General features: G+C 44.8%; 2 protein-coding genes across 3 annotated transcripts; one reads left to right on the top strand and one right to left on the bottom strand.

The window, feature by feature from the left end:
* Positions 1-7,514: 7,514 nt before the first annotated feature.
* On the bottom strand, positions 7,515-39,540 carry CD9 (CD9 molecule). The gene is made up of 8 exons (XM_028728776.2): positions 39,313-39,540; positions 18,538-18,640; positions 14,841-14,938; positions 12,987-13,061; positions 11,151-11,243; positions 9,488-9,580; positions 8,748-8,831; positions 7,515-7,885 (listed from the first exon to the last, which is right to left on the bottom strand). The coding sequence occupies exons 1-8, from the start codon at positions 39,376-39,378 to the stop codon at positions 7,820-7,822; spliced, it is 678 nt and encodes a 225-aa protein (XP_028584609.2). The 5' UTR covers positions 39,379-39,540; the 3' UTR covers positions 7,515-7,819.
* A 15,217-nt stretch (positions 39,541-54,757) lies between these two features.
* On the top strand, positions 54,758-209,009 carry VWF (von Willebrand factor). 2 transcript variants are annotated; one of them, XM_077930743.1, is made up of 52 exons: positions 54,758-54,907; positions 57,117-57,171; positions 59,671-59,808; positions 61,952-62,054; positions 62,142-62,350; positions 67,071-67,195; positions 76,650-76,866; positions 79,897-80,019; positions 81,353-81,464; positions 82,820-82,866; positions 85,234-85,370; positions 86,392-86,527; positions 89,666-89,766; positions 92,735-92,930; positions 93,765-93,980; positions 98,117-98,357; positions 100,263-100,357; positions 101,183-101,343; positions 104,828-104,931; positions 108,624-108,762; positions 111,924-112,064; positions 116,592-116,741; positions 118,552-118,692; positions 120,353-120,472; positions 122,835-122,991; positions 123,909-124,076; positions 124,911-125,046; positions 127,059-128,395; positions 129,572-129,691; positions 132,815-132,958; positions 143,885-144,028; positions 145,554-145,718; positions 146,566-146,609; positions 148,035-148,212; positions 149,209-149,429; positions 151,582-151,774; positions 152,926-153,267; positions 165,176-165,381; positions 170,943-171,045; positions 172,087-172,161; positions 173,007-173,111; positions 173,485-173,690; positions 176,253-176,402; positions 185,379-185,489; positions 186,491-186,674; positions 187,814-187,854; positions 192,016-192,132; positions 195,358-195,456; positions 198,005-198,133; positions 199,037-199,076; positions 206,664-206,761; positions 208,657-209,009. In XM_077930743.1, exons 2-52 carry the CDS (start codon positions 57,117-57,119, stop codon positions 208,843-208,845), a joined length of 8,409 nt encoding a protein of 2,802 aa, XP_077786869.1. In that variant the 5' UTR covers positions 54,758-54,907; the 3' UTR covers positions 208,846-209,009. The 2 variants fall into 2 exon arrangements, with proteins under 2 accessions (XP_077786869.1, XP_077786868.1); XM_077930742.1 differs by having other exon boundaries at positions 186,491-186,734.
* Positions 209,010-225,546: the final 16,537 nt, after the last annotated feature.

Genomic DNA, 225,546 nt, shown 5'->3' with positions numbered 1-225,546 from the left:
TTTGGGGTGGGGATTTTCACTGGGGTTGAGGTGCAGCCAACAGCCCTCCCACTGAAGAAGCAGTCTTGATGAGGCCTCCTGGCAGGTGCTATATAAAGAATAAAAATGAAGCAATCCAAGCTAAACAATGCAATTTAACACAATTTCACATACCTAGTTTGGTTTTGTTTTCTGAGCATGATTCACGGTGTGTGTGTGTGTGTGTGTGTGTGTGTGTGTTTAGCTGGTAACATTGTTTTATTTGAAGGCAGTGGTTGCGTTACTGCCTGAGAGGCACTTTGTATTTTTAAAAATAGTTTTTATTAACTTTTTCCACCCCACCCCCAAATTACATTATAACAAAACAAAAAAAAATCCTTCCAGTAGCACCTTAAAGACCAACTAAGTTAGTTCTTGGTATGAGCTTTCGTGTGCATGCACACTTCTTCAGATACATTATAACAAATATCATAATTCACCAATCCCAAATTATCCCTTCCCTCCCTTCCCCCGGAACTTCCCTCAACCTCCTTCTCTAGATTGCTTTTACACAATATCAGTTCCTGCTTATTTCCTTTCCATTCATTTTTAAAATATTTAATCTTATACAAATTTTGTTGCTTGTAAATGTTTACTCAAAACCTGCTAATGAGTCCAGTTCTTTGCATTGCTTTTGTAGGTATTTTGTAGGTATTCTGCAAAAACGCGGCGTTGATGCGGCCTGTAACACACACACACCCATAATACCTTGGGCCCCACATACCTCTCAGTCTGCCTTCTGTGTTTTGCACCATTGTGGCCATTAACTGAAGCTGAGCATATGCTGTTCTCTGTATCAACCAGGCAAGGACGAGCAAAGAGGTATTTCTGATAGCTCTTTCTGCTCCAAGCCCTTCAAAGTTTGAGACCAAATGGTTTCCTAAAGAGCTGTAAAACATCCCTCTGTGAGCCAGCATTCTTAGGCCAGGTCAACCCAGCAAGGGATAATTTTATTTTTAAGTATGTGTGATGTTTATTGTTACCAACCCTGAGCGCCTGAGAAGCAACTGGATGTTGCCTGCAGGGGAGAATCAGGGGAGAGGAGTGCTAAACCACTAAATGCCTCCCTTCCTCCCTAATTTCCCTTGTAAATACCCCCTTCCCCGCTACCTCTGCCAAATGCTTTTCTCCTTGCCCAAACTAGTTTCCAGATTTGGAGCCTGGCCAAGGAATGACATCCAAGGATTTGCAGGAGAATAAATATTTACTACTACTGCCCAGACACAAATTATCCCAGTGAATGCCTGTGTACCTTAGCATTGTGAACATCAACATTTAATTCCATTCTTAGAAGTATCTGGATGTTATTTCCCTCAGTGTCATGAACCAAGATAATCATGGGGAGCCATGCGAGAATTACTGCCATGTTTCTGAAAAGAAGACGCATCATCTCAGCTCTTGTTGTATTCAAACATTCCCCAAAGAAATGTTATCATAAAGATAATAATTTAGAATGGCTTTGGGGCCATTGCAACCATAAGGAATTCTCTTGTGAAGTGGGGAGGTCACTCCTGTGGTATCTTCAAGGAAAAAGAAACTCCCACTTTAACAATGAGCAGAAACATTTCAGGGTGGCCTCCTTCCTTCGACTGAAAATGAGATATTTATGGGAAAGAGCTGGCCAAATGTAAATAAAACGAGGAAACGGGCTGGATGCTTGAACGCAAGGAAATGGGTAAGGAAGACCTGGGCACCATGATCAGGAAGGCTGGTGGTTCCAACTTGATGACAGTGAGTCGAGGCCTTGAGAATGATGACGCCAAGTCACACAGCAGTCTGGCGGAGTTTTTAGTTGTTCTTGCTGCCAACTGCCAGAAAAGCAAAGGGCAAAGGCACTTCCTTTTCAGTTGTATATGTTGGGTGAGCAATCCACCAGAAATGGCAGGGCTCCAACCCTGATTCCCCAAAGTTATCAAGCTTGAATCCAAGGCTTCAGAGAAGGGAGCAAGAATGCAGTTTGATGGGCAGCCTCCACAATGAGTACTCTGAGAATGTAACATTATGAACATCAGGACTGTCAGGCTCCAGCACTGAGGAAATGCATGTACCTTTGGACACCCAAATGTCTTCTTTCCCCAAACCTGCCATTTGTTGTGCTCCCTGGTACATGCAGTTAAAAAAGGTAAAGGTGCTCCTTGACTGTTAGGTCCAGTCACGGATGACTCTGGGGTTATGGCGCTCATCTCGCTTTATTGGCCGAGGGAGCCGGCGTGCAGCTTCCGGGTCATGTGGCCAGCATGACTAAGCCGCTTCTGGAGAACCAGAGCAGCACACGGAAATGCCGCTTTCCTTCCCACTGGAGTGGTACCTATTTATCTACTTGCACTTTGATGTGCTTTTGAACTGCTAGGTGGGCAGGAGCAGGGACCGAACAACAGGAGCTCACCCCGTCATGGGGATTCAATCCACCAACCTTTTGATCGGCAAGCCCTAGGCTCTGTGGTTTAACCCACAGCGCCACCCTCATCCCATGGAAGCTTTAACGTACAAAGCAGTAAAAAAAAAAGCTACATTCAAAGGTTGCTGCCAAGTATAAAGGCATTTTTAGTTGTGACAGAATCATCAGCTGTTGTCACTGAAAAGTTGTATTAAAATGATGCAGGAAGAGGAAAAGGAAGAGGAAAGGAGATTAATGTGTTGCAAGCACATCAAAGTGCAAGTAGATAAATAGGTACCACTCCGGCGGGAAGGTAAATGGTGTTTCCGTGCGCTGCTCTGGTTCGCCAGAAGCGGCTTAGTCATGCTGGCCACATGACCCGAACCCAGCTCCCTCGGCCAGTAAATCGAGATGAGCGCCGCAACCCCACGACTGGACCTAATGGTCAGGGGTCCCTTTACCTTTACCTTTAAGCACATCTTTGAGAAATGGAATCTGGTGGAATCTTGCATTAAGCTGTTCTTAATGCAAGATGCTAATTTAATAGCAAGGAGAGAACTGGCTAGATTTAAACATTTACAAGTACAGTATGGACAATTTGGAGTGAATGCAGTCTTAGATAACATGTAACCAATGATAAGGCACAGGGCGAGAAGTGGTCCAGCTCAGCCCTTTGACTTGCATCTTCTTCTCTGCAAAGCTGTCAGAGGGTACAATTTCCAGGGGGAATGTGGAGATGCTGAACTTAACCCTTTGTGGCTTTCACCCTCAGGTACCATGGCTTTGACCCTAGCAGAACTTCCAGATCCGTGCTTCTGTTAATAGCATTATTAATATGGGGGGGGGGGGGCTATTGGATTGTGTTTTTATTTTTATTATGTATTTTGTGGTTTTATATCTTGATTTCATTCTGTGAACCACCCTGAAACCCCTGGGTATAGGGCGGCATATAAATAGTAGTAGTAGTAGTAATGTTGGAACCTGGGCTGGAGGGCTAGCAGCTGGTAGATGACAGTTGCAGGATGGGCGGGGAGCAGCAGAAAAGAAGAAGAAGAAGAAGAAGAAGAAGAAGAAGAAGAAGAAGAAGAAGAAGAAGAAGAAGAAGAAGAGTTTGGATTTGATATCCCGCTTTATCCCTACCTGAAGGAGTCTCAAAGCGGCTAACATTCTCCTTTCCCTTCCTCCCCCACAACAAACACTCTGTGAGGTGAGTGGGGCTGAGAGACTTCAGAGAAGTGTGACTGGCCCAAGGTCACCCAGCAGCTGCATGTGGAGGAGCGGGGAATCGAACCCGGTTCACCAGATTACGAGTCCACCGCTCTTAACCACTACACCACACTGGCTCTACACAAGCCAAAAGAATTTCCATTGTAATTCAAGACTTACTAGCTCCAAAGTTAGCTAGTTATGGAAAGGAATATGTAGTACCTCCCAGAGAGAGCACCTGTGCATGTGCAGATTACCTTTCCCTCCTGTTGAGTAATCCGAGCCAGCCTCTGCACATCTAGAGTGGGGAAGCATAACCCTCACCATAGCGTTGCTTTAACCCTATATAAAGCAGCCACACACCCCACTCCTGGGTGTTAAAAAGTTAAGTACTCTCCTTGTGCTTCTGTTCCCGGTCCACCCACACCTATGCTGGTGTTGCCTTGGCAAACACAACTTTGCCTTGGCACTGTGGCCTGCGGTTCCACCTTCAGCACACTGAAATCAATGTGGGAATGCTTAGAATGACAGCCAGTTTCTTCTCCAGAACGCTCATCTTAAGAAGAATTGTTTCTGCTACATCTTAAAAGCTCTAAATCTGCCGTAGTCCGATTTGCTGGGAGTTTGCTGGGATAAATGTCACAATTGACAAACCCACGCACAAAGGCCAGCAGTTAGCTCAGCTCTGAAGATCTATTGAACATCAAACAGGGCTCTCTGTCAAGTGAAGCATTCACGCCCAATGAATGGCTGCCTTGTAGATTTATTTTCAGTAAGAGGAGAATGTGGCAGTCTGTGTCTGACAATGGAAAAATCTCTCATCTGGTTTTGCGATCCAGTTACAGAGCACACAAAACGGCCTCTGGTTCTATATAACTGTTTGGGGTCCTGAGTGTTGCAAGCTGTAATTATGCATTTTAGCCTCCCTCTTTTTCTTTTCTTTTTAAACCAATGTAAAAGAGCAAAACAAAAAGAAGATGTAGCTCATTATATGTGCCTTGCAATTACAGGGGAACTTGCAGGCACCACCCACATTCTAAATATAGAAGCCAACAAGCCTCGATTAAGCTTCTACTCCATAGCCGGAACATACTGCTCTGTGTTACACAGGCAGATGATAATTCAGCAGCAAGTACGCTTTAAGAACCAAGTTCCTTTCAAGATTAATTAAAATTATGCCATGGCAAACCATAATACAGTGGTACCCTGGTTCCCAAATGCCTTGGTACTCAAACAACTTGGAACCCAAACACTGCAAACCCAGAAGTAAGTGTTCCAGTTTGGGAACTTTTTCCAGAAGCCGAACATACTCCGTGTTGAGTGTTACACTGAGGTCTGTCTGTTTTTGCTATTTATTTTGCATTTTTATTTTGTGGCTCTTTTTGGTTTTGGTTTTATGACTGTGTGGAACCCAGTTCAGTTACTGATGGATTGTGTGACTGCATTGCATTATTGCTTTCATTTTATGGTTCAATGGTCTCGTTAGATAGCAAAATCCATGTTAAATTGCTGTTTTAGGGGTTGTTTTTAAAAGTCTGGAATGGATTAATCCATTTTGCATTACTTTCTATGGGAAAGCGTGCCTTGGTTTTGGAACGCTTTGGTTTTGGAACGGGATAAGTTTGAGAACCACTGTATGGTTAAAAGAAGCTCTTGGGTATCATCCTCATTTTGCTTTATTTACGTGATGAATGGATAGACTGTCCATAATCTATCTGTTTTAAAAGTGAAAATTACAGGTAAATGTCTTCTTCCTTGGCGATCGCTTGTAGCCGAGTAAGATTGTCTTCCATAAACACAGTTTTAACAATGAGTCTGTAAGTGACTGTGGAGGCCAATTCTGGATCCACACGTCCTTCCACAGTGGGGACATTGGTTTCTGGGCGGGAGTTGATCACGGTGTGGATTTGCCAAGCGTGCCTTCCTCTTAGCACGTTTCTCCCTTGTGTTCTGAGTTCGAGTGTCTTCAAAGCCCATGACACCTTTGGTCAAGGCTGTTCTCTTGCTTTGGAAGATGATCATCAGGCATCTGCACAACATGATCAGTCCAACGAAGTTGAAAAATCATTGCTTCAGCACTGGTGTGCCCAGGCCTGCAGCCTACATTCCATTTTTTTCCTGCTCCATTTTTACAAAAGCTTTATTTCTCTCTTTAGACAGAATTCTGTAGACAACTGAAAATTAAATTACCATATATACTCAAGTATAAGCCGACCCGAATATAAGCCGAGGCACCTAATTTTACCACAAAAAACTGGGAAAGCTTATTGACTCGAGTATAAGCCAGTTCACCATACCACAATAAAATATGTGCTGAAAAAGTAGGCTTATACTTGAGTATATACAGTATGCATTTCACACTGGGTATGAGGGAGTTGGGTATGTTTAGCCTGGAAAAGAGTTTGAGAGAAGATATGATAGTCATCTTCGAATATCTAAAGGACTGTCACATGGAAGAGGGAGCAAACTTGTCTTCTCCTGCTCTGGTGGGTGGGATCCAAAACAATGGATTCAAGTTACAAGACATGAGATTCTGGCTAAACATCAGGGAAAGCTTTCTGGCAATAAGAGCTGTTTGACAGTGGAATGGGTTCCCTAAAGAGGCTGTGGACTCTGCTTCTTTGAAGGTTTTTAAGCCGAAGAATTGATGCTTTTGAATTATGGTGCTGGAGGAGACTCTTGAGAGTCCCATGGACTGCAAGAAGATCAAACCTATCCATTCTTAAGGAAATCAGCCCTGAGTGCTCACTGGAAGGACAGATCGTGAAGCTGAGGCTCCAATACTTTGGCCACATCACAAGAAGAGAAGACTCCCTGGAAAAGACCGAGATGTTGGGAAAGATGGAGGGCACAAGGAGAAGGGGACGACAGAGGATGAGATGGTTGGATAGTGTCTTTGAAGCTACAAACATGAGTCTGACCAAACTGCGGGAGGCAGTGGAAGACAGAAGTGCCTGGCGTGCTCTGGTCCAGGGGGTCACAAAGAGTCGGACACGACTAAACAACAAAAAGCAGAGGTTGGATGGCCATCAGTCAAGGATGTTTTAGCTGAGATTTCTGCAATGCCAGGGGGTTGGACTAGATGACCCTTGGGGTCCCTTCCATCTCTACAATTCTATGATTTAGGTCTTGAGTATAAAATGCGAACCCATCTGCATAAATTCTGTCCAAATGCTTTGACTCATCTCTTCATGTCTGTCACATTTTTTTTCCCCAGCATCTAAAAAATACTCCTCTGCATGGATATTCGTTGTCAGTTACCATCCATTAAATCACTTCCAATATATATCTAAAATAATTTCAATTATTAGTCAGTTGCTCATGAATAGGATGCTTAAGTTTAATATCTGCTGCCCACCAAGTCTGTAAAAGTAATGGGAGAAAAGAGTCAGGATCTCACCCACATGCAAGAAACATTTTCAGTATTTGAGGATTTTGCTAAGAAATACCATGAAAAAGGGACGTGGGTGGCGCTGTGGGTAAAATCTCAGTGCCTAGGGCTTGCCGATCACATGGTCGGCGGTTCGAATCCCCGCGGCGGGGTGCGCTCCCGTCGCTCGGTCCCAGCGCCTGCCCACCTAGCAGTTCGAAAGCACCCCTAAGTGCAAGTAGATAAATAGGTACCACTTTATAGCGGGAAGGTAAACAGCGTTTCCGTGTGCTGCGCTGGTGCTGGCTCGCCAGAGCAGCTTCATCACGCTGGCCACGTGACCCGGAAGTGTCTCCGGACAGTGCTGGCCCCCGGCCTCTTAAGTGAGATGGGTACACAACACTAGAGTCTGGCAAGACTGGCCCGTACGGGCAGGGGTACCTTTACCTTTATCATGAAAAAACAATTTAGCCCTCATTTCCCCTCCTGTGTCAGAATCAGTACACTGAAAAGAAAGGCGCTTTAAAAATAAAAGTCACTATGTGGTCTTAAATCTTTATTAAGTATCAAATTTTCTCCAATGTAAGTTACATCCCAGTTGTTAAGTCTGAATAAAGAAGACAAACCCTTATATACAAGTTGTTAGACTTTAGCTTAACAAATATAGTACCTTCTCGAAATTAGATTTCTTTTAAACTTTTATAAACAAAGCATAAAAACGAAGATCAGTACGAAATAAAGCATTTTTAAAACAAATATATAACTTTAGAAAGGACTTTCAGAATGCTAAAGTGAATAACTGGAGATTCCTTGAATGCTGCTAACGGCCCACTCTGCCTGAGGCTCCTTTAGACCATTTCTCGGTTTCTACGAATAGCACAGCAAAGAATCATGCTGAAAATCATACCGAAGATCTAAAAAAAGAGAAAGACGCACAATTGGCAAAGTTTCTCCGTGAAGAATACCACGAAGGAGATCAGTGAATTAAATAATTTTGGTTTAGGTTAGAAACTGCAATGGTTCAAAGCCAGCGATGGTTTGGAAAGCAGTTCAGCACTGCTGAAGTTCTGAAGTGCCCTCAATCCTCCCATCTTGCAGGAGAGTAGATCACACCAGCCACTGGTTTTCTCTCGCAGGCTTCCCACCGTTGGGCAATTGGGCCTGTTGACGGCTTTTACACGTAAGGGCCTTCTTGGTGGTGGCGCCCGCCGTGTGGAACACCCTCCCATCAGATGTCAAAGAGATAAACAACTATCTGATGTTTAGAAGACCTCTGAAGGCAGCCCTGTTTAGGGAAGTTTTTAATGACTGGTGTTTTACAGTGGTACCTCGGGTTAAGTACTTAATTCATTCCAGAGGTCCGTAGTTAACCTGAAACTGTTCTTAATCTGAAGCACCACTTTAGCTAATGGGGCCTCCCGCTGCTGCCGCGCCGCCGGAGCACGCTTTCTGTTCTCATCCTGAAGCAAAGTTCTTAACCTGAAGCACTATTTCTGGGTTAGCGGAGTCTGTAACCTGAAGCGTATGTAACCTGAAGTGTATGTAACCCGAGGTACCACTGTATTGTATTTTAAATCCTTATTGGAAGCCAGCCAGAGTGGCTGGGGAAATGCAGCCAGATGGGCGGGGTATGAATAATTAAATAGCATTATTATTATTATTATTATTATTATTATTATTATTATTATTATTATTATTTTCTTACAAAGAATGCCATGCTTGGCATTATGCAACATGCAGCTATATGCCAACCTTATGGAAAATGCTGGTACTTACCATCACCACACCAACACCAATGCCGACTGCCCCAATCACATTCAGCTTTTTGGTGAAGACTTCCTCAATGACCGTTGGGCATGCCTGGAAGAAAAACCAATCCTTCACCTTGTGTACTCTTATACATTAGGGTTACCAGACGTCCCCGGTTCCTGGGGACAGTCCCCGGATTTGCAAATCTGTCCCCGGGAAACATGGCAGCGGCAACCTCAGCAGTTGTGCAAAACATATCATATGAGGACTTCCGGTGAGGAAAAATGGCAGGCGTCATGGCAGCGAGCAGCTCCTGAAGCCAGCCAGAGCCAACTGCGCTACCAGGCTGGCTCCGGGCTGCTGACCGCCACTGCTACTGCTGAAGGGGAACCGGTGGTACAGATCTCCTGCCCCCTTTCCCCTTTGTTTTGACTCATGGGGGAGGCTCAGGAGTTGTGGGTGGCCGGACGTTGCCCAGTTTTAAAAAAACTCTGCGCATTTATGTTTCACAGGGTGCGAAAGAAGGGCTTTGCACCTTTATACAATATCCATGTGTGCTTGGGCCCAGGGTCTTTTGCCTCACCATCCCCACTACTGACTCCCTGTTGCTACTCAGCTTCAAAAAAAAAAGGGGGGGTCCCCGAATTCATTGAAAAAAAATCTGGTAACCATATTATACACGCAAGCACCAAAGAGTTGGAATTTGCCATATTATGCTGAGATTTAGTAACCCGAGGCATGTCCCTCTCTGCGGCAGAACGACATACCTGTAGCTGAATGGTTTCGAGGATACCGCTCTGTTTGGGACAGGTGTCTTCAATTGCTGCCTCAATAACCCCTGTGAGGCCACAGCAGTTCAGCTAGAGCAGAGAGAAAAGTTACATTTCAGTTGTGTTTCAAAATACGGATGAAACATACAAGTCAACAGATCTGGGTAAATTATCAGTTTGAAGGACTTTGCTAAAATAAGATCTTTGGCGATTATTTGAAAACATGCCTTTAGAAAAACCTACAAACCATTGACGCCTCCTGTGCAGTAAAACTTCTCTAGAACTCAGTATAGTTATGCTCTTGCCCAGATTCGGCCAAAGAACAACTGCATGTAGGTTCACACTTCCATGCAAGCCATCAAGATGAACGTGAACTGGAAACACCCCACCCCACCCGTCCTCATCCCGGTCTCCAGCAGGGACCTGGATGAAGAGACTAGAAGCTGCAGGTGGAAAACTGTCTCACAGCTGGATACAAAGACTGGGAGACCAGGGTGCCTGAGGCAATTGGGTGAGAATTCCCAGAGGAACTTCTCAGAGCACCAGGACTGATCCGGCCAGCGTCTGGACCCTCAGCTGAGCTTGAAGAATCAGATGCCTGCCATCACACGAACAACAGTCCAGCAGTGCTGGGAGCACACCAGGCAGGAGGCTGTGGAACAAAGGAGGAGGAGGGCCTGTCTTCAGGCCTTTTATGGTTCTGAAACAGTCTCTAGGGGGGTGAAGCCTGGAGAAGGTAGTCTGGGGTTAAAGGCATGAAAGGCCTGCCTGCTCCCCAACGTGGCCAGAGCTCACTTGGAGCTGTCCAGCAACCTTTGAGCAGCCTTGCACTGGACTGGACCGGAACACAACACATCCAGACTACAATGAGCCCAAGTGGTCTAGCTGGGAGCGACTGATGGTCATTCAAAGAAACAAAATGCAACTAGCACCCCTTTCACATTAAAGGTCAAGGACCCCTCGCAGCTAAGTCCAGTCGCGAACGACTCTGGGGTTGCAGTGCTCATCTCACTTTATTGGCCGAGGGAGCCGGCGTACAGCTTCCGGGTCAAGTGGCCAGCATGATTAAGCCACTTCTGGCGAACCAGAGCAGCACATGGAAACGTCATTTACCTTCCCGTCGGAGTGGTACCTATTTATCTACTTGCACTTGATGTGCTTTCGAATTGCTAGGTGGGCAGGAGCAGGGACCGAGCAACGGAAGCTCACCCCATCGCGGGGATGCGAACCGCCGACCTTCCGATCGGCAAGCCCAAGAGGCTAAGTGGTTTAGACCACAGTGCTACCCGCGTCCCAGATTAAGCTGTTGCAAATTGGGACTCCTGGCTTTCATTCGCACTCGCTGGCTCAGTGGAGATGGGATGTTTTTCAATCTCTTAGGCATGGTTAAGAGATTTGGAAACTCCCCCACCCCACCCCCAAACTCACAAGCACCTCCTCCCCCACTTCAATTCTCCTCCAACTACGGACAGTGTTTGTGACAGATGCAACTTGAGCACCAACCACAGTCGCTTTTAAACACGTTTGGTGAGGATGTTAACATCAACTATAGGTAGCACTTGTCCGGGAGGGGAAAATACAAACAGTCCCATCATGGATAAGCGCTCTGAACCGGTCACAGAAGCAAAGAAAAAAATGGTTGAGATCTGATCTCACTTACCGCGGCCTGAATGGCTCTCAACGTTTCTTTGGTGGCAGGTTCCCTTCTTTTGTCATATGCTGATTTGTAAAAGTCCTGCACCTCCTTAACAATCTAAAAACACAAACAATATAATAATTCACCCCAATAATGACGATAGTGGTTACATTAATCTTTTTGCTTAAAAAGGAGAAGCTGGAATGTGCTGTCTACGACATGATTGCTGAAGTCCTTCAGGCTAATCTATCAAACACTCCTTGCTCTCCTCGCAAATCTAACTTGGCCATATCTATTTTTTTATTTTTTTATAATATTTTTTATTGCGTTTCTTTTCATAGGTTCATAAGTTCAAAGGTATACAGAGATAAAAATCAAGAAACAAATAATAAGAATAGAGAAGAAAAAAGAATAGATATTTAACAATTCTACTTTCCACCAATTGGACCTCCCCACATCTTCCAGATCTGCGTTCTTTATAATAACAGTATCAGCAATTTGTTACCTTATTTCATACCTTACTGTAACTTTCAATTATTATGTTTCTAAATTCAAAATGTTGTAACTCAGTTTTAGTACCTTTAAAATAAACATAATATGTTTGTTTCATATTGCCTCCTCTTCTTTCTTATCACTTAATTTACCATTTACTTAATCAAATTGCTAAAGCATAACATTTCCTAATCGTGCACAGTCTTAACATTCATACAGCTTATATTGTTTTTGCAAATAGTCTTTAAATTTTTTCCAGTCCTCCTCTATTGTTTCCTCGTCCAAATCTCGGATTCTGCCAGTCATTTCAGCTAATTCCATATAATCCATCAACTGCGACTGCCATTCCTCCAGCGTGGGTAAATCTTGTGTCTTCCAATGCTTTGCAATGAGAATCCTTGCTGCTGTAGTAGCATACATAAACAAGGTTCTATCCTTCTTTGACACTTTCTGGTCCACCATGCCCAGCAGGAAGGCCTCTGGTTTCTTGGGAAAGGTATACCTAAATACCTTTTTCAATTCATTGTAAATCATTTCCCAGAAGGCCTTCACTTTTGGGCAGGTCCACCAGAGGTGAAAGAATGTCCCTTCTGCTTCCTTACATTTCCAACATTTATTATCAGACAGGTGATATATCTTAGCTAACTTGACTGGGGTCATGTACCACCGGTATACCATTTTCATAATGTTTTCTTTCAAGGCACTACATGCCGTGAACTTCATTGGCCATATCTAGGGGCTTAATGTCTACAGAAGTGCAGGAAAGGAGGACAATAGGTGACTAGTACTTGTGTAGCTCTGAATTCTCAATTGGCATTAAAGCAGAAAACCGTGGTTGCATCTAGGTCTAAGTGGTGTGTACTGCATCAATCAGATGTGAGGGGTGGGGAGGCGGCCCCTATTCTACCAAAAAGGAATGCTTGGAATAAGGAAATATAACGTACGCCTTGTGCTATCTTAAAGAGTGACAGGTTTATTATTGGTTGTCAGACTCGATTTGGGGGACAGTTTTGTCTTGGTTCCAGTCCTTTCTGGCCAGGACAGAGCCTGTTGGTGGTGCTAGTGGACTGCTGCTGTATCTCATGGCCTTCTGCTTATGGGGTGCCTCAAGTTCTATTCTGTCCCCCTCAGTAATTCTTATTACTACTACACTACTACTACAACTACAGCCCCCATAGTAAACCATTGGGGAAAATCACGTGGAGGTTCCAGTTGCCAAGTCCCGAAAATGCTGGTGACCCAAAACTCTACTTCAAGTTTCTATCTGCTAATCCTGAGCAGATATTTGGAGCCAGAATTTTGGATGTATAATTCTGTTATAATTCTAGATGGCATATAAAATCAACTTAAAAAAGATGTCTGCCTTACCTTTTCCTTGTTTGAGAATCCCAAGATGGCAGCAGCTACTTCAAGGGCAAAAATCACAAGAAGGAAGGTAAAAAACTAGAGGCAAAGGAGACGAGAGAGATTTTGAGTAAGGTCATGGCTGAACAATGGTTTATAAAACCCTGAGATGGTAATACTTAACAAGTCTATAGATAGGGCTTTAGAATGCTCTGCGTGCTTCGTAAACTTTATCTCAGTTACCGTATCACAGGTTAGTAGGCTAAGTGTAGCAGCTCACGTAAGACCACCGAGGACACTGGAGGAGACATCGGAACGAATGGCTTCCTAGCTCACACTTCCGCAGCCCAATCCTATGCAGCCAGAAGTTCCACTTTGTTCAACAGCACTTATACATGCATGCTTAGGATTATTGTGATAAATGTGTATAAAGTGCTTTGACTCCGTTGGAAAATTCTCAGCGCAAAAACAGAGATTTCTTCTCTTACCTAATGAGCATGTTACTGCTAAACACATCTGTAGACCCTAAGTGATGTTTCCCCAATACAGTAAGCCTGTCACTTATGCAGGGGTTACAGTACTTTTCTGTGTATTAGTCGAGGTCCCCCCCCCAAAAAAAAATAACGTTAAGAAATGGGGGGTGGGTGTCTTATACATGGTCAGCGCATTTTGTTGAGTTGGGATTTGTTGGTCTGTGGTGTCATTGCTGGCTTTGACAAATTCTGGAATCTATTTGCTTTTGCTGCAGTAATAATGTGTGCGTTTTTTTGTTTTTCATCGAGGAAGGAACAGCTGATAGGCGGCTTTTGCTGTGCGTGAATGACAACACTGCTCTGACGGGTGAGTGATTTTCGACAATCTCCCCCCTAAAAAAAAGCTTAACAGCTCTGGGCAACCTCCCCCCATTTTCTTCAGTTTGAGTCCCCCAAAATAGGGGTCATCTTATACATGGGGGCGTCATATACACAGAAAAATATGGTCTGCTTCAGGGATTGCATCTAAAGCCAAAATCACATATCGTCAAAACACATTGGGTTCAATAGCAGGTGGGATTGCCAAAGTCATTACCCCCAGAAACCCTGCCCCATATTTTTCCTTTTTAATGTTAACACACCTAAAGCTGAATGTGCGCAAGTTAAATGTGCAATAAATTGCGGGCTTACTGCGTTGCATTTCTCCAAGCACTGTTCTAAATCATAGAAGCCCATAGAAAGGAGGACAAATTAGGGAGTGGAAATAGTTCAAAGGCAAATTATATCAAGACTTCCCATATGCAAGTAGATTTAAATCCCCGGCACCTCGAATTACAAAGGATCCTCAGGTAGCAAAACTAGGAAAGCCTTCTTGGAGAACTTTTACTGGATGAAGTAGGGAGCACTGGGCTTGAGGAATCCATGGTCTAACCACACAGGGGCCAGCAACCTTTTCCAGCCGTGGGCTGGTCCACCATCCCTCAGACCATGTGGTGGGCAGGACTATATTTTGGGGAAAGAAATGAACCAATTCCTATGCCCCACAAATAACCCAGAGATGCATTTTAAATAAAAGGACACATTCTACTCATGTAAAAACACGCTGATTCCCAGACTGTCCAAGGGGCCGGATTTTGAAGGTGATTGGGCCGCATCCAGCCCACGGGCCTTAGGTTGCCTGCCCCTGGCTCTAACGTGAATGAGTTTCACCACATATAGGAAGATCCAGTTCTGTGACATAAACATTGAAATCTAACTTGTGTTGGCAACTTTTGCACAGTGTGCATTCTAGGAGGAGTTTAGGAAGGAAAGTACTTCCTTTTGAAAACAGGCTCCAGAAAGAAGTCAGCAGACATGAAAGCAGTATAGCCTTCTACCTTACCGTATAAACTAACGCCATACTTACCAAACCAAGCATGCACTGGGACTCCTGTATCGCTCCACAGCATCCCAAGAAACCAACCAGCATTATGAGGGCACCAGCTCCAATTAGAACGTAAACCCCTGGAGGCAGAGGGATTTTAAAAAATCGAAACAGAGATGATTTATTCTCAACTAAAAAAAAGCTTCACATTTCCCAAGTTTGAACAACATGAAGGCTACCAGCTACACTGCCACTACTATTTATGTCTTACATTTATATACCACTTTTTCTTCCAAGGACCTCAAGGTTGTGTACATGGTTACACTAGCACCATTATTGTTGCTTCTTTAAAACGAAAGCACTACTAGCAGTGTTTCAGAACAAGTTTTTGTAATAATGGGTTTTAGGTGGTGAGTGCAGAAGACGGGAGGAAGGCTATTTTGTCTATTCCCATAATAGAAATCAGTCGCTTCTCTTATCACCAGAAAAGGTTTACAACCGTCCTTTTTAAGAGTATTTCCCTCCTGACTAGAGTCTCCCTCATGACCCATCAAAGCTTATTTATCAGTTGTGCAAACCTTAATAATCCAGCTTCTGGGCTCAGCAAGACCCCAATTGCATCTGCAAATGTTTGCAAGCAGCCACCACCTTCAACTCCTGCAGTCGGCCAGACAAAATGGCCATTCTCAGCCAATGGCCTTTAGATGACCACTTTACCCATAAAGAAAGGTCTTTGCAATATATGTTGTGGAGGGCTGCCCTCAACACTTCTGCGTCACAGTATCTCTGTCCTCCTCCTAAGGAATCCATAAAATCCCCCGATTTTATTATCGGCTTCAGCACTGAACTATCAGTGTGAGAGACGACCTTTCCCCTCGTTCATGAACTTTGGGATCGGCTTTCCGATATCTTCCCACAATGCTTGAGGCCATATGAGAAAGTTACAACTGGAGAGCCATTAGTGCAATTCAAAGATGACCTATAAGGCAGAGCACGCCATCCACGTCTAGGGAGCATGGCATAAAATCCAGGCTGAATGCAATTCCAAAACACAAGAGGTTTAGCTGATGACATGTATGTGGGGAAGAAGAAGAAGAAGAAGAAGAAGAAGAAGAAGAAGAAGAAGAAGAAGAAGAAGAAGAAGAAGAAGACGACGACGACGTCGCTCGGCAGATCGAAACTTCTGCCAGACAAGGACTAGGAAACCAGTAACACCTTCATGGGGTTTTGATGGAATAGTAAGGGTAAAGGTACCCCTGCCCGTATGGGCCAGTCTTGACAGACTCTAGGGTTGTGCGCTCATCTCACTCTATAGGCCGGGGGCCAGCGCTGTCCGCAGACACTTCCGGGTCACGTGGCCAGCGTGACAAGCTGCATCTGGCGAGCCAGCGCAGCACACGGAACGCCGTTTACCTTCCCGCTAGTAAGCGGTTCCTATTTATCTACTTGCACCTGAGGGTGCTTTCAAACTGCTAGGTTGGCAGGCGCTGGGACCGAGCGACGGGAGCGCACCCCGCCGCGGGGATTCGAACCGCCGACCTTTCGATCGGCAAGTCCTAGGTGCTGAGGCTTTAACCCACAGCGCCACCCGTGTCCCTTTGATGGAATATATAACCATTAATAACTTTGCCAGTGTGTCAGTGGTCTGGGGACTATCTAAGAAAAAACTGACACTGGTTGGTACATTGGCAGGGGGGAGGGAAGCAAGGGAGAAAATCCCACAGACTTCTTTGTCCACAAATCCAATGTTTCTACAGCGGGACTGTCGAAAGAAAGGAAGGACAGCAATTACCCTTTCCTCAAGGCATAGCAATATAAGACCAGGATTCCATGCCTGGGATCATCCCCGCCCCAAAGTATTCTAAGGCTGCTTTTCTTGGAAAAACTAAAGATAAAAACAGTACAAAATATAATAATTATTTTACTACATTAATATAAAAAGGTTTTCCCCAAGAGTGGCTTGGCTTGCTTTGTGCTAGCATCTCTTAATGTGTATCCTTAGCGGTGATCATGAGATATCAAAGTATCCAATTTTCTGCCAAGTGGTGGCATATCTACACAATTTCAGATTTCCAGCTACCGTATTTTTCGCACTATAGGACGCACTTTTTCCCCTCCAAAAATGAAGGGGAAATGTGTGTGCGTCCTATGGTGCGAATGCAGGCTTTTGCTGAAGCCTGGAGAGCGAGAGGGGTCCGTGCGCACCGACCCCTCTCGCTCTCCAGGCTTCAGGAAGCTATCCCAAGTCTTGCAAGCCCGGCGGGATGTCCCGCGGGCTCGCAAGGCTTGCGGGCAGCAGCCTGCACCCAAAAGCTGGGGACAGCGGGGAGGCGCAGAGCCGCCACCCCGCTATTCCCCGACCTGATCTGGAGGCTGGCGGGGGGAGAAGCAAGCCTGCTTCTCCCCCCCCAGCCCCACAAGCTCGGGGGATAGGGGGATGGCGAAGCGCCGCCATCCCGCTATTCCCCGACCTGATCTGAAGGCTGGGGGTGAGAGAAGCAAGCCTGCTTCTCCCCCCCACCATCCCCACAACCTCCAGATCAGGTCGGGGAATAGCGGGATGGCGGCGCTCCGCCATCCCGCTATTCCCCGACCTGATCTGGAGGCTGGGGGTGGGAGGAGCAAGCCTGCTTCTCCCCCCCCCCCCAGCCCCACAACCTCCAGATCAGGTCGTGGAATAGCGGGATGGCGGCGCTCCGCCATCCCGCTATTCCCCGACCTGATCTGGAGGCTGGGGGTGGGAGGAGCAAGCCTGCTTCTCCCCCCCCCCAGCCCCACAACTTCCAGATCAGGTCGGGGAATAGCGGGATGGCGGCGCTCCGCCATCCCGCTATTCCCCGACCTGATCTGGAGGCTGGGGGTGGGAGAAGCAAGCCTGCTTCTCCCCCCCACCAGCCCCACAACCTCCAGGCTTCAGGAGAGCCCCACCGCCAGCCCCACAAGCTCGGGGGACAGCGGGAGAGGCGCAGCGCGCCCTTCCCGCTGTCCCCCGACTTGGCTAGAAGGCTGGCGGGGGGAGAAGCCTGCTCCTCCCCGTTGCCAGCCCCGCAAACTCGGGAGACAGCGGCAGGGGCGCAGCGCGCCCTTCCCGCTGTCCCCCGACTTGGTTAGAAGGCTGGCCCAGCCCCGCAAACTCGGGGGACAGCGGGAGAGGCGCAGCGCGCCATCCCGCTGTCTCCCGACATGGTTTGGAGGCTGGCGGAAGGCTTCCTCCTCCCCCAGCCCCGCAAGCTCCCAGAGCGATGCCAAAGCTGCGCGCAGCTTCGGCATGGCTCTGGGTCCCGTTCTGGGGGAGGGGGAAGCTCGGGCTTCCCCGCCCCAGCCCCGCGCCTGGCGGGGGGGGGGGGAATAAATTTTTTTGCCTTTATTTCCCCCCCCCCCCCCAAATCTAGGTGCGTCCTATGGACCGGTGCGTCCAATAGTCCGAAAAATACGGTAGATTAGAAGTGCCATATCCTTTTTTAGGGTGCACACTAGACCCCCGTTTCCAGCTGGGAGATATATTTTTGTACATTTTTAGAGACCAAGGAATCTGAGATGGCACATATAAAAAAATTTCACTTTGTCAAGGGCAAGGAAATACCCTAATAATTTTGGTATCTATGTGAACAGGTCATTCCATATCAAGCATATTTACACATGTTATCGTTGGTTTCCTTAGTCACTGTTAATACTTTTAAAAGCAGGGTAGGTATCAGGTGTACTGTTCATACCATTGAGCAATAATTTTACAACATACCTGTATAGAATGTATTATTATTCTCCTCCTGATCAAAAATATCTTTTGTCTGTTTATCAAATCGAAGCCATAGTCCAATTGCAAGGACTGCCGTTCCTGCAAGCTATGGAGAAAGGGGTGGGGAACAAAAAAAGAGAACGTTTTAATTATGCATTTTACCATTTTAGGTGTATAACAAGTCAATTTTGGACAGTCCTCAGGTATTATTGACTTTTTAAATACCCATATGCATTAGACTAATTGGTTTTCAAACTTGTGGTCCTTTGGAAGCTGATATCATGAGAAGGGGTTCCCAGAAAGATTGCTTGTCATGGCTGCAGTGTTCCCCGGGCAGTGTGGAGAGCACTTAGGGTGAAAACACATGGGTCACCAATTAATATAGCCCTGTGCCCACAGGTTTCACAAAAACAGAGAAGAGTGAAACTGCATTTTTGTTTAAATGGCTGAAACCATCTGCCAAATCATATTGATCCTTGAGCATGCCAATACGTTTACACCTTTCACAATAAACATGTAGTTTATGTAGAAATAAAGAGTTTGTAAGAACGTTAAGTAGAATTCTGCTGGGGTAACAGATACAGTGGTGCCTCGCAAGACGAAATTAATTCGTTCCGCGAGTTTTTTCGTCTTGCGGTTTTTTTCGTCTTGCGAAGCACAGTTTTGGGAAAGTTTTGGAAAAGCTTCAAAAATCACCAAAGTCTTCAAAAACCTCAAAAAAGGCTACCATACCGCATCCTCGAAGTCAAGTCGCAACTGTATTAACGGTGTTAAGAAAAAGGAAACAAACTTGCAAGACGTTTCTGTCTTGCGAAGCAAGCCCATAGGGAAAATTGTCTTGCGAAGCAACTCAAAAAACCAAAAACCCTTTCGTCTTGCGAGTTTTTTGTCTTGCGAGGCATTCGTCTTGCGAGGTACCACTGTATAAGATGTAAGAATTGCCTGTTCTGATTCAGAACAAGAGAGGCCCATCTACTACCATCTACTGTTTTCAAGAGCTGCCAACCAAATGCCCTTGGAATCTCTCAAACAGGCCATGATCATTTGCTGCAAGCATCAGTACTTGGTCATTATGGCAGAACAGGAATTCTAGAAATCTTGGGTGGCAAATACAGAATCCCAGGATGGTTCTCTTTAAAAAAAGAGGGGTGGAGGTGAAGAAGAGAGAAGAGAAAAAGCTTGAAGGGGAGCTGCTCACATATCTTTTGCCTCACATTTCCCCCTCTCCCCATCCCAAACTCTGAAACATTACAGGTTTCTTGAGAGTGTCCTCAAGCTTTCCTAATTCACTGCAAAGTTGTTCAATTTGTGTTATGAAGGAGATTATTAAATTCTGGACACAAGACTGCCATTCATTATATTAATAATAACAATCAACAACAACAACTCATCTACTACTACTAAATGTTTTTATATTCATTTCTCCCAAACTGGGATTCTAGGAAAGAATGTCAGCACTTTACAGCTTTCTAAGTTGAGCTTTCGAATATGCGCATTCTGCTGTTGTGGAACGTCTGGCTGAACTGGTTGTGCCTCATTGCCACACTGTTATCTGCAAATGCTCTCTAGAACGCATAGCCAGCACACAATGTACATTGCAGAAGCTTGGTAGAATTCCTTCTTTTTGAAGGAAGCTTGTCACTAATCTTGTCACTGAGAAACCCCTTAGTTTTCCAGATCATAGAATCATAGAATCATAGAGTTGGAAGAGACCACAAGGGCCATCGAGTCCAACCCCCTGCCAAGCAGGAAACACCATCAGAGCACTCCTGACATATGGTTGTCAAGCCTCTGCTTAAAGACCTCCAAAGAAGGAGACTCCACCACACTCCTTGGCAGCAAATTCCACTGTCGAACAGCTCTTACTGTCAGGAAGTTCTTCCTAATGTTTAGGTGGAATCTTCTTTCTTGTAGTTTGGATCCATTGCTCCGTGTCCGCTTCTCTGGAGCAGCAGAAAACAGCCTTTCTCCCTCCTCTATGTGACATCCTTTTATATATTTGAACATGGCTATCATATCACCCCTTAACCTCCTCTTCTCCAGGCTAAACATGCCCAGCTCCCTTAGCCGTTCCTCATAAGGCATCATTTCCAGGCCTTTGACCATTTTGGTTGCCCTCCTCTGGACACGTTCCAGTTTGTCAGTGTCCTTCTTGAACTGTGGTGCCCAGAACTGGACACAGTACTCCAGGTGAGGTCTGACCAGAGCAGAATACAGTGGCACTATTACTTCCCTTGATCTAGATGCTATACTCCTATTGATGAGGCCCAGATGGTAGTTTGAAACCTGCAGACCCATCTAGGGTATGAAAGCACCAATGCCAACTCATGGAAGATCCAATTCAAGAACACACTGTTTCATCTCTGAAAGCACAATTATTATTGGGTACAAGGCGTTCCCTGGAAAAGACTGCAATAAACCACTGCATAAATGGTTTTAAGAGAAGAATTTACAATAACGTGCCCTTGCAACATTTCAGAAATTTATCTTTTTATATATAAAAAATTCAATTTACAAATGTGTGTTAATCCATTTTAAAGTCTTAGATATATAAAATAGATGTTCATAAATGTACCAAGCAAACACATACAAATATGTGGTATATCTGAAAAAGTGTGCATGCGCACGTAAGCTTATACCAAGAACAAACTTACTTGGTTTCTAAGGTGCTACTGGACAATTTTTTTATGCTTTTATATATTTTGACATACAAATATGTAAACCACATGTCTGAAACCCACAGAAAAGTCCTGAAACCATTTTCTCTCTTCCAAATTGACCTCAAATATTTCTCTGCATCCCCATTGTCTCTTTGCTCACAAATCCTGCCTCAAGGGCACATTTCAGATATGAATAGGGTGAGCCTGTGACCTGGATTCAGGAGTTGAGTAGTTATCATAACAAAAGAGTGGCCAGGATGCCCAGGTAATCCAATCAGGTAACCTGTCAGACAGGAAAAAAACAAAGCACTCAGATTTCTGTTGTAGTCCGCCCCTTCTCTGATGTATTAAGGGGGCGGTCTTGGGCTACACCCCTTCTGTGCTGTAGGCATGATGTATCTGGGGTGGTGGTCTTGAGCTACAGGGTGGGCAATTTCAAAGTCTATATAAGGGCTTGCACACCTTTGTCCGGGGTCCCTCCCCCCCTCCTGTGTGTGTGTGGGGGGGTACCCTGTAGCAACAGATTTAATAAAGATCAGGCTTACTAGCCGCTTTGTTTCTCAATATTCTCTGGTTGGCCTCTGTTATTTTCTCCTACCAATAGAGAACCTACAAAAGGACCTTTATATGGGCTCTTGGGTACCCCAGAAGGGAAAAGGAGCAGTTTTTTCTCATAACACCTCCAAATTTAGGAACACAGGGAACTACTTTATGCAAGAGACCATTGATGCATCTAGCTCATTACTGTGGAGGAGAAATGAAAGTACAAAGAAATTGAAATATACTTTCCCAAAAAGACCTGAAGCTTTTCTACTGGGATTAATTGGAAAGGAAATTGAAAAAAAAGATAAAAACCTCTTTTTATATGCCATGACAGCAGCCAGAAATATGTTAGCTCAGAATTGGAAAACAGACATAATACCGAATATAATGGACTGGCAGGTTAAAATGATGGACTACGCAGAACTGGCCAGACTATCAGGAAAATTAAGAGATCAGGACGAGCAGAAGTTTCAAGAAAATTGGAGTAAATATTTGATGTATCTAAGAAACAATTGTAAATCTTTGAAGACACTGGTAGGGTTGGAATAACTCTTACAGCGTGTAGTTGATAATAAGATATATAGAGTACGTGATATTAGAACTTTATTTGATACTTACCAAAGAAATGGAGGGAAGTCAGAGGCATGATAGAGCCTAGGTTAAATATGCAACCTATATATGTGTAATTTATGAATGTATGTATGTGTACTGAAAATCAATAAAAATTTAATTTGCAAAAAAAAAAAAAGTACAAAGAAATTGAAAGTGAAAGAAAGAGAAATGTATTTATGAGAAATGATGGGTCCTGCAACTCTGGACTGGGTGGAATGTAAGGTCTGCATAAACTGAACGCAACAGGCATCCTTCACCAGAGCACGTAGGCTCTGGTAGTTTATCTCAAGACGTGATTATCTCCTAGGGGCAAACACACAAACAAGAGGGAGGAATAGCAGATGATCTTGTTTTGTGAGTGGAAAATTCCTACTATTCCCATGTGTATCTCTTTGGGTTATGTCACACTTAGTAGAAATAGGAGTGTGTTTTAGCTCCTGGGTGTCCCATTTGCCTCATTCACATGGTGAGAGCAAGTTGGGAAGCACTGCAAAATTCTCACAAATGTGTCATTTTACTGACAACGGTTTCTGGGGTTCCATCGGCCACTCCAAACATCCTGGGTTGGGGGGTTGAATCCTGACACTTCCGTAACAGTGACCTGCTGCATGCAAAGCAGATTTATACCTGAGCCACAGCCCTTCCCTTTGCAATGGCTTCCTAGACGAGACAGGAAACACCACAAATCCAACAAGAAGGTGAAAATGTTTGTAACATTTGATATCTCCTCAAACGCTAGTCTTTTCCCAACGGAGCCAGTTCATCCTAGAAAAACCTGTACAGTGGTATACCTTGGTTTACAATCATTATCTGTTCCGGAGGTCCATTTGTAAACCAAAACAGGTTGTAACCCAAGGCGCGCTTTCACCAATGGGGCCTCCCAAAAAAATTTGCTCGTAATCCCAAAAAAAAAGGGGTCGTAATCCAAAAAAAGGTTGCAAACCGGGACACGCACTTCCGGGTTTGACGTGTTTGTAATCCAAAACGTATGCAAACCACGGAACCACTGTACAATGAAAGGAAGGCTGTACCCTAGCGTACAGAGAAGGTGTCAGATTCAAGCCAGTGTTTGAAATTTGTCAGGCGCATTTTGCACCTGGCTGACATGGTGCCTGACATCTACACCATCTCAAGATGCATGCCTGGGGATCCTTTAATCTCGACTGTTTTCACACGCTAGCAACACGCCCTGTAGAATTCTGTTATATTTTATCTGCACAATCAGAATATTTCAGGAACCAAAAAGTCGTACAGTAGTACCTCGTTTTGCAACCGGGATCCGTTCCAGAACCCCGGTTGGTGGCCGAAAAGGACGCTGGACAAAACGCCGCGTCTGCGCACACACACAGAGAGGTTTGCGCTTCTGCACATGTGTAATTTAGCACTTCTGTGCATGCATGAGTGGCGAACCCAGAAGTAACCCGTTCCGGTACTTCCGGGTTTGCCACGGACGTTTGACGGAACAGGTGCTCAACGAGGCGGACGCTAGATGAGGTACCACTGTATTGAAAAATATGACTTTCATCTATTTCTTTTATCTCACATTTAACTGCATTATGAGTATTTTTGGTTGAATTTCAATTTTTATAACTCTAGGTACTAATTCGCTGGATGTCCAAACATAGTCTATTCTTGCAGCTGATTGATTTGGTTCTGAAAAAATGAGTAAATTGTTTTTCTAATATGACTTGCAAGCCATCTGCCCCTCTAATGGACACGGCAACCCTGGTTTAAGGAGGCATTTGACATCTAGCTTATATATCTGAGTTTCTAACATTGACTCAATCCCTGGCATTACCAGTTCAAGAGGGATATCAGTAGCAGGGCTGGGAAAGGCCTGTGCCTGAGATTTTGGTGAACCACTGCCAACTGGAACGGATGGCTAAGTCTTAAGTGGAACTTAAGATATTACTAGAAGGAAGAGACTGATGGAAAATCAAGGGCAAACCTTTTCCACCTGTTTCACCTCACCCCTTGCCTCAGACCTTTCTAAGGAGCAGCTGCCACCTAAGTATTTATTATTGCTCTCTCCAGCATTTCTTGTGAGGGACTGCACTTTGCCTTTTTTTTGGAGGAACATGGGGGCATTGGGTTTTAAATATTTCTGAAATGTTTACGATTTTGTTACCTTAATTTTTTTATATTTTATATTTTGTATTCTTTTTTGTGCACAGCCTTGGGGGGCTCTCCCCCCTTTTTGGGCCGCATCTTATAAATAAACAGTAATGTAACATACTGGATGAGAGTTATCTAGCGCTTTATCATTACGTGGTGAAATATCACATGTTACAGTTCCATGTGTGAGCTGACCCAGAGAAGGCAGTGGTTGAATAGCCAGCAGCCTGTGAGGCAGGTCTAATAAAAGCAACACCACACACAGAGTCAATCCTTTAATTCTGTTAAGGTTTTTTTGTAGCTTGAAACCACCTCTGATGTGGTTCTCACTGAACATTCAAGAGTCACTGCAATATTCTTACACAAGTTATCCGCTGTGAACAGTGCTATATAAACCAGTTTCTCATATTTAAAGTCTCACATGCATCCTCTGCACTTGCCAGCCTTCATGAAAAGAAGAAGGGCATCAAAAATGCACCAACGTCCTGATATGGAGGTGGTGATTAAAGGTAAAGGGACCCCTGACCATTAGGTCCAGTCGTGACCGACTCTGGGGTTGCGGCGCTCATCTCGCTTTATTGGCCGAGGGAGCCGGCGTACAGCTTCCAGGTCATGTGGCCAGCATGACTAAGCCGCTTCTGGTGAACCAGAGCAGCACACGGAAACGCCATTTACCTTCCCACTGGAGCGGTACCTATTTATCTACTTGCACTTTGACTTGCTTTCGAACTGCTAGGTTGGCAGGAGCAGGGACCGAACAACGGGAGCTCACCCCGTTGCAGGGATTCGAACCGCCGACCTTCTGATCGGCAAGTCCTAGGCTCTGTGGTTTAACCCACAGCGCCACCTGCGTCTCCTGGAGGTGGTGATTAGCAGCTCTTAAAGGAGATCTCAGCAGCTACATGGAGAGAAGTTTCACACATTGCCAGTGTAACAAACTTTATAAGTTTTTCCTTCCCTCTTCTGGTTGTTTGGGAGTGCATAGCTCCCTTCTCCTTCACAGTTGCTAGGATAAGCGGACGGTTCTATCAGACCAACACAAAGAGATGCTGCAAGGTATCAAGTAGCTCAATGGCCACATTCCGGTCTAACACCCTCTTGTTCCTGAGCGCTACCCGCTCATCTGGGCACAGGGCCACAAGGAGGAGGAAACTGGAATCATCTGCTTCCATTTGTAACCACTGAATGAATGTCATTTCATTCAAACTCAGCACAAACTTGGTTCAAAACAAATGCTACAGTATAAGGAAAGTGTGAACCAGGTTACACATGCTCCTGTGTAACATCTGAACCAGGTCAGTGCGCTGTGGCATAGAGTTTTCATTGACAACACTTAAGAAGCGATCCACAGCTATCTTGGTGGGGCGGGTAAGGTTCCTGGTGTGTTTAACCACAACTTGGCAATTAGGAAAGCAGGATAACATCTTCCCTGTAGACAACACCCTCCCTTCTGAAGCACACATTTCTCCTACTGCTTCTGGCTACAACTAACCTGGTGTAGACAGTGATATATCACATAGAATTACTGCATTTCTGAAGAACTGTGGACTGCCTTGTTTGCTTTTGAAGTTACCATATTTTTCGCTCTATAGGATGCACCAGACCACAAGACGCACCTAGTTTTTGGAGGAGGATAACAAGAAAAAAAATATTCTGAATCTCAGAAGCCAGAACAGCAAGAGGGATCTCTGCGCAGCGAAAGCAGCAAGCCCTCTTGCTGTTCTAGCTTCTGGGATAGCGGCACAGCCTGCATTCACTCCATAAGATGCACACACGTTTCCCCTTACTTTTCAGGAGAGAAAAAGTGTTTCTTATAGAGCAAAAAATACGGTACTTTTTAATGTCCATTGGCTACAAACAGTAAAACCTAAGGTGGAAGTAGGAGAGGAGAGAGAAAAAGTGGTGCAGTGTTGTGGAGCCTAGGACTTAGATGAGACAACAATCGGAAGATATCATCAGAACTTCTTCTGCAGCACACTTTGTGCATCTGTCTACACAGGGGGGCCACAGGAGGGGAGCTGGAGTGGAGTAGCTTAGCCCTTTGCTTTTCTTCCTTTCTCTGCAAAGCCAAGCTGGCTCAGTAGCCAGGATGAGTGTCAACTTAGCAAATTTCTAGCTCTTGTGATTTAGAAGGACAACGTAACCCAAAGAACACACATACGTAATTGTCCTTCAATACAGAATCACACTTCCAGTTCAACATGGCTACTGCATACATGTGAAATGGAAGGCTGAATGGATTTTGGCACTCCATGTGCACTTTAGACAAACGTTATCGACTCCTCGGAAAGAAAGTTAACTCTCAGTGCGAGGAAAGAGGCTGCAACCTCAGGATGGCAAAACTGTGGACAATAGAACAAACAAGGCACCTCAAGAATAGTCCTAAGAGGCAGAACAGAGATGGCACGTAAGAATAGATGGTGCATGAAAACATTCCACGCGACTCTGCTGATACAGAAGTCTTGAATAATAGCAACCCAAGAACAGCAGCTCTGCCTGCCACCCCAAGCCTTAACTCGCACCCACAGTGCAAGTCTAAGCAAGGAAAGAATTGGTTTCTGGCACAGTATGAGAAAAGCTGGCCATGCCAAGGGATAGATGGTGCAATTTATGTTCATAGGGTGGAAATAACCTTTTCAGTCACAAAGGAGAGAAAAACCACGTGGTGCCACAGAATTCCTAGGAATGGGCCGGGACTGGATTAGAGTTATGCTAGGATATCCGGGCACACAGTAATTTGATGACTGTGTATTGATTTTATAGTTGTAAACTATTTAGGATCCATTTTGGCATATACCTATAAAATAAATAGATGGTGATGGCACCTAGAGCTTTTTGAAATATTTATTTCAACCCTGTGCTGCCCCAAAATGTATATTTTTCAAATCCTAGTGCGGGGAAGATTCCGCCATAGCCAAGTGGCTAAGGTCCTAAGTAAAAGGCAATTGCCAGCTTCCAGTTAAAGCTGAGAAAGAGAAATGAGGGCAAAATAATCACAGAGAGGGATCTGAGTGCAAATGTCTTTATAGATCAATACATCCTATAAATGAAGTGGCGGGGGGGCGGGGGGAGAGAAGAAGAGTTACGCAACAGCTTCCAAGACCCTAGCACTGCACTTAAATAGGGCAAGTGGTATTTTCCCTTAGCAATAAAAACTTAGCTCCATATTGGTCTCCTTGTGTAATTTTGCCCTAAATAGCCAAACGTTGCTAGAGGATATTAGGCAATTTCCAGAAACTTGGGTAATATTCTTTCTGTGTATGCACCACTAAGCAACTTTTACAGCTAAATGATGTTTGATGAATTTCCCTGTTAATCACTGACACCTATTTGCCTTTCCAATATGTAAAAGGGAGCCTTTTTCTAGACAGAATCACCCTTCAGGATTAACCGGGACATCCCTTGTCTCTGCTGAACAAACATGGACACTAAGGCATCGGGGAAGATTTCCTCTAACGTGTAATTTAATCCAGAGAATAAACACTTGCAGGATAGGCCACTGCAAAATGCAAACAGAAGTCTGAGAATCACTTTGGGGCCTCGTGGAGGCGGGATGTTGCTCAGGCAACAATCTTTGGCATAAATGCCCCTATTCAGACAAATGTAGAAAAAATGTCCCTGTTTTCATCAGAGACATGTTAGAGGGCATGCAGTTTTCCATGCAAGTTCTAACCCTGTACATAACTTCACTTGGTGTTTGGAAAACTTGCACAGGATTGTGTTGTACGCATAATTTGGCAAAAATAAGGACAATATATTTTTACCACATTTTGTATTAAACGGTGTAAATATATGGCATATAAACAACTTTGCTGATCTGCAAGCACTTTCATAATTGATAAATTTCAATTTGCCACACCCAGCCCGGAGGAGACTTAGTTTCTCAATCCATTTCAGTTGGGTTTTAGACCTAGTTTTTGTACAGAAACTGCCCTGATCATCCTGTGGTAGTACCCATGCCAGGAGAGAGATGGGGAGTGGGAGTGTGTTGGTTCTCCTAGACCAGTGGTGTCCAAACTTTTCTCAAAGAGGGCCAGATTTGATGAAGTGAAGGGCTGTGAGGGCCGACCAAAGGGCCAACCTTTTTTTTTTTTAGGATTGAAGTTCTTGAGCTTTTTTATGATTTTACCCCAAAGTTGTTGAGGTGTTTTTTTTAGTACAGTGGTGCCCCGCAAGACGAATGCCTCGCAAGACAAAAAACTCGCTGGACGAAAGGGTTTTCCATTTTTTGAGTCGTTCCGCAAGACGAATTTCCCTATGGGCTTGCTTCACAAGACGAAACGTCTTGCGAGTTCTTGCAAGTTTGTTTCCTTTTTCTTAAAGGCGCTAATAGCCGTGCTTCGCAAGATGAAAAAACCGCAAGACGAAGAGACTCGCGGAACGGATTAATTTCGTCTTGCGAGGCACCACTGTATTTTTATTTTACCCCATTACCCCCAGAAATAAACTGCCACAGGGGCTGGATTAAACTGACCAATGGGCCGAATTAGGCCCCCGAAACAAACTTTGGACATGCCTGTCCTAGACTTTCAGGGCTTTCCATTCCACTGATCATAGTACCCTTCTAGATTTTGATCATTGGGATTTAAAGGCACCGCTTTTATAGTAGTTGCCTTCTGATGACCAGTGCTCCAGGACAACTCTCCCATTCCCTAGTACAGGGCAGGGTTTAATCTTGCTACCTATGCTTTTTGATATATACTGTATATATGGAATTGATTGAGATGCAATAAATATGTGGACATCAACTTCATTTCTATTTCTCATCTAATTTAGGTAAGTGGTAGTGACAAATGGGAGCTGAAGCACACTAATAGACTGGATGAGAGGCAACACACTGAGGCTTAATCCCGCTAAAACAGAGATGCTGTTGGTAGGTGTTTCATCCTGTTTTGGATGTGGTTGGATTCCCTGGGTTAACATGCCTGCGGGTGCTCCTTGAACAATTTGGAGATACCATTAACACCTTTGGCTGGTTCACATGCTATGTCCTGATGTGGACAGAGATGGTAGTCTATTTTGCACTGGACCACAGGCTATTGTTATAGTACAGGCATGGAAACAATGAACTGTCTTGATCGAAGCGTTCCTGTGAAATCCGTAATTACCAGCTCATACTTGGGGGTGGGGACTGTGACAAGCAAATCTACTTGCTGAATACATGCACCTCACAGAATCTCCCACTATCTCCCATCTAAGGCTAGAGGCTACAGCAGGGACGCGGGTGGCGCTGTGGTCCTAAACCACTGAGCCTAGGGCTTGCCGATCGGAAGGTCAGCGGTTCAAATCCCGTTGTGAGCTCCCGTTGTTCGGTCCCAGCTCCTGCCAACCAAGCAGTTCGAAAGCACGTCAAAGTGCAAGTAGATAAATAGGTACCGCTCTGGTAGGAAGGTAAACGGTGTTTCCGTGCGCTGCTCTGGTTCGCCAGAAGTGGCTTAGTCATGCTGGCCACATGATGCAGAAGCTGTCTGCTGACAAACGCTGGCTCCCTCGTCCTGTAAAGCGAGATGAGCACCGCAACCCCAGAGTCGTCCACGACTGGACCTAACAGTCAGGGAGGTACCTTTACCTTTTTTAGAAGCTACACCAGGCTTCTAAAAGCCTGCATCAGGCTTCTACATCAGCCTCGGCCGTCCAGATGCTTTTGGCCTACAACTCCCATGATCCCTAGCTAGCAAGACCAGTGGTCAGGGATGATGGGAATTGTAGTCTCAAAACATCTGGAGGGCCGAGGTTGAGGAAGCCTGGGCTACAGAGCAAAGCCTCTTAGGGTCTAAGCTTTATAGAAACAGACAGACTGTGGACATATTCATGACTATTCTATACAGGATCTACACTTCTCAAGAGGTCCAGGGTCTACTGCATGAACTTTCTTGGTGAAGTAGAGATTATAGTTTAAAACAAATCACATCCATATCCTACAAGTGGCCATTTCCACATTTCTAGAGGCAGCTTCCTCTGTGCAAGACAAAAGGAAGACATGACCTCATAGGCATTTATTTCCACATAGACAGTAAACAGGGATGTTTGTGACAGCAGACTGACCACCCGTCCATGTCCCATGTGCAGATTATGCTTTGCTTATGTGTGTTCACTATGACACAACCACAACAGGTTTCAACATGGAGGAACCACGCAAAGCTGCCTTTCCATAGCAGCCAGTTCTGCTGAATCACAAGGGCCCATGCTTAAATCAACCGGGACTTCTGTGGGTGCATCATGCCCCAGCATGTTCAATGCAGTTCGCAGTACATACTCAGTAATCCTTTACAAACAGCCTTATTGGAGATGTATTGTGCATGTACTGGATAAATGAATGGCTACTCAAGAAAATCTGCATTTAAAGGTTTTTACGTTGCTGTACTCCACCCTGACGGAGTGAGAGCAAAACAGAAATACTGTACAAATATAATTAAGAGATTAGGGGGTGAAATGAAGTGGTAAGCCTCATGCCACTTAACATTTATACAGCATTTCAGATTTGTCATAGCTCATCTGTCATAAATGTATAATGTACTATTAAGTTAAAATGCGAGCTGCAAGTAGAAGTACTGGTGAAATTATCAGAACCTTTAACTAATGGTGCACCTGAAACCTCTGAAATGCTGTATTTGTGTGTGTGTTTTTAATGTTATATTAAATTTTGCATTTATGGATCTAATAAAAATAATTCATCAAAAAAGGGGTAAAGATTGCAAGATGTAGTAGGTGGGAAACCTGCTGGGAGACAGAGAAGAGACACTTATGAAACCCAAGAAAATCACAATTTGGTTAGGATTCTGACAATTACACTACTTTAAGAATATAGTGCCTCAAAGTACGGCATTTCTGTTCATTGTACATCAAAGATAATTCATTGTATCTTTCTGAAGCTTAGCATGGATATCTACCACTTGTTGAATCAATCTTCAGTAAAGTTGCTTGTTGTTGTTTATTTTAAAAAATGGCTGCCTTATAGTACTTTTAACATTTTTGCACTGAAGCACCGCTTTCCCACACTTGTGAAATGTTTAATGTCTCTTCCCACTTTTATATCCCACTTTTCTTCCAAGGGGCTAAAAAGAGTTGTACAGTCATACCTTGGGTTGCGAATGTGATTCATGCAGGAGGCACGTTCGCAACCCGCAGCATTCGCAGCCTGAAGTGCTGCGTCTGAGCATGCGTGTGACGCGATTCGGTGCTTCTGCGCATGATGTCATTTTCTGCTTCTGCGCATATGCGAGCTCCAAAACCCGGATGTAACCCGTTCTGGTACTTCCGGGTTTGGTGCGGTCCGCAACCCGAAAATGCACAACCCGCAGCGTTCATAACCCGAGGTTATGTATGTGTACATGGTTCTTCCCCCTCAGGAATATATTGTCACAACAACCCCATGAGGTGCATTAGGCTGAGGGTATGTGATCAACCTGAGGTCACCCAGTGAGCTTTATGGCCAGGTGGATTCAATGAATCCTGACCTCCCAGGTTTTACTCAAACAACCTAACCAGTATACCACACTGCCAAACAGGGCCAGATTTAGGTTTGATGAGGCCCTAAGCTACTGAAGGTAACAGGGCCCTTTTTATGTCCAGCTGTCCTTTGTCAAGAACAAATTGTCGCTGTTTTTTGTGTTGAGTTTATGCTGTATGGTAATTTGGGGACCTCATAGGTATCTAAAGCCATTTGCACATAACAAATAGGAGCCTACACAACACAAAACACTGTTGCTGTATGTAGGTTTTACTTTATTTGTTTTGTAATCTTATATTTTGGAAATGTACATCCAGGTGTTTTTTCCTTTAATTTTTTGGGGGGCCCCTAAGAGAGTGGGGCCCTAAGCTATAGCTTGTTTAGCTGATACGTAAATCTGGCACTGCTGCCAAACATTGTGCAGTGACATATGGTAAGGTAAAGAATGTAAAGGATATCTTTTGCAATGGGTTAGCCTTAACGTTCTGATAAACTGAATAAACATGAATCATGGCTTTTCTGGTTTCACCCCTGGACGTGTGGAAGAATTACTCTGCAGTTTTTAGCTTTGCGACCAGCAATTATGGAGAAGTTTACTAAAAGAAGACAAATATTCCACTGAACCATTTAAGACATGTATTGTAAAATGATTTACAACTATTTGAAACCAATAATGATTGCCAAATAAAGCTTTGAAGATAAAATTATATGGTTGTCTATCCCCCCCCCAATTACGTATTTTAGTTCAAAGATTTGCACTGTTAGAAAGCCTTTGATATCTCATTGCCCCCAATGGCAGCCTCATTTCCTTTCCCAGTATTTCCTGAGTCTCAGACAGAAGTGGGCGTTTAATGTGTGAAGCAGTGTGGAATGTGCATGTGTGGTGTTTTACTGGTGCAAGTTTGGCCTCACTAAGGGGCTGTATTTCAATACGAGTAGGAAAATTACTATTTTTCATCAACACAGCCAGCAACGAAGTGTAAAGTTAATGATGACTCTGTGTAATATGAGGTAATGCATGTTCTTTGTACTTTTGTCCATTTACTGTATTTATTTTCCCCGATTTGAATTATAAAATGGAGATTTTCTTGAGTCACAATGAGAGTACCCCTAAACATTTTTTAAGGGGGGGGGGAAGCACTGGATATACTTATACAGTACATAAAATTTACACAGCATACTTTTTGGGGTTTCCTTACAACACATAGCTCAAAAAATGATAAATCAGGTAGCAATAAATTTTGGTGGACCTGAACACTGGGTGCCAGCACTGTGGCAGAAAGCATGGGTGCACAAAGGCCCAGTTCTAAGCCAGCACATCATGTGAGGTGAGAAATGTGTTTACTGTGGCATGACTCCTCATAGTTTCCTTGCTTTTTTGGTGTCTAAACTCTTCAATTAAAGTGAAGGGTGTTTTTTCCCCCAATTAAAAAGTATCTTAGAATAGATCCTATGTTGTTTGGGGGAGGCAGCAGGGGCTGGATTGAGGAAGGATATATATTTATGCGTACAGGCAAGTGGAGATTTCTCTAACTTCACTTTAAAACAAGCCACCTCCTTGAGCTTTTGCACATTCAAAGCCAAGTCCCTCCCTCCCCCCCTTCCTGTACAACCAAGACATTTCACAGCTTCAGGGGAGGGACTGCTGAGAAGAAGCTTTCGCAGCAAAAAAAAGGAAGCCATCTGGCTACCTCTTTAAGTTGTGCTGGAAAGTCTGGTTTTACGGCACCATCACTTTTCACAGACAAGAACCGATTACCGTATTTTTCGCTCCATAAGACGCACCAGACCATAAGACACACCTAGTTTTGGGAGGAGGGAAACAAGAAAAAAATATTCTGAATCTCAGAAGCCAGAACAGCAAGAGGGATCGCTGCGCAGTGAAAGCAGCGATCCCTCTTGCTGTTCTGGTTTCTGGGATAGCTGCACAGCCTGCATTCGCTCCATAAGACGCGCACACATTTCCCCTTACTTTTTAGGAGGGAAAAAGGGAGTCTTATAGAGCAAAAAATACAGTAAGTGCCACTTCTTCCTGGGGTTCCTTGGTAGCTTATCAGAAATGCCTCCGTCAGTAACAGCAGGCAAGATTCCACAAAACACGCCTTGTACGCCACTTTCTTCCATCATGTGTGCATGTGTGTATACTGGATATGACATATTAATGTATTTTTAATCTTTTGTTGGAAGCTGCCCAGAGTGGCTGGGGAAACCCAGCCAAATGGGGGGGGGTACAAATAATAAATTATTATTATTATTATTATTATTATTATTATTATTATTAGTCATAGGGTTGCTCTGTTTGGAAACAGGCCCCAAGAAAGAGCTCTGCCTGGTCCTGTCATTGTTATCTTTAGATGGGAAGCAAAGACTTCTTTCAATGAACTTCTTCAGGTTGCTTTCCTGAAACTGGTTTTATGTTCCAACTGCTTTTTAAGATGCTCGCTGCCTTTCAGCGCTCTTTCTTTCTGATCGTGTGCTTTCCTTTTGACTTCAGCTGCCTTAAAAAACTTCATACTAAAGCGAAGCATTAACCATCAAAGAACAATCTGAACTATGCAAACACAAGCCTGTCCACTCCCTAGCAACAACAAAATGCCGAACAAGGAGAAATGAAATTTCTCTCCCTACTTCAATCAACTACTCGCCACACACACAGAGAACCAGCAACAGCAGACAAGCCAATTTGAAACTGGTCAAGCATGTTTGAAGTAGGGCCGTCTTAAGGATACCCGGCACTGTGGTGCAAAGCTCCCTCCGGCGCCCCCCTTTCCCAGAGTTTTTTGGGAGGACGGCACTGTCGGCGGGGCTGGAGGAGGCGGGCAGTGGCTGGAGGGTGGTGCCTCTGGCGGGGAAGAGGCGGAGGCTGGACGAGGTGCCTCCCAGCTCAGCTGGCCACTTTGTGCCGCGGTGGCTGTGGCAGATGGGAGGCTCCAGGGGCTGCACTGCTTTAGAGGCGGGCAAGGGCGGCGAGCTGATGCTGGGAGGCACCACATTCAGCCTCCGCCTCTTCCTGGTGCCCTCCAGAACTTGGCACACTGGCGCCACTAGCCTCTATGGGTAAGACAGCCCTGGTTTGAAGTGCTCCAGAACAGCTTCTCTGCCACAGAGACCTCCGAAGAAGATTAGGTAAAGGTAAAGGGACCCCTGACCAATAGGTCCAGTCGCGGATGACTCTGGGGTTGCGGCACTCATCTTGCTTTATTGGTCGAGGGAGCCAGTGTACAGCTTCCAGGTCATGTGGCTAGCATGACTAAGCCGCTTCTGGTGAACCAGAGCAGTGCACGGAAACGCCGTTTACCTTCCCGCCGGAGCGGTACCTATTTATCTACTTGCACTTCGTGCTTTCGAACTGCTAGGTTGGCAGGAGCAGGGACTGAGAAACGGGAGCTCACCCCGTCGCGGGGATTCGAACCGCCGACCTTCTGATCGGCAAGTCCTAGGCTCTGTGGTTTAACCTGCAGCGCCACCTGCATCCCATCCAAAGAGCATTAGGTGCCAGTACTTCTCTTCAGCTGCTTACTGTGAGATGCAGGTGCACAGCTTGGATACTGCATGGCTAGAACACGCTAACTGCAAATTATACAAAGTATCCAAGAGCCAAGAGTGCACATTCACCCACATACCTAGCCCCACATCCAATATCTAGAGCTCTGCACTGAGCAGACTCAGATTTTGTTATTGGGCTTCTTGAACAAAAATACAATACAATTAGGGCCCCTTTAAGACGGTGGTTTTTCAGAGCGCTTTGCAGATTGTGCCACAAGTTCTTGACAGTGTAACAGTGGATTATCATTCTGCCTCCTTAGACGTTCTGTGATGTTTGCTCAATGTGGTACCTCGGGTTAAGTACTTAATTTGTTCTGGAGGTCCTGAAACTGTTCTTAACCTGAAGCACCACTTTAGCTAATGGGGCCTCCCACTGCCGCCACACCACCGGAGCACGATTTCTGTTTTCATCCTGAAGCAAAGTTCTTAACCCAAGGTATTATTTCTGGGTTAGCGGAGTCTGTAACCTGAAGCATATGTAACCTGAAGCGTATGTAACCCAAGGTACCACTGTACATTGCAGCTATCAGAAGGGGCTATAGCGTCACTAAAGCAGGACAACAAAACCCAACTCAGAACATTTGGGGTTATGATATTTCTAGAACACCGTTCATCCAAAGATCACCTTATGGAGGTGTCACCAGATGTCACCCACTCACTTTCCATCTTCTGCATCATTGCAGAAAGGTGCTTTGTTGCAATGGGGCTGGGGAGAGAGAGAAGTGCAATATACATAAATATACCTGCACACACTCTCTGAACTTGTATGGCATCCATGCCCACTTCGATGTTCTCCTGTTTCCACCTGAAGGGAAATTCCTTGTACTGGAAAATCCCTTTACACATATGCGATACTGCAACAACCTCCCAAGCAGGTTAGACCTGAAGTTGCACAATGGTGGGGGAGGCAGGCAGAAAGGGAGAAAGTATTGAATGTTACTCTCCTGGTGGGCACAATAATTCTTGGAGAAACTAGCTGACTACTCAGCTAAGCTTTCTCAGAAGCACCCACTTCACCACAGCCTGAAACACAGGGCCCTTGCTAAAATCCACCATCAGTGGTTTGGCTCCTTCCCCATCTCAGTCTCAGGCCTCCTCTGGAACTTACTGAATGCCAAGTCACTTCACAAGCTGAGATGGCACAGCACTCCTATGGGACTCTATCAGCTTTGCATCACTGTGAATTAACATTTGTATAGCACTTTCTGGTGTTCATGGGGACTTGATCCACATGCACCAGCTAGATGCATTCCAGTTTTATTGTTATTCCCCATACTGTAGAGAAGTGGACTGAGGCAGAGAGGGCAGGTTTCTCAAGGCCACCTAATGAGTTCAAAGCGAAAGGCAAGATCTGAAGGGGAGGGGGGTTGTTCCTGGTTCATTATTAGTCATTATGCTACACCAACCTTTGAAGGCCCTTTGGGAGAGTTTCGCATATTTTAATAAATGCATTTTGGCACGAGGCGCTTTTCACAGGTAGGCAATTTCAAGCAAGCAACACTGATGTGCAGTCTGGGGGAAGCAGAGTATTGGATTACACCAATGTTAACTCTTGTGGAGGAGTTTATTTATTTCAAAGAGACAGATTCCAGATAAAGCCAAGATAAAAGATGGCACTAAGGCAGAAGACGAATGTAATTCAAACACGGATTGGAATACCTTCCCCCAGCCTGACGCTCTCCCATAATCCCTGACCATTAGTCCTGCTGGTTGAGATGATGGGAGTTTCAGTCTGGAGGAAGGCTGGTCTACAACTCATTCTGCCATCTAGAACAGAAAGCAGGGAAATGATACCATTCCTAAGGAAGCACCTTCAGAATGTACCCTCTTTACAAAGAGCGTAACAATTTGGAAAACCTTCCAGGAGTCTCCTGCAACCTATTAAGAGAACGTCAGTCTATGATATGGAAAGCAGCTACCGTGGTACCTTGGTTTACAATCATAATCCGTTCCGGAGGTCCGGTTGTAAACCAAAACAGGTAACCCAAGGCGTGCTTTCGCCAATAGGGCCTCCAAAAAAAAAAAAAGTTGTAATCCAAAAAAAAAAAAAAAAAAGGGTTGTAATCCAAAACGGTTGCAAACCGAAGTACCACTGTACATCCAATTATTTTTCTGGCTACTGAAGATCTTGCAAGTATGTACTGGAAAGGGCCTTTCAAGTTACAACTTAAAAACTGCACCGTCTTTACCAGAAGCTATTCTAATCTGGGTGCCCTGTGGTTATACCTTTTTACATGAAATGCCCTCTGCGCATGATCAGGGCCCCTAGTGTTACATGTCGTCGTGACCTGATCTAGTAAGACAAATCCTGGCTTAGTGAAAACAAGCAAATGTGGGGGTTCCTGGAGAGTGTTGTTTGAACCCAGGCCTATGGTTTGCCTCCAGAAAAACTGCAAGCTGTGAACCCAAGAACAGCTCGCGGAGCAAGGGCAAACTACGAGCCTGGGTTCAGACTGCACACACCAAGCCAAACGGTGGCTTAGCTCACGGCAGACGCAAGCCAGAGAAGGAGCCAAGCGGCTGTGATCTCCTCTCCCGGGAGGTCCCACTAAGCCAGAGAGCTTGGGTTTAGCAATGCTTCCGGGCCAGGTCTGTGTTTATGTTCTTAGAACGGAGCTCCTGGGAGTGGAAAACAGTTTCAGGCTTGAATCCTAGAGAATCCCCAGCTCAAATCGACTGTGAGAGCTACAGTGTGACACTGGAGGGGGCACAGATTGAGGCAGCCCCCCCCCCGCCACCGCTCAGTGACCCTCCCACGCACAAGGGAGGAAACCGCAGAGAAGCCCTCAAGGTACATGATGGGGGGGCTGTGCCAAGAAACCACGTGCTCTGCCAGATTCATCAGTGGCGCAGACCACTCCTCTTACCATGAGTCCTGATAACTCACACTTAATCAACTTAATTATAAACTCTCCACCAATTACCAGCTCTCTGGAACTCTTCCCCCTAGCTCCCAAGATTTTCTCTGTGGTTTCTCAGCCGAAAGGGAAATGCACTCTGCAGCTGCCCAGGGGTAGGTTATCTTTTACGCACAAGCTGCCGGCTGGGCAGGTGTGCTATCTCCCTCCGCTCCCCTGCTCCCCCGATTCCGGCGCTGGGCTGCCACTCCCCGCTCGGCCTCAGCTTCAGGGCCTGCCGGGAGACACTTCCCGGGGGGGAGCCGGGGGGAGCCAAGGTATCTAAACTTAAGGTCGCTCCCAAGGGCCTGTTTATGGAGCGCTTGGAGGAGCAACCCTGCCACTCGCTTGAAAGCGGCGCGGCACCAAGCAAGCATCACCCCGCAACTCCCCGCCCAGGGGTGCCAACTTGAATAAAATATTGGGGGGGGGGTGCAGGTAAGCCCCACCCTGCATAACCGATCACGCACCAAACTTTTGAATGGCAGTGCCAATAAACTTGGGGGGGGGGGCAGCCCTATCAAATACTGTTTAAAAGAGGTAAGGGACCCCGGCCCCTAGGAGTTGGTTCCACTGCTTGCCTTGCCGCAAAGTTTTTTTGGGGGGTGGGAGCGGGCGGCCAGACTGCGCGAAGGGTCCTAAGTCCCTTTAATTAACCGCACCCACCCCAAACAAAGGCGCGGCCTCGGAGAGGTTAGGGAGCCCCGGCTTGGCCGGGACGCGCCACACCTGGCCCGCCCGGGAAGCTCAACTCCGGTCGGCCGCGGCTACACGGCGCTCCGCAACACGTGGCCGGGGAGGGGGGGTCGTCTCAGATCTCCGGGAAAGCAACGAAACGACCCCCCCCCAAAGCCTCTCAACATGTTGGGGGGCCACAAAGCCCCGGCCGAGGAGAGGAGGAGCGCCGCCAAGTCTGCGCTCCCCGGCCGCGCCCTCCGACGACGCGCGAGCTTACCCAGAAGAAGAAGTTGAAGACGAAGAGCAAGTACTTGATGCACTTGGTGCCTCCCTTGACGGGCATCTTGGAGGGTTAGACGGGCGCGTTTCACTCTCGGGCGACTTGGCTCCGGCTTTGCTCGACGACGCGGCTCCCTCTTCCGTCTGCCCGCCCCGCTTTCTCCTCGCCGCTGCTCCGACCCGCAAGCCCCACCTCAGACCTGGCGGCCTCGCCCTGCCGCTGCGCGCCGCCTCCTCCTCCTTCTCCTCCCCCTCGAGCGCTGCGCCCGCCTCGCCGACGCCCTTCCCGGAGCTGCCCAGCGACGCCGCCCCCTCGCCCTGCGGCGCAGACTTGCAGGTTGGGGCGGAAAGAAGCCCCGGGCTTCCCTGGGGCTGAGTCACAGTCGCGGGCGAGCGGGGAGGTCGCCGCCCCGCCCTGGCGCGCCCACCCACCCCGCCTGCTTTCCAGCGAAGAGTCCGGTGGACCCCGAAAGCTTGCAGAGTTGCCGGAATTGCATGTTGTTTTTCGCCCAGCTTGTTTGGCATTATGACTTGCCCGGCGTCATCGCTGTTTGCTTTACACAACAAAAGAGGGCAGGCCTTTGCCCTAAAGATCTTGCCACCTGAAACTCGGTGGAGCCAAAGCGAAACAAGCGGAAGGGATTCTTTCCTCCTCTTGTTTTGCGCTCCACCCTCGTTCTCTTTGAGCAGCAGACCCAAACACGGAGACGTTGAGGAGGTGGTGCTTTTCCCTTCCTTATCCACACTTCCGAGGCACAGGTCTGGGATTTCCAGGTGAATCCCGGCTGAATCCGAGCAAACAACAGACCACAGAAACTCCAGCTCCCGTTTGCTCAGATCCAGGGCTAAAACGCAGATTTTTCCCAGGAAAAGCTGCTGAAAAGAGAAAGAAACCACGCAGATGTGGAGCTGGAAACCCCATCCCCATGCCTAGAAACACAACACAAAAGGAAGCTGGGATGGGCCCTTAGACTTGGCATTTTGTGTGTGTATGAACACAAATGTTTTCAATCCTAAGGTACACAGATCAGAGCATGGAAATGTTGTTGTTGTTTAGTCGTGTCCGACTCTTCGTGACCCCCTGGACCAGAGCACGCCAGGCACTCCTGTCTTCCACTACCTCCCGCAGTTTGGTCAAACTCATGCTGGTAGCTTTGAGAACACTGTCCAACCATCTCGTCCTCTGTCGTCCCCTTTCTTCTTGTGCCCTCCATCTTTCACAACATCAGTGTCTTCTCCAGGGAGTCTTCTCTTCTCAGGAGGTGGCCAAAGTATTGGAGCCTCAGCTTCAGGATCTGTCATTCCAGTGAGTACTCAGGGTTGATTTCCCTAAGAATGGAGAGGTTTGTACTTCTTGCAGTCCATGGGACTCTCAAGAGTCTCCTCCAGCACCATAATTCAAAAGCATCAATTCTTCGGCTATCAGCCTTCTTTATGGTCTAGCTCTCACTTCCATACATCACGACTGGGAAAACCATAGCTTTAACTATACGGACCTTTGTTGGCAAGGAGATGTCTCTGCTTTTTAAGATGCTGTCTAGGTTTGTCATTGCTTTTCTCCCAAGAAGCAGGCGTCTTTTAATTTCGTGACTGCTGTCACCATCTGCAGTGATCATGGAGCCCAAGAAAGTAAAATCTCTCACTGCCTCCATTTCTTCCCCTTCTATTTGCCAGGAGGTGATGGGACCAGTGGCCATGATATTCGTTTTTTTGATGTTGAGCTTCAGACCATATTTTGCGCTCTCCTCTTTCACCCTCATTAAAAGGTTCTTTAATTCCTCCTCACTTTCTGCCATCAAGGTTGTGTCATCTGCATATCTGAGGTTGTTGATATTTCTTCCGGCAATCTTAATTCCGGTTAGGGATTCATGGAAAGGAGTCCTGCTGAATCTCATCCAAGACCCACCTATTCCAGCTTCCTACTCTTACATTGGCTAACTATGGGTAGCCCACAAGCAAGACACGAGTGCAATAGCAACTGATATTCAGAAGAATATATGCAGTGGTTTTTTTTGGGGGGTACGCATACCCCTAAACATTTTGTGAATCTATAATTTATAAGAATTCATAAGAGTAGGAAAATGAGAGCATCCCTGAACATATATTTTTTTTAGAAAAAAAGCACTGAATATATGCCTCCAAGATGGGAAGAGGGTACATAGCGATTATAGCCAGTAGCCATCTATAAATGCCCATCCTCCATAAATTTGCCCAACCCTCTTTTAAAAGGCTCTCTCCACACTTCCACTTGTTCCTTACCACTGAACTGGAGCGCAGGGGGGAGGGACTTGGCTTTAATCCAGGTCAAAGCCTCAGATTGGGGGCCCTGCCACACCCACACACCCCTCAGCACATTTGTTCTTAAAGGGCATAAAAAGTGCATTATTTGAATACAAAGTTTTATTTAATATAATATTTTTATTGATTTCCAACGTCATTTACACAACAAAATGTCCAACGTAACAAGTAAAAAAAAAGATTTATTTATTTTTTTACAGTATTTGGAGATATAGGCAAAGGTAAAGGGACTCCTGACCATTAGGTCCAGTCGTGGACGACTCTGAGGTTGCGGCGCTCATCTTGCTTTATTGGCCGAGGGAGCTGGTGTACAGCTTCCAGGTTGTGTGACTAAGCCACTTCTGGCGAACCAGAGCAGCGCACGGAAACGCCGTTTACCTTCCCGCCGGATCGGTATCTATTTATCTACTTGCACTTTGACGTGCTTTCGGACTGCTAGGTTGGCAGGAGATATAATGTATATCAATTTACAGCATTATAATTTTAAAGCTTGTATCACAGAAAAGGTGGGGCAGGAAGCGGCTTTCAGATTGCTATGGAGGGCACTCTGTGTGGGGGAGCTCAGGCTGCCTAATTAAGCTGCCCCAGCAATTAAGAGTTTCAATAGATGACTTTCTCTTCCGATTGCCACATCTCTTTATTCCTGTCCCTCTCCAGTGTGACGTCCGATCCCGCTTGTGGTATCATTGCCACAGGTGTACTGGTTGACCTCGCTCCTTTCCTCCCACTCTTCTCTCTCTCTCTCTCTCTCTCTCTCTCTCTCTCTCTCTTTCTCTCTCTCCTTTTAACTACATCTTCTTTTAACCTTATACTCTCTGGAAGTATGGGTACATGATTTGGGGGTGGCCTGCAGCTTTATTTATTTATTTCAAAAAAATAATAATTATACACCATTTGATTGCAAAAAGCCTCATAGAGGTTTACAAAGCATAAAACAGCAAAATCAAGGGGGGGAAATTACAGCCCTATTTTAAAGCATGCAAAAGTTAAAGTACTGAAAAAGAATACAATTGCCTCAGCTTTCGAAGCACGTGGGTAGCCTTATCTAAAGAAGAATGTTTTTAGCAGGTCCCTAAAAGAGTCCAGGGGACGCGGGTGGCGCTGTGGGTAAAAGCCTCAGCGCCTAGGGCTTGCCGATCGAAAGGTCGGCGGTTCGAATCCCCATGGCAGGGTGCGCTCCCGCTGCTCGGTCCCAGCGCCTGCCAACCTAGCAGTTCGAAAGCACCCCCGGGTGCAAGTAGATAAATAGGGACCGCTTACTAGCGGGAAGGTAAACGGCGTTTCCGTGTGCGGCTCTGGCTCGCCAGAGCAGCTTCGTCACGCTGGCCACGTGACCCGGAAGTGTCTGCGGACAGCGCTGGCTCCCGGCCTCTAGAGTGAGATGGGCGCACAACCCTAGAGTCTGTCAAGACTGGCCCGTACGGGCAGGGGTACCTTTACCTTTTAAAAGAGTCCAGGGAGGGCACCTGCTTGATTTCAAATAGACAGGGAGTTCCACTGCCTCATTAAATGACAGATCTTACAAAAGGGGAATGGGGATTATGTGGCAGCTGTCATAGTGCCAATTCCACCAATCAAAATGGTCGGGTGGGCATATGTCAGGAAAGGCGATCTCATAGGTAAACTGGCCCTAGGTTGCTAAGGGCTTTGTATGCTAATAGTAACACCTTGAACTTAGTAGTAAATCAGCAACCACTGCTGATCACTGAGCACAGGTGTTATATGTCAATAAGGCCTCACTCCTGTTACTTTTGATGTGGGTGGCCCTGTGGGTTAAACCACAGAGCCTAGGACTTCCCAATCAGAAGGTCGGCGGTTCGAATCCCCTTGATGGGGTGAGATCCCATTGCTCGGTCCCAGCTCCTGCCAACCTAGCAGTTTGAAAGCACGTCAAAGTGCAAGTAGATAAATAGGTACCACTCCAGCGGGAAGGTAAACAGCGTTTCCGTGCGCTGCTCTGGTTCGCCAGAAGCAGCTTAGTCATGCTGGCCACATGACCCAGAAGCTGTACACCGGCTCCCTCGGCCAATAAAGCGAGATGAGTGCCGCAACCCTAGAGTCGTCCACGACTGGACCTAATGATCAGGGGCCCCTTTACCTTTTACCTGTTACTTTGGGGCTGACAACTCCAGTTCCTCATTTATACCTATATTGCGTGTGTGTATTGGCAATTATTGGCAATGTGAAGAGCAACGGGTAAAATCTTTCACCAAAACAAAGTGTGGACCAGTCACAGTGCTATGGTGTCCTGTAGGGAATTTTAGAATGAAAATTCTCCAGTTCCCTATTCATAAACACGGCCTGAGGTCATCATGTGTTAATGTGTGTTGCATAAAACAGTTTCATTGCAGAGAAGAGGACAGTCTCTTGGTCTTTTTTGCGTGGGTATCAGTTCCTGATTCAGGCTATTCAGACACTATTTCCAATAAGGAACTGGATACTAGACACCAACGTCATCCCTGTGAAATGAAGGCAAGAAGATTGTGTAGACAAGCCTAAAGTACGAGATTGGCTCCATTACCTTCAGATAAATGAGGTATTTAAACAGGACAGGAAAATAGGCTTCCAGACGGAGAGGTCAAAACTAGAAACAGAACTGTTAGAACCCAATACTAAGAATTTGTCAAGAATGTATAATTTGCTGCTGAAATGGAACACACAGGATGAAACGGTGAAATCAGCTATGATTAAATGGGCACAAGACATTGGTCATGACATTATGTTTGCTGACTGGGAACAGTTATGGACCACCGGTGTTAAGTTTACGGCATGTAATGCCTTAAGAGAAAATATTATGAAAATGATTTATAGGTGGTACATGACCCCAGTCAAGCTTGCAAAAATCTATCATTTGCCCAATAACAAATGCTGGAAATGTAATGAGACTGAAGGTACCTTTTATCACCTTTGGTGGACCTGCCCGAAGATAAAAGCCTTTTGGGAAATGATCTATAATGAAATTAAGAAGGTCCTTAAATGGACCTTTCCTAAAAAAACCTGAGGCTTTTCTCCTGGGCATGGTTGGCCAATTGGTGTTAAGGAAGGATAGGACGTTTTTTATGTATGCCACTACAGCAGCAAGGATTCTTTTAGCAAAGTATTGGAAGACACAAGAACTACCCACGCTGGAAGAATGGCAGACGAAGGTGATCGACTATATGGGACTGGCGGAGATGACTGGCAGAATCCGTGACCAAGGGAAAGAGGCGGTGGAAGAAGACTGCAAGAAATTTAAAATATATCTTAAAAATTGTTGTAAAATTGATGAGTGTTAAAATGTCAAGGGATTGGGAAATAGAGAATTGTAGCTGTATTTGATAAGTTAGAGAAGAACCTAAAAGAAAATGAACTGAACAATTGGTTAACTGAGGGAGTTGCTGAAGAAATGTAAAAACAAGGATGCAGAAAAGGGGAGGCATGGGGAAGTCCGGGAAGTAAGGTTTATGAAAAGAAGGCTATGAAAATTATACATGTTTAATGTTTGTTTGTTTATGTATTGTGTATTGTTTGTGTTTATTTTGTGTTTGAAAATTAATAAAAACTTTATATAAAAAAAAAGATTGTGTAGACAGCAGCATTCATAGACTGAGGGCAGCTTCGGAGCAGATCCTCACTATGCAGCCAATGCACATTTAAAGCACATGACTTCATAGAGTCATGGGATTGTAGAGTTGGAAGGGACCTTGAGGGCCATCTAGTTCAACCCCCTGCGATGCAGGAATCTCAGCTAAAGCCTTGGACACGAAGCTGGCTGTTCTGTGTCTACAGGACCCAGATTCATTTCATTTTGCAAAAGCAGCTGCAGTCCTTAGTTTGGACTCAAGCTGTGGGTTATGAGAAGCCCAGATTCCCTTTGGAGCCAATGTAATGATTATTGCTTTTGCTTCTGTTGTGATATTATTTTTCCTTCAGCACTCCTGCTCTCCCTTCCTTCTTGTACTTTTGACTTTTATTAGGTTGTGAACTTGAACTTTTATTATTATTAATTATCAGTTGTTTAGTACTATAAACAATTGTTTAGTACTTAAGTACTATAAAACGCCCCTTCATGGATCACTGCCTTGCCGTGGCGAAGGGGCTTGAAGAACTCAGAGAAGCTATGAACTACGCCGGGCAGGGCACCCAAGATGGACAGGTCATAGTGGAGAGTTTCGACCAAACGTGATCCACCTGGAGGAGGAACCGGCAAGCCACTCCAGTATCCTTGCCAAGAAAACTCCATGGACAAAGACAACAGGCATATAAAAGGGTGACAGCAGCCACGAAATTAAAAGACGCCTGCTTCTTGGGAGAAGGGCAATGACAGGCCTAGACAGCATCTTGAGAAGTAGAGACGTCACCTTGCCAACAAAGGTCCGTATAGTTAAAGCCATGGTTTTCCCAGTAGTGATGTATGGAAGTGAGAGCTGGACCATAAAGAAGGCTGATCGCCGAAGAATTGATGCATTTGAATTATGGTGCTGGAGGAGACTCTTGAGAGTCCCATGGACTGCAAGAAGATCAAACACATCCATTCTTAAGGAAATCAGCCCTGAGTGCTCACTGGAAGGACAGATCCTGAAGCTGAGGCTCCAATACTTTGGCCACCTCATGAGAAGAGAAGACTCCCTGGAGAAGACCCTGATGCTGGGAAAGATGGAGGGCACAAGGAGAAGGGGGCAACAGAGGACGAGATGGTTGGATAGTGTTTTCGAGGTTACCAGCATGAGTTTGACCAAACTGCGGGAGGTAGTGGAGGACAGAGGTGCCTGGCGTGCTCTGGTCCATGGGGTCACGAAGAGTCGGACACGACTAAACGACTAAACAACAACAAAACTATAAAACGTGGGTGGCGCTGTGGTCTAAACCACAGAGCCTAGGGCTTGCTGATCAGAAGGCCGGCAGTTCGAATCCCCATGACAGGAAGAGCTCCCATTGTTCAGTCCCTGCTCCTGCCAACCTAGCAGTTCAAAAGCACGAAGTGCAAGTAGATAAATAGGTACCGCTCCGGCAGGAAGGTAAACATTGTTTCCGTGCGCTGCTCTGGTTTCGCCAGAAGCGGCTTAGTCAAGCTGTACGCCGGCTTCCTTGGCCAGTAAAACGAGATAAGCGCCACAACCCCAGAGTCGTCCGCGACTGGACCTAATGGTCAGGGGTCCTTTTACCATTTTACTATAAAAATAATAAGCAGCAACAGTGGTGGAAATCAATCTAACTTAGGATTTCAATTTTCTAATGAAGTGGACTCTAGTCCCTTTCAGGTTACTGGGTGGGTTCATCAATGAGATAGTTAAGGGAGGGGGAGCAACTAATTTATGATGGAACTTAACATTTTAGTTCCTTTGTGGTTCTACCTTTTAAAATCCATTCAGCAATTCTGTCATTTTGAATGTTGGCACATACTTCCCCAGAGTAGCTGAGGAAACCCAGCCAGATGGGCAGAGTATAAACAGTACAATATCATCATCATCATCATGGTAACTGTGACTGCTAAACAACTTCCTTCATCATCACCACATATGATAGAGAAATGTCCCGGGAGCTGGACTGACTCAGCAGCCTTTGCCACTGGACTTCTGACCTTGCTCACACTCAGCAGTGAAATGTATAACTGCGCTTGTTGGAGGGGCTCAGTTAAGACCAAATTTGCCAATTTGTCTGCATCAGAAAGGACCAGGAGGAAATTGCCCTATCATTCCATGCGATCGTAGTGTTTGTTATGTCCTGGTCCAAGGTGTCAGGGTTCTGTATTCTTGGAATGAAGGTCTTTGGGGACTTTTGTGTCTTTAGGGTACATGGTTTTATTTGCACATATATACAACCTGAGCACAGGATTGGGAAGAGGCTCACAGCATCAACACCCCAACAGATCTTGCTTCTCCATTAGGTTCCCATTGAAGCTCCATGTCACAGCTTTGGATTCAGCACAGAACAGACACTTAATGGGCCAACTGCACCAAGCTTTTTTTAAACAACAACAACCCATGAAACAAACCCACTTTATTCCAGATAACCAGTTGCCAAGAGAACAGAGCTCTAGAAGGTGGAATTTGGAGCAAGTCAGCTTTTCTTATCCCTGCTGAAATCGCTTCTGCCATGGAAGTGCCCAAGGCGCAAGCCCTGCTTTCCTCTGGCTGTCATACTCAGAGGGAGAAGCAGGTCCTGAGAGGGCTTCTGTTGGTGGAGGAGCCTAGCAACAGGACACAAAGAAATGAAACAGGCACAGTGTTCAGCAGAAATAGGGCAAATGTTGAAATTGTAGGAGAACATACTAATTTTTCTGTCCGACACCTGTTTCAGTTTTAGTGAGTAGAGCAGCTGGTAAATGAAGTTTGGAAATTGTTTTAACAAAACTTAGGGCCACACGCTATTGCCAGTTAACTGCTCATTAATGAAAGTAATGTCCCCATTGTTCACAAACACAGCTGATTATACCTCCTCTCTCACCCTAGAGTAATGGCTGCACTGTAAACAAGAAGCTTAGAACTTTCTAGAGAGGAGGTTGTAACCACCTGATTTTGCATCCCGTCACCCCAGAATATCTGGCTTGAATGCTGCAAAGATGAATCTTTGTCACATTAATATATGTATATATGAGATATTTTACAACATCTTCCTTTTTTTGAAAAAGGAGGTGAACGTTATTTGTAGCTGTTGCTAATTCTTGTCTATTTGTAATAGCTGTTTACATCTATATGAGGCGGAGTACACACAATGTACAGCTTTTAGCAGAAACAAATTTTTAAAAAAATCATTCCAGTAGCACCTTAGAGACCAACTAAGTTTGTTCTTGGTATGAGCTTTCATGTGCATATCTGAAGAAGTGTGCTACTGGAAGGAATTTTTTTATTATTTTGTTTCGACTACGGCAGACCAACACAGTAGCTTTTAGCAGGTTACTGCCACAGCACTGTTAACACTAGGCATCCCCAACTTGTGGCCCTCCAGATGTTTGGGCCTACAACTCCCATGATCCCTAGCTAACAGGACCAGTGGTCAGGGATGATGGGAATTGTAGTCCAAAACATCTGGAGGGCCGAAGTTTGGGGATGCCTGGTTTACACCAGTGTTTTCAAACTCTGCTCCTAGGAGCCCTGGGGCTTTCTTGGAAAGGTGTCTGTGGCTCCTCAAGGAGAAGATCAGTATTGAAGGAGAAGCTTCCTTGAAAGAGAGTGCTCCACTAACTATCAATCATCCCTCTTAAGTTGCCTAGCTGTAAGGAAGGATGGCGCATGCACCAGCAGCAAATGGAGACAGGGATTCTGGTACCCTATGCTATCACGCAACACACACGACCAGCAATTTCCCACCCTGCAATACAGCATTTCCAAAAAGTAGAGTCACCATGATCACGCAAATAGCACCAGAGTGGCAGAGTGCCAGGTCTTACAAAATACTTCTGTCTGTAATCTCTGTACCATTTGTCTGTGGAAAGTAGACTTAAATATATGTATGAATGTACTTGCATGTTTGGCTCATCTTCCTTTAAAAGCCAATACATACAAGGTGTATACTTAGTTGTGTGTTGAGATTTGTGGTGCCGAATCTTGAAAATAAAGTGCAGAATGTTAAAAGGTCAGGTGGTGATCAGACTTCATGAGATTAACTTCATGAGATATGGATCGAAAAGAAGATTTGGGGAAGTTATATAGAGCCAGAAAAAAAGACTTATTTAAAATTACCTAGAGGGAGAAATGCAATAATTGCACCAATTGTTCTTTCTAGGGCCAGTGAATGTCTCAAGACTTTATCATCCATCACAATGAGTAACATGCACCGTCTTGTACTAGGGTAAGCCACAACATCAGAAAAAGGGCCGTGTGATTTCCACGGCGGGGTGGGGAGTCTATTTATTTACAAAGCAGCTGTCTGCTTCATTATGAAGTGAAAAGAGCTCAACAGGAACTCTGTGCTGGAGGAAGAATTATCCATTTATCTGAAAAGCCGTGCCTTTGGGGAGGGAGGGATAAAGACAGTGGTAACTTGTTAAGAAAATATCTTTAAACTCTGGATAAAGTTATATAGGGAAGTAGTAGACCTGGGGGGTGGCAGTGCAAAGGAGGACAAGGTTCTTGTAGACATCTTGTGCAGCAGTAGGAGAAACCTGTCATGTAGGAGTGAAAAAAGGCTGAACTTGCTGAAAACTATTTCTTCTGTGTTAAAGGAACATCTGACCTTCCAAGTGTCCCTATTTTCCAGGGACGGTCCCAGATTTACAGAAGCCTTCCCGGTTCCTGATTTGATCCCAGAATGCCCCGCTTTCCTTTAGGACCTCCCTATTTTCCTCAGAGAAATGTTGGTGGGCATGGGGTTATGAGCCCACCAAGCCAAGGAGATAAGTAACTATACAACCTTTGGAAGATATCTGTAGGCAAGAAAGCTTTAAAATGTTTAACGTTTTATCATGTTTTTATATATGTTGGAAGTTGCCCAGAGGGGCTGCGGCAACCCAGTCAGATGGGTGGGGTATAAATAAAAATATGGAATAGGACATCTCTGTTTTCATCAGAGAAATGTTGGAGGGTATGGAACATGAATCCTTTTATGGACTGGCCAGCTTATCAAAATGTGAAGCTACACACACACACACACACACACACACACACACACAAACACACCCCTTTGTATTTCCTCACACCTTCTCTCCTGCTGGTGGGGCTTTTACTGACTTTGTTCTGTGTTTCTGAAAAGAAACCTGATTTAGCATGTGGACTTTTTGCTGTTAGATATCTCAGGGTTAAGAAAAATCTTCATTTGCCAGATTTTAGTATTTCCAACTAATGTTCAAAGGCACGTGAGCAGAGTGTGAGGGAGAAAGCCAGCCATCTGCCGGCAGAGGTTTGTTAAAGTGTTTTTGGCTGTGACTACAACCTTGATCCATTGTAGAACCAGGAGAAGACAACTGCCATTGCCCTGAAAGACTTTTCTACCAGGCGGAATTTCCACAAGTCGCTGTGCAACTCTTGTTACATAATACTTATGAATAATCTGCTACGTGATGTTCATATATGACTCCTTTGTACATAGCTGCACAATCCATTTGCTGTGCAATAACTCTGACGTAGTATTTATGAATAATATCGTGAAACTTGATGTTCATTTATTACTACTTCCTTTTACATATTTATTTTTTTCTAAATATAGACAGCTTTCAAAATGCAGTTTTGAAAGTCTGGGTGTTGGTATTGCAGAGGAGTTGCCAATTTTCCATGAGATTACAAAGAATCTGTTGTTTTTTGTTCGGGCAGCCAAGGTTACTGAAGAGCCAATGAATTCCTGCTATTTGTACAAAGATCTATATAAATGAACAGATTGCTCCATACTTCCTTGGTGAACTCTTCCTGGATTCACTAGAAGAAATTTGAGTCTTAAGTGGAGCATACTCGCAACCGCTGGGCATTATATTATCTGTGGGTTAAACCACAGAGCCTAGGACTTGCCGATCAGAAGGTTGGCGGTTCGAATCCCTGCAACGGGGTGAGCTCCCGTTGCTCAGTCCCTGCTCCTGCCCACCTAGCAGTTCAAAAGCACGTCAAAGTGCGAGCAGATAAACAGGTACCACTCCAGCGGGAAGGCAAATGGCTTTTCCGTGTGCTGCTCTGGTTCGCCAGAAGTCATGCTGGCCACATGACCCGGAAGCTGTACGCTAGCTCCCTTGGCCAGTAAAGCGAGATGAGCGCCACAACCCCAGAGCCAGTCACAACTGGACCTAATGGTCAGGGGTCCCTTTACCTTTAATCACAAGAGGAAATGGGGGGCATTTGGGATTCCATTTGGTCAATTGATCTACGAATTTGAATCGCAGTTCCCATCACCCTGGCATAGAAGTAGCAGAATAAACCACATGTGGCCAGCCTGTGCCCCTCTGAACATTCCCCCACCAGCTGTCGATTTTGCTATCCCTGTTGAATTTTGCTGTCCAAAATGTGACCTTTCCCGCTGCTCCTGCCTTGGGCCATATTTCCCTGTCATCAAAACCAAACCAGCACTTTCCATGTCTTTTTTCTCTCCTGGCTGCTGAATGCTGCCACTGGACAAAAGCTGCTTATTTTCCTGCTGCCCCTGTCTTGGGTGTTTGCCACCAAAATCCAGCCAGCACTGCCCATTTTCTACTTCTCTGTGGGTGCTCCGTGGTCACCCCTCTGGAGGTGTCTTCTAGCAGATGCTCTGGCAGCTGCACGCCATCTCAGCCCAGCTGCAGTATTGTTGGGCTTTACATTGCGACCCCCATTGGTCTCTGGCCCTGCTTCAGGTCAGCATGATGCTCCCTGCAGGGCGCACCAAATGAAGCCCTCTATCCTCAGCATATACCCTATGCCAGGGAGAGGGCACTTACTGGAAGGCGACTCTTCATTGCTCATGAAAGCAGAACTCCCACTGGGCGTGCAAGACAGGGGTCACCAACCCAGCTCCTGTGGGTGCCAATGTACCCACAAAAGCTTCCAGCGCTGCCCTTGGGCATGTGCCACAGACTCTGAACTTTCTTTTTCTTTTAAGTAAGTTTCTAGCACTCCTAGGAAGGAGGTCGTGGGTCAAAATGTGTAGGCACATTCGAAATTATTTCTGTGAAATAAGAGTGGTATGGCCAGCTTAAATAGATTTTCCTGGTACAGTGGTACCTCGGGTTAAGTACTTAATTCGTTCCGGAGGTCCGTTCTTAACCTGAAACCGTTCTTAACCTGAGGCACCACTTTAGCTAATGGGGCCTCCTGCTGCCGCTGTGCCGCCGGAGCCTGATTTCTGTTCTCATCCTGAAGCAAAATGCTTAACCTGAAGCTTAACCTGAAGCACTATTTCTGGGTTAGCGGTGTATGTAACCTGAAGCATCTGTAACCCGAGGTACCACTGTACTTTAAAATGCTCCCTGTTGTTGTTAGACAGGAACAGCATCAGTGGTGACTCCATAATCTGGACCAGCAGGACACAGATGATGCCCCATAAGGTTGTCTTAGGGGTGGTTGTCTCTAGGACTGAGCGATGTCTGGCTTTCAGCATCTAATAATCTGGCTGGGTTTCCCTAGCCACTTTGGGCAGCTCCCAACAGAATATTAAAAACACAATATAACATCAAACATTAAAAACGTCTCTAAACAGGGCTGACTTCAGATGTCTTCTAAATGTCAGATAGTTGTTTATTTTCTTGACATCTGATGGGAGGGCGGGTGCCACTACCGAGAAGGCCCTCTGCCTGGTTCCCTGTAACCTCACTTCTCGCAGGGAGGGAACCGCCAGAAGGCCCTCGGCGCTGGATTTCAGTGTCCGGGCTGAACGATGAGGGTGGAGACGCTCCTTCAGGTGTCACCAGCTAACCACCGTGATCTATCGATATATCACGATGTCTGAAATAACAATGTAAAGGAGTAATGTCCTGGAAATTGCTACTATTTAGGGGTCTAAAACTTACCTTTAACATATTCTTACAACTGTTACAGTACAGAGCAACAAGGAACCACATCACAGGGTTTTTTTACATAACACACACACATCGTGATATATCACCATGTTTAATATTATGAAACTGTTACCACGATGTGGACTTCAAACCGGTTTCTGACGATGTAACAATACATTGCCCATTGTCTCTCTAATTTTGTGTTTTGCCATGCCATTCCAGGACAGCCATTTTGTAACAGGTTCCTAACACTCTGTCAAAATCTGAAATGTGCCTACGAGTTCAAAAAGGTTGGTGATCCCTGGAAAAAAACAGAGCTAACCCATTTCCAACATCTGCCAAGAGGGACCGTTCCAACTTGACGCAATCACCTCGTGTCTAAACGGCTTTGAGATTTTATTTCTACAAACAAGCATTATATAAATTTTATAAAATAATAATGATAATAGGTTACATATATTTTTAAGTATAACATTCAAAGTTGCGTGTTTCATGAACAAGTCACTGTATACCTTATTCCTAAAGTCTCGCTACACATTGCCTTATTGAAAGGAAGGAGCCAGACTGACTGTTTTCCTAGAAACAGGCAGGAGTTGGGCTAAGGTGACAGGTGCAGGTTCAATTCTTAGTAAAGGTAACGGTAAAGGGACCCCTGACTGTTAGGTCCAGTCATGGATGACTCTGGGGTTGCGGTGCTCATCTCGCTTTATTGGCCAAGCGAGCCGGCATACAGCTTCCAGGTCATGTGGCCAGCATGACTAAGCCACTTCTGGCAAACCAGAGCAGTGCATGGAAACGCTGTTTACTTTCCCTATGGAGCGGTAACTATTTATCTACTTGCACTTGCCGTGCTTTCAAACTGCTAGGTTGGCAGGAGCAGGGACCGAGCAACGGGAGCTCACCCCGTCGTGGGGATTCGAACCGCCGGCCTTCTGACCGGCAAGTTCTAGGCTCTGTGGTTTAACCCACAGATACTATAATGCCCAGTGGTTGCGAGTATGCTCCACTTAAGACTCAACTTTCTTCTAGTGAATCCAGGAAGAGTTCACCAAGGAAGTATGGGGCAACGGGAGCGCACCCCGTCACAGGGATTTCAACCGCTGACCTTCTGATCGGCAGGCCCTAGGCTCAGTGGTTTAACCCACAGCGCCACCCGCGTCCATTCAATTCTTAGTGGCTTCCATTAAGTCCCAGGTTCAGTCTCCAGGTCACCTAGTTAAAAGGAAGACAGGCAACAAGGCTTTGAAAGCCTTCTGCCTGAGACCTTGAATGGTTGTGTCCCTGTTACTGGGTTAGATTAAGCAGTAGGACAAGTTTTTATTACCAAGGACACCAACTTATTGACTTGGGAGTGGCGAGGTGTCAACTGGCCCCACTTCTGTTTTTATTCTCCAGGAAAGCTGTCAGCTCTTTAGAAATGAGCGTCAATCATTGTCTTATTTGGAAGCTATCACTTTGCTACTGTCAGGAAGCACGGTATTGCTTTCCAATATAACCAAATCTATTATTTCACTCCTTCCCCCCAACTGGTTGTAAAGTCTTATTTGCAGCGCATAAGCAAAACGTCTCTCGGACTTTTATGCTCACGCACACGGAGACGCACACATCATTTCAAAGGTTTATCTGTCTTGTAAAGATATTTAATACGACTTCCCTTCATTGTTATTTTTTAGCCATTAAGGCAACTGATTTTCCTGGTTGCACCATTGTGTTGCAAATCTGGCGGAAGCAACCGTCACCCTTTATCTTTTCCCTTTGGTGAACAAGAATTCCTGGCTTATATAACAGGAACAAATAGCCCACCGAGGCCATTCCAATGTGGCCTTCTAAAGAAGAGGAGGCTTAAGGACCTTCAGGAGTCTAGTTTCGATCATTAGAGAAGCACATTGTTGATGGGCAATTTAAATTTTGCACAGAAGCAAAGGTATCTATATTATTATTTCAGCAGATTTTGTGATTATCGTTGATGCAGCAGAGTGTAGGTCCATCGGTTGAAAATAATTAAGTGGACCCTTTATAAATGTTAGGAAGGAATTTACAACAGATAAATGTTTAGAAAACTGATACTTGTTTACCATCTGGGTTGTTCAGGCTTTATTTGATGTGGGTAGTCAAAAGAAATATTCGTGGAATCAGAAATGGGCAAAAGGCAAAAAGCAAGCTTAAATTAAAGTATGGAAGTGCATGTGTGTACTTAGGGTTGTGAAAATTTTAGAGTTCTAGAATGTCTCTGATGCAAGGAGTAACTGCTGTACGTTTGAGGACCTGGGTTCGTATTCCAGCTTAGAGGTAAAGTAGATTGGATGGCCTGGAGATCTTTCAGACACCATTGCAGTCTGGCTTATGTCATTGGGTGGTTGTGATGATACAGAATATACTGTGACATTGAACTGACTTGTTACACAAAATATAAGAACCTCCAGTTGATTTTACTCTCAACTGTTCTTTTTTAAGATCACATTTAGACTTTTAAGTTGGACCAATTGCAAAGAGTTTTTTCTATACTAGCACCCAGAATGGGGGGCCTGTCCATCAAATTTCACTGATTCCTCAGGGACCCAGTCATTAATAATATTCTGAAGCTATACTCTCATAGAACCTTGTGCTGGATAGTTTTGGAAACTTATTACATGCAACCTGGCAGCTCATCTGCAAGGAATCCATCCGCTGCAAGTATTGTGATTCTGTTGTTTTCTTTGCTATTGCTGAATTTTTCAAATGTTCTTGTTTACTTTTCCATACATGCATACACCAAATTTATGTTTCACTGGTATTAGTGAAATTAGACATGTGGGAATTTATTCCATGTAACGGATGACATAATTCAATCAACTGCATATTCCCCCCTCCCTTTCCCCAAACCTGCCCCAAAAAGTGTTTGCATTGCGCCAGCGCATTTAGCATGTGGCAGCCTGGCTGGGCTGTTATACCAGTTTCATAGGGACACATACAAACCGAAGCATTGGCTGCAGGATAACTTACTACAGTGGGCATGCAATGACTTCATAAACCACTTTGTATAATTCTGCTAAGAGATAAGGTAAATATTACCATGCTTCTGCACTTGCTCAGAAATCTGGGGGAGAAAGGAGTGGTAAAAAAATCTTCCCAACACTTGGCTGCTTGCTACCAACTGGTTATGTACACTCTGTGAGAAGTTACTAGTTGATAAATGCTTATCCATATTCACTCCAGGTTGGTTAAAGTCTATTACGTAGCTTCCTGTATTTGAAAGCATGCATAGTTCATTATGCCTGTTGGAGCAGCATTCTTGATATTTCTTCCTGCAATAGGCCCATTCAGAGGAACATAAATAATCTGGTTTTTGAAGCCCTGTGTAGATGGCTACACAAAGCACATTTAGTTATATTGGGGGGGGGGGGCAGGATCATGGCCATTGACACCACCCCCAGCCCTGTCTGTATGTGCACACTCCAACAGGCATAAGTTCTGAATGCACACTTCATTTTCCAAGGGCTAGATACAAACACCTACATGCATTGCAGAGTTTGTGCATAGAATCCAGTGCAGATCCAGTCCAACGAATAAAGATTGGGTGTGATGAAGGGGCAGGAGTAACTGGTGGAATTGTGAACAACACACACATCTGCCTCATGTCATTGCATGGCTCTGAACATGGCTGGTTGTAAGCCATAGGAAGTCATCCCTATACATATTTTGTAATAAATCCAAAGCATGTATTTTTTTTTTTGGATATAGCTTGGGGGGGTGGAGGAAAGAGACCGATTAATAAATCACATTTTTTGGGTCCAAATATCCTGCACAAATGGAGGAGAAATAGAATGCCAATGAATATAAAAAGAATGAACGGGATTTGATTAAGCCTAAAACCCTATGCACACTCTCATGGCAATAAATCCCATTTAATCCAACAAGATTTGCTTCTTTGTAAATATGTGTAGGGTTGTACTGCACGGCTATGCACTTTAAAGACCCATTGATTTCAATCCTGTTTTAATCCTATTGAAATCAAAGCATTAACTTTGGCTAGATCATGCTCAATATAACTAAAATGTGCATAAGCCGTTCGCTATTTGTACTGTTGCCTCTACAGCTTGATACATTAAGGGGTGGGGAAAACTTCTAATAACTCGGTTGCGTTTATTTTTCAGATGATGGGCTCTATAGTGTTGCTGCTCTTGTTAGTTCTGCCTGTCTCAGCACTAGGTAAGAAAGTTTATAATTCACGCCCTGCATTTTTTGTCCTGGCGTTCTTGCCCAAACATAACAAGGGATCAACAATTTCATTGAGAAATCCATCTCCACACCAAGTGCATACCTTTGCGCTTATTCACGCTGAGCCACAGAGCAGACAAGGATGAGCTAAATGGGCTGGTGGTCTGAAATGAGGATAAGGCAGACACATATTATTATGCAATTGAACTAAATGACTCTTGGGGTCCCTTCTAACTGTATTCTAATGTATTACTGTGAGACTGGGGTCAGGAGAAGAGGAGGACTGCTAAAATGGTTAAACCTGTTCTGTAGCTAAGTGTATAGCCCCTGGCCCTGGCCAGATCTGTTATCCTTGGCTATATAAGCTAGGAGAAATCTGTTGCTCTGGAGACACTTCTGGAAGGCGATTGCCAGCAGGGAAAAAGAGCTTCTAGATGGAGATAGAAGAGGCTGGCAGTTTTCGAGATACGCTAGCTGCTTCCACACCAGGTTTGTAGTCCAGAATCACTATCCTAGTTTACTCACTTTTTACTGATCACCCAGATGGCGCAGCCATGAAACCATCGTTCTTTCATTCTCCTCCCTTTTTCTGCTGCTCCTTTACCTTTGAGAAAACATCAGTGCAAACCCAACCAGCATAGGGCAATTCAATGGACAATCCTGTCCCTTCATCCATTATGTTTTCAGCCTCTGTTTCCCTTCAGGGTGCGGAACCTGTGGATCTCACTAGCCTGACAGAGGCCCCTATACGGCCCGTGAGGCTGCTTTCCCCAGACCATGTGCACCTGCCCCACACCTCTTGTCATATGTGATGACAGGTGTGGGGCAGATAGACCTGCTTCTGGTGCACAATTTCCATAGGGTACTTGCTAGCTCAGCTGACCCCTGCCCAGTATGGGGAATGCCAGCAGGCTTGCTGCCACTGCCTACCAGCTGATAGGCAGTGATTCAAAGCCCATGGGATTGGCTGCACAACCAAGTTCCCTGTAGGAAACACCATCACACAGCCCATCCCTGCAGAAAGGATGCTGGGAGCGACTGCCCATCAATGAACAGGTGATAACTTCAAGATTCTCTTCCCTCTGAAAGATCTTCTGTAGCACATGCTACAAAGGAAAAGTTTTACATTGCTTTTAGGGCTCCTATTGACAATGGCATTCTCACCCCCTCCTCCTCAGAAGAGGCTCGTGTTGGTCTCTTCCAGAAAGAGGTAGATTTTTGGCCAAAAGGTTTGTTGTTGTTGTTGTTTAGTCGTTTAGTCGTGTCCGACTCTTCGTGACCCCATGGACCAGAGCACGCCAGGCACTCCTGTCTTCCACTGCCTCCCGCAGTTTGGTCAAACTCATGCTGGTAGCTTCGAGAACACTGTCCAACCATCTCGTCCTCTGTCGTCCCATTCTCCTTGTGCCCTCAGTCTTTCCCAACATCAGGGTCTTTTCCAGGGAGTCTTCTCTTCTCATGAGGTGGCCAAAGTCTTGGAGCCTCAGCTTCAGGATCTGTCCTTCCAGTGAGCACTCAGGGCTGATTTCCTTGAGAATGGATAGGTCTGATCTTCTTGCAGTCCATGGGACTCTCAAGAGTCTCCTCCAGCACCATAATTCAAAAGCATCAATTCTTCGGCGACCAGCCTTCTTTATGGTCCAGCTCTCACTTCCATACATCACTACTGGGAAAACCATAGCTTTAGCTATATGGACCTTTGTTGGCAAGGTGATGTCTCTGCTTTTTAAGATGCTGTCCAGGTTTGTCATTGCTTTTGGAATAGCAAACGAAGAGGGGGCAGTGCAGCCCTGCATTTCAGGCTGCCCACTTCCTCCTCATTGCACAGCTCTCCGGCACCCACTTTACAGTGGGGGCTTCTGCTGCTGCCTTTTCTGGGGCTGAGTAGGATATTTTTGCTGGGCGGGGGGGAGGGCTCCTGCTTGGCACTTGGCACTGCTCTTTTTTGCCTCCTTCACACTGTAAGGTGTTCAGTTCTTTTGATGAGGTTGATTTTGTGAATTTGGTACCAGTGCAGGCAGGAGAGTTAAATTAATCTAAGACTATATTTGATAGACAAGGGACACGGGTGGCACTGTGGGTTAAACCACAGAGCCTAGGGCTTGCCGATCGAAAGGTCGGCGGTTCGAATCCCTGTGACGGTGTGAGCTCCCGTTTCTCGGTCCCTGCTCCTGCCCACCTAGCAGTTCAAAAGCACACCAGTGCCGGCTCCCTCGGCCAATAAAGCAAGATGAGCACCGCAAGCCCAGAGTTGTCCGCGACTGGAACTAACGATCAGGGGTCCCTTTACCTTTATTGTTGTACAATTGATTAATATGAGAGGAATTTGCACAGTCTTGTGTTTGCTGGATGGCAAGGGCCATTTGAATAAACAAAAGCATGAGTTAAATTAGCACTGTTTCAGAATGCAAACTGAAACACAGCCATCCCTCAAGATTTGCACTTCAATATTTTGGACATGCTATATCAATATTATTTTTTCTTTTGCAGATGTTGAACCTTTTGCACAATGTAGCCTTTTTGGAGAGCACCACATTAAAACATTTGATGAATCTTTGTATGATTTTGCCGGTGACTGCAGTTATCTGCTTGCTGGTGACTGTCACACGAGATCCTTCTCACTCTTGGGTGAGTCTAAACTGGATTCTGAATGAACAAACCTGTGTGCATGGACACAATTGTGGTTGATAGTCAGGTGTAAATGAAATCTAACAATCTAGTTATCTGGGTATCTGTAACCACTTTGTTCTCTGGATTTTAACATCTAGCCAATAGGCTTTTCTACCTTTTCCAGCCTTGTGGCAGATGTTTGTGAAGTGTGTGGGGTGGGGGCGGCAGCATGAGACAGGTGGAGGCAGGAATTGCTGTCCATATTGTGCAGCAAGACTGTTGGCTTCCAAGCCAAGAGGTGGGCAATTTGTATTCCACTTCCAGAAGCTGGCTCATGACATTTTGCCGCCTGGGGCAAAGGTCTAAGATGGTGCCCTTACTTCCATTTATGGAGGCTTGCTGGACCGACAGCTGAATCTCACTGGCGATGGGACTGCAGCTGCCACCGTGTCTGAGAGCAGCAGGCTAGGTGAGGGGGGCAGGGCAGACGGGGGCACACCCAGCTCTGTCTGCCATCACTTCATTGCCACTTATCTGTTGCTGTCTATTTCTATCCCACCTCTCCTCCAAAGGGGTTAAAAATGGAATACATGGGTCTCCTCTACTTCTCCATTTCATCTTCTCAACAGCCCTTTGAGATAGATTAGGTAGAGAGGCTGAATGGGTCAAGGTCTCCCACTGGGCTTCATTGCTGAGGGGGAATTTAAAGCCATTTCCCAGGTCCTAATTCAACAATGTATACCATGACAGCACCCTGGCATGTTCTGCCTAATAGTAGGACAAGCCCTGCTTGGGCAGGCATTATATATTATTTTTTTTCAATTCTCGGGGCACTAAAAAGTGAATATGCAAGCTTTTACACCACTTAAAAGCGTGTCATGTTCCTTCACTTCCCTGAACGACCTAGCTTTTTACAGGGACAATTTCTTTGTGAGAAGACGGACATGGGGGATTACGACAAGCAAGTTGTGGTTTTGGAGGAACAAGCAAGGCTAGCCTTGAAAGACCATCAGTTCTCCAAGAACAAAATGTGTGTTCTTGGATCCTCAAGACTGCTTCTTGCCAACCAAATCCTGCAAAAGTCCAGGATTTATTTTGTAGCTGCCTACATCCCAGCTTCAAGCTCCTTTTCTTTAGTCCTCAGCCCCTCCCTGAAGAAATGGGACACGATTCGAAAGAGGCTCCATGCAAGATGTGACTGCCTTGGGAGTATCAGTATTGCACTGGTGCTATCCTGACAAGCCCATAAAACTTGAAGAAGAGACAAGCAGTCTCAGACAGACAGTAGGCATGTGCCTAGCTGCCATGATGGCCAAACTTGGCCCTCCAGCTGTTTTGGGACTATAGCTCCCATCATCCCTAGCTAACAGGACCAGTGGTCAGGGATGATGGGAATTGTAGTCCCAAAACAGCTGGAGGGAATGGCAGCCAGTAAAGATTTCCTGGCATATATCCCTCTATGTTCAGTATTTTGAAATCATAAATCATTGTCTTCTTTGACAATGACACAATTCCATTTACTGAGGTTTAGCGGCATAATGGGCCTAACCGAAAATGTAACATAGTTGTGAAGCGGTTTTGACTAAATGGAAATAATTAAAGGTTAATTAGTGCGCAATCATCATTTTAGTGGTGTTGCACTTGGATAATGTTTCTAAAGGGACATCAGGAATTCAACAGCAAAACAGGGCATTCACTTAGATGGTGGCTGTATTCTTTGTTTCTGAGCGCAACTCAGATGAAGGATGAAGGCCCACCCTCTTTGTGGGATCATGCCCAAGCTGGAGCATCACCCTGCTTCCCCTGGGATTGCTTACTGCTAAAATTTGTACAAACAGGAGCAGCACCCTGTTATCACCCCTCAGCTTCTGTATGCAAGATCAGTCATGTTGGCATGAGGCCATGATTGCCGGATGGTCTCAGGCAATGGTAAGGGCTCTGGCATCTCCCTCAGCTCTCCGGGAGAACTCAGAAAACAGCTGTGTTATAGATTTCTACATACTAAGTGCCATAAACAAAACCTGTATGCTAAGCCCAAGTCGAGTGAATGGGCACATGAGGAAACAGTATGGGGCTGGCCTTAAGGTCTGTCTGTACTTCTTAAAAAGGGCAAGCGTCATTTTTGAAGGGAGAAAACTCATAACATCTTGTTTCTTTCCAGGCGATTACCAGAATGGAAAAAGAAACAGTATTTCCCTGTACCTCGGAGAATATTTTGATATTCATTTGTTTTTAGATGGCACGGTGACTCAAGGTGACGGAAGGTAAAGATTTTGATAGTGGCAACGAATTGTGAAGAATCATTTTTCTCTGCATCCTATACTTAGGAATCTTTGTTTCTCTAATCATAGGATTTCAATACCTCATGCCTCCAATGGAGTATTTATAGAAATGGAGGCAGGTTATTATAAGTTATCCAGTGAAGAACATGGCTTTGTGGTGAAGGCTGATATCAGTGGAAACATTCATATAATCCTTGCGGACAAGCACTACAATAAGACCTGTGGACTCTGTGGCAACTTGAATAGCTTTGGTGAGGATGATTTCATGACACAAGAAGGTGAGGTTCATCATTATTCAGGAGAGATTTGGACAGTTTGACATGGTTTTCTTCCAACTATACTTGAAGCAGCAAAGTAAATTAGCTGATAATACTACCTTTTACCTTTTCTATAGTTTTTTAAAAATATATATATATAAGAAAGTGTTCAGAGTTCTTCTCAAGCCTAGGTTGGTGGTTCGAATCCCCTTGATGGGGTGAGCTCCCGTTGCTCGGCCCCTGCTCCTGCCAACCTAGCAGTTCAAAAGCATGTCAAAGTGCAAGTAGATAAATAGGTACCGCTCTGGCGGGAAGGTAAACGGCGTTTCCGTGTGCTGCTCTGGTTCGCCAGAAGTGGCTTAGTCATGCTGGCCACATGACCCAGAAGCTGCACACCGGCTCCTTCGGCCAATAAAGCGAGATGAGCGCCGCAACCCCAGAGTCGGCCACGACTGGACCTAACGGTCAGGGGTCACTTTACCTTGAAGCAACAAAGTAAATTAGCTGATAATACTACCTTTTACCTTTTCTATAGTTTTATAAAAATAAAATAAAGTATTCAGAGTTCTTCTCAGCAGTCTTTCCTATCCAGCTTGGTACATCAGTATTACAATATTCAAGTTGCAGATGGGAGTACAGAGACTGAGAGAACGTTTTCTTGCTTAAGGCTACCAAGTGAGCTCCCCTAGCTGAGGTGAAATTATTGTAGGTGGACTGGCTGGCTCACATTCAAATCCGTTTACACTTCCATTTATGAGGGTTTTATGTGGAGTGACAGATGGTCCGTGGTCCCAGTGTTATTTACTTGACCTGGCAGTAGCCCTCCAAGATCTCAGGCCAAGGGTCTTCCTCAGCTCAGCTTCCTGAGGTCCTGAGGTCCTTTCAAGTTGAGATGCCAAGGAATGGGCCTTGGTCTTGCTTCATGCAGAAAATGGACTCTACAACTGGAAAGTCCAGTACTTCCTTGAAACATATCTCTACTTTGATAGGGGGCCATTAATGAGCACTCAGGGTAGAGGTTTTTTTTTACCAGTTCTGAATCCACCCGATGGTGTTATTGCTTAGTTTGCTAACCAAAATAGCCTGGCAAACTTTGTCAGATGTAGTTCACCGTATGCCCACAATCTAGTACACCAGTAACTGTTATGTACTGAGTTGAATAGGATCCAAAATGCAGCAGTCTGATTGGTCCTAGAACAATAGGATCCAAAATGCAGCAGTCTGATTGGTCCTAGAACAATGCAGCCGTATGATGGGTCCGCAGGAGCCACCCAATCCAGCTCCAGGTGGAAGTGAATCCACAACCTGATTGGCCTACAGGAGAATCCCGGAATTAGCCAATCACATGCAGTCCATTGTGTAAATAATGTATATAAAGCAGATATTTGGGGGGAACATTCATTCCTCCTCACCACTATGAGCTGAATAAAGAGCATGAAATCCACTCTCGACTCCGAGTATATTTCAGTAACCCAAACTAGTAATCCAATAACAATTTAAAAAGAAGATAGGATTCACCTGGCAGGATTTATTTTCGGAAATGATTCTGGCTCCTACTTATCCCAACATTATGATCAACGTCCTCTTTAATCAACTCTCTTGTCATGTCTTCTAGTATATTTAAGTTTCAAGCGTGAAAACTACGGAGCAATTGCGAACCAGAGCAATTAGCTCAGAACTAAATATTAGCTCAGTCGGTTAGAGCAGTGTTTCCCAACCCTGGGCCTCCAGCTGTTTTTGAACTACAATTCCCATCATCCCTGACCACTGGTCTTGCTAGCTAGGGATGATGGGAGTTGTAGTCCAAAAACAGCTGGAGGCCCAAGGTTGGGAAACACTGGGTTAGAGGATAGTGCTGATTAACACCAAGGTTGCAGGTTTGATCCCTACAAAGGACAGCTGCAGATTCCTGCATTTCAGGGAGTTGGACTAGATGATCCTCAAGGTCCCTTCCAACTCTACAAATCTATGATTCTATGATTCTGGTCATTGCAGCCTTAGCAACTATACTACATACAGAAGTGTGCTTAGCACTGGAAATATTTTTTTTAAAAAAAGGAAAAAGCAGCTGGATTTGGAGATTGGCCTATGGGGAGGGTTTTTCCACGCAGCCTTGTTTCTTGATAACAATTGTCCTTCCAGCCTGGTTCCTCCTGTAAGTGTTATTTCCTGCAAAAAGCACATTAGGGGGCTAACGCATGTTAGGGTAGAGGAGTCCACAGAAAAATGAGGTAGAGATGTGGCTAGGGCAGCAAGTCTTTTCGACAAATAGGTTCAGTGTGAATCAACTATTAAACAGTGCATTCAAATTCCCCGTGAATTCATTACAAACAACCTCTGGGTATTATTGTGTGGAGTTTAAAAACTGAATTCAGAATAGGTGTGTGTGTGTGTGTGTGTGTGTGTGTGTGTGTGTGTGTATCTTAAAATGTTTTGCACTTTAAAACACCGTGAGTGTGTTCTTACAGGAGTGGGAAAGGGCCGTTAAATTGACAGCCAAATGCCAAAGGTCTCTTTTCATTGTTTCTGACTGACCTTGTTCTAGCCCTGTAGATTCCCTGTACCTGAAAAACATCCTTCTTTTGGGGAAAAAATACATGAAAAAAGTGGAATGCTGACTCAGTTTAGGAGTATGCATGACTGGGAAGTCCGCGAAAATATTCCAAAATAAGAGGCGGAATATTGCTATTTGTTGGTAGAGCTGCAGGGCTGCTGTCAAGCTTCGTAGGGGGAGCGCCAAGGGAGGCAGTTGGCAGGCAAGCTGCCTGCTTTCTCTGGAGGTAGAGGGCAATCTCTTGCAGCCAACGTTTAAAGGTAAAGGGACCCCTGACCATTAGGTCCAGTCATGACCGACTCTGGGGTTGCAGCGCTCATCTCGCTTTATTGACCGAGGGAGCCGGCGTACAGCTTCCGGGTCATGTGGCCAGTATGACTAAGCCACTTCTGGCGAACCAGAGCAGCACACGGAAACGCCGTTTACCTTCCCACTGGAGCGGTACCTATTTATCTACTTGCACTTTGACATGCTTTCGAACTGCTAGGTTGGCAGGAGCAGGGACTGAGCAACGGGATTCACCGCCGACCTTCGGATTGGCAAGTCCTAGGCTCTGTGGTTTAACCCACAGTGCCACCCGCGTCCCACAGTCAACGTTTACTTCCTTGCTTATTCATCTAATACTCAACTCTGAACTCCATTAAGATTTTGTTAATTTCCCATTGTGAAATTATCCAGGGTCTTTTCCTCCTATCTCCCCTGCCCCCAGCTAATGAGGGAAGTCTGACTTTTATTAAAATTCCGAAACAGCAATGTTTAATAATAATAATAATAATAGGGTGTGCATTAGGTGTGGATGTTTCTTTGTGCTTCAGTGGATGTGGTTTTCACATAGGTAGCCATGTTTTGGGGGGCAATTCGATTTTTAAGGGGGGCAATTCAAGAATGAGTTATTAACAGTTAATGGCTTTTTAGGCTTCATGTGAATAGGAGTTCACTTTTTGAATAATAAGAATTATACATAGGGGGGGTGGGAACCAGGATTTTAGAGATGTTTAGGTGGGGCATGGCCAAAGAAAGGTTGGGAACCATTGCTCTAACCACACCTTCTATCTGCCAGTTGCTCCTCAAGAAAGAGGGAGGGGTGGGTGCAGCCCGCTCTTATAAGAGGCTGCAACCACACACCCCAACTCCTCTGATTGGCCTGTTTAAATGGGATTTTGGCTCCAGTTTGCCTGGCCAAAGATGGAGGCCCTGGCTTCCCTCCAATGGCCCCACGTGGACCCGGTATTCGCCGGACAGCAAACCCCACTCTTCATGACTTCAAGCGAGCATTAATTCCTCTAACCACATCTTCTCTCTGCCGGTTGCTTCTCAAACTGATTACATCCAAGCCACTTTCTTTCAGTCCACCACAACTGCCAGGCATGCTTTTACTTTTATATGTACAAATAATCACTCTCAATAGTGCTATTCATAGGACCTGTAACCAGTTAACGTAGGCAAGTTTTCATCACTTGTTGTTTTAAATTAAATTACATTAATAATTGAGGGACGCGGGTGGTGATGTGGTCTAAACCACTGAGCCTTGGGCTTGCCGATCAGAAGGTCGGCAGTTCGAATCCCTGCGATGGGGTGAGCTCCCGTTGCTCGGTCCCTGCTCCTGCCAACCTAGCAGCTCAAAACCACGTCAAAGTGCAAGTAGATAAATAGGTACTGCTCCGGTGGGCAGGTAAACAGTGTTTCCATGTGCTGCTCTGGTTCGCCAGAAGCGGCTTAATCATGCTGGCCACATGACCCAGAAGCTGTACGCCGGCTCCCTCAGTCAATAAAGCGAGATGAGCGCTGCAACCCCAGAGTCGTCTGCGACTGGACCTAACGGTCAGGGGTCCCTTTACCTTTACCTTTACATTAATAATGAAATGTGATGCTTTCTGGAGTTCTGATCTCTTCTCTTTATAATAAGCTACCTCAGTAAACAGTTCCAACCTTTCTAAGGAGGTATTTGGCAGTTACATTTCAGATGTGTTATCATTCTAAGGATCACATTGTGGGAGCATGTTTAGAAGACAACTGCGCACTTTGGGCAGAAGATTTTAAATGGGCTGCTTGTCTGCAGAAAACTATCTAGCACAATCAACCGTTGAGGAAGGAAGATTCATTTGCTTAAGCTTCATTCTTGATCAGAGAACTCTAAGCAAATTGTCATATTCAAGTAATGGCCTGTTTTCCTCCTTGCAACTGCAGGAACTCTGGAAGAGAACCCCTACATTTTTGCTAACTCCTGGGCCATGCACAGTGAAGAGAGGAGATGCCAAAGGGTGAACCCCCCAAGCTATACCTGCAACATTTCATCTGAGATGGAAGAGAAGGTTGGTGCAGCCCCGAGAGATTCATTGACAGCAGGGCAGAAGGGAATCCTACATTTTAGTTAATTTATATTATAGTTTTGCAGTACAAAATTGTAATTCATGTTCACACACACACAGTATTTCCTGTGCCAAAATAACAGCATTTCAGCATTTCAAAGCATATTAAAGAATGCACCTTATTCTCTTGAACTGTATGTTCATGATTTAAAAACCCCACAGCAGAGGCCTTTTCCTGATGCCAGAGGATGGCAACCAGTTTCTACTTGTCCTCAGCAGTTTCTCAGATGCTGTTTTAAAATTTGCACAAAGCGTTTTAGTGTGGATTTTTGACAGGACCCAGGCAAGTCCTGTGAACACCTTTTCTTTACCCATTTGGCAGGAGACTGATAGCGGACTTAAAAGTTCCAAGTGGCATTTTTTAAAGGGAGTTTCCCCTTCCCATTTCATTTGTCTGACTGTCACCTCTGGTCAATCAGATTTTGAAACCATGCAAATTCCCTGCAGAACCTGTTTTAGCAGAGACAATGTGCAACACTCCCTCTTTTGACATTCCAAAAGAAAAGAAGCGAGGCACACACCCAAAATTTGCCTTCGGCCACTGTTGCTTCTCTCAAATACTGTTACGTTGCAAAAAATCACGGCTGAATCAGAAGACAAGGCAGCTGTGACTATCTCCTGGGCCTTTTCACCTGTACTCTTCACCTGCCTGCTGTTTTTAGCAGGTCTTCAGGTATTGTGACACAGCAGGATTTAGCAAAGGGGGGGGGGGGCAACAGGACTCCTGTACCTTTAGCAGCCATGTTAGGAGGGAGGTGGGATTTTAGTAAGTGCTTCTTGTCTCGTCTGTGCTCTCTCTTCTATCCGGCTGTGGTCAGTCGGGAAGAGAGATTAACAGTTAGATGCTAAGGGAAGCCCATTTCACAATTGGCAACCAAATATCCCAATAAGGTACCAGAGCCTCAGGAAGCAAAAGCCAGATGAAGCAGAGAGTTACAGTGGTACCTCTGGTTACGTACTTAATTCGTTCCGGAGGTCTGTTCTTAACCTGAAACTGTTCTTAACCTGAAGCACCACTTTAGCTAATGGGGCTTCCCGCTACTGCCACACTGCTGCTGCACAATTTTTGTTCTCATCCTGAAGCACAGTTCTTAACCCGAGGTACTATTTCTGGGTTAGAGGAGTCTGTAACCTGAAGCGTATGTAACCTGAAGCATATGTAACCCGAGGTACCACTGTACGCTTGATAATTCAAGCACCTGAATATCCCACTTCCTGCTTCCTTTTAAGAACATTTATTTACTGATAAAATAAGAGGTTGGGGTTGACAGCATCTTTTCGTCTCCTGGAGCAGAAGTGAGATCTGCCCATAGGAAACAATGGCATCCACCCAGAAAGAAAGAGAAAGAAATTAGTAGGAAGATGCTTTCATGCTTTTTCTAAGTCATGCTATCTTCGTGGGGGGAAATAAGTTTGTGGTTTGTTTGTTTTTTACATTGCAAACAACTGGCCTGCCAAGACAAATGCATATTTAAGATTTGTGGCATTTTTTGTGTGGGGGTGGGGGAGTGCTGTGGCAGAGAGAGCAAGAGAGAGGCCAGTGTACTTTACTGTAAACACTGTAAGCTGGAGATGCGGTTGAGAGAGAAGGCAGAGTACAGCGTTTGTTTTGAAAAGGGAAATGCAGCGGAAAGGTTGCAAAGTTGAACGCAGGGGTAGTACTGGGAAAGAGGGATGATTCAACTCTCTGTGCCCATTTTTTGTGGTTTTGTAATGGAAATTGCCTATCTTCACAGTTGATAAAAGAAAAGGAAATATCAACCGTTATTAGAGCCCCATACTCCATGCTGGCTGTCCCTGCCTTTGCAGTTAAAAAAATCAATATGGAAAGTGGCTGGGCAGCCTATAAAGGTAAAGGGGACCCCTGACCATTCGGTCTAGTCGTGGACGACTCTGGGGCGCTCATCTCGCTTTATTGGCCGAGGGAGCCGGCGTACAGCTTCCGGGTCATGTGGCCAGCATGACTAAGCCGCTTCTGGCGAACCAGAGCAGCGCACGGAAACGCCGTTTACCTTTCCGCCGGAGCGGTACCTATTTATCTACTTGCACTTTGACGTGCTTTCGAACTGCTAGGTTGGCAGGAGCAGGGACCAAGCAACGGGAGCTCACCCCGTCGCGGGGATTCGAACCGCCAACCTTCTGATTGGCAAGTCCTAGACTCTTTGGTTTAACCCACAGCGCCACCCGCGTCCCTTGGGCAGGCTATAAACAATTGTTAAAAGAATAGGAAGGGAATTTAAAAGTAAAAGCCTTTGAGGAAATAAGATATTGTCTCACTGACTGACTTCAATATCATCAACTATACAATATTTTTAATTCGGACAAGAAAACGGGTTTTGGTAAGGAAGAATCCAAATTACAAATGGTTTTATTAAAAAGCAATAAAGAGCTATTATCTAAAACCTACAAATTTTTGTTGGAATGGGATCTTAAAGATGAAGCAGTAAAAGAAGTAATGGTAATATGGGCCCAGGACATTGGCCATAGAATACAATTGGACCAGTGGGAGAAATTATGGAGGTCAGACATCAGATTTACTGCCTGCCAAACTATCAAAGAAAACATCATGAAAATGCTATATAGGTGGCATTTGACACCTATAAAACTAGGCAAGATTTATAAGTTAAAACCCAACTTATGTTGGAAATGCAAAAATGCAGAGGGGAGAATGATGCACGTCTGGTGGGGCTGCGAGAAAGTTAAGAGCTTCTGGGGGATTATTCAAGAAGAGCTTAAAAAGATGTAAGAAATCAATCTAATCAAAATTTGAGGAAAGAATGGCAATGTTTTGAAGAATATATGGGAATATACTGGTCCAAAGAAAATACAGTACGTCAATATGTATAGATTAAACATGTAAAGATGAATCAATTAGAAATGAGTTTAATGATGGTTAGATAATGAACAGGATAATGACACAATGTAATATACAGTGGTACCTCAGGTTAAGTACTTAATTCGTTCCGGAGGTCAGTTCTTAACCTGAAACTGTTCTTAACCTGAAGCACCACTTTAACTAATGGGGCCTCCCGCTGGTGCCGCGCCACCGGAGCACGATTTCTGTTCTTATCCTGAAGCAAAGTTCTTAACCCAAGGTACTATTTCTGGGTTAGCGGAGTCTGTAACCTGAAGCGTATGTAACCTGAGGTACCACTGTATACACTAATTTATAAGAAGTTGAGCTGTGGTGGAGGGAAGCCACACAGGTGTATATTATTGCCTTTCTTGTTTTGATGTACGCACGGTTTGTTTTATCGATTAGTAACTGTAAAATTATGCATTTATAGTCTTTAATTGTGATAAAAAAATAAGAAAAGGAAATAGTGGTGTTCCTTGTTGGCAAAGTGAGGTCAGGTGGATACTGTTTTGCTTGCAAATATGCCTCTGCTTTACCCTGCGTGGCTGTTGCAATAAATGCTGCAGCCAGTCAGCCACTTACACTGTGCAAAGGTGGGGCAGGTAGAAGAAGATGCAATTTGGAGAATATGTGGTCCAATCCAGCTGAAAACCTGTGAAGCAGAGCAGCCTCCTAGCGAGCAACTTGACTAAGCCCGAGAGTGTGCAGGGAGCTTTTATGCTTCTAGGACTTCATCAACCAGCCTCTTCCGACAGGAGTGGATGGCTTAAAAGAGAGAGGCCTCTGACTTGGAGCCTAGCATTCCTTCTCCTCTTTAACAGGCCCTCTAGACCAGGGGTCAGCAACCTTTTTCAGCAGGGGGCTGGTCCACCGTCCCTCAGATGCTGGAAGAGGAATGGACTTTATAGATCGAGGGATTTCATAGAATCATAGAATCATAGAATCATAGAGTTGGAAGAGACCACAAGGGCCATCGAGTCCAACCCCCTACCAAGCAGGAAACACCATCAGAGCACTCCTGACATATGGTTGTCAAGCCTCTGCTTAAAGACCTCCAAAGAAGGAGACTCCACCACACTCCTTGGCAGCAAATTCCACTGTCGAACAGCTCTTACTGTCAGGAAGTTCTCCTAATGTTTAGGTGGAATCTTCTTTCTTGTAGTTTGGATCCATTGCTCCGTGTCCGCTTCTCTGGAGCAGCAGAAAACAGCCTTTCTCCCTCCTCTATGTGACATCCTTTTATATATTTGAACATGGCTATCATATCACCCCTTAACCTCCTCTTCTCCAGGCTAAACATGCCCAGCTCCCTTAGCTGTTCCTCATAAGGCATCATTTCCAGGCCTTTGACCATTTTGGTTGCCCTCCTCTGGACACGTTCCAGTTTGTCAGTGTCCTTCTTGAACTGTGGTGCCCAGAACTGGACACAGTACTCCAGGTGAGGTCTGACCAGAGCAGAATACAGTGGCACTATTACTTCCCTTGATCTAGATGCTATACTCCTATTGATGAGGCCCAGAATTGCATTGGCTTTTTTAGCTGCCGCGTCACACTGTTGGCTCATGTCAAGTTTGTGGTCAACCAAGACTCCTAGATCCTTTTCACATGTACTGCTCTCAAGCCAGGTGTCACCCATCTTGTATTTGTGCCTCTCATTTTTTTTGCCCAAGTGCAATACTTTACATTTCTCCCTGTTAAAATTCATCTTGTTTGTTTTGGCCCAGTTCTCTAATCTGTCAAGGTCGTTTTGAAGTGTGATCCTGTCCTCTGGGGTGTTAGCCACCCCTCCCAGTTTGGTGTCATCTGCAAATTTGATCAGGATGCCCTTGAGTCCATCATCCAAGTCGTTGATAAAGATGTTGAATAAGACCGGGCCCAAGACAGAACCCTGTGGCACCCCACTAGTCACTCTTCTCCAGGATGAAGAGGAACCATTGATGAGCACCCTTTGGGTTCGGTCAGTCAGCCAGTTACAAATCCACTGAGTGGTAGCATAGTCAAGACCGCATTTTACCAGCTTCTTTACAAGAATATCATGGGGCACCTTGTCAAATGCCTTGCTGAAATCAAGGTAGACTACATCCACTGCGTTCCCTTCATCTACCAGGCTTGTAATTCTGTCAAAAAACGAGATCAGGTTAGTCTGACATGACTTATTTTTCAGAAATCCATGCTGACTATTGGTGATCACAGCATTCCTTTCTAGGTGCTCACAGACTGTTTGCTTAATGATCTGCTCCAGAATCTTCCCTGGTATTGATGTCAGACTGACTGGGCGGTAATTATTTGGGTCCTCTCTTTTCCCCTTTTTGAAAATAGGGACAACATTTGCCCTCCTCCAGTCTGCCGGGACTTCGCCTGTTCTCCAGGAATTCTCAAAGATGACTGCCAGTGGTTCTGAAATCACATCTGCCAGTTCTTTTAATACTCTTGGATGCAGTTCATCTGGCCCTGGAGACTTGAATACATCTAGACTAGCCAAGTATTCTTGTACTATCTCCTTAGTTATTCTGGGCTGTGTTTCCTCTGCTGAATCATTTGCTCCAAATTCTTCAGGTCGGGCATTGTTTTCTTTATCGGAGAAGACTGAGGCAAAGAAGGCATTGAGGAGTTCAGCCCTTTCTGTGTCCCCTGTTTGCATTTCACCATCTTCTCCTCTGAGTGACCCCATGGTTTCTTTGTTCTTCCTTTTGCTACGAACATACCCATAAAAGCCTTTTTTGTTGCTTTTAACCTCTCTAGCAAGCCTGAGTTCATTTTGTGCTTTAGCTTTTCTGACTTTGTGTCTACACGTGCTGGCTATTTGTTTGAATTCCTCTTTGGTGGTTTCCCCCCTTTTCCATTTTTTGTACACATCCTTTTTTAATCTTAACTCAGTTAAAAGTTCTTTAGATAGCCACCCTGGCTTCTTTAGGCACCTTCCATGTTTCCGTCTCATTGGTATTGCCTGAAGTTGATTTGATTGTGGACAGTAGAATTGTATTGTACCATGCTACTAAAAGGGATAGGCACCCCAAGAAACCTCAGTGGTTCAAAAACATTCAATAGATTTTATTTCTGCTGCAATAAAAGACCAGGCCATTAAGGAGATTAGGCAGGGGTCAGCAACCTTGTTCAGCCGTGGGCTGGTCCACCGTCCCTCAGACCATGTGGTGGGCCAGACTATATTTTGGAAAAATAAATATGAACGAATTCCTATGCCCCACAAATAACCCAGAGATGCATTTTAAATTAAAGCACACATTCTACTCATGTAAAAACACACTGATTCCCGGACCGTCTGCAGGCCAGATCGAGAAGGCGATTGGGCCGCATCCGGCCTCCAGGCCTTAGGTTGCCTACCCCTGCTTTAGACCTATTGACTGTGTTGATGTGGGTCTCTGGTGGGGAGAGAGGCAGTTTTTTGGGCAGTGCAAGCGGTCTCAACTGCTGGAAGTTCTGCAGCAAGGATCATTCAGTTCTAAGATGGGGAGGTCAGAGTTGTAGCAAGGGTCTGAATACATATGTAACCCTTTATCCATAAACAATGATCTAAATAAAAATTACACACACACCCTTCCATACACACATTTGGGTCTGGGGAAGGGGAGTTGCCTACCTGGTTACAAAATGTTATTCAGGTTAGAGTCGCTATTCAGCTACAGTTGACCAGCAATGACTGGAAGCGGCTGCTACGTCATGTATGTCAGAAGGCACCCCCTCTCTGTGTTGTCTCTTACCCAAACTGCCTCACCCAGTCATTTTCCCTCTTGACTGTTTATTATGTTCTGGACTTCCTTTGAGGTGCTAACTTTGTTTTTTGCCAATCTGCTTTCCATCTTCTGTTCCCTTTTGCAACACCCAGCCACTTGTTGATAGAAAACAGAGGTCCTGGTTCATACAAATAATCCCGTTTGTTTTCGTACCATTGAACTTTCTGATGACTGATGCTTTCGGCTTGTTTGGGGTTTTGCTTGGAGATGCTTAACCAAGGCCCTCAATGCTCTTCACTCCCAGAACAGGGACAATTCCTCCTTCCTCTGCCCTCAGCCAGTCTAGTTCTGCCTACCTAGCCACATCTAGCCCAACTTGCAGCCTTTGCCGGTTTAGAAAAAACTTACAATGTTTTGGCTGTAATGGCTCTTTGGCATGGAATAGCTAGTATGGAGGGCTTGCAGCCCGTTCCAGTGCCCCAAGGGACCTCCACAACAGGATTCTTTATTGCTATCCTTCATCATGAGACCCCAGCTTTGGAGGAGCCACTTTTGCGGTAATGGCAGCCATTTTAACTGTGATGATATTGTTGGGTTGGCTCTAGAGTTAGACTCTAGAGGCGACACAGGTGGTGCTGTGGGTTAAACCACAGAGCCTAGGACTTACCAATCAGAAGGTCAGTGGTTCGAATCCCTGCCACGGGGTGAGCTCCCATTGCTCGGTCCCTGCTCCTGCCAACCCAGCAGTTCGACAGCACCTCAAAGTGTAAGTAGATAAATAGGGACCCCTCCGGCAGGAAGGTAAACGGCGTTTCCGTGCACTGCTCTGGTTCACCAGAAGTGGCTTAGTCATGCTGGCTACATGACCTGGAAGCTGTATGCCGGCTCCCTCGGCCAATAAAGCGAGATGAGCGCCGCAACCCCAGAGTTGTCCACGACTGGACCTAACGGTCAAGGGTCCCTTTACCTTAAGCCCCACTGAATACAATAGGGCATGTCTGAGTAGGCATGGTTAGGAAGATTGCGCAAGTAGTCATGCTTACAGTAGCCCTATTGAAATCAATGGAACTTAGCTTAGTCATCAATGGAACTTAACTTGTCCCATTGGCTTCAGTGGGTCTGCTCTAAGCACGATTAAGTCTGGATCTAACCCATTATATATATATATATATATATATATATATATATATATATCAGAACTAGGACAGATTTGGACCTTTTAACCTAAAGCAGAAAATCCTAAGGGCTCCTTAGTATGACTTCTGTACCTTCTGCTCCTTTAAATATGGGATGCACTGCTTGCCAGCTTCCCAGTGTCCTGTGCCCCCACCTATCTGCTTTGCTGACCTTCAATGGCACTAGAAATGTCCTCTTTGAGGTGTCCCACCTCACCTTGCCTCATGGTAAGACTGAGCTTCATTTGGGCAGAATTACGGATTACGGAAAGATACCACAGCAGTTCTGCTTGTATCCACTACTATCATACAGAGAGCATGGACAGAGGATTATTTCTCCTGCAGGCTGAAGAAGCGAAGGCTCTGTGTTATGTATTCAGGAGACTTTTGTGGCATTTTCAAACATTAGTTTAATTTATTCATTCTCAAAGCAATACATTGTTCTATTAATAGCAGTTCAGCAATACCAGGGCCTGTTGGAAGAATTTTGATCTTTTACATAAAGAAAAACAGCTTCCTTTGTTTGCTAGCCTCTGCCTCAAGAATGCACAATTCCCCATCCCTCAGCGCCTTTCAATGTGCCATGGTCAGCTGTCGGGGGCAGAGAACAATAGCTATGGTTCAGTCTGTATTCTGCCCACCACTACTGAGCTATGGGGTTTCGTACTCTTTCTTCCCACTCAAAGGGGTTGGTGGAAAAGTGTTGCGTGACTCTTGAGTCCTGCCAATTCCTTCAGTGAACATTAAATCTGTTTCTCAGATTAATCTCTCTGAAGGTTAGTGTGAGGATAAAATGGGTGCAGCGTTGAGGCATGTCTACGGGATTAAGAACCTAATAAATAAAAGGAGTATAGGATAAAATTTATAATAACATAATGAAGCATTTAGTTCTTTTTAAAAGAGTGAGAGGGCAGGAGCTGGCCTGCCTCCTGACTTGAAAGGAAAGTCTGTGCCTTGACTAAAGACACTTTGTGTAATGAGTTGGTGGCAAAGGTGAGATTTGCACTGGGGACTTGGCCTCTGCTCAGTGCCGGATTTACGTATAAGCTAAACAAGCTATAACTTCGGGCCCCACTCTCTTGGGAACCCCAAAAAAATTTAAAGGAAAAAAACCTGGATCTACATTTCCAAAATATAAGATAAAAAACAAATAAAATAAAACCTACAGCAACAGTCTTTTGTGTTGTGTTGTGTTGTGTAGGCTCCTATTTGTTTTGTGCAAATGGCTTAGGTCCATAAATTGCCATATAGCATATATTCAACACACAAGAAACAGCGACAATTTGTCATTGACAAGGACAGCTGGACATATAAAGGGCCCCATTACCTTCAGTAGCTTAGGGCCTCATCAAACCTAAATCCGGCCCTGACACCCAACTGGGTGATGCATATTGCAATCCTATGCTTGTCTACTTGTACTTGTATACCAGCCACCAGGGCCAGGCCCCCCCATGAGGTCTTTGTGGTGAATGAGACAGGAGTGAACAGAGGAGAGAGTATTCAGACATGAAGCCCTACTCCTGACATCTCTCCAGGGACAATTCATGGGGTGGAGGAAGAGAATAGCACCTGCATATTCCTGCAGTTACACCCTTCCCTTCCCGAACCCACCCTTATCCCATGAAGTTTATTGTAATAGCTTTGTGATAGCTCTGTTTATTCTGTACCTGCAGGGCGTTATAGAAAATTGCCAGCTGCTGAGGACATCCACTGTGTTTTCCCAATGTCATCACTTGGTTGATCCCGAGCAATTCATTGGCCTCTGTGAAGAAGACATCTGCAGATGTGCCCAGGATAGGAACTGCCACTGTCCCGTTTTTCTAGAGTATGCCAGAAACTGTGCTCGGCTAGGTGTGATTCTGGAAGGATGGCCTGACAGCGCTTCATGCCGTAAGTTTCCAAGACTTGGTTTCTAGACTATCCCCTGGACAGCAGTACAGATTGATTTGGAGAGTTCTGAAACACTAGGAACGTGGCTTGAACTCCCAGTTCCGAGCAGAAAGCTGTCACGATTGCCTAAGGGCACAGACAGGGCATGCTCTGGCCTTGTATCTTTCATGGCCTTGCATCTCTCTATTTGTGGGCTATTTCTTATCCATGCTTTTCAACAGAGATGTGTAACCATTGGAAGGGACTGTCAGGTGGTGTTACTGCCACTGTGCTAATGACGCACAGGACTTCATCTTTTCACCAAACCCGGTGGCCGTGGCCAAGTCCCTGAATGAATGTCTGCACCAAATTATGGGTTAGATGAGGGCTAGCAATATGAAACACAATCTGGATAGGTCAAAGGCTATGATGGTGGACTGGCCACGGGCAAGAGCAGTGGCGTAGCATGGGGGGTGCAGGGGGGCCGGCCGCACCGGGCGCAACATCTGGGGTTAGGGCAAATCCATAGGTTAGGGGGCGCAAATCCACGGCTTAGGGGGCGCAAATCCACGGCTTAGGGGGCGCAAATTACTTGCCTTGCCCTGGGTGCTGACAACCCACGCTACGCCACTGGGCAAGAGGGTTTTTGCTTTTGCGTGTTCAGACCCAGAACCCCTCCCCCCAAATAAATTCACACTTGGCTCAAATTTTGGTTTTGGGCAGAATTTAGGCCACAACTTTATTGATTACTGAAAGTGAACGGTTGCATGGCTTCTGGTTCGACTAGCTCCCTGCACCATTGCAGGTAGCGCTGACCCAGGGCACCAGCATAGGTCAGCCAAGGGTGAACATGTGGATAAGCAGAAAGCCAGGAAAGGGCTAACTCCTCCACCCAAATGTCCTCCTGGACTCAGGCATGGGCACAACCCCCTCTCAGGGTTGACCAAACCATGGAGTCCCTGGATTCCTTTAACGGAATACCCTTCAGATAGGGATGGCAAGAGCGTTCTCCCATCCCTATCACCTGAAACAGAACCTATCCGCAACCTTACAAGTTGTGATGATTTGCGAAACCCAAATGGCACCAGCCAATCAGCCAAGTGGGAAAAATTCCTGCTGTGCCCCTGTCCCAATGACACACGGCGGCATAGCAAGGTCAAGCGCACAGCCCCAAATATAGGGAGAGGTGGGCAGGTGTTCCAAATGCACGCGCCAAAAGAGGAAGCTCTGGGTCACGTGCATGGGTATAAATAGGTCCCTCGAACCGTTTGGACGGCGTCCCATTGGCCAGATTGCACCCAGCTACGAGGGACCTACCAATCGGGTGTTGTGGCTGACCAGTCGTACCCACCCACAACACAGGGTGTCATTTTCCAGGTCTCACCACAATATGTGCCCTCTTTAAAGGAGGACCTGATTTATCTGTCCCTCTAAAGGACAAGGGCTACTCCCTTCATTGATCCTTTTCACAAGCTTGGACAGGAGAGCTACTTCTGCGGGTGCTTTTCTCCAACAAAATTGCCCTTGGTCATCCATTGGAAACCTCTCATATCAAATGCTGTAAGGTGCTCCACTGAGGGCTTGAAGACAATTCATAAGCTTCAGCTGATGCAGAATCCTGCTGTGGGAGATTAGTACATAAACTGGGCCTCAGCTGCTCTGATTCTGTATTAGCTTTGTGGCGTTTGCCCATTCTTTGGGGATACGTTTGTATTGGGGGAGAGAAAGGGTTAATAGATTGACCAATAAGAAAGCCCAGAGGCGGAGCCTACCTGATTTTGAGGCTCAGCCCAGAGGTTTTGACAGTTAGTTGGGTTGGTTCTTTTGGGGGGAGAGACAGAGGAGTGAGAGTGAGTGAGAGACAGGGACAAGACTGAGAGGGAATAGAGTGACAGCGTTTCGAATATATTTTAAAACTTGTTTGTGTTTGAAATAAACTTTAATCTTCATTGTTAACTCTACCTGACTAAGACTCAATACTTCACCAGGGAACCCTGGGTCTTTCCCACAAAATTGGTGGCTGCAGAAGAATAAATTAGTGGTGTACAGGTCAATAGTCCCTGAAACGACCGGGGTCTCTGTACGAACACCACAAGCTTCTAGGTCCAGTTATGAGTGCTGGTGAAGACTTTTAAAGCCCTGTTTAGTCTAGTGCCTCTATACTTCAGGGAGATCTTCCTCCTATATATTCACCCTCGTCTCCAAACTGTGTACAGAGGCTCCAAATTTTGCAATGATTTTTCTGCAGATTTTTTTCCCCCTTTGCCATTTCATAAATTCATTAGTAACAATGAATGGATCCCTACTGCAAGTACATATCAGGCCAACTTGGCAGTTTCAAATATTTTTTTAATACAGTAGCTTTAATTACCGAATACAAGTAACACAAACACACTGTATTAGGGCTACTCTCCAGGGCAGGGGTGGCCACAAATGTGCCTTGCAGATATTGTTGAACAGCAGCTCCCTTCTGCTCCAAGACATCAGAACATTTCCCAATGCAAATCACCATAATTTGCAACAATAACAGCCAGGCATTCACCTTTGTATCTCTGAAGGTGGAGACAGTTTATAATTGTTTCCAGAGAGCAAAAGGCAGAATGAAAGAACACCCATTGCATGTGGTATGTCTGCTCATCTCTCTGTTAACCGCAGCTAATAGCTGTTTGCAGGTTTTGGTTTTCCTTCAAAAATGATTTGGCCAGAGATAGAACAAACAAACTGCATGTTTACACCATGGAAAGCAAAATGTCTCCTGAGCCACATTCAGTTCCTGTCTGTCTCCAGAACTAAGTTTTCAGATGTTCACAAACGTTTCTTGGAATTTCAACATTCACACATGATTCTATTTGCCAAATGTTGCATGGTCACTGTAATATGTTGTCTGTTTTGTATGTGTAAGTTTTACCTCCTTAGAAGTGGGTTTTGTACAAATAAAATACGAGAAAGGAATTGACCAAATAAAATATCCACCCTTCTGTATAATAAAGTAAGTAGAGTATTCGTAGATTCCTAAAGGATTTGTCTCTCAGATCCCTGCAACTTTTTCAGGGCCAGGATGTCCAGTTGGCTTGGAGTACAAGGAGTGCACATCCCCTTGTGCCAAAACCTGCCAGAGTTTGAATATCAATGAAGTGTGCCAAGAAAAATGTGTCGATGGCTGCAGCTGCCCTGGTAATTTATTTACTGATCTGTTTACAGAGCCAATCTTTGAGCAGTAGCATTTCCCATTTCATTTAAAGAAGAAAACTGGTGTCTGTTTTCAAATGTTTAGGAGTATTTGTTTCTCTCTCTTCTCCTTCTCTTTTTCTCTGCCCCCAGATTAGGCCTACAAGCATTTTGTCAAAGAGCTAATACTAAATAAAAAGAAATAAAGGTCTATGTGAGTTCAGCGATGGATGATGATCCATTACTTCTTCCCTTTTGCCTGCAAAGTCTTAAGTTGCTTCTGAATTATTTCTAAGTCATTCCAGCTGTTAGGGAAAGAAAATGAAGACGATATACTGTGAGAGGCTTTTTAATTGAGCCTGGAGATGTAAGAGTATGTATTCTTTTCAGCTAGACATACACTGGGTAGTATACTAGCCCTCTGATTAGAGCTGTTTTCACAGCTCAGCTAAGGCAAACTTTGTTTGCTAAGGGCAGTGGTGTTCAGGGGACCTGTTCCATATTGACTTGTCTGCTGAGGAACCCCTACGAAGCCCCAGTTTATCGCAGAATATTGTAGGAGCACATTAAGGTCAAGAGTGAGCAGAAGGTATATTGGCATCTGCTGGTAGATCTCTGGGTGATTTGCAATAGTTTGGCAATAGTTTCTGACTTGCAGTGGTTCATTCTTTAACATCAGCAGTCAAGGAGCACTTCAGCCCTGTATTTGAGTCTGTTTGAAACTTAAAACCTCTTAGTAGGGCTATGTTTAAAACTTGTTTGAGTCTCTGCCCTGTTTTTGAGTTTGTCTGAAACGTCAAACCTTAATTTTGTATCACTATTATTTCTTATTACTACTGCTTGGTTCTCTTAAATAGGGTTTTCTTTAAAACTTTTTTGAGTTTCTGCCCTGTTTTCTGAGTTTGTTTGAATACTTTAAAACCTCATTTTCTTATCACTACTGCTCAATTCTCTTAAATGTTTAAAACTTGTCATTGAGGTTTTCATACCTTTTTTGTAAACTCGAAGAAGCATTTCTAGCCCTGCTCTTGAGCTTATTTGATATCACTTAAAATCTTACAATTTCTTTATTTCCTTCTGAGGAAACTGATTAGTTCAGTGAAACGAGTTTTGTAGCTGGCATCTCGTTAAGTTTTTGTTTAATTCTGGTTTATTTTTTTATTTTTGTTATTCTATAGTCGATTACTTCTCGTTTCAGGGATTTTCATGGTAATTTCTTTTGTTGAGGGTGAAAGATGCCAGCTGATAAACATTTATGACTTGTGTCAATCTTCTTCCTTAGAATTTAGGGTTAAAATGGTTTTGTGGATACTAACAGTGGTTTTGCTGGCCTCTCTAGAGGGCAAGCTGCTTGATGGAGACCTCTGTGTTGACAGCTCTGACTGCCCCTGCCTACATTCAGGCAAGCGCTACTCTCCCGGCTCTTCTGTCTACCAGGACTGCAACTCATGGTAAATAGGGCAATGGGATCCACAATGGTAATGTTGTCACAGGCGATGAGAACCTGTGTGATTATCCCCATAGACACTTACATTTCTGGCCAATTCACTGGTTATATACCTTGAGGACCAATCTATACATGCAGCCAAATCAAATCCTAATGTTTCTTTGAGATTGTGGTGCTTTAGGTGCACATTTCAGTTCCACAGCACCAAAAACACCAAAGAAGAAAAACTCCACTCAACTGATACATAGAAAGCTTTCAAGTGAGGGAGGAGACATTAGTCTAGCTGTCTCCCATACATGGTATTTTTCTATGTACAAGGAACTTCATTGATAGGGAAACATTCAGACATGTAGCTCCTTGCCTGGAGCATGAATTGGTATGGAATCGATTCTCCTGTATCTCAGTGTGTAAAAGAAGTGCCTAGGCCAGAGCTATAGATGATCCCAAGGAATAAGTTTCAACACACTCATGCATGTGCTTAAGGCCTTGGACACTATTATTATTATTATTATTATTATTATTATTATTATATTTATTTATTTATTATTATTATTTATTATTATTATTTATTATTATTATTATTATTATTATTATTATTATTATTACTTGTATACCACCCTTCATTTGAAGATCATTACATAAAAGATTAAAGTGAACTTTGTTGAATAATAGCATGAAAGGTAAAGGTAAAGGTACCCCTGCCCATACGGGCCAGTCTTGACAGACTCTAGGGTTGTGCGCCCATCTCACTCTATAGGCCAGGGGCCAGCGCTGTCCACAGACACTTCCGGGTCACGTGGCCAGCGTGACAAGCTACATCTGGCGAGCCAGCGCAGCACACGGAAACGCCGTTTACCTTCCCGCCAGTAAGCGGTCCCTATTTATCTACTTGCACCCGGGGGTGCTTTCGAACTGCTAGGTTGGCAGGCGCTGGGACCGAGCAACGGGAGCGCACCCCGCCGCGGGGATTCGAACCGCTGACCTTTCGATCGGCAAGTCCTAGGCACTGAGGCTAGGATGAAAAGTGAGATTTAATTGATTTAAATCAGCAATAAGGATTAGGATCTGGGCTTCCAGAGAAGGGGACAGCCCAGTGCAAAGTACAAAGGGTTCTCATGGCCAGGAGCTGCTATTAGGCGCAGAGAAGTAGGCATGCAGGTACAAGAACAAGCGTCTGTATGGCTTCCCTTACCTTGTGTCAATTGCCCCGTCAAATTCATCTCCTTGACTGCTAAAGAAAAAGACCTTTGGTGATCCCATCACGAATCTCCATGTCATGTGCACTTTAGTATGAATAATGATAGGCTATGTTCAGTTTGCCCATGTATCTAAACAATAATAAAAATTTGCATTTTTCAGTATTTGCAGGCATGGCACCTGGATCTGCAGCAATGAACCTTGCCCAGGTAGGTTGATATTGAATAACCAGTAAGTGAATTTGCACAATCTATTTCAGTCCTAACTCTCAAGTGTCTCACATTGCAAATAGTATCTTGCTCTCTGTTGTAGATTCTTTGAAGGAGGGATACATATTTCTACCCCTTTGGTGAACTCAAATTTTAAACTAGGCCTTTTGTGACGGCGCACTGAAGACCCTTGATAAGTTGATACAAAACACACACACAAAATGCTTAAATTACAATATTTTAATGAGTTTGTTTGTTTGTTATGAGGTGTGCGTCTGAACCCATATGCCTGTCTAACACTCATGTGTATTCCTGCTAGGATCCTTAACTGGAGTTGGAACACATGTCTGTTATGAATATGCGTTTCTGCTCTTAACCTTATGCCCCATTAAAAAGTTCACACGCCTGAGGAACAAAGAAAGTTTGGTTTATTATGCAGAACTGAAAATGCCAGCAATATATTTATTGCAATATTCAAACCAGATTGAGGGACATTGAAAAACAAAACACCAAGTCAGCTGTATATAAAATTTGCTCCTCCAAGTTCTATGGTTTAAATACAACAGATAACAGAGTCACTTACATCTCAAAGTTAATAATTCCAGTCCTTTATGTTAGCCCGATTGAACGTTTTCCTCTCAGCTTTTGTCAAGAGCAGATATTTAAACATACCCAGAAATGATAGATATTGTGGATGTCCTTTGAATGTGTTGAACACTGTAGAACATATTCTTTTCTACTGTCTATTGTACAACCAGCTATACAAATGCTGGTTTGACTACCCCTTTTTGGGTAGTCTAACATCACGGCACAATGAAAATATCAGATTCTATGCGTCTGACATTAACCCAGAAGTAACTGCAAGGGTGGCTGAGTTTTTATCAATAGTATCTCTCAGAGTGGTGAATGACACTATTTAGCAGGAAGAGATCCCAATGATATATAATCCTTGTCATTATATAGTTTACATGGCTGTTTATTTGTATATATTTTAAATGTTTATATATTGATGTTTTATGATGTTTTATCATGGCCTGTGTTTGTAATGCCTACAAAGGCGAAGAAGAAGAAAATGGCAGTGTGTCTTGATGCTTTCAGACAGCAAGGTTACAATAAAAGTGGGCAGCAAATCACATAGCATATACACCTTGATCTTGAGAGTAAAAAGGACCCCAAACTATCCCAGAGACCTAGAAAGTGAGTGTGACGACTTGCCACGGACCCATGCTAAAAAGAAAGCACAAATAAAGGAGTGAATTGGTATATCTGATCTGGAACCCTAAAGGTACCCCTGCCCGTACGGGCCAGTCTTGCCAGACTCTAGGGTTGTGCGCCCAGCTCACTCAAGAGGCCGGGGGCCAGCGCTATCTGGAGACACTTCCGGGTCACGTGGCCAGCGTGACATCGCTGCTCTGGCGAGCCAGAGCCGCACACGGAAACGCCGTTTACCTTCCCACTTGTAAGCGGTCCCTATTTATCTACTTGCACCTGGGGGTGCTTTCGAACTGCTAGGTTGGCAGGCGCTGGGACCGAACGATGGGAGCGCACCCCGCCGTGGGGATTCGAACCGCCGACCTTTCGATCGGCAAGCCCTAGGTGCTGAGGCTTTTACCCACGGCGCCACCCGCGTCGATCTGGAACCCTAATGGAACACAAATGAGTTGCCCGAACCAACCAGAACTATAGATGTCTTGACTTAAAGAATTGATGCTTTTGAATTATGGTGTTGGAGGAGACTCTTAAGAGTCCCATGAACTGCAAGAAGATCAAACCTCTCCATTCTGGGGGAAATCAGCCCTGAGTTCTCACTGGAAGGGCAGATCCTGAAGCTGAGGCTCCAATACTTTGGCCACCTCATGAGAAGAGAAGACTCCCTGGAAAAGACCCTGATGTTGGGAAAGATGGAGGGCACAAGGAGAAGGGGACGACAGAGGACGAGATGGTTGGACAGTGTTCTTGAAGCTACCAACATGCTTTTGACCAAACTGCGGGAGGCAGTGTCACGAAGAGTCGGACATGACTAAAGAACAGCAAAAACATTGCTACTTATCACATCAGAGGTCTTTCACCTCATGATTACTATTGGCACATCCTATTTTATCCTACCATCCCCTTTGATACCAGCTTTCTTAGATCCCAGGCCTAAAAATATTTAAAATTCAGTCCTACAGATCTCAGTGATACTTACTTTTGAGCAGTTATTTTTACAATGGCGACCAGAGAGGAATATGCTTTGAGGCAGACATCTGTCCGGCACAGCCATTTGAATCAGGAGTGCTTCTTTCTTGTTTTAATATGATTGTGAGAACTCTGCTTTAGCTTGAAGTCATGTTGTTTAAAATCAATATTCTGTTGTTGTTTTTTCAGGTGAATGCTCTGTCACTGGCCAATCACATTTCAAGAGCTTTGACAACAAGTATTTCACCTTCAGCGGCATCTGTCATTACTTGTTTGCCAGAGATTGTGCGGAGAACACCTTTTCTGTTTTCATAGAGACTGTCCAGGTAAGAACATCTTCCTTGAGAGGAAAAACAAGGGCTGCCTCTTTCACACCGACCGATTTGACAAAGTGCTTGGGCAAACAACATGTTGCAGAGAGCAAAGCTGAACATGGCAGCCTGAGGTGTTGTGTTATTTTGTTTTGTGTTGTGTTTTTAAATGGCAGTTGAGTTTTCCTTCTTCCCCTCCATAAAGTATCAGGCCATCTTGTGTCCTGACATAATTAGAGTGAGATTTACATTGAGACTATTTGTATAATGACAGCAGCTCACTTGTGTATCAATATACCCCATGGTAGGTTAGGCAAGATGCTAGCTTGCAAAGAATAAAGACTTCCCATGGATGACTTAATTGCAATACCATTTTCACATTTGCAAATGAACTGGGTGTTTTGCTTTAGGATATATGCCAGTGCTATCAGAGGTAAATATGTGTGTCTCTTTTTTGAAACATGGAGCATACCAACACAGTAAATTTATATTGCTTTTATATTACTATAGCTGTTATGGTTCTCCACCCTCAGCTTGGTGCTGATAAATTATCTGTCCCAAACCAAAATTTCAATTTCCTTGGGAGAAGGAACGGCTGCTGAACCAGACATGCCCACTCTCCCTCATGCAAGAGGCGCTTATTATTCCTGCTGCTGACCACTGTGCTGTTATTTGGTCACAATTTTTTTTAAAAAAATATTTTATGTCTTTAGACATTGTGGGGGAATAACTCTACAACAAATTAGTAATGCCCTGTTTTTATCATTATTGATTCTATTGATCTTTCGTGTTTTATTTTCTCTTCTGTAAATTACTTTCTGCTAGTTGCAGGAAGCGACTGTCAAATAAACAAGGCAGAACTTACAAAACATGGGTGCACACAGCAAGAGTTTGTAACAACGGTACTGGCTGTGTACAGATAGCAATTTTAACGTTGGTTCAAGCATTATTTGCATGGTCTCACGGCAACTGACGGACTGAGGCCGCAGCTAGATCAAAATTGCAATGCTAATTTCACACTTGGATTTCTTTTTAGTGTGCTGATGACCCTGATGCGGTGTGTACCCGATCAGCCTCTGTCCAGCTCCTGGAGGAGAACAGCATTATTAAACTGAAACACGGTGGTGTCGTTTCTTTGAACGGGCAGGATGTGCAAATCCCTTTCACGCAAGGTGTGTTCTGTGTCATGTTACTAAGAGTATCTCAGCATAGCTGTCAACTTACAGATTTGAAAATAAGGGACCAGCAGCCTCAAAAATAAGGGATCAGCAGCCAAAATAAGGGATCAACAATTACTTTGATAAAATAGGTAAAGGTAAAGGTAAAGGTACCCCTGCCCGTACGGGCCAGTCTTGCCAGACTCTAGGGTTGTGCGCCCATCTGACTCAAGAGGCCGGGGGCCAGCGCTGTCCGGAGACACTTCCGGGTCATGTGGCCAGCGTGACATCGCTGCTCTGGCGAGCCAGAGCCGCACACGGAAACGCCGTTTACCTTCCCGCTTGTAAGCAGTCCCTATTTATCTACTTGCACCCGGGAGTGCTTTCGAACTGCTAGGTTGGCAGGCGCTGGGACTGAACGACAGGAGCGCACCCCGCCGCAGGGATTCGAACCGCCGACCTTTCGATCGGCAAGCCCTAGGTGCTGAGGCTTTTACCCACAGCGCCACCTGCATGCCACTTTGATAAAATACATGAGTGCAAATGGCTTAAGATACCTATTAGGTCCATAAATTACCATACAGCATATATTCAACACACAAAAACAGCAACAATATGTTGTTGACAAAGGACAGCTGGACATAAAAAGGGCCCCATCACCTTTAGTAGCTTATTTAAGGGACATCATCAATAAGGGACAGCAGCGGGACATGGCGCTGGGATAAGGGACTGTCCCGCCAAATAAGGGATGCTTGACAGCTATGTATCTCAGACTGGGCCAAGGGAGTGGGCTCATATCTCCCCCTCCCCACCCCAGGCAGCTTCTGGCCCACTATTTAACATTAGGAGGTACACAACACACCCTCCTATTGACTCTGGCCAAGCAGTGGGAATAATGATGAGGCTCAATATAAAAATTAAGTCCTCTCTGCAGTCCAGTCTTCTTTTCCCCACTCGGCTACTCATTACTTAACAGAGCATCACAGGGTGGGTGACGAAGAATCATAAGGAGAGCAGGGTTTTGAACCTCCCTATATGGATTTATGTATAAGCTAAACAAGCTACAGCTTAGGGCCCCACTCTCTTGGGCCCCCCCAAAAAAAATTAAAGGAAAAAAAACCTGGACGTACATTTCCAAAATATAAGATAAAAAAACCAAATATAATAAAACCTACATACAGTTAGAGCTTAATAATGTATTTCACTATTAATATACTTCTTAATTGTATTTCAGTTCAACAATTACTTTGATAAAATACATATTTTGTTATGTGCAAATGGCTTTAGATACCTGTTAGGTCCATAAGTTACCGTACAGCATATATTCAACACAAAAAAAGTGACAATGTGTTGTTGACAAAGGACAGTGGGACATATAAAAGGCCCCATTACCTTCAGTAGCTTAAAGGTAAAGGGACCCCTGACCGTTAGGTCCAGTTGCGGACGACTCTGGGGTTGTGGTGCTCATCTCGCTTTATTGGCCGAGGGAGCCGGCGTACAGCTTCCGGGTCATGTGGCCAGCATGACTAAGCCGCTTCAGGCGAACAGAGCAGTGCATGGAAATGCCGTTTACCTTCCCACTGGAGTGGTACCTATTTATCTACTTGTACTTTGACGTGCTTTTGAACTGCTAGGTTGGCAGGAGCAGGGACCGAGCAACGGGAGCTCAGGGCCTCATCAAACCTCAATCCAGCCCCTCCTATTATCCATGTAACAACTGTCCTCCATACTGCTATTAATCTTAGGGGAAAGCAGGGGAAAGAATGGATGTGAAGTCCTTCTGCCCCCTCTCACTCCTGAGAGATCATGTGCAAGAGAATTCAGTTCTTGGTGGGGAAGGTGGCTCACCCACTTTTGTACTGTGTTTCTAGGCACTCCAAAGTGCTGTCCGCGTTGAAGCACTTTCCCTTTTTTATTTTTTTGCCCTTGCACTTTCCCCCAGGAAAACCTGCTCTTTAACACTCAATCAGAGCAAACAGCAATCTTCAGAAAACCCGATTTGCACATTCCCTGGGGTTTGTAGATTATGTAGATAGATCAGAAAATGTGCACAATTCTCTCTTCATGAACAGATTATAGTATCCCAGAACTGCAGAGTTGGAAGGTACCCCAGGGGTCCAACCCCCTGCAATGCAAGAATCTCAACTAAAGCATCCATGACAGTTGGCTACCTAACCTCTGCTTAAAAACCTCCAAGGAAGCAGAGAGTCGACCACCTCTTGTGGGATTCCATTCCACTGTCAAATTGTTCTTACTGTCAGAAAGTTCCTCCTGATGTTGAGTCAAAATCTCCCTTCTGGTAACTTGAAGCTACTGGTTCGAGTCCTACTGTCCAGAGCAGGATAATAATAATAATAATAATAATAATAATAATAATAATAATAATTCATTATTTATACCCCGCTCATCTGGCTGGGCTTCCCCAGTCACTCTGGGCGGCTTCCAAAAAAACATTAAAATACTGTAATACAATAAAGAGGGCTGCCTTCAGATGTCTTCTGAAGGTCTGGTAGTTGTTGTTCTCTTTGACATCTGGTGGGAGGGCGCCACTACCGAGTAGGCCCTCTGCCTGGTTCCCTGTAACTTGGCTTCTCACAGTGAGGGAACCGCTAGAAGACCCTTGGTGCTGGACCTCAGTGTCCGGGTAGAACGATGGGGGTGGAGACGCTCCTTCAGATATACTGGACCAAGGCCGTTTGGCCTCTTGTGACAGCCTCTTCTATGTGACAGCCCTTTAGGTATTTGAAGATGGCTCTCATATCTCCTCTCAGTCTCCTCCTTATCTGGATCATAGTATCGTAGCCCTCCCTGCCTGTGGAGGGAACTTTTCAGTGCTCCATTCCAGAAGAGCACAGCTTTTATTAATTAATTAATTAATTAGTTTAATTTGTATACCCCCCTTCATCTATAGATCTCAGGGTGGTTCACAACACAGAAATGCAAGATAAAAACACAAAATAATTAAAAACAAGGGGGGGGATGCAAACCCATACTCCTACCCCTTCATAGCTACTTGCTATGTGAGCCTCATAAGGCGTCGCTTGGCTCTACACCTTCAGCAGACAATTTAGATCTGTCTAGATTTCCTGTATTACATTCACATTTTCTGTTGCTCATCTCTATGTATCAGTAATTAGCGGTTGTTTTTCCCAGGTGCTCTTCGTATTCAGCACACCGTAATGTCTGCAGTTCGTCTGAGCTATAAAGAGAATATACAGATTGACTGGGATGGGCACGGAACTCTTTCGATGAAGGTATGATTCACACACAAACGCACACACACAAATATATATCTGTATTTAAATTGATCCCCCCCCCCTAAGAAAATATGGTTGTCATGTGCTAGAAATTCTAGATATACTCTACATGTGAGTAGAAGAGATTGCGTTGCAAACAATAGGTGCAGCTGACTTTTAACCCCAGTTGGCAGACCAGCAAGAATTTCCGCTCTCGGGTCCACTGACCAGGCTCCACACCACTTGCTACCCATGATTGGGCTATTTAAACTTTGGACTCGACATGCTAACCTGCCCTGCAATGTGGCCAGCTGGCGAATTTATAACAGCCAGCTGCTGGGATGTGACTCCTTGCTACCCTGGGAATGGAGGGCAGCTTGCGAGGGGCTGCAGCCACCCTCCAGACAGATTGCAGATTGCCTCTTTGTGGGAATGTTCAGAGTGCCAGGAGAGGATATATTGTTTATTACTATTCTTCCTAACTTGCGCTCGCAAGTTCCTTTACTTAGCAGAGTTGCATTCCCCTTTTACATGCACAGCAGATAGCTGGTTGCAGGCTCGTGTGAGCCTCTCACTATTATACAATGCAGTTTGTCTCAGACTGAATTGTACATTCCTGGTAAATTCCCTTGAATTCCTCTTAAAAGAATAAAGACGCCACAATCTTATTCAAAGTCAATCTAAGAAGTTTACTCACATCAGTTCACAGTTGGATTCCTGAAGACAGACTTAGTTACAAATATGTACATGTGGATCTACCCCATATGGGGGAATAATCCCAGTGCTTCTGCTAGCTGAGAGCTAGTAGAGCAGTCCTAGCTAGAAGCTGGTCAAACGAAGAAGGAAGTCAAAAAGAGAGGAGGGTGTGCTGTGTGACTCGTCCTTCTGTTACCTGGACAGGTTAGGTCACGCCCACCTTCTATCACATGCAAAAGGAAGGATGCTCCAGCCAGGAGGAACAGGAAATTTCGACTGGCTGGACCAAACATTCCCTTGCATGTCTTCTCTAACATTTCAAGGTATGTTGTACTTGACTTGCCTCTCATGGATCACATCCCACAATCTTGGTCTAATCCAAACTATTTCCTGTCTTCTTAAACAAGGATCACTTAATACTCAGGATAACACAGTTTTGACTCTTAAGGCAGCCTGAGGACATCGTCTTTCCTTGAGATTTAAGACACATGAAGATTTTGATTAATATATAAAATTAGATCATGTAAGAGCAAAGCCATGATTGACCTTTTCCTGCTTTTCTGGCTAAACTTACTCAGGCCTCAGACTACGCCAGCTGTGTCTTCTCAACTTTGAATGTAGTCGCGATAGTGATAAAAGCTAAATAACATTTCCAGTGCCTTTTTAAATTGTCATGTTCCTTTTCATCTGCTCCATAAAGGTCAACATTGTTGCTTTTGGAGCAATCAAGAATAATTTCACGCACACAAACGCACAAATGTTTGTGTGTCGTTGCCAAATGTTTTAGACAACTGGGGGAAGTGATTTACTTTCACTCCCAGTGACCTGGGCAGACACTTCTGAGAAATATAATGAACTCTGGGTTTTCCTGCTTTAGTCCTGAGGAACAACATCCATTTCCTACTTAGGACTTAACTGGAAAATTAGAAAAATAGATTCTAAAGCTGAAAACTTTTTAAAGGTTATATTGATTTTAGGAAAATTTCAGTTTTCTTTGGTTTGGCTGGATTACATCATTATGTCCCCAAAATATTTCAGACAGACAGCTGGCATGCAACATAAACTATTTTAAATATTTAAGTCCCATGGATTTTGGCACATTTTTAAATCTCCCCTTGAAATCAGTAGGATTTGAAAGTGTTAAACTTTGGCTGAATTGCACTCTGACAATGCAATGTTATGCATATCAGTTCAGAAGGAAGGCATACTGAATTCATTGGAGCTTACTTCTGAGTAAGTGTGTAAAGCATTGCAGCCTAGGGGGCGTATTGTTTGGAAACTTTTTGCAACGCATGTTGGTGCCATAGTATGCGCTAGAGCACACACACTTCTGTGCCTTTTGCACGTTCTGTGCGATGAGAGGACTATTGCCTTCTGTTGATGGGAACAGAGTGTGGGCATCCACTGCGGCCCTGCTATAGCAAATTCTTCAGGCACGTTGAAGATAAACTATTTTAACTGGGAATTTTCCTGCTTAGATCCATAGCTATTATGCTTCCCTGGATCTCAGATATAATGCATTTTAGGTATAAACTGCCATATTAAATATGTTTATTGGAAGAGTGATATTGCTATAAAACAGGAGATAAATATTGATAATCATCTGGCTCTTTCTTTATCCAAGATTCCTAATACTGTTTGGCAGATGCAGAATGCTTATATGGGCAAAACAATCATTCTGTGCCACCATTTTGTCAGTTGTGATCCTGAAGATCACAGATCTGTCCTCTGTATGAGGACAGAAACTATTATGTTTGTTAAGTTGTGGGTGAACATATTAGACGACACAGCGATTCTTCAAACAGCTCTTCTTTATTCAGAGGCTACAACAGAACTGAACTGAAGGGCTCAGTCAGCCTGCTTATATAGAGCTCCAGTACCTTGTTACTGTAACAACTTTCTAAAACTATCCAATCACTGAACGTCACTTTTGATCCTTCATTTGCATAACTATCTACAGTATCCATCCAATTACTGAATGTCACTTTCGATCCTTCATTTGCATAACTATCTACAGTATCCCCCTGCTGGCCCAGGGTGAGAACTTCAGTACATAACACCGTTAATCCAACACAAAGTTTAATGTGTACTTATATACACTTAAATTTCCTTAAGTAAAATTTACTTGGGTAAGGGGATCATTCCCAGTTTGTTTTATATACAGCACTTTTATATTTAGCACAATTTGTATAAGGTTCATTCAACAGAAGTCCTATAAGCAGCTGACTGGAGACAAAAAATAAATAAATGAAATGTGTAAATACTGAATTTAACTCCTATGCTTCTTCAGTTACCCTCAGAATTCACGGAACGAACTTGTGGTCTGTGTGGCAACTACAATGGCAACCAAGGAGATGATTTCCTGACACCTTCTGGCCTGGTGGAAACCCTTGTGGAAGACTTTGGGAATTCCTGGAAGCTCAAAGAAGATTGTCAAGATTTGCAGAAGCAAGATAGCAACACCTGCAGTCTCAACCCGCGCTTAGGTACCGGCCCTTGCAATGAAGCCAGGGTTGGCTTGTGGTGAAAGATAGCAGCGTGTTTATCTTCTCTCAGCATAGTGTCTTCCATTGCAGACAAGTCCACGAGGAAAGGGCTCCCTGAAGTGGAAAAAAGAGAGAATCAGCATTTTATCTCTGAACTGTCATGCTCAGAGCTTGACCAAAAAAGGGAGAAAAGGCAGACCACCGCTGCCACCTGGGCACGTGCCCCTTTTGCCTTGATCCACCGTTTGTGTGTTTTTCTTCCTCTGGTCTGGATGCTATAATAATAATAATAATAATAATAATAATAATAATAATAATAATAATAATTTATTATTTATACCCCGCCCATCTGCCTAGGTTTCCTGAGCCACTCTGGGCAGCTCCCAATAGAATATTAAAAGCACAATAAAACATCAAACATGAAAAACTTCCCTAAACAGGGCTGCTTTCAGATGTCTTCTGAAAGTCAGATAGTTGTTTATTTCCTTGACATCTGATGGGAGGGTGCCACTACCGAGAAGGCCCTCTGCCTGGTTCCCTGTAACCTCACTTCTCGCAGTGAGGGAATCGCCAGAAGGCCCTCGGAGCTGGAACTCAGTTTCCGGGCTGAACGATGGGAATGGAGAAGCTCCTTTAGGTATATACTATCGGCTAAGCCACAGTTTGGCTTACTGTGTTGTCCAAACCCTGGCTCTTGGTTTGTCTGACAAACAGGTTTGGCCTGGTGTTACACGCTAACTGGGTCAATGTGTTTTTGATGGCTTATGGTGGCTCCTATTTCTTTCTACAGCTGATAACTGCTCATCTAACATTTTGAAATTGTTTTCATTTCAGCCAAGTACGCTGAAGGCTCATGCTCAGTTCTGTTATCCCCGTTGTTTGAACCTTGCCACCGCAAAGTCAGCCCTTCTCCGTACCTCAAGAATTGCCGCTATGATGTCTGTTCTTGTTCCGACGGAAAAGACTGTCTGTGTACCGCCGTCTCTGCTTATGCGATGGCCTGCGCTCGCAAAGGAGTTCTCATCAGCTGGAGGAAGCCAGATTTTTGCGGTATGTGCGCTTTGCCGAAATGTTAGTAATATAAAACACGGCATGATGTTTCATGTACTTTAGTGTGCATTGTGGGCATGTGAACATATATTTTAATGTGCACGGTGGGTGTGCAATTACGCATGGCTGACACGCCCTTTCCCACTTCAAATGGCAAAACCAGGGCCTTCAGCATCAGACGTGGCCCAGAACTATGCAAAGCCACAGCAAGGCTTCATAGTTTTGTGCTCAGTTAGTGAAACAGTAGAGGAGGAAAAAAAATATATCCTCCTTTGAAATTATGCAGGCCTGGAGACTGTGTGAGAGGTTGGCGATAATGAACCTCTTCTTGGCAGCAGCACTATGCTAGAATGATGCAGCGATCATAAAAGGAACGAGGGGAAGGAATGGGAAAGGACTGCAAATGGTAAAATGATACAATTGGAACACATTCAATTGCCACAATTAATCCTTGATATGTGGTGCAGTTCGTTCTTCCTTTCTCTTGTCCGTTATGTGCATTTACACCTTGCACAAATGCTGATTTTCTGTGGCTGCAGATCCATTAAAAGCCTCATTACGTGATCCTGGTTCTCCAGATACCTCTTATGGCGCAACGAAAAAACGTTTGCTCATTTAGATGGATTGAGATTGCAACTGGCAGTTTTGCATAATTACTGCTAATGGAGTACTGGAGTATTGGGCAGCTTCCTGCTCAGGGACTGAGGATCATATTTCATAATATGTTTATCCTGTGGTTTCCCCACGAGCACAGTACTTTCCTTTCACAAATAGCCAGTGCAGGGTGCCTGGTCCAGATTGGGAACCTGCCACAGGGCTTGGGGGCTTGTGCGAGGGGAAGTCCTGATTCAGATTGCCCCTGTGGTGTCTGCTGTTTGCATAGGGGAAAATTTTTTCATTGGGGCTGTTATGTACTGAAGTTCTCACCCTGGGCCAGCAGGGGGATACTGTAGATAGTTATGCAAATGAAGGCTCGAAAGTGACGTTCAGTGATTGGGTAGTTTGTATGCAAATGAAGGATCGAAAGTGACATTCAGTGATTGGATAGTTTTAGAAAGTTGCTGCAGTAACGTTGTACTGGAGCTCTATATAAGCAGGCTGACTGAGCCCTTCAGTTCAGTTCTGTTCTGGCCTCTGAATAAACAAGAGCTGTTTGAAGAATCGCTGTGTCGTCTGATATGTTCACCCACAACTTAACAGGGGCAAAGAGGAGTTTGCTTCTTATGCAAATAGGAGGCAGGGCCCCCCCTCATCCAGATCAGGATTACAGTGGGGGATTAAATTGGGCTGGAGCCCCCTGCTGACATCCCACCCACGGTGCGATCTGGATTGGGACCTGCGCACAGGCTGTTAGTGAAATAAGAATCTTGTGCTTCCACGGCCGGTTAAAATGACTTGAAAGAACTAGTTTTGGTCCTTGGGATTCTAGGTGATGTATGAATGATTGTTTTGTTTTCTAGAAGCTCAGAGGTGAGGCGGTGGAGCTGAGCTTGTGCCAATATTGTTCTGTCCGCTGTGGACTGTGAGCAAATAAATTTTGTGGGGATTGAAGTACTACAAAGCCCTGCAGAAACCTGTCAGACAAGAGAAGCACAAACCTTTGTGCAATTGTGGGCAGCATGCCAAGGGTGGCATTAAAGGTGTGGCGCTGGTGGTTCAGGAATCAGGAAGTGGGGAATATCACGTTCCTTCGGTATTGAAATATATTTCCCCTATTCTAATTTTGTGTCCCCATTTTGTATTTTTAAGTTGTGAACCAGCCTGTGATCTTCAAATGAAGAACAGCGTACAAATAAAATAGATAAAAATAATAGACGTTACTTTGATTTTGTGGCCAGCAGCAACATCTGTTTGCTTTTTTAAATGATACCAAATGTGGATTTGTGTGATATTTTAGTCAGGATCATGGCTTTGGCAGCAGGGAACAAGCCTTCCCTCCTTGCGGTCACAATTAAAACCTCGCACATACTGTTATTTTGTTTATTTATAAAATAAATAATGTATTATTAATATTTGTGGCTGGCTGTTCGTCATGAAATTAAAGTAATACCTAGTTTGGCCTTCTGGCTAGCTTATGGAAAGAGAATAAAAGCTGCTCTGGAAAAGAAAAAGCACTTTATATGCGTTGTTTATGCATTCTAACACTGTGACACCAGATGGCGCTGTGCAGATCCATTTTGCTAAGCCAATTTCTCATACAAAGTTTGCAATGCGTTGAACTGAAATGCTTCTCTGATGTGTCTAGACCCAGCCTTGGTGCCATATAATGTTGGGTGCATAACAAGAAGAATTGGTGTTTTGCTGGACTGCATTTTTCTGTGGTCATTTTGTACGCACAATAACTTTCTAGCTATAATAATAATAATAATAATAATAATAATAATAATAATAATAATTTATTATTTATACCCCGCCCATCTGGCTGGGTTTCCCCAGCCACTCTGGGAGGCTTCCAACAATACACTAAAATACAATAACCTATTAAACATTAAAAGCTTCCCTAAACAGGGCTGCCTTCAGATGTCTTCTAAAAGTTTGGTAGTTATTTTTCTTTTTGACATCTGGTGGGAGGGTGTTCCACAGGGCAGGTGCCACTACCGAGAAGGCCCTCTGCCTGGTTCCCTGTAACTTGGCTTCTCACAGTGAGGGAACCGCCAGAAGGCCCTCAGCGCTGGACCTCAGTGTCTGGGCAGAATGATGGGGGTGGAGACGCTCCTTCAGGTATGCAGGACCGAGGCCTTTTAGGGCTTTAAAGGTCAGCACCAACACTTTGAATTGTGCTCGGAAACGTACTGGGAGCCAATGCAGATCTCTCAGGACCAGTGTTATGTGGTCCCGGCGGTCACTCCCAGTCACCAGTCTAGCTGCCGCATTCTGGATTAATTGCAGTTTCCGAGTCACCTTCAAAGGTAGCCCCACATAGAGCGCATTGCAGTAGTCCAAGCGAGAGAAAACTCACTCTGGCGAGACAGTCCGCGGGCAGGTAGGGTCTTAGCCTGCATACCAGGTGGAGCTGGTAAACAGCTGCCCTGGACACAGAATTGACCTGCGCCTCCATGGACAGCTGTGAGTCCAAAATGACTCCCAGGCTGCGCACCTGGTCCTTCAGAGGCACAGTTACCCCATTCAGGACCAGGGAGTCCTCCATACCTGCCTGCCTCCTGTCCCCCCAAAACAGTACTTCTCTCTTGTCAGGATGCAACCTCAGTCTATGATTTGTGTACTTATTTTCACACAGTGAACTGCACTTGAATAACCCCAATCCCACCAAATGGAACATTCAGACATGAATGCTGACCCAGCAAGGATTGACTAATCTCTGCTTTTGCTAGGACTGCAAGAATTTGGCTGGGGAGGAAGGAGAGGGGAATCCAGCTGGTAGGGTACAGGGTTCATACCTGTGGTCTTGCGTTTAGCATCTTCAATCTTCAGTTATGTAGGTAAATGTAAGTAAATGTGCCGTTGTCACCCAGGGCCAGTTAATCTGACCTGGTGGCCCTAGAGTATGGTCTGAAGATTGAGGCTACCATTTTGCTGCAGCTAAACAGGCCTGACTCAAATCTGTATGCCACCTTGCGTTCCACAAAGAGAGTTTCAATTCTATTAATGTTATTTCCCCCTAGTTTTGTGATTATAAACTGCCTTGAGTCCCATCAGGGGGGATAAACCAGAGTGTAAATAAATTAAAAACAATAACAAAATAGTATGGATTTCCCCAAAATATTGTGTGGAGAGGATCTATGCTGCAGTGGCTTTTGAGCTCAGAAGTGATAATTATTTGGAATGTCTTTCCTTAAAGACATTCCAAATAATTATTTTAATGCTGGGGAAATCACTGCACCTTTTTGCAGTGATTTCCCCAGCATTAAAAACCTCCAAAGTTCGACATTTGGAAATTGTTTCTCCATCTTGTCCCCACTGGGATGTGTGTTCTGCAGTGTGCTTGAGAATAGGTCAGAGGCACCTACAGGATCTTACCTCTGGCATGTCTAGTGGTGAGGGGCAACTCTGACAAAAGAGGGCCAATTCTTCTCTCTCGCCTTCCCAAATAGCATTCCTGTTATATCAGGAACTGTAAAATAATAATTTTTAAAAATCTACAATACATTTCTTCGCTCTTTTACTCTGTTCTACAGCTTTGAGTTGTCCAGAAGGTCAGATTTACCAGCAGTGTGGAAGTCCATGCAATCAGACTTGCCGATCCTTGTCCTATCCAGATACAAACTGCAATGAGTTTTGCATGGAAGGTTGCTACTGCCCTGCTGGATTATTCCTTGACCAGCAGGGAGACTGTGTGCAAAAGTCCCAGTGTTCTTGTTACTACGATGGCGAGATCTTCCAGCCAGACGACGTCTTCTCCGACCATCACACCATGTGGTGAGTGCATGGCTCGGGTCTCCTTGCATGTGCGTGGCTGTGTCTAAATCTAGGTCTGGAAGGTGAGGAGAACAGTAAGCAGGGCCAGGCCGGGATACAGTGGTACCTTGGTTTTCAAGCAGCTTCGTTCACGAACAACTTGGGACCCTGTGTGGTGTAGTGGTTAAGAGCGGCAGTCTTGTAATCTGGTGAACCGGGTTCGCGTCTCCGCTCCTCCACATGCAGCTGCTGGGTGACCTTGGGCCAGTCACACTTCTCTGAAGTCTCTCAGCCCCACTCACCTCACAGAGTGTTTGTTGTGGGGGAGGAAGGGAAAGGAGATTGTTAGCTGCTTTGAGACTCCTTCGGGTAGTGATAAAGCAGGATATCAAATCCAAACTCTTCTTCAAATGCTGCAAAACCGGAAGTAGGTGTTCCAGTTTTCGAACTTTTTTCGGAAGCCAAATATGCTCCGTCTTGTGTCCCCCTGTGTTTCCTGTTGCACTGCTACTTTGCGTCCCGCCGCTGTAATTCAAGCCTTCTGTTTCTGATTGCAGTGTTCTGAGGTGATATTTGGAACTTATACAGTGGTGCCTCGCAAGACGAAAAGAATCCGTTCCGCGATTCTCTTCGTCTAGCAGTTTTTTTGTCTTGCAAAGCAACCCTATTAGCAGCTAAGCGGATTAGCGCTATTAGCGGTTTAGCGGCTTTGAAAAAGGGGGGGAGGGGGGAAATCGCAAGACTCGCAAGACGTTTTTGTCTTGCGAAGCAAGCCCATAGGGAAAATCGTCTTGCGAAGCAGCTCAGAAACGGAAAACCCTTTCGTCTAGCGGGTTTTCCGTCTTGCGAGGCATTCGTCTTGCGGGACACCACTGTATTTGATGCTTTTGTTTTTGCTATTTATTTTGCGTTTTTTGTTTTGAGGCTTTTTCAGTTAATTTGTTTTTGTGACTGTGTGGAACCCAGTTGAGCTACTGATTGATTGATTGATTGATTGATTGATCAATTGATTGATTGTGTGACTGTGGAAATGGATAAAAGCCCCCCATCCAAACATCAGTGCAGGTAAGAATATATATATATATATATATTATCATCTACAATACTGTTGTATTTATTTTATAGTACAGTAGCAGTTCGAAAGCATGTCAAAGTGGAAGTAAATAAATAGGTACCGCTCCGGTGGGAAGGTAAACGGAGTTTCCGTGTGCTGCTCTGGTTTTGCCAGAAGTGGCTTAGTCATGCTGGCCACATGACCCGGAAGCTGTACGCCGGCTCCCTCGGCCAATAAAGCGAGATGAGCACCGCAACCCCAGAGTTGTCTGCGACTGGACCTAACGGTCAGGGTTCCCTTTACCTTTACCTTGATTATTGCTTTCATTTTATGGGTCAATGGTCTCGTTAGATAGTAAAATTCATGTTAAATTGCTGTTTTAGGGGTTGTCTTTTTAAAAGTTTGGGACAGATTAATCCGTTTTGCATTACTTTTTATGGGAACATAAAAAGTGTGGTGGAGTCTCCTTCTTTGGAGGTCTTTAAGCAGAGGCTTGACAACCATATGTCAGGAGTGCTCTGATGGTGTTTCCTGCTTGGCAGGGGGTTGGACTCGATGGCCCTTGTGGTCTCTTCCAACTCTATGATTCTATGATTCTATGATTCTATGCACCTTGGTTTTGGAATGCTTTGGTTTTCGAACAGACTTCCGGAACGGATTACGTTTGAGAACCAAGGTACCACTGTATTTTGCTGCTTGAAGAGAAACAGAACATGGCCCTACAACCACTTTTTTGTTGTTTTTTGCCTCTGGAGATTGCAGTTAACACCAGTCAGGTAGCCATGTGGCTACTGGCTGCTGCGGCAAAGCATAGTATGTAAGCCGTCCCTCAGTTTATTGCAAGGGAGCCACTGCTTCTCTCTTTCTTCTAGCTATTGTGAAAACGGCTTCATGCATTGTAGCTCAAACAGACTTCCAGGGGCTTTCCTGCCAGACGTTTTCTTTCAACATCGTCCTTCTGCCAGAGGTTAGTATTCTTTCTTTTCTCTTAGCAAAATGAGTTCGAATAATTAACATTTCTTTTCTTTCTTTTTAAATTTTTATTAAATTTTATTAGATGTTACCAAAAAAGAAAAAAAAGGAAAAAAAAGAAATAGAAACAATACATAACCATACATAACAACATTTTTCTACGCAATTTTCCAGAATGCAGACTAGAAAAGAAGAAAGACAAAAGATAAAAGAAAGGAACAAGAAAAAGAATGAAGAGAAAAAATACTTTTCATAATCAATAATTCCAAATTCATACTTCAAACATTACAATATATAAATCCTAGTTAAAATATTATAAAAGACTTCCACCCCATTCACCACACGTCTCTTGGTTATCTAATTCACCATTACATCCGTTCTTCAGCCACTTCCTCTTTCTAATCTTTCTATTCTCTGTATTCTTCACAAGAATACAGATCCCTGTTTGTGTAAATATTCATTTAAGCATTCCCATTGTTTCTGTACCATAGTTTTGGATTTATGCCTTATTATATCCGTCAGTTTTGCTATCTCCAGATACTCACATAGTTTACTTAACCATTCCCTTTTTGTTGGGATGTTATTTCCTTTCCAGTAACTAGCCACCAACGTTCTCGCTGCTGTTGTTGTGTATATATATATAATTTCTTTATTATTCCATCCGTTCCTCTGCTTAACGCTTCATTGTTATAACTTTCTGGACAGGGATACAATAGGGTACGGAGAATGAGCGATGAAGTTTGACCTCCTTTGGAACATTGTAATGATTTGCTGTTGGGAATGAATGCTAATTCTCGTGTTTTAATGTTATTTCTTAAAGCAAAACGAAGTTTGGCCTGCAGGCACCCAATGACCATGTTTGTATGTCCTGCAAATGACCCAAGAGCTAAAGGAATTGAATGCATGAAGACGTGCCAAACCTATGAATTGGGCTGTTTCAGCCAAGGATGTACATCCGGCTGCCTCTGTCCCACTGGATGGGTAAGAATCATACAATCATAGAGTCGGAAGGGACCCTAAGGGTCATCTAGTCCAACCCCCTGCAAGGCAGGAATCTACAGCTGTCCCATCTGGGGAATCGAACCTGCAACCTTGATGTTACCAGCACCACACTCCTGGATTTCACTTCTGGGTTGGTGGCAACAGTGGTGGTGATTGGAGATTCACCTGTGAAGGTGCCCCTTGGATTCTGCTGCCTGAGGCAGCTGCCAAAGTCTGCCTCACGGATGGGCCGGCCCTGGTAGTGGTCACAAATGTAGAAATGTAGAAAAATGCAAACACAACACACTGGCTATTAACTGTTAGTAAATATATAATCGATATGATGTCATTCAAAATATACAAATAAGCTACTTCAAAATAATACAGTGGTACCCCGGGTTACATCCGCTTCAGGTTACAGACGCTTCAGGTTACAGACTCCGCTAACCCAGAAATAGTACCTCGGGTTAAGAACTTTGCTTCAGGATGAGAACAGAAATCGTGCTCCGGCGGCGCGGCGGCACCGTGAGGCCCCATTAGCTAAAGTGGTGCCTCAGGTTAAGAACAATTTCAGGTTAAGAATAGACCTCCAGAAAGAATTAAGTTATTGACCCGAGGTACCACTGTATATGTATCATACAACACATCTCACAAAATATACAAGTAACTGCAAGTTGTTATATGTATCAGAGTCAAACAAAGATTGAAACAACCAACGAATAGCCAGTGAGTGGTGAATTCTAACGACTTTATTCCGAAACAGTTGACCTATTCCTTTTGAGACTTCGGAGAGACGTCTTCCTTTGAGACTTTTTTAGACGTCTTCCTTTGAGAGGCGGTTTGGCGTTCCTCGCTATTCACTGGTTGTTTCAATCTTTGTTTGACTCTGATACATATAACAACTTGCAGTTACTTGTATATTTTGTGAGATGTGTTGTATGATATATATATTATTTTGAAGTGGCTTATTCATATGTTTTGAATGACATCATACCGACTATATATTTACTAGCAGTTATTAGCCAGCGTATTGCGTTTGCATTTTTGTAGATTGTCACATTTGGCAACACAGGGGTTTGTGTTTGTTCAGTCACAAATGTAGAGCAGATGAAACAAGACCTTCACATTGTTCAGGCTTTCACCTGAGGGCATAAGAGTTTGTGGAGCAAGGACACTGGAAGACATCATATTTTTCCTCCCTCTGCATATTCAGTACACATTGTCTGGACATTGTCTGAATATTCTCTGGACAGGCTAGTTTTTCAGTCATAATAAATTATTTTCTCAACACAGTTTTTCAGTCTAACCTACTTCACAGACTTGTGGAGGGAATTAAATGGAGACGATCAACAGAACACTGTCCTAACTAAGCACTTTGGAGAAAAGACAGGATTCAAATGTAATAATGATTACAACCTCTTTACTGAGGAAAATATTTGTTTTGCACATTTTTGGGAAAACTCTCACTTTTGATTGACTTTTTCTAAAAACAACAACAACAAAAAACAAGGGAAAAGCCCTTTTGTTACAATGTAGGAAACAAAATGTTTCCTGTATGTCGATTGTAGAAAGGCAGTAATGCCAGGCTACAGATATAGGAAAAAATATATCAGAAAGTATATATTCGCACATGAAAGCATCCTCCATAATTGTTCTTTTCCTGTGAAAAGAAGTTGTCTCTTTGGTTACTTGCAGATTATTTACTCAGTTCAAGTCTTAGCTCCTGCGTCAAAGTTGGGAAAGCCATCTAGATTTAACCACTCATTTATTTTAATCATCTATCCTGTAAATCTTCATTTTGAATGTGTCGTTGCCATACTCCCAGCCAAAGCTGCTTTTAATCGGCTGGGTATAACATTTTCCCGTTTGACAAAGCAGGAAGGGTATTTTGTAGGGCACTAGATGGCACTGTTGCTCAACGCTTCTTCTCAACTAAGAAGTTGATGCCTAAACAGCTAAAGAGTTCCTCTGCCTTCAATGTTTGCGCAGAAAACTAGAGTTTTGGGATCTGCAGCTTTTTGTGCCCCTGCATGGCAGGCTAGATCTGCTCAAATTCTGCCTTTTATGAGAAAGAAGGCGAAGCCCCATAAGTTGGAAAAGCAGGGAAAGGAAGGTGGAGAAGAATCGTCAACATTTATTTGGAGGCACAAAGCAGCTCGCAGCATGAAAAAACATTGCACAAAATTTAAATGCAATAATGAAAGCATCTCATTAAGAAATATACAATAAATCAAGCAATTCCCTTAAAAAGTAAGAGTAAGGTCTAAGAAGAACTTATGAAAAAACAATCCCAAATGTAGCAAAAGTAAACACCACCACTATTAAATCTTGACATGACTGAAAGCTCCTAAACAGCCTGCTTTTCTGGGTTCACAGCAAGTTGTTATCTGTCTTAACAGTTTTTGTTAGCAGGAATCCATCAGGGCCCCAGGACCAGAGAGAAACAGGCCAGCATCTTTGCAGCACTCCCAGATGTGACATTCTCTGCTGGATGCCAAAGAGAGAAGATCCTAAAAGCTCATTATTACCAAATTCTGAAGGCGCACATTGCACTTTCTTAGCGGTTAACTCATTCAGGTTATGTGGGCAGCAGACTTACTCAGGGTTAAGCGATATCTTTAGTATTCGTTTTCACGGGGTTCCATTGAGAATGCCAGTCAACTGACTGTTCAAATATTTTACTACTGTTAAAAGCATCTTCTTATATTATTATAACGTATTACTCACCCTTCACCCTGAGGAGTTCAGATGGGTTACAACATCAAAACACAATAGCAAAAACAGTTTAAAGACCATTTGAACCAACATACGATTACAGAAACGTCGTCGTCGTCATCATCATCATCATCATCATCATCATCATTATTTTATTACTTATACCCTGCCCATCTGGTCGGGCCCCCCCAGCCACACTGGGCAGCTTCCAACAAGATATTAAAAACACAATAAAAGATCAAACCTTAAAAACTTCCCTAAAGAGGGCTGCCTCCTCTAAAAGTCAGGTCCCGTATTTTTCGCTCTATAACACGCACCCAACCATAACACGCACGTAGTTTTTAGAGGAGGAAAATACGTAGGCATGCCACCCGTAGGCATGCCACCCGTAGGCATTCCCTCCATAACACGCACAGACATTTCCCCTTACTTTCTAGGAGGAAAAAAGTGAGTGTTATGGTGCAAAAAATATGGTAGTTGTTTATTTTCTTGACATCTGGTGGGAGGGCGTTCCATAGGGCGGGTGCCACTGCTGAGAAGGCCCTCTGCTTGGTTTGTAGCATGGGTCCTACAAACACATCTCACTGGTGTCAAAGGTCAGGGAAAAGAGTTGTGTCTTCAGTATTCACTGGAGGCTTTATAATTTTCTCCCTATAATTTGGCCCTGATAATTTTTACTTACGTGCCTTGTTTTCGTGTTCCTGTTGTGTGCTACCATATTTATTCTGTCCCCTGTAATGGTTCCATAAAACCCCCATCTCTGTTCTAGGTAAGACATGGAAACAAATGCATCGTACCTGAAAAATGCCCCTGTTTTCATAACGGGCGAGAGTATGCTCCAGGGGAAACAGTCATGAAAGATTGCAATACCTGGTAAGCAATTTCTTCTCATTGAGGTCCCTTGGCTCAGGAAGGACACTGATTTTTGCATTAAAATAAAACCTGACTCTGTATGACAAATTTTTGGAGATTCTCGCCCAGCCTCAGTAATCAAGTTTCTTGCTGGGAGGTGGGGCCAGGCCCCATTTATAAATAGGGGGTGGAGCTGACAATAGCCAGGCAGTCGGCTCTGGAGATTCACCCTCCCTAACCTCCCTTTGTTTAATGTTTCTTGTTTGCAGGTTAACTTTTTCTTCCTGTTTAGCAGGTGATGCTACGGTCTTTGACTGGTTGCTGTTGAAGGACCGGGAAGAAATTTTCCTGCATTGGCAGGTTTTGTCTTCCCCGTAGCAATTCATCACAACTTTGGCGGTTATGGCCTTGGGTGGAATCCTTTAGTCTTTTCTTCCCTATATGGAGGGGGGCATGAAGTGGAGACTCACCCCCCTGCGGCTGTGATGCCATGGTCCCCCTCTTAAAGGGGTTATATATATGGGTGTCACTGGTCATCCACTGAAAGGGCATTAGTGAACTACAGTGAACTGTGGGGATATGGTCTTGGCTGCCTGCTACACTTACATCTCGCAGAACACCCCCATATCCCATTTACCCTGATGAGCCCCAGTTCCCCCCGGCTGGGGGGCTGGGAGGGATACACGCCCAAGGCTTAAGCCAAGGTCTTCCTACATTCGGAAGTTTAATGAAGTTGTGGCCTAATTTTAATTCCACATAACGTTGTCAGAGTCTTTATTCCTTCCTTATGATCCCTGGGGGCTGGGGCTGTCGCTGCCTGGTCACGCGATAAGATGCTAGTCTAAAAGAACATCCCTCTTAGCAAAGACATCTCTGTAAACTAGGGAGAGAACTCGACTTGGAAGGGGAGCCCACCTCCCATGCCAAGAATCAGAGGGCAGGGGGAGAACAAAAGGAAGGAGGGAGGGAGGAAGGGAGGAAGGGAGGAAGGGAGGAAGGAAGGAAGGAAGGAAGGAAGGAAGGAAGGAAGGAAGGAAGGAAACATGTGCAGGGCCCTGTTGTGGGATCTTGCTGAGACCAACCTGTAGACTATCATCTTGCAACTGATCTGTTAGGTTGTGGGTGAACATATCAGACGACACAGCGATTCTTCAAACAGCTCTTGTTTATTCACAGGCCAGAACAGAACTGAACCGAAGGGTTCAGCCAGCCTGCTTATATAGAGCTCCACTAGAACGCAACAGTAACCATTTTCTGTAACTATCCAATCACTGAACGTCACTTTCGATCCCTTATTTGCATAACTATCTACAGTATCTCCCTGCTGGCCCAGGGTGTGAACTTCAGTACATAACATGATCTGTGGTTACTTCATTTATCTATTGAGACTTACGTATCCCAATTTTTATTTGAAAATCCAGTACAGTGGTGCCCCGCAAGACGAATGCCTCGCAAGACGAAAAACTCTCTAGACGAAAGAGTTTTCCGTTTTTTGAGTCGTTCCGCAAGACGAATTTCCCTATGGGCTTGCTTCGCAAGACGAAACGTCTTGCGAGTTCTTGCGAGTTTGTTTCCTTTTTCTTAAAGCCGCTAAGCCGTTAATAGCCACTAAGCCGCTAAGCCGTTAATAGCAGCTAAGCCGCTAATAGCCGTGCTTCGCAAGATGAAAAAACTGCAAGACGAAGAGACTCGCGGAACGGATTAATTTCGTCTTGCGAGGCACCACTGTAAGTGGCTAACTAAGATAGGAACCCACAAAACTATTAAAAACGCAACATAATCAGAATAATGTCAAAATCAACAACGAGCAACACAATGATAGGTGCTGCACGGCATGCTGCTTTCGTGTTCACATGTGTGACTTTGACACACACAGGAGAGACCAGCTGCCCCCCACCCCCAGCTTCTGAGATCCAGGAAACCTCTGGTACCCAAGAAAAAGATTCTTGGATTTTACTGGAGAAGCAAAATAACCAGATTTTAAAAGGCATCTCCAGAAATTTTCCCAGAGAAGGGACAGAGATAAAAGAGATGCTAAAATAAACAAAATAAAAATAGTGATAAATGAGGCATCCCCAATCACAAGGAAACAAAAAGAAGAGGCGGTGCCTCAGAAAGGAGCTGCAAATTCCATTTCTGTAAAGTAGTAAACTGTCCCAATAATGAATTGTTCAACATATTCCAGTAAAACCTTGCGCGCAGCACTTTCCAGGAATTCAGTGTTCCTGTCAGGGCAGATGTTCCTTTAATGTGTTGCCTCTTTTTTTCGTTGTTGTTGTTTTGTTACCAGAAATTATGGACCATCCTTGGTAAACAGAGAGCCATAGGAAGTATGCAGTCTCACGCCCTCGACTGCTATTTAGTCGTCTTATGAGCACACAAAAAAGAAAAGAATGAATGAAAGGAAATACTAGCCTTATTACACCCCTTATTTAACCCATACTGGCCTTCAGAGGGCAATAAAAGTGTTTTCGTAAGAGAATAAGCAGCAGAGAGCAGGATATCCATGGTAAATCACTACATGTTGTAAAATGCTCCACTCCGTGTTATGCCTAGATCTTTTCTGGGAATACAGAAGTGGCAGAAATTTTTACACATAGCCTTTAAGTAAAGAGAGAATCTATTTGTGGTAACTTAACTTGCTGTTTATAGATCTTTGTGGGTTCCACACACACAACATTAGTGTGTGCCAGACTGTACATTTCTTTAAAGAAGGAAGTTAGTGGTTTTTTTCAGAAGCAGCATTTAAAATGCAATCCAGATAAACTTATCCATGTTTAAGATGCATAGTTTTCAAGAGGGGAAGATTTCAGCACATGTTTAACCCTCCCAATAAAATTGGTGGGTATCATAGCTGCCCTCAGTCTCCTCTTCCCCTGGCTGAGCATCCTCAAGCATTCCTTATAAGACTTTGTTTCCAGACCCTTGATCGTTTTGGTTGCCCTCCTCTGTACATGTTCCAGCTTGTCAGTATCCTTCTTAAATTGTGGTGCCCAGAACCGGCCACAGGACTCCAGGTGGGTTCTGACTAAGGCAGAATAGAGCAGTATTCTTTCTTCCCTTGATCTGGACACTGGACTTCAGTTGACATGAAAGGGTCACGGGTACAGCCTGGAAAAATCTGGAGATTACTAGACTTTCAAGCCTATAAAATGGTAGTGAATCCTAACTGTGTATGGTTACACTGGTTTTGGGGTTGTTGTTTTTTGCCTGTTTGGTCTTTGGTACTGGTGTGTTGTTATAAAGAAGGTGTAATTATTCTGAAGCACATAAAAAGTATTTTAAAGCCTGGTTCCAGATTTCAAAAGTTATCTTGAAATCTTAGGCCTTGGAATTCTCTCAGAGGAGAAGTTTGATGGCACCCACAAACTTTGGGTGGTTTCCAAATTAAATAAAAATTTGTGGACTTCTGAAGTTTCAACAGTGTCATAACCAGGGGAAAGGACCTCAATTTTTGAAGTGTGTGTGTGTTTGTGTGTAAGTAAGTGTGTAATCTGACTGTCTAGGGTGAAGAAAGTTGTTATCTTCACAAGCATGAATAGGTATTGCAGTGATATCTAGAAATGTTAGTGTCTCAAGGTTTTATAAGTGACATGATTTTTGCATGCTTCCTGCAAGACACAGACTGTCTTTTGTCCATGTACCAAATTATAAAGCAGACATTTATTAATCAACACCGACAATAACAGCTGCTGGTCTTTTGCTCTTTGCAGTGTCTGTCGGGCTCGGAAGTGGGAATGCACAGAAAATGTCTGTGACGGTACCTGCTCAGTCATTGGCACATCTCATTACTTGACCTTTGATGGACTGAAATACAGGTTTCCAGGGAACTGTCAGTATGTGCTAGTTCAGGTAAGAGTGGGGATAGAATGCAGTTCTTGGAGATGAGGGTGGCTGCGGCTGCGAGAAGGCTAAGGGTTAGAGATATGGAAAACTACCATCGAAACCCATGGAGACACTTTTGGCTTCCTTCAACATTCTTCAGATTTTTTGCGTGTTGAGGTCCCCAGGGCCACCCCAAATAACTCACACATCACACAGAAATTTTTGTTTAAGGTTTTTGGCATAATTTTGGCCACAACTTTATTAAAATACAAAAATGTGAGTGGTTGCTTAGGCATTGGTTGCGACTATCTGCCCCCCACCCCCCGGGAGACAGACTGACATTCCGCACGATGCAAAAGTCAGAATAGGGGAATACACTTGGGGGTAGCGACGGAGCATGGAACCTGCCCTCAGTCCTCCCCAAATGCAACCAGGAGCTCATTGCTATGGCCCAAGCCCCCTTGACAGAGTGGACAAGCAATAGTTAGCCCCTGATTCCTTTAACGGAATCCCTTGCAGCAGCAGCATTAGAGGGGCAGGCACAGCCAATCCATGCCCCTCAACCAACCAAACTATAAACCAATGCCTAACCGCAACCTTACAAGTTGTGATGGGTGGCGCTGTGGGTAAAAGCCTCAGCGCCTAGGGCTTGCCGATCGAAAGGTTGGCAGTTCGAATCCCCGCGGCGGGGTGCGCTCCCGTTGCTCGGTCCCAGCGCCTGCTAACCTAGCAGTTCGAAAGCACCCCCGGGTGCAAGTAGATAAATAGGGACCGCTTACTGGCGGGAAGGTAAACGGTGTTTCCGTGTGCTGCGCTGGCTCGCCAGATGCAGCTTTGTCACGCTAGCCATGTGACCCGGAAGTGTCTCCGGACAGCGCTGGCCCCTGGCCTCTTAAGTGAGATGGGCGCACAACCCTAGAGTCTGTCAAGACTGGCCCGTATGGGCAGGGGTACCTTTAAATTTAGGCAAAAACCAAATGGCCCCAGCCAATCAGCCATATGGACAATTCCTACCGGGCCCCTGCCCCAAGAGCAGGCGACCCCATGACAGGCATAGCAAGGTAAAGCGAACAACCCTAAATATGGGGGGGGGGGGCGGGCAATCCGATGCACGGGCGAAAAGAGAAAGCCCTAGCCTCGTGCAAGGAGTTTTAGCATTTCTGGCTGTCAATCAACAAATGGCAACATTAACCTCTTCCCAACGACAAGGGAAGCCCAATCACATCAGTGGCCAACGATCAATTAGCCCGCCCCACAACTTTGGAGTGTCCTGGTGGCCCCCACCGCAACACGTGCTCTCCATGAAGGAGAACATGCTTTACCAGAGAGGAAACCCTCAAAGTCACTTTAGATTGTATATATTTGATGACCACTTTAAATCAAGAGTGTGATTTCACAGTCTGGCATTGGAGAAGAGCACACCAGTGTCTCATCAACAGGCCGTAGGCCTGGATAGGAAGGAGAGCAGGGTCACAACAGGCCATGTCCAATAGGGTCAAAGCTCACTGCCCTCCAAGCTGGTGCAAACATTGGCCAGTGAAGCAAGCATAGCCAGAAGGTTCCTAAGATGTTGAGTAGCAAGTGAGGCAGATCAAACATACCTGCCAAGTTGTCACAGTGATGGTTCACTTTTAATCTGGTGAGATTTTTTGTTCTGGGCTTTGGAGGCACAGTGAGAAGTACAGCTGTTTCCAGGTTTCTCCAAAGCCCAGCATGATATTGAGAACAAAGTTATCACTCTTCTCCAAAGCCTAGAGAAAGACGAGAGATTTCTGGGATATTGTGCTGGGGTCCAAAGGCACTTTGGAGCAAATTTTCTCACTTGAGTTCTGAAGGTTAGTATAGTGTCACAGATGAGAACCCCACCTGCAGTTAGGGGAAAGGGCAGAGCTGGTGGCAACTGTAAAGTTTTGCTGAGTATCAAGGCCAGACAAAACTGAGGGACCCCTGGATAGAGTTGCAGAGCTGTGTTCCACTGCCTGGGGCAGGATGATGCTATGAGAAACAGGAGAGAGAGGAATAGGTTGTCCTGTAGCAATCTTTGCATGCGGACAGTTGTGTAAGTCCCTTTCAGAATCAGTGGGACTCATCCATCTATAAATGCATACAAGATTCTGAAATGAAAACCTTTTACATTAAATTGGTTTTTTAACCACTATCCTCAGGTCCAATTCCTATGTTCCACAGCAGCCTAAAAGCCAGTTCTGGTGGTATAGTGCTGTGCAGTGCTGTAACTGTATGGACCTAAATTGGCTTTGTCCATTTGTGGGTGGATGTTTTGCATTCGCACATAGATTGCAGCAGTGATGTGTGAATGGAGGCATCAAAGAGAGGAGACACATGCAAGTGCACATGGCTTTGATCAAGTTCCACAGCTGATTTTTTACTTAGAGCCCAAAGTGCAGAGAAAAAGATCTCAGGTCATTGTTCTGAAATCTCAAGATACTCAGATTTTAATGGTAAACCCTACACTTGTGATCTTTATTATTTATTTAATAACATTCGTATAACACAATTGTCAATAAAACCTCAGGTAATCTGTGTGTGGGACGCGGGTGGCGCTGTGGTACCACTGAGCCTAGGGCTTGCTAATCAGAAGGTCGGCGGTTCAAATCCCCACGACGGGGTGAGCTCCTGTTGCTCGGTCCTTGCTCCTGCCAACCTAGCAGTTTGAAAGCACGTCAAAGTGCAAGTAGATAAATAGGTACCGCTCCGGCGGGAAGGTAAACGGCATTTCTGTGCGCTGCTCTGGTTTTCCAGAAGCGGCTTAGTCATGCTGGCCGCATGACCCGGAAGCTGTACGCCGGCTCCCTTTGCCAGTAAAGTGAGATGAGCGTCACAACCCCAGAGTTGTCCGCGACTGGACCTAATGGTCAGGGGTCCATTTACCTTTACAGCGCTATCTCAGGTTACATACACTTCAGGTTACATACACTTCAGGTTACAGACTCTGCTAACCTAGAAATAGTGCTTCAGGTTAAGAACTTTGCTTCAGGATGAGAACAGAAATCGGGCTCCGGCGGCGCAGCAGCAGCAGGAGGCCCCATTCGCTAAAGTGGTGCTTCAGGTTAAGAACAGTTTCAGGACCTCCAGAATGAATTAAGTACTTAACCTGAGGTACCACTGTACCTTTAATCTGTGTGCATGTTCAAAACATCTGTCTTCAATGCCACTTCCCTTTCTTAAAGGATTACTGTGATGGTAGTGATGATTCTGGAACCTTCCGAGTACTCATTGCCAATGAGGGATGTAGCTTCACAGGAGAGACGTGCACTAAAAGGATTAGCATTCTCTTTGACAGTGGAGTGATTGAGCTGTACAACGGAGATGTAAGTATGAGCTCCTTATCTTTACTTCAGTCCCCTTGTGGAGGAGCAAGCCTTATAATGTTTTTCTAAAAAGTCTGGACCAAGAGAACTTTTGACTTGATTAATATGCTACTCTATGACCAGCCTGGATAGCTCAGTTGGTTAGAGTGTGGTGCTGATAACGCCAAGGTTGCAGGTTTGATCCCCGTAAGGGACAGCTGCCTATACCTGCATTGCAGGGGGTTGGACTAGAACAGGGGGTCAGCAAACTTTAGTGGGATGCGGGTGGCGCTGTGGGTTAAACCACAGAGCCTAGGACTTGCCGATCAGAAGGTCAGCGGTTCGAATCCCCGCGACGGGGGTGAGCTCCTGTTGCTCGGTCCCTGCTCCTGCCAACCTAGCAGTTCAAAAGCATGTCAAAGTGCAAGTAGATAAATAGGTACCGCTCCGGCGGGAAGGTAAATGGCGTTTCCGTGCGCTGCTCTGGTTTGCCAGAAGCGGCTTAGTCATGCTGGCCACACAACCTGGAAGCTGTACGCTGGCTCTCTTGGCCAATAAAGCGAGATGAGCGCCGCAACCCCAGAGTCGGCCATGACTGGACCTAACGGCCAGGGGTCCCTTTACCTTTACTATGATCTCAGTGGTGTCATGTTTAAAAGCAAGGCATTCCATATTGCTGACTTTGCAGTGGGGCAGGACTTTCTGGGCTTGTTCACACTTCTGCTTCTCCATTTGCCCCAGGGAAAACCTGCTCTTTAGCACTGAATCAGAGCAAACACCAATCTGGGGAAAACTCAATTGATGCATGCTCTGATTCAGAGGTAAAGATCTGGCTTCGGGAGGGGGGGGGAATGTCAAGACAAGCGGGAGTCTGGATGAGCCCTCTGAAGCCCTTGGTGGATGATGAGAGCAACCAATTTAGGTTTACTAACAGAGAATCTGGGCTCTGCAAGGTTTCCTTCGAAGCAGGCCTCCTGCATATTAGCCCAAGAACTTGTTTTCTGTGTTGGTGCTCATGGGTGCCTTAAATACGTCAAAAATTCCCCCCAGCTCTCCCACGCACCAAGAAAATCCGTGTTAACCAGTTGTGGTGACAGTAACCATTTCCAAAGAGTAGGTCCTGTTGTTAAGGCACACTTGAGCTGCACTATCTTTTATTATTCAGAAAGTAAATTCAGATTTCGTGGCAGAAGAAAACTCTAACTGCTGACACTCCTTTAAAAAGTTTCTACTGCATTGCAGCAGTCTGGGAACCTGGAATACGACAAGAGAGGATAGTTATGGGAGGCTGGATTGTTACATATCCAGCAAAGTGCCTCCTTCTTCCTTGCATTTAAAATAGCAACATCAAAAAAACGAAGATCATGGCCGCTGGGCCCATCACCTCCTGGCAAATAGAAGGGGAAGAAATGGAGGCAGTGAGAGATTTTACTTTCTTGGGCTCCATGATCACTGCAGATGGTGAGAGCAGCCACGAAATTAAAAGACGCCTGCTTCTTGGGAGAAAAGCAATGACAAACCTAGACAGCATCTTAAAAAGCAGAGACGTCACCTTTCCAACAAAGGTCCGTATAGTTAAAGCTATAGTTTTCCCAGTCGTGATGTATGGAAGTGAGAGCTGGACCATAAAGAAGGCTGATCACCAAAGAATTGATGCTTTTGAATTATGGTGTTGGAGGAGACTCTTGAGAGTCCCATGGACTGCAAGAAGATCAAACCTCTCCATTCTGAAGGAAATCAGCCCTGAGTGCTCACTGGAAGGACAGAACCTGAAGCTGAGGCTCCAATACTTTGGCAACCTCATGAGAAGAGAAGACTCCCTGGAAAAGACCCTGATGTTGGGAAAGATGGAGGGCACAAGGAGAAGGGGACAACAGAGGACGAGATGGCTGGACAGTGTTCTCGAAGCTACCAGCATGAGTCTGACCAAACTGCGGGAGGCAGTGGAAGACAGGAGTGCCTGGCGTGCTCTGGTCCAGGGGGGTCACAAAGAGTCGGACACGACTAAACAACAACAGTTGTGCCTTGGAAGTCAAACGGAATCCGTTTGACTTCCAAAACGTTCAGAAGTGCAGCTTCTGATTGGCTTCAGGAAGCTCCTGAAGCCAATCAGAAGCCAAGGAAGCCCCATTGGACGTTCGGGTTCCAAAGAACGTTTGGAAACCGGAACACTCACTTCCAGGTTCGCAGTGTTCGGGAGCCAAAACGTTTGACTCGCAAGGTTTTCGGGATCCAAGGTGCGACTGTACTGGTGCTTCCTTCAAGAGCTCCATTTCTATCTCACACTTCCCAAAGCCGAGAACTTTAGGACAGATCTGCACAAAATAGTCACCAGATACTTTCCCAACCAATTCAGGGGTGAGGAGAAAAGACTGATGGAAAAAAGGCATACCTTTCAAGAGAAGGCAAAATCCAGGACGCGAGAGACTTCAGATATTTAGCCCGCTGTTAAAAGCAAATCTTGGGTTGACCAGGAAAAATAATAATTCTGTAGATGGCCCTGTTGCTCTTCCCTCCTTTCAACCGCATGTTATGCAAAGGAAATCAGAGGGTCCACCCCACTTTGCATTTCCCCTCACACAGAAAAAGGAAGAACAAAAGACCGAGCCCCCTTCCAGAGGGCAGAGTTCAGCTGTTTGTCTTGGGCATTGTAACAGCCAGGAATGTCGCTGCATTCATCCTTCACAGATCTCCAGTGTGTTATAGAATTACCATTACCTAAACTTCCGAAAGTGCTGTATTATCCCTGGAATACTAGAGCTTAGCAGACATTTTTTTGCAGTGAAATCTGAAGGCACACAATGCTTCTTTGTTTGGGGGTTTGAACATACAAAGAGTGGTTGCCACCATTTTTTTTTTTTCCATTCAAAGTTTCATTTTTAAGTTGCACAGGGGGGAAAAAGCACTTCTGTTTATTTGAAGACACAAACAATTCGGTTTTTAAAAAAGCTCAAATGAATTTACACCAACAAAGGGAACAATATTTTAAAACACATAAACTAGCAGCTTGCTGGCCTAGATAACTCTGTTCCTCTGCCTCAGGGCACACCGGCCTTTCAGTGGCAGAGAGGAGCTGTGCCATCTTCAGGAGATAATAATAATAATAATATTTATACCCCAGGCTCAGGGCGGCTAACACCTTCAAGCCTCTTCCTTATCCTCTTTTAAAGTTAAAGAACAGAGATTTACCAGTTAGGCACATGGAGGGGGGAACACTATGTGTTTTTGTGTGTGTGTGTGTGTGTGTGTGTGTGTGAGTGAGAGAGAGAGAGAGAGAGAGAGAGAGAAACAATAGAGATTTATAAAACTATGAGTTCTGTGAGTAAAATTTACAGACGTTTCCCTCTCAAAACCAGCCAGTCAAGTGACAGGCAACAGGTTTATGCAAGAAATCAGAAAGTATTTCTTTGTGCAGTTAACACATGGAACTCATCATTCGTGGATGTCGTGATGCCCATTAACTTTGATTTTTAAAAAATTCAAAAGCACATCACAAATTCATGGAGAAGTCTATAGACACCTATCAGCTTTACACCTGGGTGCTACCTGAGATAAGAAGGAAATAACTGTCTCCACTGAGCTCTTTCTGAAGACTCCTCAGAGACATCTGGCTAGTGAAGACGAGTGGCCAAATTCTGCACTGAACCAACCTTGCTCTGTTCACCCAGGCTGCTGCTGTGCATCTGCACCATGAACATTGGTCAGCCAGAAATAGATCCAACATAAATTTTCCTATCCTTCTGGGATAGCTGGATGAGAGAGATCCAGTAGGAGCCATGACTTGCTCCTAGAAAAGTTGCATGAAGCTGCAATCTTATACCTACTTACCTCTGAGTAAACTTGCGTAGGTTGCAGTGCAGAACAAATTTTTGCATGGTGTGACACTTGATGATGGGCAGTATGGACGTAGATAATGACTGGATTCTTGGCTGAGTTCGGTCTAACAGGATATTTTTGAAGCAGAAGAGGGGGAAAGTATCTTCAATCTGCTAGATGGAAAGAGTTACTAAGAGCTTCTAGGCTATTGCAGAGCTGAACTAAAGCTGTGTTTACGCTACTCCTTCCTGTGTGCTTGTTGCACATCTTTAAACCTCAATGCTAGTAAACTTTGCTACTCCCTTTAGCTAACAGTGAAACAAATTCAAACTTACTTTATTTAAAATATTTCTAAACTGCCCTTCGTCCAAGGATTTTAGGGCAGTGTGCAATAAACCTGAGGAAAACTTCAACTATACTTGATAAATAGTTATTGCAAGACCCCAGAAATGTCCTGTACACTCTTCTCACAACTGATCCTATAAAGGCTGTCCCCTGTAATGTCTTACCACTTAGGGAAGTGGGGAAGCATAAAGCATGTAAGAGACCTAGGCTGAGCTGGTCCTTTGCCAGTGGCACCAGCATTTTTGGGTCTGTGGAGAGGGCAGGATCCCCCACAAGCCCACAGCGTTGAACACAAGTGCCAATCACTGATGGTGCTCCTGGGATTGTGTATGGAAGTAACCTATAGCTCCATTGCTGAAGTTTCTATATATATCTTTTCTGATGAAGGTAAACATCTTGACACCTCCTAGAGAAGAAGTCAACTTTGAAGTCTTGAAGTCTGGGCGTTACTACATCTTGTTGCTGGGTGGAGGAGGAATTGCTCTCACTTGGGATCGAGACATGGGCCTTACGGTTATTCTGAAAGAGAACTATAAAGTAAGTCCACTCTGGTTTATTTCGAAATAAGTGTGTGTGTGTGTGTTTATGCCAGCCACCCTGCGTTTTCTCACTGAGGCCCACAAGGTGGCTTAAACAGTACAGAGCAATCAAATGTACAGCATTCCCAGAACAGAATGCTTCTGGGTATACATTTTCCCAATCAACTGACACCCTTCGGACAGGAGAAAGGAAGAGAGAGATGGAGGCAGGGCAAGGCACCATCAGGGACTGATGGAGGTAAACATGTGCTGCATCTGACAGAACACATGATAGAGAGCATTATTCAGCCCAGCTCAGAGCTGACCCACTGAAATTAATGGACCCAGGGGCATCTTACCTATAGAGGCTAGTGGCGCAGGGTGCCAAGTTCTGGAGGGTGCCAGGGAAGAGGCGGAGGCTGGATGTGGCGCATCCCAACATCAGCTGGCTGCCCTCGCCTGCCTCCGCCATGCAGCGCCGCGTCCAGAGCCTCCATTTGCTGTGGCCACTGTGGCATGAAGCCCTCCCTAAAAAAAGGTCAACAACTCTGGGAAACAGGGGTGGGGGTGCCGGAGTGAGCTTTGGACCATGGCGCCGAATATGCTTAAGACGTCCCTGAATGGACCTACCTTAATCATGTTCACTGATTTCAATGGATCTCCTCTCGGTAAAACCTAGTTGAATTGCATCCTTTCTTAATTGCATATGAGATCCAATGGGGTAGTTGCTATAGTGTTGGGTTTGATCTGGGGAGACGAAGAACTGGATTAAACCCTTTGGAGGACCCTGGGCAGTCAAAATATGCGGGGTGGGTGGGATCGCAGATTATCTCCTGGAGAGCCAGTGTGGTGTAGTGGTTAAGAGCGGTAGTCTCGTAATCTGGGGAACCGGGTTCGCGTCTCCGCTCCTCCACATGCAGCTGCTGGGTGACTTTGGGCTAGTCACACTTCTTTGAAGTCTCTCAGCCCCACTCACCTCGCAGAGTGTTTGTTGTGGGGGAGGAAGGGAAAGGAGATTGTTAGCCGCTTTGAGACTCCTGAAGGGGAGTGAAAGGCGGGATTTCAAATCCAAACTCTTCTTCTAGTGGGATAACCTTGAACTAAGACAGCTTGGTTGTAATTTTCTTTCAAGATTAAATCAATATTATTTTGATTTGTTGTCGCAGGGCCCCACAAATCTGCCTTTATTAAGCACCTTCTAAGCAACTGTGTCTAGGCAGTGTACATTAAAGATAATTAATAACTGTTGAAATCACAAAAAGAGCAAATGCACTGAAAGCAAAATTAAAACCATTCAAAGTAGACATTTGTGGTATAGGCCCACTTATTGGAAAGCCTGCTGGAGCAAATATACTTTTGGTTGTTCTCAGAGCTCTCTGACCTCAGCTTCTCCCCGTATGAACCAACTCAGACCCAGTAATTATCATCTGAGGTCCTTCTTCGTGTGCCTCTTCCATGAGACACCTGGAGGGTGGCAACACGAGAACAGGCTTTTTCTCAGGTGACTCCCCATTGTGAAATGCTCTCTCCAGAGAGGCTCGTCTGGCACCTTCGTTACATATCTTTAGGTACAAGGCAAAAACTTTCTTAAGTAAACTAATTAGGAATCTGATTTAACAATCTATGGCCCTTTGAATGGTGGTGATGGAGTGTTACTGTTTTTGTTTGTTATTATGATATCCTTTTTTATGTTTTTATATTCTAAACTCCCCTGTGATCCTTGGATGACGGACGGTATAGACATTTAGTAAATAATAATAATTATATCAGAGTGCAAAAATCATTTTTATTGAATAAATGTGTGTTATTGTGGTTTGTTTATATTCAAGGATAAAGTATGTGGTCTGTGTGGCAATTTTGATGGTATCCAAAACAATGACTTGACCAGCAGCAAAAACCAGCTTGAAGTGGATCCAAGTGACTTTGGGAATTCCTGGAAAGTTAATTCACAGTGTGCTGATGTCACAAAGGTATTGCTGGTGTGAACAGAATGGGAAGGGGCAGAATCACTTGTCCACACTTCCACTTTTTAAATCTCCAGATAGATAGGTCTAGTGAATGGTCTGGATGTGATTAATGTTCTAGGATTTGTGTGTGACCCTGATCCTTGCCTCATGGGTATGACTTGGAGAATTGTCTAAGCCTCCCTAACACCTTTCAACAAAGAATCCAATCAAAGAATAATAAATAATTCTGAAGACAAAATAAGTACATGTTGATGGTTGTGATGTGTTTGCCTTGAAGTTTGCATCAACCATGATTTTATTGTTGGAGATTAAGCTAAAGTAGTTATGATTGTGAGTCTGGTAAAAATAATACAGTGGTGCCTTGCAAGACGAAATTAATTCGTTCCGCGATTTTTTTCGTCTTGCGATTTTTTTCGTCTTGCGAAGCACGGTGTCGGGAAAGTTTTGGAAAAGCTTCAAAAATCACCAAAGTCTTCAAAAACCTCAAAAAAGGCTACCACACCGCATGCTATGAGTTGCTCCTCGAAGTCAAGTCGCAACTGTATTAACGGTGTTAAGAAAAAGGAAACAAACTTGCAAGACGTTTCTGTCTTGCGAAGCAAGCCCATAGGGAAAATCGTCTTGCGAAGCAACTCAAAAAACCAAAAACCCTTTCGTCTTGCGAGTTTTTTGTCTTGCGAGGCATTCGTCTTGCGAGGTACCACTGTAATTATTATTAATAATAATAAAATTTATTTATATCCTGCCCTCGCCGGCCAAAGCTGGGCTCAGAGCGGCTAACATCATACAAGTAAGACAATGAATAAAAACAAGTGATCAATAAATTAAGATACACCCCACAATTAATTCAAACATGAAGTCTTCTAAGGCTTCAGTATGAAATTAAAAACTGATAGTGTATGGCCAGATGCTGAGAAGCTGGCTTTTCATGGTTTCCAGTTTGTTATCTATATTTGGAGGTCCCTATGGCGCTGTGGTGTAAACTACTGAGCCTTGGGCTTACTGATCGGAAGGTCGGCGGTTCAAATCCCCATGATGGAGTGAGCTCCCGTTGCTCGGTCCCAGCTCCTGCCAACCTAGCAGTTTGAAAGCACGTCAAAGTGCAAGTAGGTACCACTCTGGTGGGAAGGTAAATGGCGTTTCCGTGCGCGGCTCTGGTTTCGCCAGAACAACTTAATCATGCTGGCCACATGACCCAGAAAAACTGTCTGCGGACAAACGCCAGCTCCCTTGGCTAGTAAAGCGAGATGAGCACCGCAACCCCAGAGTCGTTTGTGACTGGACTTAACTGTCAGGGGTCCTTTACCTTTTTATTTATAGCTGATTCTGCTATCACGGGTTTCAAATGTGCTTCTTAACTTACCCATTTCCCTTTTTGTATGTACACTTGTTAAGATTGTGAATATGGAACAGGGTGCAAGAACTGCACAGCTACTTCCACGTGCCCAACCATAAACTGCTCAGCTTGCCATTTTCATAAAGAAATGAAATATTGAATATTAAGATCTGTCCCTGTCTGTTTATTGGGATCCAGTGGTGACTTCCTAGATTGGATAATCACTGTTGTTGCTACATATAGGCTAAATAAATAAGCAGATGAATGTTAAGTAGCCACATATGGAATAGTAATAACAACATGCCAATATCGCTTCCCTTTGTTAAGTTTTCTCAAGGGCAGAGCTTGGCATCTTCATTGTGCAATGGCAATGTGGTGAAGCAAGTGATGGTGGAAACGTCTTGCAACGTCCTGAACAGCAACACCTTCAAAGAGTGTAAAAAATTGGTAAGAAGCTTCTTATCCAGTTCTCGCTCTCTCTTTTGCCAGCTTCATTACCCGGACAAATATTTAGCAGCAGCATTCTGCCCCTCCCTCCCCCCTGGTAATCCTTATCCTATTGGCTGTGGGTGTCAGCATCGCCCTTGAGCCAGTGCCACCGACTGGACTCATCCACTTCAGCCCCGACTGGGTAGCACTTCCAGAGACCACCCTCTGCACAGGAACAGGTCAAGGTGCTGTGGACTCACAGCTTAGAGTTGTGAGCACCGGATTCACTCCAACAAGAAGACAGTCGTCGCATAGCAGAGTACAGCAGAGTATAGCAGAGCATAAACGACTCGGAGAGCAGCTCTGTAGAATATCTTCTTTTATTCTATCTACAACTATAATACACAACTATGTACAGAGCTAACAGAGGTCTAAACGAAAATGCTGAACTGCACTGAGTGTCTGCAGCTGCTCTTAGCAGCAACCTTATCTATACACACAATCTCTCTCTAACACTCAGTCTCTCTCTCCCCGACACTTTGATGTGAGGCTGGAGCGGAATAAGTAGAGAGCAGAAACCGCCCCCTCCTCTCTGGAGAATCAGCAGAGCACATCAGCAGATTCTTGGATATGGGAGGGGTGAAATCTCCTCAGTGGGATCTAAGAGCTAAACTAGACATGGTGCCCATGACAACATTGTATGCTTAGTCGTGTTCTGCTGCATTCGCAGATGATGAGGATGTGGTTTTTTTTGTGGATGTAGGAGAGGAGAGTTGAATTCTCCTTTCTTCCCTCCATTGTCCAAGGCCCTTTCCTCCCAGTCTAGCTCACTTCCCATTATCAGACTCAGGAACACCCAGAAAATGGAGTTTGGACAAATCATCATAGAAAGTAAGGTGGAGGCCACTCAGTTTACTTTGTTTGCTTTGTTTTAATTTTGAGATGATTAAAGCTGCCTTGAACTTATGGAATGGTAAGTTTCCAATATTTTATGAAGAAATATAAGAAACATGTTGTTGCAAAGAACAAGCAAATAAGAAGAATTCCTCAATACAAGAAAGAAACAAGTTGCTGCCGAGGGTTATCGGATAATCAGTGTTGACCATCATTTTTTATACCAAATTAGGGCCTGTATATGGGACGCGGGTGGTGCTGTGGGTTAAACCACAGAGCCTAGGACTTTCTGATCAGGAGGTTGGTGGTTCGAATCCCTGTGACAGAGTGAGCTCCCATTGCTCGGTCTCTGCTCCTGCCCACCTAGCAGTTCGAAAGCACGTCAAAGTGCAAGTAGATAAATAGGTACCGCTCCGGTGGGAAGGTAAACGGCGTTTCCGTGAGCTGCTCTGGTTCTCCAGAAGCGGCTTAGTCATGCTGGCCACATGACCCGGAAGCTGTACGCCGGCTCCCTCGGCCAATAAAGCGAGATGAGTGTGCAACCCCAGAGTCGGTCACGTCTGGACCTAATGGTCAGGGGTCCCTTTACCTTATGGTTGAGTTTGGCCATCTTGATAATGGAGAATGGCTGTTCAGGCTTCTACCTAACACACAGAGAGACAGAAGCTCTTGCTTGTGAGAAAGGAAGAGGTATCCTGTCAGGCAAGCAACGATACAGGTTTGGAAGCAGACACAGCTCTCAGAAGTCATGCTTTGGGAATTCAGCAGCAGGGCAAGAAGTGACAAAGATGTCCCAACAAGTTTTCCCGCCCCTCCTGCCAGCTTGGCACCCCTACTCACTCAACTCTCCCTCTGCTTATGGGAATGCCGAGATTGCCAGAGTGCACCCATCAGGCGGGGTGGGTCTGCTGCCACCTGAGAAGGTGGCACCTGGTTCTAGGCGAACAAAGGCTGCTCCCTTCTGTACAGACACCCCGCCCTGCTGATAAAAGCCCTTCACAGCCCCCACGGAGGCCCTCCACTCCGCAAGGAAGCTTGGCAGGGAAAGACCACATACCAGCTCTGGCTTCCAAAGTGACTGAAGTTTTGAGGGTTTTGTGAAACAACAATAAAGCACTCAGGTTTGGAGCTTGCAACCATCTTTGAGCTCCAGCCCTTTACTGTCCTTTTCCTTCCTGCGCCTGTCACTCTCCTCAAGAAAGCTCCCTCCCATTTTGGGAGTCTTGATCAGTTCTACAAGCTTCCTGTTTCAAGACAATTGAAGCTCTGGCCCAGAACCCTTTATAGCTCTATCCTTTCGTTATTAACATGACTTAAATCCTATTACACAGACAAGTGTAGAGTCTGAATTGGAGAGAAGCACTCTCTCTCTCTCTCTCTCTCTGTGTGTGTGTGTGTGTGAGAGAGAGAGAGAGAGAATAATCCCGGGTTACTCAATACAATGGAAAGCTACTAGCACATTTAACCCATATGACTTTCATTGTAGGTGGACCCTGAGCCATATGTGGATATCTGCCTGTATGACACCTGTGCTTGTGAATCCATTGGGGATTGCGCTTGCTTCTGTGACGTCCTGGCTGCCTACGCCCATGCCTGTGCACAGAAAGGGGTTGTGGTTCACTGGAGGTCTCCTACTCTATGCCGTAAGTGCTGGAGAGTTGTAGGGGGGTGGGGAATGGATAATCACGGCATGAGCGATGTGCACATTAAAAGAACTATCATACTATTCTGTCACGGAATAAAGAATCATGGGAACTGGAGTTTGTTAGGGGTGCAGGCAGAGTGCTCTGCGGCAAACACACCACACTTCCCAGGATTCCTTGGGGGAAGCCAGGACTGTTAAACTGTGCAGTGTGGATGTGACCTCAATATGCAGTGCTTCCATTGGTGAAAGAGAGTAGGGAGGTTTCATTTAATCCAAGTCTCTGTTTGTTGCTGTTAATGGGAAATCTATCAAAAAACAAAATCAAGAAATGGCCACCCGTGTTCTGCAGAATTGAGGCAACTGCGATGTTTTGGTTTGTGCCAAGATCTCATGCGTATATCAGAGTGGCAAAGCACACCTAGGGCATGACTATGGATGGAACTCACTGGAATTTTTGCATTCAGCTAGGTAGTAATATGTGTAAAAAAAAAGTGAAAGCATGAAAGACAGCCTTTTGTCCACTTTCTGTTGTTGTTGTTGTTTTATAAAAAAAAGTACTGAATTTGTGTGGATTTTTTTGAATTTCCTATATATATAGTCAGGCTGAACCCTGACTATAGAAACAAACCAGATCAAGGCATAGAAACAAACCAGATCAAGGTCGCTGAGTCCACCCCTAGATGGAATCTATAGTAGTGTGAAGTGAAGTTTCCAGTTTGAATCTCACTTCTTCCATGAACTCATAACCTCCATCTGCAATATGGTCATAACCGGTGCTGACACATTGCAGGCTTGTTATAAACGGGATCGTGCAAAGCATACTGAATACTCAGAAGCACTATAAGATGTGAAGTCTCGTTGTTACTTCATGGCACAAGCATCCAGCTCTTCTTGTTTTTTCTTCATATTTGGTAGCACAAAGTTGTGAAGACATGAACAAGGAAGGAGGAGGAGGAGGAGGATACCTGTGTGAATGGCGATACAACAGCTGTGGCCCTGCCTGTCCAAAGACATGCCAGCACTTGGATCCAGTGGTTTGCCCTGTGAAGTGTGTCGAAGGATGTCATGTGCATTGTCCAACAGGCAAGCATGGTCCTTTTGGTGTGGAAGTTCTAGCTTAGCTTCTGCGATCAAAAGTGAAAATAATTTTTGTTATCAATCTCTGGTAGGGAAAGGAGGGGATTGGTTTGGAGTTTCTTTGGGATTGCCCCTCTCATCGGTAGGAGGAGTCACACAGATGATCTCGACTTCCTTCCTTACTGTCCACAGCAGGGGTGCCAACTGGAATAAAATATTGGGGGGTGGGCAGGTAAGCCCCACCTCACATAATCAATCACAAAACGCTGCGCGCACACACTCACTCACTATGTGAATAGGAATGCATGTAAACTGGGGGGGGGGGGCTCAAATATTTTGTTGGGGGAGGCAAAGGGACCTTGGCCCCTAGGAGTTGGCTCTTAGGGTCCCCAGAGCAGGTAGAGATGGGATTGGCTGAGTTGTTCCAACTGTACCACTTATGGGTAACTCGATTCCTTCAGAAAGCAGATGTTGGATCCCATCCTTATCATTGGTGCTTGGGAAGTTCAAGGGTAGATTGTTGCTTACTGTTTCTTTTGAAAGCCCAACTTCTAATATTGTTGTGTGGTGTAGTGGTTAAGAGAGCCAGTGTGGTGCAGTGGTTAAGAGCAGTAGTCTCGTAATCTGGGGAACCGGGTTCGCGTCTCCGCTCCTCCACATGCAGCTGCTGGGTGACTTTGGGCCAGTCACACTTCTTTGAAGTCTCTCAGCCTCACTCACCTCACAGAGTGTTTGTTGGGGGGCAGGAAGGGAAAGGAGAATGTTAGCCGCTTTGAGACTCCTTAAAGGGAGTGAAAGGCGGGATATCAAATCCAAACTCTTCTTCTTCTTGTGAAACAGGGAAAATACTTGATGAGCTGTCAGAGTCTTGTGTTGATCTTGAAGAATGCCCGGTGTGTGAATTAGACAATCTCCGGATTCCCCACGGGAAGAGGATCGTGTTGAACACTGAAGATGCGGAGCTCTGCCGATCCTGGTAAAGCAGATGTGTTTTTCTGAGCATGGGGAGCATGAATGTATGCATGCCAGTAACCCAGAGCAGTGAATTTCAGTCTTGATTTTGCATGAAGGCACAAGTATTTAGTCAAGACTCCGGGAAAGTTTTCTGTTTTGGAGGAAGGACACCCTGCAAATAAAAACCAGGTTCTGGTTGCAGAATCATTCCTTATATAGCATTTACATTACATATCTGAGGGTTGATTTGATGCCTAAAGCCCCTTTTCTGAATGATGATTGCCCTTTGAATTCAGGGAGGAAATGCAGGCCTTGGCTATCAGCACTGTAAAATCGGATCATTTTAAACAGTATATCGTTTGAGAGAAATTGCTCGCCTAGAATCCTATACCACAGTTTTCCTGCTAATGATTTAACGTGCATGGCAACACACTGCGACTTCTTCCTCCACACAATTTTGGAATGTTATGTACATTTGCCTCACCAGGGATACATCACTGCACGTAGCTGTCACCTAATTTAGATGCCTACGCCACCTGTACAAACAATAGGAAAGCATTTTTATAGCAAATATCCAAAGAAAATTGGAAGCTTGTAGAATGTCATCCACCAAATATTTACACCAGGATTAAAACAATAAATTGCAATAGTTCTGTAAATCAGTGTACTCATTCCAAAAATTCTTAGCCACAGCAGCATTACGTCATCTCCAATGATGTCAGTGGATTGTGCGCTGCTATTGTTTCAGAACTTCCAAAGCCTCAGCTTTGTCCTTGTCACACCCAGGATGGGGCAAGTCAAAGGCAGAAGGAGAGGAAGGCAAAAGCATCACATTCCAGTGGGTGTCCTCAGGGGTTGGGGTGTAGGGGCCCGGCCGGTTAAAGCCTCTTACCAAAACACTACCAACTAGGACACCGGTGCAGAGCAGCCCAGTATAGGAACTAAGATCATGAATGGAGAATCAATCTAGGTTTGACGCGATACAGAGGCAAGGTCAGGCAGTAGTGTGAGGTCAGCATCACAGGAAATTCAGGCAAGGTGCAGCACAGCTAGGGAACTAGAATCAGGAGCGAGAGATCTCTGTTGCTTCCAGCACCTGGAAGCCTCAAGAGGGAGACTTTATATGCTGCGGCATCCCTGACCACACCGTAACCACATCTCCTGGTAGAAAAAGTGTTTCAGGGACGCTTAATTCTCTTGATTGTATTGTATTGCATTGTCCTGGTTGCATCAGAATTAAGAAGGCACATTCCCATCCCCCTTCATATCAGTATTGTGCTTATGTTTTGGTGGAACAATGGAGCAGCTGAAACAAAACATGGTACTTAAGCATTAAGATAACATTAAACAACTATGCAGAATTCTTTAATGTTACCTTGGCTAGGTTCTAGAATTGTGGACTCATGGAATTGTAGAATTGGAAGGGGTCCTGTGGGTCATCTAGTCCAGCCCCCTGAAATTCAAGAAGGTACACGTGGCATATTATTCCATCAAGATAGAAACTGTCCTCTTAACTTAGTCTGCTCACTCTTCTTGTGCTCGCTCTTCTGACACTGTTTCAAGATCTGCTTTTTTAACAACTGGAAGAAACAAACTCTTTGTAAGATGCCGAGAACAAGGGGGAAATCATGCTTGAGATATACTGAAATGTTGGTGGGTCTGCATGTTTTCATAACCAGTTCTGTAGTTTGATGGCCCTAGTATGTAAGTGAGAGAGTCATGACCAGAAAAGTGAGAATGAAGGCCACTTCCATTGTTACTCTGCAGTAGGGATTTGTGACAACCCAATACGCTTGACTTTTATTCAACTCACATATTCTGTTGGTGCAGACAATTATTCTAAATCTTTCCTATGCATATGTTTCTAATTCTAGCACAATGACAGTCCAAAGGTGGAGAAAGGAATCAACTCTTTTCCAGTTTACAGTGTCTTCTCTGCCTGGTTGGTTTGAGGCAATCCTTAGCTGTAAAAGTTTTGTGGAGAAATACTGCTTTTGTTTCTAATGGTTTATCTTGTTGACCCCCCCCCCCCAGCCATTGTGAAGGACGAAACTTGACATGCCATAGATGTGATCCAAAGGAGACAGATGAAATCCTAATGACCACAACTATTGCTCCAGAAGATCAGATAACCTATGAATACTCTTGCAGTAAAATGATGGACCTTGCTTTCTTGGTCGATGGCTCCAATAAGCTTTCTGAGAGCGATTTTGAACAGCTGAAAGCTTTCATAATTGGCATGATGGAAAAACTCCACATCTCCCAGAAAAGAATCCGCCTGGCGATCCTAGAATACCGAACTGGCTCACACATTTACCTTGGCCTCAAAGATATCAAAAAGCCATCTCAAATGAGGAGGATTGTCCACAATATAAAGTACACTGGTGGAGATGTTGCCTCTGCAACTGAAGTACTTAAGTATGTTGTATTCCATGTGTTTGGGAAGGCTCCACGAACAAACGCTGCCAGAATCGCTGTCTTACTTACAGCTAGCAAGGATCCGAAGAAAATTCAAACGATCTTCCCACTTTTGAAAAAGAAGAAAATCACCGTAATACCAGTCGGACTTGGGCCTCATATCAGCATTGACCAAATTCAGTTAATTGAAAGGCAGTCACCTGAGAATAAAGCCTTCATAATGAACAGTGTGCTTGAACTAAGGGAACGTAGGGATGAAATAATTGATTACTTCTGTGGCCTTGTGCCTGAAGTAAGTGCCATGTTGTTTACCACACAGCCCCCTATTGCAACCATCCCCAGTGTCACCGCAGTCCCTGGACTCGGCTGGGAGTTAACCAGAGCAGCCCCAACAACATTTTTAGTTTCTGTTCATAAGGCCATGGACATTGTTTTTTTACTTGAGGGGTCTGACAAAGTTGGCGAGGAGAATTTCAATTTGGTCAAAGAGTTCATCGCCCGCACAATCAGAGAAATGGATATCGGAGAAGAAACCGTTCATATCACGATCATTCAGTACTCGTTCACAATCACGGTGGAATATTCCTTCAGGGACAGACAGTCAAAAACCGACCTGATTAAGAAGGTGAGGGAGATCAAGTTCCGTGGAGGAAATGCCACCAACACCGGAAAGGCTCTCAACTTTGTCTCTGAACAAACTATAGCCACAAGCAGAAGGGGAAGAAGGCAAGCTCCACACTTGGTGTACATGGTGACTGCGAACCCTGCCACAGATACCATCACTCGCCCACCCACTGATGTCAACCTCATTCCCATTGGCATAAGCCCTAATGCCAACATCCAGGAACTCAGAGAGTTAAGCCAGCCTCAGACTCCCATCATCTTAGAGGATTATGACAGACTCATCCAAGAAGGACCTGACTTGATATTAAAAACATGCTGCTCAAGGGAAGGTAATGTCTATTTTCTTAACTTGGGGTTTTGTTTTGAATCATGAGAGCACCCTCTTAAAATTTAACCCATTTTTTTCCTGCTAAACTCTGGAGCCAATAGATCGCATCTTCTCTAATACATTTGAGCAGGCCACAGAGAGTTCAGGATGATAGGATAGCATACATATTGCCATACCATTCCAACCCTACCCCCTTGAGCTGTTGCTTCTGGCTGGTTTTTGTAAAGATTCATCTCTCCGTTGTCTTGATCTGCAGGCCCAAAGGAGAGCTTGTGTGAGTGGTTTGGTGCAGGGATACCAAAGAAGGGGGTCAAAAACGCCGGAATGGCCAGTTCTAGTGCTTACCTGTGAGAGCATGGCTACAAATGAGATAGATGCAACCAAGCAGTTGGCATGACTTGTCCGTGAGGTGCTAATACGTTCAGCATTACTTATATGCATAGGAAACTATGTAAGTTGGCACCAATAGCCCTATTAACTCACCCCTGGCTTAGAGGCCTCTTCCCAGTCTACTTCCATCACTTAGATCAGGCATAGGCAACCTCGGCCCTCCAGATGTTTTGGGACTACAATTCCCATCATCCCTGACCACTGGTCCTGTTAGCTAGGGATCATGGGAGTTGTAGTACCAAAACATCTGGAGGGCCGAGGTTGCCTATGCCCGACATAGATAAAGGTGGAAGCTGACAGGCAGCCAGTGTGAGAAGCCTCCCCTCTCCTGACCAGCTGAACCAAAACTAAGGCTTCAAAGATTCAAAACAGGTGAGCTCATTCTTGCACCAAATGACAATAAGTCCCAGGGTTATCTTCACTGCCAAGACGGCCTTTGCAGGCCTTCTGGAACATTTTCACTGTTTGGTTCTATACTCTCCCTGCAATTTTCCTACATGGGAAATGGGTTGTGTTTTTTATTGACATGAGGTGACAGCCGGGCCCAAACTCTGAGCATGGTGTGGATGCTAGAGCTATTCTGCAGTTCTGTGTTTCTGTGAGAGGCATGCAGGGATTCTGTACTAGACGAGTTGACAGGGAATGTACTCTCTCAATATTCCCTCAATAATGTTTTTAACCTCTTGTGTTCTCTCTGTGAAATCATGCAGTTGCTTTCTATCAACAGTTGCTTTGTATACATTTTTAAAAAGAATTACAAGCTTTTTCTTTTTTAAAAAATCTTTAGAAACCTGCAGCAAACCAATGGATGTCATATTTCTTCTGGATGGGAGCTCGAAGGTTAGCAAAACAGAATTTGAGGAAATGAAACAATTTGTGAAAGCGTTTATTGAGCACAGCAATGTTGGTGAGTGCCATATATTTACTCAATCGTTTTAGAAGTTTGGGGTCCATGTTCATTGTATTCATGAGGGGACTACTGAAGTGGTGAACCAGAAACTCTTTCTGCAAAGAATCTTGATTTGTCATAGACATAAGCAGGTATGTGTGTTTAAAAAACAAACAATTGAAATTCTGCAGCAAATGTAGCCAAAGTGCCAGAATTTCCCCACCTCTGATATGGAGGAACCAAAATTCACCCCTGGTAGCTGAGGTCCCCTGCTTTGCCTCAGGAAACAGCACAACCCTATAAACAGTTGAAGGCAAAGTGTAAATGAATTTTTAACATAATTTTAAAATAAGCACTGCAAACAGTAATAATTTTCTTTGTCCCTCTGAGAAATTTGATTATCCTGAAAGAAATTGCAAAAGCAGAAATAGCCAGTGAAGTACTGGGGTGCATTTGCAATTTCATTATTGTTAAGCTGGAGACTGGGAAATTGAAAATAAATTTTGTTCTACACGTGACGCTGTATGATATGGATTAGTATGAAATCATCTTCTTGAAAACTGAGATTTCTGGGGCACTTGTCTCCCCTGCAAATGGTGATAAAATGTTGGGTTGAAAATACATTATTACCGTGTATTGCTACAGATGGATTTTCAAAATATTGTTACAGAAAACAATTATCCAAGTCACAGATAAATTCTTGAGGCTGGTCACAAATGTTAAAACACAATAAAAAAGGAAAGCATTTAAACTACCTGTGACATTCTTGGTTATTTTTACACCAAGCACACAAACAATTTAATGTTAATTGGAATTCAAATAATTTTTGGTGAAATATTATGTAAAGAAGCTTACAAATGATTACCCGTTAACAGAGTTCTGTACCAGAAATCCCACATATTAGAACTAAATCATGTTCAGAGATGAACAAATCATGGATAAGAGATACATATCAAAGTGTGGTTCAGTCTACATAGATTTCCCCACATATCAACCACCCTAGAAAGGTTTTATATTGAAGGATGGGATATACATTTAGGGTGGTATTGACACCTTTGCACCCATGGAAGGGATCTGATCCATTTGAGGCATCCAATAGCAAAAGGAGGTGGGACGGCAAACTTTGCCCATTCTCCTCCTTCAACCTCAGCCCCAGTGCCGTCTTCCACACTGCTCAGGAGGTTTCCCAAGTTCTTTTTGTTAAGTTGTGGGCGAACATATCAGACAACACAGCGATTCTTCAAACAGCTCTTGTTTATTCAGAGGCCAGAACAGGACTGAACTGAGGAGCTCAGTCAGCCTGCTTATATAGAGCTCCAGAACAACATAACTGTTGCAACTTTCTAAAACTATCCAATCACTGAACGTCACTTTTGATCCTTCATTTGCATAACTATCTACAGTATCCCCCTCCTGGCCCAGGGTGAGAACATCAGTACATAACACTTTTGAGATGATTATCAGGGGCATTTAGACAGGTGCAGTGAGAGGGGAGATTCTGGGTTAAAAACCCATTTGCTTCTTTCTCATTAGTGGATGTCTCGGCTGGATGAAAAGTTCTTCCATGAGCACAAAAGCACCAGTTGGATTCCACCCTCGTAAAATAAATAATCAGAGCAGTTTCACTTAGTAATAATAATATAATAATAATTTATTATTTGTACCCCGCCCACCTGGCTGGGTTTTCCCAGCCACTCTGGGTCGCTTCCAACAAAGATTAAAAATAATAAAAATGTCACACATTAAAAGCTTCCCTGAACAGGGCTGCCTTCAGATGTCTTCTAAATGTCAGGTAGTTGTTTATCTCTTTGATATCTGATGGGAGGGCTTTCCACAGGGCAGGTGCCACTACCGAGAAGGCCCTCTGCCTGGTTCCCTGTAGCTTTGCTTCTCGCAGTGAGGGAACCACCAGAAGGCCCTCGGCGCTGGATCTCAGCATCCAGGCAGAGCGATGTGGGTTGAGACGCTCCTTCAGGTATACTGGGCCGAGGCCTCCGATTATGGCAATCATCACAGCAAGCTGCCATTTGTCTCCCCTGTAGAAAAACAAACACAAACCATCTGCAAAAATAAAAGTAGTTTGGCAAAGACAAAGCTTCTAGCCCTCTCTGTTCTCTCCTGTGCTAGTTCGTTGCATGAAGGGGAACATTCAGAAATAACTTCCCCACTTGCATCCTTGCATTCATTCTGTCACCTTAGAACTATACTGCCTCATTTCATGTGTTGCCTGGGCCTGTCACTCAGGTAATTATTTTTCTGGCAGGGTAGATGCATTGACAACTTCAGCCAATATAAGGTGTAAAGGGCAAACTGGTTACCAAAATAACTTTCTTCTGAATGGCAGATCTAAGTTAATCTGGGAACTAGGTGGCTGATTTGTTGTTTAGTTGTTTAGTCATGTCCGACTCTTCGTGACCCCATGGACCAGAGCATGCCAGGCACTCCTGTCTTTCATTGCCTCCCGCAGTTTGGTCAAACTCATGCTGGTAGCTTCGAGAACACTATCCAACCATCTCGTCCTCTGTCGTCCCCTTGTCCTTGTGCCCTCCATCTTTCCCAACATCAGAGTCTTTTCCAGGGAGTCTTCTCATGAGGTGGCCAAAATATTGGAGCCTCAGCTTCATGATCTGCTCTCCAGTGAGCACTCAGGGCTGATTTCCTTAAGGATGGATAGGTTTGATCTTCTTGCAGTCCATGGGACTCTCAAGAGTCTCCTCCAGCACCATAATTCAAAAGCATCCATTCTTTGGCGATCAGCCTTCTTTATAGTCCAGCTCTCACTTCCATACATCACTACTGGGAGACAGATGAGGTGATCAGGCACTCCCATTTCTTTAAGAACTTGCCATAGTTTGCTGTGGTCGACACAGTCAAAGGCTTTTGCATAGTCAATGAAGCAGAAGTAGATGTCTTTTCTGGAACTCTATAGCTTTCTCCATAATCCAGCGAGGTGGCCGATACCAAGTGTTATAAATGAATATAGCATAGATCCAAGTGTCCTCTCATTTCTAGCTACCCAAACTATTTAAATGTCTCATGGGTGCAAACCATTAAAAATCAGACTGCATACGTTCCACCACTTTAACTTCTTGACGCCTTTTCCTTCAATAATTTTTATGTTGTCCCCACCCCCTTCCCCAGGTCGAACTACAACTCAGGTGGCTGTTCTTCAATATGGAAAAGCAAATACTTTGGAAATTTCATGGAACGTTCCCCAAGAAAAAGCGAGCCTATTGTCTCTGGTGAGCTCAATTCACCAAAGAGAGCAAGGCCCCAGCAAACTAGGTAAGTGATGGACCAGATTATTGTGAGGAGGCAGGGACTTTATACAGAGAGCGACTCTATGAAGGTTTATTGGGTTGACCCCACCTATACTTGCTTTTTGAATTTAAAACATTTCATCCCCTGCTCTTCTATAGCACATGGTGGCTTACAACATGGCTTAAACAACAACAACAATTCTAAAAATCGCCTGTCAGCAGTCAGAAAATGTAGGACTTCAAAGTCTATGTATTGGTTCCCAGCTATACTGGTGGGATCTAAACTCTGGTGTAGCTTTAATGTGGCTTAGTTGAGTTCTTTCATTCTCTCTCTCTCTCTCTCTCTCTCTCTCACACACACACACACACACACACACACACACACACACACACACTTTTATCTGCACACTTGACAGCAAAGTGACATTCAGCCTCAGCCCCAACTCTCGCTTCGCCCCACTTCTCCTAACAGGAAGCCATTTCCAGTTAGCATGTCTTTAACAAAAATAGGAATTGGGGATTCTGTGTGACAGCTTAAGGGTTTTCGTGACAGTCCTGGCATTCTTGCCACAGTTGGAGACTATGCTTAAGGTCAGCTGACTTCCTGACCAAGTCACCTGGGCTTTCAGCAGGTGAAAGGATGCTCCTGTAGGTCACCTGCGTACATAACTGCGTCGCAGACAACGATGTGGTGAGGGCCTTGCTAACATTTCTGTCATGGCAATCGTCAGGGAATCACGAGTGGGACCCTTAATGAAATCCACAAGCTTCCATTTCCCCCAGTCTTAGCCAAATCGTTCCTTATCACCTTTGAAAAACAGTAAAGGTAACGAGGTCGGCCCCTTTGTAAACGGAAGGCCCCAATGCAAGCCTTTAAAATGTCAACCCTCATTTTGTGGCTTTCCTTAAATGGTCATAAAATGAATTGTGCGAGACCCAAACAGACTCCTGTGCACATCTGCTTGGAGTGGTGGCAGTTCGTTGGTTTCGCTTCCTGGCCGCAGCGCCTTGTGCCACATTTATTCCCACTCCGGAGAATCCCACAGTCTTCAGGAGCAGCAGGGGGTGTGGGGAGAGAACTTGCTACAGAAGGGGGGGGGATCAGTGAAGCCCTGGTGCGTGTGTGCAACACCGTGGATGGCCTTGGATCCCACCCATAATGTTTTTGGACTGGAAAATATAGTCTGTCTGGCAGCAGCCTAACATCAGGGCCCCATAGGAGCAGGGGAGTATCCAGATTTTAGGATCCTTGGCCTACTTTGTGCTGTAGAGTTTATTGCTGCCGAAAAGTGAGAAATGAAACCTGACTTCCATAGTTCGCTGGAGGATTGGCCATGATTGCTTTCTCAGCCTGGAGAAATAATAATAATAATAATAAAACCAAACAGATGGTCAAGAATTTTCTTTCAGGGTTTTTTTGTGTGTGAGAGAGAGAGGAATGGCTTCATTCGTTTAGGTAAGTTGCAGAAATGCACACATAGCAGTCTGTGGCGGTCAGCTGGGTTGCAGCGCGAGGATGCCTTCTGCAGGGCTGGCTCAATGGGACTGTCTAGCCTGGCACTGCCAGATCTGGCTAGTGGTCATTTTGCAGAATTTTCGGTTGAGGTCTTTCTCAGCCCTGCTGCCTGGGCTTTGGGGCTGGAGATGTATATCAGCAATCACCAAGGGCTGGTAAAGATGCAAAACTAGGGTTATGAGACTGGAAATGACATGCAGAATCCCTCCAGCCCCTTGCTTTCATGTGGACTCCATCCCTTTTTATGCCTTCAGCATTATGTCTGATTGGCCTTAAGCTTGGTCCTTATGAAGAAGAGTTTGGATTTGATATCTCGCTTTATCACTACCCTAAGGAGTCTCAAAGCGGCTAACATTCTCCTTTCCCTTCCTCCCCCGCAACAAACGCTCTGTGAGGTGAGTGAGGCTGAGAGACTTCAAAGAAGTGTGGCTAGCCCAAGGTCACACAGCAGCTGCATGTGGAGGAGCAGGGAATCAAACCTGGTTCACCAGATTACGAGTCCACCGCTCTTAACCACTATATCACACTGGCTCTAGTGTTATTATTATATACGTATTTAGTCATCTTACAGATAATAATAATAATAATAATAATAATAATAATAATAATAATAATAAAATACTTCTGCAGCGCCATTCTGAAACTGGCTCCTAGAAGTCAATTTTGGAGAATATTATCATTTGATGAATGAGAAAACTCTAAGATGGCCTTTCCTGCTAGCAATAACAGTAGCTTATATATTCCTTCACCATCCCCAGCAGGGTAGCTTCATTTAGACATTGCAATATATAATTTGCTGTATTGTCAGATTATTATTATTTTGTTAAAATGTGACAGTTATGTTAAATATGATGAATCACATTTAGTGCACTTCTGGCCACATCTACAACCATACATTTAAAGCAGATGGCTTCTTCCAAACTGTAGCTTACTCTTTATAGAGTTGCAACTCCCAACCAGAGGCTTTTCTCTTGGGCATGGTGGGCCAATTGGTGCCAAGGAAGGACAGAATTTTTTTCATGTATGCTACCACAGCAGCAAGAATCCTTCTAGCAAAGTATTGGAAGACGCAGCAGCTACCCACTCTGGAAGAATGGCAAGCGAAGGTGATTAACTACATGGGAATGGCAGAGATGACCGGCAGAATCCGTGACCAGGGGAGTGAGACAGTGGAAGAAGATTGGAAGAAATTTAAAATATATCTTAAAAATTGTTGTAACATTGAGGAGTGCTGAGATGTTATGGGGTTTAGAAACAGAGAATTGCAGTTGTAAATCATAAGTTTAAGGAAATTATAATGAAGATGAGTTAATTAATTAAATGGAGAGTTGCTGTGAAAAGGTAAAAATAAGGATGCAACTCCCAGCACCCTTAACAAGCTACCGTTCCCAGTATTCTTTGGGGGAAGCAATGTGCTTTAGATCTATGGTGTGGATGTGACCTCAGTCTGCATCCATACTTCCAGCTTTTCTCCAGGACAAGGTTCAAATCATTTTGGCGCCTGGGGCAGAAAAATTGCAATTGTTATTTGGAGGGATGATATAATTAAAAAAAGATGCTTAAAATCTGCACCCAGAAGCACCTACCTATGTAAATTCAACTTTGGAACAAAACTTTGCTGGATAACACAGATAATGGGAGCCCCAAATGCAGGACCGCCATCATTGCAAGAGAGTCGTGATGTTTTAACAGTGCAGTGCTTCAAGAAACTCAAAAGAGCTGGAGAGGGACAACTGAAGGAAGAAAAAGGAGGATACACATTCTTCTGGAAAGGTCTGTCTGAACAGGAACGTTGAATACATGGAGTAGGCTTTGCTATCAAAAACGATCTTGTGAAGCTCTTGTCAGAAGTCCCTGCCATCATTAATGAGTGACTTTCAACCCTTCAAATAAAACTTGCCCCAAACCAACAGACTACTATTTTAAGTGCTTATGCACCGACACTGGATGCCGATGAAGACATTAAAGAAAATTTTTATTCTTAGCTGGATGCCATTCTATCAGAGACGCCGAAGGAAGATAAAATCCTGGGTGATTTTAATGCAAGAGTTGGGTGAGATTTTGATCTGTGGCCTGGGACTATTGGGAAAGAAGGAATTGGCAACAATTACTTTTGACTATATGTGCAGTGCACAACCTTGTTATTACCAACACACTCCTTCAACAAAAAAATAAATCTTACAACACCATGGAGGCACCCCTGGTCAAACCACTGGCACCTCTTAGACTATGTAATTTTAAGAGCTGAAGATCATCATGATGTGCTCCTTACCAGAGCTATGATGAGTACCGATGACTGCTGGACAGACCACAGATTAATACGTTCCACAATGGCTATTAAGATTATACCTCAATGCAAGCTTCAAGGGAGGAAACCAAGATGCAAAATGAATATTCAAGCCCTTCAAGATCCTGTTAAGTGGGATTGCTTCCAAATGACTCTTAAGGACCATCTGCTTTCAGTTCCCTGATAACATCGAGGAACACTGGACCATATTAAAAACATCTATTATTGCAGCCGGGACGCGGGTGGCGCTGTGGGTTAAACCACAGAGCCTAGGACTTGCTGATCAGAAGGTCAGCGGTTCGAATCCCCGCTACGGGGTGAGCTCCCGTTGTTCGGTCCCTGCTCCTGCCAACCTAGCAGCTTGAAAACACGTCAAAGTGCAAGTAGATAAATAGGTACTGCTCCGGCGGGAAGGTAAATGACGTTTCCGTGCGTTGCTCTGGTTCGCCAGAAGTGGCTTAGTCATGCTGGCTACATGACCCGGAAGCTGTACACTGGGTCCCTCGGCCAGTAAAGCGAGATGAGCGCTGCAACCCCAGAGTCGGTCACGACTGGACCTAATAATCAGGGGTCCCTTTACCTTTACCTTTATTATTGCAGCCTGTGAACAAACTATTGAATACCAAACTAAGAAACACCACGACTGGTTTGATGAGAGTGATAGTGATATTGAACGCATTATTGACAAGAAAAGGAAGGCTTTTCAGATCTAGCAAAGAGATAAAAACTGCGCAACTAAGAAAAAAACCTATGCCAACCCTATAAGGATGAGGTTCAAAGAAGAACCAGAAAACCAAAGAACACCTGGTGGATAAATAAAATTCATGCTTCCGTGGTCAAAGCCATTGAGGAGGTGTGATTAGAACCGTGGAGACCTTTTTAATATGGTGATTCATGAGGTCCAGGCAGGAACTTCTGCTTTGTTGAATTCCCCTGCCTCTTGTAATCATACAACATCCTAAAATGATTTAACATTTTATTCCTTGGGTTTTTGTTGGGGGGGGGGGTCCAGACGAAGAAAATAGCTACAAATGGATATTCTATCATGTTTCAGTTGCTGCTTCTCTACCATTTGAGTACATTTGGATTTCTCTCTACATTGCATTTCTCTTTCCAATCATTATGTTTTTATTTCCTGTCCAATTTTTTAAAAAAGTATTAGCTTTGTACAGCTTCTCTCGCATTCCCATTGCGCCCCAATATAATGCCTGAGGGATTGTTTTGTCTCTTGTTCCGCCCCTGCCCATTCTCTAAATCATGAATGGAATTGTTGAAGAATAGATCCTCATATGCCTAAAAATCTCCCATTAAGAACTTGACTACCTGTAAAGTTTATTGTTATTGTGGAAAGTTCATTGATATGGCAGGTGCAAAAGACGGCCTGTATAATTTTAATAGTTCTTCTTTGTGGGTCTTTAACTAATCTACATATGGGTTCCATGCCTGCACAGAGCAAAGTCTGAAGTCTTCTACAGCTAGGAGATTTTGGTGAACAGCTCAAGCCTAAGGGAAGTGGCTCTCACCTTTCTGCCATGTTACTTCTTGATGGCCCCTGTTGTTGCTTCTTTAAGAGCCTGTACTTTGCTCTGTTTCTGAAGAAAGCACATGCCTAGCTTTTATTATCTTTTCCTCCACTCTTGATTTCTCCTTTCCATTAAATGGAAACTGCTGTTCTTTGAAGGAGCTTCATGTCCCCCCTTTCAGCCTCCAGTTGGAAGGCTGAGGAGCAGAGTGGGACATACTGCAAATAATAAATGCTAGGCAGGCAGTATACTGGGAGGTAAAGCCAGCAGTCCTGCTTGATCTGGGTGTTTCAAGCTATGTATGCTCAAATTCTGGAATTAATTTTAGAAGTTCTTCTACTTAAACCAGAACTCAGCATGAATTCAACACTGCAAAGTTCCAAGTAGAGAAATGATAAAGGAATTGAAGCAAGTAAATCTTCTCATCCCCTCTCACAGTGGGGAAATCTGCAAGTCATAGACTTCTGTTGCAATTCTCTCCCACTCTATGTCCCTGGCATGGGGATTTTAAATTATTATTGGCTAGTACAAATGTCTGCTAGTCTAACCTACACAGTGAGTGGCATGGCAAAACTGTTTCTGAACTTTGCCACCCATGCACTGATTTATTTTTACAGTTCATATATCACTTAACATAAACATCTCTAAGTAGTTTATAAGAATAGTGTAATTGTAAAATCAATCGTAAAAATCTAACAGAGACATAATCACAACTCTGGGCAGTGTAATAAGAAAAAAACATTTCAATGATCACGGAAAGACCAAATAAACAAAACTAAGGCAAACTAAGACCTGGGGGCTGGATCCAGCCCAATTGCCTTCTAAATCTGGCCCACAGACGGTCCAGGAATCAGCGTGTTTTTACATGAGTAGAATGCATCTCTGGGTTATTTGTGGGGCATAGGAATTCGTTCATTCCCCCCCCCCTTCAAAATATAGTCCGGCCCCCCACAAGATCTGAGGGACAGTGGACTGGCCCCCTGCTGAAAACGTTTGCTGACCCCTGTCTAGACTCTCCTTTGTGGGGATTATATATATATATATATATATATATATATATATATATATATATACACACACACACACACACATACACACAAGGAGTACATAGGGCAGCTCAGAAGCAAGGCTAGTATACAGTGGTCAAAATTTTGGCAAACGTGCCACAAATCAAGTTTAGATTCTCGGATGATGCTGTTCTGCTGTACAACTACTGTTTTCGATGTGGCTTTGGGCAAATGGAACTGAACCATTACATGTCTCCATATGTCCCTGTCCATGTGTCCATTCTTCATCAGAGGACCTTCTCAGGGTTCCCCTGCCATCTTGGGGGCACAGTGGGTCCTTACCTTGCAAAGTATATCCAACACCGTTATTGTTACTGTAAGGCATCAGAAGATCTCGGGGGGGGGGGGGACACAGAAATTCCAGATAGTGGTGATTAATATGCTACAGAATGTTTTAGCCAAGTAAACATTTCAGAAGAAACCCAAAGAGTACAGCGTAGTCAAGTCCGCAAGTCTCCTGTTCCCATAGGCGCCGACTCCATGGGGCCTGAGGGGGCCTGAGCCCCCTCAAAAATTCGTTTGGGGGGGCTCTGCCCCCCCAATAATTTAAGAAAATCATTAGTTATATTATGCTTATTTAGAGAGGGGGTGGGGTTGCGGGCTCTCGACCCATCAACAATCTCGCGGGGCTGCCGTCAGCCCCCTCGAGTAGCGGGGATTCCCCCTAGCTCATTAATATTCACCGCCCACGGCGGCAGCCAATCGGCTGCCGCAAAGGGCGGGCCCTCACAGGTTCACTTAAGGTCGGGGCAGCCCGGGGCTCGCCCCTTTCGTTCCCCCAGCAGCAGCGGTTTGGAGGTCTTGGGCCCCCCCAATATTTTTTATAAGTCGGTATGGGCCCCCCCAATATTTTTTATAAGTCGGCGCCCCTGCCTGTTCCTATCCGTTAATGCCACAAACGTTTCAACCTTTGCCACTCCTAACAGCAACATACAGATTAGTCACCCAGATTGGCAGATCATTGGCCACACAGGTAATTTGCTGTTCTGCTGCTTGTGTGGGTGTTTTCCTAGTAGCAGTGAAAACACTCCTTAGGCCATGTCAGGAATTTGTTAAATATATATTTTGGCATTCGAGTGACTAAGAGTTTGGGATGGTTGTAGCATGCTGTCCTGATGAATGAGTGAATGAGTATGTTTGTGCTTTTTTCCTTCCACTGGGTGTCGCTGTAGCACCATTAAAAATATTTAAATAGGGCATTAAAATATGCTGTGTTTGAATATTTCTTCTAGCCTTTAGCCTAAATGATGTTTCATAACTAGAAAGTTAATATTTCCGAATTTGCTTTGAAAATGGTAATTTTGTATCATAGCCCTGATGAATTAGTTCTTTTGTGAACTTTTAATTTTATTTAAAATGGCATTGTCATATAATTTATCTTTTTTTTAAAAAAAAATTAAATAATTTCCCACCTAGTTTAAAAACAATAAAACAAAGTGAGGGATAAATGTGAAACACATTTTTATGGACAGTAGACATAAATAATATAGATGACTGGTGTGTCTTGCACTTCACGGAAGTAATACAAACCTGAGGAAATGAGCTAAAAAGAAGGGAGGAAAGGGAAGCATAAAAATATCAATAGAATTCCACAAAAAACTGCACCATTTCAACATAGTCCATAATTAGTGTTTTTTATTTTATTTCCTCATTTCTACCATAAAATATTGATAATAGCACCAGCCGAGGTGTAGCTTGAACAGGCTATCTAAGAATATTCCTTATTTCAAAAAACTTTGGATCATAACACCCGTGCCAGAAGGCACTCCCACCACAAATAAAAAGACATTCCTCTATTTCCACATCCTTTCCAACAACTGGAAGATTGACTGGAGGTGATGAGGAAGAGTTGAATGGGTGTATAAATGTCATCTGTAATTTATTTTTACTGCTAAGTTCCATTGTTCTGGCTGGTACTGAATTAAAAATATTTCCCCTCCAGAACCTTTTTCATATATTCTCTACATTCTGCAGTGTTCCCTTGCAGGTTTGTTTTCCATGTAAGTGCCAAGCTATTTGCATATACATTAAGTACGTTATTATATCTTGCTCTACAGTTTACATACAAATGCTTATAATTTGTACTATTGTACTATAAATCTGGGACGCGGGTGGCGCTGTGGGTAAAAGCCTCAGCGCCTAGGGCTTGCCGATCGAAAGGTCGGCGGTTCTAATCCCCGCGGCGGGGTGAGCTGACGTCTTTCGGTCCCAGCTCCTGCCCACCTAGCAGTTCGAAAGCACCCTTAAGTGCAAGTAGATAAATAGGTACTGCTTTATAGCGGAAAGGTAAACGGCGTTTCCGTGTGCTGCGCTGGCTCGCCAGAGCAGCTTCGTCACGCCGGCCACGTGACCCGGAAGTGTCTCTGGACAGCGCTGGCCCCCGGCCTCTTAAGTGAGATGGGCGCACAACCCTAGAGTCGGACACGACTGGCCCATATGGGCAGGGGTACCTTTACCTTTACTATAAATCTACTATTGTACTATAAATCTACCATTGCAGATCTATAGATATAGGGATATTGCGCACATAACATAAAGAGTAACAAGAGTAAATATATAAACAAATGTACGGTCTGGTTTGCATGAGAATGAGCAAGTCCGAAGGTTCCCATTTTTATGTTGTGAACTGCCCTGTCATCTTCAGATAAAGGGTGAAATACAAATTTAATAAATAATAATAGCAATAATACCCAGAAGGGAAATCAAGGCCGCTTAGCACTTCTGGTGTGCTAGCCAGATGTGAGCCACAATGTGACTTAGTGATGTGTGAACCAAGGTCTGTGGTTTGTCTCCCCCCAAAAAACCCAACCTGAAACCAATAATAGCTCTTGGTTTACTGCTCTTGGTAGGTCTGGGCAGACTGTGTAAAGCTAAACCATGGCAAGTTGCAAGCAGTGCAAAGCAGCTGCTGTTTTCCTTCAGGGTCCCTAGGTGCATGCTTCGTTGATTTATTGCTTAGTGCAAGTGTGCAGGTTCTGGAGAAGGAGATAGAATCATAGAATCATAGAGTTGGAATAGACCACAAGGGCCATCGAGTCCAACCCCCTGCCAAGCAGGAAACACCATCAGAGCACTCCTGACATATGGTTGTCAAGCCTCTGCTTAAAGACCTCCAAAGAAGGAGACTCCACCACACTCCTTGGCAGCAAATTCCACTGTCGAACAGCTCTTACTGTCAGGAAGTTCTTCCTAATGTTTAGGTGGAATCTTCTTTCTTGTAGTTTGGATCCATTGCTCCGTGTCCGCTTCTCTGGAGCAGCAGAAAACAACCTTTCTCCCTCCTCTATATGACATCCTTTTATATATTTGAACATGGCTATCATATCACCCCTTCACCTCCTCTTCTCCAGGCTAAACATACCCAGCTCCCTTAGCCGTTCCTCATAAGGCATCGTTTCCAGGCCTTTGACCATTTTGGTTGCCCTCCTCTGGACACGTTCCAGTTTGTCAGTGTCCTTCTTGAACTGTGGTGCCCAGAACTGGACACAGTACTCCAGGTGAGGGCTGACCAGAGCAGAATACAGGGGCACTACTACTTCCCTTGATCTAGATGCTATACTACTATTGATGCAGCCCAGATGGCAGCCGATTTGCTGCTTCCTGGACATTTTGGTTGCAGCTTGTGGTTAGTCTGGAAAAAGCCGAGCCACAAGTCCAGCTTTGGATGATTCCCTAAGTCAAACTAAGCTCAGCTTGGTGCAACAGCAAAACTACCACAGTCTCTTGGTGGTTCGGCTTTAGGTGTTGTGCAAACCAAGCCTATGTCTGCTTACAGCAATGCCTTATCTAGTACAGTGGAACCTCGGGTTAAGTACTTAATTCGTTCCGGAGGTCCGTTCTTAACCTGAAACTGTTCTTAACCTGAAGAACCACTTTAGCTAATGGGGCCTCCTCCTGCTGCTGCCGCGCCGCCGGAGCACGATTTCTGTTCTCATCTTGAAGCAAAGTTCTTAACCTGAAGCACTATTTCTGGGTTAGCGGAGTCTGTAACCTGAAGCGTATGTAACACGAGGTACCACTGTATCGTAAAGTAGATTAAATGAAGCCAGTTATTAAACTGCCCTATTTTTAATCTTCTGTCTCTCAACAGTATACATCCCATAAACTTTACCATTCCTACTACTCTCTAAATCAGGGGTCAGCAAACTTTTCCAGCAGGGGGCTGGTCCACTGTCCCTCAGATCTTGTGGGGGGCCAGACTATATTCGGGGGGGGGGTGATGAACGAATTCCTATGCCCCACAAATAACCCAGAGATGCATTTTAAATAAAAGCACACATTCTACCCATGTAAAAATACGCTGGTTCCCGGACTGTCCGCGGGCCGGATTGAGAAGGCAATTGGACCACATCAGATTGGTGGGCCTTAGTTTGCCTACCAATGTCTAAATCATTCTTCACAGACCTGGTACCTTCCAGATGCATTGAACTACAAATCCCATCAGCCCCAGCCAGGACGTGCAGGTTGTAGCCCAACAATATGTGGAGGGCCCCTTTACAACCCCCTCTTGGAAATAGTCTACTGTGGGTTCTGGACCACTTTTGCTTTTCATTTTCAGGAGAAGTGATTGACTTCACAGTTCAGCATGCCGTTTCTGAAGCCAACGGAGGAAGACCCAACGCTTCCAAGATAGCTGTGATCATTGTATCTGCCCCATCACAAGATTCCGTGGAGGCTGCTGTATATTCTGCAAGAGTCAATAGTAAATATTCTGCCACTATTTTTATTTTTATAGTACGAGGGTATTTTGGAAAGTAACTCAATTTTTTAAAATAAGCCCTGGGAATTGTTGTTGTTAGTAGAACAACAACAACAATAACTGTGGATATGTTGGGACAAATGAATGTCTGGCAGAAAAATGATTAAGAGTTCCTTTTTCCTCTACATTGTCTCTGCTGCAAAGTACCCCTTTCTGAGACCAGAGGCTTTGCAACCATGAAAACATGCAAGTAAATCCCACTCCCTCAATGTCACAGCACACACGGGTCCCGCTCCCAAGCACAGCCTTCCCCTCCCTGGCTCTCTCCAGATGTTTTGCATTCAGACCCTCCAAGTGTCCCTATTTTGCAGGGACAGTCCCACATTTACAGAAGCTGTCCCGGTTTCTAATGCCTTGCTCTACCTTTGGACATCCTATTTTCATTGGAGAAATGTTGGAGGGTATAGAGCTGCATGTGGAGACCCCCAAAACTACCCCCAAAATAAAGACACAATAGACACAGAATTTAGTTTTAGGTTTTTGGCATTAATTTTTGGCATCTTTATTGATTACAGCATGTGAGTGGTTGCTTAGGCATTGGTTCCAGACTACCTGAATCTGCACAGTGGCAGGAACAGGACTGACACTGGGCACCACCGTATGTCAGTAAGGGAAAGCATCCTGGGGGAGCGAGAAGCTGGCTTCGATCTCACAGCTCACCGCAGATGCTCCCAGGGGCTCTGGCGTGGCCCTAGCCCCTTGACAGGGTTTGGGCAAAAGCAAGGCGAGCCCCTGGATTCCTTTAATGGAATTCCCTAGCAGCAATGATGGAGGGGCAGGCACAGCCAACCACGTCCCCTCCCCAAAACATTGAAATAATGCCTAACCGCCAACCTTACAAAGTTGTGACGATTTGCTACACGGTGGGCAAAAACAAATGGCAACAGCCAATCAGTCAAATGGCAAAATTCCTACCGGGCCCCTACTGCAAGACAGACAACCCCTAGACAGGCATAGCAAGGCCAAAGAACAGCCCTAAATATAGGGTGGGAGGGCGGGTGATCTGATGCACATCGTGAGAAAGAGAAGCTCTCTAGCTGAGTCCAGCCTGTTAAATAGCCCCTTGGCAGCCAGTAGACACCCAAACCAGCCAAATTTCAGCCCCAGCAACCAAGGGGCAAACAATGGTGTGTTGTGGCTATCCAAACAGTCCTGCCCCACAAGAGGGAGGCAGTTTATGGTGATCTCACTGCAACATGTGCCCTCCATGATGGAGGACATGATTTATCTGACCCCATGCCATCTGAAGGTTGCCCTGTATAGGGAAGTTTTTAAATGTTTAATGTTTTATTATAAATGTTTATATATATTGCAAGCAGTTCAGAGTGGCTGGGGCAACCCAGTCAGATGAGTGGGGAATAATAATAATAATAATAATAATAATAATATAAATAAGTTAAAGAACTTCCAATGAAGCAAGTCCACCACCTTCTAAGGGTGTATTTCAATATCCCAAACTTTTCCTTAGGGGTCGCACTGCTTCCCATTGGAGTTGGAGACAGATATGAGAGGGCACAACTGAGGACTTTAGCTGGGTCATCTGCCCCTGACAGGATAATCGAGCTGCAACGGTTTGATGACCTTCCAACTCTGCTGGCACCGGGTGATACATTTTCCAGGAAACTTTGCACAGGTGAGCTTCAGAAAAACAAACCAAAAGAAAACAACATCACCACAACAAGATATCTAAGGTGCACTCTTTGGTTTTTTAATTGCTTCCATTATTCTCAGAAATTGCCGCTCTCTTTTCATAAGCTAGAGGATCCTACTTTGTAGAAGTTCTTCAACTATGCCAGTTCATCACATAGTGAGAGATGAAGAACAAAACTTGTTAAGAAGAAATGGAGACTATGAGCTACGCATTGCCAACTCCCACCCCCACTCCCACCCTGGTTATTTATCTGTTTTGTAGCTTAAAACAAATTTTGTCAGAAAGCGAGAAACTTAGAAAGGTCCCAAGTCCAGTATAGGGTCAAGTTGGGTGTGAATAGGGCCACCACTGGTAAGGGTGGACAAATCTGGTCTGTCGTAGTCTGTGGGCATCTTGAGGTCCGTCCCATTCTGCTCCTGGGTGGGTTTTTTTAGGATGATTCCATGACCATAAAAAAGGAAATCAACAGAGTTACAGTCTCCATTCCTGTGCTGATCTTCCATTCCTCGTTTAGAAGGAAGAGGCTATATAGTCATTTGTTAGAATATATTTCGGGCTAATTTTCTTCTGAAGCTTGTATTTTATTTTATTTTTACCATACTTTTTATTGAATTTTGTGGATATATCAAAATTGAGAACATAATAAAAATATGAGGAGCAAAACTTAAAACCCACGAAGGATGATTCCTCAGGATACTACAGCAACAATAACATATGTTGTGACACGTGGGCGGTGCTGAAACCTGTATTTTTTGAACCCAGTTTAGTAGTCGTTAGCACCCTGCATAAATGAGATATTCTAAATGTGTAATGATTGCTTCTCTTTCAGAGCCTCTCTTAGAGTGCATAGATGAGGATGGGAATGTGAGGGCAGTAAGTAGATGCAGTATATGTTTATATTTACATAATATTTACATTGACATAACTTAAAGGTACTATGTGGATGTCCAACTGATCAAATCAGCCTGCAAAGCCACTTGTCTTGGAGAACGTCTCTAGATGACTTCTGTTTTATGGGACTGGGTGTGCGGAGGAATAAATGCCTTTTAGGTTGACGGTGCTCAACCATGGAACAAGAGCTTATTGTTTTTGGCTAATATATCAGAACTGCCAACATTTAGCAAAACATCAGGGGAGTGGAGAATGTATAGCCCCATCCCAAACGTGGTGCCACCTAATGTGGCCCTATCTTATCTGGTATTTCTAGTAAATTTTAACCAAGGTGTAGTAAAAAGGACCATCTACTGTTTCATTCCTGATGTTTTCATGTTGGAAGATGTAAGAGAGATTCTACGCTTTACTGTCATGTTTCTTTTTTGGATTTTGTACGATTATGCATGAACTCATATACTCTCATCGTAAAGTCCTTCATAGGACCAAGTACCATTCTCCTCAAGCGCTGTATTCCATCATATTAATTGTTTCGCATTCTGGCATGTCTTTCTTGCAGAGGGGACAATCCAGTCAGAGTTAAAGACAACTAAATCCCATTGTGGCGCTGTGGGTAAAATCCTCAGCGCCTAGGGCTTGCTGATCGAAAGGTTGGCGGTTCGAATTCCCACGGCAGGGTGTGGTCCCGTTGCTCGGTCCCAGCGCCTGCCAACCTAGCAGTTCGAAAGCACCCCCGGGTGCAAGTAGATAAATAGGGACCGCTTACTGGCGGGAAGGTAAACGGCGTTTCCGTGTGCTGCGCTGGCTCGCCAGATGCAGCTTTGTCACGCTGGCCACGTGACCTGGAAGTGTCTCCGGACAGCGCTGGCCCCCAGCCTCTTAAGTGAGATGGGCGCACCACCCTAGAGTCGGACACGACTGGCCCGTACAGGCAGGGCCAGTTAAATCCCATTGATCTCAGTGGAGCAAACATATATACATTAAGGTTACCAGACATCCCCATTTCCCAGGGACACTCCCCAGATTTACAAATCAGTCCCCTGACAAAATCCATCTAGGAAGTTGAAAAGGGTCCCTGGATTCATTGAAAAAAAAATATGGTAACCTTAATATACATGCTTAATTCTCCTATTGAAATCAGTGGGAGTTTAAAACACTGACTTTGGCTGGTTCACGTCCAAGTGTTTCTCTACATCGTTCATATTTTTGCACACATAAAAAAAAAAAACCCTGTTCCTTTCTTTTATTTAATTGTCCAAGGCTATTTTAGCAGCCCAAGGGCAGTATCATCTTGCTTGCTAGTTTTAGACTGTAGATCAGTCTGGTGGCTACTTACCAAATGCTCTTCCATTGTTATCATTTAAACATAGAATCCTATTTTAACTTCAGTATGTCGTTTTTGCTCAGCCTGGTGACAAATGGACATTGCTGGATCAATGTCACACTGTGACATGCTTCCCGGGTGGCCGCACAGCTCTGGAGACCCATGGAATTAATTGTGAGAAGATGCCCAGACCAACATGTCGCAACAGTCTCCCTGCTATTAAAGTAGAGGAAACATGCGGCTGCCGTTGGGTGTGTCCATGTGAGTAGGTTGTTCAGCTGCCTTTTCATCCTCTCTCAGGTGTGATCGGTACTTGACAGAGTGAATGAGGGCAGTTTAAGAAACAGGCAGGAGAGTTTCAGCTTACCTGAACTTAACACATAGAGCGAAGCAACACATCTTTACAAATGATCAGTTAAATTAGACTCTATACGTCTATAAGTAGAGGATACGTGTGAAAGCAGGTAGCCTGGAAGAAAGCTGAAAGTGGCGCTAGGAAGGCGTGGGTTGGCAGGTCGAAAACTGCTCACTTTCAGGAGCCGGGCTGCAGACAGCAGCTTTCTCTCAACCATTGCCAGCTGCCTCCTCTTGCCACCTGCAATTGTGGTACTAAAGCGCAGTAGAGGACTGGCGCAGTGGTACAGAGAGCAAGGCACCAGAATCCAACCGCTCAGTTTCCCCTGTTGCTTTGCCTGTCAACAAAGAGAAGATTCAGGGAGGTAGCTGTGTTGGTCTGACGCAGTCGAAATAAATAAACAAATTAAATAATTGCCCAGTAGCACCTTAGAGAGCAACTAAGTTTGTTCTGGGTATAAGCTTTCGTGTGCATGCACACTTCTTCAGATACCTTCAGAGAGGCTATTTGAAGAAGTGTACATGCACACGAAAGTGTATACAGTAATACCTCCGCAAACATCCGCCTCGTCTAGCGTCCATTCCGGTGAACGTCCGCAGCAAACCCAGAAGCACCAGAACGGGTTACTTCCGGGTTTGCCGCTTGCGCATGTGCAGAACCGCTCCGTGCATGTGCGCAGAGGCAGCACTTTGCCTTGCGTACTTTTTGGCTAGCAGCCGGGGCTCTGGAACAGATCCCAGTCGCAAAACAAGGTACGGCTGTACCCAGAACAAACTTAGTTGGTCTCTAAGGTGCTACTGGACAATTTTTTATTTTTTTATTTATTTCTACAAAGAGAAGGTTTGCTTAAAATGATCAGGTCCCCTGATGGTCGTTTTTGTTTTCTTCCTTCCGCTTTACAGGCACATGCATGGGAAGTTCAACCAGGCATATTGTCACCTTCGATGGACTGGATTTCAAACTAACAGGCAATTGTTCCTACACATTGTTTGAAGACAAAGAACATGATATTGAGGTTGTTCTTCGCAACAGGCCTTGCAGTTTAACCCCAAGATTCAATTGCATGAATGCCATGGCGATCACATACAAGGGGTCGTCTGTGCTGCTCTTCAGCAACATGACGGTAAGCCATTGTAGTGGGAATAATGCTTGACTGGGGACTAGATAAGCAGCTTAGAGTTGTGGTATAGCCAATGAAAAAGAAACGAGCCTGGTAAATACCCTCGTATTTACGGGACCGCCTCTCCTGCTCTGCCCCGCAGAGGACCTTAAGGTCCATGAATAACCATAGTTTAGAGGTCCCGGGCCCTAAGGAAGTCAGACTGTCCTCTGCCAGGGCCTTTTCAGTGATGTCTCTGACCTGGTGGAATGCTCTGTCCCATGAGACTAGGGCCCTTCAGGATTTAACCTCCTTCCGTCGGGCCTGTAAGACAGAGCTATTCCACCTGGCCTTTAATTTGAATTCAGCCTGATCTTTTATTTCCCTTCTCTTCCCTCCCCCTCCCCTTTTATGAAGATTACCCGCTCTGAGACCCACAGCTAATTCTCCCCTGGCCCAAGTAGGACCAATTCATCCAGCTAGACAAATCATTTTCCAAAATATATAGTATATGTAAAAACCAGTTCCCAATGTTCCATCTCTTTTCACCCAAAGCAGAACCTGGGACTGAGCTATGTTTACAAGAGCAGTCTTGATTCTCAGCGGCTGAAACTTGGGCCATCTTTACCTGGGGGTGCAAGGGGTGTGGGGCACCCGGGTGCCGAATTCTGGGGGGCGCCAGGCACCCGCCACTGAAGCCGCCTAAGCTCTTAACTATCTACCTGTTATGAAATAATAAGTAATTTTGATCAAGTTAGAAAAACAAAATACATATATACCTAGGTATTACCGAAATGTATACCTCCTGTTTCACTAAGGGACTTTCGACTTTGTGCACTCATTTACCAAAGACAAGCTGCACCAGCAGCGGTGCTTGTCATTCACAACAGCAGCATTTGACTCAGTGATAACGCTTGTGATTCTCAACAGTGCCGTGCGCACGAAATTAACTCTTGCATCAAAATATTATGTTATCTATGGTATTGAGCTGCTACGCGGCAGCAGGGGTCAGCGGCACCTTTGACACGACTGATGTTTCTCCTAAGTAGGTGCCTAAACAATACTTAGAAGTTTAAGTGTGGTGGTGTTGTATACTTCAGTATAAGTGTATTGTAAATAAATGAGCAAATAAAAAAGTTTGTTTCTTTTTCCTCCCTTCTTTCATAAACAAGAGATAAGGCTTAAGCGTGGTGTCTGACATAAGCATAATAAAAGTTAATTTGGGGTCTAAACTAAATTTGGGGGCGCTGGGCGGATCTTTGCACGCCGGCGGCGCATATGCTAAAGACTGCACTGGCTGAGATCTCGGGGGAGTGGAGAGTGTATAGCCCCCATCCAAAATGTGGTGACCACATAATGTAGCCCTTTCCTGTCCCCCAAATGAGTCAGTCATTCACCTTAATCACCCAGTGCTTTACCAGTTGCACTGGCTCCCGGTGGAGTATAGGGTCAGGTTCAAGGTGCTGGTCTTGACCTTTAAAGCCCTTTGTGGCTTAGGGCCCTCGTATTTACGGGACCGCCTCTCCTGCTCTGCCCCGCAGAGGACCTTAAGGTCCATGAATAACCATAGTTTAGAGGTCCCGGGCCTTAAGGAAGTCAGACTGTCCTCTGCCAGGGCCTTTTCAGTGATGTCTCCGACCTGGTGGAATGCTCTGTCCCATGAGACTAGGGCCCTTCAGGATTTAACCTCCTTCCGTCGGGCCTGTAAGACAGAGCTATTCCACCTGGCCTTTAATTTGAATTCAGCCTGATCTTTTATTTCCCTTCTCTTCCCTCCCTCTCCCCTTTTATGAAGATTACCTGCTCTGAGACCCACAGCTAATTCTCCCCTGGCCTCCTCGCTGGCCCAAGTAGGACTAATTCAGCCAGCTAGCCCTGGGGATTATTCTAATGCTTATTTCCCCTAAATTGATTTCTGAATTTTGAATTTTATTGTTATCCATGTTTTTATACTGTATTTTATGCTGCTTTTACAATTAAGTGTTTTAAATTTGTTGTTAGCCGCCCTTAGCCCAGTTTTTGAACCAGGAAGAGCGGGGTATAAATAAAAAATTATTATTATTATTATTATTATTATTATTATTATTATTATTATTAATCACCTACATTACCCTCAAAGCAATTCACAACAATGCATGGAAACAACAACAAGTTTTTCTCAATTCTTTTCAAACAGGTTGCTGTGAATGGCAAAACAACTAATGTTCCTTATGCCGACGGTCATGTTGCAGTCAATGTCTATGGAGCAATAATGCACGAAATCCGGTTCTCTCTTCTGGGTCACATCCTCTCCTTCACTCCAAGCAACAATGAATTTACCTTACAACTTAGCCCAAAGAGCTTCGCTTCAGAAACGCATGGCCTTTGTGGTATGTTAGAAAATTTACACTTTGGGTGGTTTTCAGGTAGTTCTCCGGTAAGGGTTTTTAGTGTTTTAAATGGTGGGTGAGCAAATCATATCAACTCAGCACAGGGTTTTCCAGAGGAAGCACTGGGACAAAACAAGAACAACAAGAACAACAAGAATTGATTACAGTGGTGCCCCGCAAGACGAATGCCTCGCAAGACGGAAAACCCGTTAGACGAAAGGGTTTTCCGTTTTGGAGGTGCTTCGCAAAACGAATTTCCTATGGGCTTGCTTCGCAAGACGAAAATGTCTTGCGAGTTCCTGCAGGGTTTTTTCCCTCCCCCCCCCTTTTTCCCAAGCCACTAAGCTGCTTATCAGCTGATCCGCTAAGCCGCTAAGCCGCTTAACAGCTGATCGCTAAGCCGCTTATCAGCTGATCAGCTAAGCCGCTTAACAGCTGATCCGCTAAGCCGCTTAACAGCTGATTGCTAAGCCGCTTATCAGCTGATCCGCTAAGCCGCTTAACAGCTGATCCGCTAAGCCGCTTATCAGCTGATCCGCTAAGCCCGCTAAGCCGCTAATAGCGCTAATCTGCTAAGCCGCTAATGGGCTTGCTTCGCAAGATGAAAAAACCGCAAGACGAAGAGACTCGCGGAACTGATTCTTTTCGTCTTGCGAGGCACCACTGTATTTATATACTGCCTATCTGACTGGATTGCCCCAGCCACTCTGGGCAGCTCCCAGCAAAAATAATAAAAACACAACACAACATCAGAACAAAAAACACTTGGACGTGCAGCTTCAAAGCCCAGACCTTTGCCTAGAAGTCTGGATGAGCCCTCTCTAGAAATAGTGTGCATTGGAGCTGGCATAAACCAACTCTCGCCATTCTCAGAAACCTTCTAGGAACTTTTGATTAGAATTGTGTCTGCCGCTCACCTAAAATACAGAAAATGTGTAGGGGGTGTAGCATTAGGTGAAGCAAATTTGAAGGGTCCTCTTCAGGTGAAATGGCTGTAGCAATTTTGAGATGGGCCTAACATAGTTTTGGTAGGATTAGCAAACGTTTTCAGGTATGGGTCTTATACATATTCTAAGCTCAATTCCCTGTTGGAGATAACTAACTTCTAAAGCTAAGATACTATAAAATTATCTTCTGTCCCTCTCCTGTAGGGATCTGTGACCAAAACAGTGGCAATGACTTGGTGCTAAGAAATGGCTCCTTTACATCCGACAGCAGCCTCTTCATTGAAGAATGGACAGTGAAGCAGCCAGGGGAGATCTGTGAGGTGAACAGAGCTGGCCAATGCGTTGGCCATGCCACGACAAAGTGCAGCATCTTGCTGTCTCCTCAGTTTTACGAATGTCACCAAATCATTCCTCCAAACTTGTACTATGCAGCTTGTGAAGAAAACAACTGCTATGGTGATGAAATATGTGAGATCATCTCTTCCTACGCACACCTCTGCAGGATGCAAAGGATCTGTGTGGATTGGAGATCTCCAGAGTTTTGTGGTAAGGATTTCACTGCTTCTTGCAGAAATACAATCTTCAGTAATCCAACTTGGTCTTTGAGCTGCCTCAAGGTTCCGAACACAATATTTAAGCTTTAGAGGTGGGGTGGGGAAGGGCAGGTTGGCCATTCCCCCTCTTGACTACCATCACGGACAACACAGACACATGTATGACGCACACACAGGTGTGAAACGTATGCCTTTTAATTCAGACTGTTGTCCTCCCTGCTTATAACTGATTTTGATTTTGCTGCCTCCCAGCAGTAACCATGCAAATATGTCTACAAGTTCATAAGCAGGGTGTGAAGAAAGTAGCCCTCCGCTCTGGTTTCTTCCCAGCTTTTGAAGTTCAGAGAAATACTACTTTGGACATATAGGCTGGTTTTGTTTTGTTTCTATTATTAAACCATCCTCACTAATAGCTGTGGTTAGATTGGTTGTTTACACTGACTGTGGTAACTCCTTTACAAAGATGACTAAGGGTGAAAGGAAATACAATTAAATGCATGCAATTAACCGTGGTGAGAATTGCTCTTTGAAATTCAGTTGGAGGTTTGGTAAGCCACACCTTGATTTGGATCCTCCCACACTTTCTCTTTGCTGGGGCAGAGAGAGGTCCGTTTTTCTCAAGTTGACCCTTCCCCCTTCCCACTCCAATGGAGTCAACCATCACGGGCTCCCCAGTCTTGACTGGGACCTACACCTATTGCCAATCAACTTCATTGTTTTATTATGAATCCTAGTATTATGACGAAAGGAGAATGCTTTCTGTTCACTCTTCCCATCCTACTCATAATTTGCTATCTCTAGCATATCCAGCCTCTTCATGTTTCAACCTTTTCTCACAGAGAGGGTGCTCCAACCCTTTGCTCAGTTTTGCGGGCTTATGTGGGAAATACATGTGATTGCCACTGGCAGTGGTGGAGCTTCATGCTCCGGCACCAGGGGGGGGGGCAGAGAGCAGGCGGGAGCGGGGCTGGCGCGCATCCCGGGGGCGTGGCACGCCGCCTGCAGGGGCATGGCACCCAGCGCGGGCAGGGGAGGCAGCCACGATGGCACCCACCAGGATCACGCTGCCCAGGGCGGTGTGCTCCCCCCGCACTCCTCTTCTCCACCAGTGGCCATTGGTAGTCTAAATTGACGCCAAGCTCTGCTTTCTAAGGCTAGAAGATGGTTGTTGAGCTTTCGCCCCGGAAAGTTGAAAACGGCTGGTCGTGGTATCATCTCACATTTGCTCTAGAGGGGGTGAGCCAGGAAATGTAACAAACCCTTCCTCTTCAGAGGCAGCATACCTTGGAATACCTAAGGCAGTTGTCCATGCTTTATTTCTGGACTTCTCAGAGACGTATATTTGGTCATTGTTGGAAACATGAAGATTGATTAAGTGGACCCGTGATCTTTTAAGACTCTTCTTATGTTCCAGTTTCAAAAATCCATTTGGTCTGAGCAGGGCCGTCTTAAGTATATCCGGCGCCGTGGTGCAAAGATCCCTCCGGCGCCCCGCCCCCCGTTTCCCAGAGTTGCCAACCTTTTTACGGCACTGCCAGAAGCTTTGCAGGGCTGGAGGAGGTGGGCAGTGGCTGGAGGGTGGCTCCAGGTGCGGTGCTGCTTCAGCAAGGCGGGCGAGGGCAGTGAGCTGATGCTGGGAAGCGCCACGCCCAGCCTCCACCTCTTCCCTGGCGCCCTCCAGAACTTGGCGCCCCGCGCCACTTGCCTCTATGGGCAAGATGCCCCTGGGCCTGAGATGCCAGTAAATAAAAAGTGACTATCTTCAACAGGAAATTAAGTGTATTTTACATCACTTTGTTTTCTTAAAAACAATAGGCTGTCTCCAAGACAAATCTTGGATATAAATTTTGAATATTTCATAATTCTCTTGTCTACTGTTAACTCCCGCTGCTCTACTGATCTGCCCTCTTTCTCCCTAGAAGGACACAGTGAAGGGTGTTCTACTGTACAGTATTGCTCTTTTCCCTCTCACTCTTTATAATATTCCTCTGTTACTCAAGCACACAAGCCTGCACATAAAATAACCACTGCCTGAAAGGTTGGTGCAACCACAACAAAAGGTGCAGTCTAGTCTCCACCTTGCAAGTATATGAAGTATATGAAAAACACATCTCTGTGTTTTTGGTGGTGTCATTTGTCCTTCAGACCCAAGCAGAGAAGAAATTGAAAGCGAATTTAGGCAGAATGAAATAGATTTCAGTTCTTAGAGAACTGCACAAGACGTATTTGAGAAGACACTGTTATTGTAGCCTAGTGTTTTAAGAAACTACCTACTGCAAATACTCCATAAGGAATAATCTGAGAAAAAGAGAGAGAGGGAGAATGAGAGAGAAAGCACTGCCTGCCATTTCCTGGATTTAGTGAGAAAGCCAGCTTTCCCGTCATAGCATCCAAGGCTCAGGCATTTTAATAACCTCTCTGAATTCCTCAGATTCTCAGCTTGTGACATAGCCACATACAGCCAAAGAACTCCCCAATTTAACTACCAGTTCGCATAAAGTAGTCTTTGGTGTATTAACAATGGCATCTTCTTTCCCTGTTTCTTAGGAGCAGGTGCATGTCTTAGGGTGGCCAGGAATAGCATTGTCAATTACAAGGACATTGTGCAGAATACACGAATGACTCAGTGGACAGCATTGCTTAATCACTGTAACACTGCAGACCAATAAAAATACGTATAGGTTTACCAAACCTAATTTAACCTACTTCTGCAGATCTCTGTTTGAGAACTAGTTAATTCCTGGAGCTGCAATGTAATTCTTCATGGAGCTCCCACCAGGTTGCGGTACTGCTGTTGCATTTGTTGTCACACCCCTTAAGGCCAGGGAGAAGAAGGGATCTTAAAGGTGGGTGGGTAGATGGAAAGCAGGGGTTCACAACTGTCCTTATTCATAAGGCAAATGGTTTGTTGTTTAGTTGTTTAGTCATGTCCGACTCTTCGTGACCCCATGGACGAGAACACGGCAGGCACTTCTGTCTTCCACTGCCTCCCACAGTTTGGTCAAACTCATGCTGGTAGCTTTGAGAACACTGTCCAACCATCTCGTCCTCTGTCGTCCCCTTCTCCTTGTGCCCTCAATCTTTCCCAACATCAGGGTCTTTTCCAGGGAGTCTTCTCTTCTCATGAGGTGGCCAAAGTATTGGAGCCTCAGCTTCAGGATCTGTCCTTCCAGTGAGCACTCAGGGCTGATTTCCTTAAGAATGGATAGGTTTGATCTTCTTGCAGTCCATGGGACTCTCAAGAGTCTCCTCCAGCACCATAATTAAAAAGCATCAATTCTTTGTCAATCAGCCTTCTTTATGGTCCAGCTCTCACTTCCATACATCACTACTGGGAAAACCATAGCTTTAACTATACAGACCTTTGTTGGCAAGGTGATGTCTCTGCTATTTAAGATGCTGTCTAGGTTTGTCATTGCTTTTCTCCCAAGAAGCAGGCGTCTTTTAATTTCGTGGCTGCTCTCACCATCTGCAGTGATCATGGAGCCCAAGAAAGTAAAATCTCTCACAGCCTCCATTTCTTCCCCTTCTATTTGCCAGGAGGTGATGGGACCAGTGGCAATGATCTTCATTTTTTTGATGTTGAGCTTCAAACCATATTTTGTGCTCTCCTCTTTCACCCTCATTAAAAGGTTCTTTAAATCCTCCTCACTTTCTGCCATCAAGGTTGTGTCATCTGCATATCTGAGGTTGTTGATATTTCTTCCGTCGATCTTAATTCCGGCTAGGGATTCATCCAGCCCAGCCTTTCGCATGATGAATTCTGCATATAAGTTAAATAAGCAGGGGGACAATATACAGCCTTGTCGTACTCCTTTCCCAATTTTGAACCAATCAGTTGTTCCATATCCAGTTCTAACTGTAGCTTCTTGTCCCACATAGAGATTTCTCAGGAGACAGATGAGGTGATCAGGCACTCCCATTTCTTTAAGAACTTGCCATAGTTTGCTGTGGTCGACACAGTCAAAGGCTTTTGCATAGTCAATGAAGCAGAAGTAGATGTCTTTCTGGAACTCTCTAGCTTTCTCCATAATCCAGCGCATGTTTGCAATTTGGTCTCTGTTTCCTCTGCCTCTTCTAAATCCAGCTTGCACTTCTGGGAGTTCTCGATCCACATACTGCTTGAGCCTTCCTTGTAGAATTTTAAGCATAACCTTGCTAGCGTGTGAAATGAGTGCAATTGTGCGGTAGTTGGAGCATTCTTTGGCACTGCCCTTCTTTGGGATTGGGATGTAGACTGATCTTCAAATGGTTTACTTTACAACATTTCTCTGGGTGTCCTAATATTAGGGCTTGAACGAGAAACTATATGGGCTGTATCTGGAACCTGTCCCAATGAGTATCTTGGACTGTGTGTGTGCAGGACCTGGACATCTCTTTTGAACAGGAGCCTGTGATGCTGGCTTCAACAACTGGCCAGCAGCATGAAGCCTGTGTATTGACCATGCCTGTCATTCTGCCCTTGCCTGGTCAACAGGCCAGTAACTTTCGCCTGTTGCACTTCAGGTTCTAGCCCCTTGATTCTTCAGCTCCAGCCACTGACCCTAGGGATTCTGAGCTAGAGAACATAGCGTCCAGGTTCAGATTTAGGATTACCTGCCGTCCCCTCTTGGCCCTGATTCGTGAGTTTGACAATGATTGTACCTCTGGTGTTGATTTGCAGTGGATTTTTCAGCTAGCTGTTCCATTTTCCACTGCCTCCCTGAAAAGTTGGGCAATGCGCAATATGTATCTCCTCTTTCCCCCCAGCCTAATTTCTACACTGGCCCATTGTTAAAGGTAAAGGGACCCCTGACAGCTAAGTCCAGTCGCGAACGACTCTGGGGTTGCAGCGCTCATCTCCTTTAATGGCTGAGGGAGCCGGCCTTTGTCCGCTCCGCAGACAGTTTTTCCGGGTCATGACTAAGCCGCTTTTGGCGCAACAGAACAGCAGCACCAGAGCAGCACACGGAAACGCTGTTTACCTTCCCGCCGGAGCGGTACCTATTAATCTACTTGTACTTTTTGACATGCTTTTGAAATTGCTAGGTTGGCAGGAGCTGGGACCGAGCAACGGGAGCTCACGCCGTCTCAGGGATTCAAACTGCCAACCTTTTGATCGGCAAGCCCAAGAGCTCAGTGGTTTAGAGCACAGCACCACCCGCAGCCCATTGTTATTGACTCATAATGTGAAGGTTGCCCAATCTCTGAGCCTCTCTGCTTAAATGTTGGTTGTGCTGAGAGCCAACTGATATTCTCTAATCCTTTTCTGAAGTCTATTGATCACATTTTGTGTTGGAATCCACTTTGGGACCACATCTGAAGTGAAAAGCAGTCTACAACTTTTATAAATGAATATAAAATTGAATAGTCTTATAGTGAATTGATAAGTTAAGCTAAGTTAAGTGTGCATTGTGTTGGGAAATAGTTATGTCATGCTAAATCTACCGTCAGTCAGTTTCATTGGTTGACACTGAGTTACAATATTTGTGGAGGGAGGGGAATCTCTCGCCCACTGTTCATAATTTTGTTCTCTAAACAGATTGATATATCTGAACAGCTCACTGTGGGAAGTAATACTATTACTTTTAATATAATTTTGTTTAAACTTTTATTTATTTCATAAAATTTATATACCGCTTGATCGTAAAAACCCTCAAAGCAGTTTGCATTTTGATAATGCAATAAAACAGAGAAAAATTCACAACCCTACTTTAAAACATAATAAAGATAAAAATTACTTCAACTTTCTAAACATCTGGGAAGGCTTGTCTAAACCGGAATGTTTTAAGCAGGTGCCGAAAAGAGTAGAGTGAAGGCACCTGCTTCATCTCAATTGGCAGGGAGTTCCAAAGTTGTAGGCGCTGCCACACAAAATGATCAAGTTTTTACAAATGCAGAAAACGGGTATTGTGTGGCATCTGTGGCAGTTCCAATTCTGCCGACTGAAGCGGTCCAGTGGGCACATGTGGCGCAAGGCGAGATGTTAGGTAAACTGGTTCAATGAATTTTCTATGCAAATAGTAACACTTTGAACTTGGCCCGGCAGCAAATGAGCAAGCAGTGCAGATCTCTGAGCATGGGTCTTATATACTGACAAGGCCTCGCTCCTGTCAGCAATTGTGCTGCAGCAGTCTGCACCAACTGCATCTTCTGGATCAAGCAGAAGGAAAGCCCCACATGAGAGGCTTTATGTCTCCATTTTGATGCAAGCGTTACAAATACTACCTCCGACTTTTATAGCCATGAACGTATTTTAAGGACCCGATCTGGAGCTAAAAAGAAAGGAACGTTGCTGCGCAATTAAGTAAACACAAAGGTATGATGTAACCGATGAGCACCACGCCTTGCAACGGACAACTTGCAGATGGATGCTGATGGTGTTTAGGAAAACGTTCTCATTTCTGAACATGACCTCACTGTCTGTGGAAAGGAGAGGGCATTGTAAAACTAAAAATAAATTAATCCTTGGCTAGTTACCCGTAGTAATGGATGTGAATGAGCAATGCATGCCTGCGACAAGAAATAGCCAGGGAATACATTTACAGTCCACCTGCCACCCGACCCCAAAGGCACAGCTTTCATAAGTTCCAAATTGTATATGCTATTATGCTATGGGGTGAGATGATCCTACCTGTAGGGACTTGGGTGGAGCTGTGGTCTAAACCAGTGTTTCCCAACCGGTGTTCCGCGGCACACTACTGTGCCGCGAGACTTTGCCTGGTGTGCCGTGGGAAAAATTGGCGGGGGGGGGGGGGAATAAAGGGAAAAAAATTTATTCCCCCACCGCCAGGCGTGGGGCTGGGGCGGGGGAAGCCCGAGCTTCCCCCTCCCCCAGAACGGGACCCAGAGCCATGCCGAAGCTGTGCGCAGCTTTGGCATCGCTCTGGGAGCTTGCGGGGCTGGGGGAGGAGGAAGCCCTCCGCCAGCCTCCAAACCATGTCGGGAGACAGCGGGATGGCGCGCTGCGCCTCTCCCGCTGTCCCCCGAGTTTGCGGGGCTGGCGATGGGGAGGAGCAGGCTTCTCCCCCCGCCAGCCTTCCAGCCAAGTCGGGGGACAGCGGGATGGCGCGCTGCGCCTCTCCCGCTGTCCCCCGAGTTTGCGGGGCTGGTGACGGGAAGGAGCAGGCTTCTCCCCCCGCCAGCCTTCCAGCCAAGTCGGGGGACAGCGGGATGGCGCGCTGCGCCTCTCCCGCTGTCCCCCGAATTTGCGGGGCTGGCGATGGGGAGGAGCAGGCTTCTCCCCCCGCCAGCCTTCCAGCCAAGTCGGGGGGCAGCGGGAAGGGCGAGCTGCGCCTCTCCCGCTGTCCCCCGAGTTTGCGGGGCTGGCGACGGGGAGGAGCAGGCTTCTCCCCCCCGCCAGCCTTCCAGCCAAGTCGGGGGGCAGCGGCAAGGGCGCGCTGCGTTTCTCCGCTGTCCCGGACGGCTTTCAAAAGCCTGCCTTCAAAAGCCGTCCGGGACAGCGGAGAAACGCGCTGCCTTTCTCCGCTCTCCCGGGAAGGCAGGCAGGGGGGAGCAAAGGCTTTCGCCCCCGCCCGCCTTCAGAAGAGGTCCAGGACCTCTTCTGAAGGCGGGCGGGGGGCGAAAATCTTTGTCCCCCCTGCCTGCCTTCCCAGGGGCTTTTAAATCGCCCCGGACAGCGGAGAAGTCCTCCGCTGTCCCGGGCGATTTTAAAATGCCGCCCGCCAGCATTTTAAGATTGCCCCGGACAGCGGAGAAGTCCTCCGCTGTCCCGGGGTTTTTTAAAATGCTGGGGGTGGGAAGAAAAGCCCTTGTCCCCACCCCCCCAGCCTTCAGAAGAGGTCGGGGGACAGACTGCGGGGAGAAATCAGGGTGGGAGTCACGACCGTGAGGCAGGGCTGCCAAGTGTGGCAGAAGAGGACACGGCCGTCGCACCTGTCCTTAGGTAGGAGCTTCTTCCGTGTCGACCTGCTGCCCTAAAGTCTTGGCTTTTTTCTTGGCTTTTTGGCGGTTGGCACAGAAGGAAGGCAAGGGGGAGGGGAAAAATTGAAACTTACACTTCCGTGCGTCCCTCCCGGCGTGACGCTGCGCGCTGACGTCACGGGGCTGTAATGGTGGTGTGCCTCGATATTTTTTTCATGAAACAAGTGTGCCTTTGCCCAAAAAAGGTTGGGAAACACTGGTCTAAACCACTGAGCCTCTTGGGCTTGCCGATCAGAAGGTCGGTGGTTTGAATCCCCATGACGAGGTGAGCTCCCGTTGCTCTATCCCAGCTCCTGCCAACCTAGCAGTTTGAAAGCACGCCAGTGCGAGTAGATAAATAGGTACCATTGCAGCTGGAAGGTAAATGGTGTTTCCGTGCACTCTGGTTTCCGTCGTGGTGTTCTGTTGTGCCAGAAGCTGTTTAGTCATGCTAGCCACATGACCTGGAAAGCTGTCTGCGGACAAATGCCGGCTCCCTCGGCCTGAAAGCGAGATGAGCGCCGCAACCCCATGGTCACCTCTGACTGGACTTAACTGTCCAGGGGTCCCTTTCCCTTTCCCTTACCTGTAATATGTACGTAGTTGACAAATGTGTGACACGACATGATGTTATGTCACCCTTTTCCAGTGACTGCTCTGAGAGCCAGTGTGGTGTAGTGGTTAAGAGCGGTAGACTCATAATCTGGGGAACCGGGTTCGCGTCTCCGCTCCTCCACCTGCAGCTGCTGGGTGACCTTGGGCCAGTCACACTTCTCCGAAGTCTCTCAGCCCTACTCACCTCACAGAGTGTTTGTTGTGGGGGAGGAAGGGAAAGGAGATTGTTAGCCGCTTTGAGACTCCTTTGGGTAGTGATAAAGCGGGATATCAAATCCAAACTCTTCTTCTTCTTCTAGGTTGGCTTGGGCTATGATGGTGGAAAGGGAAGGAGAACTTGGGGGGAGTTTGGAGAAGCAAAATGTTCTTGCATGCAAAGGAGGTGGTAACAGGATTCTTGCGCTCAGCTCATGGTGCACCGGTGCCAATGACAGCCACCATGATGACAGCAATCACTTTCCACCATGACCCTCCCTGGGTTACACATAATTTTGTTTCATTCTTGAATAGCCAGTGATGATCCTGTCCAGTGTATGAAAGAATGATACGTAGGATAGGAAAAGTTCTGGCTTATGTTTGCGCTGACTCGTAATAGTCACTTAAATAAATGAGAGACCAGGCTCAGCAGCTACAAAGCCAACTTTCTGGCAGGGCTTTCGATAAAGATGTCTCTGTGATATATATTTTTCCCCGTTTTAAGATGCTACAAGGGTAACACCTTCATTAAAGTCCGCTGCAGTTGCTTTACTAATATCCTTCAAGCACAAACCCGAACATATTTTAAATACACTACAGGTCGATCAAGGGCCCCGTCTTTGAATCTTTCCTGCATAGTATATCCCACGAGAGGGATTGAGATGTCAAAGACCCTCTGCAGCCACCTGCCAGAATGCAAAGGCACAAGGAGAAGGGAGGACAAAGTTTGTCTGATGACTTCTGAATTGTCACAGTGATGTGCAGCCTGCAAAGTTAACTGCGGCACCTTGGAGCAGTCTCTGACTTGGAGTGCCACAAAATTTGAATTTTGCCCAAATTTCCACTTTTGCCATTTTGAACTCTTAAGTATCAAAGTTTGCTTTAAATGCCAATTCTGCATTCAAAATTTGAGTGCTTTAGATTTGTTGGTATGCATTGATTTCACTTCTCTTAACTTTGAGCTACCGTATTTTTTGCCCTATAGGATGCACTTTCCCCCCTCCAAAAATGAAGGGGAAATGTGTGTGCGTCCTATGGGGCAAATGCAGGCTTTCACTGAAGCCTGGAGAGTGAGAGGGGGCAGATATCCGCAAGCCTAGGGAGCCCGGTGGGAAGTCGCGCCGGTCTCCCAAGGCTTGCAGAGAGCTGCCTGCATCCCAAAGCCGGGCTTTGGACAGATATCCGCAAGCCTGGGGAGACCAGTGCGACTTCCCGCCAGGCTCCCTAGGCTTGCGGATAGCAGCCTGTTCTGGGGGCTGGGGTCGGGGAAAGCTCGGGCTTCCCCCACCCCAGCCCCACGCCTGGGGGGGAAAATATATTTTTTCTTTATTCCCCCCCCCCAAAAAAAAACCTAGGTGCGCCCTATGGGCCGGTGCGCCCTATGGGGCGAAAAATACGGTACAACTGGGCGAAGGGCTGTTGTCTTGCTGGCAGGCTTCCCACAGGCATCACACCCTGTTCTCCTTGGGAGAGCAGGATTCTGGGCTAGGCTGTTCTTTGGTCTGATCCAGCAGGGCAACTTTTAGGGTTCTGCGATCCTATATTTGATTTGAAGTGTATTGCATTATACAGGTCACAATATTGATGTAAATAAGATCTTTAACAAGCTCTGCTTATGTTCACGTCTGCACAGAAAATCCCTCTCATCAAAAACAAGAGAAGATGTTCAGTAGGTCAGCTTCACTGAAGGCTGTCAAAATCTACTTTAGGAAAACGCAATACAGGGAATGATTGAGGTGTACAGTGGTACTTCAGGTTACATACGCTTCAGGTTACATACGCTTCAGGTTACAGACTCCGCTAACCCAGAAATAGTGCTTCAGGTTAAGAACTTTGCTTCAGGATGAGAACAGAGATCTTGCTCCGGCGGCGCAGCAGCAGCAGCAGGAGGCCCCATTAGCTAAAGTGGTACCTCAGGTTAAGAACAGTTTCAGGTTAAGTACGGACCTCCGGAACGAATTAAGTACTTAACCCAAGGTACCACTGTACTTCATTAGTGTAGCTAAGGGTCAGAATAGGCTTTTTTTAAATAGAGAGTTAGGAGGACTCTCATTCCATTTCCCTGATTTAAATTACCTCTCTTGAAGCTAATATTAGCCTTCACTGAGGGAGGGGCAGGATGCAGATCCAAGAGGATACCTAGCATTCCCCCTACTTCCCAATGGCAGGGCTACTAATAACTATGGGGGAGATTATTAGCAACACACCTGCATAGTTGTTAGCCCCTAAACCAACAAGAATATGCATTGTTGGATTTTGATGGCAATCTCCCATGAAAGAAAGTGTGGAACGGGTGTTCTGTGAGCCCTTGTAGATTTCTGGATTCCACTCACAATGGAGTCTGGAGAGAGAGAGAGAGAGAGAGAGAGAGAGAGAGAGAGAGAGAGAGCATTCTGAAATGGCATCTCCCATCTGCACATAGCCAGCTTTGCTACCTCAAGATCCCCAGGACTCAGTCTACAGCATGCGTAGACCAGCCCCTATTGACTGAGCTTGAAAGAATTGCTGTGAGACATGGGGATGCTCCAGAAGCACATATTCCATAGTAACCCCCCCCCCCCCCCCGGAGCACTCTAAATGTCTGCATGTGAGCCATGTGTGCCAAAGGCTGACATCCATTTGCTTGAAAAAATGGCATGCTGTCCAGTGCTGACAACATTTTTATAGTTGGCATCAAAAAGTAACCACAATAAATACTTCAGAAAGTGCCCTTCTTCTTCTTCTTCTTCTTCTTCTTCTTCTTCTTCTTCTTCTTCTTCTTCTTCTTCTTCTCCTCCTCCTCCTCCTCCTCTTCCTCCTCCTCCTCCTCCTCCTGTATTTTAACATTCAATGTGCCCAACTGAAATCTGAAATGGCACTCTTGGCATTTCCTAGCTATGTCAGGAAATGCTTGATATTCCACTATGTTTTTATATATGCTGTAAGCCGCCCAGAGTGGCTGGGGAAACCCAGCTAGATGGGTGGGGTATAAATAATAAAATTATTATTAATAATATTTATTTATCGAATTGAATTGAATTGCAGTTAACTTAGATTTTTCTCACCCTAGTCCGAGCATTCAGGATGGATTTAAGATGGGCCGTTTTTATTTTGTATTGCATCTGCATTGCAGACAAATAATAATAATTTTCATTTGTTTGTTTACTTACCATTTCGTTTATTTCCTTGTGTCTGGTGTTTCTTAACAGCTATGGAATGTCCAGTCTCGATGAGGTATGGCTACTGTCAAGGAGGCTGCATAAAGCACTGTGGGAATGGTACCAACACAGAAATCTGCATGGATTATCCCACAGAAGGCTGTTTCTGCCCACAGGGACAAGTGACCCTCGATGGCAGGTGTGTTCACGAAGAAGAATGCACCCAGTGCATCAGTGAGGATGGGACACGCCACCAGGTAGATCTCTCTAGTTACTGCTTAGCAGTTCTGAATCTTGGCTGGCTCTTAAGGAGTCAGCGTTGTTTTCCAGGGAGATCGTTCTTAGGTTCCAGCTGACTTAGCCAGTGTGGTGTAGTGGTTAAGAGCGGTACTCTTGTAATCTGGGGAACCGGGTTCGCGTCTCCGCTCCTCCACATGCAGCTGCTGGGTGACCTTGGGCCAGTCACACTTCCTTGAAGTCTCTCAGCCCCACTCACCTCACAGAGTGTTTGTTGTGGGGGAGGAAGGGAAAGGAGAATGTTAGCCGCTTTGAGACTCCTGAAGGGGAGTGAAAGGCGGGATATCAAATCCAAACTCCTCCTCCTCCTCCTCCTCCTCCTCCTCCTCCTCCTCCTCCTCCTCTTCTTCTTCTTCTTCTTCTTCAGGACATCCATTTTAGTCCAACTCTCTGCTCTCCATTCTGCCTTTGTGTGTCTAATCACCCAAAAGACAAGAGAGGGAGCCCCACCCATTTGCCATCTGGCACAAGAGCCACCTGGTTTGTTCTCCTTAACTCACCAGGAAGCTAGCGTGTCTATTTCAAGAATTAGAAGGGGACCTGGGCATTCAGCCTAACTGCCCCTGCCCCCCCCAATGCATAACAATAAAAGGTAAAGGTACCCCTGCCCGTACGGGCCAGTCTTGCCAGACTCTAGGGTTGTGCGCCCATCTCACTTAAGAGGCCGGGGGCCAGCGCTGTCCGCAGACACTTCCGGGTCACGTGGCCAGCGTGACAAGCTGCATCTGGTGAGCCAGCGCAGCACACGGAACGCCGTTTACCTTCCTGCTAGAAAGCGGTCCCTATTTATCTACTTGCACCCGGGGGTGCTTTCGAACTGCTAGGTTGGCAGGCGCTGGGACCGAGCAACGGGAGCGCACCCCGCCACGGGGATTCGAACCGCCAACCTTTCGATCAGCAAGTCCTAGGCGCTGAGGCTTTAACCCACAGCACCACCCACATCCCAGTACTTCTATCATAACCCTCCTCCAAATTAAAGGCAGGTCAGGTGTAATGACGTCTGTATCCTTGGGGGTATCATTTATAGCAGGGGTCAGCAAACTTTTTCAGCAGGGGGCTGGTCCACTGTCCCTCATACCTTGTGGGGGGCCGGACTATATTTTGAAAGAAAATATGAATGAATTCCTATGCCCCACAAATAACCCAGAGATGCATTTTAAATAAAAGGGCACATTCTACTCATATAAAAACACGCTGATTCCCGGACCATCCGCGGACTGGATTTAGAAGGCGATTGGGCCACATCCGGCCCCCAGGCCTTAGTTTGCCTACCCTTGATTTATAGCCACTAAAGAAAACACATAACCCTTCACCTTTCCATTTGCTCTCACACTTTTGTTCCTATACCTCTTGGTTTAAGAGCTCTCTCTTTTCTTCAAACCCAGATACAGCGTAGAAACCCCTAAGGGTGTCCCAAGAAGAAGAAACTGCAATTAAATTTGCTCCAAGTACATTATTGCAATTAAATTTGCAATTGCAAAAACTGCAATTAAATTTGCTCCAGGTACATTATTGACAAAATAAATGAGTGCTGACCATTTAGGGAGGAACGTTTTGGCTTGCCATAGAATCTTTCCCCGCCCGCTGCCGAGTTTCTCCACTCACGAGGAAGGACATAAGGCTCCCCGCAGCCAGTCCTGTCCCAGATCATTAAAGGTAAAGGTAAAGGACCCCTGACAGTTAAGTCCAGTTGCGGATGATTCTGGGGTTGCGGCACTCATCTCACTTTACTGGCTGAGGGAGCCAGCGTTTGTCCGCAGACAGTTTTTCCAGGTCACGTAGCCAGCATGACTATGCTGCTTCTGGGGAAACCAGAGCAGCGCATGGAAACGCCCTTTACCTTCCCGCCAGAGCGGTACCTATTTATCTACTTGCACTTTGACATGCTTTTGAACTGCAAGGTTGGCAGGAGCAGGGACTGAGCAACGGGAGCTCATCCCGTCGCGGGGATCCAAACCACCAACCTTTTGATCGGCAAGCCCTAGGCTCTGTGGTTTAGACCACAGCGCCACCCGCATCCATCTCCAGCATTACAAAAGTTAATATGCATAAAACTCCAAAGGTCATAAAAGCAGCAGCAGAAGGGTGATGCAATACACATGAACTTTTTAATAGCCTTGCAAAGGAAGCAGGGTTAGGGCGTCATCGGTTTGCAGCAAATCTCCATCGGTTTTCACTGCATGACAAATATGGTGCTCTTACAACTGGGAGCCACTATTCTAAGGGCTCATCCTACGATACTGTTGTAATACTTCAAGTTCCACAACAATGGAGGTAGGGGCAACCACAGTGTGGGCCGAATTTCCGCTGGGATCATAGTTAATAAAAGTACCACTGCCCTGTCATATACTAGGTGTATGTTTTAGAGTGGATTTAGTCACAGCAGTAAGTGGGAGTAACTTAATACCAGGAGTGAGAAAGAAAGAAGTAGCCTGAGAACAGGTGGAGTAAGAAAAGCAACTAGGATAGGCTTTTCTCACCTGGGCATTTTTAACAGCTCCTAACCAAGGTGGTGGATGCTCTATATTTGGACCTTCCTGAAATCCCCACAGAGTCCATCTAATCCAGGGGTGGGCAACCTAAGGCCCATGGGCCACAAGCAGCCCACAGGGGTTGTTTAACCGCCCCTCGAGCTGCCCCGAACGGAGCCACCTACTCAGCAAGTCCCCGCACGCTGTGCTAAACTGGTGTGGCATGGGGATTTGCTTCCGTGGTGCCGGAAATCGCGTCTGCACGCTCCAGCCCACGGACGGATCTCCGCTGGAGTGAACCGGCCCATGCAAGGTAAATCTTGCTGACCCCTGATATTATCCTTCTGTTGGCCATTAAATGGGGGAAGACATTTTGGCAATGGAGAGGGGAACTTTCTGGGAATTTTCATTATGCATACATACAATGGCAAGAATGATGGCAGAGGCAAGAGTGATGGCAGAGGCTTTTTAAAAAACTTATCCCATTTTTCTGAATTCCCCCTCCCCAGAAATCTCCAAATTTCCTCCCCATAGCCTCTTGATTTCCAAAGACAAAAAGTTTATGCCGCACTCCCTTCTCAGCCCTTATTTATTTAGTAATTGAAAATATTGTTTTATTGATGTCAATGTATCAGTCTACCGTTTTGCTAAGTCCTCCAATTTAGAGTTCCTGGCTTAAAATACACTAAGACTGAGATTGTTGAGATTTATGCTACTCAGATCAATAAGCTATTCTGCACCTTCTGAACTTTGTCTTGCTTCTGTTGGCGACAGCTGACTGAATGCCTCCGGAAAGCTTTTAAGCAGGGCTTTAAGGCAATGGCTCTTCCCTATCTGCAATGTTGGGTTTTCAGAGAGATTGGCTGTGGGGGAAAAATGGTGCACTTAACCGTAATGAATTATAGATTTTGGTTTCCCAATGCTGTGTATTCACTTAAAGCTCAGTCGAAGCACCTTCTTTCCCTCAGAGAATTCTGGGCACTGTAGTTTGTTAAGGGTTGCTGGGAACCATAACTCTGTGAGGGGTAAACTACAGAGCCCAGGATCCTTTGTGCTTTAAAGGTATAGTAGAAATATCAACAACCTCAGATATGCAGATGACACAACCTTGATGGCAGAAAGTGAGGAGGAATTAAAGAACCTTTTAATGAGGGTGAAAGAGGAGAGCGCAAAATATGGTCTGAAGCTCAACATCAAAAAAACGAAGATCATGGCCACTGGGCCCATCACCTCCTGGCAAATAGAAGGGGAAGAAATGGAGACAGTGAGAGATTTTATTTTCTTGGGCTCCATGATCACTGCAGATGGTGACAGCAGTCACGAAATTAAAAGACGCCTGCTCCTTGGGAGAAAGGCGATGGCAAATCTAGACAACATCTTAAAAAGTAGAGACTTCACCTTACCAACAAAGGTCCGTATAGTTAAAGCCATGGTTTTCCCAGTAGTGATGTATGGAAGTGAGAGCTGGACCATAAAGAAGGCTGATCGCCGAAGAATTGATGCTTTTGAATTATGGTGCTGGAGGAGACTCTTGAGAGTCCCATGGACTGCAAGAAGATCAAACGCATCCATTCTTAAGGAAATCAGACCTGAGTGCTCACTGGAAGGACAGATCGTGAAGTTGAGGCTCCAATACTTTGGCCACCTCATGAGAAGAGAAGACTCCCTGGAAAAGACCCTGATGTTGGGAACGATAGAGGGCACTAGGAGAAGGGGACGACAGAGGATGAGATGGTTGGATAGTGTTCTCGAAGCTACAAACATGAGTCTGACCAAACTGCGGGAGGCAGTGGAAGACAGGAGTGCCTGGCGTGCTCTGGTCCATGGGGTCACGAAGAGTCGGACACGACTAAACGACTAAACAACAACAACAACAAATATACTGTTAAGTTGTGGGTGAACATATCAGACAACACAGCGATTCTACAAACAGCTCTTGTTTATTCACAGGCCAGGCCAGGACAGAACTCAACTGAAGGGTTCAGTCAGCCTGCATATATAGAGCTCCACTAGAACACAACAGTAACCATTTTCTGTAACTATCCAATCACTGAACGTCACTTTCGATCCCTTATTTGCATAACTATCTACAGTACCCCCCTGCTGGCCCAGGGTGAGAACTTCAGTACATAACATATACACAGCCTTATCCTCCTTGATAATTTATTAAATCCATTTTATAGCCCTCAGAAATGGTGATAGTCACTGCATCTTGTGGCTGTTAATGTTAATTATGCATTGTGTGAAGAAGTAGGTCTTTTTGTGCTCGTCAGTTGACTTTGTTGGGTGACCCCAGGGACTTCGCTTTCCTCCTTTACATCCCATTCCTGCCTCTGTCTAACTTTTATATGAATTTCTGCATGTTCTGTGTGTATGTAGATCCACTGATCATGGGTAATGTACTGATGCTTTGGCTGAAATCCCAAGACTAGGCTTTTAAGTATTTCCCCTCATTTTCCTTCATGTGCAGAACACCTGTCAATTGCTCATCAGCTACCAATTTATTTATTGTCTTTTAGCAATGTCTCTGAGTTTTTTTTTAATGTGTGATCCAAGGTCTGTTTACTACCAGTCTGAATCCAATAGAAAAGGACTATAGTCATATGCTGTAGCGAGAAATCTGGAACATTCTCAGCCTAAAATAGGATTAATTTGAAACATTTCATTTAGTGAAACTTTATAAGGTCCAGCTTTACTCGGCTTACTCAGCCAATGTTTGGTATGTGTTCTTCAACTTATAGAACCCCAGAATGCCTTGTATTTTCTCTAGTATTTTATAATTGCGCTCATAAAGTCAGGAAAAGGGCATTGCAGAGATCGGATTCATTCTTTGCATCTTGTGCTAAATGTATTAGCCCTAATGTTAAATTGGGCAACATCTCTGGTTTCTTGTAATTATTCTAACAAACCAAAGCAATACCATATGTAGTATTCTGTTTTGCTTTCTTTTCTGGGTAGCTCTCCCTCTCTCTCTCTCCTCTCCCTCTCTCCCCCCCACAACCAGATTGCATAACAAATAATCAGACAATTTCTCTTCTTCAAACATATAGCACTTGGAAACATGGATTCCTTCCAATGAACCCTGCAAGATCTGCATGTGTCTAGAAAATAGGACCATCAGCTGTGCCATTCAGCCTTGTCCAACCCCCCAGCGTAAGTCAAGAATTCCCACCCTTCAAAAAAGACATAACACTTCCTTTACCGTCTAAAACTTCCCTGCTTTTTCACGGATTAAGCTGTCGGTCAGACATTACCTGCGCTTCCACCCCATGGACCTGCCTTCTACATGCATCCTGTAAAACACACTTAAAACATGTGTGCAGACCTTTCTGTTAAACACATGAAGATGTGAAAATGAGCCCATATGCCCCTGGGGATGTTGGGTTGGGTGGAGCTTGCATGCCCATCCCTCCCTGTCCTCTGTTTTAAGTCCACTTGTGTTCAATTAAAAGCCTGAGCAGGGCTAATTGCTCTTGCACAGTGTGGAAAGGCAATAGCAAGGCACAGAGCCACTGGAAGAGACTTTTCAGGAGCTGCATTAATTCCTACCTCTTACTATACCCATGGCCGGCCCACTCATGAGGCAAGGTGAGGTGACTACTGTTAAGTTGTGGGTGAACATATCAGACGACACAGCAATTCTTCATACAGCTCTTGTTTATTCACAGGCCAGGACAGAACTCAACTGAAGGGTTCAGCCAGCCTGCTTATATAGAGCTCCACTACAATGCAACTGTAACAACTTTCTAAAACTATCCAATCACTGAACGTCACTTTTGATCCCTTATTTGCATAACTATCTACAGTATCCCCCTGCTGGCCCAGGGTGAGAACTTCAGTACATAACAACTACCTCAGGCAGCAGATCCACAGGGGCAGCAGATCCTGATGTAGATCTTCACTCACTTTTTCTTCCCCTATGGGGAGGGAGGTTCCATCTTGTGATTTGCCTCAGGTGCCAAAATGTCTTGGGCCGGCCCTGCCTCTACAGGTCATTGATTTCATCTGTGAAGCCCTCACTACTAGGCAGGGCCAGTTTTTTAAAATATATATAGGGCCTGGTCATCTATGAGAAATATACCGTAATTCTGGCCTCCAGGTTTGTGTCTGTAGAGGAGAGTGGCCCTTGAGGGAAAGTTTGGCTGTTCTTGCTTTGAGTATTAATGGATGTGGGTTATTGTTTCCCTCTTGTAGCTCCTGCTTGTGGTTCCTGTGAAATTCCAAGATTACGAAGGGATTCTGAGCAGTGTTGCCCGTTCTACGAATGTGGTGAGTCTCTGGGGGAGGTCGTATGCACAGACCCTCCAAGTGTCCCTATTTTCCAGGGACGGCCTTGATTTAGAGAAGCCATCCCGCTTTCTGATTTGATCCTGGATGAAATATACTCGGAGTCGAGTGTGGATTTCATGCTCTTTATTCAGCTCATAGTAGTGAGGAATGAAAGTTCCCCCAAAATATCTGCTTTATATGCATTATTTACACAATGGGCCGCACGTGATTGGCTAATTCCTGGATTCTCCTGTAGGCCAATCAGGTTGTGGATTCACTTCCACCTGAAGCTGGATTGGGTGGCTCATGCGGACCAATCATACTGATGCATTGTTCTAGGACCAATCAGACTGCTGCATTTGGATCCTATTCAACTCAGTACATAACACTGGAATTTCCCGCTTTTCCTTATTTTCATTGGAGAAATGTGGGAGGGGATGGAGTTATCCAACCCCCCAAGCCACCTGAAGGCAAGCCTGTGTAGGGAAGGTTTTTTCTGACTGTTTATTGTGTTTTTATATATGTTGGAAGCTGCCTGGAGTACTGGGGCAACACAGTAAGATATGTGGAGTATAAATACTAAAATTGTATGGCCAGGCGGAGACCCCCCCCCCCCGACCCCAGGCGACCCCAGGAGGAATAATGACTCATGACACCGTGTTATGGGATTAAAATTATTAAATTCTCAGATGTAGACCTTGGCTTAGGCATTGGGCCTTTATCCCTCCCAGACCCCAGCCGGGGATCTGGGGAACATCAGGGTTATCCAAACTCTGTGGGGATTGGGATTGGCTCTGAAAATGCATAACGCTTGATTCCTTCCATTTTCTGTTTTCTGTTTTCAGTCTGCGACCTGGTCAGTTGCAAAATGCCTGCTGTACCTCATTGTGAAGATGGTCTCCAGCTTTTGCAGACGAATCCTGGAAAATGCAGGCCAGATTATGCATGTGGTAAAATTCCTTTGAAACATCAAATACTGGTTTTACTTACTTATGCAATTCTTTCTGGTGCATGTTTGTGTGTTTATGTGTATGTATGAGCATAGGAGATGTGCTCTGTGAGCTCCACGTACTTGATTTCTTTTTGTGGTGTTTATCTTGAGTGGTGCTGGTGGTGGTTCTGTGTTTTTGTTTTTTTTAAAATACGATTATTTGTTTTTGCTTGTTTCTTAATAAATTAATTACTGTTTTCACATTGTATTCACTGCTCTGGGAACATTAGCTTTTGGGCAGCATACAAATACTTTTTTAAAAAAAGCAAATGCTCCTTTTGCAGTTTGCTTGTTGCATAGCCTTATTTGTTTCTGGATTTTTTGTTTCCTAGTGTGCAAAAAAGAGGATTGCAACCCACAGCCAATTGCTCCCTGCCCACCTCACCGGAAGCTGACTATTAAGAAGACTCAGTGTTGTGATGAATTTCATTGTACTTGTGACTGTGTCAATTCAACAGTGGCCTGCCCTGCTGGATACTTATCAACAACTCTCACTAATGACTGCGGCTGCACATCTACCACCTGCAACCCCGACAAGGTAATAATAATAATAATAATAATAATAATAATAATAATAATAATAATTTATTATTTATACCCCACCCATCTGGCTGGGCCTCCCCAGCCACTCTGGGCGGCTTCCAAAAAAACATTAAAATACTGTAATACATCAAACATTAAAAGCTTCCCTAAACAGGGCTGCCTTCAGATGTCTTCTAAAAGTCTTGTAGTTGTTGTTCTCTTTGACATCTGGTGGGAGGGCGTTCCACAGGGAGGGCGCCACTACCGAGAAGGCCCTCTGCCTGGTACTCTGTAACTTGGCTTCTCGCAGTGAGGGAACCGCCAGAAGGCCCTCAGTGCTGGACCTCAGGTAGAACGATGGGGGGTGGAGACGCTCCTTCAGATATACTGGACCAAGGCCATTTAGGGCTTTAAAGGTCAGCACCAACACTTTGAATTGTGCTCGGAAACGTACTGTAGGTCTTTCAAGACCGGTGCTATATGGTCTGGGCGGCCGCTCCCAGTCACCAGCCTGGCTGCCGCGTTCTGGATTAGTTGTAGTTTCTGGGTCACCTTCAAAGGTAGTGTATCCAACCCAAATCCAGCTGTCTGAACATTGTATCATTTTGCAATAGGGGTGTAATGCATAGGGCTCCATCAGAATGGGAGGATAACATCAAAAGGAGATGGTTGTTATCAGGGCTGGATTTAGGTTTGATGAGGCCCTAAGCTACTGAAGGTAATGGGGCCCTTTATATGTCCAGCTGTCCTTTGTCAAGAACAAATTGTCGCTGTTTTTTGTGTTGAATATATACTATATGGTAATTTATGGACCTAATAGGTATCTAAAGCCACTTGCACATAACAAAATATGTATTTTATCAAAGTGGTATTTTAGGGAGCAGGCTAGCAGGCGGGGCCCATTACTCACACCATAGGAGCCTACACAACACAAAACACTGTTGTTGTATGTAGGTTTTATTTTATTTGTTTTTTATCTTATATTTTGGAAATATACATCCAGGGGTTTTTTCCCCTTAATTTTTTTGGGGGCCCCAAAAGTGATTGGAGCCCTAAACTATAGCTTGTTTAGCTTATACGTAAATCCGGCACAGGTTGTTATGGAAGGCAAACTCTGGCATGAAAAATGTCAATGTTTGTTTTTGAATCCTATCCTAAGTTTCTTTGTAAAAGAATTCAGAACAGCTCTGGGGATTGCTAAAATACATAACACACAATAAATGCAAAACACGAAACAAAAAAATACAAAGCAAGATGTACTGAAATCAGAATTATTTAATAAAACTGATAGCAGATTGTAGGCGCTTCCAGACAATCCGTTTATTGAGCATTCATTCTGATTTTTTTGCAGGGAGATTAGATGACATTTCATGAAAGCAAGTGTCATTCCACACTTTCCAGTGCATTTCTCTATCTCACGCCCCATATCAGAAAAAAATATGGTGTTTTGGGGGACCAGATTTGTTGTGCAAGCTTCTTGCTGAAGTGGTTTAAGTTTGCTAAAATGTTTTGCAAATATATAAAACAGTTGCTGGGACCCACTGTATCTGCATCAGCATAAGGAGGATTAACTGAGAGTGTGCCCTGAAAACAAAGTCAAAGCTTCCACAACTACACATTGTGAGGGATGTTAGCAACGGTGAACAAACTGATATGCCTGTTGTCATACAAGAAAGCTTGTCCACCTGATAAATCAGGTCCTCCCTTAAAGAGGGCACGTGTTGCGGTGAGACCTGGCAACCAAACCCTGTGTTGTGGGTGGGTACGATTGGATAGCCACAACACCCAGTTGGTAGGTCCCTTGATGCTGGGTTTAATCAGGCCAATGGGATGCAGCCCAAACGGATCAAGGGACCTATATATACCTATGCACATGACCCAGAGCTTTCTCTTTCGGCTCGTGCATCGGAACACCCACCCACCTCTCCCTATATTTAGGGCTGTGCGCTTGACCTTGCCATGCCGTCGTGTGTCGTCTGTCATTGGGACAGGGGCACGGCAGGAATTTTCCCCACTTGGCTGATTGGCTGTTGCCATTTGGGTTTCACCTGCCACGTAGCAAATCATCACAACTTGTTAGGTTGCGGATAGGCACTGGTTGAGGTGATAGGGATGGGAGAATGGTCTTGCCATCCCTATGTAAAGGGTATTCTGTTAAAGGAATCCAGGGACTCAATGGTTTGGTCAACCCCTGAAAGGGGGTTGAGCCCGTGCCTGAGTCCAGGGGGACATTTGGGTGGCAGAGATAGCCTGTTCCCAGCTTTCTGCTTATCCAGGTGTTCACCCTTGGCTGACCTATGCTGGTGCCCTGGGTCAGTGCTACCTGCAAGGGTGCAGGGAGCTAGTCGAACCAGAGCCTATGCAACCAGTCACTTTCTGTAATCAATAAAGTTGTGGCCTAAATTCTGCCAAAAACCAAACCAAAATTTGAGTCTTGTCTGAATTTATTTAAGGGGGAGGTTAAAAGGTCTGAACACGCAAAGGAATTCTCGCTTTCCTTGCAACCCAGCAAAATCCTATGAGAACACTTGGTGTGCAGTTTTCTGTGAAGTAAGTGTCATGTTTTAATTATTGGCAGGTTTGCGTCCATCAAAATGTTGTCTATCCTATTGGGAAGATTTGGGAGGAAGGCTGCACAGAATGTTCTTGCACAGATATGGAAGATGCTGTTACCGGGCTTCGAATTACAGAATGCCTGGAGAAGGAGTGCAATAAGATTTGTCCACCGGTATGTAAAACTCCAAAATCTTCATTTGAATAGTAGTTCTGTCTAATGGGGAAATTGCACCCTTGCATAACTGCTGCGAAGCAGATGGCCTAAAGGCAGCAAGACTGTTCTTAGAAAGCACCCTTCTTCTTATGGCCCTGTTAGTCTTCTGTAGGGATGGGAAAGAAATTCGATTCAGACCCAATTTGCACATTTGGAAACAATATGAGAACTTCTTTGAAGTTCACATTTCTCCAATATACTATGGTAAAATACCATAAAACGCAGATATTAGTGAAAGCAAAATTAAAAATGCACTATATTATAGAAAATGCCTTACAGAACCTTGTAAACAAGCATGTTAGGAGAAATTAGCATTAAAATGCTGCTGGTTTTCATGATTCTCAAACTGATGTGGAAATGTGAAGAAGTGAATTTAAGATTGGAAAAATGAGAAACTGAGAGAAACAGAAAATGGGCAGATTCACCCATCACTGAACTTCTTTCCCTTTCCCACTGCAGCTTCTACTCTAAACGGAATGGTTGGCTGATTTGCATACCTAACACTTTATATTTGTTGGTCTTTGGTAACAAAGTAGCTTAGTTTCATAACTACCGACCGTTGAGCTTGACATCGATACGAGGCAAGGTCCTAGAACAGATAATTCAACAGTCGGTCTGTGAGCACTTAAAAAAGGATGCTGCGATGATTACTAAGATACAGCATGGGTTTCTCAAAATTAAGTCATCCACCCATCTTCAAAATTTGCAGTTAGCCGTTCGGTGCTACAAAACCTCAAGTTCAAAATAATCTAACAAAATATAAAATACCAAATATATAAAATATTTTTTAAAAACTGCTAAAATATTCAGTGTGAAGTCTTGTGCAGTACAGTAATAATTTCACTTGCTTCGCTGTAAGCATAGCAAACATAAAAAGGCATTCAGAGTTGAACCACACACTTGGCTCTTAATTTCCTGGCTGTCGACACAAACAAGGAAACATGCAACGGGACATAATTTTTCTCGTGTAATAGCAAAAAGCACAAAAGGTCATCAAAAGGTAACTTCTAAAAGTGGATCTGAGGCTTTTAAAACCATATTTGGTATGGTTTGCCTTCCTTGTGCTCCCTGGAGTGAGGCCTCATTGTTCATGGCACACAATGTAGGACACTGAACATGTATCGCGTGGGGACCTGTGCTAGCTCTGGCGCAACTGGGCGTGGGAACTGTTCCTTCACAGTCTCCTCTTAACCTAAAACTTTTTCCATGGTTTCATTCCCCTCCAGACCATAATGTAGAAGAAGACCTAGACCTGCACATTCTCTCAGTTGTGTCATAAAACAAATTCATTAATACATCGCAAACCAGTGTTGTATTAAATGTTCCTAGCCAGGTTATAAAATCTGACACCTATTGCTTGACTAATATTAATAAAGCAATTTTAACTCTGGCTTCTGTTGTTTTCTGCGAGGCCAGTTGCCAGTTATAGTTGGTTTCACGCTCCAGATTCCCTGGCGCTGTGTGGGTTGTGGCAGGTAGTAAAAAAGTTAAGAACTGACACCAAGAAAACTCCTTTGCAGACGATCTAGCATGCAGCCAACAGAATTTAATAACAGGCCAGCGCTGCACACTTCTTGTGCACATGAGCAGAGCTGGTAAGATGTTTGCTGGATTTTCAAAAACTTGAGGTGCTGCCAAATCTCATTTTAAACTCCCTTTACTTTAAAGAGCAGGTTTGCTGGGGGCACTTTTGCTAGGGAGCCACTTAAAAAAAAAAATTTCCACAAATGATTATGAGCTATCCACACCCCCTATTGTCAGTTTTAAAACCATTTTCATTCCAATCCCCAAAACAGATTTTTAAACTCCAGGGTGCTTAAAATGCAGCAGGAGAAGTTCTGTGGCGGAAACTCAGAGGGGAAAAAAGTCCAAAAAGTCCAGGTGTGTTCACAGATGGTTCCTGTGTGCTCTTTTGGATCATGGACATTATAACTTTTAGCTGGGAAATCCAAGGGACAGTGTAAAAATTATTTGTTGCAGAAAGGATGTTTTTCTGCTCTAAACCAAATCCACCATCTACTTCAAAAACATTAAATTCAGAATGTTTCTTTGCTGAGGAGTACTAAAATGTTTTATCTGAGGATTTAAACCTAGATAAGATTTTCAGGTTTTGCTAAAGCCTTTCTTTGCTTTCCTTGCGGGTGGCGCTGTGGGTTAAACCACTGAGCCTCTTGGCTTGCCGATCAAAAGGTCGGCGGTTCAAATCCCCAAGACGGAGTGACCTCCCGTTGTTTGGTCCCAGCACCCAAAAATGCAAGTAGATAAATAGGTACCGCTCCGGCGGGAAGGTAAACGGCGTTTCCGTGCGCTGCTCTGGTTCACCAGAAGCAGCTTAGTCCTGCTGGCCACATGACCCGGAAAAACTGTCTGCGAACAAACGTCGGCTCCCTCGGCCAGTAAAGCGAGATGAGCACTTCAACCCCAGAGTTGTCCACGACTGGTCTTAATTGTCAGGGGTCCCTTTACCTTTACCATCCTTGCTTTAATGAAATACAGGGTTGTCTTTTTCAAATGAGAGATCAAATAGTATTTTCTGTATATGCCCTCAGCCAGGGGTAGCCAAGATGGCCTCCTCTGGATGTTGTTGGGTCTGCAGCTTGGCATCCTGGATCTTTGGACACACTGCTTGGGGCTTATGAGAGTTATAACCCCACACAGTATGGAGGACACCATGTTGACTTCCCCTTCCCTAAGCCATAGGTTTGAATTAGGGCCAACACTTTATAGAATGAAAGCCTCAGCAAAAGACTGGTTCAGAAGCTGCTTTCAAAATGAGTGGCAACATAGAATCCTATCTCCCTCTTGTCTGTTTCAGCCCCCCCCCCCCATATTAAAAGACAAACAAACTGGGGCCAGCATGAAGCTGAGCACAGCTTGACTTCAGTGCCTGTCTCCATCTCCTCTTGCTCCAGCCGTGGAGGGGAAGGAGGCAGCGGTGGAGTATATGCCCGCGCTGCCTAGGGCGGGCGCGCTCCCGAGGGGGGCGTGGTGCGGAGGGTGCCCTCCCAGGCCTGAGCTAGCCGCTCTGGCACCCGGAGCGGTGCACGTGAACTGCAGCCAGGGGCGGAGCGAGCCATGACTCCCAAGCCTCCCCCAAACTGTCAAGATGAAGGAGGGAATTGAAGGCACAGCTCCTCCCCTTACCCCGACGGCTCGGGGTAGGCTTGGGAGTTGTGGGTTGGTGGCGTGCCGAATGTCACCCCCCTCCAACATCCTGATGCATGGAACACCCCCCCTTCCCCCAATCTATCTCACAAGTTGGCTCTGCACTAATTATACACAGCCATATGCTGAAGTGTTGATTGTTGGGTACGATGAGCAGTGAATTCAGGGTCAAGTGGTTTTCTGATTCCTTCACAAAATACAAAGGAGCAACTCCTAATCTGTGTGGATGATGAGGTTAGCATGTACTTCCATACATTCTGGGCTCGCTTGCCAGAAACACTTACTGTGTAGCAGAATTTTCAGAAAAGAACTTCTAGGGCAGGCATAGGCAAACTTGGCCTGCCAGATGTTTTGGGACTACCACTCCCATCATCCCTGACCACTGCTCCTGTTAGCTGGGGATCATGGGAGTTGTAGTCCCAAAACATCTGGAGGGTCAAGTTTGCCTATGCTTGGCTTAGAAGCATACCTGCACATTTTCCTTTCATAATTATAGACTTAGCCCTTGCCCCCCTTTTAAAGGAAGCTCAGAGTCTGGTGCCTCTGCCAGGGGTGCTTTGTACCTGTAGCCATCGGGTTGGTGACCCCATGTTTAAACTTTAGCTTTAGAGGCAAACCAGCCTTCTGCAACGCATATCAGGTTGCTAATGCAGTCTTGTGAAGTGGACTTTGAGCAAGGAAGCAATGATAGCTTCATTATCCCTTTCCTTTGCAAAGAGTGCTGTGTTGTGGTCCGGGTGGTCCATAATGGCCTTGCTTGTCCGTAAACCAGCGAAGATGCCACATAAATCTTCTCTATCTAGCCTTCTGCTATTGCTAAGTTAGCCACAAGGTGGAGTACTGCCTGGACCAAAATGCCTTCTGGAGATTCGTAAGCATGATCTGTGTGCACATAGAATCATAGAATCATATCTTAAAACACAGCAATATTATAAAGTGGGTGACAACTTTGAAACCCTCCATGCAGAAACAAAATAACAAAGCATTTATTTCTTTATATGCTTTCTTGATTCTTTCTTCCTGGAAAATGCATTAATTATATATAACCACTTTTAAAGCAGAATAATTGCCCTATTCCTGATTTTCAGAAATATACACTTTAATCATACGCACTTGTTGATTGTAAATTGACCGTGAAATATTTCCCAACCCTTTGGACCAGCGTGTGACATAGGAAAACTAGAATATTTGCTTCATTTGTAGTGGGATGTGATGCATTATTAGTTTAATAGAGGTTGACCATGAAATCTATGAGTTTAATCACTAATATTTCAGTTTGATAGTTTTATTTGAAGTCACAAAGTTCCCCCAGATGTTCAACATGAGTATAAAAGGACTTGCCATTAGATGCACTAAAGATCAAAAGGGCCTTTATTTAAAGGAATGATAGCATTTAAAAGAAAATAGCACATTTAATTTTTAAATAAAATATTTAACAAGTTAAAAAGACAGGCATTGCCAGGATTGAAGGCATTAATACATGAAATACCAAGTCACCTTATATTTTGAAGACTTAGTATTATTCATTTATCATATTAGAAGTACTCAAAGCAGTTTGCATACATTTGCTTTGTAATGATTACAACTGTGTAAGATAGGCCAGTTTTATTATCCCATATTATAGAGGGGGAATGGAGACTGAATGGTTGCATTCAGTTACCTTATAAGAAAGAATGTAGATTCAGACGAAGCTTAGTAGATGTAGAGCTTTATTTTATATCACCCTCCTTTCAAACAGACATACTAGTATTCTTCCTCCCAGATTTCCCCCTTTCCTGCTAATCTGTTCTAAATCTTGGGTTAAATTAGTGTGTGCTTAGCCCAGGGCATTCTGAAAATCCTGGCATTTTATCGAGAAATGGATTTGCCACAAACATTAAGGAATGTTGGCTGTCATTTCTGGCCAAAGTGAGATTTGAACTAAGGATTTCCTGGTTTACAGTTCATTCTCCTGCAGCATGATCCTATGTGTTATGGACAATATGACTTATTCCTAAGTAAGCATGTAAAGTTGTGGCCTTAGCTGTTTTACTTAGCTGTCAGAAGTCACTCTCCCCTGGGAGTAGTTAATCTGAGGAAGAGACTTTGGACCCTGCAGGATGCTGCAACATGCCTGGCTCACTCAGGATCCCTAATGAAACTTCATGCCACACCTCAGACTCTCTTTCTTCACCTTCTGATACCTAGGAGATATTTTGGGACACAGGTGGCACTGTGGTCTAAACCACTGAGCCTCTTGGGCTTGCCGATCGGAAGGTCGGCTGTTCGAATCCCGGTGACGGGGTGAGCTCCCATTGCTCAGTCCCAGCTCCTGCTCACCTAGCAGTTCGAAAGCACTTCAAAGTGCACGTAGATAAATAGGTACCACTGGTCCTGTTCGCTAGGGATCATGGGAGTTGTAGGCATAGGCAAACAAAGTGCACGTAGATAAATAGGTACCACTGCGGTGGGAAGGTAAGCGGCGTTTTCGTGCGCTCTGGTTTTCGCCACAGTGTCCCATTGCGTCAGAAGCAGTTTAGTCCTGCTGGCCACATGACCCGGAAAGCTGTCAGTGGACAAATGCCGGCTCCCTTGGCCTGAAAGTGAGATGAGTGCCGCAACCCCAGCGTCATCCACTACTGGACTTAACGGTCAGGAGTACCTTTACACCTTTGAGTACCAGTCGCCTTTGACTGGATTTAACCGTCCAGGGGTCCTTTACCTTTTACCCAGGAGAAAAGATAAAGGCAGGAGCAACAGGAGGTATAGAATGGGCAGAGGAGCAGGGTTACCTTGTCATGGCTCCTGTTTGCTCCATCTCTTCTGCCTGACCCAGAGAGACCTTCCTAAACTGTGGGGTTGTCCTTGCACAGATGCATTGCACCAGATTCCACATCCTTACTTCAGTCTTAGTCTGACCCCAGGTATTTTCATATAAAGACCAGAACATACAATGACATTTTTTTTTAAAAAAAAAAAGCAATTCAAACGAAGCCTTAATAACACCCGAAACACAAATATGTCCAAAAACCATCAGCAAATGAAAAATAGTTTCAGCAGTTGGCGGTAAGCAAGGAGTGAGACTTTGGTAGGCTTCTTTGAGCGCATTGTTCCATAATATGAGTATTGTCTCCCCCAAAAAACCCAATTCTGGCTTTACAAGTAGAAAGAACACGGTGAAAAGTGCAAGTGTCGTCTTCAGTCTCACTGTTGGATTGTACTTGTTTTGGCAAAGCAAGTCAAAAGAGTTATTGTAACAGAATATGAGCAAGTCTCCCCACAGCTGCTGCTTATTATTACTCCCAAATCACCTGCTCAAACCTAGAAAATTACATAAAACGTTGCCTCCTGGGACAAGTATTCTTATTATTTCCCCCCACAAGTCTCGTAGATAGCGATCTTCATGCTGTCCATATGACCAACTTCAGGAATATTTATCACAGGAACATCTTGTGTTTTAAATCTTCGTTAAATTTCTAAATCCCAACAGCATAATACAATTGGACAAACAATACGTACAAGGAAAGCAGACATTCTGACGGTGAAAACTTCCAGGTTAGCAGAAAGCTGAGGTGACAGAATCACCACAAATTTGACTGTAGCAGATGCAAGGCTTTCTACCACTTTCTGTACATTGTTCTCATGTAATCATTTTGAAAAGGGACAGGAAACTCTCTTAGATTTAATTAATTTATGTTCCCTAGTATCAGAACTATTTAAATGCTTTAGTTTACAATAATCTGTTCATACTGCTTTGGTTTATCATAACCTGTGGATTTGGCACTGTTCCGTCTATTAGATGATGATGATAATGATTCACTTATTAAATTTGTATACCACCCTCCATCCAAATAATACAGCGCAGTTTCCAACATAAACATACAAAATGAGAACACAAAAAACATAATAAAACAAACACAAACTAATAACCCCCTCCCACAAACACAGTTAAAAGGCCACAGATTAAAAGGCCAAAGGCCTGGTTAGAGAGGGGAGTTTTTGCCTGCCACTTAAAGATAGGTAATGATGCTGTCTGGGGAGAGCATTCCACAGCTGGGGAGCCACTGCAGAAAAGGCCTTGTTCTTGTGTTGTCACTCTATGGCTCAGATGATGATTTCAGGGTCTGGGTTGGTTCATAAGGGGAGAAGTGATAATTGAGGTAGATCATACGAAGATAATATAAAGAATGAATGGTTAATAAGAATGTGGCATGTAGCAGGATATGGCAAACACAGTGAAACCAAAATATAGAAGTACCTAGAAGTAAAGGTAAAGGTAAAGGTACCCCTGCCCGTAGGGGCCAGTCTTGCCAGACTCTGGGGTTGCGCGCCCATCTCACTCAAGAGGCCGGGGGGCCAGCGCTGTCCGGAGACACTTCCGGGTCACGTGGCCAGCGTGCCAAGCTGCATCTGGCGAGCCAGCGCAGCACACGGAACGCCGTTTACCTTCCTGCTAGTAAGCGGTCCCTATTTATCTACTTGCACCCGGGGGTGCTTTCGAACTGCTAGGTTGGCAGGCGCTGGGACCGAACAACGGGAGCGCACCCCGCCACGGGGATTCGAACCGCCGACCTTTCGATCGGCAAGCCCTAGGCGCTGAGGCTTTTCCCACAGCGCCACCCGCGTCCCCATTCTAGAAGTACCTAGAAGTACCTGGGTTAAAAATCTGGATGGCAAAAGACGCTGGGGAAATGGCTGAATATGTATACAGTGGTACCTCTAGATGCGAACAGGATCCGTTCCGGAGCCCCGTTCACATCTAGAAGCAAACGTAACCTGTGTCTGCACATGTGCAGGTCACGTTTTGGCGCTTCTGCGCATGGTGTGACGTCATTTTGAGCGTCTGCGGAGCGCAACTCGTACGCGCTCATCCCAAAGCACATTCAACCTGAGGTATGACTGTATAGCAAGTTATTTCAATGTAGATGTACTTACTGAGGTTTCAGAAGAGCCTTAGCAGGGGTGATTGGAGGGGCAGCTCACTGCTCTGGTTGCTTCCTTTGCAAGAGGTATTAGGTTCTTCGTCAGGGGTCAGCAAACCTTTTCAGCAGGAGGCCGGTCCACCGTCCCTCAGATCATGTGATGGGCCAGACTATATTTTGAAGGGGAAAAATGAACGAATTCCTATGCCCCACTAATAACCCAGAGATGCCTTTTAAATAAGAGCACACATTCTACTCATGTAAAAACACCAGGCAGGCCCCACAAATAACCCAGAGATGCATTTTAAATAAAAGGACACGTTCTACTCATGTAAAAACACACTGATTCCTGGACCGTCCACAGGCTGGATTTAGAAGGCGATTGGGCCGGATCCGGTCCCTGGGCTTTAGTTTGCCTGCCCATGCTCTACGTCGTCACCTCTAGGGGATGGGATCTGCTAGAGGGGACCTGCAGCCGGGGGGGAGACAGGCATGGAAGGAGGGGGAGAATGGGGAGGAACATCAGTATGGACATGCCAGATCCTACTCTTGCCTAGGTGCACACAAAACCACCCCGTCAGGTACAGCTGTCAGGGCAGAATGGGAGCAAGGATCTGCTCTCAGGGCTTGCCAGAAGGTATAGCTTAAATAAAAAACACAGCTTATTTTTTTTTAAAAAAAAATGTTTGCCAATGGTTAACTAGGGTTAGTTATCTCTCTAGTTGCGTGTGCTGTGTAGTTAATGTTTGAGGGCAACTGTAATTGACAATTCCTTCCCCCCACCCAGAAAGGAAATAAACTAATTTCTAACTCATCTTTGTTTCTATTGTACAATCAGAATGTCTTTTATTCCATTCCCACCCCCCAGGGATATAAGTATGTGAACAAGGAAGGAGCGTGTTGTGGGAAATGTCTCAAGACGATGTGCGACGAGGTGTCACACTGGTCTCCGGGAGATGAAGATGTCCATTGGCATGAGGTCAGTCTGTCGGTTGGACCATGGAAAGGGCACGGCTGACATCTTCCCCCACTTATGTTGTTGTTGTTGTTTAGTCGTTTAGTCGTGTCCGACTCTTCGTGACCCCATGGACCAGAGCACGCCAGGCACCTCTGTCCCCCACTACCTCCCGCAGTTTGGTCAAACCCATGCTGGTAACCTCAAAAACACTATCCAACCATCTCATTCTCTGTTGCCCCCTTCTCCTTGTGCCCTCCATCTTTCCCAGCATCAGTGCCTTCTCCAGGGAGTCTTCTCTTCTCATGAGGTGGCCAAAGTACTGGAGCCTCAGCTTCACATCACCATAATTAGACCTCGTCCAAGAGTACACCAACTACAGGGTAGTTACTGTTGGGTGTCTAATCTGTTGGGATAGTCCCACAAAGTCCTGCACTGATCCTGACAAGGCCTGAAAGCCTTGGGCACCTCAGCACTGGGTCTTAGCTGGCGAGTCCCATATGGGTTCTATATTCAACACCAGATATAAGCACAATTGGGACTCCTAAAAAGTGAAGAACATGGTGGTGGCACCCCATGGAGAAGCCACATGGGGCATAATTGAGAAACTAACCCTCTTTCTGCCTTTGCCCGGCCAGGTTTTGGTGATACAAGGCAGATTAATGCTATCAAGTGTTGTCATCCTGATAGCATCCTTGGCAGCTGTTTTCTAATGACTGCTTGACATTTAGCAACAGCAAGGCCTAAGGCCGGCATAGGCAAACTTGGACCTCCAGATGTTTTGGGACTACAGCTCCTATCACCCCTGACCACTGTTCCTGTTAGCTAGGGATGATGGGAGTTGTAGTCCCAAAACATCTGGAGGGCCGAGTTTGCCTATGCCTGGCCTAAGGGCTGGCTGACATGGTCGCCACAGTTTGCTTGGATGGGAGAAGGCAACTGCCTTGACATATTTCTCCCTCCACTTTAAAAGAGGAAGGCAGTCTTCATTCCACAAAAGTCCTTTTCCTGTGTTTCATTTGCAGGTTGGCTCCGAGTGGCCTTCCCCCTCAGATCCATGCATCGTCAGAGAATGCGTCCGGGTGAATGAGGAGGTGTTTATTCAGACAAAGAACGTCTCGTGCGCTCAGGCACAGCAACCCAGTTGCCCATTTGGAACCGAACTGCACTGTGGCCGAACAACTGGCTGCTGTCCTACATGCCACTGTGGTACGGAATGGTCTGTCACACACAAAAAGGGATCATCAGGAAAAATGGTCCACAGTCAAAGTTAAGCATTTGGCTTGGGCTATACGACTTAGGCTACAAACTCAACAGTTCGCTTTCTGTTTTGTTTTTGTGTGACATCAAGAACATACTGATGCCACTATTTATGCTTTTTCCCCTCTCTAGCATCACTCACTTTCCCACTTTCCTCCTCAGCCCAAACTCACTTTTGCTTTTTTTATTTTTTATTTTTGCACAGTTCTTTTCGGACACACAATTGCCTTGTAGAATTCATTGCCCCAGGATGTTTTTTCATGGTGGAGAAGACGACTGACTAAGCACTTTACAGCACCATTTTGTTGCCTAACAGTTTTGGAAGCAAAAACAGGCTGCGCAAAATAATATAGCAGTTTCTGCTTCCTTGGGAAATCAGTGCTCCATTTCAGAATCCTCAATGTGGCCTGTTCCATTATCAGGTGGTCTGAGGGCTTTGTGCTGCCTCTGCTTCTTCACTCCCCTCTAAAATGGTATACCACTTAGGGATTTGTTTATTTTTTAAAGAACTGTTGAGAAATGGTAATAACCAGCTAAATAAAAACAGGGTATCCAGCTACCCACAGCCTGAGCAGCTAGCGAATGGGACTCCTTGCCACCAGCACTTTCAACACAGATAGAGCAAGTCTCTGGGAGCAATAGGACTTGATGTTCCATTGCTCCCAAAGGGAATCATACAGAACAAATGTGTTATTTGCCCCATGTATAGCACAATGCAGCAATGAGGTTACCAGGCCCCAGATAGCCTGATGGGGTGGAGCTGGGACATCCGCCAAAGCTGGCGGGAGGCGCCCTATGTCATGGGAGCGATCTGTGCCACCAATGACAGCAATGGATCCAGGAGTACCCCCAGCTATGAACCTGATCCTTCAGGGACAGTGTGGCCCCATCTAGTCCATCACTGCAGTCAAGAATGGCCATAGCCAGATGTGTTTGAGATGAACAGGAGAAATAGGGCTGCATGCCATCTGCATAGGGGTGACAGTGCACTCCAGATGACACCATGGAAATGCAGAATATAGATTATTATAATCCTTATGGTTGCGTTGAAGGTACTCATGCTAATGGACACCCATTTTCTCTTGTAGAACCTGTAAGCGGCTGTGTTTTGAATGGCACCGTTCTTGCGGTAAGATAATAGCTGATCAACTTTTGAAAAGATCTTCAGTTCAACCCCCTACAGTGCAGGAATCTCAATTAAAGTTTACCTGACAGATAATCGAGATAACCTCTGCTTCGGAAACCTCCAAGGAAAGAGAGCCCACCACTTTCCGAGGGAGTCTTTTCCACTGTCAGACAGCTCTTCTTGTCAGAAAGTTCTTCCTGATGTTGAGCCAGAATCTCCTTTCTTGTAACTTGAAGCCATTGGTTTGGGTCCTACCCTCCAGAGCAGGAGAAAATAAACTTCTCCCATCTTCCATGGGACAGTCCTTTACATAACTCAAGATGGCTATCATATTTCATCTTATCCAGGCTAAACATACCCAACCCTTTCCACTGTTCCTCTGTTTCCAGACTCTTGATCATTTTACTTGCACCAGAAGTGGAACCATAAATTGTAGAGTTTTTCCATACAATTATTCCCTTTGATTGACCAGGGAATAAACTCTCATCTCCTCTTCTGGGTTTTCTCCTTCTTCTCTGGCTTTCTAAGCACTTGAGTGACATGTCCCCGTTTGATTTCGCTACCCCTATTACCATGAAAAGGGATGCGGGTGGCACTGTGGGTTAAACCACAGAGCCTAGGGCTTGCCGATCAGAAGGTCAGCGGTTCGAATCCCCACGACAGAGTGACCTCCCGTTGCTCAGTCCCAGCTCCTGCCAACCTACCAGTTTGAAAGCACGTCAAAGTGCAAGTAGATAAATAGGTGGCGGGAAGGTAAACGGCGTTTCCGTGTGCTGCTCTGGTTCGCCAGAAGTGGCTTAGTCATGCTGGCCACATGACCCGGAAGCTGTACGCCGGCTCCCTCGGCCGATAAAGCGAGATGAGCGCCGCAACCCAAGAGTCGGTCACGACTGGACCTAATGGTCAGGGGTCCCTTTACCTTTTTATTATCATGAAAAGGAACTGAGACCAAGGGACTTTCCTTGCAACATTAGCATTTTCCTCCATGGGGGGAATGTCTGTGGAAAAGGGAAGCTCGCTCTGAAAGCAAAAAAAATCCAAAAGGATTACAGAGAAGATGCCGGAGAAGCAGTTTGGTTGTTCAAAAAGTGCTTCATTATGTTTCAATCCAATCTGGAGCCCCAGCAGCAGTTTTTAAGTAAGAATACAATTGCCTGCAAATCTAATTAGGGCATCAAAAGCTTTGCCCTGAGAGCCAGAGAGGGAATCAGAGAAAGGCAAATTAGGATAGGACAGAGAAAGACAGGAAAAGGAAGCGGGGGGGGGGGCTATAGAGAGAGAGAGAGAATGTTAGGAAAACATTTTTTTAAATCATCCTTATTAGCTCTATCTAAGGCCCAGTATTAGTCCTTCATTAGTATAACTGCTTCAGGGGCATTTATCTGTTTATAGTGCAATTCCATGCATGTCTACTCAGAAGAAAATCCTACTGAATTCATTGGAATGTATTCCTAGATAAAGCAGCATAGGATTGCAGCTTTGTTTGTTTGTTCTAAAAGTTGTGTCCTGTCTTCGTTCGCCAGTTAGAATGTCCAGGACAAAAGTGCAAAAAACTACAACTTTACAAAACTAGAAAAAAACAACAGCACTGCAAAAACTCTCAGCAGTTTAAAGTATGTGCATGTGTTAATTAAAAGTTTTTTTTTCTTTGTAGAACACCCTTCCTAGTTCAGTTCAACCCATCAGTGTTTCTTTAGTACACCCACCCAGCTTTCCTCCAGGGTTTCTGTTTTCCCATGGAAAAAATAAAGAATCTCCAAGAATCTCTGATTTGTAATATTTAGACATTCTCCTGAGAGTTTGGCCTTCATCCAATAGGGTACTGCTGGAAGTAACATGGAAGCAGGACTTGGTATCTCACACACTTACATTTCCCAGACTTGAAAAATGTATTTTTAACCACCCTTGAAGTACATATTTCACTTTCCATTAAAGGAAAATCCCCTCTCTTCTTTCCTCACCTCTCCCTACTGGCCCCCATTAACAACATTCAGAGTCTTCTGTTGCCATTATATCACTGGAGCCATTTGTTTTTGCCTTAATCCCTTTACATTTCCACCTCGTATCTAGTTACCAGCTTTATTCTCCCATAGTTTGGTTTAACTGCGTTCATTCTGAATTGCTTTAAACTTCCAACCAGGTGGCTTGACTTACCAAATGGAATCGCCTTGCAACAGTCATCTGGTTTCCCAGGCTTTTATTGAGCAGAGTGATTAAGGAAGACCCGGGTGCTCTTTGCCTTGATACTGATTTTTACGGCTTGCATTGGCCAGTAGTGTGTTAGCAGATGTTGTAGGATTCTCATGCAGCATTTCATAGGTGTATTTCACAAACTTAAAAAATCATTATTATATGCATTTGCCAGCTCCCAGTAATCTCCTGGTTAATGGGGCTTTACTGTCCAGGATCCTGCCAACCTAGCAGTTTGAAAGCACGTCAAAGTGCAAGTAGATAAATAGGTACTGCTCCGGCGGGAAGGTAAACGGCGTTTCAGTGCGCTGCTCTGGTTTCACCAGAAGTGGTTTAGTCATGCTGGCTACATGACCCGGAAGCTGTATGCCAGTTCCCTTGGCCAATAAAGCGAGAAGAGCGCCGTAACCCCAGAGTTGTCCATGACTGGACTTAACGGTCAGGAGTACCTTTACCTTTTACTGTCCAGGAATAATCCCTGAAGAAATTATATAACAATTTTATCTGGGTGGCAGCTTTCCCCCAAACACGGGATATTAGTGGGTTTTTAATTTTGACTTGCTGCTAGGTTACAGCGTAGAAACTTCTTCTTTTTTTCTAAATAAATGATTCAAGCTAAAAGAACGGAGAACCACTGGATTCAATTCTGTGAATATAATTCCCAGCAACCCTAAAAGGTAAAGGTAAAGGTACCCCTGCCCGCACGGGCCAGTCTTGACAGACTCTAGGGTTGTGCGCCCATCTCACTCAAGAGGCCGGGGGCCAGCGCTGTCCGGAGACACTTCCGGGCCACGTGGCCAGCGTGACAAGCTGCATCTGGTGAGCCAGAGCCGCACACGGAAACGCCGTTTACCTTCCCGCTAGTAAGCGGTCCCTATTTATCTACTTGCACTCGGAGGTGCTTTCGAACTGCTAGGTTGGCAGGTGCTGGGACCGAACAACGGGAGCGCACCCCACCGCGGGGATTCGAACCGCCGACCTTTCGATCGGCAAGCCCTAGGCGCTGAGGCTTTTACCCACAGCGCCACCCGCGTCCCAACAACAACCCAGCAACCCTAGGATATAGTAATTTTAGATTTTCTGTGGCAACTTTAGCCAATGCAAAAATTAAATTCTCCAGCTTCATGTAGGAATCTAATAAATCAGTCCTGTGTATGTGACCCTGTCTTAAACACAGGGCTGTGAATTCAGATGAAGGGGATCAGGATAATCAGGAGCCTAGTATAGGTTTGTCTGGTAATAATTGGCATATCATTTCCTTGAGTGTGTGTCCTTTGTTGCATTTATTGTCAACTAATGGATTGTAAGGGACGCGGGTGGCGCTGTGGGTTAAACCACAGAGCCTAGGACTTGCCGATCAGAAGGTCGGCGGTTCGAATCCCAGCGACAGGGTGAGCTCCTGTTGCTCGGTCCCTGCTCCTGCTAGCCTAGCAGTTCGAAAGCACGTCAAAGTGCAAGTAGATAAATAGGTACCACTCCAGCGGGAAGGTAAACGGCGTTTCCATGCACTGCTCTGGTTCACCAGAAGCGGCTTAGTCATGCTGGCCACATGACCCGGAAGCTGTACGCCGGCTCCCTCGGCCAATAAAGCGAGATGAGCGTGCAACCCCAGAGTCGGCCACGACTGGACCTAATGGTCAGGGGTCCCTTTACCCTTTACCTAATGGATTGTAACCACAGCTGGAGAAAGGGGAAGGAGTTCATGCCACAATGGGGACTGAATGGAAAGGCAGAAGGACATTTGCTTGATAGTTCATTTCCGATAGATTCCCTGGACACCTTAATAATTTTATCATTTTTGCTTGAACCATCAGCAAAGTAGAATTTTTCATATCTTTTTTTGGAAATTATATGTTTAGAGGCTGAACGGTTTTATTATTATTATTTTTCATCTGGTTAAGAATGGTCCATTCTTCATGTTTCTGATGAGAAAGCATGATCAGTTGAAACTGCAGTTTTGTTCTCATCTTTCAGCCTGGGAAACGCATGCTGTTGGATCAGTGCACCAGCTGTCAGTGCAGCCTACAGAGGGGACTGTTTTTGAAGTATAAGTTGACATGTGGAAAAATCACCTGTGAACCTTGCCCCAAGGTAAGAGAGTGTGTTATGGCCCTGCTGATATTGAAGGTCTAGGATATATTCCAAGCTACTTTATCCTCACACCTCTGTTAAAAGACGCACACTCACAGTCACAAACTCTACCAAAATTCATGGAAATGTGCAGCATGCGTTTTGTGCCACAGGAGTTAGCTGGACTATATAAATCAACTACATCCTTTTTCTTACAGTATCACTGATTTCCATACTACTTTGAGGGTTTTTAAAAATAACAATCAGTGGTATACAACTTTTACAAAATAAGTAAATAAATACTTGAACCTGAAGGCCCTTTTAGCCTTGCCATGAAGAAAAGTAGGAGATAAAGCACATGGTCTGCAAAAAGTTTTAAATGTTTCTAATGCTACCTGTAAAATAATAATGAGATCAGGGTCTTTCTGTACACTTGACAGCTGCTGCCAGATAATTTTCAAGACTCTTTTTCATTCTTCACGGCCACAATTCTTACCTGAATTTTCCATGTTCCCTCACTCCGGTTGGCTCAGAACGGAATATTGTTACATGTTTAGTGTGAGCCTTATTTTTTATTGAACTTGGTTAGAGTTGCATTTTGCATATTTCCACATGCAATTAGGTAAAGGATATGTTTAAAAAACATTTCTAAATACCTGAAATTACTGTTTTCATAGTGGATGCATCCCAAACTGGCGGGGACTTTAGGCTGGAGCATGAATGGCTCAGAACCTTCCTGAAATTCTCCCCCTAACTTACCAGTTCATAGAACACAGCTTATACTGGTAGAAACTTCATCTGTGTGTGCAGCCACAGCAGCAGCCAAGGTTTCAAAGGACCCCTACATTTCTCAAGAGTTCCTGGATGGACTGGACACTTTAAGTCTTTACGTGCTAGAAATACAGCCATTATTTAAAAAAAAATATATGTAATTTTTCTTATGTAGGCCCTTTGCCATTCAGATTTGCTCATTTAGTTTTTGTGTGAAGGCAGAGTCCCTTCAACGTCATTCCGTATAGATTTCCTATTCTGTGCCCAGTTCTGTTCCCACCAGACTTGCTTCGGAGATGAAGGGAGGTCTTAACATTCACTTCATCCCTGAAAGCAGCTGTTGAAAAGAGGGATTAGACTCCAGGGAAGCTTCATCTGAGCCCAATCCCTCCTCATCCAATGATGAAATCATTGAGGGGGGACAGGAAGAGGGGGGGAAGGAATAAAAATAGACCTTTGCCAATCTCCCCCAAAGCAACATTGCACGCAGTATTTATGTATGTGTTGTTATAAATGATGACAAATGTGTGACTTCTAAGGACAGACGCTCAGGTTATTTTTGCAGAACAGTTGCGCTTCGAGATCCCCCAACCACCCCCAAAAATGAAGACACAATTGACACGGGATTTTAGTTTGAGTTATTGGGCAAAAATTTGGCCACAACTTTATTGAATACAGAATGTGAGTGGTATTGACTTAGGCATTGGAATCATCCAAACTATATCAGACTCCCACCCACATCACGGGGAATCTGATAAAAGGGTGAAACACCACCAGAGGGAGCCCCACCGATGCGAACCGACTTGAGTTCTCCCCCATGGGGTCCTGGTATGGCCCTAGCCCCTACCGCAATGTTTCGGACAAGACCCAGGTCAACCCCTGATTCCTTTAAGAGAATACCCTTGAGCTTGGAGTGGCAGGTGATGACCGCACCTCTCCACCCCACACATTGCTGATCCAATGCCTAACCTCCAAACCTTACAAAGTTGTGATGATTGCTACGCGGTTGGCGGAAACCAAATGGCAACAGCCAATCTGCCAGATGGAAAAATTCCTACCAGGCCTCCACTGCAAAACAGGCGACCAACAACACCCATAGCAAGGCCAACGCACCAGATAAAGGGGTGGGTGGGCGGGGGATCCGCCGCGCGAAGGCAAAGAGGTCCAGCAAACATTACGCAGGGCTTAAATAATGTTTTGCGGCCAACCCCCAAGCCAAGCAATTGGCTTTAGGGACCAAGTGACCGCAAAACGACCAACCAGAGTTGAGCAGGGCATAGCCCTGCCCACACCAGGAGGTGGGAGATGTCTGGGGACTGGAGCACAATGCGTACCCTCCTTGAAGAGGATCCGATTTGCCACACAAAAGTGTTTCAGCACAAAGTTGCCACCCACCGATCGTCATCTGTAACTCAGTATCATATGGGGTGCCTCCCCGCAAGGGACATGAGCTACTGGTGTGAAAAAGCATATTCTCCATCATGGTGAGTACGTATTGCGGTGGGGTCTAACAGGACACCCTTTCTTGGTTACTAGGGGCGGGACCGTTTGGATGGCCATGACTGTGATTGGGCCAATTTGGGTTGTTGGGTAGATTTTGATGTTACCATTTGGGCGGATGGCCCGAAAGTTATATATTCTTGGTACACAGTTTTTTCAGTCTCTTTTGCTGCGTGCATCAGATCGCCCACCCGCCCGCCCTCCCTAATTTAGGGCTGTTGCGCTTGACCTTGCTATGCCTGTCATGGGGTCGTCTGCTTTGGGGCAGGGCCTGGTAGGAATTTTTCCAATTGGCAGATTGGCTGGTGCCATTTGGTTTTTGCCTACTGCGTTACAAATCGTCACAACTTGTAAGGTTGCAGTTAGGCATTGGTTAAAATTGGTTGGTGGAGGGGTAAGGGTTGGCAGTGCCTACCCCTCCAATGCTGCTGCTGCTGCAAGGGAATTCCGTTAAAGGAATCCAGGGGTTTGTCATACTTTTGTCTGTATCCCTGGCAAGGGGCTAGGGCTGTGCAAGCCCCTGGGAGCATGCGGGGAGGGGTGACGGTATGTTGCCCAGCCCCATTCTCTCCCCAATATTGTTTCCCCTTACTGGCTTTCGCTGGAATCCGGAAGTCAGTTCTGTCCCAGGGCGGGGACAGATAGTCATATAGTCATAACCAATGCCTAAGCAACCACTCGCATTATGTATTTTAATAAAGTTGTGGCCAAAATTATGCCAAAAACCTTAAACAAACATTTCTGTATGAATTGTGATTTATTTAGGGGGTGGCTTGGGGATCTCAACACACAATGGATTTGACAGTCTCCTGAATGGCATGCTCACTGGGTTACAGATGATGTGGCTTCAATCTAGTGGACTGCCATAGTCGAGTATGGCCATGAAGCGAGGCAGTGCCACTGCACTTTAGCAGATTATTTTGATTTTGGTGAAGACTGAGGTTCAGTGAAATCATCCATTTTATTTCTTTGCAGAATTACAGGATGGAAAAAGTCTCTGGCTCCTGCTGCGGCAAATGCTTGCCATCTGCATGTTCCATACAGCTGAGGAACAGAACCATTATTTCCCTGAAGGTGAGTTGGTTTCACCTAAAACTGGGTCCACTATAATGCCGAGTGAATGCAGTTTGTCTGGAAGATTCCACTCTAGCATATATTCCATTGACAAGAAAGGGGCTTCTGCAAGAACATTTCCTGCTATTTCAAGCTCTAGATGAAAAGGCAACAAGCGGTCCAGTTCCTTGTGTCCTGGTGGCAGCAGTAGCAGTACTGTTGTATATTATTTATAGTGTGTCAGCTACATACAGGATAGAGTCATAGAATCATAGAATCATAGAGTTGGAAGAGACCACAAGGGCCATCGAGTCCAACCCCCTGCCAAGCAGGAAACACCATCAGAGCACTCCTGACATATGGTTGTCAAGCCTCTGTTTAAAGACCTCCAAAGAAGGAGACTCCACCACACTCCTTGGCAGCAAATTCCACTGTCGAACAGCTCTTACTGTCAGGAAGTTCTTCCTAATGTTTAGGTGGAATCTTCTTTCTTGTAGTTTGGATCCATTGCTCCGTGTCCGCTTCTCTGGAGCAGCAGAAAACAACCTTTCTCCCTCCTCTATGTGACATCCTTTTATATATTTGAACATGGCTATCATATCACCCCTTAACCTCCTCTTCTCCAGGCTAAACATGCCCAGCTCCCTTAGCCATTCCTCATAAGGCATCGTTTCCAGGCCTTTGACCATTTTGGTTGCCCTCCTCTGGACACGTTCCAGTTTGTCAGTGTCCTTCTTGAACTGTGGTGCCCAGAACTGGACACAGTACTCCAGGTGAGGTCTGACCAGAGCAGAATACAGTGGCACTATTACTTCCCTTGATCTAGATGCTATACTCCTATTGATGCAGCCCAGAATCCCTTTTGCTTAAGGGGCACTTAGACAACTACAGTCATGACTTGGGATGAATACGCTTCAAGTTAAGCATTTTCGGGTTGCGCTCTGCGGTGACCCTGAAGTAACAGAGTGCGTTTACTTCCAGGTTTCGCTGCATGCTCAGACGCTCAAAATGATGCCACACACATGTGCGGAAGCGGCAAAACGCAACCCACAGGCGCGCAGTCGTGTGTTACGTTCACTTCGGGATGCGAATGGGGCTCCGGAACGGATCCCGTTCGCATCCAGAGGTACCACTGTACTGTAAGGAACTTGCAACAGGAGATGCACAAAAATGATGGTGATGATTTTATTTATATGCCACCCATTTGACTGGGTGGCCCTAGCCACTCTGTGTGGCTCCCAACAAAACATTAAAATACAAAAAAATCTCAAACATTAAAAACTTCCCTGCAGAGGGATGCCTTTAGGTGTCTTCTAAAAGTCAGATAGATGTTTATTTCCTTGACATCTGATGGGAGGGCGTTCCACAAGGCGGGTGCCACTACAGAGAAGGCCCTCTGCCAGGTTCCCTATAGCTTTGCTTCTCGCAGTGAGGGAACCGCCAGAAGGCCGTCGGAGCTGGACCTCAGTTTCCGGGCTGAACAATGGGGGTGGAGATGCTCCTTCAGGTTCTTCATATATATCTGTGGATGGCCGCAGATGCTGAGCCACAACTCTCACAGATGGCTCCCCATAAGGTTGTCTTAGGAGTGGTTGTCTCTAGGCCTGAGTGACTGTCTGGCTTTCAGCATCATGAAATTATAATAATAATAATAATAATAATAATAATAATAATAATAATAATAATAATTTATTCATAACCTGCCCATCTGGCTGGGTTTCCCCAGCCACTCTGGGTGGCTCCCAATGGAATATTTAAAACACAATAAAACATTGAACATTAAAAACTTCCCTAAACAGGGTTGCCTTCAGATATCTTCTAAAAATCAGATAGTTGTTTATTTCCTTAACATCTGATGGGAGGGCGCCACTACCGAAAAGGCCCTCTGCCTGGTTCCCTGTAGCTTTGCTTCTCGCAGTGAGGGAACCGAAATAAAATTAATAATAATAATAATAATAATAATAATAATAATAATAATAATAACCGCCAGAAGGCCGTCAGAGCTGGACCTCAGTTTCTGGGCTGAACAATGGGGGTGGAGACGCTCCTTCAGGTGGAAGGTATCTCACTTACAGTCAGAGGGGGAAACTTGAGGGAAGATAGGCAAACGGTATTGTCTTGCTTGGCTTCTTCCTTTTTGAACATGAACAATAAGGGGCTGGTTTATACATGTTTTCCAGACAAATGCACTGTGTATCTGGAGGGAACAGTGGAGCTATCTGTACCCCCACAACATGAATTCTGCTGAACATGTTACGCATACCATGAGTACACATGGCCAGTTACCACAACACTTCAAGCTCCAAAAAATATTCATATTTATTTCTTTATTAAATTTGTATACCATCCTAAATCCGAAGATCACAGGGCGGTCCCCACCTTTTGCCATAAGTAGATGACCAGGAGCGCATGGGACTGTTCCACACTCAGGTGAATAATCCCTTGTTGGTAGAAGTGTGAGCTGACCTTGAGACTTTCATCTGTTTGCTGTAGGGAGGGAGGGAGAAAAATACAACTTGATGGTGGTAATGATGACCATAATTTGTATAATTGGAAATTTTTTCCACAGCCCACTGAAATGATCCAAGACGGGTGCGACACCCATTATTGCAAAGTCAATATGAAAGGAGATTTCACCTGGGAGAAGAGAATCACTGCTTGCCCGCCATTTGATCCCAACAAGTGTCTGTCTGAAGGAGTAAGTAATGAGCCAAGTGCCCTGTTGAGTACAGTGTGGCGATGATGCTGGTGCCGATTATTATAGCACCTTTTGTGTGGCTGGTCCTTTGCAGAGCAACACAAGCACTCTGCTCCTTTGATTTGCAGAACTCGCCCTGCTACAGGTGCCACATTGTGCGTTTGTATGAAATCCGTATTTTAGTGTGACAGCACCCACACTTGGGCCTTCCTGCCTACGGACATCAGGCAGGCACCTTCATCTGCTAAAACATTTTTTGTTTTTAGATAAGCCAACTCAGATATACAGAATGCTTGTAAGGGTTTTAATCTCATCTTCAGCTTATTGTTAATTTTAATTATGTTCTGAATGTTTTAAATAATATATTTGAGGAGGACGGTCTCCGCCTCCCCCAGTTGATGGGCATTGCCTTAAAAAAAAGTGTGTGCATCGCATCTTGTGATCGTATATGCGGGGTAGGGCTTGCTGGCCCCCCAATTATTTTTCAAGTTGGCACCCCTGAAAGAGAATTATTATTACTGTATTATTATTATTATTATTATTATTATTATTATTATTATTATTATAATTTTATTCGTATCCCACCCATATGATTGGGTTGCCCCAGCCACTCTGAGCGGCTTCCATACACAGTCATACCTTGGGTTACAGATGCTTCAGGTTGCGCGATTTCGGGTTGCGCACCGTGCCAAATCCGGAAGTACCGAAACGGCCTACTTCTGGGTTTTGGCGCTTGCACATGCGCAGAAGCGTGCCGAATCGTGACCTGTGCATGTGCAGACGCGTGGGTCGCGGGTTGCGAACGCTGCGGGTTACGAACTTGCCTCCCGCACGGATCACGTTTGCAACCAGAGCGTCCACTGCATTTTAACATATTTTAAATGAGACGTGTTCTCTTTTTAGGGCAAAGTCGCAAACCTTGACAACACATGCTGCAAAACATGTAAGTAGCTGTTTTGGTAGCTGCATTATCTTTTATTTATTTTTACATTTGTGTTTCCCCCCAAAGAGCTCAAGGTGGCACACTTAGTTCCCATTTGCCGACTTGATCCTCACAGCAACTCTATGAGGTAGGACATTTGGCAAGTTTCATGGCTTCCTTGGGGTTTGAACCCTGGTCTCCCAGGTCTTAGTCCCACACTCAAACCGCTACGCTGCACTGAATCACTTAGCTCGATTCCATTTTGTCTGTATCAGATGTGACTGGACTGCAGGATTCTTTCTGACACAGAGATATAGCACCCTGAGATTCAGGTATCCCTCATTTTTGGAAGCTTTCAAAAATGTATCTAGTACTTGGCAATGTGGAGTAGAAACTGGTACTATGTTCCACATGTGGTGGCTATGTAAAAAAAAATTAGATCTTCTGGGATGACATCTATATAGAACTTTAAAAAAAGTTTAGGGTTTATTTTAAAAAAGACCAGAAGCATTTCTACTCCGAATTACAGGATCAGACGTTCCTAAGAATGTAAAAGAAGTTTTTTTTATACGCCACAGTCACAGCGAGAATCTTAAAAGCGACTAAATGGAAAAATGATAAATCCCTTCCAGGTCAGAATGGTTACAAATACTAGCCAATATGCAGAGGTAGCCCAACTATCTGAAAAAATGAAAGCTAAGTCAAAACAAGTATTTATTGCAAAATGGGAGGTTTTCAAATCATATCTTAAGATCAATTGTTGTAGTATGAACTCGGTCGCAGCCTTCGAATAACTAAGTAACAAGGATATAATACTTTAATATAAAATGAACAGATAGATTTATGCAATAAGTTTGTAAATATTAAAAGAAGCATGGAGAAGACGGGAAGTTAGATGTACCTTAAGAAGATTTACCGTCAAAACAGATGATTTTATCCTTTTGTTTATTTTGTATTTGGTGTAACGACATAAATGTATGGTTTTTCTTTTTGATTTTTGTTGGTGTTTACAACAAAGCATAAAAAAGAGATGCACAATGACTCCTGCAGAAAAAAATGCATGCAAGAAAGTTCCTTCCTCTAGGGTTTTGTTTTTGCTTTTGCTTTTAATTGCCTTCTCTAAAGCATAAACCTTTTGAGCTGTAAAAGTATGATTCCCACTGCCAGAGGTTTAGGAAACACTATATTTCTTAAAGTGGAGACTTTACCCTGATTTTCTTCTTTTGCCTGGATCAGTCTCCAAAACTAATTCTTCAACATGACCTCAAATAAAGGCGTCAGTTGTCAAGTTATATGGTGGATAATTATAGAATTTGTTTATCACTGAAAACTATCCCTCCTTTGAAGGTCAAAATGTCAGCACCTCTTCACCCTCCATTCTCTCTCCTCTTACTTTTTGTTCTGTTCATGTGCCAATAAATAAAAGATGGCCATCCCTATGCAGCCACAGTTAACTGCTGTAACAAAACCCCAGTTTGAGGAATTTATTCCAAGATCATTTCTTGCCGTTGCCTGTCCATATATCAGCAAGTTCCAGTTTTAAGAAATAAAAGTCACTGGAGCTCTTGAGATAATAGACTCTCACTGTAAAGTGCTCACAGGTTAATTTAATTAAGAGGGTTTTTTTATCTGCACAGTGACTATTACTGAAAATAGCCAATTAACCATTACATAAAACAGATGTGAATGTAATACTGAAATGGCTCAAAGACAACTTTAAAGAAACACTGCAGAAAACGAACAGCAAAGCAAATAAAGTAAAATAAAATAACATCTCCTAATAGTGTAATCTCCCAGTTCTGGCTTTCATCTGCTAATGGAAAGCTTTTTATAGGATGATGCTAAATATGTTGGAAAGTCCAAAATTTGACCAATATCGCTTTTCTGATTGGATTTTCTACTAATTCAAGGTTGAGGGAATCCAGCGAAAACTGAGGGAAAATTCCAATGAACATCATAGAGGCCCAGAAGTTGCTTTTAGGACCAACATGTCAGTTCTAGGGCTAAGTCCAAACCGCCTGCCTCTTTTCATGTCGGTTTCTGCAAATGTTGAAAAGGACCTCCTCTTTATAGCCATTTTTGGCACTTGTGAACACATCTGCATGGTCTCAATGATATTCTTGTATTTCCTAACACTGACACTTAAAACCACATAGGAAGCCACTGCCAAACGACAGGATTAAATAACAGCTTGGGCAAACGAGTCCTATAATGGCAATGAGAGCAGACAAAATGAAGGAAAATGGCAACAAGAAGCAGCAGCAGCCAAGAGAAAACGGGGCACCAAATCACAGTCCAAGTTCAAGGTGCCATGAGTCATGTGGCCCTCCTTCGCTCCACCTTGTCATGTACCAGTTTTGGCATGAAGATCCTATTGTTGTTGTTTAGTCGTTTAGTCGTGTCCGACTCTTCGTGACCCCCTGGACCAGAGCACGCCAGGCACTCCTGTCTTCCACTGCCTCCCGCAGTTTGGTCAAACTCATGTTGATAGCTTCAAGAACACTGTCCCACCATCTCGTCCTCTGTCGTCCTCTTCTCCTTGTGCCCTCCATCTTTCCCAACATCAGGGTCTTTTCCAGGGAGTCTTCTCTTCTCATGAGATGGCCAAAGTCTTGGAGCCTCAGCTTTAGGATCTGTCCTTCCAGTGAGCACTCAGGGCTAATTTCCTTAAGAATGGATAGGTTTGATCTTCTTGCAGTCCATGGGACTCTCAAGAGTCTCCTCCAGCACCATAATTCAAAAGCATCAATTCTTTGACGATCAGCTTTCTTTATGGTCCAGCTCTCTCATCCATACATTACTACTGGGAAAACCATGAAGATCCTAGACTGTATTAAACCAGAGTTCCCAAGTTCAGACATAAAAAGAGTTTGTGGCTTCTTAACTGAGCCATTGTTCCTTGCTATGGAAATAACAGGGAATTCTTGCTTAATACAAGCCAGGAAAATCACAGTGAAGTTGGCCATCAGCAGGAGGAAGAAGGGACAATGGAGGAGAACGCAGCTCTGACACTCATTCAAAAAACCCACACCTTTCAAAGTGAATACATTTAGCACAACCTTGTTGTTGTTGTCTAGTTGCTTAGTCGTGTCTGCCTCTTTGTGACCCCATGGACCACAACACACCAGGCACTCCTGTCTTCCACTGCCTCCGCAGTTTGGTCAAACTCATGCTGGTAGCTTCCAGAACACTGTCCGACCATCTCGTCCTCTGTCGTCCCCTTCTCCTTGTGCCCTCCATCTTTCCCAACATCAGGACCTTTTCCAGGAAGCACAACCTTAGTCAGTCACACACACAAAAAAAGAATCTGGCGCCGGATGTGTTTTCTATTGTGGCTTGTATAAATGAGCAGATTTGGAATGCAGTGACAGAATTCAGTGCGATAATGCTTGCTTCATGCATTTGCCAATGCCTTTGCAGAGCCCATTTTAAGAACCTCTCACCTGGTGACAACCATAATGATGTAAAAGGGTAATATTGCTATTACAGATAAGATTTCTTGTACTGGTCGTGCCCAGTCGACAAATACAGTAGCATACTAACTATTTATTTATTTATTTATTTATTTATTTTAGCATTTTATTTATTTATTAACATTCTTATATTGCATCGGTAAACATTGTCATATTACATTACAGGACTTACTATAATATAATTTATCACATGTATACAAAAATTATATACAAATTTTATATACCTAAAAAAATGAAACAACAACAAAAAAAGAACAAAGAAAAAAACAAACATTTCCCCCCAAAAATCATATACATACCAACACACTAACTTCCTGTCTTTCCCGTTGTATATTCCTTTTTTACAAATGAATGTACTCTTACTATTGTATATTTCTTTACATTTTATCTAATACATTCCTATATCAATATGTGCTCTTAGTCTTATTTCTCAACTCAGTCTCACTCCAACGTCAATCAAATGCTAGCATAGATAGCGAACCTTTACTGTATTTTTGAACATATGTTTTATATCTATCCCACTTTTCCATAATTTTTTGTTTTGAATTGCCTCTCAGGGTATTTGTTAACTGCGCCATTTCAGCAAATTCTTGTAGCTTGTAATGCCAGTCCGTTATTGTCGGGGTTATTTTAAATGCAACACTAGAAATAACTGAAAAATTTCTCAGTTTCTTTGGGTACTCATCACTATGAATGGATGAGTTTGTATTTTAGTTCTCTAAGTATTTTCCCATCTTAAATTCAGTTCTTCACATTTCTGCAGCAATATGTGGTTTTTTTTAAAAAAAAGAAAATCCCCATTAAATTGCATTTAATGCAATTTTCTCCTAGCAAATATATTTTTGTATGCTGGTTTAATTCATATGCACATTTTTCTAAGCAATTTCCCCAAATAAAATACATTTCATATGTTATTTTTGCTGATACATTACTGTATATATACTGTACTGTATACTGTATACAGTATATATACATATACTGTATATATACTGAGAGCCAGTGTGGTGTAGTGGTTAAGAGCGGTAGTCTCGTAATCTGGGGAACCGGGTTCGCGTCTCCGCTCCTCCACATGCAGCTGCTGGGTGACCTTGGGCCAGTCACACTTTGAAGTCTCTCAGCCCCACTCACCTCACAGAGTGTTTGTTGTGGGGGAGGAAGGGAAAGGAGATTGTTAGCCGCTTTGAGACTCCTTAAAAGGGAGTGAAAGGCGGGATATCAAATCCAAACTCTTCTTCTCTTCTGTAATAATACATGTACGCATTGCTTAGTTGGAGAGTTGCAATGCAAAATTCAGATAAGTGCAAACTTTGAAGTATAGGTGTATTTTGGTTTACATATTGGTTTGAGAAGTATAAGTAATTTCTTATTAAAATGCAAGCAAAATCAAATTTTCAATTCATCTGCCACATGCATTCTACATCATCTTTTAAAATTCATTTTACGAACACCAGCTACTATGGCCACATAGCTTAGTATATTGAGCCCTAAATCTCCATTTTTAAATCTCTGTCTTAAAGTTTTTTGCAGCAAGGCTTGCCATACGGCAGGAAAATTCTTGACATGTCCTGGTTTTCAGTGTAAAAATGGCGCTGGGGGAATTTTGCCGAATTGGCAAAATGTCAGGGAAAACCCAGATGTATGGCAACGCAGTGGAAAAAGCACCGGAAACAGCTCAAAAAGCGTTAAATCACTATTTTTGGGTTAGGTCTTCTTTAAACTTTGCGGCTGTCAGGAATTTTACTTTTTGAAATATGGCAACCCTATTTACAGCAAACTGTACTGATGCGGCAGCAACTAACCCTCAATTTCAAAACATAGTTACACACAGAGCACATTACTGAAAGAGCATGAACAAATACTTATATGTATACTCAGACGTATATGGCCTTTATGCAGCCAGAATCTCCTTTTATAGACAATTCATAACGTTACCCATCCAGTTCATATTTAGATTTAAACCCCTGGAGGATTTTGTATTCAGAGTCTACATCCAATATACTTCTTTCTGCAGGAATTTCTGATGGAATTGTAATCCTTTGGCACGGATCTCTTCCAGGCAGAAAAATTTAGGTCTTCCTGAATACATCCATATTCTGGAAAAGGCTGGATAATGGGAGCTTGTATTCTGTGGTTCCTAATGCAGCTTTAATGCTCACAGATGCGAACCTTGATGGATCTCACTGTTGTTCCCACATAGATCTCATTACAGAGACACAGAATAGCACACACCACTCCTTTTGTATTACAGTTATAAAACCGTTTGTATGTATACTGTTTATTGTCAGTAGGGTTCAAAAACCTTTTCCCCATGAGGCAATTAATTGCATACAGAGCACCAGCCTCCAATTTCTTCTGCTAACAATGTCTTTAAGGTTCTGTTCACATCTTTATGAGAACATGGGACCAGCCTAACACTATATAGGTTGATTGCTTTATTGATTTGTCAGTCACGTCTCTGATTTTCCTAGTATATCATTCATATATGAAAGGGATCAGAATTCTTTTTGGGTTTTTTGTGGATTATCAGGTTCTATTCAAAGTCAGTAAAGCCCATCCTTTGTCAGCTGATTGAAATATCACATAATATTTAGGATTAGACAATGCTCTACCGTTAATTTGTGCTATGCACACACATCAGTTTTTTCAATGTTCTGTACCAATTCACGATGCCTGAATAGTGGTTTTTTTGTGCATGGGTTGAATGTAAACCTTGGTCTAAATAGTGCATCCTGGATTGGTGCAAGTTCCTCCATTAAAGGAATCTGCAATTTTTTTACATTTCTGATTACAGTGGTACCTCAGGTTACATATGCTTCAGGTTACAGACTCCGCTAACCCAGAAATAGTGCTTCAGGTTAAGAACTTGGCTTCAGGTTGAGAACAGAAATCGTGCTCCGGCGGTGCGGCAGCAGCAGAAGGAGGCCCCATTAGCTAAAGTGGTGCTTCAGGTTAAGAACAGTTTCAGGTTAAGAATGGACCTCCGGAACGAATTAAGTACATAACCAGAGGTACCACTGTATAATGCAGCCATAGAATGCATCAGTATAATTAGCTATTATGATGGACCAAAAGAAGGCATTTGGAATTATTTGAACATTCACAAAACAAAACAAAGCTGTCCCGATTGAGCTTCTGATTCAGATAGCCATATATTTGAGTCTCCAGGACACTACCAAGATTTGTCAGAGCTCAGGACACAGAAGGAAGGAAGCCATCAGACCTGTGAGGCCTACAGCAGCATGTCTGCATGGGTCCCAGAGAGCACATGTGTTAGTGAGGATGGACAATATGAATGCTAAAGCCCACACATGTCAATGGCATGTGTGATGCTCCTGTAGATTGGCTGATCGCCTTGTGGCACACAGCTTTATTGCTGGCGGTAGTTATTAAAGCATTGACAGTCTTATTGCCACCTCATGGAGGAAAGCTGCTCATGTGATATGCAGCACATGCTTTGGTCATGTCAGAAAGTCCAGAAACAGTTTTGCCATGCCACTCACTGTCTAGCTTAGACTAGCAGACATTTGTACTAGCCAATAATAATTTAAAATCCCCATGCCAGGGACTTATAGTGGGAGAGAATTGCAACAGAAGTCTATGACTTGCAGATTTCCCCACTATGAGAGGGGATGAGAAGATTTACTTGTTTCAATTCCTTTATCATTTCTCTACTTGGAACTTTGCAGTGTTGAATTCATGCTGAGTTCTGGTTTAACTAGAAGAACTTCTAAAATTAATTCCAGAATTTGAGCATATATAGCTTGCAACACCCAGATCAAGCAGGGACGCGGGTGGCGCTGTGGGTTAAACCACAGAGCCTAGGACTTGCCGATCAGGAAGTCGGTGGTTTGAATCCCCGCGATGGGGTGAGCTCCCGTTGCTCGGTCCCTGCTCCTGCCCACCTAGCAGCTTGAAAGCACACCCAAAAAGTGCAAGTAGATAAATAGGTACCACTCTGGCAGGAAGGTAAATGGCGTTTCCTCGGCCTGTAAAGCAAGATGAGCACCGCAACACCAGAGTCGTCCGTGACTGGACTTAACTATCAGGGGTCCTTTACCTTTACCTTTTTATAGAATGGTAGGATGCATGCCTCTTTCTTACAGATGCTACCACTGCATTTTTCTTTCCTCTTTAGGTGTAGAGCCAGAATGCAAGCAAATCACAGGCAGACTGGAATATGTGAAAGTGGGCGACTGTGTGAATGAAAGCCAGCTGAATATCCACTACTGTGAGGTAACCTATCCTTACCCATTTCGTGAACTCTGGGTGAGCAAAGCTGAAGGAGATATTTCTGTAGACAGTCTATGACATGTCCTAGCATCCACTCACAAAGAGCAGGCTGCAGGGATGCATGTTCCTTCCTTTCTGTAACAGTATTTTCTGGCTCTGTAGAGATTGCCAGCTTGAAACACACCCAGATCATCCTGTTTCTCAATTTGGATCAAAGTTGGTTTGGCGGGGGGTGGGGGGGGTGAAGCATCAAAACAGACAATAACAGAATAGATCCAGGATAGATATTTGTTGTTGTTTAGTTGTTTAGTTGTGTCTGACTCTTCGTGACCCCATGGACCAGAGCACGCCAGGCACTCCTGTCTTCCACTGCCTCCCGCAGTTTGGTCAGACTCATATTCGTAGCTTCGAGAACACTGTCCAACCATCTTGTCCTCTGTCGTCCCCTTCTCCTTGTGCCCTCCATCTTTCCCAGCATCAGGGTCTTTTCCAGGGAGTCTTCTCTTCTCATGAGGTGGCCAAAGTATTGGAGCCTCAGCTTCAGGATCTGTCCTTCCAGTGAGCACTCAGGGCTGATTTCCTTAAGAATGGATACGTTTGATCTTCTTGCAGTCCATGGGACTCTCCAGAGTCTCCTCCAGCACCAGAATTCAAATAGATGAGTTGTGCTAAAAATGTGCTCTGCTCCCAAACCACCAGTAGGAGCGCACTGAGTACAAAGTAAACAGGAATGTGTGCACAGGGTCAGTCAATCTCCCTGTCTTCTGCCCAGCCTGAGTTGCATCATAAGCAGCAACTTAAAATCTTCTAAAGAAAGAAGGCTTGCTAAGTGTGGGCATATCGTCAGGGACAAACTACACACGAGGCCCTACAACAAAGCCCTGATGGTCACTTCGCATAAAGAAAAGCAACTCTGGGGGTTTATTTCTCAGTAGAAACACCATGGGTGAGGAAGGGAGCAATCACTTTAATGGAAGGATGGCCAATAGGGAAAGTATTAATCATCTCTTCTCCTGCCACTTACCCAATTCCAAAGCTCGTTTTCATTTTTGAATGGCCATTGGGGTTTACATTTATATTAGGCCTCCCTTCTGTGTCTCTAGATTGGAGCCAATTCAACTATCTTTACCAGGCATGGGCAAATTCAGCCCTCGAGATGTTTTGAGACTACAATTCCCATCGTCCCTGACCCATGGTCCTGTTAGCTAGGGATGATGGGAGTTGTAGTCCCAAAACATCTGGAGGGCCGAGTTTGCCTATGCCTGATCTTTACTCTTTCCTTTGTAGTTCTGGGATGGAGGTGAGGTAGCAGTCATTGTGACTCTGTGCTGCTAGTCAAGAGCCTTTTTAACTAGAGACACAAAGATGTCACCTGGGGAGGGACCTTCTGAATGCAAAACATTTACTTCCCCAATGGTCTATAATACTTTGTGAACATTGTTTATACACAAAAATGTTCTGTGTATCATGAGGGTTTGATAGCAATAAATATCTAATCAATAAAGGAATAGAATGGGAAGCATCCAGGCAATGATCCGAAACTCTTGAGTCCAATTAGAGGCCTTTCAGTCTCCATATTAATGTCTGAAGCTTTTCCAAGAAGTTGTTGGCAAGGCTATTACAGCTGAACACTGCTGCTCCTTTCTGTGTTAGTGAGCATGATGTCATGTTAAGTCATGGTTAAGGCAAATAAGGTAGAATTTTTGTTTAGGAGGAGTGTAGATACTGAAGCCAGAGTCCAATTTGCAAACCATGGCTTACAGAGAGCCGGCCTTCTGTCTGCACCTGACCTTTTCCAAAACTAATTTCCCAGAGACTGTATGAGCAATTGTCATGGCAGAACATTGTATTCTGGAAATAGTGTTGCAGGAATAAAATATTTCTAATTTCACTTTCAGGGCAAATGCACAAGCAGAGCCATTTATAACATTACACTGAACAGCATTGAAGATCGGTGCACCTGTTGTTCGGCTACAGCGACAGAGTCCATGCGAGTGCCCCTCCGCTGTGCCAATGGCTCCATCGTACAGCATGAAGTCTTTAGCGCCAGACAGTGTGAATGTCTCTCTCGGAAATGCAAGCCATAAATATCTCTGGGAGCTAATGTGATTTTTTTTTTGTGCCCAGCTGCCAAGAAATTTACAATCCAATTCTAATTTTCTTTGTGTATTTTGTATTTTGATACTGTTCTTCTAGCCAAGGCATTCACTGTAACATACCAAGCAATAAACTCTGAACTCATTTAGCCACATATTTGGGATATTTTGCTTTCTGAATCTTGCGGTGTTCCTTATACTGGGTGGTGGTATGGACAACGGTCAGTTCTAAAATCTAGACAATTCAAATAGCTACTCTGGGTTAAAAATTAAGGTCTCTGATCTAAGTTTCTGGCCAGTGGGTTTTGCTGATGGGTGAACTGCCATCCCAAACTTTCAACTGAGAATTGTTTGCTCTCCAAGAACACTCATGTAAGAACCCAACTCTCTCCCTGCAAGAGTTTTCTTCCAGGTAATATGAGCCCAGAAACTCTTTCCGTCAGTCCTCCCAGCGCTGTCATTAGCATACGCACCGCCGGGGTGCAAAGATCCACCCAGCGCCCCCAAATTTAGTTTAGCCCCCAAATTAACTTTTATTATGCTTATTTCAGACATCACGCTTACGCCTTCTTTCTTGTTTACAAAAGAAGGGAGGAAAAAGAAAAACTTTTTTATTCTGCCCTGACCCTGCTGCTGCGTAGCAGTGCAGCTCAATACAATACGTAACATAATATTTTGATGTAAGAGTTAATTTTGTGTGCACGGCGCCGTTCAGAATGACAAGTGCCGTCGCTGAGTCAAACGCCGCTGTTGTGAATGACAAGCACCACTGCTGGTGCAGCGCGTCTTTGGTAAATGAGTGCACAAAGTCGAATGCCCTTTAGTGAAACAGTAGGTATACATTTCGGTAATACCTAGGTATATATGTATTTTGTTTTTCTAGCTTGATCAAAATTATTATTTCATAACAGGTAGATAGTTAAGAGCTTAGGTGGCTTCAGCGGTGGGCGCCTAGCGCCCCCATAATTCGGCACCCGGGTGCCCCACACCCCTTGCACCCCTAGGAAAAGATGGCCCTGGTTTCAGCCACTGAGAATCAAGACTGCTCTTGTAAGCATAGCCCAGTCCCGGGTTCTGCTTTGGGTGACACTGGAAAGAGATGAGACATTGGGAACTGGTTTTTAAATATACGATATATTTTGGAAAATGATTTGTCTGTCCGTCCATTTCTTTGTTTTCTATAGGTTAAGCCAGCTCTTGAGAGATCACAGCTAAATTTGGCAAGGGTGTTCTGGAAGTGGGGGTAGTGGTGTTTGTTGGGACACTGGCTGCCATTTTGAATCAAGATGGTCAACCGAAATGTCACTTTGGGTGACTTTGCCCATTTTTTTGGCTTGGGTTCAGCTGCCTCTTGAGGTATTGTTTTGGCACTAGGCTTCCCAAGTGGAGGGTGATGCTCTTCATCAAATGTTTGGAGACCAACTGCCATTTTATTTCAATATGGTGGAGATCTTCCAAGGTACCTTCTAGCCCCCTGCAAGACTCAACGTTTATAGGTTAAGCTAGCTCTTGAGAGATCACAGCTAAATTTGGTCAAATGCCCTTTAGTGAAATACCTAGGTATATATGTATTTTGTTTTTCTAGCTTGATCAAAATTATTTATTATTTCATAACAGGTAGATAGCTTAGGCGGCTTCAGGGGTGGGCGCCTGGCGGCCCTCAGAATTCGGCGCCCGGGTGCTCCACACTGCTTGCACCCCCAGGTAAAGACGGCCCAGAGTCCTTCCATTAGTCCCTTTCCTGAAACTTAACTTGTGAATTGGGGGGTGGGGGTGGGGACACAATGGATTGAGGAGGGGGGCATTAGCTGCAGCAATGGAGACAAATGCCTGAACTTGAGGCAGTTTTCTGAACTAGAGAAGTTTAGCTCTTGACTTCACAGAGACAAAATCCAAATTCTATTTTCATCACAAATGAAATAATAACGTTTCCTGTCCTAATCTTCTCAGAGCCCACCTAAGTCATCACTGCCTTTAAAAAACCCAAATCCTTATGTTATATTCATTTTCACTGATTGTCAGTTGCTTCTGCTACTGTCAGGCAGAAAGACAGGATATAAACATTTGAAGAAAAGACATACAGTGGTGCCCCGCAAGACGAATGCCTCGCAAGACGAAAAACTCGCTAGACGAAAGGGTTTTCCGTTTTTTGAGTCGTTCCACAAGACAAATTTCCCTATGGGCTTGCTTCGCAAGACGAAACGTCTTGCGAGTTCTTGCAAGTTTGTTTCCTTTTTCTTAAAGCCGCTAAGCCGTTAATAGCCGCTAAGCTGTTAATAGCCGTTAATAGCCGCTAAGCCGCTAATAGCCGCTAAGCCGCTAATAGCCGTGCTTCGCAAGACGAAAAAACCGCAAGACGAAGAGACTCGCGGAACGGATTAATTTCGTCTTGTGAGGCACCACTGTAATAAAGTACATTTTGAAAATTAATAAATTCCGTGTTCTCCCCCTACTCAATGTTCACACAACATTGCTGGTAATGATGACAAATGCTGAAGAGCCAATGTTTTGTTAAAGTCCCTGCAAGGTGTACCTGCCTCACCCAGTCTTTCAATAATGAGAATGTATCCCTGGCAAGAAAGAGAGGGGTGAGGGAAATGCTTCACTATAACCTAATACTGCAGTAGTTTGGCTGAGTTCTGCGTATTGTTATATGGACGATTTAGCTGAGTGTTATCTGCTTCTTGGTGATATGCCCAGAACAAGGAAAAGAAAGTTAAAAAGAGAAGAAGAAGAAGAAGAAGAAGAAGAAGAAGAAGAAGAAGAAGAAGAAGAAGAAGAATCAAGTCTCTCTTTTCAGGGTGAAGAAGTATCACAATGCTGGAAGGAGATGAAGAACTCATTTTCAGTATTGGAATTACAGTGACTTGGACTATTTCAAGTGGGACAACTTCCCCCAAATATAAAAGTTTTTTTAAGGAAATTCACCATAAACACAGAGCGGTTTTCTTCATACGGAATTTTTCTAACGTCAATTATATGAAGATCGCATCTATGCATCTGGCTTATAAGGAATGTTGTCCTCTTGTCCAGAATGTTGTAACTTGCCTGAGAAATCGTCTCTTGGAAAGTCAGGTGTTTTTCAGAAGAACCGACTTCTTCATTTGTTTGTTTTGAATCTTCTTTTATCCCAGAAATGTCTGCTCTAAAATGGGCAGCACCTTGAAGCGCGGAGATGTTATCCCTAATGGTCCTTAAGTTCTCTTCAAAAGATGAAGCTGACCCAAGTACTCTTTGAGGACATCTGAAAAAGTTGTCTCCAGGGCCATGTTCCCCTGCTCAGCCAAGACTGATTGATTGCAAATTGAGGAGGGTGAGGCAAGGGCAGAAGAAGCAGATGGTCTTTTAGGGGACATCTTGTTAAGGGAATAGAAATCTAAGATAAGAAATTTCTTCAATCCCTATTGAAGTCCAGGCAGACCAATAATTTGGCTACTTATGAGCTGATTTTTGCAGAGAGCGAAGAGGAGAGCTGTTCACAGTGCCATTTTCAGAACTTAGGTCTTTTGCAGCAAGATGCAGAGAATGTTAACATGGTAGCTTGCCAAAAGAGGCAACTCCTGCCCTACCCTCTGCTGTCCTTGAGATCTACCACTGTGGAAAACCGGAGGGCGAGACTTCAGTTGCCAGCTCAAGCTGAGCTGCTCATCCGTCAGGTACAAAATGGTGACACCGCCACTAACAGGCTACTCTTGGTGGTCCCCCTGTGTTCCAGATGAAGCACAACACCCATTAGGGTTGCGGGTGGCGCTGTGGTCTAAACCACTGAGCCTCTTGGGCTTGCTGATCAGGAGGTCGGCGGTTCGGATCCCGGTGATGGAGTGAGCTCCCGTTGCTCGGTCCCTGCTCCTGCCAACCTAGCAGTTGAAAAGCACGTCAAAGTGCAAGTAGATAAATAGGTACCGCTCTGGCGGGAAGGTAAACGGCGTTTCCGTGAGCTGCTCTGGTTTCGCCAGAAACGGCTTAGTCATGCTGGCCACATGACCCGGAAGCTGTACGCCGGCTCCCTCGGCCAATAAAGCGAGATGAGTGCCGCAACCCCAGAGTCATCCGCGTCTGGACCTAACGGTCAGGGGTCCTTTACCTTTAAACATTCATTAAGCCACCCTCATCAAGACACTGCTGCTGTCATAGCTGAAAAGGAAAACATTCACTCTCACACATGCAGTGGGGAGCTTTCCCACCAGAGGGCAACCTTCCTCATTAACACTAAGCAGGAAGTATTGCTGGCTGCTATTTTTTTTAGATTGCACTGCTAAATTTTTAGTTTAGCATTTTGATACTGACTTTTAAAGTTGTGTTTGTATTCTAGATTTGAATGTATGCTTTTATTTTGTAAACTGCTTAAGGATTTTAACATAAAACAGTCGATTGGGTAGATAAATGAGTGGGCACATAAGCCTGTTAATTCGAAATAAACACTAGCTTTCAATTAATATGAATAACTTCATAGAATCACAGACTTGTAGAGTTGGAAGGGACCCCAATAGTCACCTAGTAGAACCGCCTGCAATTCAGGAATCTCAGCTAAAGCATCCATGGCTTACTAACCTCCAAGGAAGGAGAGTCCACCACTGACCAAGGGAGGCTTCTGGTTTCTGCTTGGGGTTCTTCAACCCTTTGTATTCTTACAAACAAATATAAGTATTCTATACTTGATGTTCATAGACCCACATATTGTTAAACTGAGACACACACACACAAATGTGTGTATATACACCCACACCCACACCCCATTGTGAACCAGTGCTCAGACCTTGCCAATAGTAGCCTGTCAAGTAATGGCCTTGAGCCAGGATCTTCTGCCCAGGAGAAGTGAGTACCCTTCCCACAATCCAAGCCAGTGTGGGTATTGTTTAGAGCAGGGGTCGGCAAGGTTTACCTCACCTTGGTCAGTTCACTCCAGCGGAGATCCCTCTGCCAGCTAGACTGCACGCGCACCCGCAATTTCCGGCATCTGCGCATGCGTGGATGCGATTTCCAGCGCTGGGGAAGCAAGTCTCTGCACCACGCTGCGTTGCTTTAGTGCAGCGCATGGGGACTCACCGAGCGGGCGGCTCAGATCGGTGGTGGCTCGTGCGCCGGTTAAATGACCCCCGTGGGCCTCAGGTTGCCTACCCTGATTTAGAGTGAGTTGGGGGTTGGAGGAAAGCCTCCTTGCAGCCTGCAGATTGCAGACTTCAACCGCGAGAGTGACAGCACAGATTTTCCAGATGAAGAACCTGAATTAGCCCATTAATTGCCCAATGGTGTCCACCCATCAAGAAGCTCCCAACAGAGAAGAACATGGGTTTTCAAGAGCATCCAGCAGCATCCCAGAAGCCAGTTTCCATAGCTGTTAATGCCATTTGTTTTCTCTGACTGTTGCAGAAGTGGGAATCTGGGAATCAAAGTCTCGGGCTAGAGCTAGATAGGGTTATTTAAAGTGGTATGACTATTGGCCATGGTAGGCATACCTATCTTTTATCTCCTTGCCACTTCCACTCAAATAAGTTTTCAGGCCTTTGATGCATTATACTTTGAGCACGTTTGATATTTATCTTACCTTTGTCTCTCTCAAAAATTATTGCCAGTGTCCAGCGTCCAGTGCTGTGCAAGCCATGCTCCTTCCTTCTGCATCTATTAATTTAATCAAGCCGTTTTGGGTGCACGGTTTGATTAGATGGCTCAGAAACAGACCCTCCCCCTCAGGGCTGCTAATGTTGGCTCTTTCATGAGATCAAGAGATTAGATTGAGAAACAAGATCGGCCTGCAGCCAGGTTGAACGCTGCGCACATAAACTAGTTTAGCAAACTGCAAGTGCATGATAAGGACTCTACGGCTCCCTGCTGTTTTGCAGTGAGAGTGCATCTGAGTTGAGTCTCTAGTGGGGAAAAAATCTTTGAGCTGCTGTTCCTGGGTCAAGAGCCAGGATTTTTTTCTTCCCCTGTTGCATTTGCTACTGTGGGCGGAGACACAGTTATATAAGCAAGTCATGTGGGAAGGTGCTTGCTGATAATAAGGAACAGGTAGAAATCAGCCCTGAGTGCTCCCTGGAAGGACAGATCGTGAAGCTGAGGCTCCAATACTTTGGCCACCTCCTGAGAAGAGAAGACTCCCTGGAAAAGACCCTGATGTTGGGAAAGATGGAGGGCACAAGGAGAAGGGGACGACAGAGGACGAGATGGTTGGACAGTGTTCTCAAAGAGACCAGCATGAGTTTGACCAAACTGCAGGAGGCAGTGGAAGACAGGAGTGCCTGGCGTGCTCTGGTCCATGGGGTCATGAAGAGTCGGACACGACTAAACGACTAAACAACAACAACAAAAAACAACAACACAATAGCAATCGTATTCAAAAAAAGAGCCCAAAGGCCCATGCAAGGCAGCATCCTGTTCTCAGTGGCCGACCAGATGCTTCAGTGTAGCCTGCAAGCAGAATCTGATCATGACAGAGGTCTCTCCATTTGTGATTCCCAACAAATGACATTCAGAGGCCCATTGCATCCAACACTGGAGTTAAAACTGAAAGCCTTACCCTCAATAATCCCCTTATAAAGGTCACCACTACATTTTTATGCGAGTGAATTCTATTGTTTCACTAGGTGCTTTATTTCATCTCTTCTGTATCTTATACTATATGGCTTCATTTGATGGCCCGGGTTTTAGTATTATGAGAGAGGGGAAAAGACCCTCCCTGTACACTTTCGCCATACTATGTCTTATAGTTTTCCCCACCTAGATCAGGCACCTCATTTAATCATGGAAATTCCTTTTTAGGGAGAGTATGCACACACACACACACACACACACACACACACGAGAGAGAGAGAGAGAGAGAGAGAGAGAGAGAGAGAAGAAGAAGAAGAAGAAGAAGAAGAAGAAGAAGAAGAAGAAGAAGAAGAAGAAGAGTAGTAGTAGTAGTAGTAGTAGTAGTAGTAGTAGTAGTAGTAGTTTGGATTTGATATCCCACCTTTCACTCCCTTTAAGGAGTCTCAAAGCAGCTAACATTCTCCTTTCCCTTCCTCCCCACAACAAACCCTCTGTGAGGTGAGTGGGGCTGAGAGACTTCAAAGAAGTGTGACTGGCCCAAGGTCACCCAGCAGCTGCATGTGGAGGAGTGGAGACGCAAACCCAGTTACCCAGATTACGAGACTACCACTCTTAACCACTACACCACACTGGCTCTCAGCCAGAAGCCAGAAGTTTTATAGATAACATACCATTGAACTCTGTAGTACAATGATGATCAGTGTAATGAGCGAGCCATGAATACATGGAAGATGGAGCAAGCTTGTTTTCTTCTTCTCCAGAGGGTAAGACCTGAACCAATGGATTCCAGCCAATGGATCCAAAAGGATCTATCCAAATTGGGTGAATGGGCATTAAAATGGCAGATGTGTGTCAACAGGTAAAGAGACATTGGAGCAATTATCCCCAACATGTCAAGAAAGAGACCTTGGGATTGTGGTAGATACCTCAGCAAAACCTTCAACCCAGCATGCAATATGATGCTGGCAGGTGTATTCAATATTCCTTGCCTAACAACCCCCAACTGTTTTCCATTGTGCTGCCCACAAACCCCAAATCCCTTTCTATGTTTTTGGGCTCCCTGAAGAAGTCTGCATTGGGACAAGTGCTTTGAAACTTATTCATAAATGACCTTCACCTCACTGGACTCTCTGTTCTTAAACACTATTTCCTGCCCCCTTCCCCAAACTCTGGAAGGCCAATACTCCCAGTTCAGTCTGGAGGCAGCTTTTGCCCCAAGTTCCCTGGCGGTGAGCAAGGCAGCATTTGTGTGTTCTTGGTGCTCCCTTGCACTGCAAAGCACCTTTGGTGAAGGAAAGGGCACTTCAGGGCCAGAGTCCTCCTTTGCCTGTTAATGTCCATGCAGCCAGGATCATGTGCAGCATACATAGATAAGAGGTCACCTGGTACGGGGCTAAGTTGCAGCTTGCCCATGCGAAGCTTATATACGCCTGGCGGTGAGGTGTGATTGGCTGGTGGGTTGCAGCCAATGTCAAGAGCTCCTGTGATGCTGTTGGCATGACTGGGGTTGGAGGGCTGGGGCATTGAAGATCTCCATCTTGGGCCCTTCCATTCCTTCTTGTGGTAGAATTTCTTTCCCTACCCATTCCTCACCTTAAGCATGGTCCCTTATTCACCTTTCCACCTGTGCTTCTTCTGCATGGTACCTCTTTTTGGGGGTTGCTAAAAAGCGTAGCACCTTCTGTAACAACTTCATGGTGAGTACCGGCCCCTATTTTTCCAGGAAAAAAGCTCTGGTGCCACCACTGATATTGTATATTTAAATACGTTTTGAACTTGCCCCAACCATTTCAGCCAAGTGGAGAAGAACTGATTTAATTGCAGCTCACCAGAGAAGATGGATTACAGGAACATTAAATGGATTTAGGGAGAAGTTTTATATAACTCCTCAATTATTAACTGCATGTAATCTCTCAGTCAACTTTAAAGACTTTCAAGCACTATTCTCCTCCAGTACGTGAAACACTATCTAGCATAACGGCATTATTTGTCACAGCTCTGCATTATCAGCTAACACCACTCTCCTAGCCTTGGGAAGAAAACAAAGACACCCAGTGAAGTTGGAACTAGGATGCTTTATATAATCTAAAAACACCTGTGTTTCTCTATTCATCTCAACTGAAAGTTGTACTACATTTATCATTTCTTTAATCGGACATGTAGCCCACCTCAAGGTCTTGGGTGAATAACAATATACCCGTTATTCTGTGCTATGCTTGGACACAAGAATCCACTTTGAATAAGGACATCTCACAACATTTCCCAAAGGCAGAGAAGAGAGGCTGAGGTTCTGTTGAGGAAGTAGGAGGTGATCCCAAAGTTGAGTAACAATGTCTCTCCACCCACCCATGTAGATCTGTTGGTGGACTTAAGACCGCATCCTTTATTTTGGCAGAAACTGCAAAACAGATTGTATCTTGGTTTGTCACCATGTCTTAAGTTTCTTTAAAAAAATAATGGATTATTTTCCTCCCCAGATCTTCTGGGAGATATCTCATCTTGTCAATATAAACAGCAATTGGGGATCTGTGGGAAGATAATTGTTTGAGCTTCCAAAAGGTGGGTAGTCAAATAGAAGAGGAAGACTCCTTTATTTTCTATAGTCCAAATTTTTAACCTCCTTAAATGCATACAAAAATCTTATGAAACTGAAAGTTTTGACAAGTAAACGGTATCCCTTGCTTTCAAAGACTGAAGTTACTGACTTTAATTGTAAGCACCACGAGGGGGATAACGAAAGGAAGATTCATCTTCATTATATAAAAAGGTAATATCTATCCCCCTGGTAACTGACTTTAACTCAAACCATCTGAAATAAATTTACAATCTCCAGGAATACAAAAGTTAGAGGTCTCAGGCTCTACCAAAGGAATGTGTCAATGGACAAGGAATGGTCTACTTCATATCCCGTAAGCTGCTTTACTTGGCTATTTAATAATCAGGGTCTTAAGAAGATTTTGAACTGGTTACAAAGATGTTAGCCTCAACTAGATGAAGTAAATAACAATTCCCGTTTTGGAAGGGTGTTTTGGGAAGTAGTCAGGAATTGGGGCTCTGGGTGAAAGCAGACATAAAGCCTTACGTGCAGGCAATGGTGGATTTTGGGGTGGGTGGGGCAAAATGGCAACCCAAAATATACCACAAAATATTGCCTGCCTTCTTTATCTCAGCAGAGACAGCATTGCCATGGCAGCATGTAAGAAAGAAGTACAGACTTTCCTTGGATCAAACTTCAGAGGATCCCATTCTCAATACAATAGACAAACTTCACATATCATTCTTTCATGGCATTGTTTCCCATGGATGGAACAAAAGGTGGTAGATTTAAGCAAATGGTGAAGTTAAATTGGTATTTGATGTTAAATCTTTGCCTAAAATGGGAGGAGTTGACCTTGGAAAGGGGTGCAAAGAGGAGAAACTGATTCAACAGAGTTGCTGACTGAAATCAAGAGAGGTGTTTTAGTTTATATAATCAACCTAAAAAAAATAATTCACAGCTTGGGGAGCCCTTCAATTTAGTCATAAGTGCAATGCAACATTCAGGATATTTACTTCCCATTATTCCTGCTGTGCCTGTAACTGTTGCATCTGTGCAGAGGCTTTTTCAAAGTGGACATTGAAATTATCTGTACGGTTCTCAGTGGTGGACTTGGGTACCATGGCACACTGTGTGAGGCCAAAATTTGGCGCCCTCCATCCTTGTACTGTCTTCCCAAGGGCAGGGAAGGAGGCACCCGGCTTTGGGAAGGAGGAGGGAGGACTATAGGACCCGGTCAGAGCATCATGCCTCCTTCTCCTTCTGCTGCAGGATTGACCCTTGGTGTCGCTTCTGGCAGGTGGACTGGAAGTTCAGCGCCTTTGCCAAACCTCTCACATCTGTTGTCAATAAAGCTGTGGCCTTCTTCGATCCAATCTAAGTGTGTTGTGTCCATCATTGCAATGACCATGACAATTGGCAGAAGATGGTGCTTCATGACTGATATGCAAACTAATATGACTGTGAGCGGCCACTGAGACCACATAACACTGGTCTTGAAAGACCTACATTGGCTCCTAGTACGTTTCTTGCACATTTCAAAGTATTGGTGCTTGAACTTTAAAGCCGTAAATGGCCTCGGGCCAGCATACCTGAAGGAGCGTCTCCACCCCCATCGTTCTGCCCGGACACTGAGGTCCAGCACCGAGGGCCTTCTGGCGGTTCCCTCCCTGCGAGAAGCCAAGTTACAGGGAACCAGGTGGAGGGCCTTCTCGGTAGTGGTGCCCTCCCTGTGGAACGCCCTCCCACCAGATGTCAAAGAGAACAACAACTACCAGACTTTTAGAAGACATCTGAATGCAGCCCTGTTTAGGGAAGCTTTTAATATCTAAAGGAAGGTTGTATTTTAATATTTTGTTGGAAGCCGCCCAGAGTGGCTGGGGAAACCCAGTCAGATGGCAGGGTATAAATAATAAATTATTATTATTATTATTATTATTATTATTATTATTATCTAACTGAAGCTTCAAAACTGCCTTCAAGTTTCAGGTTAACAGTTTCAGGTTAAGAACGGACCTCCAGAACGAATTAAGTTCTTAACCAGAGATACCACTGTATTTAAAATACACCACAGTGATCTGGAAATAACTAGAACATGAATAACCTAGGCCATCTATAGTTTCTGGTGATGCTCACAAGAAAGGTAGTGCAAAGTGGTCCCAGCCACTGCCACAACATTTCAGTTTAGAATAATGGGACACATTTTCACAGGTAGCATTAGAAAAGGCTGATATCAGTCTGCACAATGATTGCAGACCAGGCAGAGTCTCATGCTGTCAACAGTTTACTGGAATTATGCCTATCAACCAAGACAATAAAGAGCACATGCAGCCACTCGAGAGCTTGGGGCCTGGCTAGATGCTACTAAATGAAAAGCAAAAGTTATGAGAGGTTTTTGTACAACAGCGTCTGGCCTGACTCATTCTAGTCCTGTTGTAGCCAAAGCAGTTCTTCCAGATGTTGTTGGACTCTGGCGCTCTCCAACCCAGCCAACATGATCAGGGATGATAGGAACTGCAACTCCACAACATCAGGAGGGCACAATGTTGACTATCTGAGACGAGAACTTAGCATCAGTACCCTGCAACCATTCTTAACTCACCCCAGATTTACCAGCCACTCAGTATAAATAAACAATAAAAGGTAAAGGGACCCCTGACCATTAGGTCCAGTCGTGACTGACTCTGGGGTTGCGGCGCCCATCTCGCTTTATTGGCCAAGGGAGCCGGCATACAGCTTCTGGGTCATGTGGCCAGCATGACTAAGCCGCTTCTGGCAAACCAGAGCAGCGCACGGAAACGCCGTTTACCTTCCTGCCGGAGCGGTTACCTATTTATCTACTTGCACTTTGATGTGCTTTCAAACTGCTAGGTGGGCAGGAGCTGGGACCTGACAATGGGAGCTCACCCTGTCGCGGGTATTCGAACCACTGACCTTCTGATCAACAAGTCCTAGGCTCTGTGGTTTAACCCACAGCGCCACCCGCGTCCCATAAATAAACAATACATAGCCTTTTAAACTGTGTGTGTGAGAGAGAGAGTATTGATTTTGTTTGTTACTATGGTATTCATTTCTGTGTCTTAAAATTGTAAACTGCCCTTTGATCCTCGGATGAAGGGTAGTATAGACATCTAATAAATAATATAATATATATGTATTTATTTGAGAAGCGTCCCAAACATGCAGCGCCATGGCAAGCGAAGGAGGAAACACCCCTGAAAATAAAGGCGCATATTTTGCACAGCCCTTACACCACTAATCTGTTTCCTAGTAAAGAGGTCAGTGATCTTTTTGGAATACTAATCTAATGTGGATTGGTTCCCTGTGGCTCGGTCTCATTTCCTAAACCAATAAGAAGCAGCAAGTGTCTTTTTCGATTATTGCTAGTTGAAGAAGGGAGAAACTCTTGCTGATGTGAACTAATTAATACCACACTGACTGCAGTTAATCCCTGGGTTTTATTCTACCCTGTCATTAAAGAACACATGGTCAGCATTTCTAAGAGGCAAATCTTTTGCAACTTTCTGTCTTTTTGCGCTTTAAGGAAAATGTTTTCAATAAACAGGCAGTCTCATTTTCTACTTCTCTCATGTGAGAGATGCCGCAGTACAAAATTGTCTAGGCTACAGAAGACAAAATAAAAAATCATTTGGGATACCAACGGCAAAAGGGACATTTCCCCGGGGAGGCACACTTGCAACATTTCCATTCCTCTGCCCAAAAAAACTTTTACCAGCAAGAGCTCAAGGACCTGCTTTTGCCTCGGGGTTCGAGGCTAAGTAGGACCTGGTGGCCTTGCTCTGATTAGACCATTGATTACAAGATAATCCCTTGAATATTTCATGTTGAAATGAGCATGCAGCATCCAGGTAGTATGGTAACATGAGCAAGCTGAGGTGCAGGCTTTTAAAAAGTCTGCCACACTTACCTCCTGCCAGGTAGCATTGTCCACTCTTTCAGATGAACTGCGGCTTTTTGCAGCAGTAATAAGCTAGGATTCCTTGCCTAATCCTTGCCGACACAAGCAGCTGCTTCCTTTGGCTTTTGAGCAGAGCGGATTCTAACTTAAGACACTGGCTTTGCCCTGGATTTTTCTCTTTCTTATCCCTCGCTGTTTGTGCTTTTGCTTTTGACAGTCTGTGCAGCTGGAGGCAGAGATGCTGCCATCCCACCTAGGAGATACTCTTGAGCGTCAGCGGCTGGTGGCTGGTTCTTTTTGCTCTTTGCTTAGATGGTGATTATTGAAACAGAAGATCTGGCTAATTTGCTTTGGCTCATGGTTGCCTTTCAGAAAGCACAGGCTAGGATGGAAATAGCTGCTCATCAATGATACCCCAGCGGGAGACCAACGCAGCCGCGTCCTCTTAGTGTCCAGGCAACTTTTGGCAACTTTAAGCCCTTGCTGAAATATGGAAGCCCAAGGTAAGGTTACCCTTGGCTTCACTGTTAATTTGACACTAGGAGGTGAACTCATGGAGGGGAAGGAACAGAGGTGACTTCAGAATGGTATTTGACTGGTTTTCTTAATTATGCTTTCCCTCCTAACAGGGTCCAGGAAAAAGGTCTTATTGTATCTAGTTTTAAGTTTCTTACTGGGAAAATATAAATTAGCACAGGCAACATAATCTATATGGAAAAGCTAGAAAAAGAAAAGGGGCAGGGGTGATAATTTGTGTATTATTATCTGCATATTTCCCCATATTTGTGGATTCTGAAATCATGTTCACAGGTTGCTGTCCTACGCAGAACTGGGGAGTTTTCAGTGGGCTGAGGCATGCCCTAGCCTGCATATTCCACAGGCTACAGCAGTGGGAAATGGGAAGTCAGACTGGGATAAGAGCATCTTAGCAGCAGATAGAGGGTCAGTCAGGCCTCTCAAAGGAGGACATTCTGTAACCTGGCTGCAGTGGCGGACCACGGGTCTCAAATTTCAGCGACCCCTTTTGGTGCGACACCAAATTCTGGTGCCACCCACCTCTCGCACTCCATTCTGAATAATAGCTGCACCATCCCCTGAGGCACCCCCAAAGCTCAACGCCCAGTGTGACTGAATCAGTAAAGTAAAGGTAAAGGGACCCCTGACCATTAGGTCCAGTCGTGACCGACTCTGGGGTTGCGGCGCTCATCTTGCTTTATTGGCCAAGGGAGCCGGCGTACAGCTTCCGGGTCATATGGCCAGCATTACTAAGCCACTTCTGGTGAACCAGAGCAGCACATGGCAACACCGTTTACCTTCCCGCTGGAGCGGTACCTATTTATCTACTTGCACTTTGACGTGCTTTCAAACTGCTAGGTTGGCAGGAGCTGGGACTGAGCAACTGGAGCTCACCCTGTCGCGGGGATTCGAACCGCCAACCTTCTGATCGGCAAGCCCTAGGCTCTGTGGTTTAACCCACAGCGCCACCCGCGTCCCTAACTAAATCAGTAGTGCTCCCCTAAATCCGCCTCTGTTGGCCGCCACAACAGGGAAGGGCCAGGGGCGTAGCAAGGGGTGTGTGGTGGGTGCAGCCCGGGGGTCCCCACTGAGGGGAGGACAAAATGGTGGGTGGCACTCATCGCGGCGCCTGCAGTGCGCCTGAGCCACACGTCTCTTCTGGGAGTGATGTGGTGGCTTGAGCAACCGCAGGCTCCACACTGCCCAAATGGTCCACCCATTGCCTCCCCCCCCCCCAGCAGAGGCCCCGTGGAGCATCCTGCCCCGGCTGGCCCCACCCCTGGGCGCAGGGCACGGGTGGACCGATCAGCTTGCTCCGCCGCTGAGAAGGGCCTGCCAATCTGAGCCCCAGTGGGAATGAGATGCCAATTAAAGCTACCCGTGTTGAAATCAATTTGAACTGGAGAAACCATTAGCCTGCTTCAAGCAGCTTGGTCCCAAACAGGAAGTGTAAGCGTGAGGAGCCAAACCCTCTTCCTCCCCTGCATTATTTCCCCTGAGATGCTTGCTTCAGGTGCCTTTTGTCTCAGTATAGCTCTTGGACAGAGCTGGACAAAGGATCAGGCTGTGGGCCTCACTGTGCACACGTTTGGTAAAACTGGGACCTCACTCCCCCCTTTTTTTATTTGAGTGGAGCTGACATACAAATAAGAACGGTGCCTACCCCATCAGATCTACTTTGGTTCTGATGAAACACTTCATGCAGAACTTTCATAACAGTGTAATAAATTATTATAATTAATCATTATAATAAATATTATTATATTATTTATATGTCATCCATCTGACTGGGTTGCGCCCGCCACTCTGGGGGGCTCCCAACAAAATATTAAAAACACAAAAACATCACACACTAAAAACTTCGCTGAACAGGGCTGCCTGTTTATCTGTTTGACATCTGATGGGAGGGCATTCCACAGGGCAGGTGCCACTACCAAGAAGGTCCTCTGCCTGGTTCCCTATAGCTTTGCTTCTCGCAGTGAGGGAACCACAAGAAGGCCCTCAGAGCTGGACCTCAGTGTCCAGGCTGAACAATGGGGGTGGAGACGCTCCTTCAGCAAATAGCTTCATCCACTAATTATTTACTGAAGGTAAATGAGCATAAAGATCACAAATCCAACTCTTCGGGATTGGCACAAGTTGCAGCAAAACCTTAGCTTAAGCTTACAACAAGACTAAAACCTTAGCACTTAAACATGCTATGTACAGATCACCACACAGGGACGAAGTAGAGAGAACCAAGAAAGAAAGAGAAAGTGAAACCAGGCTCCTTCTGGTCTGTTTTTATAGTTAGCATGACCTTGAGAGAGATAATAGAACCAGTCTGAACCATCTTAAACCAAAACAACACCTGCTCTCAGCACAAAGGAAACTTACTTGTCAGCTAGAAACTTCCAGCTTGCACCAGCTTGTACCAAACAGAGAAAGTTCCAGAACCCTCTTGAATCAAGTAGAACAGAAAAGATCTCTACAATCTGAACCAATACTTTCTGTGCCAAAAAAAATAATGCCAGCCATGACACTGTTACCCCATTCAGAACTGGGGAGTCCCCCACACCTGCCGTCCCCCTGTCCCCCAGAAACAGTAGTTCTGTCTTGTCAGGATTCAATCTCAATCCATTAACCGCCATCCAACCTCCAACTGCCTCCAGACATTCACATAGGACATTCACTGCCCCTCACTGGTAATGCCTGTCAATGGAGGCAAATTCACACATGCTACTATGAATGAAGTACTAAGTAGTGAATTATTCAGCTGATTTAAATATTACAGAATTATTCCTCTTCTTGACCTTTGCTCCTCAGATATGCCTTTAACTCTCCCACACCCTGCCTACAACAGAAAAGTCACCCAGATCTCTGCTTCAAAAAACAGCAAAAAATACCTCACCATTCCTCAGAATCAGCGCTCTGTACATTTTGGAAGAGTCAATGGGGCTTCAGAACCATCTGGCTACAGAGTGACTCATAAAAATTCTGTAAGTAGAATCAGTGGAATGACCATTGACTTACTTGAACTTATCTGGGATCTGGTTAATTAAGCAGTTATGAATGAACCAGGATATGTCTGATTAAAAAGTCGATCTTAGCAACTGGCTAACTGGATGCCCTTCTGCTAGAACTCCCACCACCAGAGCTTTTTTGCTAGTCTTACCGAAACTCTTCTTTCCTCAATATTCCTCTGACATTT

This window comes from Podarcis muralis, chromosome 6 (assembly GCF_964188315.1).
Source record: "Podarcis muralis chromosome 6, rPodMur119.hap1.1, whole genome shotgun sequence".
Classification (NCBI taxonomy): Eukaryota; Metazoa; Chordata; class Lepidosauria; order Squamata; family Lacertidae; genus Podarcis; species Podarcis muralis.
This window is presented reverse-complemented; position numbering and strand designations above follow the sequence as displayed.

Excerpts from the sequence above, each read along its gene's own strand:
- CD9 (XM_028728776.2), bottom strand. The coding sequence starts at position 39,378 with ATGCCCGTCAAGGGAGGCACCAAGTGCATCAAGTACTTGCTCTTCGTC. Across the intron at positions 18,641-39,312 it reads TCTTCAACTTCTTCTTCTGG|CTTGCAGGAACGGCAGTCCT; the intron begins GTAAGCTCGCGC and ends CTTTCTCCATAG. Across the intron at positions 7,886-8,747 it reads TTGGTGTTGGTGTGGTGATG|ATCTTCGGTATGATTTTCAG; the intron begins GTAAGTACCAGC and ends CTCTTTTTTTAG.
- VWF (XM_077930742.1), top strand. The coding sequence starts at position 57,117 with ATGATGGGCTCTATAGTGTTGCTGCTCTTGTTAGTTCTGCCTGTCTCA. Across the intron at positions 57,172-59,670 it reads TCTGCCTGTCTCAGCACTAG|ATGTTGAACCTTTTGCACAA; the intron begins GTAAGAAAGTTT and ends TTTCTTTTGCAG. Across the intron at positions 176,403-185,378 it reads GCAATAAGATTTGTCCACCG|GGATATAAGTATGTGAACAA; the intron begins GTATGTAAAACT and ends CCCACCCCCCAG.